At 42.3% G+C, this 243,793-nt stretch overlaps 1 protein-coding gene, 2 non-coding genes and 2 pseudogenes across 6 annotated transcripts; 2 read left to right on the forward strand and 3 right to left on the reverse strand.

Moving 5' to 3' along the window:
- Window positions 1–15,101: 15,101 nt before the first annotated feature.
- On the reverse strand, window positions 15,102–15,452 carry LOC104674122 (annotated as a pseudogene).
- A 51,976-nt stretch (window positions 15,453–67,428) lies between these two features.
- TAOK1 (TAO kinase 1) lies at window positions 67,429–243,060 on the forward strand. Of its 4 annotated transcripts, none has more exons than XM_030922972.1 (21): window positions 67,429–67,534; window positions 67,898–67,966; window positions 139,152–139,376; window positions 158,918–158,989; window positions 167,946–168,047; window positions 169,911–169,956; window positions 170,504–170,600; window positions 173,404–173,517; window positions 175,542–175,633; window positions 183,537–183,630; window positions 186,156–186,237; window positions 191,565–191,732; window positions 194,269–194,472; window positions 198,489–198,623; window positions 204,018–204,254; window positions 207,225–207,353; window positions 211,437–211,640; window positions 215,593–215,832; window positions 223,320–223,532; window positions 224,877–225,059; window positions 233,699–243,060. In XM_030922972.1, exons 3-21 carry the CDS (start codon window positions 139,245–139,247, stop codon window positions 234,158–234,160), a joined length of 3,006 nt encoding a protein of 1,001 aa, XP_030778832.1. In that variant the 5' UTR covers window positions 67,429–67,534; window positions 67,898–67,966; window positions 139,152–139,244; the 3' UTR covers window positions 234,161–243,060. The 4 variants fall into 4 exon arrangements, with proteins under 4 accessions (XP_030778832.1, XP_030778831.1, XP_010366274.1 ...); XM_030922971.1 differs by lacking the exon at window positions 67,429–67,534 and adding an exon at window positions 67,650–67,760; XM_010367972.2 differs by lacking the exon at window positions 67,429–67,534 and having other exon boundaries at window positions 67,780–67,966.
- On the reverse strand, window positions 105,284–105,389 carry LOC115894995. The gene has a single exon (XR_004055209.1). It is a non-coding gene; the product is annotated as a U6 spliceosomal RNA (small nuclear RNA).
- Window positions 132,495–132,595, reverse strand: LOC115894974 (annotated as a pseudogene).
- Window positions 234,775–234,961, forward strand: LOC115895080. The gene has a single exon (XR_004055275.1). It is a non-coding gene; the product is annotated as a U2 spliceosomal RNA (small nuclear RNA).
- Window positions 243,061–243,793: the final 733 nt, after the last annotated feature.

Consider the following 243,793-nt stretch of genomic DNA (forward strand, 5'->3'; position numbering starts at 1 on the left):
TCACAAATATAGAATCTGCAAATTATGAGAATAAATTATAGGTTAATGATTTTCATAATCCAGATGAAAAAATTGAAGATGAGAGAGGTTAAGGTCACTTACCCAAAGTTACTCTGATAATAAATGATAGAGATGGGATTTGAACAGATCTGCCCAACACCAAAGCCAAATACACTTGACCACTATTATCTTCTGAAGTCCTGAGAGTTTTCGTGTAAGTTCCTTTCTAAAAGTGCCCTTTAATAAGAAACTAGTTAAACAAATTATGGTAGTAAAATTCTACGGAAAGCTACATAAGGGGATAAGTGGGTGATACTTTAGTATTACATTTCTACCATTTAATAAGAGCTACCAGAAGAGATCTTAGATGCTATACAAGGAATTTTCTATTTATTTCTTACTTGATTGTCACAGTTACCCTATGAAGTAGGTGCCATCAGAATTACCAGTTAATGGATTAGAAAATTGAGGCTCAGGCTGGGTGCAGTGGCTCACGCCTGTAATCTCAACACTTTGGGAGGCTGAGGCGGGAGGATCACTTGATGTCAAGAGTTCGAGGCCAGCCTGGCCAGCGTGGTGAAACCCTGTCTCTACTAAAAATACGAAAAGCCGGGCATGGTGATGCATGCCTGTACTCCCAGCTACTCGGGACGCTGAGACAGGAGAATCACTTGAACCCGGGAGGCAGAGTTTGCAGCGAGCCAAGATTGCACCATTGTACTCCAGCCTAGGCAACAAGAGTGAAACTCTGTCCCCCCCTCAAAAAAAAAGAAAAAGAAAAAGAAATAGAAGAAGAATCATTTCATTCTATAGGTGTCTTATTACTAGCATGAAAAATCTTTCCTCAAAGACATTCTCACTCCCCACAGCAGACCTGTTTTTATATATCATTAGCCATAATATATATGTAATTATATATACATATATATATAATATATAATTATATCACATGCTCATGCCTAAACCTTGACTGGCTTAGCCCAGTGAAAATTCACCTCCTGGAGATAGGGAGGACTCAGATATCTATATCTTAATAAAACTGGGATTCTGTTAGAAAGAAAAAAATGGGAGGAGGGAGCTGGACTCTGTGGCTTACACCTGTAAACCCAGCACTGTGGGAGGCCAAGGTGGGCAGATCATGAAATCAGGAGATCGAGACCATCCTGGCTAACATGGTGAAACCCCGTCTCTACTAAAAATACAAAAAATTAGCCAGGCATGGTGGCACACGCCTGTAGTCCCAGCTACTGGGGAGGCTGAGGCAGGAGAGTCGCTTGAACCTGGGAGGCGGAGGTTGCAATGAACCGAGATCGCGCCACTGCACTCCAGCCTAGGCAACAGAGCAAGACTCTGTCTCAAAGAAAAAAAAAAAAAAAAGTATATGTTGAAATGCTACCCCTAAGGTCACGGTATTAAGAGGTGGAGCTGGGTGTGGTGACTCATGCCTATAATCCCAGCGACTCAGGGGGCTGAGGTGGGAAGATGGCTTGAGGCTGGAAGTTCAAGATGAGCTGGGCAACATAGCAAGACCCTGCATCTAAGACACAAAAAAATTAGGCCCAATGAAGTGGCTCATTCCTGTAGTTCTAGCACTTTGTGGGGCTCAGGCAGGTGAATTACTTGAGCCCAGGAGTTCGAGACCAGCCTGGGCAATATGGCAAAACTCTGTCTCTACAAGAAAATACAAAAATTAGCCAGGCATGGTGGTGTGCACATGTAGTTTCAGCTACTCAGAAGGTTGAGGCAGGAGAATTGCTTCAACTCAAGAGGTTGAGGCTACAGTGAGCCATGATCATGCCCCTGCACTCTAGCCTAGGCAATGAAGCAAGACTCTATTGGGACAAAATAAATAAATAAATAAATACAAATTTTTAAAAATTAACCAGGCAAAGTGGCTCATACTTGTAGTCCCAGGTACTTAGGAGGCTGAGGTGGGAGGATCACTGGAGCCCAGGGGTTTGAGGCTGCAATGAGCTATAATTGCACCACTGCACTCCAGCCTTGGCAACAGAGTGAGATCCTGTCTCTAAAAAATAAAAATAAATAAAAGAATTTAAAAAATGGCAAAGCCTTGAGAATGGAATTAGTACCCTTATAAAGGAGGCCTGAGGGAGCTTTTTGCCCTCTGCCATGTGAGGACATATAGAAGGTGCCATTTCTGAGGAACAGGGCCCCCTGCTAGATGTCAAATCTGCTGGCACCTTGATCTTGGGCTGGGAAGCCTCTAGAACTGTGAGTAATACATTTCTGGTTTTTATAAATTACCCAGTATCAGGTGTTTTGCTATAGCTTCCCAAAAAAACTATGACAGTGTCTATTATACATTCAAATTTAAATAAATCACAACACTTAAGCTAGAGCCTTGCTACTCCACAGACCGTATTATCAGTATCACCTGGGATCCTGTCAGAACTACATGACCGGGTGCAGTGGCTTACGCCTGTAATCCCAGCACTTTGGGAAACTGAGGCAAGCAGATCACATGAGGTCAGGAGTTGGAGACCAGCCTAGCCAACATGGAAAACCTAGTCTCTACTAAAAATACAAAAATTAGCTGGGCATAGTGGCATGCGCATGTAATCCCAGCTACTTGGGAGGCTGAGGCAGGAGAATTGCTTGAACCCGGGAGGCAGAAGTTGCAGTAAGCCAAGGTAGTGCCACTGCACTCCAGCCTGGGCGATAGAGCGAGACTCTGTCGAAAGAGAGAGAGAGAGAGACAGAGAGAAAGAAAGAGAGAGAAGGAGGGAAGGAGAGAAGGAAGGAAGGAAGGAATGTCGTTCCACATCCTAGACCTACTGAATCAGAATCTGCATTTAACAAGATCCTCCCAGGAGATTCATCTTCATATTAAAATTTGAAAAGGATTCAGGGCTGAGAACTGTGGCTCACATCTGTGTAATGCCAGCACTTTGAGAGGCCAAGGCGGGAGGATCACTTGAGCCCAGGAGTTAGAGAACAGCCTGGACAATATAAAGAGACCTCATCTCTACAAAAAAAATAAAAAATTTAAAAAAGTGGCCGGGGCGCGGTGACTCAAGCCTGTAATCCCAGCACTTTGGGAGGCCGAGACGGGTGGATCGCGAGGTCAGGAGATCGAGACCAACCTAGCTAACACGGCGAAACCCCGTCTCTACTAAAAAATACAAAAAAAACTAGCCGGGCGAGTTGGCGGGCGCCTGTAGTCCCAGCTACTTGGGAGGCTGAGGCAGGAGAATGGCGTAAACCCGGGAGGCAGAGCTTGCAGTGAGCTGAGATCCGGCCACTGCACTCCAGCCTGGGCAACAGAGCGAGACTCCGTCTCAAAACAAAAAACAAAAAACAAAAAACAAAAAAAAAATTGAGGCCAGAGGGTCAAGGCTGCAGTGAGTCATGACCGTGCCACTGCACTCCAGCCTAGGTGGTAGAGGAAGACCCTGTTTCAAAAATAAATAAAAATAAAAATAAATAAAAAGCAATGAGTTAGAACAGTCACCAGCTAGTAACAAAATCTACTCTGGTTTTACTCACAAAATGTAGGTAGTAAAAGTTCATCTCCTCTAGCCCTAGAAGTTAAAGAATTAAATACTCCTAGCCAGGCGCAGTGGCTCATGTATGTAATCCCAGCACTTTGGGAGGCTGAGGTCGGTTGATCACTTGAGATCAGGAGTTCGAGACCAGCCTGGCCAACATGGAAAACCCCGTCTCTACTAAAAATAAAAAATTAGCAAAGCCATGGTTGCACATGCCTGTAGTCCCAGCTACTTAGGAGGCTGAGGCACGAGAATTACTTGAAACCGGGAGGCAGAGGTTGCAGTGAGCTGAGATCGTGTCACTGCACTCCAGCCTGGGTGACAGAGTGAGACTCCATCTCAAAAAAAAAAAAAAAAAAAGTAAGTACTCCAGCCAGCAGTGTCATGCACTTGTAGTCCCAACTCAAGTCCCAAGGCCAAGGCAGGAGGATTGCTTGAGCCCAGGAGTTCAAGTCCAGTCAGGGCAACATAGCAAGACCCTATCTACTAAAAAAAAAGTGAATATTATATCTTATTTCTTCCCTTGTACTACTATTTTTAGTCCCTCACTTTCTTCTTCTCTTCCTATGTGTCTGCCTGCCTCATCCCTTCCTCTTCTTTTTAAATGCCTCCTTCCCCTAACTAGGTGATACACAGGTTTATAATAAGAACCATTTGTTCTGCAAGTTTATAGTGTAGTAGACAGATATCAAAAAGTCTGGCTAGGCCGGGCGTGGTGGCTCAAGCCTGTAATCCCAGCACTTTGGGAGGCCGAGGCGGGTGGATCACAAGGTCAGGAGATCGAGACCATCCTGGCTAACACGGTGAAACCCCGTCTCTACTAAAAAGTACAAAAAACTAGCCGGGCGAGGTGGCGGGCGCCTGTAGTCCCAGCTACTCGGGAGGCTGAGGCAGGAGAATGGCGTGAACCCGGGAGGCGGAGCTTGCAGTGAGCTGAGATCCGGCCACTGCACTCCAGCTTGGGCGACAGAGCGAGACTCCGTCTCAAAAAAAAAATAAAAAAGTCTGGCTAGTGATTTACACACTAACTTCAGGGGAGCTATATCTAAAGAGTACAATGAAATAAAGCCCAGTTAGATTGCTCTAGTTTCGGACTTAGCTCCAAATCAGAGGACAAATTATTTTTCATTATTTTTCTTACTAGAAAATGTTAGCATTTCAATTTTGGAATCAGACAAACCTGGATTCAGATATCATTCTTCAACTGTGGGCTGTGTAATCTTGAGCAAGTCCCTTAAACTCTCTGAACTTCCATTTCTATTTTTGGACTGCTTAAGCTCATGAGCTTTGTAATTAGAGAGACTAGCTTTCAATCCTGCTTTTTCTTCTTCTTACTTATGTAGACTTGAGCAAACTATTTGCTCTCAATAAAATATAGACGTAGGCTGGGCACAGTAAAATATAGACCAGGGCAGGTGCAATGGTTCACACCTGTAATCCCAGCACTTTGGGAGGCCAAGGCAGAAGGATTGCCTGAGCTAAGAAGTTTGAGACCAGCCTGCACAACATAGTGACACCATGTCTCTAGGACAAAATTTTAAAACATTAGCCAGGCGTGGTGGCACACGCCTTTAGTCCCAGCTACTCCAGAGACTAAGGCAGGAGGATTGCTTGAGCCAGGAGTCTGAGGCTGCATTGAGATATGATCACACGACTGCACTCTAACCTAGGTGACAGAGCAAGATGCTGTCTCTAAAAACAAATAAAAAAAAAAAAAATACAGACCAGGCAGGGCGTGGTGGCTCACACCTGTAATCCCAGCCCTTTGGGAGGCCAAGGCGGGTGGACCACTTGAGGTCAGGAGTTCAAGACTGGCCTGGCCAACATAGCGAAACCCCATCTCCACTAAAAATACAAAAATTAGCCGGGTGGGGTGGTGTGCGCCTGTAATCCCAGCTACACGGGAGGCTGAGGCAGGAGAATCACTGCCAGGAGGTGGAGGTTGCAGTGAGCCGAGATCGCACCGCTGGGTGGCAGGACAAGACTCCATCTTAAAAAAAAAAAAAAAAAATGCAGACCTACTTCAAAGGTTTATCATGGGAAAATGCGCATCAAGTGCTTATCATAATGCCTTGGCACATATCACATGTTCAATAATTATTAACTTTATGTTCTTTTCTTCCATTTTGAAATAAAGGTAATAAAAATCCACAGCAAAAGTGTTTGTGAAGACTTAGATGAGATGACACACAGTCTGAAAAGTGTGTGGCACAAAAAAGTAAGTGCTCGGTAAACATTAGCTATGATAGGCACACAGAGTTGTTTTGAGGACTCAGTGGGATAAGATATATTCATACTCATTGTTGTCCTCTCCTGACAAGGGGAAATTCTCACTCTGAGTTCAGAGAATTTTGACTATACTGTTTTTTGTTTTTTGGATTTTTTTGACACGGAGTCTTGCTCTGTTTCCCAGGCTGGAGTCCAGTGGCGCAATGTCAGCTACTGCAACTTCTGCCTCCTGAGTTCAGGCAATTCTCCTGCCTCAGCCTCCCAACTAGCTGGGATTACAGATGCCTGCCACCACACCTGGCTAATTTTTTTTTTTTTTTTTTTTGAGATGGGGTCTCACTCTGTCACCAGGCTGGAGTGCAGTGGCGCAATCTCGGCTCACTGCAACCTCCGCCTTCTGCGCTCAAGCGATTCTCCTGCCTCAGCCTCCCAAGTAACTGTGACTACAGGCACATGCCACCACACCCAGCTACGTTTTTGTATTTTTAGTAGAGATGGGGTTTCATCGTATTAGCCAGGATCGTCTCAATCTCCCGACCTCATGATCCGCTCTCCTAGGCCCCCCAAAGTGCTGGGATTACAGGCATGAACCACCGCGCCCAGTCTAATTTTCATAGTTTTAGTAGAGATGGGGTTTCACCATGTTGGCCAGGCTGATCTCAAACTCCTGACCTCAAGTGATCCACCCACCTTGGCCTCCCAAAGTGCTGGGATTACAGGCATGAGCCACCACACCCGACCTTGACCATACTGTTTATAACCTGCATGGGTTTTAAAAAGCCATTCTAGGCCAGGCGTGGTGGCTCACGCCTATAATCTCAGCACTTTGTGAGGCCGAGGCGGGCAGATAACCTGAGATCAGGAGTTCGAGACCAGCCTCAACATGGAGAAACCCCATCTCTACTAAAAATACAAATTTAGCCGGGCGTGATGGTGCATACCTGTAATTCCAGCTATTCGGGAGGCTGAGGCAGGAGAATTGCTTGAACCTGGGAGGCAGAGGTTGCAGTGAGCCCAGATCGCACCATTGCACTCCAGCCTAGGCAACAAGTGAAACTCCATCTCAAAAAAAATAAATAAATAAAAGCCATTCTACACCTTGCTTAATTCCTACACTTATCACTTATTTACATCCTGGGATGCTCTAGAAGTCAGCAACCAGTCATTTCAACTCAGACCAGTCTTGGTAGTGTCCCTTTGATCCTAAGGTCCTGCTCCTGAAATGGCTGGTGCCATCCAGCTTTTCCCAGATGAATGGCTGGACCAGACGTCACAAAGAGAAAAGGAAAAGCAGATGGAAAGAAATATTCCAAAATCTTCTTTAAAATAAACGGCAAGGACTACGTCTGCCTGGGAAACCACTTTAAAGGCCATGCGAAGGATAAAAGGAGGAACGATGGAAAGAGCAGCATCCAATTGCTATGGCAACTGAAATTTTGCAAATAAATACTTCAACATAGCTTGTTTATCAAACAAACTGACCTTTCTGTTCTTCGGTCCCCCTCCTGCTTCCTCATCCTTCCTTCATTAGTATACACCCATTCCTACCATACCTTGGGACAAAAGGAAAAGTACTCTCTCTGAGCCATTTCCCCTGCCCCCAAAATAAAATCTGGCAGTACATTGTTTGTTCATACACTGGAACAGGAAGTGTCTTTACTATATATCATGAACTCTGTCCCTTTACGGGTGTTGTCATATTGAGCTCCTGGGAAGTATGCTAAACCAGGAACCTTTTCAAACTCCTGACAATCAAAGCCACACTGGTCTACTAATGACTAGCTGAGTCACCAAATTTCTCTAAGCCTCCCTTTCCCTGTGTGCATGAGGGAAATACTGCTCTAAATTATAGGAAATATGGGCAAGATTTGGGTCATTTGTATTCTTATTCAACTGACCCAGTTTGGGCCCAGCCTCTCTTTCTAGCCTAAGCTCTCACTGGTCTCCTGTGCCTTAGCCAAACACGTCTATTGTTCCTGGCACACACATTTCTGTGCCTTGGCTCTTGCCATTCTTTCTGCCTGGAATGCCCTCTCCCCTTCTCTCCATTTCCTCCTTCTATTTTATTAAACTCTCATCTATCTTCCTATATGTCTCAAACCAAATAGTGCCTCTTCCACAAAGCCTTCTCTGATTCTATAACTGGTAGAGATCTTTCTTCTCTTATTTGTGTGCTTTTCTGGCATTTGTGGTTGCTTATGTGCATCCTTCATCACCCCCTGCCACCCCCAGAACAAATAAGCACCTTGAGAGCAGAGACCGTGTTTTCTCCTTGAGCACTCCAAATTATAAGTGGCCTTTTAATTAGGTGTATCCCTCTCCAATTAACTTTTGACTTATAAGCTCTTTGAGACCAAGGGCTACTTCTTGTTCCCCATTATCTACCCACCACCTAGTTCATTGCTTGGCACATAATTGGTGCTCCAAAAACATTGGTTAAAGTAATGAATAAAAATAGATGCTTTTTGGGGAAATGAAGTAAATCAACTTGTAAACTAGAGCTTTAATGGGAAAAGTATGTTGAGCAGTTACAGCTGTATGGTATTCATTCATTCTTTCATTCAGCACTGATCAAGCCAATTTTTTTTTCTTTTTTTCTTTTTAGATGGAGTCTCAGTCTGTCACCCAGGCTGGAGTGCAGTGGCGCAACCTGGGCTCGCTGCAACCTCCGCCTCCCTGGTTCAGGCAATTCTCCTGCCTCAGCCTCCCAAGTAGCTGGGATTACAGGTATGCACCACCACACCCAGCTAATTTTTGTGTTGTTAGTAGAAATGGGGTTTCACCATGTTGCCCAGGCTGGTCTCGAACTCCTGACCTTAGGTGATCCACCTCAGCCTCTCAAAGTGCTGGGATTACAGGCGTGAGCCACCGCACCCTGCTGAAAAAAATTTTTTTTTAATTGAAGCAGGGTCTCACTCTGTCACCCAGGCTGGAGTGCAGTGGTACAATCATGGCTCACTGCACCCTCGACTTCCTGGAGCGCAAGCAATCCTCCTGCCTCAATTGGGACCAAAGGTGTGTGCCACACAACAGGCTAATGTTATTATTATTGGTTTTTAGTAGAGATCGGGGGTTTCTCATTTTGTTACCCAGGCTGATCTCAAACTCCTGGACTCAAGTGATTCTCCCACCTCAGCCTCCCAAAGTGCTGGGATTACAGACGTGAGTCAGTGCACCTGGCCACAAATGAGCAATGAGAATCTTGACTTCATGAAACTTATATTGAGGCTGGGCATGGTGGCTCACACCTGTAATCCCAGCACTTAGGGAAGCAGAGGCAGGATTCCATCTTGGAAAAAAAAAAGAGAAACTTATATTGTAGTGGAACAAGTAGAGAATCAACAAATACAAAAATAAATAAATTCACATTGTGAAGAAATACACAGGTCAATGAAATAGAGTCATTTTAAGTAGGATGTTATTTAAAGTATTGTTTGTAGGATTTCCTGACCTCTGCATTATCGACATTTTGGGCTAGATAATTCTTTCTTGCAAGAGGCTGTCCTGTGTACTGTAGGATATTTAGTAATATCCCTAGAGGCATGTAGTGGCCTCTAACCACTACAGGCCAGTAACAAATAATCCTTAGAGTTGTGACTATCAAAAATCTTTCTAGACATTGTCAAATCTCTGGGGATCAAAATTACCCCTACTTGAGAACTACTGTGTTAAAGGGGTGCCTCTTTGAGTGAATGACATGAGCTGAGACCTAAAAGACAAGACAAAAATAAACCTTCAATACTAGTGAAGTGTATTCCAGGCAGGAAAGCGGACAGCAGCACAAACAATGGGACCATAGTGGCCGAAGGTAATGAGTGAGGAGGGGAGTGACATATGATGAGATTGGAGAGACAGGCAAAGACATAATCACGTAGTTGCTTGGAATCATATAAGGAAACTTAGATTTCATTTTAAAGCAGTGGAGGCCATCAAAGTTTTGTGTGTTTTTGTTTTGTTTTGTTTTTCTTGAGACGGAGTCTTGCTCTTGTCGCCCAGTTGGAGTGCAGGGGCACAATCTCGGCTTACTGCAACCTCTGCCTCCCAGGTTCAAGTGATTCTCCTGCCTCAGCCTTCCAAGTAACTGGGATTAGAGGTGCATGCCATCACATCTGGCTAATTTTTGTATTTTTTTTTTTTTTTTTTTGTAGAGTTGTATTTTTTTTTTTTCACCATATTGGCCAGGCTGATCTTGAACTCCTGGCCTCAAGACATCCGTTCGCCTCAGCCTCCCGAAGTGCTGGGATTACAGGCGTGAGCCACTCACTGCGCCTGACCAACAAGCTTAGTTTATGTTTGTGTTTTTGAGGAGCTGCCTTACTATTTTCCATAGTCTCATACCATGCTACATTCCCACCAGTAATGTATGAGGGTTCCAATTTCTCTACAACCTCACCAATATTTCTTGTTTTCTGTTTTTTGGTAATAGCCATCCTGATGGGTGTGAAATGGTATCTCATTATAGTTTTTTGTTTTGTTTTGTTTTGTTTTTTTGAGACAGGATTTCACTCTGTCACCCAGGCTAGAGTATCGTGGCGCGATCGAGACTCACTGCAGCCTCCACCTCCCTCACTCAAGTGATCCTCCCACCTCAGCCTCTTGAGTAGCTGGGGCACCAAGCACATGCCACCATGCCCAGCTAACTTTTATACTTTTTCTAGAGACGGGGTTTTGTCATGTTGCCCAGTCTGGTCTCCAACTCCTGGGCTCAAGCAATCCACCCATCTCTGCCTTCCAAAGTGCTACAATTACAGGCATGAGCCACCACAACTGGTTGACTTGTATAGTTCTTCATGGATTCAGAATATTAATTCATTATTCAATACAAAATTTGCAAATATCCTATTTTGTGGATAAGATGGAAGTTTTAAGATTTAGTGCCTGCTTAACCAAATCGTTGGAAACTACTTCACCGAAACAAGCTCTAGTCTTGTTTCAGCTTGCTCCAGAGGTCTGGGTCGAGGTGATATTAAATAGTGGCTTAAAACAGTTCATGGCTGGGCACAGTGGCTCACGCCTATAATCCCAGCACTTTGGGAGGCCGAGGCAGGCAGATCGCTTGAGTCTAGGAGTTCAAGACCAGTCTGGCCAACATAGCAAAACCCGTCTCCACTAAAAATACAAAACTTAGGCCTGGCACAGTGACTCACGCCTGTAATCCCAGCACTTTGGGAGGCAGAGGCGGGTGGATCACTTGAGGTCAGGAGTTCGAAACCAACCTGGCCAACATGGTGAACCCCTGTATCTACTAAAAATATAAAAAAATTAGCCAGGTGTGGTGGCAGGTACCTATAATCCCAGCTACTTGGGAGACCAAGTCAGGAGAATCGCTTGAACCCAGAAGGCGGAGGTTGCAGTGAGCTGAGACTGCGTCACTATACTCCAGCCAGGGTGACAGAGTGAGACTCTGTCGCAAAAAGACAAAAAAGAAATACAAAAATTAGCTGGGAGTGGTGGTGCAGGCCTGTAATCTCAGCTACTCTGGAGGCTATGGCACGAGAATTGCTTGAACCTGGGAGGTGGAGGTTCCAGTGAGCTGTGATTGTGCCACTCTACTCCAGCTTGGGAGACACAGAGAGACTCTCTCAAAAAACAAACTAACAACAAACAGTTCATATCTACTCCAGAGAACCCCCCTGAGAAGCTGGTTGTGTTTCAGATTTACCTCCTAGATATTTTATTTTCCTCCTTAAAGATCAAAGAAGGCAGAGGAAGCCATGAATGAGAGAGTCAAGGTAAGGCTAGAAATAAAAGATGTCTTATTCTTATCACAACTGCACTGGATTATTCTCTTATTTTCTAACTTAGTCTGTAAGTTTCTTGATAGCAGGTACTGCTATATAAATTTAAAACTAATATTCTATTCAGCACCTAGCACATCAGGCTTTACATAGTAAATGCTCAATAAATTATTGTTTATTGACGTTGATTAGCAATTCCTATAATTCTAGAAGATTGTCATGAAGTGGTCTATATTGTCTCATACGAATAATAACAGATTGCATTCTTACTTGAATATTTGATATCAAATAAATATTTTTATAAAGTATTTATAAAATTATAAAATAAAGATATGCTATATAACTTATATTTTTCTTTCTTTTTTTTTTGAATTAAGATCTTACTCTGTCCCCCAAGGCTGGAGTGTAGTGGCACAATCACGATTCACTGCAGCCTCGACCTCCTGGGCCCAAGCAGTCCTCACACCTCAGCTTCCCAAGAATCTGGGAGTATCTGAGACTACAGGCATGTGCCACCATCCCTGACTAATTTTTGTGTAGAGATGGGATTTCGCCATATTACCCAGGCTGGTCTTGAAATCCCGACTCAAGCGATCTGCCCATCTTGGCCTCCCAAAGTGCTGAGATTGTAGGCGTGAGCCACCATGCCCAGCTAAAATTTATTTTTAAATTCAATAGACATGAGGGCCAGGCTCAGTGGCTCACGCCTATAATCCCAACAGTTTGGGAAGTAGAGGAGGGCAGATTGCTTGAGGTCAGTAGTTTGAGACTAGCCTGGCCAACATAGTGAGACCCCATCTCTACTAAAAATACAAAAATTAACTGGATATAGTGTTGCGCACCTATATCCCAGCTACTAGGGAGGCTGAGCCACAAGAATCACTTGAACCTGGGAGGTAGAAGTTGCAGTAAGTCAAGATCGTGCCCCTGCACTCTAACCTAGGCAACAGAGTGAAACTATGTTTTGAAACAAACAAACAAAAAATAACTTTGTTAATGACTAGACCTGTGATAGATTGGGAGGATTCAAAGGTGGACAAGGCAAATCCTTTGAAGAATTTGCAGTTTCATAGTTAAGTAGACAATAAGCAGCAACCATGCCATGATAATGGAGTGCTTTAATACAGGTAAGCACTGGGTGCCATGGAGCAGAACATAAGGAGCACCTAAGTCGGTTCGTAATTGGAAGAAAGGGAAGTTGGAAAGGTTCCTGAGCTGCTTCTTAAGAATAAGTATGGGCTGGGCACAGTGGCTCGCACCTGTAATCCCAGCACTTTGGGAGGCCGAGGCGGGTGGATCACCTGAGGTCAGGAGTTTGAGAACAGCCCTGCCAACATGGCAAAACCCCATCTCTACCAAAAATACAAAAATTAGCCAGGTGTAGTGACAGGTACCTGTAATCCCAGCTACTTGGGAGGCTGAAGCAAGAAGAATCACTTGAACCTGGGAGGGAGAGGTTGCAGTGAGCTGAGATCATGCTGCTGCACTCCAGCCTGAATGACAGAGTGAGACTGTCTCAAGACTGTCTCAAAAACAAAAAGTATGATCAGTTCTTATAAGTACAGAAATAAACTCTCGCATTTATGGTCAATTGCTTTTCAACAAATGTGCCAAGATAATTCAATGGGGAAAAGAAAAATCTTTCCAACAAATGGTGCTAGGACAACTAAAACAATAAAAATCTTAGACGAAAATATAGAAACACGTCTTTAGGAGCTTGAGTTAGTTAAAATCTTCTTAGATACGAACCTAAAAGCACAAAGCAGCAAAATAAATAAAGTGAATTTCATCAAAATTAAAAACTTTTGTTCTTCGATGAAAGGCCTCCGGAAAGTAAAGACACCTCTCAAAATAGGAGAAAATATCTGCAAATCACATTTTTTTTTTTTTGAGACAGAGTCTTACCTTGTTGCCCAGCCTGGAGTGCAGTGGTGCAATCTCAGCTCACTGCAATCTCCACCTCCCAGTTCAAGTGATTCTCCTCAGCCACCTGAGTAGCTGGAATTACAATCATGCCCTACCACACTCGGCTAATTTTTGTATCTTTAGTAGAGATAGGGTTTCCTCATGTTGGCCAGGCTGGTCTCAAATTCCTGGCCTCAGGTGATCCACCCACCTCAGCCTTCCAAAGTGCTGGGATTACAGGCATGAGCCACTGCACCCGGCCATGCAAATCATATATCTTAAAAGGCATTTATATTTAAAATATCTAAAGAGTCTTAAAACTCAATAATAAGACAACGTAATTAAAACATAGTAAAGGGAAGGATGAAATAAAATCATCTTTGTCACAGATGACATGATTATGTAGAAAACTGGAAATAAATGACAAAAAAAAAAACACTTGGAACTAATAAGCAATTATAGCAAGTGATGATAGTTGCAGGATGCAAGGTTAGTATACAAAAGTCAGCCAGTTGCGGTGGCATGAGCCTGTAGTCACAGCTACATGGGAGGCAGAGGCAGGAGAATCACTTGAGCCCAGGAGTTCAAGGCTGCAGTAGGCTCCATGCAGTGGCTCATGCCTGTAATCTCAGCACTTTGGGAGGCTGAGGAGCACAGATCACTTGAGTCCAGGAGTTTGAGACCAACCTGGGCAACACAGTGAAATCCCATCTCTACAAAATATATGAAAATTAGCTGGATGTGGTAGTGTGTGCCTATAGTCCCAGCTTCTTGGGAGACTAAAGCAGGAGGATCACCTGAGCCTGCGAGGCGAAGATTGCAGTGAACTGAGATTACACCACTGCATTCCAGCCTGGGTAACAGAGTGAGACCCCCATCTCAAAGAAAAAGGGTGCAGTGCATCATGATCACACCTATGAATAGTCCCTGCGTTCCAGCCTGGGCAACATAGTGATACTGTCTCAAAAAAAAAAAAAAAAAAAAAGCCAATGGCTTTCCTATATATCCGCAATGAACAAGTGGAATTTGAAATTAAAAGCAAGCACAGGCCAGGCGCCATGGCTGACACCTGTAATCCCAGCACTTTGGGAGGCTGAGGTGGGCGGATCACAAGGTCAGGAGATCGAGACCATCCTGGCCAACATGGTGAAACCCTGTCTCTACTAGAATACAAAAATTTAGCTAGGCATGGTGGCATGCACCTGTAGTCCCAGCTACTTGGGAGGCTGAGGCAGGAGAACTGCTTGAACTCAGGAGGTGGAGGTTGCAGTGAACCGAGATCACACCACTGCACTCTAGCCTGGCAACAGAGTAAGACTCCGTCTCAGAAAAAAAAAAAAAAGAAGAAGAAGGAAAGAAAGCACAATTTCATTTACATTAGGCACCCTCCAAAATGATTTTTTTTTTTTTTTCTCATATGGAGTTTCAGTCTTGTTGCCCAAGCTGGAGTGCACTGGCACGATCTCAGCTCACTGCAACCTCTGTCTCCTGAGCTCAAGTGATTCTCCTGCCTCAGCCTGCCAAGTAGTTGGGATTACAGGCATGCACCACCACACCCGGCTAATTTTGTATTTTTACTAGAGACGGGGTTTCACCATGTTGGTCAGATCCACCCGCCCCGGCCTCCCAAAGTGCTGGGATTACAGGTGTGAGCCACCAAGCCCGGCCTGAAATGTTTTTTTACAAGAGCACAAATCCACTTTTATTTATTGACTTTTCATTAGTTTAAATCCTTGAGGGGTACAGCATGAGGGTACAGCATCGCTTGGATTCTGTGTCCAATAGCCTTAGCAGGAAGATTGCTTCGGAATTTGGCATGAACCATGCCACTGTTTCTGTGGGCCCGAGTTACCTTTCCCCAGATGACTCTCGTTTGGTTTGGTTTGCTGCCACGAGTCACTTTGTTGTTCTTTGCTTTGTATACATAAGCACATCTCTTGCCCAAATAGAATTCTGTTTCATCTCGGGCATAAACACCTTCAATTTTAAGAAAAGCTGTATACTCTCTTTGGTTCCGGAGACTCTGCTTATAGCCAGCAAAAATGGCCTTGGACCACAGCCTTCCAAACATATTTTCTTTTAGAAGTTTTGTTCCCAGCAGGATCCAAGATGGCAGGAAAAAACAAAATGAAATATTTTGATATAATTTTTTTTTTCTTTTGAGGCAGAGTCTTGCTCTGCTGCCCAGGCTGGAGTTCAGTGGTGCAATCTTGGCTCACTACAATCTCCGCCTCCTGGGATCTAGTGATTCTTCTGCCTCAGTCACCTGAATAGCTGGGATGACAAGCACCTGCCACCACACCTGGCTAATTTTTTTTTTTTTTTTTTTTTTTTTTTTTTTGTATTTTTAGTAGAGACAGGGTTTCACCATGTTGGTCAGGCTGGTCTCCAACACCTAACCTCAAGCAATCCACCCGTCTTGGCCTACCAAAGTGCTGGGATTACAGGCATGAACCATCGCACCTGGCCTATATTTTGATGTAAATATAACAAAATACGTTTAAGATCTAGGAGGAAAACTAAAAACTCTGATTTTAAAAAATCAAAGAAGAACCAAATAAATAGGGAGATATTCAATGATTGTAGGTAGGAAAACTCAATAAGACATCAGTTCTTCACAGCTTGATCTATAGATTTCAATACAATCCCAATCAAAATTCCAGCAAATGATTGTGTGGATATCAACAAACTAATTCTATAGTCAACACAATACTGAAGGAGAAGGCAAAGTTAGAAGACTGACAAAGTTAGAGGACTATTACCTGACTTCAAGACTTACTATAAAGCTACGGTAATTGAGACAGTGTAGTATTGCTGAGAGAACAGACAAATAGATAAATGGAAAAGAATAGAGACCAGAAAGAGCCATGGCAGAAAAGTAGAGGGGGAGGGTGGTAGGATGGGGAAGGGAAGAGAGTGGAGAGGAGAGAAGGGTGGGTAGGGGGCATGGAGGACAGATAGAAGATTGAAAATGGATGGAGAAACGATGTCTGGAATACAAACCAGGGTGTGTTCTAGAGCACCTATGGATAGGCTTGGAGAGCAGGCAGGACTCTTTTTCCTTTGAGACTGGGGAGAAAGATGGAGACTGCTGGTAAGACAGAGGTAATTTGTTCAGAGGCAGGGCAAGAAGTTGAGGGAATCGTTGACTGATGTAACATGTTATTCATCCAGCAAATGTTTATTGGGCAACATTTATGTGTCAAGCCCAAAGCCTAGTGCTAGAGATTTAAAGATGAATAAGACAAGGCGCTTGCTCTCTCAGAACTTAGAGTCTGGCCAGGCATAGTGGTTCGCGCTTGTAATCCCAGCACTTTGGGAGGCCGAGGCAGGCAGATCAGTTGAGGTCAGGAGTTAGAGACCAGCCTGGCCAACATGGTGAAACCCTGTCTCTACTAAAAGTACAAAAAATTAGCCCGGCATGTTGGCGTGTGCATGTAATTCCAGCTACACAGGAGGCTGAGGCAGGAGAATCGCTCAAACCCGGGAGGCGGAGGTTGCAGTGAGTAGAGATTGTGCCACTGCATTCCAGCCTGGGCAACAGAGCAAAACTCTGCCAAAAATAAAAAAACTTAGAGTCTAATGGTCTTCTTTCTTTCTTTCTTTCTTTCTTTCTTCTTTCTTTCTTTCTTCTTTCTTTCTTTCTTTCCTTCTTTTTCTTTTTTTTTTTTTTTTTTAGAGAAGGTCTCACTCTGTCACTCAGGCTGAAGTGCAGTGGCATGATCTGGGCTCACCGTAGTGATTCTAGTCTCAGGATACAAGACATCCTGGGGCTCAAGCGATTCTCCGACTTTGGCCTCCAGAATAGCTGGGACTACAAGCGCCACCGCACCTGGCTATTTTTTATAGAGACAGGGTCTCACTAAGTTGGCCAGGCTGCTCTCAAGCAATCTTCCTGGGCTCAAGCGATCTTCCGGCTGTGGCCTCCCAAAGTGCTGAGACTACAGGCATAAGCCACTGCACCCAGCCCTCTACTTTCTTTATGAAGAAGAAGATAAAGCTTTGCTGGAAGGAAGTATGTGGGAGAGGTAGGGGACTTGAGTAGAGTGGTGAATATTTAGAATACTTTTTCAGGAAATGGGAAATCAAAAATGAATAGGAAAATGTTGTAAGAATTGCTGCTTGCCATGAAGTATTGAGATGAGAACAGATATGTTTATGGTAGTATGAATCCAAAAAGTTATGTTATTTTTTTCCTACTAAATTTCAGTAGCTCAGATGAAGTAGCAGAGGAGATTGAGAGATAGATTCATCTGGAATTGGAGGCTTATGAGGTATTTGCAATAGAAGGACAAGGAAGAGAGAGTTGACAGCGCTGGCAAGAGAAGAATTGAACTGATAAACTACTGGATGGGGAATCAGTCTCTTTCAGTTGGCAAGAAGCAGAGACGCCCTTAGTTCAGGTTATCACAAAGGCTGAGGTAGAAGATAATGACACTGAAATGTAAGGGAGGAAGCCCAGGAAACTTGCTCCACAGGCAGGCATTGGGGAGAAATGAAAAAATGCCTAGAATAGGATGCAATAGAAGTTCTGTTCTATTGAATATAAGTTCACCCTAATGTCAGCTCTAATCACCTGGTTTGCTTCTACCCTCTCAGAAGTAAATGCTCATTTGCTCCTTTTTCCAGGAATTCTCCTATATTCACAACTCAGCTTCTTACCGTTTAGTTTCTCTCTCTCCTCTTTTGCACATACTTACTACTTTTCCCTGTTTGTATTAATTTTTCTGTGTCATGCATCCAAATTCCCCCAAAAGAGGACTTGATTGAATCAGTTAGATTCATCCAATATGGACCACATTAAAGACTTCTGGTCTCCCCTTGTGTTTAGCCTATAAATGTTTATCTTCTGCTATTTTATAGATTTCTGATCTAGTCAGCCACAACCAGGGTAACACAATGATGGTGCCAGAGAAAGGTCCCAACCCAGACCCCAAAAGAGGGGTTCTTGGATCTCATGCAGAAAGGAATTCAAGGTGAGTCACAGAGTGCAGCAAGAAGGGATAGTTTATAGAAAGCTACTCAGTTACGGAGTAGGCCATCCTTAGAAAGCAAGCAGAGGAATGAACACTGTCTTTGTTTTGTTTTGTTTTGCTTTTGAGACAGAGTTTCACTCTTGTTGCCCAGGCTGGAGTGTAATGGGGTGATCTCAGCTCACCGCAAGCTCCGCCTCCTTGGCTCAAGCGATTCTCCTGCTTCAGCCTCCTGAGTAGCTGGGATTACAGGCATGCACCACCATGCCTGTAGAAATACACCATGCCTGTATTTTCACCTGCTAATAGAAAATAGCCCGGCTAATTTTCTATTTTTAGTAGAGACAGGGTTTCTCCATGTTGGTCAGGCTGGTCTCAAACTCCTGACCTCAGGTGATCTGCCTGCCTCAGCCTCCCAAAGTGCTGGGATTACAGGTATGAGCTACTGCGCCCAGCCTCTTTGTTTTAAACTCTTCTTATATAAAGGTCTTATCTATGTAAAAGCTAAGCTATGCCTACATGCGGGTAGGCTGACAGCATGACAACATTTATTACTTTGTTGATTTAAAGAAAGTTATCCTTGGCATGTTAGTGCGTAAGTACATCAAAGCATAACTATAATCATCTTAAAAGCATATATTGTTATGCGATATTGGGACATCTGGACATTCTGTGGCTGCAGGAGTTTGTCCTTGCAGGCATTATTAAGATGCTTTCTTAGCTGTAAACATCTTGTGACCATGGGTCATAAACTGGTGAGGAATGTGCCTTGCTAGCTTTTAGATGGAGTTGATTTAAAAATGGTGTCAACCTTGCTCTCTGATACTCCTGTTTCCCTAACAATTACATAACTTACAGCATGGCCACTCCAGCCTACTTTTCTCAGAAAGGAATTGTGAGTAGAGTTTCATGGACCATGGAGGACTGCATCATAGAAAAGGAAAGAAAAGCAGGAGGGGGACTGATGGCCAGGTATGGTGGTGTGTGCCTGTAGTCTTAGCTACCCCAGAGGCAGAGGTGGGAGAATCGCTTACGCCTGGGAGGTGGAGGCTGCAGTGAACCCTGATCATGCCACTGCACTTTAGCCTGGGTGATGGAGCAAGACTCTGTCTTTAAAAATGTGACATATATAGCTCCATAATCTTAAAGAACCGGAGTATTAGGAGTGGGGAAACAAAAGAGCTAGAAGGAACGATAAGGAATTTCAGATTGTTAGAAGGGTGAAGATAATGGGATGGTATAAGCCAAAAAATGTTGAGGACAGAATCTTAGGTGGCTCATCCACATGAATAAAGTTACACAACCTAGAAGATGACAGATGCTAGATTGAAGAAAAGCCAGATTATCAAAGTTTGCAACAAATGTAGAGGCATGTCTTGGAAGTCAATACAAAACAATGATCAGGAGAGACAAAAGATAAGATGAGGAAAGCATGGACTGCAAAGGAGGATAGTGTAGTGGTTGAAAATGCATCTGAGGAATGATGACATAATCGCTCATCCCCAGGATGCAGGGGACATGAGGGAATGCATAGGGAAACATGTATGTTATGTAAGACAAAATTAATGCCTAGTGTATATTAGGAGGTGCAGTAATCTAGAAAGTAAGTATATAAGACACAGAAAGTACCATTCTATTGTTTTGTTTCACAGCTTTTGTCTGAAATTAGTGTATGTGATATAAGAAACATTAAATTGACCAGGTGCGGAGGCTCACACCTGTAATCCCAGCTCTTTGGGAAGCCGAAGTAAGCGGATCATCTGAGGTTGAGAGTTCGACACCAGCCTGACCAACAGGGAGAAACTCCGTCTCTACTAAAAATACAAAAAAGTTAGCCTGGGATGGTGACGCATGCCTGCAATCCCAGCTATTCCGGGGGCTGGGGCAGGAGAATCGCTTGAACCCGGGAGGCGGAGGTTGCGGTGAGCCGAGATCACACCATTGCACTCCAGCCTGGGCAACAAGAGCGAAACTCCATCAGAAAAAAAAAGAAACATTAAATTTTAAAATTAATGTTTATTTTGCTAATAGTGTTAGAGATGAGGTAATTAAGCATCCTCATTTTACAGAAAGTTTCAAAAGATTTAGTGATTTCCTTAAGGCATGCAGGTAATTAAGGCTGCCCAGGCTGGCGCAAACTCAGCTCACCCCAATCTCCGCCTCCTGGGTTCAAGTGATTCTCCTGCTTCATCCTCCTGAGTAGCTGGGATTACTAGAATTTAGAAGTTTTGTTTTGTTTTGTTTTGTTTTGTTTAGATGGAGTCTCAGGCCGGGCGCGGTGGCTCAAGCCTGTAATCCCAGCACTTTGGGAGGCCAAGACGGGCGGATCATGAGGTCAGGAGATGGAGACCATCCTGGCTAACACGGTGAAACCCCGTCTCTACTAAAAATACAAAAACTAGCCGGGCGAGGTGGCGGGCGCCTGTAGTCCCAGCTACTCGGGAGGCTGAGGCAGGAGAATGGCGTAAACCCGGGAGGCGGAGCTTGCAGTGAGCTGAGATCTGGCCACTGCACTCCAGTCCGGGCGACAGAGCGAGACTCTGCCTCAAAAAAAAAAAATAAATAAAAATAAAAATAAAATAATAATAATAAAAACAAATTATAGATGGAGTCTCGCTGCGTCGCCCAGGCTGGAGTACAGTGGCGCGATCTCCACTCACTGCAAGCTCCGCCTCCCGGGTTCATGCCATTCTCCTGCCTCAGCCTCTGTTGTAGCTGGGACTACAGGCACCCGCCACCGCGCAGGGCTAATTTTTGTATTTTTAGTAGAGACGGGGGTTTCACCGTGTTAGCCAGGATGGTCTCGATCTCCTGACCTCGTGATCCGCCCGTCTCGGCCTCCCAAAGTGCTGGGATTACAGGCGTGAGCCACCGCGCCCAGCCTAGAAGTATTTTTTAAGCATTTTGGGATTACAGGCATGAGCCACCACGCCCAGCCTAGAACTTAGAAGGATTTTATGGGGAGGATGATATTGTTGGCCCAGATCTGTTAAACTGTTAAAGTGTTAAAGTTTGATTTGATTTTTTTTTATTTTGAGACGGAATCTTTCTCTGTTGCCCAGGCTGGAGTGCAGTGGCGTAATCTCAGCTCACTGCAACCTCCACCTCCTGGGTTCAAGTCCAGATTTTTGTGCCTCAGCCTCCTGAGTAGCTGGGACTATAGGCAGGTGCCACCACGACAGGCTAATTTTTGTATTTTTAGCAGAGATGGGGTTTCGCCATGTCGGCCAGGCTGGTCTCACTTAGCCAGGCTGGTTTGACCATGTTGGCCAGGCTGATCCTGACCTCAGGTGATCCCCATGCCTTGGCCTCCCAAAATGCTGGGATTACAGGCATGAGCCACTGTGCCTGGCCCCTGTTTGTTTGTTTGTTTGAGACAAGTTCTCACTCCATCACCCAGGCTGGAGGGCACTGGCACCATCACAGTGCATTGTAACCTCAACCTCCCTGGCTCAAGTGATCCTCGAGTACCTGGGACTACAGGCATGGGCCACCATACTCAGCTCATTTTTATTTTGTAGTGATGGGGTCTCTCTGTGTTGCCCGGGTTGGTCTAACTCCTGGACTCAAGTGATTCTCCTGCCTTGGCCTCCCAAAGTGCTGGTACAGGCATGAGCTACAGCACCTAGTCCTCTTTCTTTTCTTCTTTTTTTGTTTTTTGTTTTTTTGAGACAGAGTTTTGCTCTTGTCACCCAGGTTGGAGTGCAATGGCACAATCTCGGCTCACTGCAACCTCTGCCTCCTGGTTTCAAGCAATTCTCCTGCCTCAGCCTCCTGAGTAGCTGGGATTACAGGCACTCACCACAAAGCCTGGCTGGTTTTTTTTTTTTTTTCTTTTTCTTTTTTTTGAGATGGAGTCTTACTCTATCACCCAAGCTGTAGTGCAGTGGCATGATCTCGGCTCACTGCAACCTCTGTCGCCTGGGTTCAAGCAATTCTCCTGCCTCAGCTTCCTGAATAGCTGGGATTACAGGCGCCTGACACCGCGCCCAGCTAATTTTTGTATTTTTAGTAGAGACAGGGCTTCACCAACTTGGCCAGGCTGGTCTTGAACTCATGATCCACCTGCCTCGGCCTCCCAAAGTGCTGGGATTACAGGCGTGAGCCACCACACCTGGCCAATTTTTGTTTTGTTTTGTTTTTGTTTTGTTTTGTTTTGCTTTTTTCGAGATGGAGTCTCATTCTGTTGCCCAGGCTGGAGTGCAATGGCGCTATCTCAGCTCACTGCAACCTCCACCTCCCAGGTTTAAGCGATTCTCCTGCCTCAGCCTCCCAAGTAGCTGGGACTACAGGTGCCTGCCATCATGCCCAGCTAATTTTTTGTATTTTTTTTTTTGTAAAGACGGCGTTTCAACATGTTAGCCAGGATGATCTCGATCTCCTGACCTCGTGATCGGCCCACTTCGGCCTCCTAAAGTGCTGGGATTACAGGTGTGAGCCACCAGGCCCGGCCCAATTTTTGTGTTTTTTCGGTAGAGATGGGGTTTCGCCATATTGTCCAGGCTGGTCTCAAACTCCTGACCTCACATGTTTGGGAGGCCTGCCTCGGCCTCCCAATATTTTTTTCTTAATAAACTTCCTTGTAAACCAGAGTACAGTTCTCAAGGCCAGCTCCAGCTCCACTCCTAATATTCTAGTTCTGAGTAGTTCCAGCTACTCAGGAGGCTGTGGTGGGGGGATCCCTTGAGGCTATGATTGCATCACTGCACTCCAGCCTGGGTGACAGAGTGAGACCCTATCTCTAAAAAATAAATAAATAAATTTCCCTGTAGCAAAGAGACACAGTTGAAATCAGTCTAATCATCTTCAAGCTGTTTATAAAATTAGGAGCTCCATAAGTATTGTGGTTGAGGATTATGGCATTTCTCCCATGGAAGGCATATTTTAAAGTAATGGTTGACGAAATACATCTCCCTTTCTCTTTCACTTTCCTCCTCTACACGTGCAACTCTTGGATGACAACTTAAGCCAATCACTATATCTTGTATTCCTTTAACTCCTCTCACTCCCAGATTGGTTCAGGAACAGGAATGTAATCATATGACCCAACTAAGGATATTCAATGCTAATAAAATTAAGTTTTTGGAACATTTTTCCAGCTATCAGGAATATTGAGTCTCTTTTCTACTGGATGGAAGTACATAACTTCAGGACCTATTAGCAGCCAGCTTGGCACCATGAAAGGAAAGCCAGACCAGAAACGGAGTCATCACCAAGAAAGAAGATGTCATTTGAACCCTAGATCAAGTTTCTTTCAAGAAGAAGCAAGAAACCGTTTGACTGGCATATAAGCAATAATAAACTCTTTGTTGTTGTTGTTGTTGTTGTTGTTACTGCTGTTAAATCAGTTCTGGTTGGATTTTCTATCATTTGTAACATACAGTCCTAATACAGATAAGTTCTGGTATACAAAAACATAGTAACCATGTTTCTTTTTTTTTTTTTTTAGATGGAGTCTCATTCTGTCACCCAGGCTGGAGTGCAGTGGTGCAATTTCAGCTCACTGCAAACTCTGCCTCCCAGGTTCAAGAGATTCTCCTGCCTCAGCCTCCTGAGCAGCTGGGATTATAGGCGCGCACCACCACGCCAGCTAATTTTTGTATTTTTAGTAGAGACGGGGTTCCACCATGTTGGCCAGGCTGGTTTCAAACTCCTGACCTCAAGTGATCTGCCCACCTCAGCCTCCCAAAGTGCTGGGATTACAGGTGTGAGCCACCGCACCTGGCTGTAACCATGTTTCTTAATACAAGTCTGCATTGCAACTAGCTATATACAAAGATACAGTTTTAAACTGTGATTTTTGGAATTCTTGAGACTGTTAACATGCCATCACTCCACTTCACACTTTATTTGAAAACCATCAAAAAGAAAAATAAAAGGCCATGTCTTAAATACAGGTTTAAAAAATCTATTCAAAAATAATTTCCTCTTAATAAAATGGAAATCACTATATCCCTAAGTCAATTCAATTGTTGCAACAGATAAAGGATTTCTTTCCCTTTTCTTTTCTTATTTTTTTGAGATGGAGTCCCACTCTGTCACCCAGGCTGGAGTGCAGTGGCGCAATCTTGGCTCACTGCCAGCTCTGCCTCCCAGGTTCACGCCATTCTCCTGTCTCAGCCTCCGGAGTAGCTGGGACCACAGACACCCACCAATGCATCTGGCTAATTTTTTGTATTTTTAGTAGAGACGGGGTTTCACCGTGTTAGCCAGGATGGTCTCAATCTCCTGACCTCGTGATCCACCCGCCTCGGCCTCCCAAAGTGCTGGGATTACAGGCGTGAACCACCACGCCCAGCCTAACTTAAAAATTTTTAATTCTTATTTAATTTTAATTTAATTTAATTTAATTTATTTATTTATTTTTGAGACAGGGTCTGGCTCTGTCACCCAGGCTAGAGTACAAGGGCGTTATCTTGGCTCACTGCAACCTCCGACTCCTGGATTCAAGCAATCCTCCCACCTCAGCCTCCTGAGTAACTGAGACTACAGGCGCATACCACCACACCTGGCTAATTTTTGTATGTTTTTCATAAAGAAAGAGTTTCACCATGTTGGCCAGACTGGTCTCTAACTCCTAAACTCAAGAAGTCTGCCCACCTCAGACTCCCAAAGTGTTGAAATTACAGGCATGAGCCACCACACCTGGCCTAATTTTTAAATTTTTTTGTACAGATGAGATCTCACGATGTTGCTGACCATAGGTGTGAGTACCAGTCTAGACTGGCCAGCCAGCGTTTGTTGTTGTTGTTGTTTGTTTGTTTGTTTTAAGACAGACTCTCGTTGCCCGGAGTGAAGTGCAATGGTAAAATCATAGCTCATTGCAGCCTCAAATTCCTAAGTTAAAATCTTCCTACCTTAGCCTCCCAAGTAGCTGAGACTACAGGTACATGTTACCACACCTGGCTAATTTTTTTTTGTAGGGACGGGATTTCTTCATGTTACCCAGGCTGGCCTTGAACTCCTGTGTTCAAGTGATTTGTTTACCCTGGCCTCCCAAAGTCCTGGGATTACAAGCATGAGCCACTGCATCTGGTCCAGCCAGCCACCTTTTATTAAGCACTGTACTTTGTGATTTGCAGAACAATAAGTAATTTACATGTATCATCTAATTTAATCGTCACACCCATCTGAGAAATAGTTATTACTATTTAACACCCTTGCTTAAAAACCTGTTTTCACTATTATAAAGATAATGCATCTTCACAAATACATTTTTTCCTTCTCCTGTTACAATTATTTTTCTTAGGATAAATTTTCCAAAGCAGAATTACTAGGTTAAAGAATATAAAGATTTTAAAGCCACCAATAACTCTTTTTCTATTCTTACTCGGAGGACTTGTTAGTTCTCTTTCTTTATATTTAATTTTTCACAGTGGTGGGGGGTGGTCCTCCATTTTCTGATGTCCTGTCCATGAGTAGATACATGTTCCTGGAAAAAAGTCTAGAATAGTAGTTCTCAAGTTCAACTGCACATTACAATTACCTAGGGAGCTGTTAAAAATACCAATGCCGGCCCGGCGCGGTGGCTCAAGCCTGTAATCCCAGCACTTTGGAAGGCCGAGACGGGCGGATCAGAGGTCAGGAAATCGAGACCATCCTGGCTAACACGGTGAAACCCCGTCTCTACTAAAAAATACAAAAAACTAGCCGGGCGTGGTGGCGGGCGCCTGTAGTCCCAGCTACTCAGGAGGCTGAGGCAGGAGAATGGCGGTAAACCCGGGAGGCGGAGCTTGCAGTGAGCTGAGATCCGGCCACTGCACTCCAGCCTGGGCGACAGAGCAAGACTCCGTCTCAAAAAAAAAAAAAAAAATACCAATGCCAAGGACCCTAGATGTTCTGACTTAATTAGTCTAGGGGAGCATGAGCATGGACTTTTCTTTTTTTTTTTTGAGGCAGAGTCTCACTCTGTTGCCCAGGCTGGAGTGCAATGGCACCATGTCAGTTCACTGCAACCTCTGTCTTAAAAATGTCCATGCTTGGCCAGGTGCAGTGGCTCACACTTGTAATCTCAGCACTTTGGAAGGCCAAGGCAGGCAGATCACCTGAGGTTAGGAGTTTGAGACCAGCTTGGCCAACATGGTGAAACCCCGTTTCTACTAAAAATACAAAAATTAGCTGGGCATGGTGGCGGCTGCCTGTAATCCCAGCTACTTGGGAGGCTGAGGCAGGAGAATTGCTTGAACCCACTAGGTGGAGGTTGCAGTGAGCTGAGATTGCAGTGAGCTGAGATTGCGCCATTGCACTTTAGCCTGGGTGACAAGAACAAAACTCTGTCTTAAAAAAAAAAAAAAAAAAAAAAAAAAAAGAATATCCTTGATGAAACAGAAAAGAAATATTGGTTTTATTAGATCCCTCAGAACACGTTTTTAATTACTTGGTATGACAAGATAAGTGTGCATGAAGCACTTCTGTTGCATATCAAAGAATGATTGGTGGTCATCTTGAGAAAAACCTGTTCTCTAATTCATTGAGTTATGAGCCAACCTTTTTCACTGACCACTATTTTTACTTGAAAAACTGACTAACAGACAAACTATGGCTATCAAAACGTGGGTATTTGTCTGAAATTTCCCCAAAATGAAGAACATGAGCTTGCATGTCAAGAAAAATAACTGATAAACTGATATTGTTTCTTGCCAATGACAAAATTTGAGTTTTCAAACAAAAATTAGAATTTTGAAAACTTATATCTACTACTATGAGCTTGACAGTGTCCCAATACTTAAAGATTTTCCTGATGATAATAAATGTGTGTTTTTTTTTTTTTGCAGGGGGGGCATTATATAATAAAATGTGTCAACATTTGGAAGATATGCATATCTCAGGGAACTAGTATTTTTCAAATGACTAGTGCATGTATTACATCATGCATGGATAAAAGATCCATTCAAAGAGAAAGACAGACCAGTGGATTTTATTTTATTTTATTTTATTTTATTTATTTATTTATTTTGAGATGGACTTTTGTTCTTGTTGCCCAGGCTGGAGTGCAATGGTGAGGTCTCAGCTCACTGCAACCTCTGCCTCCCGGGTTCAAGCGATTCTCCTGCCTCAGCCTCCCGAGTAGCTGGGATTACAGGTGCTCACCACCATGCCCAGCTAAGTTTTGTATTTTTTTTAGTAGAGATGGGGGTTTTACCACATTGCCCAGGCTGGTCTTGAACTCCTGACCTCAGGTGATCTGCCCGCCTTGGCCTCCCAAAGTGCTAGGATTATAGGTGTGAGCCACCATACCCAGTCCCAATCGATTTTAATGAAACAGAGGACAAAAAGTTCCTTTAATAAGGTTTCAGATTCTACATTGCAACTAACTTTTTTTTTTTTTCTTCTTTAAAGACATCAGGTCTCACTATGTTGCCCAGGCTGGACTCAAACTCCTAGACTGAATTAATCCTCCCACCTCAGCCTCCTGAGTAGCTGGTACTATAAGCCCGCACCACTGTGCCTGGCTGCAACCAACCTTTAAGAAATTACCATTTGTTGGCCAGGTGCGGTGGCTCACGCCTGTAATCCCAGAACTTCAGGAGGCTGAGGCAGGTGGATCACGAGGTCAGGAGTTCAAGACTAGCCTGGCCAACATGGTGAAACCCATCTCTACTAAAAATACAAAAAAAATTAGCCGGGCATGGTGGGGCACACCTGTAATCCCAGCTACATGGGAGGCTAAGAGAGGAGAATCACTTGAACCCGGGAGATGGAGGTTGCAGTAAGCCAAGATTGTGCCACTGCACTCCAGCCTGGGACAGGGTGAAACTCTGTCTCAAAAACAAAAAGAAATTACCGCTTGTTGCATTTCCATGTAGTATCAAAGAATAACCACAATGATCAGAAAAAAACTATCTAAAAACTTCTTCCAGCTACATATCTATGTGAAGCCAGATTTTCTTCACATCCTTCAACTAAAACAACATATTGCAACAGACTGAATGCAGATGCATATATGAGAATCTACTAGCTAAAGCTGACATTAAAGAAATTTGTAAAAATGTAAAACGCTGACACCCTTCTCATATTTTTTGTTTTGGAAAATATAGCTGTTTTTCATAAAAATATTTGCGTTAAAGTACAATGTTTGCTGTTATTTAGTTTTAAATTCTAATACAGTAATTGATAATACATATATCTCACATAAACAAAAGCTCATTAATTTTTAAGACTTCTTGTTTGAGAACTACTACTCAAAATTGTTTGTTTGTTTGTTTTGAGAGAGGGTCTCTGTCACTCAGGCTGGAGTGCAATGGCACAATCATAGCTCCTGACTATAACCTCAACCTCCTGGCAACCCTCCAATCTCAGCCTCCTGAGTAGCTGGGACTACAGGTGCACGCCACCACACCTAGCTATTTTTTTAAAATTATTTTTATTAAAGATAAGGTCTCGCTATGTTGTCCAGGCTGGTCTCAAACTCCTGAGTTCAAGTGATCTTTCTGCCTAGGCCTCCTAAAGTGCTGGGATTACAGGTATGAACCACTGTGTCCCGCCTAGAAGTTTTGCAAAATTTTAGAGGTCTAAAATCTGAAATAGTTAAGAACCACAGACCTTTGAAAAGTAATAGATGAACTGATTGCATATTCTCCGTGAAGATTATTTATCTCAGTTAAAAGATTTTGAAAAGTATGAAATGGCAATGAGTTCTAGATTCTATTCCTGATAAGAACTTGCCAACAGCTCTGACATGCCAGTTAACTGCTGATCCTTAATATTAATGGGTTTTAAACAACTCTTAGATGTTCAAATCCCAACTCCTTAATATGATATATAAAGCATCCTGTATAAACTGTGCTTTCCAAGAATTAACTGATTTAATTTGTGACAACTCTATGTAGCAGGTACTGTTCTGTTGAACGAATGAATGAATACAATGAGTAAATAAAATTAAGAATTTTTTTTTTTTTGAGACTGAGTCTTGCACCGTTGCCCAGGCTGGAGTGCAGTGGTATGATCTCTGCTCATTGCAAGCTCTGCCTCCCGAATTCAAGTGATTCTCCTGCCTCAGCCTCCTGAATAGCTGGGATTACAAGCACGCACCACCAAGCCTAGCTAATTTTTGTCCTTTTTAGTAGAGACAGGGGTTGCACCATGTTGGTCAGGCTGGTCTCAAACTCCTGACCTCGTGATCTGCCAGCCTCAGCCTCCCAAAGTGCTGGGATTACAGGTGTGAGCCACCGGCCCAGACTAAGTAATTTTTTTTTTTTTTTTTTTTTTTTTTGAGACTGAGTCTCGCTCTGTCGCCCAGGCTGGAGTGCAGGGTCACGATCTCAGCTCACTGCAAGCTCTGCCTCCCAGGTTCATGCCATTCTCCTGCCTCAGCCTCCCAAGTAGCTGGGACTACAGGTGTCTGCCACCACACCCGGCTAATTTTTTTTGTATTTTTAGTAGCGATGGGGTTTCACCATGTTAGCCAGGATGGTCTCGATCTCCTGACCTTGTGATCTGCCCGCCTCGGCCTCCCAAAGTGCTGGGATTACAGGCATGAGCCACCACGCCCGGCCAGTAATTTTTAAATCTAGATCCAAGTTCAGTTTAGAAAAGAGAAGCATTCTCAATTCCAGCTCTGTTCATCCAATTAATGATCACTTCCTGTCTTTTTCCTCATTATTTGCCTATCTGCAGTTTTCTTCTGTGTTTTTACTGCCACCTGCCTCTTCTCTGTTTCATCTCTTCAAAAGTCTCACTCTTAATTCCTTTCTTTCTTGGGATTTTAGATCCCTCTAAATCTTCATGCACCTTTTGAAAACAAATACGAACATCACAATCTTTACCAACTAGTCTCATAAGAACTAACCTTCACGGAGTAATCACTACGTGATACATGCTTTACTGCATGACCTGACTTAGTCTTCATTGGGTAGCTACGGTACTATTTTTATCATCCCTATTTCACAGGGATGGGAAAACAGAAGTTAACAGAACTAAAGTAACTTGGCCAAATTTCACAGCTAGATAGTGGTAGAGCCAGGATTTGATTTAAACCTGTGTCTTTTCCTCCTACAGCTTTAATTAGAAATAATTTACAAGTTATAAAATTCACCTATTTTAAGTGTACAGTCAATGCTTAGTAAATTTATAGAGTTGTGCAACTATCACCACAATTCAGTTGTTAGAATATTTTCCTCACCCCAAAAAGTTTCCTTGTGCTCATTTGCAGTCAATTCCTGCTCCCACCCCTAGCACCAGACAACTACTAATCAGCTTTCTGTCTCTAAAGAGTTGTCTTTTGTGGAACTTACATAAATGGAATCTTACATTGCATGTAAATGGAATCTTTGTGTCTGGCTTTTTTCATTTAGCATGTTTTTGAAGTTCATCCATGTTGTATAGTATGTCAATCATTCATTCCTTCTTATTGCTGAACAATATTCTGTTGTACAAATATGCCATGTTTTGTTTATCCATTCACCATTTGGGTCGTTTCCACTTTTTGGCTATTATGAATAATGCTGTTGTGAACATTCACATACAAGCTTCCGTGTGGTCATATATTTTCATTTCTCTTGAGCAGTACCTAGGAGTGAAATTGCTGAGTCATAGAGTAAGTTTATATTGAACTTTTTTTTTTTTTTTTGAGATGGAGTCTCCCTCTGTCACCCAGGCTGGATTGCAGTGGCGCAATCTCAGCTCACTGCAACCTCTGCCTCCTGGGTTCAAGCAATTCTCCTGCCTCAAACTCCCAAGTAGCTGGGACAGATACGTGCCAGCAGGCCCGGCTAATTTTTGTATTTTTAGTAAAGATGGGGTTTCACCGTGTTAGCCAGGATGGTCTCGATCTCCTGACCTTGTGATCTGTCCGCCTTGGCCTCCCAAAGTGCTGGGATTAGAGGATTGAGCCACCGCGCCTGGCCTATGTTGAACTTTTAAAGAAACTCCAAAACTATTTTCCAAAGTGGCAGTATCATGTTATATTCCCACTAACAATGCATGAAGGTTCTAATTTCTCCACATCCTCGTACACATTTGGCATTGTCAGTCTTTTTAATTATAACCATTCTAGTGAATGTGAAGTGGTATCTCTGTGGTTTCAGTTGGCATTTCCCTAACGACTAATGCTGTTGAATATCTTTTGCTGCATTTGGTAGCCATCCATATATCTTCTTTGGTGAGAACTCATGACTACAAAGTAAGTGCCACTCAACCAATGTTCCCCAAACATGCCATACTCATTCTTGCCTCTCTGCTTTTTATTTATTTATTTTTTTGACTCCCTGTATCACCTAGGCTGGAGTGCTGTGGTGCCATCACAGCTCACTGCGGCCTCAACCAACCTCCTAGGCTCGAGCAATCCTCCCAAGTAGCTGGGACCACAGGTGCCCGCCATCAAGGCTGGCTAATTTTTGTGTTTTTTGTAGAGACGGGGTTTTGCCACGTTGCCCAAGCTGATTCAAACTCCTGAGCTCAGGCAATCCGCCTGCCTTGGCCTCCCAAAAGGAGACCTCCCAAAGTGCTGAGATTACAGACATGAGCCGTTGTGCCCGGCCACCTCTCTGCTTTTAAGTATACTCTTCCTGTAATCTAAAATGCCCTGTTATTTTATGATCCAAATTTACCATTTCAAAAAATTTATTGGCCAGGCATGGTGGCTCACACCTGTAATCCCAGCGATTTGGAAGGCCGAGATGGGTGGATCACCTGAGGTCAGGAGTTCAAGACCAGCCTGGCCAACATGGTGAAACCCTGTCTCTACTAAAAAAAATACAAAAAACTAGCCGGGTGAGGTGGCGGGCGCCTGTAGTCCCAGCTACTCGGGAGGCTGAGGCAGGAGAATGGCGTAAACCCGGGAGGCGGAGCTTGCAGTGAGCTGAGATCCGGCCACTGCGCTCCAGCCTGGGCAACAGAGTGAGACTCCGTTTCAAAAAAAAGAAAAAAAATTAGCCAGGAGTGGTGGCACAAGGCTGTAATCCCAGCTACTCGGGAGGCTGAGACAGGAGAATTGCTTGAACCCGGGAGGCAGAGGTTGCAGTGAACTGAGAGATCATGCCATTGCACTCTGGCCTGGGTGACAGAGTGAGACTTCCTCTCAAAAAAAAAAAAAAAAATATATATATATATATATATATTATTTATTTATTTATTTATTTATTTATTTATTTATTTATATATAAACTAGCCAGGCGAGGTGGTGGACGCCTGTAATCCCAGCTACTCAAGAGGCTGAGGCAGGAGAATCATTTGAACCCGGGAGGCAGAGGTTGCAGTGAGCTGAGATCACTCCACTGCACTCCAGCCTGGGCAACAGAGCGAAACTCTGTCTCAAAAAAAAAAAAAAAAAGTAAGGCCAGACGCAGTGGCTCATGCCTGTAATCCCAGCACTTTGGGAGGCCGAGGCAGATGAATCACCTGAGGTCAGGAGTTCATGACGAGGTGGCCAACATGGTGAAACCCCGCCTCTACAAAAATACAAAAATTAGCACCTGGGTGTAATCCCAGTTACTCGGGAGGCTGAGATGGGAGAATTGCTTGAACTCGGGAGGCAGAGGCTGCAGTGAGCTGAGATCGTGCCACTGTACTCCAGCCTGGGCAACAGAGTGAGACTGCCTCAAAAAAAAAAAAATTATCCACAGATTCTCATCTCCTATAAGAGTAATGTTCGTCTAACCCTTTATACTTCCTATCTGTCACAGTATTCTGCACATAGCAATAAGACAATAAATGTTAAGTTTATGAATGAACTTTGACCTGGTTAAAACATACAAATTCTATTCCATTTCTGAGTAGAACAGATCCTCAATATATATTTTTTGAAAACGGGTACTACAGAAGATACAAAGACAAATAAAGCAAAATAAAATATAAAAATGTTTTATTGGCTGGGCGCGGTGGCTCACGCCTGTAATCCCAGCACTTTGGGAGGCTGAGACGGGTGGATCACAAGTTCAGGAATTCAAAACCAGCCAGGCCAAGATGGTGAAACCCTATCTCTGCTAAAACTACAAAAATTAGCCAGGCGTGGCGGCAGGTGCCTGTAACCTAGCTACTCGGGAGGCTGAGGCAGGAGAATCGTTTGTACCTGGGCAGCAGAGGTTGCAGTGAGCCAAGATTGTGCCACTGCACTCCAGTCTGGGTGACAGAGTGAGAATCCATCTCAAAAAAAAAAAAAAAAAAATTTATCATCTAATACGATGCACAGATATGGGTCCTGCTCTGGTTTGAATGTGTTCTCCAAGGAACACATGTTGGAAACAATCCCCGACACAACAGTGTTGGGAAGTAGGGCCTAATGGGAGGTGTTCAGGTCATGAGGATGGAGCCCTCATGAATGTGTTAATATCCAATTAAAAAGGGCTTGAGGCTGTGAGTTCTATGGCCTGCATTCATCCTTTGCCTTTCACCTGCCGAGGGATGACACAGAAAGAAGGCCCTCATCAGATGTGGGTCCCTAGAACTTAACCTTCCCAGTCTCCAGAAATAAATTTCTTTTCTTTGTAAATTACCCAGTCTGTGGTATTCTGTTATAACAACACTCAGACTAAGACAGGCCCAAATGATGCAAAAGTATATCCTCTGCAATTGTACTACCACTTCAGGCCTAAATCAGACCCAAAGGCCTAGTATCCATTTATCTATTAATTTGTTTAACAATCATTTATTAAGCATCTTTAATGTATTTGCCACTGTGAAATAGCTATTGCTGGATGAAGAATAGAATTAATAGATATGATCTTTCTATTTGTTCATAGAAAGATGAAGAGGCCGGGCGCAGTGGCTCAAGCCTGTAATCCCAGCACTTTGGGAGGCCGAGACAGGCGGATCATGAGGTCAGGAGATCGAGACCATCCTGGTTAACACGGTGAAATCCCCGTCTCTACTAAAAATACAAAAAATTAGCCGGGCGCGGTGGCGGGCGCCTGTAGTCCCAGCTACTTGGGAGGCAGAGGCAGGAGAATGGCGTGAACCCGGGAGGCGGAGCTTGCAGTGAGCTGAGATCAGGCCACTGCACTCCAGCCTGGGCGACAGAGCGATACTCCATCTCAAAAAAAAAAAAAAAGAATTATAAAAAAAAAACAAGGCCGGGCGCAGTGGCTCAAGCCTGTAATCCCAGCACTTTGGGAGGCCGAGACGGGCGGATCACGAGGTCAGGAGATCGAGACCATCCTGGCTAACACTGGTGAAACCCCGTCTCTACTAAAAATACAAAAAACTAGCCGGGCGAGGTGGCGGGCGCCTGTAGTCCCAGCTACTCAGGAGGCTGAGGCAGGAGAATGGCGTGAACCCGGGAGGCGGAGCTTGCAGTGAGCCGAGATTGCGCCACTGCACTCCAGTCTGGGCGACAGAGCGAGACTCCGCCTCAAAAAAAAAAAAAAACAAAAAAAAACAAACAAACAAACCAAAAAAGAAAGATGAAAAGAAGTGATAGGTAATCAAATAATTCTAATACAATGATAAGTGCTATAATAAAGGTAGCTCCGGCCAGGCGTGGTGGCTCACGCCTGTAGTTCCAGCACTTTGGGAGGCCTAGGTGGGCGGATCATGAGGTCAAGAGATCAAGACTATCCTGGCCAACATAATGAAACCCCATCTGTACTAAAAATACAAAAAAATTAGCCGGGCATGGTGGCCCTTGCATGTAGTCCCAGCTACTCGGGAGGCTGAGGAAGGAGAATCACTTGAACTCGGGAGGCAGAGTTTGCAGTGAGCCGAGATCGCGCCACTGCACTCCAGCCTGGCGACAGAGCGAGACTTCATCTCAAAAAATAAATAAATAAAAATAAATAAATAAATAAATAAATGTAGCTCCACCTGTAGGACTGCACATGTTATCATAGTGTCACAAAAGAGATGACTTTGATTTGGTTCTTTAAAAAAGAATATTAGCCAAACGAAACATAGGACTTCCTGGTGTCATGCTGGCCCAGCTCTGGGTTTTTCCCTCACCACAAACTGTCAAAAAGCCTGATCCAATTTTGTATCAGTAAAATAATCAAGACATTCGAAAAAGTGCTGGACTGATCTGGGTTCCTGGGGTTATTGGGATAGTGTTAACAACAGCACTTCCCCCTACATTTCCCCTTTTCTGGAATCATTTCTAGGTATCATCCTGAGTTTTTTTTTTTTTTTTTTTTTTTTTTTTTTGAGACGGAGTCTCGCTCTGTCGCCCAGGCTGGAGTGCAATGGCCAGATCTCAGCTCCCTGCAAGCTCCGCCTCCCGGGTTCACGCCATTCTCCTGCCTCAGCCTCCCAAGTAGCTGGGACTACAGGCGCCCGCCACCTCGCCCTGCTAGTTTTTTTGTATTTTTTAGTAGAGACGGGGTTTCACCGTGTTAGCCAGGATGGTCTCGATCTCCTGACCTTGTGATCCGCCCGTCTCGGCCTCCCAAAGTGCTGGGATTACAGGCTTGAGCCACCGCGCCCAGCCCATCCTGAGTTTTTAAGACACTTAAGTAGTTTTAGAAATCAACAAGGGTAGTCTGGGTGTGGTGGCTCATCCCGTAATCCTAGCAATTTAGGGGGCTAAGACCAGAGGAGAGCTTGAGCTCAGGAATTCTAGACCAGCCTGGGCAACATAGCAAGACCTCATTTCTACTAAAAACCAAAATAACTAACTGGGCATAGTGGCACATGCCTGTAGTCCCAGCTCTTCAGGAGGCTGAGATGGGAGGATCACTTGGGCCCAGGTGATCGAGGCTGCATGAGCTATGATCATGCCACTGCACTCTAGCCTGGGCAACAGAGCAAGAACCTGTCTCAAAACAAAACAAAACAAAACAAAACAAAACAAAACATACAACAACAACTACCAAAAAAAAAAAAAAAAAGGAAAGGAAAAAGAAATCAATAAGGGGAGGAGGACCTGAGAACTAGATAAAAAATGAACGTCTTGAAAAAGACTGTCTTTAGCAGTCTAATCTCTCCAATCCTGGAGGAGAGCCCAAGAGCTGGAGGTGAGCCAAAGAGCTGGAGGCTCTGTATTGTAAATAGGGTTAGTTGTTCCCAGGTAAACCATTAGGTTTTTAGATCCCCAAATTCTGCCCATTGGTATTGCTCAGTTGTTGTTTGGTTTTAGCCCATACAGCCTTTTATTTAAACCTCTCTTGGATGGCTTAATCTGGAAAGCAAAAATGGATGATGGCCAAGGAAATAGGGAAAATATGGAACAGTAATATTTGTTCTGGGCATCATTATTCTGAATAACAGGAAGCTATTTCCGCGGCCATCAACCTGGTGTAATGAAAGACATTCAAATTTCAGTCATAATTTGAATACTGATGCTGAAATCTTGCTTAAACTACTCAACACTATTAAATCAGAAGCTCTTTAACAGAAAAATAATCTACCTTTAATTCTTTTTTTTTTTTTTTTGAGACAGAGTCTTGCTCTGTCGTCCCGGCTGGAATGCAGTGGCCGGATCTCAGCTCACTGCAAGCTCCGCCTCCCGGGTTCACACCATTCTCCTGCCTCAGCCTCCCGAGTAGCTGGGACTACAGGCGCCCGCCACCTCGCCCGGCTAGTTTTTTGTATTTTTTAGTAGAGACGGGGTTTCACCATGTTAGCCAGGATGGTCTCGATCTCCTGACCTCGTGATCCGCCCGTCTTGGCCTCCCAAAGTGCTGGGATTACAGGCTTGAGCCACTGCGCCCGGCCTGTAATTTTTTTTTTTTAGATGGGGGTTCGCCATGTTGCCCAGGTTGGTCTTGAAATCCTGGACTCAAGTGAGCTGCCCCCCCTTGGCCTCCCAAAGTACTGGGATTACAGGCGTGAGCCACCGTGCCTGGCCAATTTCTTTTTTCCTTTTTTTTTTTTTTTTTTTTTTTTGAGACAGAGTCTCACTCTGTTGCCCAGGCTAGAGTGCAGTGGTGCGATCTCAGCTCGCTGCAACCTTTGCCTCCCGGGTTCAAGCGATTCTTCTGTCTCAGCCTCCTGAGTAGCTGGGAATACAGGCATGTGCCACCACGCCTGGCTAATTTTTGTATTTTTTAGTAGAGACAGGGTTTCACCATATTGGCCAGGCTGGTCTCGAACTCCCGACCTTGTGATCCGCCCACCTTGGCCTCCCAAAGTGCTGGGATCTGGCGCCCGGCCACCTGGCCGATTTCTATGGTTTTTAAAGAAAAGGTGTTTTTGAGGCATGATTAACACAGTATTTGCCGTTTCTCAGAGTCCTGTCAGGTCTCTTATTATTCGTTTCTGGGATAACTTGTGTTTTTCTTTTAAAGATGCTCTGCCCCGGATTTGCTAATTTGCTTACTATATATTGACTGCATTCCATGCATCAAGAGCTGTGCTGGGTGGTGGGGATTTAAAGAAGATAATAAATCTCTTATCCCTAAAGAATTCACTCTTCAGGGTAAGAGACCCACACAAATAACACATATAAAATGTGAAAAGTTAATGTTAAAGTATTGTGAAAGGCTCTGGGAAGGGAGCAGTTAATTGTGGACTATCAGGGAAAACTAAAAAGGGAATGCACTTGCCCTTTGAGTTGAGCTTTAAGGACATGATGACAATACGGGATGGGAAGTAGAGGGGGGCATTTCTGGGAGAGGAATAGTGCAAACAGTGGGTTGGAGGTGTGATGGAATGTTAAGTGGTCCAGTTTAACTCAAATTCAGGGCATTTAAGGAGATTATAGAAAATGGGAACAGTGGCTTACTCCCAGCACTTTGGGAGGTCAAGGCGGGCCCATCACCTGAGACCAGGAGTTCGAGAGCAACATGGTGAAACCCCATCTCTACTAAAAATACAAAAAATTAGCTGGGCATGGTGGTGGGCAACTGTAATCCCAGCTACCCTGGAGGCTGAGGAAGGAGAATCGCTTGAACCTGGGAGGTGGAGGTTGTAGTAAGCCAAGATCATGCCATTGCACTCCAGCCGGGGCAACAAAAGTGAAACTCCGTCTCAGAAGAAAAAAAAAAAAAAGAATATGATAGTAATTTCTATCTTATTTTAAGGAGGTAAAGATTAGAGGAGGAAATTTAAAGAGAGTGGTTTAGCTTTGAAACAGTCATTTTGCAGAATGAAAAAGGGAGTTCACTAGGAATAATGACATCAGCCACCATTTATGAGTGCTTACTATGTGCTAGGCATTCTGCTAGGTTCACCATATATATTGATGAACTAAGCAGCCATGGTCCTTGTTCTCATATGGAGCCTACAATCTAGTAGGGGAGATAGAAAACAAATAGGTATATTCTTTTGGGGGGATGTAGGGGGACAGGGTCTCACTCTGTCACCCAGGATAGAGTATAGTGGTGTGATCACTGCTCACTGCAGCCTTGACCTCCAGGGCTCAAGTGATCCTCCTGCCTCAGCCTCCCAAGTAACTGGGACCACAGGTGGAAGCCCCCATGACTTGCTAATTTTTTATTTACTTATTTATTTTTTTGAGATGGAGTTTCGCTCTTGTTGCCCAGGCTGGAGTGCAATGGCGCGATCTTGGCTCACCACAACCTCTGCCTCCCAGGTTCAAGCGATCCTCCTGCCTCAGCCTCCCAAGTAGCTGGATTACAGGCATATGCCACCACGCCCGGCTAATTTTGTAATTTTAGTAGACACAGGGTTTCCCCATGTTGTTCAGGCTGGTTGCAAACTCCCCACCTCAGGTGATTGGCCTGCCTTGGCCTCCCAAAGTGCTGGGATTATAGGCGTGAGCCACTGCTCCCAGCCTGCTAATTTATTTTTATATTTCATAGACAGAGGGGTCTCCCTGTTTTGCCCAGGCTGGTTTTAAACTCCTCTTGTTTTTTTTAGACAAGGTCTCACTGCGTCACCCGGGCTGGAGTGCAGTGGTGTGATCTGGCTCATTGCAGCCTCAACCTCTTGGGCTCAAACAATCCTCCCACCTCAGCCTCCCAAGTAGCTGGAACTACAGACATGCACCACCACATCCAGCTAATTTTGTTTATGTAGAGACAAAGTCTCACTTGTTGCCCAGGCTGGTCTCCAACTCCTCAACTCAAGTGATTCTCCCACCTCGTCTTCCCAAAGTGCTAGGATTACAGGTGTGAGCCACCTTGCCCAGTCTAGATTAGTATTTTTTTACATAGGTCTCAAGAGGAGACCGATGGGCCAGCCGCAGTGGCTCACACCTATAATCCCAGCACTTTGGGAAGCCGAGGCGGGCAGATCACCTGAAGTCAGGAGTTCAAGACCAGCCTGACCAACATGGAGAAACCCCATCTCTACCAAAAACACAAAAATTAGCCCGGCATAGTGGCGGGCACCTGTAATTCCAGCTACTCAGGAGGCTGAGGCAGGAGAATTGCTTGAACCTGGGAGGTGGAAGTTGCAGTAAGCTGAGATTGCGTCACTGCACTCCAGCCTGGGAGACAAACCAAGAAAAAAAGAAAAAGAGGAAACCTATGAAGTTTTGAAATAATAAGATATTGAATAAAATGGCATTCATTGGGAAATGGTCTCTTGTACAAAATGCCTAAGTAGGGTCTCTATAAAAAAACTGTAATTAAAGGGGAGTGAAAACAAACCCTTGCTTACAGTTTCAGTGGGTTTAATGAAAATGTATTTATATGGATGAGCCAGCGCACCCCACATGCAGTTTGTATCTAATGTATTTGGATTTAGAGTTCCTGCAAACAAATTCAAAAACACTAGAATAGATTCATTGTCTCTCCTATTTTCTATAGGAGAGGCAGTACAACCTAATTGTTAAATTGAGGGCATTAACATTAGACAGACCTGGTTTTGATTCTTGCTCAGCCACTTCCTAGCCCTGGGACCTTAGGCAAGTTATTCAACCTCTCTAGGCCTAGTTTTCTCCTTAGTGTTGTGCAGATAACAAAAGAACCTACTTCAAAGGATTGTTGTAAATATTAAATGAAAAATTAAAGCATTTAGCCCAGTGCCTGGAAGGCAGTCACTGACACATTCCATTGCAGAAAGACATAATAGAAACAATACAATATCAAACACTTATTATGCCAGCTACTGTGCTAAGTATTTTAAATTCATTATTTCATTTAATCCTTTGAGATAGGTATTATTTCTTATTCACATTTCACTTGAAGAAAGGGTGGTTTAAGGAATTTCAGTAATCAGAGAACTATACAAATATCCAGTTAGCACCATACCCTCAGGTGTGCATGTGTAATTTGATGCAAACATATGCATGCATATAAATCCAAGAATATTTACATACCCATTATTGCCTGTACCATGTTTGCTGGCACTTCCACCTGGATTGATGGTGCTGTAATAACATAGTGGCATTAGTGGAACTGGCTGGAGGAGCACCCACTCACCCAGAATGGGTGTTTTATTGGAAAGGATGATGCATTGCAAAAGGCCCAACTCTGTCTCTACCTTGCCCTCAGACCTTGAATAAGTCATTTAACTAAGACTTTGGGCCTCAGTTTCCTCATCTATAAAATAAGGGGGCTGGCTCAGGTCTACTCTAATCAGCTCTGAATCAAAAGCAGCCCTCAGTCCTGCCACCTTGTATACGCAGTTCTATACAAACACACTCGCCCCCATGGCAACAGCCACTCAGCTCTCAGCAGCACTGGTATGCCGCTCTACTCCAGCCAACAGTACTATTTCCATCGCAAATTCCTGGGTGAATAGAGGGCTTGGATGGGGGAGGGATCTGTTCATCAGTAATCTTAAAGCCCCTGGCATTAAAAGAAAGTCTAGAATAAATTGTCTGTGGGTGGTGCATATGTGCTAAATCAGAAACATAACATCAGCATTTAATTCACAATATCATCCTTCTAGGAGGTGGAGAAGCTATCTTAGCTGAGGTGAAATTTAGAGGGTCACTTTGCCACTGAAGTGGTGAGTCAATGAGTGGAGGAAACTGTAACCCAAGTTATATAAAATTGGAGGATGCCAAAAGAACATTGCCAGAGGGTGTTTAAATCAATCTGGATTTTTGAGAAGCAATTCCAGTGTTTATTTCCAAGCTACATAGATAGACTCTCTTATTATCTTATTACAGCAGACATTTATCAGAGCTCCATCTTGGAAGCACAGTGACTCTGGGGCAAAGGGACTGAGAGTAAAGATTCAAGAGAAGGCCGGGCGTGGTGGCTCAAGCCTGTAATCCCAGCACTTTGGGAGGCCGAGACGGGCGGATCACGAGGTCAGGAGATCGAGACCATCCTGGCTAACACTGTGAAACCCCGTCTCTACTAAAAAAAATACAAAAAACTAGCCGGGCGAGGTGGCGGGCGCCTGTAGTCCCAGCTACTTGGGAGGCTGAGGCAGGAGAATGGCATGAACCCGGGAGGCGGAGCTTGCAGTGAGCTGAGATCCGGCCGCTGCACTCCAGCCAGGGCAACAGAGTGAGACTCCATCTCAACAAAAAAAAAAAAAAAAAAAAAGATTCAAGAGAAAGAGAACATCTCTTTTCAAAAAAAAGGAGGAGATATCCTTGAGAAGGCTGCCCTATATCTGCCCTACCCTCTATTTTCTTTTTTTTTTTTTTTTTTTTTTTTTTTTTGAGACGGAGTCTTGCTCTGTCGCCCAGGCTGGAGTGCAGTGGCCAGATCTCGGCTCACTGCAAGCTCCGCCTCCCGGGTTTACGCCATTCTCCTGCCTCAGCCTCCCGAATAGCTGGGACTACAGGCGCCTGCCACCTCGCCCGGCTAGTTTTTTGTATTTTTTAGTAGAGACGGGGTTTCACCGGGTTAGCCAGGATGGTCTCGATCTCCTGACCTCGTGATCCGCCCGTCTCGGCCTCCCAAAGTGCTGGGATTACAGGCTTGAGCCACCGCGCCCGGCCTGCTACCCTCTATTTTCAAGCCTTCACCGAGTTGTTTCTAGAGTCTGTTGCTGATAATGGTGAAATGGTGATGATGACAATGATGAATTCATGACAATGATTAGCTCTTGCCTTTTCTTCCTCCACATTGCATAGATTTGAGCCAAACGGGGCACTATTCTTTTGTAACTCAGATGAAAAGGAAGTGGATGCTGACTAAGATACAGTTTGAATTGCCTTTCTCAGAAGGAGTGGTTCCAGGAGAAATGTAACAGGCACTTCACTAAGTTTCCAGCTGAGGGCAGCCGTGTTAGCCTTTGCTGACTGTAGTCAGAGACATAGCTGTGTCCATGAGCTGGGGCAATCCAGGAATGAATGGATGGTCTTTGCTGAGGATTGTATGAGCAGCACAACTTTCTGAGCTATAATATGCAGGGCAAATCAAAGCTGGCTGCTCCTTACAAACCTGTGGAGTTGGACTTGCTGTTTTTTCCTCTTGCCACTAGAGGGTAGACTATGAAAAGAAGATTAGCTTATTTTTATCCTTGCCTAGTTAGCCCTGTATGAATTCTAAGTGTTAAAGGATAAGAAATCTTGATCTTGCTAACACATATTTCTGTCCAAGCTATTTCCTGGCTTACACATGTTCAATGGCTCCCTAAACTTTCCAGAATAAAGTCTGAGTTGATGAGAATGGCATACAAGTTCTTCCCAAATTCGCCTTAATCTTCCCTCATAACTCTGCCCTTTAGTCCCCTGCTCTTCATCCAAAATACAAATCCTTGGGGAAGTAGTGTAGTGGAAAGAACATAGGTGTTGGAGCCAACTGGAAGTCAGTTAATTATCCCAGGCCACTTTTTTTCCATCAGTACCACATTGTATGTCTAATTGTATCTCTTAGAGAAACTCTTTGAGGGCAGGGACCATGTCCACCTTGCTCAAACTTGTATCTTTTTGTTTGTTTGTTTTGAGACAGAGTCTCGCTCTGTCACCCAGGCTGCAATGCAGTGGCTCAATCTCGGCTCACCATAACCTCTGCCTCCAGGGTTCACACCATTCTTCTGCCTCAGCCTCCCATGTAGCTGGGACTACAGGAGCCCACCACCACGCCCAGCTAATTTGTTGTATTTTTAGTAGAGACGAGGTTTCACCGTGTTAGCCAGGATGGTCTCTATCTCCTGACCTCGTGATCCACTGCCTTGCCTCCCAAAGTGCCGGGATTACAGGCGTGAGCCACCACGCCCAGCCTCAAATATTTATCTTTAGTGCCTAGCACTCTTCATGGGAGCTCATTAAATATTTATCTATCAAAACAATACATGAATGATTACATCTATAGCACTGTTGTCCTCCTGGTCCAGGTTACTACCGTCTCTCACCTGGTCTGCAGTGGGGTCCCAAGTGGTCTCCCTACATCTCCTTTTGCTCATTACAATCCATTTTATACTCTGCAGCAAGAATGATCTTTCCAAAATGCAATTTTGCTTTAAAACCCTTCAATGGCTTCCCATTGCTCTTTTTTTTTTTTTTTTTTTTTTGAGGCTGAGTCTCGCTCTGTCGCCCAGGCTGGAGTACAGTGGCCGGATCTCAGCTCACTGCAAGCTCCGCCTCCCGGGTTTACGCCATTCTCCTGCCTCAGCCTCCCGAGTAGCTGGGACTACAGGCGCCTGCCACCTCGCCCGGCTAGTTTTTTGTATTTTTTAGTAGAGACGGGGTTTCACCGTGTTAGCCAGGATGGTCTCGATCTCCTGACCTCGTGATCCGCCCGTCTCGGCCTCCCAAAGTGCTGGGATTACAGGCTTGAGCCACCGCGCCCGGCCCCCATTGCTCTTAAAATAAATACCGTTATATTCTGAATATGACCCACAAAGTAAATATAATTTCATTTATTAGCAGTTTGGCCACTTGCTAGTTATGTGATTATTAGACAATTAGTAAATCTCACTGAGTTTTGGTTTCCTCATCTTAAAAATGTGAACAATAGGCCAGGCACAGTGGCTCACCCCTGTAATCCCACTTTGGGAGGCCAAGGCAGGCAGATCATTTGAGGTCATTGAGGTTCAAGACCAGCCTGGCTAACATGGTGAAACCCCATCTCTACTAAAAATACAAAAAATTAGCTGGGCGTGGTGACAGGTGCCTGTAATCCCAGTTACTAGTCTGGCTGAGGCAGAAGAATCACTTGAACTCAGGAGATGGAGGTTGCAGTGAGCCGAGATCGTTGCACTACACTCTAGCCTGGGTGACAGAGTAAGACTACATCTCAAAAAAAAAGAGAGAGAGAGAAAGGCCTGGCGCAGTGGCTGGGACCTGTAATCCTAGCACTTTGGGACGCTGAAGCAGGTGGATCGCCTGAGCTCAGAAATTCGAGACCAGCCTGGGCAACATGTTGAATCCCGTCTCTACTAAAAATACAAAAAAAAAAAAAAATTGGCTGGGCGTGGTGGCATGCGCCCATATTCCCAGCTACTGGGGAAGCTGAGGCAGGAGAATCACTTGAACCCAGGAGGTGGAGGTTACAGTGAGCCGAGGTTGTGCCATTGAACTTCAGCCTGGGCGACAGAGCAAGACTTCATCTCAATATATATATATATATGTATATATACACACACACACACACACACACACACACACACATACACATATACATACATGAAGAATAATTATTCCTACCTCATAGAATTGTTTAGAGGATTAAATAAGCTAATGCACACAAAATAATGAGCATAGTGTTCTGTTCTGTGTTCAGTAAATGGTAACTACAGTTTTTAATACCTGAATGACACAGTCCCTGCATATTTCTTGCTATTCCCCCTCATTTTCTAACAGTCTCATTAAGTTTCTTTCAGATCCTGGAATCCATGCTCTATTTTTTTTTTTTTTTTTTGAGACAGAGTCTCACTCTGTTGCCCAGGCTGGAGTGCAATGGCAATGGCGTGATCTTGGTTTACTGCAACTTCTGTCCTAGGTTCAAGAGATTCTCCTGTCTCAGCCTCCCAAGTAACTGGGATTACAGTTGCCCGCCACCACGCCGAGCTATTTTTTTTTTTTTTTTTTTTTTTTTTTGAGGTGGAGTTTCACTCTTGTTCCCCAGGCTGGAGTGCAATGGTGCAATCTCGGCTCACTGCAACTTCTGCCTCCTGGGTTCAAGCGATTCTCCCGCCTCAGCCTCCTGAGTAGCTGGGATTACAGGCATGTGCCACCAAGCCCGCCTAATTTTTTTGTTTGTTTTGTTTTTTGAGACAGAGTCTCCCTCTGTCACCCAGGCTAAAGTACAGAGGCGCTATCTCGGCTTACTGCAACCTCCGCCTCCCAGGTTCAAGCAATTCTCCTGCCTCAGCCTCCTGAGTAGCTGGGACTACAGGCACGCGCCACCACGTCTGGCTAATTTTTGTATTTTTAGTAGAAACAGGGTTTCAACACGTTGGTCAGGCTGGTCTCAAACTCCTGCCCTCGTGATCCAGCCGCCTCAGCCTCCCAAAGTGCTGGGATCACAGGCGTGAGCCATCATGTCTCCAATTAATTTTTTGTGTTTTTAGTAGAGATGGGGTTGCACCATGTTGACCAAGCTGGTCTCAAACTCCTGGCCTCAGGTGATCCGCCCACCTCAGTCTCCCAAAGTGCTGGGATTATAGGTGTGAGCCACCGCATGCAGCCTGCCATGCTCCTTTTTATTCGTACGTCTCTATCTGATCCCATGTGGAGCTTCCTTCTTCTAAGTAACCCTTCTTGACATCCCATGTCTTGTTTGGGTGACCCTGCAATGGGCTCCCATGGCATCCTAACACTCATCAAAGCATTTGTTATCTATTCCTTACATAGTGACTGACATTTAGCAATCCTTCGGTAAGTGTCTGTTGAATCAACTCCAGACACTGCGTTTCTCTTTCTCAGGCTCTTTGTACATGTTGTTTCTTATTTCTGTTCTAGACAGAAGATCAAGACTGCTACATCCACGTTTCCTTCCCAAGGGAAACTTTCCCACCCACAGCCTCTGTTGAAGAGACAGCCCCTAGGTAGCCATAGTCATGTCCCTTTTGCCTTAGTTGACTGGACCAGAATTGGCATCTGATGCAACGGTGGATAATCCAGGACCTGGCTAGCAACTTCCAACATATCTGACAATTAAAAAGGAGTAGGTTGATCAGATGCTGTCTCTTTTTTTAAAAACGTATTATTTTTTAAAGATATGTGAAACGGGGGTCTCACTGTATTGCCCAGGTTGGTCTTGAACCCCTGGGCTCAAGGGATCCTGCCCACCTTGGCCTCCCAAAGTGCTGGGATTACAGATGTGAGCCACTGCGCCTGGCCCAGATTCTCTTTATTTATTTTATTTTTATTTTTATTTTTTTGAGAGGGAGTCTCTGTATGATGCCCAGGCTGGAGTGCGGTGGTGCAATCTCAGCTCACTGAAACCTCTGCCTCCCAAGTTCAAGCGATTCTCCTGCCTCAGCCTCCTGAATAGCTGGGATTACAGGTGCGTGCCACCATGCCCAGCTAATTTTAGTAGTTTTAGTGGAGACGGGGTTTCCCTATGTTGGTCAGGTTGATCTCAAACTCCTGACCACATGATCTGCCCGCCTCGGCCTCCCAAAGTGCTAGGATTACAGGTGTGAGCCACCACGCCCAGCCTATTTATTTATTATTTATTTATTTACTTATTTATTTATTTTGAGACAGCGTTTCACTCTTGTCACCCAGGCTGGAGTGCAATGGCACGATCTCGGCTCACTGCAACCTTTGCCTCCCAGGTTCAAGCAATTCTCCTGCCTCAGCCTCCCAAGTAGATGGGATTACAGGTGCCCGCCACCACACCAGCTAATTTTTGTATTTTTAGTAGAGATGGGGTTTCACCACGTTGGCCAGGCTAGTCTCGAAGCCCTGAGCTCAGGCAATCTCCCTGCCTTGGCCTCCCAAAGTGCTGGGATTACAGGCATGAGCCACTGCACCCAGTCTCTCTTAATGTTTAAATTTTGAGTTAGCAAAAGGAGAAAATGCAGTTTTTTGTTTGGTTTTGAGTTTGTTTGTTTTTTTTTTTTTTTTTTTTTTGAGACAGTGTCTCACTCCATCACCCAAGCTGGAATGCAGTGGCACAATCTTGGCTCACTGTAACTTCCTCTGCCTCCCGGGTTCAAGCGATTCTTCTGCCTCAGCCTCCCATGTAGCTGGGATTACAGGCACCTGCTACCATGCCCAGCTAATTTTTGTGTTTTTACTAGAGATGGGGTTTCACCATGTTTGCCAGGCTGGTCTACGAACTCCTAACCTTAAGTGATTCACCCACCTCGGCCTCCCAAAGTGGTGGGATTACAGGCATGAGCCACTGAACCCAGCCCGAGGATGCAGCTTCAAATGCTAAGAACAAAAGCTGAAATTATACCTAAAGAAAAGTTATTAATAGTAAGATAAATTCAGAGCCATGAGGAATCAAGGAAACCTACACGGAAATAGAAACTATGAGGAAGAGAATATTCATCTGAAGGGAAGAATAAGGAATCCATCAGTACTGGTGGAAGAGGCCCTGCCAGGAGGAAAATATCTAAGTCATGCTAATGAGTGAACATCAGAGTGAAAATATTAAAAATGCCATTTCTTGCTCTTCTGGGCTCTTAGTTTTCCTGAGTTTCTGTGACATAGATCCTTAAAATAAAATTGTTTAACTAAATGGAGCAAGTTATTATTTGCAACCCAGAGTTCCTAACTGACACACCATTTCTCTGTTTTGGGAAAACCCAACCATCCTTTAAGGGTAAATTTCTGGCTCGCTCCTCTGTTTTCTCTCTTCATTTAGAGAAGCAATTGTCACATTACCTAGATATTTGTTTGTCTCTCTCTACCCAGAGAATATCAGGCTGTGAATTCTTTGAGGACAGGTTACCTTGTCTGTGTTTCACAGCAGCATACTGTGTCTAGTAGTAAACTTGATATAAAAAAGATGCTCAGCATATAAAACCATCTACTGTTCTAAGCACTTTATAGATTTGAATTTATTTAATCTTCCCCAAAACCTCTGAAGCAGATGCTTATTTTTTTTTCCTTCATTTGTACAGATGGGGAAAGTGAGGCACAGAGAAAGGCTTACGAAAAGTTGCAAAGTAGAAGATTCAATCCAGGAAATTTGGCTCCAGAGTCCCAGAGCTTAACTACTACACTATATAGCCTGAACTAAAGGGGAAGGAGGGCAGGGAACACTAGTTAATATGAATATTTGAGCACTTTTATAAAAGCACTTTCACACATATTATATGAGGGCATCAAGAGTCCCCTCATTGTGGGAAACTAGCCAGACGTTCTATCCCTGAAATACCAAATACCCAGATTCTTCCTACAGGAACAGAAAAATGAAAAGAAGTAAAGGGCACATGCAGACTTATTTTGTAAAAAATTCCAAGGACACCTGGTAGGTGGGTTTGATTTATAGGCTAATGTCTAAAGAAAGAATTGTATTAGAGTATGAAAACCTTTCATATGGGGCAAAGCAGCTACTTTCTCAGCTGTTCCAAGAACTGCCGAGTCTCTCCCTAAAGCAACAATTGAGGGTGTGTATGTGGGGTGGTAGGGAGGGTGGATATAGTGGTGATTCCATTTTGTATTATTGTTTTTAAAGGAGTCTGGCTTTAGGGAGCTCTTGCAGATGCCTTTATTGGCAGTGTCAACCATTTCTTTTGAGTTGCCATGACACCCAAAAGACAAAGCTGGGGGGTTGTCTATTAGTGAATGATTAGGAGCCAAATAAAAAGGAAAGTTCTTTGAGGGAATGTTGGGGTTGTTTGGGGAGTTGGGTGGAGCTGGGTGTTTAAGTATTGGTATAGGGTTAATCCAGACAACTCTTGGCATGATCCATACACAAGCAACAAAGACCAGAACAAACAGGAAGGCTACCTAGGAGCTTTCTAGCATGGTTTCTTCTTCTCAATTGCCTATGTCTAGGAGAGATCTGAGTAAGTGACCAGAGGAGAGGTCTGAAGCTAGCAACTGTTCAGCACTGAAAATGTTAAGTATTACTGGTGCCCTGTATGGACAAAAAGAGTCTTTGGGCTCCTCAGAAAGTGAGGGAACAGCAGAAGCTGCCTGTACCTGAATAAAATTCACCAGGGAAGTGAGTGAGATTTCTGTTTGGGATGAATTCCTGGTGACACAGCCATATGGCTTTTACTGACTGCCATCCTGCAGACAGTATACTCTTTTTGGGGAGCAGTTAAAGTATACAGAAGATTGTGCTTTCCTCACTGTCATCTTTAATCATTAGCTGGAACTCTTAAATGAAGACTCAAGTGCCCTAATCTATCCTTCCAGCCTGAATTCCTGCCCAAGATTGAGGGCCCCCCTTCCCTTTCCCCAAGCCACTTCCTCACATCTCTGATTTTCTCCCTAGAGTAGGAGGCTCCAGGGGACCACAGCTGACTCTGCCAGGCACAGAGGGTTGAGTCATCCTGCAGGCGTCAGAGCTGTTAGCAACAGCTCTGCTGATCTGTATGCAGCTCCAACTCCCTCAGAGTTTTGGAGCCGTCTCGTTCAGAAGTAAAGAACAGAACACAGATGGCTGGTAACAGGATCCCACAGGGGCCTCCTTTCCCACTGAGCCCATCCTGCTAATCCTTTTACAGAAGACAAAATAAATGGTGAGTGGAGAGAGAGGAAAAAAGAAAAAAAAAAAAAGGAGTATCGGCTTCTGTATTGTTCTGTGGGTCCTGGTGCAAGGTCTCTGGTAACAACCCCAAGCTACTCACTAAATTTCCCAGGCACACTCCCTTCCTGATCCTTCTTTCTCTTCATCCATTTCATTTCCCTTCCAATCTCCCATTCTCCAACCCAGTTCCCTTTTCTCTGTAGTATCTTTTAATCTGATGGAGTATTTTGCCCGAATGCCTTCTATTTGTGCCAGGCAATTCTAATCCATATGTGTATAGGACAATCAAAAGTACTGGGAGTTCTTGGCTGGGTGCGGTGGCTCATGCCTGTAATCCCAGCATTTTGGGAGGGCGAGGCGGGCAGATCATGAAGTCAGGAGATCGAGACCATCCTGGCTAACACGGTGAAACCCCATCAGTACTAAAAATACAAAAAATTAGCCAGGCATGGTGGCAGGCACCTACCGTCCCAGCTACTCGGGAGGCTGAGGCAGGAGAATGTTGTGAACCCAGGAGGCAGAGCTTGCAGTGAGCCAAGATAGTACCACTGCACTCCAGCCTGGGCGACAGAGCGAGATTCTGTCTCAATAAATAAATAAATAAATAAATAAATAAACAAACAAACAAACAAAAACAAAAGTACTGGGAGTTCAGAGTCGCTCATTTCATCAATTTTATCTCTTGGGAGGTCCCCATAGCTCCTCCTCTTCTACTGAGGTAGCACTGTGCATTATAAAGAACACAGACTTTAGGTCAGGGTGGTGGCTCACACCTGTAATCCCAGCACTTTGGGAGGCCGAGGTGGGTGGATCACTTGAGGACAGGAGTTTGAGACCACCCTGGCCAACATAGCGAAACCCCGTCTCTACTAAAAATACAAAAAATGTACTGGGTGTAGTGGTACAGGCCTGTAATCCCAGTTACTCTGGAGAACGAGGCTCAAGAATTGCTTGAGCCCATGAGGCAGAGGTTGCAGTGAGCCAAAATAGTGCCACCACACTCTAGCCTGGGTGACACAGTGAGACTTCAAAGTCTGTTCTAAAAGATACATAAACAGGTCGGGCGCGGTGGCTCACGCCTGTAATCCCAGCACTTTGGGAGGCCGAGGTGGGCAGGTCATGAGGTCAGGAGATCGAGACCATCCTGGCTAACACCGTGAAACCCTGTCTCTACTAAAAATACAAAAACAAAATTAGCCAAGTGTGGTGGTGGGCTCCTGTAGTCCCAGCTACTCGGAAGGCTGAGACAGGAGAATAGCATGAACCCAGGAGGCGGAGCTTGCAGTGAGCCGAGATTGCACCACTGCACTCCAGCCTGGGCGTCAGTGAGACTCCGTCTCAAAAAAAAAAAAAAAAAGTACATAAACAAATAAATAAAAAGTTAAAAATTCTGCTCTGCCATTTACCAAATATGTGAGCTTGGGCAATTTACTCAAACTTTCTGAGCTCCAGGTATGGCATCTGATGATATCTATACTAGCATCTACTTTGCCAGTTGGCTTACAGATTAGATAGAGGTAAACCATACTATCTGGAATATAATAGGTCCCCAATAAATATTAATTCTCTCTCTATCCCCCTGCTGCTGTAAGTGCCAGGTCCCTGTTTTCAAGAACTGAAAAAAAAAAAAAATCCCCCACTGAGAAAGTTAGCATTTATGCTCAACTACTGCTGATACAATTGAGGTAAGAGAGTGGGAAGTGTGGGTGAGTTTTGCAAGACTAGAAGTCTTTGTAAAAACTAGCATGTGAATACACTAATGTTGGTTTTCCCCAGTACAGGGATTCTTGGTGAAGAGCGCTGATTTCCTCATGTTGGTGTTGCAGCATGGCTGATACTAATTTATTTTCCTTACAAAATAAGACGCTGACGCTGGGCACGGTGGCTCACACCTGTAATCCTAGCACTTTGGAAGGCTGAGGCAGGTGGATTGCCTGAGCTCAGGAATTCTGGGCCAGCCTGGGCAACACGGTGAAACCCCATCTCTACAAAAAAAAAAAAAAAAAAAAAAAAAAAAAAGGAAAAAGAAAGAAAAATTAGCCGGGTGTCGTGGCAGGCACCTGTAATCCTAGCTACTCGAGAGGCTGAGACAGGAGACTCGCTTGAACCCGGGAGGCAGAGGTTGCGGTGAGCTGAGATCATGCCATTGCACTCCAGCCTTGGCAACAGAGTGAGAGACTCTGTCTCAAAAAAAGAAAAGAAAAGAAAAGAAAAGAAAAGAAAAGATGCTGATTTGCTGATTGTGTGGCTTTAGGTAAGTTCTTATCCCTCTCTGGGCTTCACTAGAACAAAAGATCACTGCTCCTCTTCACTCCAGGAAATTGGGAGGATTGATTGAAGTTTGTGTAAACTCCAGGTGAAAAGTTAAGTACAGGATGGTATTATCCTTGGCACTGAGAATCCCGGAAGTGTTTTTGCACAATCAGGTCAAATGCCATTGTTCAGTTTATGTGATCACCAAAGACTCAGCTGACACAGAGTTATGGTTTGACATGGTTCCTTTGTTCCAGATAATAAACATGTGTAATGTCAATTATACTAATTGTGTTTTGTTCTAGTCGAAACAAGAAGGAGGCTGGTGATGAGGCCAGGACATCATACTTCATTCTCTCTGACCAGGCGCACTCTGGCAACACGTTTTTCCTGTCTCTCTTTGTAACTGGTAATTAGGTTCTCAGATGAGCTGTCAGGAATCTTGATAGGTTTCCCAAGCAGTCACCATCTGACAATTTACAACTTTGGACTTTTCACAACTGGCGTGCTCCCTTCCAGGGAATGAAAGTTTCTCAATCCTATGTTCCTCCTATCGTTCAAAGAGTCTGATCTGAGATAAATGCTAGCTTTCTCAATGCATTATCTAATTCCAAAGCAGACTGTTGGGTCTCTTAGCAGTAATGGGGAAAATCTCTGTGTTCATGTGTGTCCTGAGCAATAAGGTCTGCCCCTATGGTGTGATAATGGAGTGAAGGTCATCAAAGCCAGAAGTGGCACGGGAGTATGGGAATTTAACATAGCCTTTCAAAAGGAGAGGAAATAATAGTAAAAATTAGTAGAGTTGCTTTTTCTTTCTTTTTAAAAATACACAGATCACAAGGTCAGGAGATCGAGACCATCCTGGCCAACATGGTGAAACCCCGTCTGTACTAAAATACAAAAAATTAGCCGGGCATGGTGGCACGCCTGTAGTCCCAGCTACTTAGGAGGCTGAGGCGGGGAATTGTTTGAACCTGGGTGGTGGAGGTTGCAGTGAGCTGAGATCGTGCCACTGCACTCCAGCCTGGCAACAGAGCAAGACTGTGTCTCAAAAAAAAAAAAAAAAAAAAAATAGAGATGGGGGCTGGCCACAATGGCTCACGCCTAGCACTTTGGGAGGCTGAGGTGGGCAGATCACCTGAGGTCAGGAGTTCAAGACCAACCTGGCCAACATGGTGAAACCCCATCTCTACTAAAAAAAATACAAAAATTAGCCAGTCACAATGGCTCCCACCTGTAATCCCAGTTATTCAGGAAGCTGAGGCAAGAGAATGGCTTGAAACTGGGAGGCGGAGGTTGCAGTGAGCCAAGATCGCGCCATTGCACTCCAGCCTGGGTGACAAGAGTGAAACTCCATCTCAAAAAAACAAAACAAAACAAAAAAACAAAGAAAACATTTTAAAAAAAATTTTGTCGGCCCGGGCGCGGTGGCTCAAGCCTGTAATCCCAGCACTTTGGGAGGCCGAGACGGGCGGATCACGAGGTCAGGAGATCGAGACCATCCTGGCTAACATGGTGAAACCCCGTCTCTACTAAAAATACAAAAAAACTAGCCGGGCGAGGTGGCGGGCGCCTGTAGTCCCAGCTACTTGGGAGGCTGAGGCAGGAGAATGGCGTGAACCCGGGAGGCGGAGCTTGCAGTGAGCCGAGATTGCGCCACTGCACTCCAGTCTGGGCGACAGAGTGAGACTCGGCCTAAAAAAACAAACAAAAAAAATTTTGTAAAGGTGTGATAATGATATTGTGGTTATGTTACAATAAAGGTCTTTGTTACAGATACATACTGAAGTATATATAGGTGAAATGTTATAATTTACAAGAGGTTTATTTAAAAATACTCCAGGGGCCTGGGAGAGGTGGCTCACATCTGTAATCCTAGCACTTTGGGAGGCTGAGGTGGGTGGATCACAAGTTCAGGAGTTCAAGACCAGCCTGGCCAAGTAGACTGTCTCTGCTAAAAATGCAAAAAAATTAGCTGGCGTGGTGGCGCATGCCTATAATCCTAGCTACTCGAAGCAGGAAAATCGCTTGAACCTGGGAGGCAGAGGTTGCAATGAGCCAAGACTGTGCCACTGCACTCCAGCCTGGGTGACAAAGTGAGACTCTGTCTCGAACAAACAAACAAACAAACAAACAAACAAACAAATAAATAAAAATACTGGCCGGGCGCGGTGGCTCAAGCCTGTAATCCCAGCACTTTGGGAGGCCGAGACGGGCGGATCACGAGGTCAGGAGATCGAGACCATCCTGGCTAACACAGTGAAACCTCGTCTCTACTAAAAATACAAAAAACTAGCCGGGCGAGGTGGCGGGCGCCTGTAGTCCCAGCTACTCGGGAGGCTGAGGCAGGAGAATGGCGTGAACCCAGGAGGCAGAGCTTGAAGTGAGCTGAGATCCGGCCACTGTACTCCAGCCCAGGCCACAGAGCCAGACTCCGTCTCAAGAAAAAAAAAAAAAAAAAAAAAAAAAAAATACTTTGGGGGTGTTGAGTGGGTGTGAATGGCTCATGTCTATAATCCCAGCACTTTGGGAGCACTAGGCAGGACTAGGCAGGAAGACTGCTTGAGTTCAGGAGTTTAAGAGCAGCCAGGGACACACAGTGAGACCCCTATCTCTACAAAAAAATTTTTTAAATTAGCTGAGTATGGTGGCACACACCTGTAGTCTAAGCTACTTGGGAGGCTGAATGCAGAGGATTGCCTGAGCCCAGGAATTTGAGGCTGCAGTGAGCTATGATTGTGCCACTGCGCTCTAGCCTCGGAGAGAGAGAGAGACCCTGTCTCTAAAATAAATTAAAAAAAAAAAAAAACAAAAAAAAACTCTGGGCCGGGCGCGGTGGCTCAAGCCTGTAATCCCAGCACTTTGGGAGGCCGAGACGGGTGGATCACGAGGTCAGGAGATCGAGACCATCCTGGCCTACACGGTGAAACCCCGTCTCTACTAAAAAAATACAAAAAAAAAAACTAGCCGGGCGAGGTGGCGGGCGCCTGTAGTCCCAGCTACTCGGGAGGCTGAGGCAGGAGAATGGCGTAAACCCGGGAGGCGGAGCTTGCAGTGAGCCGAGATTGCGCCACTGCACTCCAGCCTGGGCGACAGAGCGAGACTCCGTCTCCAAAAAAAAAAAAAAAAAAAAAAAAAAACTCTGGCAGGGAGAATAAGGGTTTGTGGCAGAAGAGGTAAAAGAGAATGATAAAGTGTTTATATTAGTTCAAGTTAGGTGACGGACACGTGGAAGTTTATTATTTATTTCACTCCTTTTGAATATGTTTGAAATTTTCCATAAAAAAAGTTTAAAAATACTAGGGAAAGCCTGAATCTCTTTCCATTCCTAAATGTATGAAATAACTAGAAGAGAACATTCTTGCTATCACAATTTCAGGAAAAGAGATCAGGATTGGAGGGGCATCTTTTAAGGGTTAGGTGAAGGAAGAGGACCCTGCCAGGACAGGAAGGTGGAAGGAAATCTGGTTTTGAGTGGTGTTGAAAAAGCCAAGGAGGAACACAGTTTCAAGATGGAAGGAGTGTCAATGATGTCAAATACTGCAGATGACAGGAAGAAAATTATTAAATGACTTCACTAGACATTGCAACCAAGAAGTCAGTCTTGACCTTGGCAAGATCCATTTCAGTAGAGGTGGGAAGATAGATAGCTTGGAATTCCAAGAAGCTTGGCTGTAGACAGAAGAGACGAAAGTAATCTTTCTTTTCTCCCCAAAGAAGAAGAAACTAGGGCATGTTTTTAATGCTGAGGGGGAGTTGCCATTTGAGAGTGGTTGACAACATAGGTGAAGAGAGGAATGACCAACTCAAAGAGCAAGGACCCTTACTACAAGAGGTGGTATTGAGAACAAATCATATACACATCCCACTGAAGCAGATAGCTTGCTTTTCTGATCCTTAGAGTTAATTTTTATTTTTTTATTTTCAAGACTGAGTCTCGCACTGACGCCCAGGCTGGAATGCTGTGAGCCACTGTGCCTGGCTATGAGCTTTTAAAACAAACAAACAAAAAGCAGGTTTGGTGCAAGGGCTCACACCTATAATTCTAGCACTTTGGGAGGCGGAGTTGTGAAGACTGCTTGAGGCCAGGAGTTTGAGACCAACCTGACCACTAAAGCAAGACCCTGTCTCTATTTTTATCTTTTATTTTTGGAGACAGAGTCTTGCACGGTCACCCAGGCTGGAGTGCAGTGGCATGATCTCAGCTCACTACAACCTTTGCCCCCAGGGTTCAAGCAATTCTCCTGTCTCAGCCTCCTGAGTAGCTGGGACTATAGTCGCACACCGCCACGCCCAGTTAATTTTTTTTGTATTTTAGTAGAGACGTGTTTTCACTGTGTTGCCCAGGATGGTCTTGAACTCCTGAGCTCAGGCAATCTGCTCGCGGAGCTCAGGCAATCTACTCGCCTCGGCCTCCCAATTTGCTGGGATTACAGGCGTGAGCCACCAAGCTGAGCCTTTTTTTTTTTTTTTTTTTTTTGAGACAGAGTCTTGCTCTGTTGCCCATCTCACTCAAACATGTCTACAGAAGGATGCCTGATAGAAGTGTGGTTTTACAGACTGGAAAATAAAGCTGATCATGTACAGAGTTTTTTCTTGAGCTCTATATTCTCATATAATGTGATCCATTTTGTGAAAATCTTTTAAAAATGCCAATCCTTTTAAAATGCCCCCTGCACATGGAGGCAGCAGATTCTTCCATTTTAACCCATAAGGGCCAAGGTACTTGGGCCAAGTACGCAACGGTTGGTAGAACACAATTCAATATAAGAAAGTCCTGACCTAAAAACCTTTTAGTATCAAGTACCTATCAGATACACATCTGCACCAAGCCATTAATAAGTTAAAGAAGCCACCTCAGGCTGGGCACGGGGGCGCTCACGCCTGTAATCCCAGCACTTTGGGAGACTGAAGAGGGCGGATCACGAGGTCAGGAGATCGAGACCATCCTGGCTAACACAGTGAAACCCTGTCTCTACTAAAAATACGATAAATTAGTTGGGCAAGGTGGCGGGTGCCTGTAGTCCCAGCTACTTGGGAGGCTGAGGAAGGAGAATGGCGTGAACCCAGGAGGCGGAGCTTGCAGTGAGCCGAGATGGCACCACTGCACTCCAGGCTGGGTGACACAGTGACACTCTGTCTCAAAAAAAAAAAGAAAAAAGAAAAAAGAAGCCCCCTCAGAGTCCAAAATAAATCCAGCCCTGAATAAATGAAGCAGTGGATGGAAAAGTAGTACAGTATAGCAACAGTTAAAAACATTGACTTTGGGCCGGGGGCAGTGGCTCACACCTGTAATCCCAGCACTTTGGGAGGCCCAGGTGGGTGGATTGCAAGGTCAAGAGATCGAGACCATCCTGGCCAACATGGTGAAACCCTGTCTCCACTAAAAAAAAATACAAAAATTAGCTGGGTATGGTGGAGCATGCCTGTAGTCCCAGCTACTTGGGAGGCTGAGGCAGGAGAATTGCTTGAACCCAGGAGGCAGAGGTTGCAGTGAGCCAAGATTGTACCACCACTGCACTCCAGCCTAGAGACAGAGTGAGACTCAGTCTCAAAAACAAAACAAAAACAAATTGACTTTGGGTTGGGTGCAGCGGCTCATGCCGGTAATCCCAGCTACTCAGGAGGCTGAGGCAGGAGAATTGCTTGAACCCAGGAGGTGGAAGTTGCAGTGAGCTGAGATTGTGCCACTGTATGACACAGTGAGACTCTGTCTCAAAAAAAAAAAAAAAAAAAAGACATTGACTTTGGAGTTTCATGTAGAAGGTCGGTGGCTGCCCTTACTTTGTGTCATTTTCATAACCAAGCCGAGGATTCTTTTCTTTATCTGTAAAATGGGGTTAATATTACCTTCTTCAGAGGGTTGTGTGAAGATTAAGTAAGTAAGATTAAGTAACATGTAAGGTGCTTAGCACCATGCCTGGTCCATGGAAAATGTTTTAAAGTTAGCTATTACTGTGTATGTGTAAGGAAGTAAATATTCATCCCACTTCTCTGACACTATCCTCTGGCAGGCATCCCATGATCAGTGCATCACGGTTGATTGTCTGGGACATCTGTGACTATAGGAAGGGTTGGGCAGCATGTTTGTGGACTGAGAGGTTTTTGGAATGTATCTTAAGAACCAGTTGGTGATTTTGTTATGCCCTTTGCTTTGGCTAACATCTGCCAGGATTAAAAAAAAAATCTACATGAATTCCTACCAGATTTCTGCCACACAGCATATGAAACATAAACAGCTGGCAATCAAAACACAAAATAAGTTAATATTTTATTGGCTTGGGATTTTCTTTAGGCTTCCTCTTTGGACTTCTCTTTACCAAATAGGAGTAATATACTAGTAGGAAGTCTTTTGAGGCCAGGTGCAGTGGTTCACGCATGTAATCCCACGAATTTGGCAAGCCAAGTCAGGAGGATCACTTGAGGCTAGAGTTCGAGACCAGCCTGGGCAACATGGCTGGACCCTGTCTCTACAAAAAATAAACGTAAAAAAAGTATCTGGGCATAGTGGTGTGTGCCTGTAAGTCCCAGCTACTTGGGAGGCTGAAGCTGGAGGATCCCTTGAGCTCAGGAGTTCGAGGCTGCAGTGAGCTATGATCACCAGTGTACTTCAGCCTGAGTGACAGAACAAGACCCTGTCTAAAAAAACAAGAAAGAAAGAAAGAAAAAAGTATTGTGGTTGAAGGTGACAATTCATATCAGCCATTTTTTTTTGCCACTTTTTTTTTTTTTTTTTTTTTATCAGCCCTGGCAACAGGCTGGAGTGCAGTGGCAAGATCTTGGCTCACTGCAACCTCCGCCTCTCGGGTTCAAGCAATTAACCTGCCTCAGCCTCCCAAGTAGCTGGGACTACAAGCGTGCGCCACCACGCCTTGCTAATTTTTGTATTTTTAGTAGAGATGGGGTTTCACCATGTTGGCCAAGCTGAACTCGATCTCTTGATCTCGTAATCCGCCTGCCTTGGCCTCCCAAAGTGCTGGGATTACAGGTGTGAGCCCCTGTGCCCGGCCCAAATCAGTTTAAGGGTGGGAAAAACAAAATATATTAGGCCCTGTAACTGAAAAATCAGTGCCGCAGGAGCTTTAAAAGTTTTGTTAAGTGTTTGACTCTGTCTCCCTTTTTTCTGTGTCTCCACACACCACACCCAGCTCCCAATTCCTGGGTATTTTTCTCTATAGATTGAGTTTTGTCATAAAGTTGAGTGTCCATATTGGGGCAGGGGATACAGCTGTTGAACTGGGGACTTGGGTGCTTCCCACTGCTGCCACGTAGTTTAATACACCTCAACACTGAATGCTGCCATCAATACTGTTTATACACAGGAAATGAACCAGGAAAATTTCTAATATCTGTTTTAATCAAATGCTTCCTTTGGCCAGGTGCAGTGGCTCATGCCTATAATCCCAACACTTTGGGAAGCCAATGTGGGCAGATCACTTGAGGCCAGGAGTTCGAGATCAGCCTGGCCAACATGGTGAAACCCCTTCTCTACTAAGAATACAAACATTGGCCCAGCATGGTGGTGCATGCCTGTAATCCCAGCTACTCAGGAGGCTGAGGCACGAGAATTGCTTGAACCCGGGAGGCAAAGGTTGTGGTGAGCCGAGACTGTGCCACTGCACTCCAGCTTGGGCAATAGAGTTAGACTCTGTATCAAAAAAAAACAACAAATGCTTCCTTTAATGATATGTTGTATTATACCCACTAGAGACAGTGAATGTCTCAAAGTTCAGGTTTTAAACAACCTCTCCTACATAACCAGCTCTCTCCTACTCACTGCGGGGACCTCTCCTACATAACCTGCTCTCTCCCACTTGCTGCTCAGAAACCCCTGAAGAAGGGACAGAGGTCTGGCCCGGTTATCATACGGCACCATGAAAATGGTTATCATGAAACTTGCCCTTTATTTTTCTTCTTCATAAATTTACTCAACACAGAAATGTTGGAATATTGTAAATGTAGAATTTGAAGGCATTTGAAACTTTGTGAGGATGAGATCAGAACTTGGAGCTTATGAACCATAGACATGCTTCTATAAGCAATTTAAGCAGGCTTCACATAGATCATACGGAGGAAAGCTTGCATCTTGGTAGTTTATTTTATGCAACAGAGGGATGCTGGTTGAGGGAGATGGGGTCTGCATGGGAGGAACTTCCATAGAAAGTCTAGATTTACATCATGCCAGTTTATGAGCCCAAAGGCAAAGCAAAACTTCTCACTCTCACAAAGCAGTATATAAAATCCAAATGAACATCTCTGAGTGGTTCAGCTTGGGCTCTGTGTCATGTGCCCTTCCCTGGCCCAGCTGCTTCACCAAGGGGTGAGCTATTTTGGTTGCCCACGCTGTGATGGTGTGCCCATCTGTAGCAAGAGGCCCAGAGTAATAACCCCACAAGAACTCCACAGAACAATGGAGAGGAAACTTCTCTAAGAACTGTAGAGTACTTAAAAAAAAATGGGTTTTTTTGAGACAGGGTCTCACTTTGTCACCCAGGCTTGAGTGCAGTGGTGTAAACAGGGCTCACTGCAGCCTCAAACTCCCAGACTCAAGTGATCCTCCCACCTCAGCCTCCCTAGTAGCTGGGACTATAGGTGCACACGAGCACACCCAGTTAATTTTTGTAATTTTTGTGGAGACAGGGTTTCCCCATGTTGACCAGGCTGGTCTCAAACTCCTGAGCTCAAGTGATCTACCTACCTCAGCCTCCCAAAGTTCTGGGATTGCAAGTGGGTACTTTTTGCCAGAAGAAGAGGGAGAAATTTGGGACAGATAAGAACAACAGATGTTCACTACAAGTGGAATGGAAGTGCTAGTAAGGCTAACTGATACGTTTTTTGTGAGGATGCTAGCTAGAGTAGAATATATTAGCACTTGTGGTCAGGTGAAAGAAAGCAGTTATCACCTGGATACAACAGAACTTTCATATCCAGACAGGATCTTCACCATAAGTCTGAGACATGGGTAGGGCATATTCATTTTACAGTATACACTTTTGGGAGTCAAGAGACACAGAGAAGCATAGCAGAAAATACATAATTTACATGGCAGGACCAGCTATAACTGGTATGTACATCAGTTTGGGAAGCAGGTGACTTCCACACATTCTTAGAACCTTAGACAATCCTGAAAACAACTGACATGTATAAGACTCTAGAAATACCCATCAGCCAGGCACATAGCACCAAAGTGACAGTAACCTCCAGAGAGCTCTAGCATGTGTGTTCATCTTTTCCTAGAGTTCTTGATCACACTAACCTTTGCAGCAGCTATTCTTCCATACATTCCAGGCAAACAGCTTTCAGTCACTCACTCTTCTTGACATCTCCCACACCTAACCCAATTTCTGACACATAGGAGAAAATGTTTGCAGAATTATTGAACTGGTAGCAAACATTTGTTGAATGCCATTATGTACATTATGCTAAGTTTGTGGACATAGATATAAATAAGACAAACATTCATATGCTTGTGAAGATCATAGCCTGGTGGGAAAGGCCAAAAAATAAACAGTTCTGTGTGAGGACTATTTGGTTGCAAATGAAAAAGAACCAGACCCAATGTAGCTTAAGAAGAATGGGAATGTTTTGGCACGCGCACGCTAAAAACTCCAGGGTCAGGACTGACTTTAGGCAGAATTAGTTTCAGGTCTTCAGTGATCGGGTTTTATCTCCAGAATGTGTTTTCCACTGAGTTGTCTTTGTTCTGGGGCTTCACAGCAAAAGGAAATAGCAATTCCTGTCCTTATATTCTCTCAAGGAAATAGAATGTAGTGGCTCTGAGAATTGCTTGAACCTGGGAGGTGGAGGCTGCAGTGAGCCGAGATCGTGACACTGCACTCCAGCCTAGGCAACAGAGTGAGACTCCGTCTCAAAAAAAAAAAAAAAAAAAAAGAATATAGGCTGAGCATGGTGGCTCATGCCTGTAACCCCATCACTTTGGGAGGCCAAGGCGGGCAGATCACAAGGTCAGGAGCTCGAGACCAGCCTGGCCAATATGGTGAAACCCCCCGTCTCTACTAAAACTACAAAAATTAGCCGGGCGCAGTGATGCACGCCTATAGTCCCAGCTATCCAGGAGGCTGGGGTAGAAGAATTGCTTGAACCTAGGAGGCAGAGATTGCAGTGAGCTGAGATCGCACCACTGCACTCCAGCCTGGGTGACAGAGCAAGACTCTCTCAAAAAAAAAAAAAAAAAAAAAGAAAAGAAAAGAAAAGAAAAGAAAAAAAAGAATATAGTGGTTCAGGGTGAAAGCTGAGTTTGACAACTGGCTTCACCACAAACTGGCTATAAGAACTTAGATAAGTTAATCAAAATTCTTCTCTGTGCCTCAGTTCCACACTCTCTCTCTCTCTCTCTCTCTTTCTCTTTCTTTTTTTTTTTTTTTTTTGACAGAGTCTCACTCTGTTGGCCAGGCTGGAGTGCAGTGGGACTATCTCCTCTCACTGCAACCTCCGTCTCCTTGGCTCAAGCAATTCTCCTGCCTCAGCCTCCTGAGTATCTGGGATTACAGGTGTGTGTCACCATGCCTGGTTAATTTTTTCACCATATTGGCCAGGCTGGTCTCGAACTCCTGACCTCAGGTAATCCGCCCACCTCAGCCTCCCAAAGTGCTGGGATTACAGGTGTGAGCCACTGCGCCAGGTCCAGTTCCACCATTTCTAAAAGGGAATATTAATTATACCTACCCAATATGGTTATTGTGAGGAGTAAATAAGTAGAGTGTTTAGAACTCTCTCTGGCATATAATCGGCACTCAATAAGTGTTAACTATTTCACTATTTTTGTTATTATCATCATCATCGAATTTCAGAAACTTTGCATAGTGGCAGTATTGTAACCAATGAGAGTTATCCAAGGTGTGATTATTGCTCATTGAAAAATCATAGGCTGGGCACAGTGGCTCACACCTGTAATCCTGGTACTTTGGGAGGCTGAGGCAGGCAGATCCTTTGAGGCCAGGAGTTCAAGACCAGTCTGGGTAACATGGCGAAACCCATCTCTACAAAAAAACACAAAAATTAGCCAGCATGGTGTCATATGCCTGTAGTCCCAGTTACTTGGGAAGCTGAGGTAGGAGGATCATTTGAGCCTGGGAGGAGAGGTTGCAGTGAGCCAGGATCATACCATTGGACTCCATTTCGAGAATTCAATACATATATTACATTTTCGGGAGAAAATAAGAAAATTTCTTTCCCAAAAAAGCCAGAGAAAATCTTATTACACCCATTGGCTCTAATTGGATCATGTGCCCATCCCTGAGCGAGACTGGAGGATGGTCATACATACACTGTATACACGGATTGCTTAGGCCTGATCAACATGCTGCTTCCCTGGAGCACAGATCTACTATGGCCAGCCTGGTCTCGAACTTCTTACCTTGGGTGATCTGCCCACCTCAGCCTCCCAAAGTGCTATAATTACAGGCGTGAACCACCACGCCAGGCCCAGAGTTAATTTTATTCACGAAACTCACATAACAGATTTATTTATTTCAGTTGTTTTGTTGGTTAAAGAACCAAGTTTTTTTTTTTTTTTTTTCAGAGTGATTATTCTTTTAATACCTTTACTCCTCATCAGGTCCTAATTCTTATTTGAACAAGATTCCCCCCTTTGGGTCTGATAATTGTAAAGTACATGCAATTGACCTGTTTTGTTCTTTTTCTTTTCTTTTTTAATACATTTATTTATTTATGTATTTATTTATATTATACTATAAGTTCTAGGGTACATTTGCAGAACGTGCAGGTTTGTTACATATGTATACATGTGCCCTGTTGGTGTGCTGCACACATCAACTCGTCAGCACCCATCAACTCGTCATTTACATCAGGTATAACTCCCAATGCCATCCCTCCCCTCTCCCCCCTCCCCACAATAGGCCCCGGTATGTGATGTTCCCCTTCCCATGTCCAAGTGATCTCATTGTCCAATTCCCACCTATGAGTGAGAATATGTGGTGTTTGGTTTTCTGTTCTTGCAATAGTTTGCTGAGAATGATGGTTTCCAGCTGCATCCATGTCCCTACAAAGGACACGAACTCATCCTTTTTTATGGCTGCATAGTATTGCATTGTATTCCATGGTGTATATGTGCCACATTTTCTTAATCCAGTCTGTCACTGATGGACATTTGGGTTGATTCCAAGTCTTTGCTATTGTGAATAGTGCCGCAATAAACATACGTGTGTATGTGTCTTTTTTTTTTTTTTTTTTTTTTTTTGAGACAGAGTCTTGCTCTGTGGCCCAGGCTGGAGTGCAGTGGCCGGATCTCAGCTCACTACAAGCTCCGCCTCCCGGGTTTACGCCATTCTCCTGCCTCAGCCTTCCCCAGTAGCTGGGACTACAGGCACCCACCACCTCGCCCGGCTAGTTTTTTTTTTTTTTTTTGTATTTTTTTAGTAGAGACGGGGTTTCACCGTGTTAGCCAGGATGGTCTCGATCTCCTGACCTCGTGATCCGCCCGTCTCGGCCTCCCAAAATGCTGGGATTACAGGCGTGAGCCACCGCGCCCGGCGTGCATGTGTCTTTATAGCAGCATGATTTTTAATCCTTTGGGTATATACCCAGTAATTGGATGGCTGGGTCATATGGTATTTCTAGTTCTAGATCCTTGAGGAATCGCCATACTGTTTTCCACAATGGTTGAACTAGTTTACAATCCCACCAACAGTGTAAAAGTGTTCCTATTTCTCCACATCCTCTCCAGCACCTGTTATTTCCTGACTTTTAATGATTGCCATTCTAACTGGTGTGAGATGGTATCTCATTGTGGTTTTGGTTTGCATTTCTCTGATGGCCAGTGATGATGAACATTTTTTCATGTGTCTGTTGGCTGCATAAATGTCTTCTTTTGAGAAATGTCTGTTCATATCCTTTACCCACTTTTTGATGGGGTTGTTTTTTTCTTGTAAATTTGTTTTTCTTTGTAGGTTCTGGATATTAGCCCTTTGTCAGATGAGTAGATTGCAAAAATTTTCTCCCATTCTGTAGGTTGCCTGTTCACTCTGATGGTAGTTTCTTTTGCTATGCAGAAGCACTTTAGTTTAATTAGATCCCATTTGTCAATTTTGGCTTTTGTTGCTGTTGCTTTTGGTGTTTTAGACATGAAGTCCTTGCCCATGCTTATGTCCTGAATGGTATTACCTAGGTTTTCTTCTAGGGTTTTTATGGTTTTAGGTCTAACATTTAAGTCTCTAATCCATCTTGAATTAATTTTCGTATAAGGAGTAAGGAAAGGATCCAGTTTCAGCTTTCATACTGATGGCTAGCCAATTTTCCCAGCACCATTTATTAAATAGGGAATCCTTTCCCCATTTCTTGTTTTTGTCAGGTTTGTCAAAGATCAGATGGCTGTAGATGTGTGGGATTATTTCTGAGGGCTTTGTTCTGTTCCATTGGTCTCTATCTCTGTTTTGGTACCAGTACCATGCTGTTTTGGTTACTGTAGCCTTGTAGTATAGTTTGAAGTCAGGTAGCGTGATGCCTCCAGCTTCGTTCTTTTGACTTAGGATTGTCTCGGCAATGTGGGGTCTTTTTTGGTTCCATATGAACTTTAAAGCAGTTTTTTCCAATTCTGTGAAGAAAGTCATTGGTAGCTTGATGGGGATGGCATTGAATCTATAAATTACCTTGGGCAGTATGGCCACTTTCACAATATTGATTCTTCCTATCCATGAGCATGGTATGTTCTTCCATTTGTTTGTGTCCTCTTTTATTTCACTGAGCAGTGGTTTGTAGTTCTCCTTGAAGAGGTCCTTTACATCCATTGTAAGTTGGATTCCTAGGTATTTTATTCTCCTTGAAGCTATTGTGAATGGGAGTTCATTCATGATTTGGCTCTCTGTTTGTCTGTTACTGGTGTATAAGAATGCTTGTGATTTTTGCACATTAATTTTGTATCCTGAGATTTTGCTGAAGTTACTTATCAGCTTAAGGAGATTTTCGGCTGAGATGATGGGGTTTTCTAAATACACAATCATGTCATCTGCAAACAGGGACAATTTGACTTCTTCTTTTCGTAACTGAATACCCTTTATTTCTTTCTCTTGCCTGATTGCCCTAGCCAGAACTTCCAACACTATGTTGAATAGGAGTGGTGAGAGAGGGCATCCCTGTCTTGTGCCGGTTTTCAAAGGGAATGCTTCCAGTTTTTGCCCATTCAGTATGATATTGGCTGTGGGTTTGTCATAAACAGCTCTTATTATTTTGAGATACGTTCCATCAATACCGAATTTATTGAGAGCTTTTGGCATGAAGGGCTGTTGAATTTTGTCAAAGACCTTTTCTGCATCTATTGAGATAATCATGTGGTTTTTGTCTTTGAAGAACCAAGATTTTTTTTTTTTTTTTTTTTTTTTTTTTTTTTGAGGCGGAGTCTCGCTCTGTCGCCCGGGACTGGAGTGCAGTGGCCGGATCTCAGCTCACTGCAAGCTCCGCCTCCCGGGTTTACGCCATTCTCCTGCCTCAGCCTCCCGAGTAGCTGGGACTACAGGCGCCCGCCACCTCGCCCGGCTAGATTTTTTGTATTTTTTTAGTAGAGACGGGGTTTCACCATGTTAGCCAGGATGGTCTCGATCTCCTGACCTCGTGATCCGCCCGTCTCGGCCTCCCAAAGTGCTGGGATTACAGGCTTGAGCCACCGCGCCCGGCCAGAACCAAGATTTTTTATGACTGCACTTTTAGTGTTCCTGAATAAGTACTGAAGCGGTTTTCCCTAAAAAGAAAAAAAAAAAAGTTTTGAGATAAAAGAATATAAACTGTACTTCTTCTCTGCATTGGAGTCTTTAGTTTGTTTGCTGCTCTTGTTCCAAAACTTCTCATTATTCAACTTACTAAACCCACAGACACTTTTCAAGAAGTTATCTCTTTTCTACCATCACCAATATATAGGGTGGCTTAGATCTGTATTTCCAAGTCTTACTGTCGTTCCAAGAATTACTATCAACTATTAGAATCTCAAAAACTCAACTGCATACTGATTGCGCTGCCCAGTGTACCTCTGAATCCCACAGGGGAGGGGGTGTCAAACCAAGTTGTGCAGGAATGGGATATTCCACACTCCAGGGCAAACTTATTTCTAGGATCAGTGGCGGGCTTTGGAGGTGGGAAGCCGGAAGGAAGGGGAGTGCAGATAAACTCTTCTTCAGATCTCCGGGGTGAAATGAGTGCACCTGATGCCCGCGTGGCATTAGAAGCTCCCTGAACTCAGTGAGGCTATGCTGGACAGAGGCTGGGACTCGGGGCCACCGGGACAACTCTGCCCGTAGCAAGCGTTGCGCGCTCCTGTGATGGCGCGCGCGCGCGCATGTAGTCGTGTCTCGCGCAGGGTCGGGCCTGTCAGGCGGGAAATCTCGCGAGATCGGAGACGGGGATGACGGTCGGGAGGAGGGGAGTGGTGTCGGGGAAAGGGGGGGAACCTGGGCAGCGGCCGGGCTCTGTGGCTTCAGGGCTCGGGGAGAGAGAGGGAGGGTGGCAAAGAGAGTGAGTCGGTGCCGCCGCCTGCCTGAGGAGAGAGGAGGGGTCCCGCTCGCCCTGCGCCCTTCGCGGGCCGAGCGCACTAGGCACTTGCGAACATCTGAGGCCTCCCGGCCCCGGGGGACCCCGCCCCACCGTCCGCCGGCCGGTCCGCGGCCTCTCTTCCCTTTGTGAGCGCCCCCTTCCCAGGGGTGGTGGTGGTGGCGGAGGGCTGCGCGTGGGCCCGCCCGCCGAGTGGCCGCGGCGGGGGACCGAGAGGGCCTCGGCTGTGTGAGGACGAGAGGCGGCCGAGGCCCGGGCCGGTTCCCCCGAGGCGGCAGCGGCGGCTACGGCTCCCGGCACTTCCCCGCGCCATCTTAACTGAGCCCAAGCGCTAAGGGCGCCTCCTCGACCCCGGTAGTCCCCTCGCCCCCCCCCCCCCCCCCGCCGCCCCTTGTTGCAGAGCTTGGGCTGGGCGGCTCGCTGGGGCTCTTGGGGGGGGGGCGGCGGTCTGTCGCCGGGCCCCCTCCTCCTCCTCACTCCTCACCCTCCAGGGTAGCGGCTACCAGAGCGCTGCTGGGGGCTGCGCCTGCCTGCTCCGCCCCAGACCTGTCGGCGCAAGGGTAAGGGCATCTCTGCTTTGGGAAAGGGAGATACGGAGGGGGGCGGGGAAATTCGGCCCACTCGGGCCTGTGTGTGGAAGACGGAATGTGGGGGTGGGGTGGGGGAGGGAGACAAGGAGGGTCTGTGATTCTGTGGGTGGGGTGAAGAAGCTGGTGAGCTGGGCGCCCTCCCGGTTTAAGGGGCGAGAGCAATTCCATTCCTTTTTCCTGAGGGTCACCGGATGGGGTGTTGGAAGGGGGATGTTTGGAGGAAGGTGTGGCTCTCACAGGGAGACTGGCTTGATGTGCACCCCGGTTTAAAGGCGCGAGGTCCCTTTCCCCTCTGGTGCCGCTGCTCCTCCCGCTTCTTCTCCTTTGTAGTGTCTCTGTATTCTTGGGAAGGGAGACTGCTCTGAGTGGCTTGCTGGGTGGATTCCACCCCCTAGCACGGGAAATCTATACCCCTCTTCTGTAGGGGTGATGGAAGCGTTTCTCTCCCCCTACCCTTCCCCCTTCCCCATCCTCTAGTCTACTGCAATGCTGCAGAAGTCCAAGGCAGTTTCTTCATACACAGACTCATGTATACACAGAAGGGAGGGGGAGCAGGAGAGGGAAGTAATGGCGCTTCCCTTGAAAAGGTTACTCTTTTTCTTTTGGTTTTGAATCGATGACAGTACCGTTTTAATACTCTTCCCCTGAGATCTGTCCATGGGAAGTGTATCTGCTCCTGGTGTTATTGTTGGGGGATATGGCCTCTGGAGAGGGACCCCTCTTCTGTTAGAACAGTTTTGGTGTCTCTCTTTTTGAGAGATGTCTGGGTTGACATTTTTTTTGTGAGCAGGTTGGATTTTAGTTAGAATTCAATAAAATAATTTTGTACCTCCTCATCCTCATTTCCCTTTTCTTTTTCCATGACTTTTGTAGTTCATGAAGAATTATTGGCCGGGCGCGGTGGCTCACGCCTGTAATCCCAGCACTTTGGGAGGCCGAGACGGGCGGATCACGAGGTCAGGAGATCGATACCATAACACTGTGAAAACCCGTCTCTACTAAAAATACAAAAAATTAGCCGGGCGTGGTGGCGGGCGCCTTTAGTCCCAGCTACTCGGGAGGCTGAGGCAGGAGAATCGCTTGAACCCGGGAGGCGGAGGTTGCAGTGGGGCGAGATGGTGCCACTGCACTCCAGCCTGGGCGACAGAGCGAGACTCCGTCTCAAAAAAAAAAAAAAAAATTATTAACAATTATTACATACAGACAGCCTGTCTGATGGGCATTTCTCCCTAAGCTGCGAATTTTTAGGGTTAATACTGTTTTGTATAATACTGAAATTGGAATTTTTTGAAAATGGTTGGGTTACAAACCTTTCTGCAGCTGTTGCTTTGTTCTTATTAATCTGCCTAATTATTCTGTGATCTATTTTCTGTAGTCAGTCATTTTTTCACTTCTTTTGCTATCTATCATATTTGTCTGAAAGCAGATCATTTTATCTGATTTACAGTAGTACTTGTTTGTTTTGTTCTTAGTTGAGTAGAAATAAATAAAAATTTAAACATTCTGGAAATGTGCTGCCAAGTGCTTTTTGTGACCAGAGTAGTTTTCAAGTCTCCATGTACTGATGATACATTTTTTTTCTTTTTAAGTGTTTAGTAAATACTGGTTATGTGATTTTAAAATATTCCACATATGACTGTTAATAGAATTAAATTATTTTTTCCCAAAGTGAAGAAGACTAAAATGTGTACGATAACGAGTTGTCTTTGGTGTATTTAGTGTTTTCAGCTCTACTTAGTGACTTATTTTTTAAATACTTCCAAATGCCATCTGCATTTTATGTTGTCATTAAGTGTTGTCCAATAGAGCTTTTTTGGTGTGTTTGTTGCATTTTGAAACCTGTTTTAAGATAGGGATTTAAAGATGTTAGTAGTAGGGCCAGGCACTAACTTAGTTTCTGTCATTTTATATCATGATTTTGATGTAGGAGACATGGTATGTTAAATAAGTTTTATTATTATTTTTTTCTCAGAAGACGGAATTCTCTTTGCTTTCTTTATTGCCTTTTAATGATCATCTCAATTCATTGAACTGAAATAACACTATTCATTTGAGTATTTATTTCATGGGACAAAGCTGCATGTTGTTGATATGTAGAGTTTTCTCCATTATGGCAAGTTATGCCAGGAAGTCTAATTCTCCGTATTATGGCTTGTTGATAATTAATTCATATATACTAGCATGTGTTGATCGAAGCATACTGCTCAGTAAAGAGTGACTGCTTTTGGCCGGGGCGCGGTGGCTCAAGCCTGTAATCCCAGCACTTTGGGAGGCCAAGATGGGCGGATCACGAGGTCAGGAGATTGAGACCATCCTGGCTAATACGGTGAAACCCCGTCTCTACTAAAAAATACAAAAAACTAGCCAGGTGAGGTGGCGGGCGCCTGTAGTCCCAGCTACTGGGGAGGCTGAGGCAGGAGAATGGCGTAAACGCGGGAGGCGGAGCTTGCAGTGAGCTGAGATCCGGCCACTGCACTCCAGCCTGGGCGACAGAGCGAGACTCCATCTCAAAAAAAAAAAAAAAAAAAAAAAGAGTGACTGCTTTTACCTTGGAAAGTTGTAGGCAGAGAGGATTTATCAATAGAGGCTACAAAACTTAAAGGATTTACACAGGGTGTAGGTTAACTATTTACTTGCTATATTTCAGCATGCAATAATTAAGGAGTACTCTTTAGGACAACCGAAAAAAAAAAAAAAAAACTCTCTTTTTCAGAGCTGGTAGAAATGTTGCCTAAAAGTGGAAAAGTATGTTCATGATCAATTAAATACATTATTAAGGAAAAATTGCCTGAGGGTTATTTCAGATGACCTCTGATGCCACTGTCAGAAAGAAAATGCTGAGAGCTGTTAGTCTGAGTTGATTCCAGATTAGTATGGCACTTCTTATGTTTCTAAATAGTTCATCTACAGGCCGGGCGTGGTGGCTCAAGCCTGTAATCCCAGCACTTTGGGAGGCCGAGACGGGCGGATCATGAGGTCAGGAGATCGAGACCATCCTGGCTAATACGGTGAAACCCCGTCTCTACTAAAAAAAAAATACAAAAAACTAGCCGGGCGATGAGGCGGGCGCCTGTAGTCCCAGCTACTCGGGAGGCTGAGACAGGAGAATGGCGTGAACCCGGGAGGCGGAGCTTGCAGTGAGCTGAGATCCGGCCACTGCACTCCAGCCTGGGTGGCAGAGCAAGACTCCGTCTCAAAAAAAAAAAAAAAAAAAAAAAAAAAAAAAAAAAAAATAGTTCATCTACAAAATGGCAGTGTAAATCACTTCCTGTTCTTCACAACTGGCTCTTTCACTGGATTCTCTTTTAATGACTTAATTTTTGGCATTCTGATATCTGATTTGTTAATTTGGTTATAATTCTCATGTTTTATAGGTGGAAGAATTTCTGAGAATCAGCTGAATTTAAAGGCTTTTAATAGTCTAAGATTATCTTGACAGTAACAAAACATTGCTTCCAAACTAAAGGATAGTATTGCAAACAAATTTAAACTCAGAGGTTTTAAAGAAATACAGCAATGTACAGGATCAAAAATGTGAGTGCACTGAATAGAAAATAATTATTGTATTTTTTATAATGTCGATTTTGGGAGAAGTGCGGATATGGCAGGTAATTGAATGAGTGGTGATATAAAATAAGCTTTCTGTATAACAAGGTATATATATGATATTTGGGCCCATGTTACGATGCCGTTTTAACAATAAGAAAGCAACTCATTAGTTAACAGGATACTAGAAAGACTGGATGCTCATAACTAACCATGAGTATGATTTATTTTAATAATTTGCCAGTTCTTAGTAGACATGAATATTTAGTAAATCCAGAAGTTACCTAGGGTTCAATTGTTGGCATTGAAATTAGAGTTGAGATTAATCTGTCTTTCATGTCTTTCACCTGGAAATAAATTCTGTGTTTTGCATTTGGCTTATTTGTATATTAAAATCACTTAATTTTTTTTTTTCAGTGGTCTTTTTGTTTTTGTTTTCAGTGGTCTTTATTATAATAACTAATTACACTCATACTAATTTAATCTTTTATAAATGAGGAGCATTTTTGGTACACATTAGTTGAGGGCTAATGTTTGGATGAGGATCATATATGAACGAATCTCTTTAAAAAAGTATTATTTCTGGCCGGGCGCGGTGGCTCAAGCCTGTAGTCCCAGCACTTTGGGAGGCCGAGACGGGTGGATCACGAGGTCAGGAGATCGAGACCATCCTGGCTAACACGGTGAAACCCCGTCTCTGCTAAAAAATACAAAAAATTAGCCGGGCGAGATGGCGGGTGCCTGTAGTCCCAGCTACTCGGGAGGCTGAGGCAGGAGAATGGCGTAAACCCGGGAGGCGGAGCTTGCAGTGAGCCGAGATCGCGCCACTGCACTCCAGCCTGGGTGACAGAGCGAGACTCCGTCTCAAAAAAAAAAAAAAAAAAAAAGTATTATTTCTGGGCTGGGCGAAGTGGCTCAGGCCTGTAATCCCAGCACTTTGGGAGGCTGAGGTGGGAGGATTGCTTGAGCCCAGAAGATGGAGGCCGCAGTGAGTTGTGATCATGCCACTGCACTCTAGCCTGGGCGACAGAGTGAGACTGTCTAAAAACAAAACAAAAGCCGGCATGGTGGCTCAAGCCTGTGATTCCAGCACTTTGGGAGGCCAGGGTGGGCGGATCACCTGAGGTCAAGAGTTCAAAACCAGCCTGGCCAACATGGTGAAACCCTGTCTGTACAAAAATTAAACAAATTAGCTTTGCATGGTCGTGGGTGCCTGTAACCCCAGTTACTGGGGAGGCTGAGGCAGGAGAATCACTTGAACCCAGGAGGTGGAGATTGCAGTGAGCTGAGATCGTGCCACTGCCTGACAGTCTGGACAACAGAACGAGACTCCATCTCAAAACAAAACAAAACAAATAAAAAAGTGTTATTTCTGTAGTAAAGTTTCACATAAAATTGAGAAGTTCATTAAGCAGAGTACCAACATATGCTCACCTACCTTTAGGTATGTGTACTTTTTTTTTTTTTTTTTAGTTTGAGACAGGGTTTTGCTCTGTCAGCCAGGTTGGAGTACAATAGGGTGATCACAGCTTATTGCAGCCTCAGCTTCCCGGGTTCAAGCACTCCTCTCACATCAGCCTCCCAAATAGCTGGCACTACAGGTACATCAGGTACATGCCACCATGTCTGGCTAATCTTTTTTTTTTTCTGTAGAGATGGGGTTTTGCCATGTTGCCCAGGCTGGTCCTCAGCCTTGGCCTCCCAAAGTGCTGGGATTACAGACATGAACCACTGTACCCGGCCTGACTTCTGTACTTACTACTAATGGCTGGATTTTAAAAATTATTCTTCAGGTTTTCCTGTTATAAAATGTGAGAGGATACAACCTGTATTAGTTCATTCCATTGTATTCCATTGTTAAAGTATTTTAGTTTTTAGTAATTAAAAATTGATGTTTAATTTCATTAAAGATGTCTCATACCTTCTAAAAATCTACATGAATTAAAAGTTGTGTGGAGGGACTAGCAACAATTATTTTCAATTGGGATGTTTCTGTCATCATTTGGTAACAGTTATTTCTATATCAGTCTATTCTATTTGTGCCACCAGACTTTTTGTTCTAAAATACAGTCTAAGGCTGTACCTTTTTGATGACAAAATTAAGTATCCTATAAAAGTTGGAAGAGTTTTTAAAATGTTAAGTACCTGGCATGTAAATAAAGTAAGTAAAAGTATAAATTATTAAGTGCCTTGCATAATAGATGTGCTACAGCCTCCTAAAAATGCCAGTGACGGTTATGCTGTAGGTTATTATTTAAATATAACAACACTTAATTATCATCTAATTTATCTTTAAAGCTGAGAAGGGGCTAATTTTTCCTTTTGATAAAATTATTCGATCAAACAGATCAAATAGTTTTATGCAGGTTTAAAAGTAGATGAATTACTGCAACATTTAGAAAGACATTCAAAGTTCAGTTTCTGAGAAATGTTAATCAAATAATAGGATGGGGCCGGGCGCGGTGGCTGAAACCTGTAATCCCAGCACTTTGGGAGGCCGAGACGGGCGGATCACGAGGTCAGGAGATCGAGACCATCCTGGCTAACAACGGTGAAACCCCGTCTCTACTAAAAAAGTACAAAAAACTAGCTGGGTGAGGTGGCAGGCGCCTGTAGTCCCAGCTACACGGGAGGCTGAGGCAGAAGAATGGCGTAAACCTGGGAGGCGGAGCTTGCAGTGAGCTGAGATCTGGCCACTGCACTCTAGCCTGGGCGACAGAGACTCCATCTCAAAAAAAAAAAAAAAAAAGGATGGAACAAAACTTTCTGGTTTGCAGCTACTAATAATAAAATTGGCGCTTACTATATATTAATGTTGGCTGGGCGTGGTGGCTCACACCTGTAATCCTAGCACTTTGGGAGACCAAGGTGGGTAGATCACTTTAGGTCAGGAGCTCAAGACCAGCCTGGCCAATGTGGAGGAACCCCGTCTCTACTAAAAATACAAAAAATTAGCTGGGCATGGTGGAGTGTGCCTGTAATCCGAGCTACTGGGGAGGCTGAGGCAGGAGAATCGCTGGAACGTGGGAGGTGCTGGTTGCAGTGAGCTGAGATGGTGACACTGCACTCTAGCTGGGCAACAGAGCAGGCCGAGGCGGGTGGATCACCTGAGGTCAGGAGTTCGAGACCAGCCTGGCCAACATGGTGAAACCCCATCTCTACTAAAAATACAAAAATTAGCCGGGCATGGTGGCACATGTCTGTTGTCCCAGCTACTCGGGAGGCTGAGTTAGGAGAATCATTTGAACCTGGGAGGCAGAGGTTGCAGTGAGCCAAGATCGCGCCACTGAATTCCAGCTTGGGTGACAGAGTGAGATTCTATCTCAAAAAAAAAAAAAATAAGCAAAAAAATGGCTGGGTGTGGTGGCTTACGCCTGTAATCCCAGCACTTTGGGAGGCCAAGGTGGGCAGATCACGAGGTCAGGAGTTCGAGACCAGCCTGGCCAGCATGGTGAAACCCTGTCTCTACTAAAAATACAAAAAATGAGCCGGGGATGGTGGCGTATACCTGTAGTCTCAGCTACTTAGGAGGTTGAGGCAGGAGAATTGCTTGAACTCAGCAGGCGGAGGATGCAGTGAGCCGAGATCTTGCCATTGCACTCCAGCCTGGGCAACAGAGTGAGATTCCATCCCTCTCCCCCTCAGAAAACATGTGTCACCATTTACTAGCGTAAATGTGTAACTTTTTCAGGTTTTTTTTGTTTGTGTTTTTTGAGATGGGGTTTTACTGTGTCACCCAGGTGGGAGTGCAGTGGCACAGTCATAGCCCACAGCAACCTCTACCTCCTGGGCTCAAGCCATGAGTAGCTGAGACTACAGGCCTGTACCACCATGCCTGGCTTATTTTAAAGTTTTTTCTAGAAACGGGGACTCTATGTTGCCCAACCTGGTCTCAAACTCATGGGGGCTCAGGCAGTCCTCCCTCCTCAGCCTCCCAAAGAGCTGGGATTACAGGCACGAGCCACAGTGCCAGGCCTGTGGTAACTTCTTTATCTAACTATTTATGTCTCACCTCCGTCCCCTCCCCCTCCCCCTCCCCTTCCCCCCTCTCCTCCCCCTCCCCTCCCCTTCCCCCTCTCCCCCCTCCCCCTCCCCTCCCCTTCCCCCTCTCCCCCCTCCCCCTCCCCTCCCATCCCCCTCCCCTCCCCTTCCCCTCCCCTCCCCCTCCCCTCCCATCCCCCCTCCCATCCCTCCTCCCCTCCCCCTCCCCTCCCATCCCCCCTCCCATCCCTCCTCCCCTCCCCCTCCCCTCCCATCCCCCCTCCCATCCCTCCTCCCCTCCCCCTCCCCTCCCATCCCCCCTCCCATCCCTCCTCCCCTCCCCCCCCCCTCCCATCCCCCCTCCCATCCCCCCTCCCCCTCCCCCCCCCTCCCCTCCCCTCCCCTCCCCCTCCCCCCTTTTCTCCCCTCTCCCCCTCCCCTTCCCTTCCCCCCTCCCTTCCCCTCCCCCCTCCCCTCCCCCTCCCCTCCCCCTCCCCCCTCCCCTCCCCCTCCCCTCCCCCTCCCCCCTTTTCTCCCCTCTCCCCCTCCCCTCCCCCTCCCCCTCCCTCCCCCCCCCCCCCTTTCCCCCCCCTTCCCCCCTCCCCTCCCCCCCTCCCCCCCCCTCCCCCTCCCCCCCTTCCCCTCCCCCGCTCCCCCCCCCCTCCCCCTCCTTCCCCCTCCCCCTCCCCCTCCCCTCCCCCCCTCCCCCCCCCTCTTCCCCCCTCCCCCTCCCCTCTCCCCCTCCCCTCTCCCTCCCCCCTCTTCTTCCCTCTCCCTCCCCCTTCTTCTCACCTCTCCCCCTCCCCTCTCCCCCTTCCCCTCCCCCTTCCCTCCCCTCCGTTTCCCCTTCCCCTCCCCCTCCCTCCCCTCCCCTTCCCCCTTCCCCTCCCCCCTCCCCTCCCCTCCCCTTCCCCTCCCCCTCCCCCCTCCCCTCCCCTCCCCTCTTCCCCTCCCCCTTCTCCATTTCCCTCTACCTTTCCCCCTCCCCTCCCCTTCCCCCTCCCCTCCCCTCCCCTTCCCCTCCCCTCCCCTCCCCTTTCCCCCTCCCCTCCCCTCCCCTTCCCCCTCCCCCTCCCCCCTCCCCTCCCCTCCCCTCTTCCCCTCCCCCTTCTCCATTTCCCTCTACCTTTCCCCCTCCCCTCCCCTTCCCCCTCCCCTCCCCTCCCCTTCCCCCTCCCCTCCCCTCCCCTTTCCCCCTCCCCTCCCCTCCCCTTCTCCTCTTCCCTCCCCTCCCCTTGAGACCAAGTTTTGCTCTTGTTGCCCAGGCTGGAGTGCAATGGCCATGATGTTGCTCACTGCAACCTCTGCCTCCCAGGTTCAAGCAATTCTCCTCCCTCAGCCTCCCAACTAGCTGGGATTGCAGGTATGTGCCATCATGCCCAGCTAATTTTTTGTATTTTTAGTAGAGATGAGGTTTCTCCATGAACTTGTGACCTCAGGTGATCCACCTGCCTTGGCCTCCCAAAGTGTTGGGATTACAGATATGAGCCACTGCACCCAGCTTTTCTTTTCTTTTCTTTTTTTTGAGATGGAGTTTTGCTCTTGTTGCCCAGGCTGGAGTGCAATGGCATGATCTTGGCTCACTGCAACCTCCGCCTCCCGGGTTCAAATGATTCTCCTGCCTCAGCCTCCGAGTAGCTGAGATTACAGGTGTGTGCCACCACACCTGGCTAAAGTTTTTGTATTTTTAGTAGAGACAGGGTTTCGCCATGTTGGCCAGCCTGGTCTTGAACTCCTAACTCCTGACCTCAGGTGATCCACCTGTCTTGGCCTCCCAAAGTGCTAGGATTACAGGCGGGTGTGAGCCACCACACCCTTTAATGTGAAGATAGTATATACTGGGTTGTTTAAATAGGATAATGCTTGCAAAGTACTTAACTTACTGCCTGATACATGCTAACACTCAATAAATTGTTGGCTATCACACATTTGCTGCCTAATATAAATGTTTATGAGTACATAAAGAGAATGTTCTTTTCTTTTTTATCTTTTTTTTTTTTTTTGAGACAGGGTCTCACTCCTGCCACCCAAGCTGGAGTACAGTGGCACGATCTTGGCTGACTGCTGCCATGACCTCCTCCCCAGCTCAAGTGATCCACCCACCTTTGCTCCCAAGTAGCTAGGACTACAGGCAAATGCCACCGCCCGGCTAATTTTTGTAGAGATGGGGTTTTGCCACGTTGCCTGGCCTGGTATCAAACTCCTGGGCTCAAGTGGTTCCACCTGCCTCAGCCTCCCAAAGTGCTGGGGAGAGTCTAATATTTAAGGATGAGTTGCATTATATAATTTTGATTTGATATTGGATTTATTTTTATTTTTATTTATTTACTTATTTGAGACGGAGCCTCTCTCTGTCGCCCAGGATGGAGCGCAGTGGCATGATCTCGGCTTACTGCAACCTCCACCTCCCCGGTTCATGCCATTCTCTTGCCTCCCGAGTAGCTGGGACTACAGGCACCCGCCACCATGCCCGGCTAATTTTTTTGTATTTTTAGTAGAGACGGGGTTTCACCGTGTTAGCCCGGATGGTCTCGATCTGACCTCGTGATCTGCCTGCCTCGGCCTCCCAAAGTGCATGAGCCCAAAGGCCTGAGCCACTGCGCCCGGTGATATTGGCTTTATATATTTGGAGTCTGACATATATTTTTGAAAGAAATAGTTAGAATATCAAGGTAGCTTAGTAACTTTTTGCACCTATAATGAACTACTATGTAGTACTTAATGGGATTTTTTTTCTATCTTTGGGATAGATTCTCACTCTGTCACTCAGGTTGGAGTGCAGTGGTGAGATCAAAGTTCACTACAGCCTCAATCTTCTGGACTTAGTGATCCTCTCACCTCAGCCACCTCAGCAGCTAGGACTACAGGCATACACCACCACACCTGGCTAATTTTTTTTTATTTTTAGTACAGACGAGGTCTTACTATGTTGCCCAGGTTGGTCTTAATCTTCTGAGCTTAAGTGATCCTTCTGCCTTGGTCTCCCAAAGTGGTGAGATATAGACAGGAGCCACTGTGCCCACCTCTGATGGGAGTTTTTAATTTATCACAGATTTTCTTTTTCCTTTGTTGGATATAAAGTCTGTCTTAAGAAATGACATTTCAGGCTGAGCGTGGTGGCTCAGGCCTGTAAACCCAGCACTTTGGGAGGCTGAGGCGGGCGGATTGCTTGAGGTCAGGAGTTCAAGACCATCCTGGCCAATGTGGTGAAACCCCATCTCTACTAAAAACACAGAAATTAGCTGGGTGTGGTAGCAGGCGCCTGTAATCCCAGCTACTTGGGAGGCTAAGGCAGGAGAATCACTTGAACCAGGCGGAGGTTGCAGTGAGGCGAGATCACGCCATTGTGCTCCAGCCTGGGAGACAAGAACAAAACTCCGTCTCAAAAAAAAAAAAAAGAAAGAAACAACATTTCTTTTCCAGTACTTAATTTGTTTATTTAAGAAAAATTTGGTATCCTTCTTCTACCTTCTGGAGCTTTTTTTACCATCCTTGGCTTTGAAGGGATTCAGAGTACCCATGTTCTTCTAAGTGGTTTTATTTAGGTATCTTTTGTAGGTGTGTCCTTACCTTGAAAGTGCTGTACATTCCAAAATGTATTAGTTCAACAAACTTTAAGTGATTATTTTGTGCCAGATAAGACAGTATATCAGCCCTGGGAGAATTCCACCTTCTGAATAGTTCTCTCAAGCTAGATATTCATAGGAAGACAAGGACTTTCCTATTATTTTTAGTTCCTCTAAGCCAGTGCTTTCAAACTTTAGTTTGTGATCCATTAATGGCTTGTAAATTCAATTTAGTGAGTCACAATAACGATTTTAAAAAGTGATGGGGAGTGTCAGTATGGTGCATAAAGTAAGGGTAAACATTATTATGGGAAACTTTTGTTTGCCTCTTTTTTTTTTTTTTTTGATGCCAGGGTCTTGCTCTGTTGCCCAGGCTGGAATGCAGTGGTGTGATCATAGCTCACTGCGGCCTCTACCTCCTGGCTCAAAGGATCCTCCCACCTCAGCCTCCTGAGTAACTGGGACTACAGGTGTGCACCACCACACCTGGCTAATTTTTGAAAAATTTTTTTTTTATAGACAGGGTCTCGCTATGTTGTCCAGGATGGTCTCAAATTCCTGAGCTTAAGTGATCCTCTTGCCTTGGCCTCCCAAAGTGCTTGTATTACAGGTATAAGCTACTGTGCTCAGCAGTTTGCCACATTTTTGTATGTTCTGGGTACCTGGTTACACTGTTATAACAGTGGGAGGCCACTGTTTGGCCTCCCAAAGTGCTGGAATTATAAGCGTGAGCCACTGTGCCTGGCCTAAAATTTCTTTTTTTACCTCATCCCTTTTACTTCTAATCTTCTGTCTCTGAAGTATGCTTGTTTCAATTTTTGCTTTTTCCTTTTTCTTTCAGCAACTCTCCTTCAATCTCTACTGATTGATCTGTAGTCCATTTAGTGGTCATATTGGGTATATTTACCTTTCCTGGGTTTCAAAGCTTGGGAGATAGCAAGGACTTTGCCTAAAAGATCCTGGGCAGGGTACCAGTAGTTTTGGGTAATCATGGTAACTTCTGAGGTTTTTGTATTAAGGAACATGTATTATGAGATATCTAATGTCACACCCTATGTGTGAGTGCAGTTTCTCATGAATTGCAGAATTTTAAAAAAAGAAGACTTCTTATTTTTTATCTTTTTTTTTTTTAAGACTGATCTCACTCCCCTTCCCTATGCTAGAGTCCAGTGGCACGATCATGGCTCACTGCAGCCTCGACGAACCTGGGCTGGTGACCTTTCATGTCAGCCTACCACGTAGCTGGGACTACAGGCATGCGCCACCATACCTGACTAATTTTTTTTTTTTTTTTTTTTTGAGACAGAGTCTTGCTCAGCTGCCCAGGCTGGAGTGCAATGGTCGGATCTCAGCGTACTGCAAGCCCCGCCTCCTGGGTTTACGCCATTCTCCTGCCTCAGCCTCCCAAGTAGCTGGGACTACAGGCGCCCGCCACGTCGCCCGGCTAGTTTTTTGTATTTTTTTAGTAGAGACGGGGTTTCACCGTGTTAGCCAGGATGGTCTTGATCTCCTGACCTCGTGATCCGCCCGTCTCGGCCTCCCAAAGTGCTGGGATTACAGGCTTGAGCCACCGCGCCCGGCCCTAATTTTTTTGTATTTTTTGTAGAGATGAGGTTTTGTCACATTGCCAACGCTGGTCTCGAACTCCTGAGCTCAAGCAATCTGCCTGCCTCAGCCTCCCAAAGTGCTGGGGATTACAGGTGTGAGCCACCGTGCCTGGCTGAAAACTTTTTATTTGGAGGATATTAAGAAAATATCTTTTATTTTTATTTTATTTGGGGACATACATAGATTTAATTTAATTTAATTGAAATATGTCTGTTCATAAAATTATTATGTGACTAATTAAGTATATAAAGTGTACTTAAAAAATACCAGGCCGGGCATGATGGCTCACGTCTGTAATCCTAGCACTTTGGGAGGCCGAGGTGGGTGGATCACTTGAGGTCAAGAGTTCAAAACCGGCCGGGCGCGGTGGCTCAAGCCTGTAATCCCAGCACTTTGGGAGGCCGAGACGGGCGGATCACGAGGTCAGGAGATCGAGACCATCCTGGCTAACACTGTGAAACCCCGTCTCTACTAAAAAATACAAAAAACTAGCCGGGCGAGGTGGCGGGCGCCTGTAGTCCCAGCTACTCGGGAGGCTGAGGCAGGAGAATGGCGTAAACCCGGGAGGCGGAGCTTACAGTGAGCTGAGATCCGGCCACTGCACTCCAGCCTGGGCGACAGAGCGAGACTCCGTCTCAAAAAAAAAAGAGTTCAAAACCAGCCTGGCCAACATGCTGAAACCCTGTCTCTACTAAAAATACAAAAAAATTAGGCCCGGCACGGTGGCTTACGCCTGTAATCCTAGAACGGAGGCTGAAGTGGGCGGATCACAAGGTCAAGAGATCGAGACAGAGTGAGACTTATTCTCAAAAAAAAAAAAAAAATTAGCTGTGCGTGGTGGCAGGCAGGCACCTGCAATCCCAGCTACTAGGGAGGCTGAGGCAGGAGAATCGCTTGAATCTGGGAGGTGGGGGTTGCAGTGAGCTGAGATCATGCCATTGTACTCCAGCCTGGGTGACAGGGCAAGATTCTGTCTCAAAAAAAAAAAAAAAAAAAAATCAGTGTGCTGCAATGTGTTACATCTAACCATTGCATTTATGTTTTAGTTCATGTTTTTAATTCACTCATGGTAGTAGTTATAAACTTCTAGTTTGTATTTTGGATTGATTTGTTACAATTTATTCCCATTGAGACTGAGAAAGAGGTTTCAGAAAAAGTTGATGAACAGCATTACTAAACAAGGTCAAGGTTTTTCCGTTTTTAGACTTGGGGAATTTAGTGTTACTGAAAATTGGAAAAGCTTTGTCTCTTTGCCAAAAGCATCCATATCTTTGACTGTACTTGGTGAGGAAACTTTGCTCTTCATTGTTGTACAGAAACTTTGTATGATGTATGTTGTTTTATTTAATATATAGTATTTAAGTAATCTCCTACTGCATAAATGGTAGATGATGATGGTGTTTTATAGGGCTCATTACATGATAGGAGTATGGTATTTCAGTTGGTTTTATTTACTAGAATAGAGTTCTGAGTCCCAGAGGAGCAATATAATGTGCTCACTTTCAGATTGTTTTTTGTTTTTTGTGTTTCTTTTGAGACAGGGTCTTGCTGTGTCACCCAGGCTGGAGTGTAGTGGCATAATCACAGCTCACTGTAGCCCTGACCTCCTGCACCGAAGCAGTCCTCATATCTCAGCCTCCCAAAGTGCTGGGATTACAGGTGTGAGTCACCATGCCTGGCCTAGATTCTTTACTTTGACATGTAGTTATTAGAGATAATGATTTTTTAATTCTCTAGAAAAGAACAAATAATTTGAAAATGGAGTAATTAAAAGATCATTTTATCTTCAGTTTAGGTAGTGACAAAGCATTTTTGTGTTTTATGTATGAATGTCTACTTCTATAAAATAATGCCGTTAATCTTTAATCAAGAATAAAAAAGTTGGCTGGGCATGTAAAAAATAAAACAGTGTTGAGATATGAAATATTTCTCTGTGTGTGTGGGGGGGAGATTTTGTTTTGTTTTTGAGACAGGGTCCTACTCTTTTAAGAACCTGTTGTAAGACTCCAAACTGGAGTGCAGTGGTAGGATCACAGCTCACTGCATCCTTGATCTCCTGGGCTAAGGTGATCCTCCTGCCTCAGCCCCACAAGTAGCCACAGGCCTGTGCTACCACACCCAGCGAATTTTTTGTATTTTTAGTAGAGACAGGGCTTCACCATGTTGCCCAGGCTGGTCTTGGATTGCTGGACTCAAGTGATCCACCCAGTTTAGTCTTCCAACGTGTCAGGATTACAGGCATGAGCCACCACACCTGGCATGAAATATTTGCTAAAATAAGTAAAATAACTATGATATGAAAACTTTCGGCTGGGTATGGTATCTTCTGCTTGTAATCCCAGCACTTTGGGAGGCTGAGACAAGGGGATTGCTTGAGCCCAAGGATTCAAGATCAGCCTGGGCAACGTAGTAAGGCCTCATCTCTACTAAAAATAAAAAATTAGCCAAGTATGGTGGCATGTGCCTGTGGTCCCAGCTACTTAGGACACTGAGGCAGGAGGATTGCTGGAACCTAAAAGGATGGAGTTGCAATGAGCCATGATAGTGCTACTGCATTCCAGCTTAGGCAACAGTGAGACCCTGTGTCTAAATAAATAAATAGGTGCCAGGCGCGGTGGCTCAAGCCTGTAATCCCAGCACTTTGGGAGGCCGAGACGGGCGGATCATGAGGTCAGGAGATCGAAACCATCCTGGCTAACACAGTGAAACCCCGTCTCTACTAAAAAATACAGAAAAACTAGCCAGGCGAGGTGGTGGGCGCCTGTAGTCCCAGCTACTTGGGAGGCTGAGGCAGGAGAATGGCGTAAATCCGGGAGGCGGAGCTTACAGTGAGCCGAGATCTGGCCACTGCACTCCAGCCTGGGTGACAGAGCGAGACTCCATCTCACAAAAAAAAAAATAAATAAATAAATAGGTAAGTAAAAACTGTTTAATTTTTTGACAATATGTTAAAGTACACTATCATTCTATAATTTAACATAAATTTTATTAGATTAAAGTTAGGTGAAATGATAGCCTGGATTTTAGTATCCATTATTTTACTCGATTTTATTCAAATGGCACTATGAGATGTGTTCAAAAAATTTTTGAAACAGTGTCCTTTTTTTTGAGATGGAGTTTCGCTCTTGTTGCCCAGGCTGGAGTGCAATGGCATGATCTTGGCTCACCACAAACTCCATCTCCCAGGTTCAAGCAATTCTCCTGCCTCAGCCTCCCAAGTAGCTGAGATTACGGGCATGTGCCACCAGGCCCAGCTTATTTTTGCACGCGCGCGCGCATGTGTGTGTATATATATATTATATATGTATGTATGTTTAGTAGATATGGGGTTTCACCATGTTGGTCAGGCTGGTCTCAAACTCGTGACCTCAGGTGATATACCCGCCTTGGCCTGTGTATTACACAGTGCTGGGATTACAGAGTGCTGGGATTACAGGCGTGAGCCACAGTGCCCTGACAAAACAGTGTCCTTGTAAAAATCCTTTTGGAACACAGTCATTAAGCCAGTTGGTTTACTCATGTTGCAGTAAATTTGGAAATCAATTTCAATTTAATACTCTTTTGAGATACTCACATAGTTATAATTTGTAATTTGTTGGTATGTACTATGAAAACACCAAGTCAGAATAGTGATTGATGGAATTTGCTTTTAAAGACCTCAAGTTTAGGCCAGGCGTGGTGTCTCATGCCTGTAATCCCAGCATTTTGGGAGGCTGAGGTGGGCAGATCACCTGAGGTCAGGAGTTTGAGACCAGCCTGGCCAACACGGTGAAACCCCGTCTCTACTAAAAATGCAAAAATTAGCTGGGTATGGTGGCTCTCACCTGTAATCCCAGCCATTCAGGAGGAGGAGGTAGGAGAATTGCTTGAACCTGGGAGGCGGAGTTTGCAGTGAGCCGAGATCGAACCTTTGTATTCCAGCCTGGGAGACAGAGCGAGACTCCATCTCAGAAAAAAAAAAAAGACCACCAGTAAGTGTAGCCAGTAAGTTATGTAGCTTTCATATCAAAGTAAGATTCAGCAATGGCACACGTATTTTTTGTATTTTTTGAGTGCAGCATTCTAGGCAGTGTGGTTATTAAAATAGGTTCAGTAATGACACATCTGTATTAATAATTTTTTTGATGTGTTATTTTCTAGATACTGCACCAGTATACAGCAAAGAGTAAGAATTGATCCCTCCCATTTTGTAGTTTAGTAGGGATACAGGCTTGGAAGTAAATACATGCAATAGTGTAATGCAGGGTTTCCCAACTGTGGTAGTATTGACATTTTGGCTAGGATAATTCATTGTGTGGGGATCTGTGCTATGCATTATAGGATATTTTGCAACATCACTGGCTTTTACCCATTAGATGCCAGTAGCATCACCCCCGGTTGTGATGATCAAAAAATATTTCAGTTATTACCAAATGTCCCCTAGGCAGCAAAATCACCCGATTGAGAACCATTTATTTAGCTCTTAAACAGATAGAGTTAAGGGGTGTTTAGGAGTAGTGATTCCTGAGGGAGTGAGATTTTATATGGGGGTCTTGAAAAAAAATAAAAGTGCAAAGGCTATTACATACCTGAGAGCATGAATGATCAATAATGAAGAGGGTGATAACTGATCATTTGTGGCTATAGGTTATTTATGTGATTTGGGATGGATGTCTGGCAAAATGAAGCCGAAAAGGTACTTTTGGGCCATATCTTTTTTCTTTTCTTTTTTCTTTTTCGAGACGTGATCTCACTGTTTTGCCTAGGCTGGAGTGCAGTGGCACAACCATGGCTCACTGTAGCCTTGGTTGACCTCCCTGGCTCAAGCAGTCCTCCCACCTCAGGTTCCCAAGTAGCTGAGACCACAGGAGTCCACTACCCACCCCCAGCCCCCCAACTGAGTAGCTGGGAGACAGACAACTGGCATATACCGCTGTGGCCAGCTAATTTTTGTAGCGACAGGGTTTCTCCATGTTACCTAGGCTGGTCTTGAACTCCTGCGCTGAAGTGATCCTCACACCTTACCCTCCCAAAGTGCTGGCATTACAGGTGTGAGCTACCATGCTTAGCCATTTTTCTTTTTTTTAAAACTGTTTAATTGAGGTATAATTAATGCAGCAAAGTGTCTAAATATGAAGTGTAAGCCTGTTGAATTTTTACAGATGTATATGTTCATGTAACCACCACTAAGAATAAGATAGAGAACATTCCTAGTACCTATTACAGTTCTTTTTTTTTTAGATACAGCGTCTTGCTCCTTTGCCCAGGCAGGAGTGTAGTGGTGCCATCATAGCTCACTTCAGCCTTGAACTGCTGGGCTCAAGTGATCTTCCCATCTCAGCCTCCTGAGGAACTAGGACTGACTACAGGCACATATAGGAATGAGGACTTGCTGTGTTGTGCAGGCTGGTCTTGAACTCCTGGCCTTAAGCCATTCTTCTGCTTTGGCCTCCCAAAGTGCTGGGATTACAGGCATGAGACACCATGTCTGACTTTCTTCTTAAAATCTGTATTTTACTGGTTGTTCTTTCTGACTGCTTTTAATAGTAGGTGTCTTTCAACACAGTGCTTTTCTGTCTCTCTCTCTCTTCCTGCTTCCTCCCCAACTCCATCCTTTATACCCAATTGCCTGACTGAGATAATCTTTTTTTTATTTTTATTTTTATTTCTATGTTTCTTTGAGACAGAATCTCACTATTGCCCAGGCTGGAGTGCAGGGGCACAATCATGACTCAACTACAACCTTGACCTCCCCAAGTTCAGGTGATCCTCCCACCTCAGCCTCCCTAGTACCTGGGACTACAGGTGCTCACCATTACACCTGGCTAATTTTTGTATTTTTTGTAGAGATGGGGTTTCATCATGTTCCCCAGGCTGGTTTTGAACTCCTGGGCTCAAGCAATCCGCCTGCCTTGGCCTCCCAAAGTGCTGGGATTACAGGCGTGAGCCACAATGTCCAACTGAGATATCTTACTCTTTTTGAAGACACATTGGGGTGAACATATCTAAATTGAACTCAGCTTCTTAATCTTTTGCAAAAGGTTCCCCTTGTTTACCTACCTATTTCAGTGTTAATAACATGTTTTGCTTAGTTTTGTTTCTGAGGTAGAGTCTGGCTCTGTCACCCAGGCTGCTGGAGTGCAATGGCATGTGCTGCAGCCTCGAACTCTTGGGCTTAAGTGATCCTCCTGCCTCAGCCTCCCAAATAGCTGGGACTGCAGGAGCTTGCTGCCATTCATTCCTGACTAACGTTTTGATTTTTTGTAGAAATTTTCTAGATACTGTGGCAGGATACAGAAATGAGTCAGACTTGATCCTTCCCTAGCCTTGCCGTATTGCCTAGGCTGGTCTCAAACTCCTGAACTCAAGTGATACTCCTGCCTCAGCCTCCCAAAGTGGCGGTATTTGCCACTGCACCTGGCCATAAGGTTTTTTTTGTTTGTTTTGTTGTGTTTTGTTTTTGACACAGGGTCTTGCTGTGTCCCCCAGGCTGGAGTGCAGTGACGCAATCTCAGCTCACCCCAACATCTGTCTCCGGGGCTCAAGCTATCCTCTCACCTCAGCCTCCCAAGTAGCTGGGACTGCAGGAGTGCATTACCACACCTGGCTAATTTTTGTAGAGATGGGGTTTCGCCATGTTGCCCAGGCAGGTCTCAAACTCCTGACCTCAAGTGATCTGCCTGCCTCGGCCTCCCAAACTGTTGAGATTACAGGCATGAGCCACTGTGCCTGGCCCATAACGTTTATTCAATCAGTTTTACCAAGCTATAATTTATTTGCAGTACTTTCACAAATTTTTAATATACAGATCAGTGGCTGTAACGATCACTTTAATAATAGAGTAATTTTTATTTCCCCCAAAATTTCCTAGGCCCCTTTGCGGTCTCTTTTCAGTTTTATTGCTGTGCAGCCACTGATGTGATTTATTTCTTCTTTTTTTTTTGGAGATGGAGTCTCACTGTGTCACCTAGGCTGGAGTGCAGTAGCACAGTCTTCGCTCACTGCAACCTCCGCCTCCTGGGTTCAAGCAATTCTCCTGCCTCAGCCTCCCAAGTAGCTGGGATTATAGGCCCATGGTGCCATGCCTGGCTAATTTTTCGTATTTTGTTGGAGACGGGGTTTCACTGTGTTGCCCAGGCTGGTCTTGAACTCCTGAGCTCAGGCAATCCACTCGCCTCAGCCTCCCAAGGTGCTGGGATTACAGGCATGAGCCATCACACCAGGCCTCTGATGTGATTTCTATTGCTATAAATGAGATTAGTCTTTTCTAGAGTTTCATAGAAATGGAATTATACAGTATGCAATTTTGTGTTTGGCTTCTTTCTCTTGGCATAATAGCTGTGATATTTATGTTGTGTGTTTCAGTAGGTCATTTCTTTTTGTTGCTTAGTAATAGTCCAGTGTTTGGATATATCACTGTTTGTTTATCTGTTCACCTGTTGATTCATAATTGAATTATTTCCAGTTTTTGGCTATTATGAATAAGATTGCTAGCAATATTTGTATATAGGCTTTTTTATGGACATATATTTTTATTTCTGCTAACCCTAAGTCTTCTAAATTAGAAACTTGGGGATTATTTTTGATTTGTTTAATCTCTTTTCTCAACTATATTCACACAATAGGTTATGAAGTCATGGGATTTCTTCTTTTGAAATGTGTTTCATTCTTTGTTCTCTTTTGCAAATATCTGTAACATTATTGTGAGAGGGTGTGTCTGTGTGTGTGTGTATGTAGCCTTATTTTAGGAGTAGGGGATGTAAGGATGATTGTGCAGATGATATATTTGCTCAGTGAGGTTTATAGTCAGGTGGGGATGCTGACATTGAATTTATAGGATGGGGAAAGGGGCTGTTGCCGTTGGAAGCACTCTTATCTGTAAAAGTATCATTTTAGTCCCTGTTTTTGTTCTAGTCTTATTGTTGCTATTTTTAGTTTGTTTTTGTTTTGTTGTGTATTTATGGATATGTATGTGGTGTAAAGTGGTAAAAAAGTTTGTTGTCATGGATATTGTCATTGTTATGTGAGCCTGGGCAACGCACTTAATCTCTGGGCCTCAGTTCATTGTCTGTAAAATGGGAATAATAATACTTTCCACATAGTGTTAAAAGGATTAGATGCACTGTTGTATGTATAACTCTTAGTTTTGTTTTTGTTTTTGTTTTTGTTTTTTGAGATGGAGTTTCTCTCTTGTTGGCCAAGCTGGAGTACAATGGCATGATCTTGGCTCACCACAACCTCCGCCCCCCGGGGCTCAAGTGATTCTCCTTCCTCACCTTCCCGAGTAGCTGGGATTACAGGCACACACCATCATGCCTGGCTAATTTTTTTGTATTTTTAGCAGAAACGGGTTTTCACCATGTTAGCTAGGCTGGTCTCGAACTCCTGACCTCAGGTGATCCGCCCACCTCAGCCTCCCAAAGTGCTGGGATTACAGGCATGAGCCACTGCACCCAGCTATACTGTATGTATAGCTCTTAGAATAGTACCTGGCGCCGGGCGCGGTGGCTCACGCCTGTAATCCCAGCACTTTGGGAGGTTGAGGCAGGCGGATCACGAGGTCAGGAAATAGAGACCATCCTGGCCAACATGGGGAAACCCCATCTCTACTAAAGATACAAAAAATTAGCCGAGTGTGGTGGCAGATGCCTGTAGTCCCAGCTGCTCAGGAGGCTGAGGCAGGAGAATGGCATGAATCTGGGAGGCAGAGCTTGCAGTGAGCCGAGATCATGCCACTGCACTCCAGCCTGGGTGACAGAGTGAGACTCCATCTCAAAAAAAAAAAAGAAAAAAAAAAAGAATAGTGCCTGGCATATTGTGTTACATAAGTGTTGGCTAGTTTTTTTTTTTTTTTGAGATGGAGTCTCGCTCTGTCGCCCAGGCTGGAGTGCAGTGGCGTGATCTGAGCTCACTGCAACCTCCGCCTCCTGGGTTCAAGCGATTCTCCTACCTCAGCCTCCCTAGTAGCTAGAATTACAGGTGCCCGCCACCACGCCTGGCTAATTTTTTGTATTTTTTTTAGTAGAGACGGGGTTTCACCATGTTGGCCAGACTGGTCTTGAACTCCTGACCTCAGGTGATCCAACCGCCTAGGCCTCCCCAAGTGCTGGGATTACAGGCGTGAGCCACCGTGCTTAGCCAGCTAGTACTATTATCTTAATTCTACATTACTTAAAAGGCTGTCTTTTTCTCTCCCATTTCAGTTCCCCTTACCTATTGGTATAAGATTTATCTCCTTATGTAGTATCTTATTTTTTACTTCTACAAACCTACAAAAGTACTTTCTTTTTACTTTTTTTTTTTTTTTGAGACAGAGTCTCACTCTGTTGTCCAGGTTGGAGTGCAGTGGTAGGATCTAGGCTTACTGCAACCTCTGCCTCCAACATTCAAGCAATTGTCCTGCCTCAGCCTCCCAAGTAACTGAAACTACAGGCACATGCCACCATGCCTGGCTAATTTTTTTTTTTTTTTTAATAGAGATGGGGTTTCACGGTGTTGGTCAGGCTAGTCTCAAACTCCTGACCTCAAGTAATCCACCTGCCTCGACCACCCAAAGTGCTGGAATTACAGACGTGAGCCACTGTGCCTGGTCTACGGAAGTACTTTCTATATCATAATCTGGCAGCTCTTTGTGTGTATTTTTTCAGTTGTGATGTACAAACAAATGCTTAAATGAATTTTTTTTTTTTTTTTTTTTTTTAACCAATGTATCTACTAGATTATGTTATGGAAAGTTTCCAACATTCCTGAAGGCTCCCTCCTATCCCTTCTCCCTCATAACTATCCCTCCATATCTGTTCTGACTCTTTACCATAAATAATTTTTCCATGTAATTGTTTTCATTGTTTCTTAAGATTATCTGTGATTGACGCCTCCATATCTATACTCCCTTCCTTCCTTCCTTCCTTCCTTCCTTCCTTCCTTCCTTCCTTCCTTCCTTCCTTCCTCCCTCCCTCCCTCCCTCCCTCCCTCCCTCCCTCCCTCCCTCCCTCTTTCTCTCTTTCTGAAACAGGATCTCACTCTGTCGCCCAGGCTGGAGTACAGTTGTATAATCTCAACTTCCATCTCCCAGGTTCAAGTGTTTCTTCTGCCTCAGCCTCCCGAGTAGCTGGGACTGCAGGCATGCACCACCATGCCTGGCTAAGTTTTGTATTTTTAGTAAAGATGGGGTTTCACCATGTTGATCAGATTGGTCTCAAACTCCTGACCTCCAGTGATCTGCCTGCCTCGGCCTCCCAAAGTGGTGGGATTACAGACGTGAGCCCCCACGCCCAGCCGATACAGCCTATTTCTGATTACTGCCCAGCACACTTTGCCTATGTTCATGATGTCTCTTTTAGTGCCCTTTTGGTCTCACGTCTTCTTTCTCTCTGTCCATTCAAATGCTCTTCCATGAAGTTGTCCCCAACTGCTTCAGCTTATGCTGTCCTTGTCCTTCTCTAAGTTCTTTTTGGCTCATTTATCAGTGTCCCAATTTAGTACCTAATGAGATATTTTCCTTTTTTTGTTAAGTACTTAATTGTCTTAGCTTTTACTAGGACTGTGGTTATTTTGTGTTCCTCCCATTTAATGGCTAGCATAGGACATACAGTACTAATTGTTGAATAGAATCTAACTGAATTTTTAAAGTTTAAGTTCTTTAAGTGTTGGATAGCAGGTAGCAGTTATAGTAGAGAATTTGGCAGTGAACTAGGGCAACTATTTGTATAACGAAAATAAAAAGCACAGCATAGCTTCATGAACGCATATAAATCTTGATACTATTCCACTGTATTAGACTGTAGTAGAATCAGAAATGCTGAACCCATGGGAATTGCTTGCATGGGTTACAGTAGCTCTATGAACTTCCTGAGGTTGTGTACAATTTGGTATGTATATGTACATGTGCATTTTTCTGGGGTAAGAATTCATACCTTAATTGGGTCTTCAAAGCTATCCTTGACTAAAAAAATTAAGATCATGTGATCTAGCAAAAAATGTCATTTTACAGATGAGACAGCTGAGACTCAGAATTAAGACACAAGAGGAATGGCTTACTCATAGTCATTGTTATTCATAATGGTGATCCTGAGTCAACAGGAAATATTAATTAGGTTCAATGTGGTCTGCCTTATAAAAAGGGAAATAAGACTCCATGGAAGTGTCTAAATACAGTTAGGAAATATTTCCACCCCAAATAGTTAAACTTAAAAAAATTGAGGTGAAATTCACATAACATAAAGTTAATCATTTTAGACTGGGTTTGGTGGCTCATGCCTGTAAGCCCAGCATGTTGAGAGGCTGAGACGGGTGGATTGTTTGAGCTCAGGAGTTCAGACCAGCTTGGGCAACATGGCAAAACCCTGTCTCTACAAAAAGTACAAAAATTAGCTGGGCATGGTGGCATGTGTCCGTAGTCCCAGCTGCTTGCGAAACAGAGGTGGAAGGATCACTTGAGTCCGGGAGGCAGAGGTTATAGTGAGCAGAGATCACGCCACTGCACCTGCAGCTGGGGTGACAGAGTGAGACCCTGTCTCAAAAAACAAAAACAACAGCAAAATTAACCATTTTAAAGTAAACAGTTGAGTGGCATTTAGTACCTTCACAGTGTTGTATAGCTACCACATGTGTGTTCCAAAGCATTTTCCTTAACCCTCATGGAAACCCTTCACGCATTTGTTACAGCAGTTGCTCCCTATTTTCCTGTCTCTTCCGTCTCTGATAATCACCAGTCTTTGTTCTATGTCTATGGATTTGCCTATTCTGGATACTTCATAAAAAAGAAATCATACAATATTGTACATTACAAACATTTGTATACAAATACAAATATTTGACCTTTTGTTTCTGGCTTCTTTTTTTTTTTTTTTTGAGATTGAGTCTCACTCTGTTGCCCAGGCTGGAGTGCAGTGGCGCAATCTCGGCTCACTGCAAACTCTGCCTCCCGGGTTCAAGTGATTCTCCTGCCTCAGCCTCCTGAGTAGCAGGGTTTACAGGCACACACCACCATGCCCAGCTAATTTTTTTCTATTTTTAGTAGAGACGGGGTTTCACCATGATGGGCAAGTTGGTTTTGAACTCCTGACCTCAAGTGATCCGCCCGCTTTGGCCTCCCAAAGTGCTAGGATTACAGGCGTGAACCACTGCGCCCGGCCTACTTTATTTATTTTTTTTATGGCTGAATAATATTCCATTGTATTTATGTACCACAGTTTGTTTTCCCATTCATTTGTCAGTGGACATGTGAGCTGTTTTATACCTTTTTTTTGCACGGGGGTGGGGGAACAGAGTTTCGCTCTGTCACCCAGGTTGGAGTGCAGCGGCACAATCTTGACCTAGGCTCACTGCAACCTCCGCCTCCCGAGTTAAAGCGATTCTCCTGCCTCAGCCTTCCAAATAGCTGGGATTACACGTGCATGCCACCATACCAGGATAATTTTGATATTTTTAGTAGAGACGGGGTTTCGCCATGTTGCCTGGGCTGGTCTGAACTCCTGAGCTCCAGTGATCCACCTGCTCAGACTCCCAAAGTGCTGGAATTACAGGCGGTGAGCCACCGCACCCAGCTGTTTTATACTTTTTGGCTACTATGAATAGTGCTAATGTGAACATACTTGTACATTAGTATGCATTGTTTTCAGTTCTTTTGGATGTATACTTAGAAGTGAAATTGCTGGGTCATTAACTTTTTAAGGAAATGGCCACCTATTTTCCATAGTGGCTGAACCATTTTACATTACCACCAAAAATATATGAAGGTTCCAGTTTCTCCACATCCTCTTCCAACAATTATTTCCCATTAAAAAAATTTTATAGCCATGATTGAGTGTGAAATGGTACTTCTTTGTAGTTTTGATTTGCATTTCCCTGGTGACTAATGATGTTGAGCATCTTTTCATGTGCTCATTGGCCATTTGTTTATCTTATATAGACAAATATAAAATAAACATAATTCTCAAAGAGGTCTGCTTCAGTTAGCGAGAAAAATGTTTGAAGATGTAAAGTATTTGGTTTTTCTATATAATCAAGTGCCAAACTGGTACAAATATAAAATACTGTGGTAATTAAAAAGAGAAGATATGGTGAAACTGGTTTAAACTTTGTCTGAAAGCAAGTGTATGAGAACCCTTCTACCATTATGTACAGTTATAGACTGTAATGCAGATAATTTGATTTGGAGGATTTTCTTGCTTCAGATATTCACATATTACCCCTTGACTTGGCATTGAAAGATGTCTATTCAATTTTCTGCATTAAAGAAGAACAGTTTTGCCAGGTGCGGTAGCTCATGCCTGTAATCCTAGTGCTTTGGGAGGCTGAGGCAGGAGAATCACCTGAGGTCAGGAGTTCGAGACCAGCCTGGCCAACCTGGTGAAACCCCATCTCTACTAAAAATATAAAAAATTAGCCAGGTGGCCGGGCGCGGTGGCTCACGCCTGTAATCTCAGCACTTTGGGAGGCCAAGGCGGGCGGATCACGAGGTCAGGAGATCGAGACCATCCTGGCTAATACGGTGAAACCCTGTCTCTACTAAAAATACAAAAAAATTAGCCGGGTGTGGTGGCGGGCGCCTGTAGTCCCAGCTACTCGGGAGGCTGAGGTAGGAGAGTGGCGTGAACCTGGGAGGCGGAGCTTGCAGTGAGCCGAGATCGAGCCACTGCACTCCAGCCTGGGTGACAGAGCGAGACTCCATCTCAAAAAAAAAAAAAAATTAGCTGGGCATGATGGCAGGCACCTGTAATCCCAGCTACTGGGGAGGCTGAGGCAAGAGAATCACTTGAACCTGGCAGACAGGTTACAGTGAGCTGAGATTGCACCACTGCACTCCAGTCAGAGCAACACGGTGAAACTCCTTTTCAAAAAATAAAAAAGATTATGTACAGAGATTTTATTGCAACATTATATATTTTTAGTTTTATTGGATAGATTTAGAAGTCTGATAATTTTTTTGCTCTTCTTTGTTTCAAAGCATAGAGAGAAATAAGTCACATGGAAGATTCACAGTACCCTTTAGATTTAATGGGAAAAAAAGCTAGTCTTAAGACTTCTCAAAGAGAAGTCTTAGAGAAATTAATTGGATCATCGGAAAAGGGGCAGTTACACATTGGAAATACAAATTAAATATTACATTATCTAATTAAATGTTACATTAATTAAATAATACAAATTAAATAGAACACATTGAATGGCTTCTTTCCTTAATGCAAGCTGAAAGTATGTATTTGCCATCTTTTAGGCTTGTTTAATTTTAAAACTTTGCTGAGTAACATTTTTAACTAAAACTTGAGTTTTTAGTTTTCCTCGTTGGACCTGTATTCAGTGTCATGTTTGATACTACCGTAGAGAGGCAAAATTTGAACTCATTAATTTTCTAAAAGGGGTAATCTTCAGGGCAGACTTATCTTTTATTCTTTTATATCTTTTAGTTGATTTAATCAATATTTGTTAAATGCAATTACAATCAAGTTTTTATCTTATTTCCCCCTCCCACTTAATTATTTCTGAACCCAGCATCTAGGACGGTGCTGGGGATATGGTAAAGGTCTGGTAAATATTGAATGAATTATGCTTATTTTAGTTTACCAGTTTTTTTTTTTTTTTTTTTTTTGAGATGGAGTCTCACTCTGTCATCCAGGCTGGAGTGCAGTGGCACTTTCTTGGCTCACTGCAACCTCCACCTCCTGGGTTCAAGCAATTCTCCCTGCCTCAGCCTCCCGAGTAGCTGGGATTACAGGCGTCTGCTACCATGCCTGGCTAATTTTTGTATTTTTTATTAGGGGTTTTGCCATGTTGGCCAGGCTGGTCTTGAACTCCTCTGATCTCAGGTACTCCACCTGCCTTGGCCTCCCTAAGTACTGGGATTATAGGCGTAAGCCACCGCCCCCGATCCCTCCCCTTCAGTTTTAAGTTGGGTTGTTTGTTTTCTTATTGTTTAATTTTGAATTCTTTATGTATTCAGGATAAGCCCTTATTAGATGTAGGTTTTGCAGATATGTTCTTTTCATTTATGGCTTTTTTTTTCCCACAAAAATTTATTCTTAAATGTACAACAGGCTCCAATACAACACTTCAGTCCAGCTATAGGTGGCAAAAGATGGTATAACAGGGAATGAAATCAAGGGTCACCACCTCCTCAGGCACATGGAACAGCTTGCTTTTTGCCAGATTTATTAATTACACCTGTGGCCAGGGGCGCCTTCCCTATAGTTTCTTCTGGTCCTCTTTGTTTCTGCCTTGTTCTGCTTTCTGGGCTGTTTCAGGGGTTCCTTCTTGCCATCTTTGTGGCTGGACATGGCACCTGCCGCCTCTTCCCCAGACCCTGCCACTGGAAATCCAGTTATGGCTTTAAATTTTTTTCTTAATGATATCTTTCACAGAGCGGAAGTTTTTAATTTTGATAAAATCTAATTCTTTCATTCTCTCTCTTCTCTCTCTTTTCTTTCTTTTTCTTTCACAGGGTCTTACTCTGTCATCCAGGCTGCAGTAGAGTGGCATGATCACAGCTCACTGCAGCCTCGACTTCCCAGGCTCCAGTGATCCTTCTACCTCAGCATCCCAAGTAGCTGGGATCACAGGCACACACTACCACACCCAGCTAATTTTTGTATTTTTAGTAGAGACGAGGTTTTGCCATATTGCCCAGGCTGGTCTGAACTCCTGAGCTCAAGCGAGCCACCTGCCTCAGGCTCCCAAAGTGCTGGACTTACAGGCGTGAGCCACTGTGCCCAGCCTCTTCATTTTGTTTTGCGACAGGATCTTGCTCTGTTGATGAAGCTAAAGTGCAGTGGTGAGATTATAGCTCACTGCAACCTCAAACTCCTGGGCTCAAGTGATCCTCGCATATCAGACTCCTTAGTAGCTAGGACTGCAGGCACATGCCACCATGCCTGGCTAATTTTTAAACTTTTTTTATTTTTTATTTTTTTGTAGAAATAGGGTCTTGCTATGTTACCCAAGCTGGTCTCCAACTCCTGACCTCAAGTGATCCTCCCACCTTGGCCTCTCAAAGTGCTGGGATTACAGATGTGAGCCACTGCCCCTTGGCCTACACTGTCTTGAGTATTGCAGCTTTATTTATTTATTTTTTGAGACAGGGTCTCACTCTGTTACCCAGGCTGGAATGCAGTGGTGCAGTCTCAGCTTACTGCAGCCTTGACCTCCTGGGCTCAAGCGATCCACCTGTCTCAGCTTCCTGAGCAACTGGGACCACAGGTGCACGCCACCATACCCAGCTAATTTTATCTGTGTGTGTGTGTGTGTGTGTGTGTGTGTGTGTGTGTATGTGTGTATATATATATATATTTATTTATTTATTTTAAGACAGAGTCTAGCTCTTTTGCCCAGGCTGGAGTGCAGTGGCATGATCTCTGCTCACTGCAACCTCCACCTCCTGGGTTTAGGCAATTCTTCCACCTCATCCTCCTGAGTAGCTGGGATTATAGGTGTGTGCCATCATGCCTGGCTGATTTTTGTATTTTTGGTAGAGATGGGGTTTCACCATGTTGACCAGGCTGGTCTTGAACTCCTGGCCTCAAGTGATCCTCCTCCCTTGGCCTCCCGAGTGCTAGGATTACAGGTGTGAGCCACTGCACCCAGCCTATCGTAACTTTATATAGTCATTCCTTGGTATCTGTGTGGGATTGGTTCCAGGACCCCTGTGGATACAATCCATGAATTGTATCCTAAGTCACTTATATAAGATGATGTAGTGTTTGCATATAACCTACAAACATCCTCCTGTATACTTTAAATCTTCTGTAGATTACTTGTAATACTAAATGCATTCCCTACACATCACTTCATTCTTCTGGATTCAGTGTACTACTTGGTGCATGGCAAATTCAAGTTTTGCTTTTTGGAACTTTGTGGAATTGTTTTTTTCTGAATATTTTTGATCCGAGGTTGACTGAATCCAGGAACGTGGAACTAAGGATACAGGGGGCTGACTATAGTAAGTTTTGGCATCAGTTAGAGTTCTTCACGTTTATTCTTTTATTCAAGTTGTTTTGGCTGTTCTGGGTGCTTTGCTTTTTTTTTTTTTTAAATGTATGTTTTAGAATCAGTTTGTCAGTTTCTTCAAAAAAGGCTGCTGGTTTTTTGGGATTTTGTTGAATCTTTGGATCATTAGTGGGACCATTGATATCCTGACAATACTGAGTCTCCCAGTCTATGAAGTTAGTGTATTTCTTTATTTATTCAGGTCTTTTTCTTATTTTCCTCATCAGTGCTTCGTAATTTTCAGCATACAAATCATGCACACATTTGTTAGATTTATATCTATTTTGTAAATTTTTTTTTTTTTTTTGAGATGGAGTTTCACTCTTACTGACCAGGCTGGAGTGCAATGGCATGATCTCGGCTCACATCAACCTCCACCTCCTGGGTCCAAGCGATTCTCCTGCCTCAGCCTCCCCAGTAGCTGGGATTATAGGCATGTGCCACCATGCCTAATTTTGTATTTTTAATAGAGGTGGGGTTTCTCCTTGTTGGTCAGGCTGGTCTCGAACTCCCAACCTCAGGTGATCCACCTGCCTCAGCCTCCCAAAGTGCTGGGAATGTGAGCCACTGTGCCTGGCAATTTTTGTTTTTTTTGAGATATAGTCTGTCTCTCTGTTGTCTAGGCTGGAGTACAGTGGTGTGATCAAGGCTCACTGCTGCATTCATCTCCCAGGCTCAAGCTATCCTCCCACCTCAACTTCCTAAATAGCTGGGACCACAGGCACACACCACCATGCCTGGCTAATTTGTTTTGATTTTTAGTAGGGATGAGGTCTTGCTGTGTTGCCCAGGATGGTTTTGAACTCCTGAGCTCAAGCGATCCTCCCACCTCAGCCTCCCAAAGTGCTGGAAGTATAGGCATGTGCCACTGAGCCCGACCGTGTTTTTTAATTTTATTGAAAATGTTGTCTACCCCCCACCCCAATTTCAGTTTCATTATGAGTATGTAAACATACAATTGATTTTTTTGTTTGTTTTGTGAGACAGGGTCTCACTCTGTTGCCCAAGCTTGAGTGCAGTGACAGAATCTTGGCTCACTGCAGCCTCAACTTCCTGGGCTCAAGTGATCCTCCCACCTCAATCTCCCGAGTAGCTGGGACTACAAGTGTTGGTGCAACACCTGACTAATTTTTTTTTTTTTTTGAAATGGGGTCTCACCCTGTCACCCAGGCTGGGGTACAGTGGTGTGATCTCAGCTTACTGCAACCTCTGCTTCCTGGCTAAAGCAGTCCTCCCTCCTCAGCCTTCCAAGTACCTGGGACTACAGGTGCATGCCACCATGCCTGGCTAATTTTTTATTTTTTTAGAGTTGGTTTCTGCGTGTTGCCCAGGCTGGTCTCAGACTCAAGAAATTCACCTGCTTCGGCTTCCCAAAGTGCTGGGATTACAAGAGTGAGTCACAGTGCCGACCATAATTGATTTTTTTGATATTGACTTTGTATTCTGCAACCTTAATAAATTCACTTATTTCTAGTAGCTATTTTGTAGACTGGGATTGGATTTTCTATGTACACAATTACGTTTATAAGTACAGTTTTATTTCTTACTTGCCTGTCTGAATGCCTTATTTTTTTTTTTCTTCTTGCCTTATTGCACTGGGTAGGTCCTAAAGTATAATGTGATGGTGGATATCCTTGTCTTATTCCTCATCTTATGAGGAAAATACTTAAATCTTTTTTTTTTAGACGGAGTTTCACTCTTGTTGCCCAGGCTGGAGTGCAATGGCACGATCTCGGCTCACTGCAACCTCCACCTCCCGGGTTCAAGCGATTCTGCTGCCTCAGCCTCCTGCGTAGCCGGGATTACAGGCATGTGCTAGCACACCTGGCTAATTTTGTATTTTTAATAGAGACGTGGTTTTTCCATGTTGGTCAGGCTGGTCCCGAACTCCTGACCTCGTGATCTGCCTGCCTTGGCCTCCCTAAGTGCTAGGATTACAGGTGTGAGCCACCACGCCCAGCTGGAAAATACTTAATCTTTTATCAATGCATATGATATTAGCTATAGGGATTTTTTTTTCTTTTTGAGGCAATGTCTTGCTCTGTCATCTAGGCTGGAGTGCAGTGGCTCAGTCTCAGCTCATTGCAACCTCTGCCTCTCAGGTTCAAGTTAGTCTTCTGCCTCAGTTTCCCAAGTAGCTGAGATTACAGGCACCCACCACCATGCACGGCCAATTTTTGTAGAGATGGGATTTCACCATGTTGGCCAGGCTAGTCTTGAACTCCTGACTTCAAGTGATCCACCTGCCTTGGCCTCCCAAATTGCTGGGATTATAGACATGAGCCACCATGCCTGGCCAGCTATAGGGTTTTTATAGATGCTATTTATCAGGTTAAGGAACTTTCCTTATATTTGCGGTTTTCTAAGAGTTTTTGTCATGAATTAATTCACATTCATTTGTCAAATACTTTTTTGGGGGACAGCTCTTGAACTCACATGGTTATACTTTTGTGTGTGTATGTGTGTGTTGAGACTGAGTCTCGCTCTGTCGCTAGGCTGGAGTGCAGTGGTGCGATCTCAGCTCACTGCAACCTCTGACTCCCTGGTTTAAGTGATTCTCCTGCCTCAGCCTCCCGAGTAGCTGGGATTATAGGCACGTGCCACCACACCCACCTTATTTTTGTATTTTTAGCAGAGATGTTGGCCAGGCTAGTCTTGAACTCCTGACCTCAAGTGATCCACCTGCCTTGGCCTCCCAAATTGCTGGGATTATAGACGTGAGCCACCATGCCTGGCCAGCTATAGGGTTTTTATAGATGCTATTTATCAGGTTAAGGAACTTTCCTTATATTTGCGGTTTTCTAAGAGTTTTTGTCATGAATTAATTCACATTCATTTGTCAAATACTTTTTTGGGGGACAGCTCTTGAACTCACATGGTTATACTTTTGTGTGTGTATGTGTGTGTTGAGACTGAGTCTCGCTCTGTCGCTAGGCTGGAGTGCAGTGGTGCGATCTCAGCTCACTGCAACCTCTGACTCCCTGGTTTAAGTGATTCTCCTGCCTCAGCCTCCCGAGTAGCTGGGATTATAGGCACGTGCCACCACACCCACCTTATTTTTGTATTTTTAGCAGAGATGTTGGCCAGGCTAGTCTTGAACTCCTGACCTCAAGTGATCCACCTGCCTTGGCCTCCCAAATTGCTGGGATTATAGACGTGAGCCACCATGCCTGGCCAGCTATAGGGTTTTTATAGATGCTATTTATCAGGTTAAGGAACTTTCCTTATATTTGCGGTTTTCTAAGAGTTTTTGTCATGAATTAATTCACATTCATTTGTCAAATACTTTTTTGGGGGACAGCTCTTGTACTCATATGGTTATACTTTTGTGTGTGTATGTGTGTGTTGAGACTGAGTCTCGCTCTGTCGCTAGGCTGGAGTGCAGTGGTGCGATCTCAGCTCACTGCAACCTCTGACTCCCTGGTTTAAGTGATTCTCTTGCCTCAGCCTCCCGAGTAGCTGGGATTACAGGCACGTGCCACCACACCCACCTTATTTTTGTATTTTTAGCAGAGATGGTGTTTCACCATGTTGGCCAGGCTGGTCTTGAACTCCTGACCTCAAGTGATCCACCTGCCTTGGCCTCCCAAAGTGCTGGGATTACAGGTGTGAGCCACTGCGTCCGGCCGTTTATGCTTTTTTAGACTGATAAAGTGAATTATATGGATTGATTTTTATTCCTGAGAGGAATCCCACTTGATAATGATATATTCTTTTTATAAACTGCCAGCATCTATTTGTAAATGTTTTTTGCAGTTTTTGCATTATACCCATTTGAGATACTGGTTTATAGTTTTCTTGTTCATATCTGGCTTTGGTATCATGGTAATGTTTAACTCATAAGGTAAGTTGGTAAATGTTTATATACTAGAAGAGTTTATGCAGAACTGGTATTATTTCTTTCTTAAATATTTGATAGAATTTCCCTGTGAAACCACGTGGACCTAGAGTTTTCTCTAGGCAAGGCTTTTTAATTATGAATTCCATTACTTTAATAGAAACAGTGGGTTAGGTTATCTTTTTTTGTTTGTCTTGCTGTGTCACCCAGGCTGGAGTGTAGTGGTGCCATCACGGCCCACAGCAGCCTTGACTTCCTGGGTTCAAGTGATCTTCCGCATCAGCTTCCCAAGTAGCTGGAACCACATGCACATGCCACCACACCCAGCTAGTTAAAAATTTTTTTTGGGGTAGAGATTGGGTTTTGGCATATTGCCTGGGCTGGTCTCAAACTCCTGGACTCAAGTGATCCTCCCCACTTGACTTCTACAGTGCTGGGATTACAGGTATGAGCCACTGTGCTGTCCTCTATTTATCCTTTTTTTTAATTTTTATTTTTTGAGATGGAGTCTCGCTTTGTCACCCAGGCTGGAGTGCAGTGGCGCAATCTTGGCTCGCTACCATCCCCATCTCCTGGGTTTAAGCGATTCTCCTGCCTCAGCCTCCCAAGTAGCTGGAACTGCAGGTGCATGCCGCCACACCCAGCTGATTTTTTTTTTGTATTTTTAGTAGAAACTGGGTTTCACCATGTTGGCCAGGCTGGTCTCGAACTCCTGACCAGCCTCAGGTGGTCCGCCCGCCTCAGCCTTCCAAAGTGCTGGCATTACAGGCATGAGCCACAGCTCCTGGCCCCTCTGTTTATTTTTGAGTGAACTTTGATAGTTTGTGTTTTTTTTCAGAGACTTTTCATTTCATGGGAGTTATCAGATTAACTGGTAAAATTATTCATAATAATCCCATTTTTTTCTTTTAATGTTGATAGCGTATGTAGTGATACTGCCTCTTTAATTCCTGATACTGGTAATTTGTTTCTTCTCTCTCTTTGACATTAGTTTGTCTACAGAGTTACCTAGCTAGCTTTTGAGGCTGGGCGTGCTACTGCATGCCTATAATCCCAGGACTTTGGGAAGCAGAGGTGGGTGGATCATGAGGTCAGGAGTTTGAAACCAGCCTGACCAACATGGTGAAACCCCGCTGTACTAAACATACAAAATTTAACTGGGCGTGGTGGCAGGTGCCTGTAATCTTAGCTATTCAGGAGGCTGAGGCATGAGAATCACTTCAATCTGGGAGGCAAAGGTTGTAGTGAGTTGAGATCATCTCGTTGCACTGTAGCCTGGGTGACAGAGCAAGACTCCGTCTCAAAACGAAAACAACAACAACAAAAATCTAGCTTTTGGTGTCATTGACTTTCCTTTATTGGTTTCCTTTTTTCCCCAATTTTTTGATTTTGGCTTGTTATTTCCTTTTGCTGTGTTGTATTTAATTTGCTCTTCCTTTTTTTTTTTTTTAAAGTTTCTTAATCTGGACGTTTGTATTTTGATACTAAATATTTCTGCTTTTCTAATATAAGGATTTAATTTATAAAATTTTCCTATGTCCCTGTATTTCAATTCAGAATATTTTACAATTTCACTTTTATATTTCTCTTTGACAAACTATGTGTATTTAGAAGTGTGTTTAATTTCTAAATATTTAGGAATTTTCTTGATGTTTTTCTGATTTTTGATTTATGATTTAATTCTGTGTGGTCGGAAAACATACTGTCTGAATTTAATTCTTTATTTATTAAAACTTATTTCAGGCTGGGCGTGGTGGCTCACACCTGTAATCCCAACACTTTGGGAGGCTGAGGCAGGTGAATTGTTTGAGGTCAGGAGTTAGAGACTAGCCTGCCCAACATGGCGAAACCTCGTCTCTACTAAAAGTACAAAAAATTAGCCAGGCGTGATGGTGGACGCCTGTAATCCCAGCTATTCTGGAGGCTGAGGCAGAAGAATCGCTTGAAGCTGGGAGGCGGAGTTTGCAGTGAGCCGAGATCGTGCTACTGCATTCCAGCCTGGGCAACAGAGGGAGACCCTGTCTCAAAAAAAAAACAAAAAACAAAAAAAAAGCAAACTTGTTTCATGGCCCACTATGTGGTCTATTTTGGTTGTTCTATACATACTTGAGAAGAATGTGTATTCTTCATTTGTTGTGTATCGTGTTCTGTAAATGTGAATTATTAGGTCAAGTTAGTTTGAGTGTGGTTTACGTTTTCTGTGTACCAATTGATTTTTTGTATTTGTTTTCTCAGTTATAGAGAGGAATGGTGAAATGTCAGCTATAATTATTCATTCGTTTTCAGATAGAAAGCCCGTACCCATACAACTTACCTTGTTTGTTTAGCTTCTCTCAGAGATCGTAGTCCTGTGTTGCCTCTTATTCAGTGTCTAAAAAGTAGTTTTATATTTTTCGAGTTTCTCAGGTGTTTATGGCAGGAAGGTAAATCTTGTCCTAATTAGGTTATCATTGCTCAGAAGCAGAAGTTGATCCCAAGTTTGTATACGACAAGTTTTAAAAACAATTTTATTGGTTTAAATTTTATCATAGTATTATGGCCAATATTGCAACATTGGTCGAAGTGTGAGAGCATGGAGTGATATCACAGTTATTATGAATATGAATCTGTGCTTTTATGCACCAAGGGATAAATGGAGTTACATACTTCTGAAATGCCTGTTTGGGCTATTTAGCAGAATAGTTTATCCCAGAATAGGATTTATTGGGATAGTTGGTAATCACCTAGTTAATATAAAATTAAATATTTAGTACTTTAGTAGTGAGAAGCCATTGCTTTTTACTTAGCAAAACAGTGTCATTTAGAATAACTGCACATTATTTTTTCATGGAAACTCGGTTATTTTTATAAGCAGAGTCACATAAATGGTTCATTGAACAGTAGTTATAGTTTGGAGGCGGGGCATGGTGGCGCACGCCTGTGATCCCAGCACTTTGGGAGCTCGAGGTGGGCGGATCACTTGAGGTCAGGAGTTTGAGACCAGCCTGGCCAACATGGCAAAACCCCATCTCTACTAAAAATACAAAAATTAGCTAGGCGTCATGGTGTGCGCCTGTAATCCCAGCGGCTCGGGAGCTTGAGGCATAAGAGTCACTTGAACCTGGGAGGCAGAGGTTGCAGTGAGCCAAGATTGCAGCACTGCACTCCAGCCTGGAGGACAGAGCAAGACTGTGTCTCAAAAAATAAAAAAGGCTGGCCACGGTGGCTCATGCCTGTAATCCCAGCACTTTGGGAGGCCGAGACTGACGGATCATGAGGTCAGGAGATCGAGACCATCCTGGCTAACATGGTAAAACCTCATCTCTACTAAAAATACAAAAAATTAGCCGGGCGTGGTGGCAGGCGCCTGTAGTCCCAGCTACTCGGGAGGCTGAGGCGGGAGAATGGCGTGAACCCGGGAGGCGGAGCTTGCAGTGAGCCAAGATCACGCCACTGTACTCCAGCCTGGGTGACAGAGCGAGACTCCATCTCAAAAAAAAAAAAAAAAAAGTAAATAGAGGCATGGTAACATTTGCTAAGGAAAGAAAAGAAATACTGGGCAGAGAAATAGGAAGACTCATCCACTTCTCCTTGGTTGCTAAAGTATAGAAGTTGGTTAACCTACATATCTTTCTTTGGAAGTTGTGCTTATCAGAAAAAAGGAGGTCAGTAGTAGGAGATGCCTATTTTTGTGTCATGTGTTAGATTACTTGTCAGAAGTTTTCTTTGTTGACTGCTGACCTTTAGTTTCTCTTTTTGCTGTTTAGAAAATAGTTTGAAGTTTTGTACAACTTACGTAAGTTTAAAATTTTTTTTTTAATGGAACGTTTCACGAGTTTGTATGTCATCCTTGCACAGCAGCCATGCTAATCTCTGTATTGTTCCGGGGTTTTAGTATATATGCTGCTGAAGTGAGCACATATAAGTTTCTTTTGGAATATTTTTTTTTTTTTTGAGAGGAAGTCTCGCTCTGTCGCCCAGGCTGAAGTGCAGTGGCTGGATCTCAGCTCACTGCAAGCTCCGCCTCCTGGGTCCACGCCATTCTCCTGCCTCAGCCTCCTGAGGAGCTGGGACTACAGGCGCCTGCCACCTAGCCCGGCTAGTTTTTTGTATTTTTTTAGTAGAGACGGGGTTTCACCGTGTTAGCCAGGATGGTCTTGATCTCCTGACCTCGTGATCCCCCCGTCTCGGCCTCCCAAAGTGCTGGGGTTACAGACGTGAGCCACCGCGCCTGGCCGTCTTTTGGAATATTTTAACAGTTTTGGTGGAATTGTCATTTTTCGTTACAGATTATATACAAAATTTATTACTCTACCTGTACTAAAGATTAATGTGCTATTGAGATATACTGCTTTGTCTCTATTATAACAACCAGATAGTTAGCAGTACAGTTATTTAAAAGTTAGACCATTAAATTTGTTAGTAAATACTTACTAGTTTTGGTTTTTTGAGGTGGAATCTTGCTCTGTCACCCAGGCTGGAGTGCAGTGGCACGATCCTGGCTCACTGTGACCACCACCTCCCAGGTTCAAGCGATTCTCCTGCCTCAGCTTTCCCAGTAGCTGGGATTACAGACACACACCACCACGCCCCGCTATTTTTTTTTTTTTTTAATTTTTTAGTAGAGATGGAGTTTCACCATATTGGCCATGCTGGTCTCAAACTCCTGACCTGAAATGATTTGCCTGCCTTGGCCTCCCAAAGTGCTGGGATTGCAGATGGGAGCCACTGTGCCCGGCCCATTTTAATTCACTTTAAAACTTCTATCTGGGCTTGGTGGCTCCTGCCTGTAATCCCAGCACTTTGGGAGGCTGAGCCGGGTGGACAGCTTGAGATTCACGAGTTTGAGACCAGCCTGGGCAGCATGGTGATATCCAATCTGTACAAAAAACACAAAAATTAGGTGAGTGGGGTGGTGTGTGCCTGTAGTCCCAGCTACTCGGGAGGCTGAGGTGGGAGGATGTCTTGAGCCTTGGGAGAGCTGAGATTACACCATTGCATTCCAGCCTGGGTGGTAGAGCCAGATCTTGTCAAAAACAAAAACAAAACCAAAAAAAAAAAAAGAATGAAACTTCTTACTTTAGTAAAGGGGATATTGAAAGATGATAAATTACGTTTGAAAATATCGTTCTTGTAATCTAAGATCAAATGAAATTAGATTCTGTTAAAATTGATAGGTCGGCCGGGCGCGGTGGCTCATGCCTGTAATCCCAGCACTTTGGGAGGCTGAGACGGGTGGATCACGAGGTCAGGAGATCGAGACCATCCTGACTTTCACGGTGAAACGCCGTCTCTACTAAAAATACAAAAATTAGCCGGGCGCGGTGGCGGGCACCTGTAGTCCCAGCTACACAAGAGGCTGAGGCAGGAGAATGGCGCGAACCCGGGAGGCGGAGCTTGCAGTGAGTGGAGATCTCAGCACTGCACTCCAGCCTGGGCGACAGAGTGAGACTCCGTCTCAAAAAAAAAAAAAAAAAAAAAAAAAGATAAGTCATTTAAAGATTGTAAAATTTCTCTTATTTTCATGCATTTTACATAAGAATGAATCAGTTTGATTCATGGTTACATTGATTTGGCACCTACTATGTTTAGGTGCTATGTAGTAGGTGAAAATGTAAAGGTGAAAAAATGTGACCTGTATCTGTAGAGAGCATATTGTTCCAGGGTAGGAAATCAAAGGATAAAATAAGTAATTATAAGCTAGTATGGTAAGTGCAATTTCAGAGATATTTTATTATTACAGAAACACAGAAGAGGGTTCTGAATCCAAATTAGAGATTAGGGAAGAGAGTAAGTATAGTAGTCTGGGAGGACATCTAGGAGATAGTTTCTGAGCCAAAGGTAGAAAAAGGCATTCTGAGATGCAGTAAAAGGCTAGAAGAAAGAGAATATGGGAAGAATGTGTGGCTGTAAGCCAGGCATCTGTCGAAGGGGCGAGTGAGGACTGAAATTCGGCCTGTGTTGTGCTATCCATTATTTATGTCTTGTGCTTACGGAGTTGCACATCCTTAAAAGGAGTCCCTTTTTCCAATTTCTTAAAAGGGTCAGTGGCTTAAGAGGCCCCTCATATGTAGGACCAGCTGTTGGTACATTGTATGATTAGTTATGGATTTTGAATTTGATTTTCTATGCCTGTTATTCTCTAACTTAGATCTGAGCAACTTCAGGGTGTTCTGGAGTGGAATCCTGGTGAGATTAAGGAAACCCCTAAATAACTTCTTATATTTTCCTTGAATATTTTGTAGTGAAGCAAAATAGATTATATGCTAGAGCGAAGCTGTCCAATATGGTAGCCCCTAGTTACCATAAATTTAAGTTAAACTTAATAAAACTTAAATAAAATTCAGTTTCTTAGCCAACTACATTTGAAGTGGAATTGGATGAGAATTGATACATAAGGCAACAATGAAATAGATTTGGAAGGGTGGATAAGATTTGTAGACAGACATGGGGGTTTTGTGGATAGCATTCCAAGTGGAGAGAATAACATTAATAAATACATGTAATGCCATTGGTGGAAAATAAGTTCAGAAATGTAGTTTGGACCAAAATGGGAGAACCCTGAAAGCTTAACCTGGAGAAGATTATATAATATTGAGAACTTCTAGGTTACAGTTTTTGAGCAGGAAGATTGAGTGATGCTTTAGAAGTGTTTTAGAGATCTTGGCCGGGTACGGTGACTCATGCCTATAATCCCAGCACTGGGAGGCTGAAGTGGGTGGATCACTTGAGGTCAGGAGTTTGAGACCAGTCTGGCCAACATGGTGAAAACCCATATTTACCAAAAAATGCAAAAAATAGCGAGGTGTGGTGGTGCATGCCTGTAGTCCTGGCTACTTAGGAGGCTGAGGCAGGTGGATCGCTTGAACCTTGGAGGCAGAGGTTGCAGTGAGCCGAGATTGTGCCACTGTACTCCAGCCTGGGCAACAGAGCGAGACTCTGTCTCAAAAAAAAAAAAAAAAAAAAAAAAGAATAGAAAGAAATGCTTTAGAGATCTTATTTGAGTTAGGAGTGATGTATTTGTTAGGGTTTTTGGAAGCAGAGAAGTGATACCAACTATCTTAAGAATAATTTTCTTGACCAGGCGCAGTGGCTCGTGCCTGTAATCCTGGCACTTTGGGAAGCCAAGGCGGGCAGATCATTTGAGGTCAAAAGTTCCATATCAGCCTGGCCAACATAGTGAAACCTTGTCTCCACTAAAAATACAAAAATTAACTGGGCGTAGTGATGGGTGCCTGTAATCACAGCTACTCAGAAGGTTGAGGCACAAGAATTGTTTGAACCCAGGGGTGGAGGTTGCAGTGAGCTGAGATTGCGCTTCTGCACTCCAGCCTGGGCAACAGGGTGAGACTCTGTCTCAGAAAAAAAAAAGAGAAGAATTTTATTATAAGACTATTAAGTTGCTCATAGACTGAAAAGGAAGGTTGGAGAGAGTCTAGGATAGCTCCTGGAATCTTTTTTCCAGACTTGTATCATTTGTTCAAGATTCAGAAACTCCAAAAGCCAAGTACACCTTTCCTAGAGGGGAATACCTAGGCAGAGGAGAGGTAATAATCTCAAAAGGAAATCTAAGACCATTACTAAAACATCCTCACAGATGTTGGGAGGCTGAGCAAGAAACTGTTCTTTACTGTACTGTACAGAATAGACTAAAGGGAATAAGACTAGAGATTGGAATGCTTGAGAGGTGTTTTGCTACATAACAGACCTGAACAAAAAGTAGTGGCAATGGGATTGGCAGTGAGGGTTTTGATGTGAAAAATGCCATGGAGGTAGAATCTGTAAAATTTAGTAACAAATACTTCTTTTTTTTTTTTTTTTTTTGAGACGGAGTCTCGCTCTGTCGCCCAGGCTGGAGTGCAGTGGCTGGATCTCAGCTCACTGCAAGCTCCGCCTCCTGGGTTTACGCCATTCTCCTGCCTCAGCCTCCCGAGTAGCTGGGACTACAGGCGCCCGCCACCTCGCCCGGCTAGTTTTTTGTATTTTTTAGTAGAGACGGGGTTTCACCGTGTTAGCCAGGACGGTCTCGATCTCCTGACCTCGTGATCCGCCCGTCTCAGCCTCCCAAAGTGCTGGGATTACAGGCTTGAGCCACCGCGCCCGGCCACAAATACTTCTTTTTAAATACGCAGATGACTGTACAGTGCCTAGATAACCTAGAGAAAGTTGATGATGAGGTATTACGGAAATCTGGCTCTGTTACTTAGCAGCTATATGATAGTGAGCAAATGATGTACATGCTTTGAGCTTCAAGTATAATTTGAGGTGACAATTATTTTAAAACAGTTGTCAGAATTACACATATATTTTTCTTTTTTGAGACAACATCTGGCTGTTACTCAGGCCAGAGTGCAGTGGGTCAGCTGTAGCCTCTGCCTCCTGGGCTTGGGGAATCCTCTCACCTCAGCCTCCCAAGTAGCTGGGACTACAGTTGCGCACCACAATGCCTGGCTAAATTTTGTATTTTTTTCTTTTTTTTGTAGAGACGGGATTCCACCATGTTGCCCAGGCTTGTCTCGAACTCCTGGGCTCAAGTGATCCCCACCTTGACCTCCCAGAGTGTTGGGATTACAGGTGTGAGCCACTGTGCCCACCCCAGTTATGAGAATTAAATAAGCAAAATGCCTGGAATATAGTGACAAGTCAATGAGTGTTAGTTCCTTTCCCTATTAAACAGAAAACTAGAGGATATTTCTTTTGATTGTTTTTTGTTTGAGGGTGCTACAGGCAGGTGCTATAGTTTGTTATCTTTGTATACTTGGTTTTAGAACTTAATGCCTTTGTAGATTAGATGGGTATTCTTATGGAAACAGATGGGAAGTATTCTGGATTAGAAATCAGTTTTAGATTTAGAATTTTAAAATAAGCTTTTTATTTTTACTTAATAATTTCAGATGTACAGAAAAAGTGCAAAGAAGATAGTACAGAGTTCTTGTAAACCTTTCATCTCCTTTCCTCTGAGTTTTATTTTATTTTATTTTATTTTTGGAGAGAGTCTCACTCTGTCCTCCACACTGGGGGACACTACAACCTCCACCTCCTGGGTTCAAGTGATTCATGTGCCTCAGCCTCCCAAGTAGCTGGGATTACACGTGCACGCCATCAGGATCAGCTAATTTTTGTATTTTTTGGTAGAGACAGTGTTTCACCATGTTGGCCAGACTGGTCTCAAACACTTGACCTCAAGTGATCTGGCCACCTCAGCCTCCCAAAACTACCTCAGCCTCCCAAAATGCTAGGATTACAGGCGTGAGCCACCATGCCTGGCCTTTCCTCTAATGTTAACATTTTAAATAACCATAGTATATTTGTCAAAGCTAACAAGTTAACATTGTTACAATATTATTTAACTATCAACTTTATCCAGATTTTCCACTAACATCCTTTTTCTGTTTCAGGATCTAATTTAGGATACCACCTTATATTTAGTACCTTTAGGTTTTTTAGTTTTGTTATTAACTGTGACCTTAAGCGCACCACCCAACCCTTCAGACCCTTGTCCATCTAAGATACCTTTTATCTCTGAAGTTTTGAGTTTGTTTAATATCTGTCATACAGTTGCCCTATTTTTATTTTGAGATAAATAAGACTATAAGATCTAATCAATACACCTGATCTTGTTGACAGTAAAATTTAATTTTTATCTTGTAATTTTACTTTAGTATTAAAGGAAAACTATAATAATGTTGAGTTTTGGGAAAACTCACAAGAGTTTTTTCTTCCATTTGAACCAAAAAGATAAAAAGAGAGGACTTGTATTTTTGTCACTGGTAGAGGGTCATGACTCCAGGTTCTTGGCGTTTTGAACAAAGAATTGGTCAAAATGTCCAGCAAAGAATGAAGTAACAAAAAAATGAAAGCAGGGATTTGTTGAAAATGAAAGTACACTCCACAGTGTGGGGGAAGCACACCCGAGCAGCAGCTCAGGAAGCCCAGATGTGGAATCTTCTTGGGTTCAAATACCCCCTATAGGTTTCCCATTGGCTGCTTCACGCTCACCTCATGTAACTGAAGCCGTAGCCTGCAACCAGTCTGATTGGTTGCGGAAAGCAGCCAACCAGAGGCTGATGTGACGTTACAAAGGTCACACTCCTGTAGGGACATCTGATTGGTTGCAAAAACTTTGTAACTTCACATCTGCAAAAAGCAACCAATCAGAGGCTGGGGTAAAGTTACAAAGTTGCAAATGAAGACTCCACCAGCAATCAGTCTGATTTGTTAGGGACAGCCAATTTCCTGTCTGCAGTGCTCAGGAAAGGTCAAAGGGAGTAGCCTCTGGTCTTTTTGTTACTTAGGCGTGGAAAATTAGGATTTTCCTTTCAATTTAGTTCTAGGAAGTTGGCATGAGATAGCCTTAGGTTCGGAACCTGACTCCAGACCCTATTGTCCTGCCTCATCTTCCTCTGAGAGACGTGATCCCCATAAATCTTTATGGGAGGCAGAGGGACTGAAGGTCTTTCTTCTGTAACTGCTTCATGCTGATTTGGGGCGTAGTCCCTACCTGTTGGAGATCACGGAACTCTCACCCTCTTCTGTCTAGTGGAGGGAAGGTAGCTTTTTGATGGCCAGGGGTGGTGTCTTCACCTGGAACTGGCTGGAACCTTTGTTGCATGATCATCTGAAGCTTGGTGGTCTCTAGGTGAGAGGAAATGAAATTGATTAAAAGACTTAATGGGAGTTTTGGGAGTGGATGCCTGTGCTGTTTGTTAATAGAAATTTGCTGGAGGAAAAACAAAACCTGGTCTGTTCTAGAATCTGTGTGTTTCCTTAAAGTCTTAGCACACATGACTCCATTTTGGCTTGGTTTGCTGGGGCCTAGTGCATGAATTTAGTCCAGAACAATGACCTCCCAGAATTTTGTTTAAAAAAACTCCCCCTTTTTGGTCAGGTTCTCACTTAGGTGAGAGTGCTTAAGCTCTGGAGTTTGAGGCCAGCCTGGGCAACATAACAAGAGTTGTCTCTACTAAAAATAAAACATATTAGTTGAGCGTGGTGGTGTGTGACTGTAGTCTCAGCTGCTTGGGAGGCTAAGTTGGGAGGATCACTTGAGCCCAGGAGATCAAGGCTGCAGTGAGCTGTGCTTGTGCTACTGCACTCCAACCCGGGCAACAGAGCAAGACCCTGTCTCTAAATAAATAAATTGTAAAAAATAACTTAGGTTTTTGGATTACTAAATTGGATACATTAGTGTAGCACACTTTAATTTTTATAGGAAACTGAGAAAGAAGATTGGCTTGAATGACTAGATTATTTTGAGTTAGAAATTTCTTTGAGATATTGAAGTGGAGACATCATACGGTTTTCTAAGTAAATAAATGTAAATAAGTATGTTTATAGGTTAAATTTTTTTTTTTTTGAGACACAGTTTTGCTCTTGTCACCTAGGCTGGAGTGCAATGGTACGATCTCGGCTTACTGCAACCTCCGCCTCCTTGGTTCAAGCAATTCTGCCTTGGCCTCCTGAGTAGCTGGGATTACAGTTGCCTGCCACCATGCCTGGCTAATTTTTTTTTTTCTTTTTGAGATGGAGTCTCACTCTGTTGCCCAGACTGGATTGCAGTGGCGCAATCTCAGCTCATTGTAACCTCTGACTCCCGGGTTCAAGTGATTCTCCTGCCTCAGCCTCCCGAGTAGCTAGGACTACAGGCATGCGCCACCACACCTGGCTAATTTTTGTATTTTTTAGTAGAGATGGGTGCCAAGACCAGCTCAGTTGTGGAGACCCTAACCCAGCGTTGCTAGAGGAATTAAAGACACACACACAGAAAAATTAGAGTGTGGAGTGGGAAATCAGGGGGCTGACAACCTTCAGAGCTGAGAGCCTGGAACAGTTTTACCCACATATTTATTGACAGCAAACCAGTGATAAGCGTTGTTTCTATAGATTATAGATTAATTAAAATGGGAAACAAAGGGATGGGCCAAAACAAAGGGATGAGCTGTGGCTAGTTTTCTGCAGCAGGAACATGTCCTTAAGGCACAGATCGCTCATGCTATTGTTTGTGGTTTAGGACCGCCTTAAGCAGTTTCCACCCTGGGTGGGCCAGGTATTCCTTGCCCTCATTCTGGTAAACACACAACCTTCAGCGTGGGCGTCATGGCCATCATGAACATGTCACAGTGCTGCAGAGATTTTGTTTATGGCCAGTTTTGGGGCCAGTTTATGGCCAGATTTGGGGACTTGTTCCCAACGGATGGGGTTTCACCATATTGGACAGGCTGGTCTCGAACTCCTGACCTCGTGATTCACCCGTCTTGGCCTCCCAAAGTGCTGGGATTACAGGCATGAGCCACTGTGCCTGGCCTGCCCGGCTAATTTTTGTATTTTTTAGTAGAGATGGGGTTTCACCATGTTGGCCAGGCTGGTCTTGAACTCCTAATTTCAGGTGATCCACCCACCTTGGCCTCCCAAAGTGCTGGAATTACAGGCGTGAGGCCCTCACACCTGGCCAAATTTTTTTTTCTTTCTTTTTTTTTTTTTTTAGAGAGAAACAGTCCTGCTCTGTCTCTCAGGGCTTACTGCAGCCTTAAACTCCTGTGCTCAAGGGATCCTCCTGCCTTAGCCTCCTAAGTAGTTAGGACTGCAGGTGTTTACCACCACACCTGGCTAATTTTTAAATTTTTTGTAGAGACTGTCTTGCTATGTTGCCTAGGCTGGTCTTAAACTCCTGGGCTCAAGCAGTCCTCCTGTCTTGGCTTTCCTAAGTGTTGGGATTATAGGCATGAGCCACTGACTCTCTGGGGCCTTATCATGGTTATCTTTTTGAATTACTGGTAATGCAAGAGAAAGTAAGTAGAGTTTGAGTCTCAGTTATAGGACTAATACAAGAATGTAGCCGGGTGCAGTGGCTCACGCTTGTAATCCCAGCACTTTGGGAGGCCAAGGCGGGCGGATCATGAGGTCAGGAGTTCATGACCAGCCTGCCCAACATGGTAAAACCCCATCTCTACTGAAAATACAAAAATCAGCTGGATGTGGCGGGCACCTGTAATCCCAGCTACTCAGGAGGCTGAGGCAGGAGAATCCCTTGAACCTGGGAGGTGAAAGTTGCAGTGAGCCAAGATCACGCCACTGCACTCCAGCCTGGGTGACAGAGCTAGACTCTGTCTTAAAAAAGAAAAAAGAAGAAGAGAAAAAAGTGTGAAAAGATTCTTCACTCTAGAAATCAACTAAGGCAGCTCTGTTAGCACTGCAGGACTTTTCCTTAGTTCAGCTAAAGACGGCGTTCTTGTCCGTCCCATGGCCATGAAAATTTAGGCTTGCAGACAGTTTAAAGGGTGAGTGAAGCAGAGGGTTTTATTGGGTGAAAACGGGAAATAGGGATACCCCGCAAGGACAGAGTCTCCTGCTAGAGCACTTCCAGCCCTGCTGTTCAAATCTCAGTTTCCATACAGGAAGAGGAGGGGCCAGACTCCTCCCTGCTGCAAATGGCATGAACCTCTTGAGGCTAAGCTCCAGTGGGCAGGCTGGTTGTAGTTCCTCTGGGGACCCCCTCCCACCTGGCTGTCTCATTTCCCCTCTAATCTAACAGTTGTTAGATTAAGGACACGGAGGAAGACCGATCTTAACTGCTTCCTGCTGACGGGGGCTGTTTTGGGGGAAACAGCAGTCAGAACTCCCTAAGAGGCCTGTTTAGGGGTTCCCAGCAGAAAGGGTCACCATCTGAGGCTCTGGTTGCATGACCATTTGGAGTTTGATGGCCTGAAGGCAAGAACAGACAAACCGGGTTATTAGAAAACATGCATCAAAACGAAACAAGGGGAGGGGTGAGGACAGCCGAACAATTCTGAGGCCTTTTATCAATTTTCACAGGGAGAGGGAGGCCAAAAGCCTGACTGGTAAAGAAACTTTACCCTTTTGCTGGCATGTTGGGCTTTTGGGTTCCCTTCCTCTGAGCCTAGTCCTAAGCCAACCAGTTGAAAGTTTGGGAAATTAACTCTTTCTAGTTCGGAGGATGCGTTTAAGGGGAGTGTCTTGTACAGAAACACAATTACCTATTAGTGAAGAGAGAACTGAGGAGAAAGGGGAAAAGGAGCTTTTTAAAGGAGTCCCAGAGGTTCAGGATGCATTTGAAAGGGGTACAGATTGAAGATGAATGGCTACCCATCTAGAAAGAGGGAAGCAGACCTTCCTGGTTCCCTTATTTTCCTAGCAGATACCCCGGATATATGAGGGTGAGAGGAAAGAGTGTCTTCTTTCAGTCTTCTGTCCTTGCATCCCCAAGTTCTGGCAACCTTGTCAGGTGCCACCATGAGTACCAAAGTGGCTTGCATCCATGAAGCAGGGGTGTCTAGACAATAGGAATTATTTGTTTCACCTATGTCTCTTTCCCACCTACTGTCAGTAGCCTTGGAGTTCCCTAGGCCTCATTTATGCCATGGATATTAATGAGGCCTTTATCCGTGAAACAGGAAACTTGGAGTTGGCTTAATCAGCAGGAGTCAGCCACGCTCACCTGTGATGTGCCTTTTAACCTCTGTTGTCATTTGTCTCTGCCTCAGATCCAGTTTTTTTTTTCCCTAGGGCTTTGACCCGAAATTTGGAATTGAGTCTGGGACAAAAAGGTGTTTCAGGGGGTTGCATGGACTCCTTATGTATCATAAGCCGAATGCTAAGGTCAAACTGTGGAACTGAGTCCTCCTGCAGTAAGGGAGAGGAAAATATGTCTTGTGACACACCCAGATAACTGGTGGCTCTAGTTATGCTTGCTAGGATTTGGGTGCATGGCGCTTTGCTTTGGTTAGCTCCCTTGGTCTTACTTTCCCAAAAGGAAACCTGAGTGATGGGCATCCTGTGTATTCCCATCACCTGGAAGAATTTGAAGGATAATTGCTCAGAACTAGAATATTGGTCCGGATTTTTACATTACCCATCCCTCTTGTTCTTTCTGAGGTGCAGCTGGAGATTGCTGTTTGGTTCACAGGAACAAGCAGGGTTAGTCTAAAATGTAGGTGAAAACTTAAAAACAACTAATGAGTTTCTAATTTAATGACAAATGTATGATAAATTTTAGAACATGATTTCTCTCTTTCCAGTTCTCATTTTTGTTAAAAAATCATGATAGGACTGAGTGGTTTGCAAAATCCCTTAGTCCTATACTTGACCTGATGATTTGCCTAAAGTGTAGCAAGAATAATTATGTCTACACAGGCCTTTTAGATTGGCTTTGATGGAACTCTATTCCCCAAGGAATCTCAGATAAGACCTTGAAATACCTATGAGTTGGGGGATCCTCTCCTCTTAAGGTCCCAAGATAAACTTGGAGCTTCTAGAATACACACAGATAGGCTGGGTGTGGTGGCTCATGCCTGTAATCCCAGCACTTTGGGGGGCCGAGGTGGGTGGATCACCTGAGGTCAGGAGTTCGAGACCAGCCTGGCCAACGTGATGAAACCCCATCTGTACTAAAAATACAAAAAAAATTAGCTGGGTGTGGTGGCTGGTGCCTGTAATCCCAGCTACTTGGGAGGCTGAGGCAAGAGAATCGGTTGAACCCGGGAGGCAGAAGTTGCGTTGAGCTGAGGTTGAGCCATTGCACTCCAGCCTGGGTGACAAGAGCCACAGAAATAAACAAGTAAAAAATTTTTGGCTGGGCGCGGTGGCTCATGCCTGTAACCCCAGCACTTTGGGAGGCCGAGACGGGCGGATCACGAGGTCAGGAGATCGAGACCATCCTGGCTAACACGGTGAAACCCCGTATCTACTAAAAATACAAAAAAATTAGCCGGGCGTAGTGGCGAGTGCCTGTAGTCCCAGCTCCTCGGGAGGCTGAGGCAGGAGAATGGCGTGAACCTGGGAGGCGGAGCTTGCAGTGAGCTAAGATCCGGCCACTGCACTCCAGCCTGGGCGTCTGAGCAAAAAAGAAAAAAAAAATAAAAAAGAATTTTTTTTAAATTTAAAAAATCAAAAAATTTTAAAAAAAATTAAAAAATTAAAAAAAATTTTAAATTTAAAAAATCAAAAAATTAAAGAATACTCACAGATAGTTTCCAAATTTTAGAGGCACCAGGCAGAGAGAAACATACATACTCCAAATTTTTGTTCATAGGAGTATACCTTCCTCAATTATTAAAGGCCGTAAATAGTTCAAAATGAGTTTCCTTGGCTCTGAAAAACAAAACAAGGATCAGCAATATTCCAATCAAAAGTCAAAAAGGTTGCTTTAGCTTTCTGAGTTCAGTCCATTTCGTTAACTCTTGTTTTGCTTGATATTTGTAAACACTTCAGCTCTTCCATGAGTCCTGTTCATTTTCCTTTATTAAAATGTTACAATCTCCAAAGTTGTATAAAGTCTGTATTTGAGAGCACCTGTTAAAGTCTTACAGTCTATTATAAACTATCTTCTGAACAGGATCAAAACAAGACAACCATTGTCTGTGAATAGCCAAGTGGTCAGGGTAATTACAGTCAGAAACACAGTTGGCAAAGAGGTTTGGTTATCTCCATAGTTTACAATAACTTAACCTTAATTTTGATTGATAGCATATACTGGGACATTAGAATTTTAGAAATCCCATAAAATTTTGGAACATACATCAGCATTGTTTACTAAGATATAACCTAAAGAAGATTGAACATCATTTTGGCAATTCCATGTACCTAAACGTGTCATATAATCCTGTTTGCCTTTCTTTTCCAGACACTTCAGGGGCCCTCTGAAGTATCTGAAAACCCAGATGCCAGGGAAGACAATTTTGAAACTGAAGTTTGATTTTGGGAAGGCTGCTAAATGTACACACTTGATATTACGAAATAAAATTTGAGATTACCATAAGTTTTGCCAAAATGATGACTCAAGTTCACTTTTTTTTTTTTTTTTTTTTTGGATATGGAGTCTGGCACTGTTGCCTGGGCTGGAGTGCAGTGGTGTGATCTTGGCTCACTGCAAACTCCGCCTCCCGGGTTTAAGCGATTCTCCTGTCTCAGCCACCTGAATAGCTAGGATTACAGGCACCTGCCACAATGCCTGACTAATTTTTTTGTATTTTTAGTAGAGATGTGGTTTCACTATGTTTTCCAGGCTGGTCTCGAACTCCTCATCTTGTGATTTGCCCGCCTCGGCCTCCCAAAGTGCTGGGATTACAGGCGTGAGCCACTGCGCCTGGCCCAAAAAACCTTCTATAATGCTTTACAAATTTTGCCAAAGAGCAGATTAGCACCTTAGGAAAACCTTGTGCTTTTATTTCATGCTCAATTTACAGAAAAACCATGTAATACCCTCTTTTGAATTTCATCACTATGTACACACAGATAACCTCTTTTCCAAGATTTTTACAATTCTTCCACCACTTCTTTGAACCTTCACCTTTTTCCTAATTTAACTCAATTCTGTAAGTCTAGGCAAAAGTTTACATTTCCATGCGTTCTCATAATCTTTTACTAAAAACCACATTTCACTATTCTTACTCACCTTGCATGTAAATCTATTTCTGGTAGTTTCAGTTAACTCCTAGCAATTTTTAAGTTTAAGGTAAAACTTGGTGAGTTGCTTTAAATGTGTGCTAACTGCAGCCAAGGTTTGCTTTCTTACTTAAGGGCATGGTTGATTCCACGTGTCCCCAGGCCTTAACAGTTGTGAAGCAGGCAAGACAGACAGTTTATAATCTCAAAACACTTAGGAAACTTTGGATTTGACCTGCATTTTACCATAGTCTTCAGGGCTATTTTTCTTTTTCTTTTTCTTCTTTTTTTTTTTTTTTGAGATGGAATCTTGCTCTGTTGCCAGGCAGGAATGCAGTGGCACAATCTCAGCTCATTGCAACCTCCGCCTCCCAGGTTCCAGCGATTCTCCTGCCTCGGCCTCCCGAGTAGCTGGACTATAGGCACGTGCCACCACGCCCAACTAATTTTTGTATTTTTAGTAGAGATGGGTTTTCACCATGTTGGCCAGGATGGTCTCGATCTCTTGACCTCATGATCCGCCCACCCAGGCCTCCCAAAGTGTTGAGATTACAGGCGTGAGCCACTGCGCCTGGCTAGCTGTTTTTATTTCTTGAAGATTAAAGTCACATGAACTGAAAAGTACCACAGCATTTATTTTGCCTTAAAAAAATATTACAGCCAAGCCTTTGTCTTTCTTTAGGCCAGATTAATTAGAACTCTTTTTACAGGCATCACACGCAGTACACACAAAGAGGTGGAAGAAAACCCATTTGCTGGGTGGGGCCCTTTAAGAGACAGGGCTGCTAGGAAAACATGCAGATGTCAAATCAGAAAGAAACATTCCCTAAGGCAGGATTGCTAAACAAAGACTTGCCTGGGAGTTAGAAGCCGTGCCCTTAGGATGTAAAACAAGATGGGAGGCTTGTAGCAGGAACCATACAGACATGCAAAGCACACCAGATTGGCCGCAGCCCAAGACTAGCCCCACAAATCCTTTTTCACAATTAAAGCTTTACAGAAAATATAAACAATGATAGTTGGGGGGCCTGGCCTACTAAAGGGAAAAAGATATTTTAAAGGTTAACCTGTTGATGGGTTAGAGAAGGGGAAAGAAAAGAAACAGTTTAAAAATGTCTGGGGAAGAACTTCCTTTACTTTTTCTTTTTTCTTTTTCTTTTTTTTTTCTTTTTTTTGAGACAAAGTCTTGCCCAGGCTGGAGTGCAGTGGCACGATCTCGGCTCACCACAACTTCTGCCTCCTGGGTTCAAGCGATTCTCCTTCCTCAGCCTCCTAAGTAGCTGGGACTACAGGTGTGGGCCACCATGCCCTGCTAATTTTTGTATTTTTAGTAGAGACGGGGTTTCACTATGTTGGCCAGGCTAGTCTCAGACTCCTGACCTCTATTCTTACGCAAGTGGTTCCTTCACCAGGGAGAAAAGTTTAATTTCTGTCTCACAGAGTTGAAACCCCTTGGCTGGGTAAGGGGAAGGCTGCCCTGATGTGTCTGGGAACCAGTCTATTGGCTGTTCCCAGCCAATAGATAGGCTGTGTGGGACCCTTGGGCCATGCGTCCCAGTCCTGACATGGAGGGGAGAGTGGCTGGGACCTGCTGCTCCCCAGTCCCTCCTGAAAAAGTAGCAAAAGACGATGAAAAGGCCCCCGACCCCCAGGAGCAACGGGGTGGGGGTGCACTTTCCCATAAGCTCAGAAGTCCAAGGATGAAAAGGCTTAGAAACCACAGCTAGAGGTTTTGAGTTCCCATTTCACTCACTTTTCTCAAGCCCCATGCTGGGTGCCAAAAAGTTGCAGGACTTTTCCTTAATTCAGCTAAAGACGGGATTCTTGTCCGTCCCATGGCCAGGAAAATGTAGGCTCCCAGATGCTTTAAAGGTGGGTTAAATCAGGGTTTTATTAGGTGAAAAGGGAATAAAAGGGGAAACAAGGATATTCTGCAAGGCCAGAGTCCCTTGCTAGAGTGCTTCTCACCCAACTGTTTGAATCTCAGGCTCCACACAGGAAGAGCAGGGGCCAGGCTCCTCTGTGCTGTAACAGGTGTGAACTTCATGAGGCTCCACTTCAGTGGCCAGGCTGGTTGGAGTTTATCCAGGGACCCCTCCCACCTGACTGTCTCATTAGGACAGTTCTCCTTTGGAGATGACAGAACCAAAATACACCCTGGGAAAAGACCAGTGAAAAGAGGTCAAAAAGGGCAAATCTAAGTTTAACATAACAATTTAAAAGCAATATATTTTGAATATTGGATTAAATATTTGCTTCCTTTTGGTAATAATTTTTTTTTCAACTTTTTTATTGAGATGGTGTCTCTGTCACCCAGGCTGGAGTACGGTGGCACAATCTTGGCTCACAGCAACCTCTGCCTCCTGGGTTCAAGTGATTCTTGTGCCTCAGCCTCCTGAGTAGCTGGGACTACAGGTGCACACCACCATGTCTGGCTAATTTTTGTATTTTTAGTAGAGATGGGGTTTCGCCATGTTGGCCAGGCTTGTCTCAACCTCCTGACCTCAAGTGATCTGCCTGCTTTGGCCTCCCAAAGTGCTGGGATTATAGGCATGAGCCACCACTCCTGACCCCTTTTGGTGATGATTCTTGCCTTACCTAAACTATAGTTAACCAGATTGTTGCACATGTACAATGAGAACAGTTATACCAGAAGGGAAATTTTTTTTTCTTTATTTCCCCCATCGTATTCGTTTTATGTTGCACTGATAAGTTACTGTATTATATTATTTTATATGTGTGAGTATCTTGGGTATTTTAACTATTCCCTTTAAATTTTCTTGAAAATCAGAAGTGGTGTGACTAAGATTTGTTTTTCTTTCTTTCCTTCTTTTTTTTCTTTTTTCTTTTTGAGAGAGTGTCTCTGTCACCAGGCTGGAGTGCAGTGGCATGATCTTGGCTCACTGTAATCTCCCCCTCCCAGGTTCAAGTGATTCTCATGTCTCAGCCACTGGAATAGCTCCCATCATGGCCAGCTAATTTTTTTTTTTTTGGTATTTTTTCATAGAGACAGAGGTGCACCACGTTGTCCAGGTTGGTCTCAAACTCCTGGCCTCAAGTGATCCTTCTTCCTCGGCTTCCCAGAGTGCTGGGATTACAAGCATTAGCCACTGCCCCCAGCTGGTTACTAGATTTTGATTATTGAGCTTAGTTCAGTAGTTTCATTTATCAGAAAATATGTTGCCATTCTTGAAAGTACTGCTATGGAACTAATAAGACCAAGCTTTTATGTAGATTTTATAACTTCTAGGTATTTGTAGTACTGGTATTTGTGTTACTGATACTTTTTAATTTTCTGGAAAAAACAGTTTTAAAAGTACTTCATGTATGACTGGAACATAAGGAAGATAAAATCATACCTGATTTTACCACCTAGAGATCATCAGTGTTTTGGCATATTTCCTTTATTATTGCTTCTCTGCATTTTTACTGTATAGGCAGTCTATAGTATAGTAGTTAAGAAGGGATTTTCTAGGATGAAACCCCTTGGGTTCAGATTTCTGTTCCACCACTTATTAGGCTGTGTAATCTTAACAGATTGCTTGATGTCTCTGAATCTTGAGTTTCACATCTATAAATTGGGGATAATAAAAGTAGATATTATTGTTCCCTGTATGCCAAGTACCTTGCTAAGTATACTATGTGTAAAATCTTACTTCTCCTGACATCTTTACTTAAGAAGTACTTAAAAGTGCCTTTAAGAGGATCAAATGTAATTTACCTGGTATAGGAGTTTTATATAATTCCTTTTTTTTTTTTTTTGAGATGGAGTTTTGCTCTATTGCCAGGCTGGAGTGCAGTGGCACAATCTTGGCTCGCTGCAACCTTTACCTCCCAGGTTGAAGCCATTCTCCTGCCTCACCCTCCCAAGTAGCTGGGATTACAGGCATGCACCACCACACCTGGCTTGCTTGCTTGCTTATTTATTTAATTATTTATGAGATGGAGTCTCCCTCTGTCTCCCAGGCTGGAGTACAGTGGTGAGACCTTGGCTCACTGCAACCTCCACCTCCCAGATTCAAGCAATTCTGCCTCAGCCTCCCAAGTAGCTGGGACTACAGGTGCCTGCCACCACGCTAATTTTTGTATTTTTAGTAGAGACGGGGTCACACCATGTTGGCCAGGCTGGTCTCGAGCTCCTGACGTGATCCGCCCGCCTTGGCCTCCCAAAGTGCTGGTATTACGGGTTTGAGCCACGGTGCCCGGCCTAATTTTTGCATTTTTAGTAGAGATGGGGGTTTCATCCTGTTGACCAGGCTGGTCTTGAACTCCTGACATCAAGTGATCTGCCTGCCTCAGCCTCTCAAAGTGTTGGAATTACAGGCCTGAGCCACTGCGCTGGCCTGTGTATTTCTTAACATTCGTTTCATAGAGTATATTTAAACTGTTATTAAAACTTATTTCTGATTAAACTCATTAGTCCATGTCTGATTAATTTTGGCATATAATGTATAAGATGTAATAATCTAACTTGGCTTTTTGAAGTGGAAAACCTGGAAGTGGGAAATAAGTTTTGCATTCTATTTCAATTCTGATAAAATGAAGGCGTACTTATGCCTTTGGAACTGCCTTATATTCTTTTTTTTTTTTTTTTTTTTTTTTGAGATGGAGTCTCCCAGATTCAAGCGATTCTCCTGCCTCAGCCTCCCGAGTAGCTGAGATTACAGGCGCCCACCACTACGCCCAGCTAATTTTTTGAATTTTTATCAGAGATGGAGTTTCATCATGTTGGCCAGGCTGATCTCGGCCTCCTGACCTTGTGATTCGCCCACCTCAGCCTTACAAAGGGCTGGGATTACAGGTGTGAGCCAGCGTGCCCGGCCGTAACTGTCTTTATATTCTATGGGGAAAATGGTGTGGTGGATTAGCAATGTCTTTCTTCCACAGGTATAAGGGGATGGTATTGAGAAGACTGTTACAAAACATTCATATGTATAATCCCAAATTTAAACATTGTTCCAATATTGCATTTTTTAAATTTATTATTTTTATTTTTCGAATGTTCCAGTATTACTTTTTGAATATTCTGTTGAAAATACCATTAAAAAAATACCATTTTTATATGAATTCAGAGTAAAATTGGTTTGTGGATTTTTCTTTTTCTGTTCTGTTTACTATTAGAATTATGTGAGCATCAAAACAAATTTAAAAGTTTCTTTTCTGCTTTGAAGTTTGCAGATACCTATAAAACTATCAGGTTCTGGCTGGGTGCAGTGACTCATGCCTGTAATCCCAGCACTTTGGGAGGCTGAGGTGGGCAGATTGCGTGAGCTCAGAAGTTCGAGAATAGTGTGGGCAACATGGCAAAACCCATTGTCAAAAATACAAAAATCAGCTGGGCGTGGTGGCACATGCCTGTAGTCTCAGCTACTTGGGAGGGTGAGGTGGGAAGATCCCTTGAGCCCAGAGCTCAGGAGGTCGAGGCTGCAGTGAGATCTGGGCACTGCATTTCAGCCTGCATAACAGAGTAAGGAGACCTTGTCTCAGAACAAACAAATAAAGCTATCAGATTCTAAAACATGATTAGAAGTTGTTACTCTTTCTAATTACTGTCTAACAAGAGATAACATTCCCACCTCTTGAGTGAGTTTTAGTAATTAATTATTTAGTCTACTGTTGTTGGACTTTAGTAATTATTTAGTCTACTGTTTAGAACTTTCCAACTTTTTATTTTGAAAAATGTAAAACTTATTGAAAAGTTGCAAGTCTAGTAAAATGAATAGCCATTATACCTTCATGAAAGCTTACCAATCCATTAACTTATTGCTCTATAACATATGTTGCTATGCTACATAGACACTTTTTTCCCCTGAACCATTTGAATTAGTTGCAGAATCATGACCCTAAATACTTCAGTATGTATTGCCCAAGAACATTTTCCTGCTAAGCACAATATAATCGTGATAGGAAATTTAGCAGCAATATAGTATTCTTATCAAATATACAGCGTCAGATTTTCTCTAATGTGTTTTTTTTTTTTTTTTTTTTTGAGATGGAGTCTCACTCTGTTGCCCAGGCTGGAGTGCAGTGGGGTGATCTCGGCTCACTGCAACCTCCGCCTCCCGGGTTCAAGCAATTCTCCTGCCTCAACCTCCTGAGTAGCTGGGATTACAGGTGCACGCCACCATGCCTGGCTAGTGTTTTTGTATTTTACTAGTAGAGACCGAGTTTCACCATGTTGGTCAGGCTGGTCTTGAGCTCCTGACCTTGTGATCTGCCCGCCTCAGCCTCCCAAAGTGCTGGGATTACAGGCGTGAGCCACCGCGCCCAGCCAATAATGCCTTTTAAAGCTGGAATTTTTTTACCCAATCTGGGATTCAGTCAAAGGCCATACATTGCATATTGTTGCCATGTCTCTTTAGTCTCTTCCAGAACAGTTCCCTGTGTATTTTTTGTCTTTAATTACGTTTTGAAGAGTCCAGGCCAGTTGTTTTACAGAATTTCTGTTTTGACAGAAAATCCTTCTTGTTAGATTTGTTAGTGTGGAGTTATAGGTATCTAAATAGTCCATAATTACAGGGCAAGGACTACAAATCTGTAGTCCCAGCTACTTAGGCGGCTGAGGCAGGAGAATCTCTTGAGCCCCAAGAGTTTGAATCCAGCCAGGGCAATGTAGTGAGAAAGACTCTGTCTCTTTAAAAAAATTGTTTTTTTGGCCGGGCGCGGTGGCTCAAGCCTGTAATCCCAGCATTTTGGGAGGCCGAGACGGGCGGATCACGAGGTCAGGAGATCGAGACCACCCTGACGCGGTGAAACCCCGTCTCTACTAAAAAAACACAAAAAACTAGCCGGGCGAGGTGGCTGGGGCCTGTAGTCCCAGCTACTCGGGAGGCTGAGGCAGGAGAATGGCGTAAACTCGGGAGGCGGAGCTTGCAGTGAGCTGAGATCCAGCCACTGCACTCCAGCCTAGGTGACAGAGCGAGACTCCATCTCAAAAAAAAAAAAAATGCAAGTTAAGGCCGGGCATGGTGGCTCACGCCTGTAATCCCAGCACTTTGGGACGCCGAGGCAGGCGGATCACGAGGTCAGCAGATCGAGATCACCCTGGCTAACACGGTGAAACCCCGTCTCTACTAAAAATACAAAAAAATTAGCCAGGCATGGTGGCAGGCGCCTGTAGTCCCAGCTACTCGGGAGGCTGAGGCAGGAGAACGGCGTGAACCCGGGTGGCGGAGGTTTCGGTTAGCCAAGATCACGCCACTGCACTCCAGCCTGGGCGTCAGAGCGAGACTGTCTCAAAAAAAAAAAAAAAAAAAAAAAAAAATTGTTTTTTTAAAGATAGCCTGTAATATGATAGTGGGTAGTTATAGGTATCTAATTTGACAGTCCTACTTCCCCTCCTCATCCTCAGCTTAAAAGTAATATTTTAGGAGAATGTCTTCCAGTGTATGCGTGGAATTTAAAATAAGAACAAAAATCTTTCTACTTTGCAAAGTTGTAACACTTACAGATTTTGAACTGTGATATTAAACTTAAAAAATTACTGCTTCACCCCTGTCTTGCATTTACCTTTCTGACACCTGAGAATAGTCACAACTCTTATTTTTTTTAACTTGCTTTTTTTTTTTTTTTTTTTTTTGAGATGGAGTCTCGCTCTGTCGCCCAGGCTGGAGTGCAGTGGCGGGATCTTGGCTAACCAAAACCTCCTCCCGGGTTCACGCCGTTCTCCTGCCTCAGCCTCCCGAGTAGCTGGGACTACAGGCGCCTGCCACCATGCCTGGCTAATTTTTTTGTATTTTTAGTAGAGACGGGGTTTCACCATGTTAGCCAGGGTGATCTCGATTTCCTGACCTCGTGATCCGCCTGCCTCGGCCTCCCAAAGTGCTGGGATTACAGGCTTGAGCCACCGCGCCTGGCCAGCTTGCATTTTTAAAATTCACACGAGCAATGTTAATTGTAAGCAAAATAAACTAGAAAATTCTGATAAGGAAAATGACAAAAATAAGTCTTATATAAGTCCTAGCACTTACATAGAAAAACTGTTAACATTTTGGGTCAACACTCTTTCAAACTTGAAGGAATGTAAGTGCTTGTGAGAGAGACATTACAAGAATTTTTGTATCGTATTGTAACTCTGTGTTGTAGTTTGCTCCACAAGCCCCCAAAAGTGGCTACAGTATTAAACAGTGAAAGCATGGAAAAGTAGAGGTACCATATGAGCTTATTAAAAGGAAACAGCTGGAAGGAGAGGCTCTTGTCTTACCAGTCAGTATTTAAATACTTATTATATACTGTAAATAATTCTTAATGGTTATATCAATTACTTTTTTTTCTTTTTCTTTTTTTTTTTTGTGACAGAGTTTGCTCTTTCGTCCAGGCTGGAGTGCAGTGATGCGATCTCAGTTTACTGCAGCCTCTGCCTCGGGGGTTTAAGCAATTCTCCTGCCTCAGCCTCCTGAGTAGCTGGGTTTATAGGTGTGCACCACCATGCCCTGCTAATTTTTAAATTTTTAGTAAAAACGAGGTTTCACCATGTTGGTCAGGAACTCCTGACCTCAGGTGATCCAGCCGCCTCCGTCTCCTAGTGCTGGGATTACAGGCGTGAGCCACCGGCCCAGCCTGTTGAGTGTTTTTATTACGAAAGTGTGTTGCATTTTATCAAATGCCTTTTCTGTATTTATTGATTTGATTGTGGGTTTTTTCCCTTCATTTTGATAAAGTGATATATTACATTGATTTCTTTTCATATGTTGAATCACCCTTGGATTCCTAGAACAAGTGCCACTTGCTCAGAGTGTATAATCCTTTTAACATGCTGCTGGATTTAGGTATTTTTGTTGAGGATTTTTGAGTCTGTATTCATAAAGGGTATTTGGTCTGTAATTTTTTTCTTCTTGTGATATCTTCGTCTGGCTTTGTGTCAAGGCACTACTGGCCCATAAAATGAGTTAATTCTTTAAATATTTGGTAGAAGTCTGGCTTGGTGGTACATGGCTGTAGTCCCAGACTTGGGAGGCTGAGGCTAGAGGATCACTTGAGCCCATGAGTTTGAGTCCAGTCTGGGCAACATAGCAAGACCCCCATCTCTTTAAAAAAATTGTAGAAGTCATGAGTGAAGCCATCTAGTTCCAGGCTGTTTCCTCTGACAGTTTTCTGATTACTGCTTTATCAATGTCTTTACTTGTTGAAATTAGATCTAGGTCAATTTAGTCTGTTGAAATGTTCTGTTTTCTTGAGTTAGTTTTGGTAGTTTGTGTGATTTTAGGAATTTGACCATTTCATCTAGATTACCTAATGGTTGTTCATATTATTCTCATATCCTTTTTATTTCTGTAAGTTTGGTAGTAACATCTCTGCTTTGGCCAGACACGGTGGCTCCCACCTGTAATCCCAGCACTTTGGAGGCTAGGGCAGGCGGATCACGAGGTCAAGAATCTAGACCATCCTGGCCAACATGGTGAAACCCCGTCTCTACTAAAAATACAAATACTAGCTGGGCATGGTGATGCATGCCTGTAGTCCCAGGTACTCAGGAGGCTGAGACAGGAGAATTGCTTGAACCCGGGAGGCAGAGATTGCAGTGAGCTGAGGTTGCAGTGAGCCAAGGTTGTGCCACTGCACTCCAGCTTGGTAACAGAGCAAGACTCCATCTCAAAAAAAAACAAAAAAAAAACAAACAACACCAAATCTCTGCTTTCATTACTGATTTTAGTAATTTGAGTCTTCTATCTTTTTGTTCTTTTCTGTTTGGTTAATAGGTTTGTCTATTTTGTTTCAAGAGCCAACGTCTTGAAAGTTGGCTTTGTTGATTTTTCTGTTTTTTTTTTTTTTTTTTTTTTTTTGAGACAGGGTCATCCAGGTTGGAATGCAGTGGTACAATCATGGTTTACGACAGCCTCAACCTCCCTGGCTCAAGCGATCCTCTCACCTCAACTTCCTCCCAAGTAGCTGGGACAACAGGCATGTGCCACCACACCCAGCTAATTTTCACATTTTTTTGTAGAGATGGGGTTTCCCTCGTTTGCTTAGGCTGGTCTTGGACTCCTAGGCTCAAGTTGTTTTCCCACCTGGGCCTGCCAAAGTGCTCGGATTACAGACCTCACCACTTACTGAGCCACTGCGTCCAGCCACTTTTCCTTTTTATGGTTTATTTTTTTCTGTTTTTTAAATATTTTCTATTTCACTTACCACTGTTCTGCTAGCATATTTTTGTAAGTTTACTGGCCATATGTAATCTTATTCTTTGAATTGCCTATTTATGGAACCTATTTTTTATTATTGTTTTTGTAGAATGCTCTATGTATTGTGGCATATGTTAACAGCACCAGGACCTCTGAACAATGTTGAATAATAAAGGTTTCTTTTTGGTTGTAATAGAAATGTATTTCACCATTAAATAGGATAGTATGGTTAAAAAAGTTTCTTCATCTTTCTAGTTTACTAGGAATAAGTAATTGTGATGTATAAGTTTCCTAAAAACATATAGTGGTATATCCATACAATAGGATACTACTTAGCAATAAAAATGCTCACAACAGGCCTGGCGTGGTGGCTCATGACTCTAATCAAGCACTTAGGCAGGCTGAGGCTGGCAGATCACTTGAGCCCAGGAGTTTGAGACCAGCTTGGCCAACATGGTGAAACCCAATCTCTACTAAAAATACAAATGTGTAGGTAAGCCTGATTCGTCCTATAATCTCAAACTTCTTGCTGATATTTCTCAGTCTTATTTATCATTTCAGTTATTGGTATAATTACATGTGTGTGTGTGTTTGTGTGTGTCTGTTGAGGGAGGATGTAGTAGATAATATAATCTCTATCAATTCGGTGTAAAGAAGCAATTTTCTTTCTCCAGAGGACTGCACATTTTACTAAATTGGCTGTTTTCTAAGCCTGAACCCTTTGACTAACAGATGTAGGGAAAAGGGCTTTATAATATTAAATCAATTGCTTAGGACTAACACTGTCCTTTTTTTGTGAAAATCTGAAGGTTCTTAAAAGATGGAATACTATGACATTATCCTTGTTGATTCAAGGAGCATTCCTCAAGTAATACTGAATGTGCTGTGATTATCAGTACCTTCCCCCATCTTCTTTTTGTTGCTCTTGAATAATGTTATTGTCAATTATTTGACTATGTTTTGCAAATTTGGAACAGTTACTTAATTCTGAAAATCCTACTTTGGTCTGAGATTTTAAAATAAATTATATTGGATTTTATTCTTGTTTTATCAGCTTTCTTGGAGATGTATGGGTTTATGATTAGATAAAGTGATGCCACCCACAAAAATTATGTATGCCTTTCACATTTTCTTTTTTTTTTTTTTTTTTTTTTTTGAGATGGAGTCTCGCTCTGTCGCCCAGCTGGAGTGCAGTGGCCAGATCTCAGCTCACTGCAAGCTCCACCTCCCGGGTTCCCACCATTCTCCTGCCTCAGCCTCCCGAGTAGCTGGGACTACAGGTGCCCGCCACCTCGCCCGGCTAGTTTTTTGTATTTTTTAGTAGAGCCAGGGTTTCACCGGGTTAGCTAGGATGGTCTCGATCTCCTGAGCTCGTGATCTGCCCGTCTTGGCCTCCCAAAGTGCTGGGATTACAGGCTTGAGCCACCGCGCCCGGCCGCCTTTCACATTTTCAAGTGTAAATAGCCTAATAAGTGCTAGGCTTCTCTGGTCTACTTTTGTGGAAACAGGAATAAATTAGATCTCATTGGCTGTTGATGTGATTGTTAGTTTCTTTTTATTGTTTGCTTTATTAGGAAGCATATGGTAAATTAATGATATTTTCCTCTAAGAGCAGATTAGATAATTTAAAAAATGTAATCTAATAGACTTTTTAAAGAAAATTGTATACGCTGTTTCATAGTACCTTTAAAAAACTTGTTAACAAGTATTTATATTTTAAAAACCTGATCTAGGCTGGGCACGGTGGCTCACACCTGTAATCCCAGCACTTTGGGAGGCCAAAGCGGGCAGATTACCTGAGGTCAGGAGTTCGAAACTAGCCTGGCCAACAGTGGTGAAACCCCGTGTCTACTAAAAATACAAAAATTAGCTGGGCATAGTGGCACACACCTGTAATCCCAGCTACGTGGGAGGCTGAGGCAGGAGAATTGCTTGAGCTCTGGAGACTGAGGTTGCAGTGAGCCGAGATGGCGCCACTGCACTCTAGCCTGGCCGACAGAGTGAGACTGTCTTCAAAAAAAAAAAAAAAAAAGTCTGATCTATGGTTTATCCACTTATATTAGTCCTACATTTTGTTTGGGTATTTATATATGTGTATTTAGCAGACTAGAAGAATTATGAAGTCTAGGATTGCTGTGAAAGCTCCTTGCTGCTGTTTCTTTCCTGTAGTTTTTTCATGACAGCTATTAAAAATGAAAAGACCTGGCCGGGCGTGGTGGCTCAAGCCTGTAATCCCAGTACTTTGGGAGGCCGAGACGGGTGGATCACGAGGTCAGGAGATCGAGACTATCCTGGCTAACACGGTGAAACCCCGTCTCTACTAAAAAAAGTACAAAAAAACTAGCCGGGCGAGGTGGCGGGCGCCTGTAGTCCCAGCTACTCGGGAGGCTGAGGCAGGAGAATGGCGGGAACCCGGGAGGTGGAGCTTGCAGTGAGCTGAGATCCGGCCACTGCACTCCAGCCTGGGCGACAGAGTGAGACTCCGTCTCAAAAAAAAAAAAAAAATGACATTTCTTTGTTAGTTTACATTGACGGCTCTGTTGTAGCAATATTCTGAATAGGTGCAGGGCAACCAGGATGGTGCTAATTTTTATAATAAAGTACTTTTAGGAACTTTAGTGTGTATGGAAAAGAAGCAGGTATGCACTGGATGCTGTTAACTCTAGTTTAACAGTGTAATGATGTATTTCAGAGTTGTCTTTTGAGGGTTCTCGTGTACTTATGTATTTTATTTTTTACTTTTTCCTGTCTTCTAACAATCCAAACAATATACATAGATGTTATTGGATCTTCAGGTAATGTGAATTCTTCACCTTTATTCTTTTTAAACAGTTATTTTGGTTACTTTGCATCTTTTGCCTTTTCATATACAGGCTAGAATCAGTGTGTTGATATCTACAGAAAATCCTGTTGGACTTTTGAGATTGTGTTGAATCTATGAATCATTGAATTTTTGGATCAGTTAGAAGAGAATTACCTCATAGCAGTATTGAGTCATTCAGTCTATGAATATATGTCTCCATTTAATTAGGTTGACGTTTATTTCTTTCACCAGATTTGTATTGTTTTTGCTGTATAAATTCTACCCACATATTATTAGACTTATGTTTACTCAGTTTTTTCCCATTGCTATTTTGTACATTTTTGGGATTTTCAGTGTACACACTAATATTGTCAGTAAGTAGAGACAGTTTTCTTTTTTTCTGTTACGTATGCCTTTTAGTTCTTTTTCTTGCCTTATAACACTGACTAGAACTTCTAGTACAGCATTGATTAGGAGTGATTAGAGTGGATATCATTACCTTCTTTTTTAATTTAGTTTTTACTTTTAATTTTTGTGGGTACATAGTAGGTTTATGTATTTATGGGGTACATGAGATGTTTTGAAACAAGCATGCAATGCAAAATAAGCACATACAAAGAATGGGGTATCCATCCCTAAAAGTGCTTATCCTTTGAGTTGCAAACAATCCAGTTATACTCTTTAAGTTTTTTAAAAATGTACAACTATGGAACACTGTACAGATTTGCGTGTCATCCTTGTGCAGGGGCCATGCTAATCTTCTTATTCCAATTTTAGTATATGTGCTGCCCAAGCAAGCACCCTTTATGTTATTTCTAATCTTTAGAGGAAAGCTTTCAGTCTTCAAGCATTAAGTATGATGTTAGCAGCAGGTTTTTTGTAGATACCTTTAATAGGTTAAGGATGTTCCTTTCTATTCCTAGTTTGAGTGTTTTATCATGAATGGATGTTGTCAGTTTGATTTTCTGCCTCTGTTTATATTTCTTCTTTAGTATGTCTAGAATCGAGTATGACAATGATTTTCTAATGCTGAACCAGCCTTGCATTTCTAGATAAATCCTGCTTGATTGTGCTGTGGTGTCATTTTTATATATTGCTGAATTTAATCTCATTTTGTTGATGATATTTTGCTTTTATGTTGATGACTTTTGCTTTTATATTGGTCAGAAATCTTCAGTTTTTGTCAGTTTTCTGAAGCCATCAATGTCATGATGTTTTCATAAAATGAATTGAAGAATTTATGTAGAATTGGTATTATTATTTTCTTTAATATTTAATGGAATTTGATAGTGAAACTGTCTAGGCCTGTAGTTTTCTTTCATATACATATTACTAATCAGGTTACTTTCTTGAGTGACTTTTTGGTAGTTTTTATCTGTCAAAATAATTTGTCCATTTCATCTGTGTTGTCAGATTTAGGAGCTTAAAGCTGTTCATTGTATTTCCTCATCTTTTTAATGTGTATAGGGTCTGTAGTGATACACTCTCTTTTGTTTGCATTATTGGTAATTTATGTCTGCTTGTTTTCCTTTGTTAGTTTGGCTAGAGGCCTTTTCGTCTTACTGACTTCCTCTGCTTCCTCTGAAATAACCAATTTTTGACTTGAATTTTTTTCTCTATCGGCCTTTTGTTTTCTATTTCACTGATTTCTGTTCTGTTCTTTAGTATTTCCTTCCTTATATTTACTTTTGGTTTAACTTGCTTTTTTCTTTATATATATATATTATATATAAAGAAATATATATAATAAATATGTATAATAATATACATATATTTATTTATTTATTTATTTATTTATTTTGAGACAGAGTCTTGCACTATTGCCCGGGCTAGAGTACAGTGGCGCGATCTTGGCTCACTGCAACTCCCGCCTTCCGGGTTCAAGCGATTCTCCTGCCTCAGCCTCCCCAGTAGCTGGGATTACGGATGCCCGCCACAACCCCCAGCTAATTTTTTTGTATTTTTAGTAGAGACGGGGTTTCATGTTAGCCAGGCTGGTCTCGAACTCCTGACCTCGTGATTTGCCCACCTCAGCCTCCCAATGTGCTGGGATTACAGACGTGAACCACCATGCCTGGCCTCTATATTCTTAAGATAGAAGCTTAGATTATTGATTTGAGTCCTTGTTTTTTCTAATACAGCAGTTAGTACTATAAATTTTCCTCTAAGCACTGCTTTAAGTGTATCCTACACATTTTATGCTGTATTTTTTTTTTAATTATGTTTTTTGAGACGGAGTCTCACTCTGTCACCCAGGCTGGAGTGCAGTGGGGTGATCTCAGCTCACTGCAAGCTCTGCCTCTGAGGTTCAAACCATTCTTCTCCCTCAGCCTACCGAGTAGCTGGGGCTACAGGTGTGCCCTACCACGTCTGGCTAATTTTTTAGTAGAGACAGGGTTTCACCGTGTTAGCCAGGATGGTCTCGATCTCCTGACCTCGTGATCCGCCTGCCTTGGCCTCCCAAAGTGCTGGGATTACAGGCGTGAGCCACCACAGCCGGCCTGTATTTTAGTTTTTATTCAGTTCATAAGCGTTTTCTAATTTTCCTCAAAACTCCATTACTGACTCATGAGTTAGTTAGAAGTGTGTCATTCACTTTCCACATGCAGTCATGCACCATGTAATGATGTTTTCAGTCAATAATGGACCACACATACAACCATGCTCCCGTAAAATTATAGTAACTGTATTTTTACTGTACTTTTTTTTTGTGGGGGGGGGGGGGATAGAGCTGTGCTCTTGTTGCCCAGACTGGAGTGCAATGGCACAATCTCAGCTCACTGCAACCTCCGCCTCCCAGGTTCAAGTGATTCTCCTGCCTCAGCCTCCTGAGTAGCTGGGATTACAGGCGTGTACCACTATGTCCGTCTAATTTTTAGTGTTTTTAGTAGAGGCAAAATTTCACCATGTTGGCCAGGCTAGTCTTGAACTCCTGACTATGGATAATCCACCCGCCTTAGCCTCCCAAAGTGCTGTGATTACAGGAGTGAGCCACTGTGCCTGGCCTCTTGTTTTTTTTAAGGCACGAGGTCTCACTTTGTTGCCCAGGCTGGAGTGCAGTGGCTATTCACAGGTATGGTCAGAATGCACTACAACCTCAATACTCCTGGGCACAAAGTGATTCTCCTGCCTGAACCTCCTGGGTAGCTGGGACTGTAGGCACTCACTACCGTGTCTGGCTTTCCCCGTTTTTAATAACTATATTAGGATGTTGTCCATTTCGTCTGTGTTTTTCAAAACTCCACATTGTTAAAGATATTAACTCTTATGTAAGTTTCAAACTTTTTAAAAGTGTATCTTATTATTTGAGATAAGGTCTCGCTCTGTCACCCAGGCTGGAGAGCAATGGCACAGTCTGCTCACTGCAGCCTCCACCTCCCGGATTCAAGCAATTCTCCCGCCTCAGCCTCCCGAGTAGCTGGGACTACAGGCATGCACTGCTACACCTTGCTAATTTTTGTATTTTTAGTAGAGATGGGGTTTTGCCATGTTGGCCAGGTTGGCAGGCTGATCTCAAACTCCTGACCTCAAGTGATCTGCCCAGCTTGGCCTCCCAAAGTGATAGGATTACAGGTGTGGGCTACCTCGCCCGGCCCTTTTTTTTTTTGAGACAGAGTGTCACTGTGTCGCCCAGGCTACAGTGCAATGACACGATCTTGTCTCACTGCAACCTCTGCCTCCTGGGTTTAAGTGATTCTCCTGCCTCAGTTTCCCGAGTAGCTGGGATTACAGGTGTCTACCGCTGCACCCGGCTAATTTTTGTGTTTTTAAAAGAGACGAGGTTTCTCCATGTTGGCCAGACTGGTTTTGAACTCCTGACTTCAGGTGATCCACCCGCCTCAGCTTCCCAAAGTGCTGGGATTACTGGCGTGAGCCACCACGCCCGGACTTTTTTTTTTTTTTTTTAAATTCTTGCAGATGTAATTCCTGCTTTCATACCAAGTTTATCTGTTTTTTATTATTTTTTGTGTCTTTTACTGTGTTCCTTCCTCTCAATTTTTCTTTTTTATATTGTCAAATATTTTTTTTCTTACTGCTTTGCATGTAGATCATAGATAAGTTTCTTCATACTGGTTACAAAGAAATTTACTCATATTTCCTCCCAGTACTTGTATAGTTGCTTTTTTTATATTTGTGTATCTGATCCCTGTGTAATTCTGATGTTCAGTTTGAGGAAAAGGTATGATTTTTCTCTCACATGGCTATTAAGCTCTCCTAACAACACATTTTTATCAAATCAATCTTTTCCCCATTGATTTGAGATGCCTTTTTAAGCCACTTAGCAGTTATGTTTATGGTAAGATATGTGATAGGCATATAGCCTTTTTTTTTTTTTTTTTTCCAAATGGATTGTCAAGTTTTCTCAACCTTTATTTCTTCTCCTTTAACTGTGTGTGTTAAATTCCAAGATAGACATACATGGGTTTGTTTCTGGGTCTTTTAGGTTATTAATTTCCTTGTCTTTTTGTTTTAGTATTTTACTCTTGTGATGGTGATAGTATTGTGTTATCCTTTGGTCTTTGGTAGAACAAGTATATCAATTTCCTAATTATTTCTTGTCTCTCTGATTTTCTGGAAGTTGTTATCCTGCATTTTCTCTGTTCTTAATAACTTTAATGTTTTTGTATATCTTAGTCTTATGCATACTGTTTGTTCTGTAAGTATTTATGGAAATGAAATCATTTTTAGGAATTACATAGAAGAGAATTAAGTATATTGTTTTATTCAGCAATATTTATATAATATTAACTGTAGATGGTAAGGGGTAGAAGCTGAAGAGATGATACAAAAATGAATGAGACACACTGTGCCTGCTTGTTTAGGAAAGAGAGAGTTAAATAATTGCAATATAGTATGGTAAATGCTGCAGGATGTGTTGGAGGCATAAAGGGAGAGTGACCAACTCTTCCTAATAGTTAAGATTTTGCAAACATTATGACATTCAATCTAAATCTCGAAAGACTTTGAGTGGGAATTTGTTAGGTAGATAAGAAAGAAGATGCAGATCATGGACCCAGTTAGAAAATTTTAATGTAAAATAATTCTTCTAATAAGGGTACTAAAACTTATTCAGAATTCTTAAATACGGTCTTGAGTAACACTGAAGTTTGTTTTTTTAATAGGTTGATTAATAGAAAATTAATACTTTATATGGAATTTAATTCAGCCTACTCAGTTTAGGAATGAGAAGTTAAGTGACTTTGCTGTGGTCACATATTCTTGGAAGAACTGTGATTGAGACTGCTCCAGGGAACTTCTAGAACAGGGAAATTAGTAAAAGCGTATGGGGCAGCCTTGGATATATATTAGAAATTGAATGCAAATTAACAATGTATATCTTTTTATTGCAGTGTAGTGTTAATTTAGGGAGGTACAAAAGATATATAAATGTATTTTATATAGTTACAAAGAAGTTTTCTAGTAAGAATTAAAATTGCTTCAGTTACTTGACAAGAATTGGATGGAGCTGTTTTTTTCTCCCAAAAGTCTGATGAAATCAGGCCGGGTGTGGTGGCTCATACTTCTAATCCCAGCACTTTGGGAGGCCGAGGCAGGCGGATCTCTTGAGGTCAGGAGTTTGAGACCAGCCTGGCCAACAAATTACCTGGGGGTGGTGGTGCGCGCCTGTAGTTCCAGCTACTTGGGAGGCTGAGGCAGGAGAATTGCTTGAACCTGGGAGATGGAGGTTGCAGTGAACTGAGATTGTGCTTTTGCACTCCAGCTTGGGCGATAGAGTGAGACTCCATCTCAAAAAAGGAAAAAAAAAAAGCCTGATGAAATCAATTTTGGAGTTTTTAAAAATTGCTGAATTTGAACAAGTTAAAAGAAAATCGCTAACACTTACTGTAGTGCTTATTATTATGCCAGAGTATTACTCTGTGCTTTGATTTATTAACTCATTTAACCCTCCTGATTACGCTATGAAGTAGATTATTTCCTCCTTCCTTCCTTTCCCTTTCCTTTTCCTTTTCCTTTCTCCTTTCCTTTCCTTTCTTTCATCTAACAAACAGGGTCTCTCTCTCTCTGTTGCCCAGGCTGGAATGCCATGGGGTGATCACTCACTGTAACCTCAAACCCCTGGGCACAAGTGATCCTCCCACCTCAGTCTCCCAGGTAGCTTAGGACTATAGGAGCACACCACACCACCCAGCTAATTTTGTAATTTTTTGTGTGGGAAGATCTTGCTGTGTTGTCCAGGCTGGTCTCAAGCTCCTGGCCTCAAGTGATCCTCGCACTTTGACCTCTCAAAATGCTTGGATTACCGGTGTGAGCTTTCACACCTGGCCTATATTCATTTTACAGATTAGGAAAATGATATTACCTAATTTCAGAACTAGTGTTGCTGGGATTCCTATCCAGCAGTGTCATTCCAGAGTCCAGGTTCTGAAGCCTCTTAGTTATGACATCCAGTTTTGTTTTGTTTTGAGACAGGATCTCACCCTGTTGTCCAGGCTGGAGTGCAGTGGTGTGATCATAGCTCACTGCAACCTTGACCTCCTAAACTCCAGTGATCCTTCTGCCTTAGCCTCCGAAGTAGCTGGGACTATTAAGTGCATGACACCACTCTTGACTCATTTTTTAAATTTATTATTTTTAGAGACAGGGTCTCACCATATTACCGAGGCTGGTCATGAACTCCTGATCTCAAGCGATCCTTCTGGTTTGACCTCCCAAAGAGCTGGGATTACAGGCATGAGCCACAGAGTCTGGCTATGACAGCCAGTGTTAAAACTGGGTAATCTGATATAAAGGAATGGATAGGACAACTGCCAGGAAATTTTCTGGTTATCTGTATTTCTACTTATTTAATGAAACAGAGTTGATAAAGGGCATACTTTAATGTGAATCAGGTCAAATCAAGTTTATGGCGAAACAGTTGTCTGTGTGAAATACATTACTTTCTCCCACTGTATTTTTCTTTGAATGTCTGTTAGAGTTGATTAATACACTAGCATATGGTATCTGAAAAAAAAAGGAAGCTTCCTGTTGTCAAAAATACTGTGGGCACATCTTGAGTTATTGTGTATTTTTAAAATAGTCTCATATTATCTTCTCTATTGATGAGATAAGTGCAGCAGAAGGGGATAAATTTTTAAGTATTGACTTAGAAAGCCTCCCAAGGTACAAAGATTATTTCATTTTTTTTAAATGCTGAATCGTAGGAATCTGTTTTTGAAGTACCATAGGTGTTTATGATGATGAAACAGGTTTAGGAGCTACTGCAGTAGTATCCACATTGCCTTTTCAGTGAAATTTTAGACATGAGAGAAATTTGTAGATCAGTATATGACCTTATACTAACTATTCTTAGCAGTTTTTGCCTTTTCTGATTTTTTTTTTTTCTGTTTTTCTACAGTAGTTTATGTCAACGTGACTTCATTCATACAGATGAACCAAGGATCGGGATAGCAGTATAAAATTAGAATCAGACAGCTGACTGCTCAGCAGGATGCCATCAACTAACAGAGCAGGCAGCCTGAAGGACCCTGAAATAGCAGAACTCTTCTTCAAAGAAGACCCGGAGAAGCTCTTCACAGATCTCAGAGAAATTGGCCATGGAAGCTTTGGAGCAGTGTATTTTGTAAGTGTTAATGGCTTGATTTTAGTGACCAGCATTTACTTAATGTGCGCTCCTGACAGAGCAAAATACAGTAATGAAAAGAGATATAGGCCATAGTCATTTTATAGTCACTTGGATAGGCGGGGGAGAGAGAGAGCGAGAGCATGATTGAGTGAGTGTGTGTGTGTGTGTGTGTGTGTGTGTAAGATTCAAATATGAAAATAGTTTTATTTGTTGAACTACTTGGATTATTGAAAAAATGAGAAAGAATATTATTTTGTGGGCCAGGGTTGGTGGCTCATGCCTGTAATCCTAGCACTTTGCAAGGCAAGGTTGAGTGGATCGCTTGAGCCCAGGAGTTTGAGACCACCCTGGGCAACGTGGTGAAACCCTGCCTCTACAAAAAATACAAAACTTAGCCAGGTGTGGTGGTGCACACCTGTAGTTCCAGGTACTCAGGAGGCTGAGGTGGGAAAATCACCTGAGCCCAAGAGACAGAGGTTGCAGTGAACCGAGATTGTACCACTGCATTCCAGCCTGGGTGACAGAGCCAGATCCTGTTGCAAAAATAAATAAATAAAAATAAATAAACAAATGCATAAATAAATAGAAAGAAAGAATAAGAAAAAAATTATTTTGCTTTAACTTACGTGTTACTTTTTTAGAATTCTTAGCACACCTTTTTTATGAGTCTCATGGCTTGCATTGCTATAGAGTTAAATACTGCAAAACACAGACTTTGACTGATTTCTACTTCCGTAAAGTCCCATTCAGAGTCAGTCTTAGTCTTGTGGAGGTCTAGGATTATTATTTGACAGATATACCAAAGTCTGTTTCTTTTATATGCATTTGTGTGTGTGTGTGCATGTGAGTTAAAAAAATTTATCAAATTTGCTATTTTAATTATTTTTTAACATTAGCACAAACATTACTATCATCTACTTCTAAAACATTTTCATCACCCGAAATAGAAACTCTGTATCCATACAGTAACCCCTATTTCACCCTCCACCTAGCCCCTGGTACCTGTAATCTCCCTTCATCTCGATGAATTTGCTTAGATATTTCTAGATATTCATAGAAATGGAGTCAAACAATATTTATTCTTTTGATTTCTAGCTTATATTATTTAACTGATTGTTTTTGAGCTTCATCCATATTGCATTATGTGTGAGAACTTCATTCTTCTTTATAGCTGATAATATTCTATTGTATGTATAAACCATAATTTGTTTATGCATCTGTTGATGAACATGTGGGTTGTTTTCACTTCTGACTAGTGTGAATGATGCTGCTGTGAACATTGATGTGTATTTTGAGTCCCTGTTCTCAATTTTGAGTATGTACCTAGGAGTGGATTTGCAGGTTCCTACAGTATTCTGTGTTTGTTTGTGGAACTGCCAAACTGCACCACAGCAGTTGCACCATTTCCATTCCCACCAGCAATGTATGAGTGTTCCAATTTCTTTACATCTTCAACAGTGCCTTTTGTTTTCCATTATTTTTATTACAACCATCCTACTAGATGTTAAGTGATATCTCATTGTGGTTTTGGTTTGCATTTCCCTAATGACTGATGATGTTGAGCATCTTTTCCAGTGCCATTTGTAGATCTTCTTTGGAGAAATGTATATTCCTTTTCCCATTTTTATATTTGGGCTGTCTCTTTCTTGTTGAACTGTAGGGGTTCTTTGTTTGTTTTGAAACGGAGTTTTGTTCTTCTTGCCCAGGCCGGAGTGCGGTGGTACAATCTCGGCTCACTGCAACCTCTGCCTCCCAGGTTCAAGCGATTCTCCTGCCTCAACCTCCCAAGTAGCTGGAATTACAGGCACCCACCACCATGCCCGGCTAATTTTTGTACTTTTAATAGAGACAGGATTTCACCATGTTGGCCAGGCTGGTCTCGAACTCCTGACCTCAGGTGATCCACCCGCCTTGGTATCCTAAAGTATTAGGATTATAGGCATGAACCACTATGCCCAGCCAGGGGTTTTTAGTGTATTCAGGATATAAAATCTTTATCAGATATATGGTTTGCAAGTATTTTATCCCATTCTGTAGTTTATTTTTTTTACTTTCTTGATATTGTCTTTTGATACACGAGAGTTTTAAATTTTGATGAAGTCCAATTTTTTTGTTGTTGTTGTTCCTTATGCTTTTGGTGTCATGTTTAAAAATACATTGCCAATTCAAGGTCATGAAGATTTATTCTTATGTTTTCTATGAAGAGTTTTATGGTTTTAGCTCTTTTTTTTTTTTTTTTTTTTTTTGAGGCGGAGTCTCGCTCTGTTGCCCAGGCTAGAGTGCAATGGTGCGATCTCAGCTCACTGCAAGCTCCACCTCCTGGGTTCACGCCATTCTCCTGCCTCAGCCTCCCCCAGTAGCTGGGACTACAGGCTCCCGCCACCAGGCCCGGCTAATTTTTTGTATTTTTAGTAGAGACGGGGTTTCACTGTGTTAGCCAGGATGGTCTTGATCTCCTGACCTTGTGATCCGCCCGCCTCAGCCTCCCAAAGTGCTAGGATTATAGGCGTGAACCACCGTGCTTGGCTGGTTTTAGCTCTTATATTTAGGTCATTTATCTATTTTGAGTTAATTTTTTTTTTTTTTGTTAATAAGGCAGAGTCTTATTCTGTCGCCCAGCCTGGAGTACAGTGGCGTAGACTTGGCTCACTGCAACCTCCACCTCCTGAGTTCAAGCAATTCTTATGTCTTAGCCACCCAATTAGCTGGGACTAGAGGCATGTGCCACTAACCCCTGGCTAATTTTTGCATTTTAGTAGAGACGGGGTTTTGCCGTGTTGGCCAGGCTGGTCTCAAACTCCTGTCCTCAAGTGATCCTCTTGCCTTTGCCTCCCAAAGTGCTGGGATTACAGGTGTGAGCCACCACACCTGACCTATTTTGAGGTAGATTTTTGTTTTTGTTTTTTTGAGACGTAGTGTCGCTCTGTTGCCCAGGCTGGAGTGCAGTGGTACGTTCTAGGCTCACTGCAACCTCCACCTCCCGGGTTCAAGCAATTATCTTGCCTCAGCCTCTTGAGTAGCTGGGATTACAGGTGCACGCCACCACACCCAGCTGTATTTTGAGTTAGTTTTTATATATGATGTGAGGTAGAGGTCTAACTTCATTCACTTCTTTTTTTTGTTTTTGTTTGTTTGTTTGTTTGTTTGTTTTTGAGACAGGGTCTATCACTCTGTTGCCCAGGCTGGAGTGCAGCAGAGTCATTATGGCCCACTACGTCCTCAGCCTCCCTGGACTCAGGTGTTCCTTCCACCTCAGCCTCCAGAATAGCTGGGACCACAAGTGTGCACCACCAGGTCCAGCTAAGTTTTTTGCTTTTTTTTTTTTGGGAAATGGGGTTTTGCTCTGTTGCCCAGGCTGGTGTTGAACTCCTGGGCACAAGCAGTCCACCCACCTTGGCCTCTCAAAAGTGCTGGGATTATAGGTGTGAGCCACCACACCTGGCCCCAACTTCATTCTTTAGTGTGTGTAAATCCAGTTTTCCCAGTACATCTGTTAAAGAGACTGTTATTTCCCCCATTGAATTATCTTGGCATCCTTGTCAAATCAATTTATCGTATTTCGTACATTAATTTCTGATCTCTTTATTCTGTTCCATTTATTTATATGTCTATCTTTATGTCACTACGACATCATTTTGATGACTGCAGCTTTGTGGTAAGCTTGAGATCAAGAGTTTTTATTCCTCCAACTTTGTTATTCTTCTTAAGGTTTGTTTTAGAGCTCCTTGAAATTTCATATGAATTTGAGGATTGGCTTTTTCTTTTTTTCTTACTACCACTTTCCTGTTGACATGGCTTTTTTATTTTTGCAAAAAAAGACAGAATTTTGATAGGGATTGAGTTGACTCTATAGATCACTTTTTGTAGATCTATAGATTACTATCATAATAATATTAAGTCTTCTAATCCATGAACATAGAACGTCTTTCTAAACATTTATTTATATCTTTAATTTCTTTGAGCATTATTTTGCATTTAGTTGCAAATGTTTCACCTCCATGCAATTTATTCTTAGGTTTTTTTTTTTTTTTTTTTTGAGACGGAGTCTCACTCTGTCACCCAGGTTAGAGTGCAGTGGCATGATCTCAACTCACTGCAACCTCTGCCTCCTGGGTTCAAACGATTCTCCTGCCTCAGCCTCTCAAGTAGCTGGGACTACAGGCCCATGCCAGCACGCCCAGCTAATTTTTTGTATTTTTAGCAGAGATGGGGTTTCACTGTGTTAGCCAGGATGGTGGTTTTTTTTTTTTTTTTTTTTTGAGACAGAGTCTTGCTTTGTTACCCAGGCCGGAGTACAGTGGTATGATCTTCACTGCAACCTTTGCCTCCCAGGTGATTCTCCTCCCTCAGCCTCCTAAGTAGCTGGGATTACAGGCACACACCACCACACTCGGCTAATTTTTGTATTTTTAGTAGAGACGGGGCTTCACCATGTTGGCCCGGCTGGTCTCAAATTCCTGACCTCAAGTGATCTGCCTGCCTCAGCCTCCCAAAATGCTGGGATTACAGGTGTGAGCCACTGCATTTGGTTATTTCTGGGTATTTTATTGTTTTAGATGCTAGTGTAAGTGGAATTACTTTCTTAATTCCATTTGAAATTGTTCATTGCTGATGTATAGAAACGTAGCTGTTTTTTGTATCTTCATCTTGTACCCTACAATCTGCTGAGTTTGTATGTTCTAGTATCTTTCTGTTGAACTCTTTGAAATTTCTACATACAGTATTATATCATTTCCAAATGGAGATGGTTTTACTTCTTTCTTTGCATCTTGAATGCCTTTCATTTTTCCTGTCTTAATACCCCAGGCTAGAACTTTCAGTATAGTGTTGAACAGCCGTGGTGAAAGTGAGCATGTTGTCTTGTTCCTGATGTTAGTGAGAAAGTCTTTTTAGCCTTTTACTATTGAGTATGGTGTTGGTACTGGGTTTTTAATAAATAACCCTTTATCATGTTGAAGAAGTTCCTTTTATTCCTATTTTTTTGAGTGTTTTTATCATGAAAGTGTTGGATTCTGTCAAATGGCTTTTCTGCATCAAGCTGGGTCATGTGTTTTTTTTTTTTTCTTCATGTTATTAATGTGATATATCAAATTGATTAATTTTGTTAGGTTAAATCACACTTACATGTCTGGGATAAATCAAACTTCATCGCGGTTTGTAATTCTTTTAATATGTTCTAGGTTTCCGTTTGCTAGTATGGTGTTGGGAATTTTTCATTCCACATTTGTAAGAGATGCTGGTCTGTAGTTTTCTTGTGATGTCTTTATCTAGTGTTGGCATCAGGGTAATATGGCTTCATAGGGTGAGTTAGGAAGTGATTTTCTATTTTTTGTTAGAGTTTTTTAAAGATTGGTATTAGTCTTCTTTAAATGTTTGGTAGGGCCGGGTGTGGCGGCTCATGCCTGTAATCCCAGCACTTTGGGAGGCCTAGGCAGGCAGATCACCTGAGGTCAGGAGTTCGAGAACAGCCTGGCCAACATGTCGAAACCCCATCTCTACTAAAAATACAAAAATAAGCTGAGTGTGGTGGCGCATGCCTGTAGTCCCAGCTGCTTGGGGGACTGAGGTATGTGAATCGCTTGAACCCGTCCGTGAGGTGGATGGAGGTTGCAGTGAGCCAAGATCATGCCACTGCACTCCAGCCTGGGGGATAGAGCGAGACTCTGTCTCAAAAAAAAAAAAAAAAAAAAAAAAAGGAATGTTTGGTAGAATTTACTAGGGAAGTCATTTGGTTCTGAAATTTTCTTTCTTGGCAGGTTTTTGATTACAGATTCAATCTCTTGTGATAGGTCTGTTGAGATTTTCTATTTTCTTGGGTTAGTTTAGTTTGTAAGTTTCTAGGAATTTGTCTGTTACAGGCTGAGCATCCCAAATCTGAAAATTCAATGCTGATTCGAGCATTTCAGATTTTGGATTTTCATACTGGAGATACCCAGCCAGTAAGTATAATGCAAATATTCCAAAATATGAAAAAATTTGAAATCTGAAACACTTCGGTCCCAAGCATTTTGTGTAAGGTATACTCAACCTGTAATGTTCTCATATAGTTCTATTTCTATGACGTTCCCCCATTCTTTTCTTCTCTCTTTTTTTTCTTTTTGTTTTATTTTATTTATTTATTTTTGAGACAGAGTCTCACTCTGTCGCCTGGGCTGCAGTGCAGTGGCATGGTCTTGGCTCACTGCAACCTCTGCCTCCCGGGTTCAAGCAACTCTCCCACCTCAGCCTCCCAAGTAGCTGGGAATATACAAGTGCATGCCACCACACCTGGCTAATTTTTGTATTTTTTGGTTGAGGTGGGGTTTCACCATGTCGACCAGGCTGGTCTTGAACTCCTGACCTCAAGTGATCCACCCACCTCAGCCTCCCAAAGTGCTGGGATTGCAGGTGTGAGCCACTGCACCTGACCCCACATTCTTTTCTGATTTACTTACTTGCATCTTCTCTTTAATTCTATTTGGAGATTTTCAGTAAAAGACTCTTAGTAAAAATTTACCATGTTCATGTAAAGGTAACATATCAACTTTAAAAACAAAAGCATTGGGCCGGGCGTAGTGGCTCACGCCTGTAATCCCAGCACTTTGGGAAGCCAAGGCAGGCGGATTACGAGGTCAGGAGATTGAGACCATCCTGGCTAACACGGTGAAACCCTGTCTCTACTAAAAATACAAAAAATTAGCCAGGCGCGGTGGTGGGCGCCTGTAGTACCAGCTACTCCGGAGGCTGAGGCAAGAGAAGTGTGTGAACCTTGGGGGCTGAGCTTGCAGTGAGCTGAGATCACGCCACTGCACTCCAGTCTGGGCGACAGATCAAGACTCCACCTCAGGGAAAAAAAAAAAAAAAGCGTTAAAGGAAAGAAACCATTAATTATAATTATTTTCCCTTCAGGTAACCACTGATAATATTTTATTTTATTTTTTCTTTTTTTACTTTTTTTTTTTTTTCTTTTTGAGGTGGAGTCTGTCTCTGGCGCCTAGGCTGGAGTGCAGTGGCGTGATCTCAGCTCACTGCAACTTCTGCCTCCCAGGTTCAAGTGATCCTCGTGCCTCAGCCCCCCAAGTAGCTGGGATTACATGTGTGTGCCACCATGCCTGGCTGATTTTTTGTGTTTTTAGTGGAGACGGGGTTTCATCATGTTGCCCAGACTGGTCTTGAACTTCTGACCTCAGGTGATCCAGCCGCCTTGGCCTCCCAAAGTGCTGGGATTACAGGCATGAGCCACCACGCCTGGCCTCACTTTAAATCTTTTCAGCTTTTAACATAATATGTATATATCTCCTGTCATCCCAGTTTGACCAGGACGCTCCCAGTTTTATCAGTGAAAGTCTTATGTCCTAGAAACACCTTAATCCAGGGCAACCTGAGATGTTTGGTCACCCTATATATACCTATAACACATAATGTTTAATGTGTATTCTGTCATTCACTATGTATTTTCTAAAACAGAAGCAAACAATATTGTTATGTATTTTGCTGTATTGCCCATTTTTTTCTATTTAATCATATATGTATTTGATATACCATAATTTGCTTTTGGTCATTTGATATGATTAGGTATTTAGGTCATTTCTCCCCCTGCCCTTTTTTTTTTTTTTTTTAAGATAGAGTCTCACTCAGTCACCCAGGCTAGAGTGCAGTGGCGCGATCTCGGCTCACTGCAAGCTCCACCTTCCGGGTTCACGCCATTCTCCTGCCTCAGCCTCCCAAGTAGCTGGGACTACAGGCACCTGCACCACGCCTGGCTAATTTTTTGTATTTTTTTTAGTAGAGACAGGGTTTCACTGTGTTAACGAGGATGATCTCGATCTCCTGACTTTGTGATCTGCCCGCCTCGGTCTCCCAAAGTGCTGGGATTGCAGGCATGAGCCACCGTGCTGGACCAGGTCATTCCTCCCCCTTTTTTTTGCTATTAAAAATAATGCTGTGATGAACATCACTATATTTCCCCCTTATGGACATTTTTGCCACTTTGGAGGGAAAAGGAAGAAAAGGAGAGTAAGGCAGTGTGAATAACCTAGAAAATAATGAAAAAGGATATTACATAGGAGAGGACTAAAGGGAGCTTTGAACTGTCAGTTATTAAGAGTTACAACACAGTAAGTAAAGCCATATGAGGTTAATGCCCAAATAGGCAAAGAGAAGGGTGAAACAGAAGAGTGAAACCAGAAACAGTAATAGTACAATATATTAATTTAAAGAGCCTTTTTTTGGGAAAATATTTTATTGTGTTTGTCCATTGGGTAGTTTCTTATGCAGGTACACACATACACACACGCACACACGCACAGAGAACAATTTCTTTATTTACTTACAGGAATTAGCTCACTTGAAATGTGGAGACCCAGGGAGGAGTAGTACTGTTTGAGTCCAAAAACCATCTGCTGCCAGAATTTCCTCTCCCTCAGGGGGAAGTCAGTTGGTTTCTTAAGGCTTTCAATTGATTGGATGAGGTCCATCCACATTATGGAGGGCAGTCTGCTTTACTTAGAACTTACCGATTTGTTATTTATTTATTTATTGTTAGACAGAGTCTCACTGTGTTGCCCAGGCTGGAGTACAGTGGTGCAATCTTGGCTTACTGCAGCCTCCACCTCCCGGGTTCAAGCGATTCTCATACCTCAGCTTCCCAAGTAGCTGGTAGCTGGGATTATAGGCGTGTACCATCATGACCAGCTAATTTTTTTTTTTTTTTTTGAAACAAAGTGTGGCTCTGTAACCCAGGCTAGAGTGCAATGGCGCGATCTTGGCTCACTGCAACCTCCACATCCTGGGTTCAAGTGATTCTCCTGCCTCAGCCTCCCGAGTAGCTAGGATTACAGGTGCACGCCACCATGCCTGGCTAATTTTTGTATTTTTAGTAGAGACAGGGTTTCACCATGTTGACCAGGCTGTTCTCGAACTCCTGACCTCAAGTGATCCGCCTGCCTCAGCCTCCCAAATTCCTGGGATTACAGGCGTGTGCACCTGGCCTGAGTTTACTGATTTAAATGCTATCCAAACAATGCCTTCACAGGAACATATAAATAGTATTTGACTAAAGATCTGGATAATATGGACTAGCCCAGTTGACAGATAAAATTAACCATAACAAAGAGCCGGGCGAGGTGGCTCACACCTGTAATCCCAGCACTTCGGGAGATTGAGGCAGGCGGATCACGAGATCAGGAGATCAAGACCATCCTGGCTAACACAGTGAAACCCCGTCTCTACTAAAAATACAAAAAATAAAATAAAAATTAGCCAGAGGTGGTGGCGGGTGCCTGTTGTCCCAGCTACTCGGGAGGCTGAGGCAGGAGAACGGCATGAACCTGGGAGGTGGAGCTTGCAGTGAGCCAAAATTGCGCCACTGTATTCCAGCCTGGGCTACAGAGTGAGACTCCGTATTAAAAAAAAAAAAAAAAAAAAATTAACCATAACACTGTTGTATGATTACTCCACAGTTTGTTTCTCCATTCTTCTGTTGGCAGAAAGCTCTACTGTTTACAGTTTTTGGCTATTATGAATAAAGTTGCTGTGTACAGTTATTTTTTATGGATGTTTTCATTTCAATAAATATCAAGGTTGGGGTTGTTGAGTCATTGGGCAAGTTTATGTTAGTTTTATAATCAATTCCCAGATGTTTTCATCAAGAGGTAGAAATTTTACACTCCCATCAGCAATGTATGAGAATCTGGTTTGCTCTTTATCGTCTCCAGCATTTGGTATTGACAGTCATTTTAATTTGCATTCTGATGGGTGTGTAGTAGTATTTCAATATGGTTTTGTTTTGTTTTGTATTGTTTTTGTTTTGAGACGAAGTCTCGCTCTCTTACCCAGGCTGGAGTGCAATGGCACGATCTTGTCACACTGCAACCTCTGCCTCTGGGTTCAAGCATTACTCCTTTCTCAGCCTCCCCAGTAGCTGGGATTACAGACGTGCGCCACCACAGCTGATTAGTTTTTTGTATTTTTATTTTTTGCTTATTTATTTTACTTTTTTGTGAGACAAGTGTCTCACTCTGTTGCCCAGGCTGGAATGCAGTATTGCGATCTCGCCCTACTGCAGCCTCCGCCTCCTGGGTTCAAGCAATTCTCCTGCCTCAGCCTACCAAGTAGCTAGGATTTTAGGCATGTGCTACCACGCCCAGGTAATTTTATTTTATTTTTATTTTTTACTTTTTTGTATTTTTAGTAGAGACGGGGTTTCACCATGTTGACCAGGCTGGTCTTGAACTCCTGACCTCAAGAGATCCACCCGCCTTGGCCTCCCAAAGTGCTGAGATTACAGGTGTGAGCCACTGTGCCCAGCCTAATTTTTGTATTTTTAGTAAAGACGGGGTTTCACCATGTTGGCCAGTTATTTAAGGAGAATTTGTAGATTCTTGAGCTTCTGCTTTTCAGCTTCCTCTTCTGAGATTGTGCTTTTGTTAGCTTCTAACTCTGGCTTCTGTCTCCTCAGCCTGGCTTTCTTCTTGGACTGTTTCCTTTCACAAGTTCAGAGATGAAGCTGGGGTAAATTTGGAGTTCATTTTGCATACTGTTGGTTTTTCAAGGATTGTAGTCTCTAAAGTTATGCCTGCATTTGTTGCTCTTTGGTAATTTTATATAATTGTTTTATATATATTGCCTGCTTTATCAGCTCACTGCAAACACTGCCTGCTGGTTTCAAGTGATTCTTCTACCTCAGCCGAGTAGCTGAGATTACAGGTGCCTGCCCCTATGCCCGGCCCTTTTTTTATTTTGAGTAGAGATGGGATTTCACCATGTTGGCCAGGCTGGTCTCGAACTCCTGACCTCAAGTGATCCACCTGCCTCCCAGTTACAGGCATGAGCCACCACACCCGGCCTCATTCTTTTTTTATGGCTGAATAGTACTTTGTATGTATGTACTGCATTTTCTTTAACCTTTTGTCTGTTGATGGACACTTAAATTGTTTCCAGCCTTGCCTTCATGAATAGCGCTGCAATAAACATGAGAGTGCAGATATCTCTTTGATAATACTGATTTCCTTTATGTTGGGCACATACCTAATAGTTGGATTGCTGGATGATATGGTAGCTCTATTTCTAGTGTTTTGAAGAACCTCCATCCAAACTCTTTTTCATAGTGGTTGTGCTTATTTACCTTCCCGACAGTGTATGAGGGTTCCCTTTTCTCCACATCCTCACTAGTCATATTATTTGTACTTACTTGGGCTTTTCATATATCCTTCTGTAAAGATACGGTGTTTTGGAGCAGTTGGTCTTTCGTTGTTATATTGAAAAGTTTTGAATTTCGGTGGGTTTTTCTCAGACCTCTTTAGGCCTGCCTATATGATCTACAAAGTGGGGAAAGTAATGTTTCTTGCCCTTTTCCTTTCATTAAAGAGACTAAGTCCCATCTTGGCAAAATATCAATGATTTAACTTTTTCAAAATAAAACTATAAAATTGCATTATCCCAATTCTAGAACTTTGTCAGTAGTCTTTTTTTTTTTTTTTTCTGAGATGGAGTCTTTCTCTGTCACCCAGGCTAGAGTGCAGTGGTGCAATCTCAGTTCACTGTAACCTCCGCCTCCCAGGTTCAAGCAATTCTTCTGGCTCAGGCTCCTGAGTAGCTAGGATTACAGGCATGTGCTAACACACCTAGGTAATTTTTGTATTTTTAGTAGAGACGGGGTTTCACCATGTTGGCCAGGCTGGTCTTGAACTCCTGACCTCACTATCCACCCGCCTCGGCCTCCCAAAGTGCTGGGATTACAGGCGTGAGCTACTGTGCCCGGCCTGTCAGTAGTCTTTTTTTGACAAGTATGACTGAAGTTGGTATGTCTAGGATCAAGAATATAGTGGAAACTAAAGATGCAATGGGAAAAAAGAAAGATAATCAAGGGCTCTTGAAATACCTACTACATTACTCTAAGAAATATGGGCTTTATTCTGAAGTCTTCAGGGAGCCACTGAAGTACAACAGAAATATTTTATTTCCATTTGTGAAATAAAACTTACTCTTGTATTAATGTAGAGGAAAGGTTGGCATGTATCAGATCGAAGCAGAGAGACTGATTAGGATGCTTATGTAATAATTTAGGAAAGAAATACGGAGAGCTTAGTTAATAGCAGTGAGAGTGGAGAGGTGAGTAAACAGTTGCGAGTTAAAGTTTAAATCAGTAGAATGAAGAGCATTTATATTCTGATAAGATAAGGGGTGCATGTGGTAGTGTCTCACTCCTAGAGTAGAATTATTAAAGAGAGTGAGAGGAAGTGATTCTCTGTTGTTTGCACTTCCTTATGTGATAATTGCTAAGATTCTTCTACCCAAGCTGGATTATTTCAGAGAGCTGTAGTTGAAGGTCTCATAGTCCCAGAAATAAGATTCTAACAGGACAACAAAAACAAATTGTTCTAAGTCAGATATCTGGAGCTGGTTTAGGAGAGACTTGGAAATTAGGCATAATGTGTCATCCTGGATTAGAAAAAAAATTCCTGTAAAGAGCATTACTCAGACATTGGTGAAATTTGAGTGCGTACTATGTATGCATCTGGATAATGGTATTATATCAGTGCTGAATTTTCTAAATATGGTAATTGTACTTTGGTTATTCATGAGAATGTTCTTGTTCTTAGGAGATACATGAAGTGTTTTAGGAGTAAGGATCAGAATATCTACTTTCTAATGGCTCTTTAATTATAAAATAATAATAATGGTAACAATATATATGTTTAGATAGAAAATTGCAGAGGAAATGTGGCAAAATGTTAACCAAGAATTTTTCTATAGACAGGGTGAACAAACTACAGCCCTGACACCAAATCCAACCTGTGATGTGTTTTTGTTCAGCTCCTAAACTAAGAACAGTTTTAACATTAAAAAAAAGAAGAATGTGCAACATAGATTGTATGTGGCCCACAAAGCCTGAGATTTCTACTACTTGCCCTTTGGAGAAAAACTTTGCTCACTTCTGATCTAGAAGAAGGCATAACAAGCGTTCACTGTGCTGTGCCAACTTTGTCATATGTTTGACATATTTGTGTAATGAAATGTAGAGAGGGAATTTTTTTTTTTTTTTAAAGCTGATTTAGGAGGCCAGAAAACTCTCCAGTTCAGGTTAGGACCATCCCAGAAACAACTGAATGAAAGCACAGAGGAGTCAAGGTTAACTAACTCAAAGCAGGTGTTTTCTGTTATGCTTCTTGATGTGTGGGAAACATGAGCATGTAGATGAGGAACGTTTGAATGTAGTCCAGAATTGAATCTTTTTGCTGTAATTCTATTTCTGGGTCACTAATCTTCATATTTCGTGGTATCAGAGAAACCCATGCACACACTTTTCTGTTGTTACATTTCCTCTCATCCCCACTCCATGACAGGATGAAATGTGCAGTGTTTGTTTATAGACTATCTAAAGGAAGGACCCTCTGGTCAAATTTTTTTAGGTGGCTTCAAATAGCTCTTTAACACACTTCTAAATTTTAATTAATTGGCAGTTAGGGATCACTTCAAATTAAAAAATACTCAAATTGAGTCAGCCAGCATGGCTGTTTCATCAGGCAAGCTAGTTAAGGACTGGTATCATAGTTGAGTATTTGAAACTAAACCAGAGTCAGATGTCCAAAAGGATCACTGTCTCTAGATTACCAGGAAGATAAACATAATCTTTTAGTTTCCAATACCTTAAATAGAACCAATGTGATATCAGTAGATGGGTCACACAATAAGAAATATAAAAGCCAAAGAGAACACTGGCTTGGGAACTAGGTAGCTTGCTAACAAATATAGTAGACAATGTATGGTCCCAGTGAAATCATTTATTTACTTTCTAACAAAGTGGGTTTTTGTTCCTTTATTGAAATGGGATGTAATATTTACCTGTTGTTTCCTAGTGTAAGATTTTACTAATCTGTTTTCTCTTAGCAGGTTTGCAAGTTTTATATTTTCAGTGATTACAGTAAATTGTTCGGTGTTGTTCACATTAGTCTCATAAGACCATTTATATATAATTAATTGATACAGTGATTTCAGATCATTCTTACGAATTTATTAAAATAGATCCCAAATGAATCTTCACAGACAATTTCCTAGTTTGAAACAAAATTATTTATTGTATGTATTTTCTTTTTCCCACTCTCTCTGACTCTTTCTGTTGCCTTTTTTTTCTCAACAGTATCTAGTTTGTCTTTAGGACTACAACTTATTTTGTTTTTGCTCTTTTTCTCTGCGGAGGTGAGAATAGGTGATGTGTAGTATTGTGTTCTTCTTTAGTTACTTACAGTTCATTTGGTTCTGTTCTACACAGTGTTTTATTATGTAAACACTTTTGCAAGATTTCCTACTGTTACCTTACTCTCTACTAGAAGAACATCCCATCTTTTTTACAAGTTTATTTGTTAATATTCTATCATGTCAAGTAAAATATAGAAAGTATTTACCCCTTTCCATATTCTTTATGCTATTCTTGTCATATGTATTGTATCTACATGTATTATAAACATATAATACAATGCCATAATTTTTATTTTAGATAATTTTTTGCTTTCTAAATGCAAAAGAATGAAATTGGATTGCTACCTCATACTATATATAAAAATTAACCCAGGCCAGGCATGATGGCTCATGCCTGTAATCCCAGCACTTTGGGAGGCCAAGGTGGGCAGATCACCCAAGGTTAGGAGTTTGAGACCAGTCTGGCCAACATGAGGAAACCCTGTCTTTACTAAAAATAAAAAAAAATTAGCCGGGCATGGAGGCATGTGCTTGTAATCCCAGCTACTCAGGGGGCTGAGGCAAGAGAATCACTTGAACCTGGGAGGCAGAGGTTGCAGTGAGCCGAGATCATGCCACCGCACTCCAGCCTGGGTGTCAGAGCAAGCCTCCATCTCAAAAAAAAAAAAAATTAAAATAGATAAGAGACATAAATTTAACAGTTAAAACTATAATACTCTTAGAAGAAAATGTAGGGATAAATCTGCATAACATTTGTTTTGGCAAAGCCTTCTTAGACGGGACACTAAAAGTATGAACAACAACAACAGGATAAATTGGACTTCATCAAGATTAAAAACTTTTCTGCTTCAAAACAGTGAAAAGACAACAGGAGAAAATATTTGCAAATGATATATCTGACAAAGGACTTGGGTCTTGAATATATGAAGAACTCTTCTTACAAGTCAATAATAAAAAGACACTCAATTTTAAAAATAGGCAAAGGACCTTGAGTCAAGATTTCTCCAAAGAAAATATACAGATGGCCAAGAAGCACATGAAAAGATCCTCAACCTCATTAGTCATGAATTTTGATATTATGCTAAATGAAAGAAGTCAATTACAAAAGACCACATATATGATTACATTTATATGAAATGTCTAGAATGGCCAAATCTCTAGGGACAGAAAGTAAATTATTGATTAGGTCTGGGAGGTAGGTAAGGAGACAGGAGACTGATAGCTAAAGAATTTATGGGCTGGATGCGGTGGCTCACGCCTGTAATCCCAGCACTTTGGGAGGCCGAAGCTGGCAGATCACGCGGTCAGGAGATCGAGACCATCCTGGCTAACACAGTAAAACCCTGTCTCTACTAAAAAAAAAAAAAAAAAAAAAAAAAAAAAAAAAAAAAAATTAGCTGGGCATGGTGGCATGCACCTGTAGTCCCAGCTCATCAGGAGGCTGAGACAGGAGAATTGCTTGAACCTGAGATGGGGAGGTTGCAGTGACCTGAGATAGTGCTACTGCACTCCAGCCTGGGTGACAGAGCAAGACTGTCTCAAAAAAAAAAAAAAAAAAAGAGTTTATGGAGGTTGGGCATGGTTGTTCACACCTGTAATCCTAGCAGTTTGGGAGGCCAAGGCAGGAGGATCACTTGAGCCCAGGAGTTCAAGACCAGTCTGGGCAACATGGCAAAACCTTGTCTCTACCAAAAACTATAAAAATTAGCCAGGTGCAGTGACAGGTAAAAATACCTGTAGTCCCAGCTACTCAGGAGGCTGAGGTAAGAGGATCGCTTGAACCCACAAGATTGAGGCTGTGGTGAGCTATGATCGCACCACTGCACTCCAGCCTGGGTGACAGAGCAGGACCTTATCCCAAAATTAATAATAATAATAATAATAATAATAATAGAGTTTATGGGTTTTTCTTTTTTTTCTTATTTTAAATGGAGAAAAAGATTTTTGTTGTAAAAGATATATAAAATGTAAAATTTGTCTTTAACTGTTTTAGGATTTCTTTATGAGGAGATAAAAAAATGTTCTGCAGGCCAGGCACAGTGGCTGACGCCTGTAATCCCAGCACTTTGGGAGGCTGAGGCGGGCGGATCACAAGGTCAGGAGATCGAGACCATCCTGGCTAACACGGTGAAACCCCGTCTGTACTAAAAAAAAACACAAAAAATTAGCCAGGCATAATGGCAGACGCCTGTAGACCCAGCTGCTTGAGGGGCTGAGACAGGAGAATGGTATGAACCCAGGAGGCGGAGCTTGCAGTGAGCCGAGATCAGGCCTCTGCACTCCCAGCCTGGGCAACTGAGCGAGACTGCATCTCAAAAAAAAAAAAAAAAAAGTTCTGCAATTGACCTTTCTAATGGTTGCACGTATCTGTGAATGTACTAAAGACCATGGAATCGTGTATATTAAAATGGGTAAATTGTATGGTATATGAATTATTTCTCAATAAAGCTGTTATATGACCTTTTAGTCCTATTAATCACAATCAGGGGCCTCACAGATAGGTGAGTAGAGAACATTTTGGAAAAAGAAATTCATACCTGACGAGACTTATGTGGATAGATCTACTTCATTCTTTTTGTTGTTGTTGTTGTTGTTGAGATGGAGTCTCGCTCTGTCGCCCAGGCTGGAGTGCAGTGGCCAGATCTCAGCCCACTGCAAGCTCCGCCTCCCGGGTTTACAAGCCATTCTCCTGCCTCAGCCTCCCGGGTAGCTGGGACTACAGGCGCCCGCCACATCGCCCGGCTAGTTTTTCTTTGTATTTTTAGTAGAGACGGGGTTTCACCGTGTTAGCCAGGATGGTCTCGATCTCCTGACCTCGTGATCTGCCCGTCTCGGCCTCCCAAAGTGCTGGGATTACAGGCTTGAGCCACCGCGCCCGGCCGATCTACTTCATTCTTTACAGTGAGTGGTACAGGTTTCCATTAACCAATCCACCGGCAGTTGAAATTAAAATGCCCTTAGTTCTTCACTGTACCCACGTAACAGAACACAGATAATAAGCTCTGTCTTTTTTTTTTTTTTTTTTTGAGATGGAGTCTCCCTCTGTTGCTCAGGCTGGAGTGCAGTAGTGCAATCTCCGCTCACTGCAACCTCCGCCTTCTGGGTTCAAGCGATTCTTGTGCCTTAGCCTCCCGAGTAGCTGAGATGACAGACATGTGCCACCATGCCCAGCTAATTTTTGTGTTTTTAGTAGAGATGGGGTTTTACCAAGTTGGCCAGGCTGGTCTCAAACTCCTGACCTCAAGTTATCCACCCATCTCGGGCTCCCAAAGTGCTGGGATTATAGGCTTGAGTCACCGCGCCTGGTCTTATTTAAATTTTTTTTTTTTTTTTTTTTTTGAGATGGACTTTCGCTCTGTCGCCGGGCTGAATTCAGTGACTGGAGTGCAATGGCACGATCTCGGCTCACTGCAACTTCTGCCTTCTGTGTTCAAGCGATTCTCCTGCCTCAGCCTCCTGAGTGGGATTACAGACGCACGCCACCACACCCGGCTAAGTTTTGTATTTTTAGTAGAGACGGGGTTTCACCATGTTGGTCAGTCTGTTCTCAACTCCTGACCTCGTGATCCGCGCGTCTCGGCCTCCCAGAGTGCTGGGATTACAGGCATGAGTCACCGCTCCCGGCCCTTATTTAATTTTTTAAACCAACCTTTATTGAGGTATAATTTTACAGGTGCTATCCTTTTTTAAAAAAAAAGTTTTTTGAAGTGTAATTTATATACCATAAGTCTACCAGTTTTAAGTGTACATTTCAATTATTTTTGGTAGATACAAGTTTTGTAGCCATCACTACATTCCACTTTTAGAACATTTTGTCTTTGGGAATTCATTAGAGCCTGAATTGAAAACGAGTTCTTGCACAGATGGTTTGAGATGGTTTCTAACCCTTTTACTAAACTCATTTTAAATACTTCACAGCTATTGCCTGGTACCTTCTTAGTATTTATTATAATTTTTTTGCATAGAGTGAGAGTTTGGCTCTTTTTTAAGAGTTAACTGTCATATTTCTGTGCCTTTTTTTTTTTTCTTCAGAATTTCCACAACAGTATTAAATAATCATCATGGCAGCACTTTAAGGAGTCTGGTCTTGATCCTGATTAGCAGTTGTTTTCAATAGACATGATATGTTGAGAAATTACCTTGCTAATTTTGTTTTTCTAAGAGTTTGGCCTTCTCTACAATTGAATACATTTAGCATTAGGCCTATCTCACATTTTCAGCTTTTATTGAGAGTTTATATATATTTTTCCCCTTGACTTTTAAAAGATATGGTGAATTATGAAATGTTTTTCTAGTTTCAAAATCTTCTGCATTCCTGTGATAGTAATTTGTTTTGTTTTGTTTTGTTTTGTTTTGTTTTTTTGAGACAGTTGCTGTCTAGGCTGGAGTGCAGTGGCACAATCACGGCTCACTGCAGTCTCCACCTGCCAGTTTCAAGTGATTCTCTTGTCTCAGCTTCCCGAGTAGCTGGGATTACAGGTGTGCACCACCACACCTGGCTGATTTTTATATTTTTAGTAGAGATGGGTTTCCACCATGGGTTTTTACCAGGCTGATCTCAAACTCCTAACCTGAGGTGATCCTCCCACTTCACCCTCCCAAAGTGCTGGGATTACAGGTGTGAGCCAGCACGCCCAGCCTGTAATAGTATATTTTATCCAAAGGAAAAATCTTTTAATGCCCTGTAAAATTTGGTTTGCTAATTTTAGAGTTTTCCCATCTATATTTACAAATGAAATTGGTACCTAACTTTGAATTTTGTACTCTTTGTGAGGTTTTAGTTATAGGGTTAAACTGCCTTTGTAAAATTAATGGGATGCCTTTGTAAAATTAATGGGATTACCTTTTGTATTATTCTCTTATATATTCTGGAAAGTTCCTTTGGTAGAACTGTTTTTCACTGAAGACTATGTTAAAGGTCATTCATTGGTGTTCTTTCCAATCTGCCATCATTGTTTTACTCATGTTATTGTCTTTAGGTCTGTTTTAGTAATTTATTCTTTCCTAAAAAGTTGTCTGTTTCATTGAGATTTCAAACTTTATTAGCATAGAGTTTTATACACTTGCATTGTATTTTCTGTTAATAGTACTACTGAAATTTCTGTATTTTTCTTCTGAATTAGATTACTCAAAGGCTTATTTTCTTATTTTTTTACTTTGCTTTATTTTCTTTCTAAAGTACTAGCTTTAGGATAATTTTATAAGTATTGCAGTATAGCGTTATTTTAAAAATTTTCTTTAAAAGCGGTTTTGATATCCTTTTTGACATGGTAGTTTACAAATGCTTTTATATTCACAAAGAAATAGTTGCCTAGATTTCACCTGTTAATTTTTACAATGCTTCTTTCTTTGTTCTTTAGGCACGAGATGTGCGTACCAATGAAGTGGTGGCCATCAAGAAAATGTCTTACAGTGGAAAGCAGTCTACTGAGGTAGGTTAAATGTGTACATTCTTGTTTTTTCTTATATTTATCTCAGAATAAATACATACATTCTTTTTTTTTTTTTTTTTTGAGATGGAGTCTTGCTCTGTAGCCCAGGCTGGAGTGCACTGGTGCAATCTCGGCTCACTGCAAGCTCCACCTTCTGGGTTCACGCCATTCTCCTTCCCGAGTAGCTGGGACTACAGGCGCCCGCCACCACGCCTGGCTAATTTTTTGTATTTTTAGTGTAGACAGGGTTTCACCGTGTTAGCCAGGATGGTCTTGATCTCCTGACCTCGTGATCCACCCGCCTCGGCCTCCCAAAGTGTTGGGATTATAGGCGTGAGCCACCGCACCCGGCCAATATATACATTCTTATTGGTATGTTAGAGGAAGACATAATTTTTAATTGGGAAGGAAGGGTGGGAATTTTTTAAGTGTTAATAGGTGAAGTATGCAAATCTTAAGTGTATATCTCATTTCCCAAACTGATGTACCCATTTAACTCCAAAGTGCTGAGAGCCATAAACAGAGCAAAGTCCCCCTACTTATGCCTTCTGCTTTTAATTTTTTTTTGAGATAGAGTCTCGCTCTGTCACCTAAGCTGGAATGCAATGGCACAGTCTTGGCTCACTGTAAGCTTCGCCGCCTCTCAGGTTCAAGCAATTCTCCTGGGATTACAGGTGTGTGCCACCACACCTGGCTAATTTTTGTATTTTTAGTAGACACAGTGTGTCTCCATGTTGGCCAGGCTGGTCTCAAACTCTTGACTTCAGGTGATCCGCCTGCCTTGGCCTCCCGAAATGCTGGGATTACAGGTGTGAACCACTGTGCTCGGCCTGCTTTCAGTTTTTTTTGTTTTTTTAAAAGAGATGGAGTCTCGCTGTGCTGCCCAGGCTGGAGTGCGATGGTGCAATCTCAGCTCACTGCAACCTCTGCCACCCAGGTTCTAGCAGTTCTCCTGCCTCAGCCTCCCAAGTAGCTGGGACTACAGGCACATGCCGCCACGCCCGGCTAATTTTTTGTATTTTAGTAGAGATACGAGTTCACCATGTTGACCAGACTGGTCTCAAACTCCTGACCTCAGGCAGTCTGCCTGCTCCCAGCCTTAATTTTTTAAACTGTTGTTTTAAATATTATTCTTTGTTTATCTTGGAAGGATTATCAGTTTCTAAAAATTAAAGTAGAATAAGATGTACTTGACAATAAATTATATTGGATATGACCTTTTTTTAAATATATATATTTTGAGACGTAGCATCTCTGTGTCCCCCAAGCTGGAGTGCAGTGGTGCCTTCTTGGCTCACTGTAACCTCCACCTCCCAGGTTCAAGTAATTCTCCTGCTTCAGCCTCCCAAGTAGCTGGGATTACAGGCACCTGCCACCATGCCTGGCAAATTTTTTGTATCTTTAGTAGAGGTGGGGTTTCATCACGTTGGCCAGGCTGGTCTTGAACTTCTGACCTCAAGTGATCCACCTGCCTTGGCCTCCCAAAATGCTGGGAGCCACCACACCTGGCCTATGATCTTTAAAATTGTTTAAACATTGTTTAATGCCTGTTTTAAACAAATTTTAATCAACATGAATCTATATCTAGTCTGAGAAACAAGCGATGTATAACAATTTGGAAAATTAAAAAATGAAACTATTAATGCTACATTGAATGTACTTTTTAGTTCACTAATACTCTAATTAGTTTTCTTCAGATTATATTCTACGTAATTTCATAAATTTATGAAATGTAGTCTGCTTTTAAAAATCTACAATTCGGCCGGGCGCGGTGGCTCAAGCCTGTAATCCCAGCACTTTGGGAGGCTGAGACAGGCGGATCACGAGGTCAGGAGATCGAGACCATCCTGGCTTACACGGTGAAACCCCGTCTCTACTAAAAAAAATACAAAAAACTAACCGAGCGAGGTGGCAGGCGTCTGTCTGTAGTCCCAGCTACTCGGGAGGCTGAGGCAGGAGAATGGCGTGAACCCGGGAGGCGGAGCTTGCTGTGAGCCAAGATCTGGCCACTGCACTCCAGCCTGGGCGACAGAGCGAGACTCCATCTCAAAAAAAAAAAAAAAAAAAAAACTACAATTCTGCCTGGTGCTGTGGCTCACACCTGTAATCCCAGCACTTTGGGAGGCCAAGGTGGGTGGATCATTTTGAGCCCAGGATTCGTGACCACCTTGGGGAACATAGTGAGACCCCCATCTCAATCAAAAAATAAAATATTTATAAATGAAAAAAGAAAAACTCTAGAATTCTCTTTAATCTTAAAAATTTTTTAAATTATTTTTAATTGTGGTAAAATATACAACATAAAATTTGCCATTTTAATTATTTTCAGTTCCACATTTCAGTGGAATTAAGTACATTCACATTGTTGTGCAACCAACCATTATTGCCGTGCATCTCTAGAATTCTTTTTATCTTGCAGCATTAAAACTCTGTAGTCATTAAACGGTAATTCCTCAGCCTCTTGCAACCACCAGTCTACTTTCTGTCTCCATAAATTTGACTAGGTACTTAATATAAGTGGAATCATTTGGGATTTGTCTGTGACTAGCTTGTATCACGTAACCTAATATCACGAAAGTTCATCCATGTTGTAGTATATGTCAGAATTTCCTTCTTTTTTAAGTCTGAAAAATATTCCATTGTGTATATGTATGTATATGTGTGTGTATGTGTGTGTATATACATATGTATCTGTATCTGTCTGCTTCGGAGTCTGATTTAGTCACACTTAGAACAAAAATTTTCATTTACCACATCATCTTTTAATATCTAATATTGGCATCCTTCATGAAAATTTTTTTATGTTGAGGAATACGTTTTTTTGAGTTTGCCTTCCAGAGTATTCAAATTTGAAACTTAAAGACCATGGAACAGATTTTCTAGATTTAGCATTTTATAATGTATCTTACACATTTTACACAAAACACTGTGAACCTATATATATATATTTTTTTTTTGAGATGGAGTCTCGCTCTGTCGCCCAGGCTGGAGTGCAGTGGTGCAATCTTGGCTCACTGCAAGCTCCACCTCCCGGGTTCATGCCATTCTCCTGCCTCAGCATCCCGAGTAGCTGGGACTACAGGCGCCCACCACCATGCCTGGCTAATTTTTTGTATTTTTAGTAGAGATGGAGTTTTACTGTGTTAGCCAGGATGGTCTCGATCTCCTGACCTCGTGATCCGCCCGCCTCGGCCTCTCAAAGTGCTGGTATTACAGGTGTGAGCCACCGCACCTGGCCCACTGTGAACATATTTTGCTGTGTTCTGTTAAGGCCTTGTGAAATAACATAGGAGGTATATGATCTTAACTCTAGTATACAACATCTCTTATTCTATTTATACTGCTTTGCTTGCCATTAAGAATATAGCCCAAATCAATGATAAAACTTAAAAAAATTAAAAAGAGCAAAAACAGATTTCTAGTCCTCCTCTCACACCTACTAAATCTGTAGAATTTCTGGGTATGGACCAAAGGATCTGTATTTTTAGAGTTCTCGGGTTGCTTCTTAAGAGTAACTATGTTTAGGATGTGGCCTGAGTATTTAAGGTTGTCATGAAGTAGCTTAAGACCAAAGGTTTATCTGTATTTCCTGATAGGTATTAGTGAATAAGACTCTTAGTAGACTATGTAGGAAAAGATTTTTGTATTGCTTGGTTTTTTTCTGTGAACTTTTCTATATAATAGCTAATTATTCACTAGCATTTTAGAGTCTGCATTTAGGAACTTGAATCTCAGAGGAATTACTTCATTTGAGTTAAAAACAAAAACAAACCCTAACATTTGGTAATAGAAATAAGCCAAAAACACAGCAGGTGAACTTCATGGTATATAAATTATGTATCAGTAAAACTGTATGAAAAAAAGAAAGGTTGAACTTTTGAAGAAAAATCACTGAATATGGTACATAGTTATCAACATGATTGGTGTATGGTTGTAAAATTTTAATGAGTCATTAATGATAAATTTTATCAAACTCAAATTTGTCTTACCTACCTTTAGTGAAATAATTTTGTAAATTATGTAATTGAGTTGTAAACCATAAGCATGCCTTGGAGATACTGTGGGTTTTGTTCTCAACCACTACGATAAAGCAAATATCGTAATAAAGCAAGTCACATGAACTTTTTGGTGACCAGTGCATATGAAAATTATGTCTAGGCCTGGTGCAGTAGCTCACGCCTGTAATCCCAACACTTTGGAAGGCCAAGGCAGGCGGATCACTTGAGGTCAGGAGTTTAAGACCAGCCTGGCCAACATAGTGGAAAATCCTGTCTCTACTAAAAATACAAAAATTAGCCAGGCGTGATTGCACGTGCCTGTAATTCCAAGGTACTTGGGAGGCTGAGGCAGGAGAATCACTTGAACTCAGGAGGCAGAGGCACGAGAATCACTTGAAGCCAGGAGGCGACGGCTGCAGTGAGTCAAGATTGTGCTGCTGCACTCCAGCCTGGACAGCAACATGAGACTCCATCTTAAAAAAAAAAAAAAAAAAAAAAAAAGATATATATATATATATATCTCCATGCTATACTGTAGTCCATTAAGTGTGCAGTAACATTTTGTCTAAAAAAGACAATGTACATACCTTAATTTTAAAATATTTTCTTTCTTTTTTTTGAGATGGAGTCTCACTCTGTCACCAGGCTGGAGTGCAGTGGTGCAGTCTCAGCTCACTGCAACCCCCGCCTCCCAGGTTCAAGTGGTTCTCCTGCCTCAGCTTCCCAAGTAGCAGGGACTACAGGTGCCTGCCACCACACCCGGCCTAAAATATTTTATTTCTAAAAAGATGCTAATGATATTTGAGCCTTCAGCATGTCATAGTATTTTTGCTGCTCGAGGATCTTCTATGTTGATGGCTTCTGACTGATCAGGGTAGTGGTTGCTGAAGGTTAAGGTGGTTGTGGCAATTTCTTAAAATCTAATAACAGTGAAGTTTGCCCTATCAGTTTTCTCTTTCACAAAAGATTTCTCTGTAGAATGCAATGATGTTTGACAGCATTTTACCACAATAAAACTTTCAAAATTGGAGTCAATCATCTGTAACTCTATTACTGCTTTATCAACTAAGTTTATGTAATATTCAGAAATTACTTTCTTTGCCCATCTATTACAAGCAGTTTCTCATCCACTCAAGTTTTATCATGAAATTGCAGGAGTTTAGTCACATCTTCAGGCTCCATGTGCAAATCCAGTTTTCCTGCTGTTTCCACCACATCTGCAATTACTTCCTCCACTGAAATCTTGAACCCCTCAAAGTCATTCATGAGGGTTGGAATTCACTTATCCCAGATTCCTGATAATGTTGCTAATTTGCACTCCCATCAGTCGGAAATGTTCTTAATGGCATCTATAATGAATTATTTCCAGAAGGTACTCAGTTTACTTTGCCACTATCCATCAGACAAATTGCTGTCTATGGCAGCTATAGCCTTTTTTTTTTTTTTTTTTGAGATGGAGTTCACTCTTGTCGCCCAGGATGGAGTGCAATGGCATGATCTCGGCTCACTGCAATCTCCGCCTCCTGGTTCAAGCGATTTTCCTGCCTCAGCCTCTCAAGTAACTGAGATTATAGGCCTGCGTCCCCATGCCTGACTGAATTTTGTATTATTAGTAGAGACAGGGTTTTACTGTGTTGGCTAGGCTGGTCTCGAACTCCTGACCTCAGGTGATCCACTTGCCTTGGCCTCCCCAAGTGTTGGGATTACAGGCGTGAACCACCGTGCCCGGCTGCTATAGCCTTTCTTTTCTCCCTTCCCTCCCCTCCCTCCCCTCCCGTCCCCTCCCCTCCCCTCCCGTCCCCTCCCCTCCCCTCCCCTCCTGTCCCCTCCCGTCCCTTCCCTTCTTTTCGAGATGGGGTTTCGCTCTTGTTGCCCAGGCTGGAGTGCAATGGCGTGCTCTCGGCTCACCACAACCTCCGCCCCCTGGATTCAAGCGATTCTCCTGCCTTAGCCTCCCAAGTAGCTGGGATTACAGTCATGTACCACCATGCCCAGCTCATTTTGTATTTTTTTAGTAGAGACTGGGTTTCTCCATGTCAGTCAGGCTTGTCCTGAACTCCTGACCTCAGGTGATCCACCCACCTCGGCCTCCCAAAGTGCTGGGATTACAGGCATGAGCCACTGTGCCCAGCCAGCCTTTCTTAAATAATAAGGCTTGGAACTCGAAATTATTCCTTATCCGTGGGCTACAGAATGGATGGTGTATTCATGGGAATGAAAACAATATAAATCTCCTTTTATGTCTCTATCAGAGTTATTGGGTGGCTAGGTGCACTGGCAAAGACCAGTAATATTTTGAAAGGAATCTTTCTGAGCAGTAAATCTTAACAGTGGCCTTAAAATATTCACTAAACCATGCTTAAACAAAAGTACTGTCATCTAGAGGCTTTGTTGTTTCATTGAACAAACACAGGCAGAGTAGAATTTTTGGAATAGTAAATGTGCATTGACTTCAGCTTAAAATCACAAGCTGCGTTAGCCCCTAACAGCCTGTCCTTTGAAACTTTGAAACCAGGCATTTCATAGTTGCTCTGTAGCCGTGAAAGTCCTAGATAGTATCTTCTTCCAATATAAGGCTATTTTGTCTACACTGAAGATCTCTTGGCTGGGCATGGTGGCTCACACCTGTAATCCCAGCACTTTGGGAGGCAGAAGTAGGTGGATCACTTGAGGCTAGGAGTTCGAGACTAGCTTGGCCAACATGGTGAAACCCCGTTTCTACTGAAAATAGAAAAATTAGCCAGGTGTGGTCGTCCACATGCCTGTAGTCCCAGCTACTAGGGAGGCTGAGGCAGAAGGAATGCTTGAACCCAGGAGGCACAAGTTGCAGTGAGCCAAGATCATGCCACTGCACTCCAGTGTGGGTGACAGTAAGACTCTGAAAAAAAAGAAAGAAAATCTGTTGTATAATGTAGCTACCTTCCTCAGTGACACATTGGCTAGATCTTCTGGATAACTTGCATGTAGCTTCTACATCAGTACTTGCTGCTTCACCTTGCACTTTTCTTTTTTTTTTTTTTTTAAGACATTCTCTCTCACCCAGGCTAGAGTGCGGTGGCACTATCTTGGCTCACTGCAGCCTCCGCCTTCTGGGTTCAAACAATTCTCCTTCCTTTGCCTTTCCTCCCTAGTAACTAGGACTACAGGCACGCACCAACACACTCAGCTAATTTTTGTGTGTTTAGTGGAGATGGAGTTTCACCATGTTGGCCAGGCTGGTCTTGAACTCCTGACCTCAAGTGATCTGTCCACCTTAGCTTCCCAAAGTGCTGGGATTGATTATAGGGGTGAGCCACCGTGCCAGCCTACCTTGCGCTTTTATTTTACGGAGATGATTTCTTTCCTTGCACCTGATGAAGCAACCTCTGTTAGTTTCCAACTTTTCTTCAGCTTCCTCACCTCTCTCAGCCTTTGTAGAGTTAAAGAGAGTTAGGGCCATCCTCTAGATTAGGCTTTGTTTTACAGGAATGTTGTGGCTGATTTGATTTTCTATCCAGGCCATTAAAGCTTTCTTCATATCAACAATAAACTTGTTTTGCCTTCTTATCATTCATATATTCACTGGAGTAGCACTTTAAATTGTCTTCAATAACTTTTTCTTTGCATTTACAACTTGGCTAACTATTTGGCGCAAGAGGCCTAGCTTCAAAGCTTGTCTCAGCTTTTGACATGCCTTTCTCACTAAGCTTAATTACTTGTAACTTTTGGATTAAAGTGACAGATATGTGAGTATTCCATTCACTTGAACACTTAGGGGTCACTGTGGGGTTATTAATGCCTAATTTCAACTTTACTGTGTCTCAGAGAGTAAGGAGGCCCAAGGAAAGGGAGACAGACAGGGTAATGGCTGGCTGGTGGAGCTGTCAGAATACATTTATTAAAGATTAGATTCACCGTCTTATATGGGCACAGTTCATGGCTCCCCAAAACGATTACAATAGTAACATCAACAATTACTGATCACAGATCACCATAACAGATATAATAATAATGATGAAAAAGTTTGAAATATTGTGAGTCACCAAAAGGTGACATAAAGGCATCAAGTGAGCACATGCTATTGGAAAAATGGTGCTGATGGACTTGCTTTGACACAGGATTGCTACAACCCTTCAATTTGTTTAAAAAAAAAAAGTAATATCTGTGAAGTACAATAAAGCGAAGCGCCGTAAATTGAGATATGCCTGTATATTAATATTATTTATTTATTTTATTTTTGAGATGGAGTCTGGCTCTGTCACCAGGCTGGAGTGCAGTGGCTCGATCTCAGCTCAGTGCAACCGCCACCTCCCGAGTTCAAGCAATTCTTCTGCCTCAGCCTCCCTAGTAGCTGGGACTATAGGCGCGTGCCACCACGCCCAGCTAATTTTTGTATTTTTAGTAGACGGTTTCACCATGTTGGCCAGGATAGTCTCGATCTCCTGACCTCGTGATCTGCCAGCCTCAGCCTCCCAAGGTGCTGGGATTACAGGTGTGAGCCAGCGTGCCTGGCTGAATATAATTTATTTAAACTTTTTAATTTTATCTAAATTTTATCTAAAATTTATCTAAAATTTTATCTAACATTTTATCTAAAAATTACCACATTTTGAGAGGCCAAGACAAGTGAATCACTTGAGGTCAGGAGTTTGAGACCAGTCTCAGCAATATAGTGAAACCCCATCTCTACAAAAAATAGAAAAATTAGATGAGCATGGTGGTGTGTGCCTGTAGACCCAAATACTTGGGAGGCTGAGGTGGGAGGATCACTTGAGCCCACGAGATGGAGGTTGCAGTGAGCTGGGATCGTGCCACTGCACTCCAGCCTAGGTGAAAGAGCGAGACCCTCCCAGTAAGTAAAACCAAGCAAACTTGCATGTTCTTGTTAACCCTTCTCAATTTAGTAATTACTTTTATTCTTATATAACTTTCTGAGGAAAAGCCCTGTTCATAATTCTTTACCTTTTTTCTCCCCACAGAAATGGCAGGATATTATTAAGGAAGTCAAGTTTCTACAAAGAATAAAACATCCCAACAGTATAGAATACAAAGGCTGTTATCTACGTGAACACACAGCATGGGTTGGTATTTGCTTTCCCCTTGTTGCAATTTTAGCTGATTTTGGTTTGTAATGAATTAATTCAGAATGTCTCATATTGGTTATGTAAACACATGCAAAATCACCTGAAATGTTAGTTCGTACTGAAAGAAAACAAGCAATATTTCCTAGAACTTGTAGGCAATAAGAGATGATAGAATTTTTGCAAGTCTTACTGCAGAGATTTTTCAGAATTCTGTTGACCTTTGTGTGTATGATAAAATGTCCTCTGACAGTTTTAGTAGTACCATTCAAACATTGTGAAAACAATCATGTTACTTGAGATTGAAAATTAGCACATATTTTCTTGACATAAATGTACTGTAATACATTTAACCAGAAAGATCTTGGTGAAATTTGGGTGAATCCTGGTGAAATTAGAACTGATCATGATTCCTTGGCCGAATAATATAATACTAAAGATAGAGAATTGTTGCCCTTTATTATAAGAAGTAGAAATTAATTTTGCCCTTTTGTTACCAGGAATGGCCCCTTATTTTGAATAATTAATAAGCCGCAGCTAAGTATCATTTTAGTATACTTACTGTAGATTTAGATTTGTAGTGTTTGGTGCATTTTTATCCAGTTTGTTTTGGTGGTGGTAGTGATGACTTGTAAAATTGAGGCTATGATTAAAGAAAAAGCAGTAATATTAGATGGGTAACCTCTCTGCCTCTCAGGGTTCTCCATCCATAAAATAAGGATACTAATAGGACCTACCTCATAAGGTCATTCTGAGGATTAAATTGGTTACTATATAAAAAATACCTGGCACATAGGAAGTGCTCTGTGTTTGTTTTCAAAGAAACAGCTGTGACCTAAGCTTTGTATAGTTTTTCCTCAGTATCTGTGGGGGATTTGGTTCCAGGACACCCACCCCCAGGATACCAAATCCCTTCAATAAAATGGAGTATCTGCACATAACCTATGCACATCCGCCTATTAATTTTTTCAATCATCTGTAGATTAGTTATAATACCACAATGTGAATGCCATGTAAATAGTTGTTATGTTGTATTGGCTTTTTGTTTTATTTTTGTTGTTATGTTGTAATTTTTTTAAATTTTATTTATTTTTGAGACGGAGTCTCTGTGTCGCCCAGGCTGAAGTGCAGTGGTGCAGTCTTGTTTCACTGTAAGCTCTGCCTCCCAGGCTCACGCCACTCTCCTGCCTCAGCCTCCCGAGTAGCTGGGACTGCAGGCACCCACCACCATGCCCAACTAATTTTTTATATTTTTAGTAGAAACGGGGTTTCACCATGTGAGCCAGGGTGGTCTCAATCTCCTGACCTGGTGATCTGCCCGCCTCGGCCTCCCAAAGTGCTGGGATTATAGGCGTGAGCCACGACGCTTGGCCAATTTTTTTATTTTTTCAATTATTTTTGATACATAGTTGGTTGAATCTACAAATCTAGAACCCACAGATGTGAAGGGCTGACTATACGTATAATTCTAGAGAACACAGTTTTCTGTCTTCTAACAATGATCAGTATTGTTACTATAGATTTGTAGTAATGGAATATGTGTATTTCTTTATAATTTTAATTAGTAATTATATATGAAATGCACAGCTTATAGAAGTTATTATTTGTTGGCATTATTAAAAGATTAATGTATCATTGGCTTTACTCCATTTAACAAATCACTGAATACATAACTATTTTTTATTAAAAAGTTTTAAAAATATATTTTTCTGAGAAATATCTATATAACTATTTTTTTTAAGGTAAATGGTGACTAGAATTTTACTTCAAACTATCTTCTTGATCTACTGGGTGAACTTATTTTATCTTAAATATAATCTTTATAATAATATATTTTAATGCTTTTATAATTTTTCCATGTAGCTTGTAATGGAATATTGTTTAGGATCTGCTTCAGATTTACTAGAAGGTAAGTTTCCTTTGATTATTTTTAAAAAAGTATTCACAGAATAAAATGATAATTTAGTTAGGCATTATTTAAATGATATTAATACCAAATAATGTAAAACTTTCCAGAAAGAGCAGAACTCTTAATCTTCAAATTCTCAGCATGGTATATGCTGTCCTTATTAAATATTATATGTTATACAGTAGCTTAAAATAGTCATGTTTTCTCTCATTGTGACTTTACAAGTATTTTTCTGAATTCTCTGTTATTCTGCTCCTCCTGTTCAAAACAAAGATAAGTGAGAATAAAGAGAGAACTCTGCTGCTATTGTTTTTACATCACCAAATAATTATTTAATATCATTAGCTGAGAGAAGAATTGGCTATGAACTGTGCTTTAACAACTGGCACAACTGTGTACAAGTTACAAAGTTTAATAATCTTTATCATCTTGGAAAATAAATCTCTTCTTGCTAAGTATCAGTTTTTTAAAATTGCCCCATGTATTAGATATATATTTTTTTAACAAAAATGTTCTGTGTATTAATTATTTTCAAATAAATTTTAAGTTCACAAAAAGCCATTACAAGAACTGGAAATAGCAGCAATTACACATGGTGCTCTCCAGGGATTAGCCTACTTACATTCTCATACTATGATTCATAGGTAAGTGCTTTGGAAATTATCATATATTGATAAGTAAATGGTTTGTTGCATAGTATCAACTTTAGAATTTATTAACCCCAAAGTTTTTATTAGTTAAAGCCAAATAAAATAATATAAACTCATTTTTTTTAAGACTTTTCATATCCTAAAATGAACATAGTGGTATACTTGATCTCTCTAGGATTTTTTTTTTTTTTTGAGACGGAGTCTTGCTCTGTCGCCCAGTCTGGAGTGCAGTGGCATGATCTTGGCTCACTGCAACCTCCACCTCCCGGGTTCACACTATTCTCCTGGCTCAGCCTCCCCAGTAGCTGGGACTACAGGCGAGAGCCACCGCGCCCGGCTCTCTAGGATAATTTTTATCTTTGCCTATATGTGCTGCTGGACCTTGTAAAAGTATGTATACTTTTTAGATTAGTGGTAGAAATTTAGCTGTAGAATCATTTAATTTGCAACTGGAATGGGCATTAGAGAATCATACAGTTTTTCTTTCTCATTTTACAGGTAAAATCAGATGTCTCAATTTGTGACTGTAATTTCCTAAGGGTTGCAAAGCTGAATAGATTAAAGCTAGAACTAAATCTAGATCTTGTTTCTTCTTGGTAACTGATAATGACAGATTTATTCCATTGATTCCATGACATACGGACGAATAAAAGCTGCTTAAGGCCAGGCAAAGTGGCTGACACCTGTAATCCCAGCACTTTGAGAGGCCTAGGCAGGTGGATCACTTGAGGTCAGGAGTTCCGAGACCAGCCTGGCCAATATGGTGAAACCTTGTCTCCAATGAAAATACAAAAATTATCTGGGCTTTGTTGTGGGCATCTGTAATCCCAGCTACTTGTGAGGCTGAGGGAGGAGAATAGCTTGAGCCCGGAAGGCGGAGGTTGCAGTGAGCTGAGATTGTGCCACTGCACCCCAGCTTGGGTGACAGAGTGAAGCTCCGTCTCAAAAAAAAAAACACAGAAGCTGCTTAAGACTCTTTATGCTTTTGAGCTGTGGTCCTTGATAATCCTTGATTATGGATAATAACTTTGGAGTTAAAATATTTTATAATGAATTTTTGGCACTGGTATTGGTTCTAGCTGTTGTAGAAGAAAGTTAGTATTTTCTTATACATATATGAACCAGGCAGTACATATTAAACTATATAATAGAGTTATTGTGAGTTAATGGGTTATCATTTTTTAACATCGGGATAAGATCTGAGAGACACCTACAAGCTAGTAAATAAGTGAGTGCCATAGTTGGAATTTCAACCTAAGTTTTTCTCAAATTTAAGATACCTCTCCATTTAAAAAAAAATCTAAGAAAAATAGATTCACTTCGTGTTATGCTCTAAAATATTATAGTAAGAATTAAGGGCTTGGAAATTCAGCACTTTAATTTCTATTTTATTTTATTTTATTTTATTTTATTTATTTTATTTATGTTATGTTATGTTATGTTATGTTATGTTATGTTATGTTAATGTTATTTTTTTGAGACGGAGTCTCGCTCTGTCACCCAGGCTGGAGTGCAGTGGCCAGAATCTCAGCTCACTACAAGCTCCGGCCTCCCGGGTTCACGCCATTCTCCTGCCTCGAGCTCCCGAGTCGCTGGGACTACAGGCGCCGCCACCTCACCCGGCTAGTTTTTTGTATTTTTAGTAGAGACGGGGTTTCACCGTGTTAGCCAGGATGGTCTCGATCTCCTGACCTCGTGATCCGCCCGTCTCGGCCTCCCAAAGTGCTGGGGATTACAGGCTTGAGCCACAGCGCCCGGCCTAATTTCTATTTTAATTTTTGAATAATTAAGTATGTATTTAATGCTAATTAGACAGATGGTCTTATTATATAAATATATATTTAATGCTAATTAGACAGATGGTCTTATTATATAAATACCTGTTTTCTGGCCGGGCGCGGTGGCTCAAGCCTGTAATCCCAGCACTTTGGGAGGCCGAGACGGGCGGATCACGAGGTCAGGAGATCAAGACCATCCTGGCTAACACAGTGAAACCCCGTCTCTACTAAAAATACAAAAAACTAGCCGGGCGAGGTGGCGGGCGCCTGTAGTCCCAGCTACTCGGAGGCTGAGGCAGGAGAATGGTGTAAACCCGGGAGGCGGAGCTTGCAGTGAGCTGAGATCCGGCCACTGCACTCCAGCCTGGGAGACAGAGCCAGACTCCGTCTCAAAAAAAAAAAAAAAAAAAAATACCTGTTTTCTTAGTTTAATAGAGCGTTGCTATTTCAGAAAAGTCAATTTGGGATCATTGGTACTACATTATCTATATATTTCAGTTTTTATTTTATATTTAGGAAAACTATGCTGAAATTTGGAAATGATACGAATATATCTTTATGTATTTACTTACTTTGAATAAGTCTTTTTCAAAAAGTTTGGAGAATAAGGTTCTTTATGTTTTCTTTTTTGTGTTTACGTTAAGTATGGATGCTCAGAAATCTTATGTATGATAAAGAGATTGTTTGCTAATTACAATGTATTTTTAAAAACCATTGTTTCTACCAGTAAACAGAAACTAAAATATAAACTGCATGCTCCAGTGAACTAATTTTCTTTTTTTTTGCTGCTATTTGTCTTCTCTTTTAGAAAAGTATTACTATATGTTTATTTGAATTCTGTAGTTTTTTGTTTTCTAATTTGAATATTAATTCTCATTATCTCAATTGTGTGATTACCCCAGCACTTAATTATTTTGATTTCTCCTTCTCTATCTTATGAATTCTTATTTTATTTTTATCGTTTTAAACATAGTCTAATGAGGGAAAGTTAAGTAATTTTCTGTATTCCCTAAACCTAGAGATATCAAAGCAGGAAATATCCTTCTGACAGAACCAGGCCAGGTGAAACTTGCTGACTTTGGATCTGCTTCCATGGCATCACCTGCCAATTCCTTTGTGGGAACGCCATATTGGTAAGAATAGTTAAAGCAGTCAGCAGCCGTTTTAAGTGTCTATCTGTGTTTAACATGAAATACAAATGAAGTGGAAGGTAAAGTACTGTCAGGAATGTTAAACTCAGCCAGGTGAAATGGCTCACACCTGTAATCCCAGAACTTTGGGAGGCCGAGGCAGACAGATCACTTAAGGTCAGGAGTTTGAGACCAGCCTGACCAACATGGTGAAACCCTGTCTCTACCAAAAAGTACAAAAATTAGCCAGGTGTGGTGATGCACCCCTGTAGTCCCAGCTACTTGACAGGCTGAAGTGGGAGAATCACTTGAACCCAGGAGGCAGAGGTTGCAGTGAGCCGAGATTGTGCCACTGTTCTCCAGCCTGGGCGACAGGGTGAGACCCTGTCTCTCAAAAAACAAAAAAAAAAGATTAAAAATTGAAAAAAAGAATGTAGGACACTAATTGAAGACATGCATTAGTGCTTCATTTACAAATAAGATACCCATAAGATTGATAATTGTGTGATTGAGTTGTAAGCTGCCCTAGCCACTTTTATCATGGAACACCATTTTTATTTGAAAGAAACACACAAACTATGATTATTCAGTCTTGGTTATTGTGGCAGATAATTTTCTTTAATAAACGACATGAACTTATAACTTCAAGGAAAACAACTGACAATAGTTGTTGCCAATAGTAACATTCGATCTTTTAAGCAAGAATAGACTTTTTTTTTTTTTTTTTTTGAGACGGAGTCTCACTCTCTCGCCCAGGCAGGCTGGAGTGCAGTGGCGTGATCTTGGCTCACTACAAGCTCCGCCTCTTGGGTTCAAGCGATTCTCCTGCCTCAGCCTCCTGAGTAGCTGGGATTACAGGCACCAGCCACCATGGCCGGCTAATTTTTGTTTTTGTTTTTGTTTTTTTTTTTTGAGACAGAGTCTCGGCCGGGCGCGGTGGCTCAAGCCTGTAATGCCAGCACTTTGGGAGGCCGAGACAGGCGGATCACGAGGTCAGGAGATCGAGACCATCCTGGCTGACACTGTGAAACCCCGTCTCTACTAAAAAAAAATACAAAAAACTAGCCGGGCGAGGTGGGCGCCTGTAGTCCCAGCTACTCGGGAGGCTGAGGCAGGAGAATGGCGGTAAACCCGGGAGGCGGAGCTTGCAGTGAGCTGAGATCCGGCCACTGCACTCCAGCCCGGGCGACAGAGCGAGACTCCGTCTCAAAAAAAAAAAAAAAAAAAAAGAGACGGAGTCTCGCTGTGTCGCCCGGGCTGGAGTGCAGTGGCCGGATCTCAGCTCACTGCAAGCTCCGCTGCCTCCCGGGTTCACGCCATTCTCCTGCCTCAGCCTCCCGAGTAGCTGGGACTACAGGCGCCCACCACCTCGCCCGGCTGGTTCCTCGCCCGGCTGGTTTTTTGTATTTTTTAGTAGAGACGGAGTTTCACCGTGTCAGCCAGGATGGTCTTGATCTCCTGACCTCGTGATCTGCCCGTCTCGGCCTCCCAAAGTGCTGGGATTACAGGCTTGAGCCACCCGCACCCGGCCTTGTATTTTTAGTAGAGATGGGGTTTCACCATGTTGCTCAGGCTTCTCAAACTCCTGACCTCGTGATCTGTCCGCCTCAGCCTCCCAAAGTGTTGGGATTACAGGTGTGAACCATTGCACCTGGCCAAACATTAGACTTTTGTAATGGGATCCTGAGACCAAAATATTTGAGAACCACTGGCCTAAAGGATATGAAGTATTATAATCTGCAAACTGGAGCAGATGCAGAATATAATTCTGCCTTGGGAGCTTCTTTTTTTTGGGGTGGCTGTTACATGATAATGATGGATAGTGAGAATAAATCTCACATTGTATATGCATTGCTAAATATTTACCTTACAACCTGTAATGCACTTAGTTCCCATTATAAAAATTCTTATGTCCAGATATGTTGGCTAGAATTCAAACCGGTGATCTCCAGGGAGATGACTTACATTCTCAAAGAATAGTATACTTTTTAAAAAAATGTTTAATTTAAATGAACATTTTGTTCTAGGATGGCCCCAGAAGTAATTTTAGCCATGGATGAAGGACAGTATGATGGCAAAGTAGATGTGTGGTCTCTTGGAATAACATGTATTGAACTAGGTAAGCATTGTTCTTCATTACTATGGATTAAGGTTTGATCAATGTTTTACATCAATTTCTGTACCGATCTATAAAAATTATAGATTTTTATCTTAAATGTGACTTTATAAGGGGGGCAATATATTTAGTAAGGTTTTCACTTTGGTTGTTTGGTAATTTTTATTTATATTAGGGTTAGCTATATTATATTTGCTCTGTTCCATTATAGCTAAAATAATTTTCCACTGTGGTTTTAATTATGTTTGAGGAATCTATGTCTAACATTAATGAGTATTTGTTAAACACCTAGAATATGTTTATGATTACCGGATTTACCAGCTGTAGAATATCTGTAAAGCATTCATAACTAGCTGGGGTAGTTACTACTTTTTTTTTTTTTTTTTTTAACTTTGAATTAGGAATGAAATTAGATGTCAGACTGTCATACCTACATACCATTTTGTAACAGTTTGATATATATATATATATGATTTATAAGATGGTAAGTCCGACTTCATTCAACAGGGGCCATGATGATAGGTATATGGATCACTGTAACAGGGTCTTACAGTGAGGGAGAGAGTGGATTCAATTTCCTGTAGCAGTTTGATTTAAAGCACACATTTTGTTCAGTTGCTTGTAAATGGAACTGTGCTAAAAACAGTGGACCGTCATAACTTATGTGAGCCAGTAAACTGTCACTGCAATTGAAGATGCTGGCCATCTTCTTGCTCTGGATTTCCCAGTGGAGGTCTACCAGCCCAATAGTCTTTTCCTTTTTATCTTCTTATAAGAGCATTGCATTAAATTTTACTTATTTATTTGCTTATTTACTTACTTATTTATTTTTGAGACATGGTCTTGCTCTGTCACCCAAGCTGGAGTACAGTGGTGCAGTATCAGCTTACTCTAACCTCTGCTTCCTGGGATCAAGCAGTCCTCCCACCTCAGCCTCCCGTATAGCTGGGACTGCAGGCGCACACCACCACACCAGGCTAATTTTTGTATTTTTAGCAGAGACAGGGTTTCGCCATGTTGTCCAGGCTGGTCTCAAACTCCTGGGCTCAAGCTATCCTCCTGCCTCAGCCTCCCACAGTGGGGGGATTTCAAGCATGAGCCACAGCGCTCATCGAAGCCATTCTGAAAGGAGTGACTGAGGATGGAAAATAATACATTAAAAGTAAAATCTATTGGTAATTTTGATTAATCATTATCTACTCGAGTTTGTCAGTTTTCGAAAACAAGTATAGGGAAAATGAGGTAAAATGAAGGTAAAATCTTGCTTGTTATTACACAGTAGATTAAAGTTATGATTTCTATTACAACCAGACTACCTTGCAGTCCAGTTTTTTTTCCTAAAACATAATCTTTAAGTATTTTCACTTTTATTGGAATTCCTATGTTAACTACTCCCTTCAAGCTCCACATCCTGCTCTTTGTTTTATAGTTTAACAGCATCAACAAACAGAGATTTGGAGATGACCATAATGTCATACTTGTGATTTCTTTATCTTAATTTGAAGTTTCAAAACTATTTCTTCCATTTGAAAGTACCTTTAAGTGTCCTAAACTCTAATCTCTGTTCTTTTACGTATGATTCTTTTTCCTACCCATAGATCCTAATTAATTTCTTAAGAATCCTGGATACACATGTAGAGAAGCTAGTTAATGTACTCTTTGCCCATGGGATCCTTTTACTTTCTTAATGCTGGCTGATGCATACATGTGCCCCTCAGTGATAGTGAAATTGCTTTAATGGACCTGTTAGATTTCATTGATATATTTTAAGATTTATTTGATTAGAAGGCATTTGTTGGCTCATTGTTCTGCTTAGAACAAAATCTACCTAAACTTTGTAGTTTCCGTGAAATGGCTTCTTATTTCTAGCTTTTTATTCTACTTCATAAAACAGAGTTCCTTCACAATAGAAGTTTTTTTTTTTTTTTTTTTGAGTCGGAGTCTTGCTCTGCCGCCCAGGCTGGAGTGCAGTGGCCGGCTCTCAGCTCACTGCAAGCTCCGCCTCCCGGGTTCACGCCATTCTCCTGTCTCAGCCTCCCGAGTAGCTGGGACTACAGGCGCCCGCCTCGTCGCCCGGCTAGTTTTTTGTATTTTTTAGTAGAGACGGGGTTTCACCGTATTAGCCAGGATGGTCTCGATCTCCTGACCTCGTGATCCGCCCGTCTCGGCCTCCCAAAGTGCTGGGATTACAGGCTTGAGCCACCGCGCCCGGCCACAATAGAAGTTTTTATACTTAAAATAAAGCAACTTTAGATGTGACTGCCTTTAACTAATTTTACATGGGTGAAATATTTGAAATAATTTCTTAGAATTTTAGGCATTCATTTGGTATCTTCACTTTTATAATCTTTCATAATAATGTTAAACATTTTACTTACAAATGTTTTGAATATTTTGAAGTGCTAAGTCAGGAACTATATTTTAAGCCTGTTTAGGGTTATAGGTGAAAGGTCTAAAGTAGCACAGGCCAGGAATACTTTTTGCGATGAAGGAAGTGTTCTGTATGTATGGCTTTTCAGCTAAGGGAGTGAATTTTCTAAAATTTTGTTTAAATACATTTGCATTTAAATAGTCACATGTGGCTAGTTAGCTACCCTGTTAGATAACACAGGTCTAGAGGTATGATTTTCGTTTTTTTTCTTTTCTTTCTTTTTTTGGGGGCGGGGAGATAGAGTCTCACTCTGTTGTCCAGGCTGGAGTGCAGTGGCACAGTCTTGGCTCACTGCAACCTCCACCTCCTGGGTTCAAGGGATTCTCCTGCCTCAGCCTCCCGAGTAGCTGGGATTACAGGTGCCTGCCACCAAGCCCAGCTATTTTTTTATTTTTAGTAGAGATGGGTTTTCACCATGTTGGCCAGGCTGGTCTCCCTACTCCTCACCTCAGGTGATCCACCCACCTCAGCCTCCCAAAGTGCTGGGTTTACAGACGGTGAGGTATGATTCTCAATGCAAATCAGATTCAGTCTTGGGACACATACTTATTATAATATGCTTTTCTATGTTGGAAGAGTTAAGGATAGCAAATTAAAACAAACTATTTTCTTACAGTATAGGTAACAGAAAAAATTTACATCAACTATACCATTATTGGTCTTGATAAACATAGTTATGAATAGATAGATATGACTCTTTCATGCTTTAGTGTCGCAGAGGTTGAAATTACTTGGTTATGTCTTAATACCAAGAAATCTTATAATACATAATTTTTCATGAGTGGGTTTGGTTACATGTTTCTTTATAGTTAATCTGATGAAAATTCTTAGTTTCTTGTTATTTGAACTGCATGATTATATAATCTTTGTAAAATGTAATTTATCATTTTTAATTACATAATATGTTTAGGGTATAAAATTATAGAAATACAAAAGGAGTGAAAAGAAAATAAATTATTCATAGTTCTACTCTCAGCTGGGTACAGTGGCTTTACATCTGTAATCCTAGCACTTTGGGAGGCCGAGGCGGAAGGATTGCTTAAAGCCAGGAGTTTGAGACCAGCCTGGACAGCATAACAAGACCTTGTCTCCACCAAAAACAAGACAAATTAGCTAGGCATGGTAGCCTCACACCTGTAGTCCCAGCTACTTGGGAGGCTGAGGTGGGAGGATCCCCTTTAGCCCAGGAGTTTGAGGCTGCAGTGAGCTATAATTATGTTACTACACTTCAGCCTGGGTGACAGAGTGAGACCCTTTCTAAACAAACAAATTAATTAAATTAAAATAATACAGGAAACAAAAGTACACAAAGTCATTTTTCCCATTGAGAGGAATAAATGAAAATATTAAATTTGAACCCATTTATCTCACCCTTTGGTGATTACTCTTCTGTATAAGTATATATAATTTGAACTCTTTCTCTGGAAATTTTATTATTGGACATTGTTTCTGAGATTTACTTTCTAGACCGTTCAGTTCTTCTGTCTCAGTTTCATCTGATTTCCTTTTGAGTTTTGGAGGTATTAATTTTACAGAAGCAGTTCAAATTTATGGGTAGAGACAGTTTAGAAACACGCACAAGATAATAAGAAATAGTATCTCTAACTTAAAATAAATTTGGTTTAAAATTAAGTGGTGGCTCATGCCTCTAATTGCAGCACTTTAGGAGGCCACGGTGGGAAGATCACTTGAGCTCAGGAGTTGGAGACCAGCCTGGGCAACATGGAGAAACCCCATCTCTACAAAAAAATACAAAAAAATTAGTTGGGCATGGTGGCATGCGCCTATAGTCCCAGCTGCTTGAGGGGCTGAGGTGAGAGGATCACTTGAGCCCAGGAAGTCAAGGTTGCAGTGAGCTAAGATCGTAGCACTGCACTCCAGCCTGTGTGACAGACCAAGCCTTTATCTCAAAAAAAGGAAAAAGTTTAGTAGTAGCTTATAAAAATTTGAGACAGAAAATATTTGGCCGGGTGCAGTGGCTTGTGCCTGTAATCCCAGCACTTTGGGAGGCCAAGGTGGGCAAATCACTTGAGGTCACGAGTTTTAGACCAGCCTGGCCAACATGGGGAAACCTCATCTATACTAAAACCGTAAAAATTAGCTGGGTGTGGTGGTGCATCCCGGTAATCCCAGCTACTTGGGAGACTGAGGCAGGAGAATCTCTTGAACCGGAGAGGCAGAGGCTGCAGTGAGCTGAGATCTTGCCACTTCACTTTGATCCGGGTGACAGTGTGAGACTCTGACTCAAGAAAAAAAAAGTTATTTGAATTTATGAGAGTCTAACACATAAATTCGGTGAATCTCTTCTGTGATTTTTAGCCAAGTTTAATGTTCTTTGATAAAATTGAGAGATTTTTAATTTAATAGTGAATGACAAAATTAAAAAGCTATGTTCTAGTTTGATATAGGTTTGATATATTGATGGTATACCATTTAAAAGACTTAGTGACCAAGAGGTTTATTCACATTGTAGGTTGAAGTGGAATGGGGATTCAGAATTTGAACAGAGAAAGGAGGGCATCTGCTTAAGGAGAGAAAAGATGATCACAAAGATGGGATATTGGTTACATGGGAGGAATTTATCAGATAGAAAAATAAATTAAGGGCCAGTCGTGGTGGCTCATGCCTGTAATCCCAGCACTTTGGGAGGCCAAGGCTGGCAGATCACCAGAGGTCAGGAGTTCAAGACCAGCCTGGTAAACATGGTGAAACCCTGTCTCTACTAAAAATACAAAAATTAGCTGGGCATGGTGGCCCATGCCTGTAGTCCCAGCTCAGGGAGGCTGAGGCAGGAGAATTGCTTGAACCTGGGAGGCGCAGGTTGCAGTGAGCTGAGATTGTGCTACTGCACTCCAGCCTGGCAACAGAGCGAGACTCCGTCTCCAAAATATATATATATATGTGTTAAGGATAATGAGAGCAGGGTTTCTCTCATTGTCAGAGAAGGATTTTACAAATGTGGAAAGAGAAAGCTAGAAATAAACACGATGTTGTTGGATTGGAATTTGAGATATTGTACTACAATATTTATTTTCAAATATAAATATCTAATATATGTCATGTGTTTGTACACATAGGTGTATAAATGTATTATGTACATGTATATATTCCCAACTCTGTTCATTGAGCGTGTCTGAGAGCAGTGACACCCCAGCAGCAGTAAGCACACCTAGTACAACAGCCCCTTGGAGAAATGATTGATCCAGGGTCTGGGCTAGGGAAAGCATAAGATGAAGCTAGGACATCTTAGTGTACCAGAAAGCAAGAAAGTAACCAAATAATAATGGGACCAAGTCCAAAAGACAAGCCAGCTTAAAAAGGTTTCTACTGTTCAAATATGAGATAATTTGAACATCAAAATAAATGATATAACTTATTAAAATAAAAATCTGTGACTCCATACAATAAATAAAAGAATAAAGTTGAAAGTTTCATGAGAAGCAGAATATTTATGTAGATTCAGAGTACCATCTTGCAAAATGCTTATTAATTACAAAGGAGGAAAGGGAAACTTTATCATGAAGAAGACTGGCAGACATGGGCCTTAATGAAGTGATCAAAGTGAATACCATCAATAACAGAACTTCTCAAAATCAAGTGCCACCTCATAGGATACAAATTATAGCATTACCTCTGTGATACTCCTGCTAAAGGTGTTTAGCCTAACCCTGATAATAGGAAATGTCAGAAAATCTCAAACTAAGGTACATTCAAGAGTCCTGTATATCTCAGTATCTTCAGAGGATTGGTTCCAGAACCCCCTCAGATAAGAAAATGTGCAGATGCTTAAGTCTCATATAAAATGGCTTAGTTTTTCATGTAACCTATGCATATCCTCCCATATACTTTGAATAATCTCTGGATTACTTACAGTACCTAATATAATATAAATGCCATGTAAGTAGCTGTCTTAAAAATTTGTATTTTTGGCTGGGCGTGATGGCTCACACCTATAGTCCCAGCACTTTGGGAGGCCAAAGCGGGTGGATCCCCTGAGGTTGGGAGTTTGAGACCAGCCTGACCAACATGGAGAAACCCCGTCTCTACTAAAAATACAAAATTAGCCAGGCATGGCAGCGCACACCTGTAATCCCAGCTACTCGGGAGGCTGAGACAGGAGAGAATTGGGAGGCTGAGACAGGAGAGAATCTCTTGAACCCTGGAGATGGAGGTAGTGGTGAGCCAAGATCGCGCCATTGCACTCTAGGCTGGGCAACAAGAGTGCAACCACGTCTCAAAAAATAAATAAATAAAAATTGTTAATTTTTTTATTGTTAAAAAGTCTTTGTTGTTATTTTTATTATTTTTTCCCCAGATATTTTCAGTCTGTGGTTGAAATATTTCAGTTGGTTGGTTCAGTCTGTGGATGCAGAACTTACAGATACAGAAGGGCAACCATACTTCAATTTGTCAAAGTCATGACTTCAACTTTTACCTTAAGAAACTAAAACAAAGAGCAAATTGAACACAAAATAAGCAGAGGATTATGATGATCAAAGCAGAAATCAGTTGAATAGAAAACTGAAAAACAATAGAGAAAATCAGTGAAGCCAAAAACTAGTACTCTGAGATCAATAAAATGATTAAACCTCTAGCCAGACTAATCACAAAATAAAAGAGAGAAGACACAAATTTCCAATATCAGGAGTCAGAGATTATAATCACTATAGATTTTACAGGTATTAAAAGAGTAATGGGGAAATATGAACAATTTTATGTCAATAAATTTGATAACTTGGATAAAATGAACAAATTCCTTGAAGATTGCCAATACTCAAAGCTCACTATTGCTACACGGGATATTATTGGGACATTTGAATGAAATTTGAATGTAGTTTGGGGATTGGATGATAGTCTTATATCACTATTAAATGGCCTGATTTAATGGATGTATTATGATTCTTTAGGAAAATGTTCTTCTTTATAGGAAATATACACTCAAGTATATATTAAGGATGGTGAGGCATCAGGTCAGCAATTTATTCTCAATTGATTCACTTGAAAAAGTTCTTGGAGGCTGGGTGCAGTGGCTCACACCTGTAATCCCAGCCCTTTGAGAGGCTGAGTTGGGAAGATCACTTGAGCTCAAGAGTTCAAGACCATCTTGGGCAACATGGTAAAACCCCATCTCTGCAGAAAATACAAAACATAATTGGGCATGGTGGTGCACACCTGTGGTCCTAGCTACTTGGGAGGCTGAGGTAGGAGGATTGCTTGTGCACAGGAGGTCAAGGCTGTAGTGAGCCGAGATTGTGCCACTGCACTCCGGCCTGGGTGACAGAGCGAGACCCTATCTCAGAAAAAAAAAAAAAAGGGGGGGGGGGGAAAGCTCTTTGAACTCTACTTGCAATTTTTTGTATAAGTTTAAGATTGTTTCAAAATAAAATCATTAAAAAAAAAAGAAAAGAAAAACGTGCCCAGTACTAGAGTACCCCTTGCACCTATTTTAACAGGAATGTTTCCTTTCTTTTACAGCGGAAAGGAAGCCTCCTTTATTTAATATGAATGCAATGAGTGCCTTATATCACATAGCCCAAAATGAATCCCCTACACTACAGTCTAATGAATGGTGAGTATTGTTAATATATATATTGCTCAATGTTGAATAAATGAAATGCTTTTTCATAATCTATTATCAAAGTGATTTAATTTCAATTAGGTAAAATGTATCACCTTATAAGATATTAAAATAGATTTATTTTAGCCTTTTAAATATTATATTTATTCTTTATCATGTTTCCATTTCATAGCATATGTATAACTGAGTTCAGAAAAGGATGGATGATGTCACATGAGTGTAAAAAGTATTCATTTTTACAAGAATTTGTATTTTACTTTTTCTTTAAATTTAGGAATACCTAATCCTAATTAAATAATAAATAGCATTTAAGCATTAATATTTTATAACTAAACTATATGTATTATTACAACCTATAGTGATATTTGATTGCAGGATGGCTTATAATTTATATGATATAAAAATATAGGTAAAATGATTTGACTCTATCAAAATTACCAGGTAATTAAAAATTTTGGGATCACTCTAACTATGTTATTCAGTTTTATCTGATATTCCTTCTAGGGCTTCATTGATTTGATAAAATTTAGTTCATTCGTGTAAAGAGGTTTATGGACAACAGATTGACAATTTTAGAAAACTAGGATTTTTTATCAACAGTATAAAATTGTAGTAGAAAATTAATTCCTCAGGTGTACCTAGCATTTGATAAATTCTAGGGGAATAGCTAGCATATTTAATTAATATTTAGAAAATCACCGATATGTAAATTAGGGGTACTTAATTATTTAAAGAGTACATAATTATGTCTCATTCATTTAAGTCTTTGCCATTTAAGAATGTGCCATATAACTCTACTAAACTTATATAATGCTAAAGCTCTGTGCCAAAAGATTCTTTCTGTATAACTCTGTGTTTAGAATTATGTAGAACGAATCTTTTGACACTGACTTTAGTGTTGTGGTATGCTTTAGTACATTTTGTGCTGCTGTAACAGAGTATCAGAGGCCAGGTAATTTATAAAGAACAGAAATGTATTTCTCATTTTCTGGAGGCTGGGAAGTCCAGGATCAAGGCACTGGCAGGTTAGGACCTGGCCCTCCTGCTTACAATATAGTGCCTTTAATTCTGCATCCTTTGCAGGGGAGAACCATTGTGTCCTCACATGGCAGAGAGCAGGGGAGAGAGAACCCTCTCCCACAAGCCCTTTTTATAGCAGCATTAATCCATTCATGACCTGAACAACTCCCATTAGGCCCCACCTCCCAACACTGTTGCATTGGAGATTAAGTTTCAACATCAGTTTTGGAGGAAAAAAACATTGAAACCATAGTTGATACATGTAAGTAATAAATGTATTGAACACAGACTGTCTTTACACTGTGTTTGAGACTTGGGGATTTATAAAAGAATTCTTGCCTACAAGGAACTTAAAATCTTATTTGAATATTGGAGACAAACTTTGATGGAGTAATTATTTACTGCCTTACTCACTGAACTCTTGTCAATAACGCTATATAGGCCGGGCGCGGTGGCTCAAGCCTGTAACCCAGCGCTTTGGGGCGAGACGGGCGCCACAGGTCAGAGATCGGCCTGGTGAAGCTTCTGTAAAAAATACAAAAAACTTCCGGGGAGGTGCGGGCGGCCGAGAGGCAGGAATGCGACGCTATATAATAATGTGTTACAGGCCGGGCGCGGTGGCTCAAGCCTGTAATCCCAGCACTTTGGGAGGCCGAGACGGGCGGATCACGAGGTCAGGAGATCGAGACCATCCTGGCTAATACGGTGAAACCCCGTCTCTACTAAAAAATACAAAAAACCAGCCGGGCGACGAGGCGGGCGCCTGTAGTCCCAGCTACTCGGGAGGCTGAGACAGGAGAATGGCGTCAACCCGGGAGGCGGAGCTTGCAGTGAGCTGAGAGCCGGCCACTGCACTCCAGCCTGGGCGGCAGAGCAAGACTCCGTCTCAAAAAAAAAAAAAAAAAAAAATAATGTGTTACAGACTTCTAACGTTTTAAAAAATACCTTAATAGGTTTTCTAGGTTTAATGGAAGTCTTACCCATTTGCTCAGGGGCACCAAATACTCAGGTATAAAAACGCTCTCTCCAGAGCAGATAGAGTGATATTCTGAAACATGCTATGTAGAAGATGATCCAAGGGGCAAATAAGAAAAGAGCTTATTATAAGAAAGGCTTAGCAAAAAGGAAAAGGAAAAAAAAGGGAATTGGAAAGGAATGTTATCTTGGGTTTGAATGCAAAAAAAAAGAAAAACAAAAAAAAAGGAGATAGGCTTCCCTCATTTTGCCTCAATACAGTAGTATGAGTTGTGATATTTAAATATGTAGGAGCAGGATTTTAAAGTAATCTGTGTGAATTTATCTTTGGAAAATGGTAAACATTCATTGGTTGCTTTAGATAGATCTTCATAGACTTATATGAAACTATATAGTCTCTGCTTTTTTTTTAATCATTCCCTTTCCATTCCCCCTCCCACCAGTAGGCACGTGCCTTGATTTGTGGATGTATTTTTAAAGGAAATAGCAATGTGTTCACTTGATACTTTCCTTTACAATAGGTCTGATTATTTTCGCAACTTTGTAGATTCTTGCCTCCAGAAAATCCCTCAAGATCGACCTACATCAGAGGAACTTCTAAAGGTCAGTTCTATTACAGTTTATTTACTTATTTTATTTTAAGACAAGGCCTCACTTTGTCACCCAGGCTGCAGTGCAGTGGCACAATCACGTCTCCTGCAGCCTTGACCTCCCAAGCTCAAGCGATCCTCCCACCTCAGCCTCCCAAGTAGCCAGGACTATAGACACACGCCACTAAACCTGGCTAATTAGGGTTTTGTCACATTGCCCAGGCTGTTCTCAAACTCCTGGGCTCACGTGATCCACCTGCCTCAGCCTCTTAAGTGCTGGGATTACAGGCGTGTGCCACCAGTTCCATTATACTTTAAATTTGTTCTTAGCCCTAAGAAATGATTGTAAAGAATGTGTTTTATTATTTGATTCTGAATTAGGATTAAGTATACTCTACTAGTTTTTACTAATACTAGTTTTTTATACTATTGTTTCTGAGAACTTTTCTTAGATACTAAATTTTTTAATTTCTTTTTTCAAATTGATTAGCTGCTCTTACCATGTCTAAATAGAATGTATAGTTAAGTATTCAAAGAGCTCAATACTTAATATGTTCAAGAATATAATCATGAGTTATAAATTTTAATTCATGTGGAACAATGTCTTTTTTTTTTTTTTTGGAAATGGAATCTCGCTCTGTTGCCCAGGCTGGAGTGCAGTGGCCAGATCTCGGCTCACTGCAAGCTCTGCCTCCCGGGTTTACGCCATTCTCCTGCCTCAGCCTCCCGAGTAGCTGGGACTACAGGCGCCCGCCACCTCGCCTGGCTAGGTTTTTTGTATTTTTTTAGTAGAGACGGGGTTTCACCGTGTTAGCCACGATGGTCTCGATCTCCTGACCTCGTGATCCGCCCGTCTCGGCCTCCCAAAGTGCTGGGATTACAGGCTTGAGCCACCGCACCCAGTGGAACAATGTCTTATTTCAAAGTTGATAAAACATAGTTTAGCTGGGCGTGGTGGCTCACGCCTGTAATCCCAGCACTTTGGGAGGCTGAGGTGGGTGGATCACAAGGTCAAAAGTTCGAGACCATCCTGGCCAACATGGTGAAACGCCCGTCTCTACTAAAAATACAAAAATTAGCTGGGCGTGGTGGCGCACACCTGTAGTCCCAGCTACTCAGGAGGCTGAGGCAGGAGAATTGCTTGAACCCCAGAGGCAGAGGTTGCAGTGAGCTGAGATTGTGCCACTGTACTCCAGCCTGGTGACAGACCGAGACTCTGTCTCAAAAAAAAAAACACACACACACACACACAAAAACATAGTTTAACTTTTTGCTTAATTTTTATTATTGATCTGTACAATATTAATATAATATGAAAGAAAGATGACATGATGTATTTACATAATATGTTGGAGAAGAGAAACTTAAAAATGGAAATAATATCTTTGCTTCCTTTTTTGGAAATATATTTTTCTAACTTAGCAATGAAATATTTTAAAAATATGTGAGTTCTGTTGAGTTTTCAACAGGCTTGGTTGACTAAATACATGATTAGTGTATGCTTTCTGGTCTTAACAAATTATTTCATTTGGGCATCGACTGTCTTATTAATAACAATAGTAGTATTATTGAATTTAATATAGTTCTTAAAACATCTAGATTAGGCAGTAATAAGTAGGATTTGACTATCTTTTTGGGACCCTAAGGAATCTTCTTAATCTTTCACTGTAAGATTTAAGTCAACTATATTTACACTAATGTTTTAGAATTTCAAGGAAATTCAGTTTATTTTCACTGACACATCAGTTAAAGCCACAAGTTAATTTGAAAGGGTCACATATATATTCAGCAGTATTATTTGCAGCCACAGTGTATAGAAAAACCATGCAAAATTTCAGTAATGCTTGAGAAATTCCAGGCAGTAAGCTTACTCGTCATTTCAGAAATGAAAGCCTGAATACACAGGCACTCACAGTAGCTAGTAGAAGCTTTAATATAGCTAGGAATTATGTTGGTTAAAAAAAATAAGCAAAATCTAACAAACAGCGAAACTTAGAAATAGAAGGTTTTGGCCGGGTGCAGTGGCTTACACCTGTAATCCCAGCATTTTGGGAGGACAAGACAGGTAGATCATCTGAGGTCGGGAGTTCAAGACCAGCCTAACCAACATGGAGAAATCATGTCTCTACAAAAAATATGTATATATATACAAAATTAACTGGTCGTGGTGGTGCATGCCTGTAATCCCAGCTACTCGGGAGGCTGAGGCAGGAAAATCACTTGACCCAGGGGGCAGAGGTAGTGGCGACCTGAGATCGCACCATTGCACTCCAGCCTGGGCAACAAGAGCAAAAGCCCTTCTCCAAATAAATAAATAAATATAAGGTTTTGTTTTTGGATAAAACAATATTGTAAGTAGTAGGCTGGGTGTGGTGGCCCATGCCTGTAACCCCAGCTCTTTGAGAGGCCGAGGTGGGCAGATCCCTTGAGGTCAGCAGTTTGAGACCAGCCTGGCCAAAATGGTGAAACCCTGTCTTTACTAATAATACAAAAGTTAGTCAGGCATGGTGGTGGACTCATGTAGTCCCAAATACTCAGGAGGCTGAGGCACGAAAATCACTTGAACCCCAGGAGGTGGAGGTTGCAATCAGCCAAGATTGCGCCACTGCACTCTAGCCTGGGAGACAGAGTGAGACTGTGTCTCAAAAAAAAAAAAAAGGGGGCCATGCGCGGTGGCTCACACCTATAATCCCAGCACTTTGGGAGGCCAAGGCAGGTGGATCATGAGGTCAGGAGATCGAGACCATCCTGGCTAACACATTGAAACCCCATCTCTACTAAAAATACAAAAAATTAGCCGGGCGTGGTGGCGGTACCTGTAGTCCCAGCTACTCGGGAGGCTGAGGCAGGAGAATGGTGTGAACTCAGAAGGCGGAGCTGGCAGTGAGCCGAGATCACGCCACTGAACTCCAGCCTGGGCGACAGAGCGAGACTCCGTCTCAAAAAAAAAAAAAGAAAGTAAGAAAGAAGACAATATTGTAAATAGTGGTATACACCAAATTAAAGAAAAAGGAAGAATGGCCGGGCACAGTGGCTCACGCCTGTAATCCCAGCACTTTGGGAGGCCAAGGCAGGCAGATAACCTGAGGTCGGGAGTTCCAGACCAGCCTGACCAACATGGGGAAACCCTGTCTCTTTTAAAAATACAAAATTAGCCGGACATGGTGGCGCATGCCTGTAATCCCAGCTACTCAGGAGGCTGAGGCAGGAGAATTGCTTGAACCCAGGAGTCGGAGGTTGTGGTGAGCTGAGATGGCACCATTGCACTCCAGCCTGGGCAGTCAGAGGAAACTACATCTCAAAAAAAAAAAAAGGAAGAATGTGACTGGCTTCTTACATTTGCCAAATAGAAGCAAAAGAAACCTTTCTAACTCATGTAGTAGTAACCCAGCCCACTAGCATTTGGTGATTAGATTCTAAGTCTGCATATATTAATAGTATTCATTTGCCTGGCCCCTAGTATATATTATCACAGCCCTATTTAAAATGATAGGAAGTATTTATCATGAGCTTCTTATCTTTTGGCCTAATTACATTTCTGTTGCAGTCTATCATAAAGAAAAAAACTAACGAAAAAATTTTGATATATGAAGCTGTTTATCATGGAATTAAAAATTAGAAATAGCTGCCTCAAATTAGAGTAATGGTTAGGTAATTTGGGGACAAACATTTGATGAAGTATTCTACAGGCATTACGTTTATGAATTTGAAATAATAATTGTTTTTTTGTTTTTGAGACAGAGTCTTGCTCTGTCACCTAGGCTGGAGTGCAGTTACGTGATCTCAGCTCACTGCAACCTCCGCCTCTGAGCTTCAAGTGATTCTCGTGCCTCAGCCTCCCGAGTAGCTGAGATTACAGGCATATGCCTCCACGCCCTGCTAATTTTTTATATTTTTAGGGTTTCACTATTGGCCAGGCTGTTCTTGAACTCCTGGTCTCAAGTGATCTGCCTACCTTGGCCTCCCAAAGTACTGTGGTAACAGATATAAGCCACTGTGCCCAGCTAAAATAATAATACTTATTATGACTGTGAAAATTGAATAAAATATTGTATAGAGGCTGTGCGTAGTGGCTCATGACTGCAATCCAATACTTTGGGAGGCCAAGATGGAAGGGTCACTTGAGGCCAGGAGTTTAACTCTACCTCCATAAAATTAGCTGGACATGGTGGTGCACACCTGTAGTCCTAGCTGCTTGAGAGGCTGAAGTGGGAGGATTGCTTGAGCCCAGGAGTTTGAGGTTACAGTGGGCTATGATTCATAGTTACAACTCTTTGCTTAAAGAAGAAATAAATGTGAGCTAACAAAAGAGGTAAAAGTCGTCTTAGGAATTCAGGGATATCTTATGGAACTCAAGGGATGGCAGAATATGTCTTTCTGGAATTTACATGCTAACTATGTATCTACAAAACATTTTATACGGCCTGGCGCGGTGGCTCAAGCCTGTAATCCCAGCACTTTGGGAGGCCGAGACGGGCGGATCACAAGGTCAGGAGATCGAGACCATCCTGGCTAACACAGTGAAACCCCGTCTCTACTGAAAAATACAAAAAACTAGCCGGGCGTGGTGGCGGGCGCCTGTAGTCCCAGCTACTCGGGAGGCTGAGGCAGGAGAATGGCATAAACCCAGGAGGCGGAGCTTGCAGTGAGCTGAGATCCGGCCACTGCACTCCAGCCTGGGCGACACAGCGAGACTCCGTCTCAAAAAAAAAAACATTTTATACATAGAAAATTTCTGAAAAGAAGTATATTACAATGTAACTGTGATCGTCATAATGGTGGAATTGTTTTTTCTACTTTTTGTGTTTGATAAGGTGAAATTATATTAAACACTAGTGATAAAAAACAGTAATAATTTAATGGCTTTTAATCTCTGTATTTTATGCAGAATATTGTTCACCAGCATATAAAGGAACCCAATATCTAATATCTAAATTCATCTTTCATAATTCACTCTCATTAAATACATTCCTGTTGAAACTAGTATGACTCAGAACTGAATATGTCTTTTGTGTGAAATCATCACTTCTTAGAGTATGTAAACCTTGAGAGCTCTGATTGGACTTAATTCTTAGTGTTTAGACCCTTCAATTATTTTAACTCTGCATTTTTAGTTGGCCAACAAAAATATTATGTTCAAAATAAAGAAAAAGGGTAGTTGTGTATACACACAGTGTATGTATGTAAATGATAATTTTATAAATAGGAGACATTTAACAGAATTATGTAGCTATAAATTATATGCATTATCTATCATAGAATATTATCTCTAGGGTCTGAGAAGGAGTACCTTGGCACCAATTGAAAAAAAATCAGCCTTTTACCTTCTCCCCTATCTAGCACATGTTTGTTCTTCGGGAGCGCCCTGAAACCGTGTTAATAGATCTGATTCAGAGGACAAAGGATGCAGTAAGAGAGCTGGACAATCTGCAGTATCGAAAGATGAAGAAACTCCTTTTCCAGGAGGCACATAACGGACCAGCAGTAGAAGCACAGGAAGAAGAAGAGGTAACAGATAAAAAATGACTCCAATATTGAATTTTCACTATTGGTTTCTTTCCTTATGCATCTTCCCTGCCATAATTTACCTTATATACCAATGGTTTCCAGGTTGTATTTTCTTATTGTTGGTCCTATAAAATCCCAGTTAGGAATTTAAAAAGGTCCCTTTTTCTTGGAGAAATAAGAAAAATTAAAAAAAAATTTTTTTAAGTCTTTAATCATGTTAGATTACACGCCCCTTTATGGTACACAGTGTCATAGTGAAGGTTCTGAGAAGTCCTTTGTTAAAGAAACCTGTTCACTTTTGTTTAATATAGTCCTTCTCTAATTTCTTGACCACCGAACCTTTTTTGTTTTTTTGAGACGGAGTTTTGTTCTTGTTGCCCACGTTGGAGTGCAATGACGTGATCTCGGCTCACTGCAACCTCCACTTCCCTGGTTCAAGCGATTCTCCTGCCTCAGCCTTCCGAGTAGCTGGGATTACAGGCACGCACCACCACACCCAGCTAGTTTTTATTTTATTTTTTGTATTTTTAGTAGAGACGGGGTTTCACCACATTGGCCAGGCTGGTCTTGAACTCCTGACCTCAGGTGGCCCACCCGCCTTGGCCTCCCAAAGTGCTGGGATTACAGGCATGGGCCACCGTGCCCAGTCTGAGCCCTTTTTTGACCTTTTGTCCAGTTCCATATGATGTGCTTTTGGAAGTTCTTGAAATACAGAATCTGAAGGTTGAATGTACTCTCTCAGAAGTCGTGAGAAAGTTACTAGGCATTCTACTGTGTCACCAAAGAAACTTGATTTCATTCCATCTACACCGTTCTTTTTTTTTTTTAGACAGGGTCTTGCTCTGTAGCCCAGTTTGGAGTACAGTGGCACAATCTCGGCTCACTGCAATCTCCACCTCCTGGGTTCAAGCGATTCTCCCCCTTCTGCCTCCCAAGTAGCTGGGACTACAGGTGCGCCACCACGCCCAACTAATTTTTTGTATTTTTAGTAGAGATGGGGTTTCACTATGTTGGCCAGGCTGTTCTCCATCTCCTGGCCTCAAGTGATTCATCTGCCTCAGCCTCCCGAAGTGCTGGGATTACAGGTGTGAGCCACCGCGCCTGGCCTACACTGTTCTAAAATACTCATTTTACAGATACCAAAAGCAAGGCTCAGAATAAATTAAGTTGCTCACTGTAGGTAGAAGAACATGGGTTCAAATTCATACCTCTTTTACTCTCAAGACCAAGTTCTGTCTTGCCTCTTAGGGAGAATGGAAATACAGATTTGCTGTAGAAGTGTGAAATATACATATAAAGTATATTATGTGTAAAGCCATTTTTTCCTCTAAATATTTTGTTTCTTCTTTGCCCTGTCAGAATTCGAAAATTTTATTCTTTTCTATTGCTTTCCATCGAGAGAGACCACTTTGCATTCTGAAACCATGAGCAATAGTTTCTTTTTCTTTTTAATATCACTAAATAATTAATGAACTGTCAAATATAAGACTTTCTAAACTTACAATTTTTGGATTTGGGGATTTTTTTTTTAGTTCTTAATGGTAGTCACTAGAAAATTGTTTGGGATTATTTCAGATATGTGAAATACTTTAATAAAGTGAAATTAATAAAATTCTATGTAGTTAAATTGTTAACAATATATGTGTTAGGCTAGGGATGTAAGAAAAGTCCCTATCTACATATATGTCTGTGTTTATTAAATTCTACGTATCTTAAATAATTCTGGTATGGTAAGACTACTGTAATGTTAGTGCCCAGATACTACACCTGCCTGTTTACATCAGAATAACATTCTTATGATTGTGATTTGAAATAATATAATATGTAATTATTAGTTTACATAAGAATAGGTAGGAATTAATGTTAAATTATTTAGTGGTAAAAAGATAATCTAGTGTTCCCGAAAAACCTATTGAAATACAAAAAAGAAAAAGAAAGAAAGGAAGGAAGGGAGGAAGGGAAAGGTCATCTGGAGACTATGTTTTCCAGAAGAAAGAAGAATCTACTTATGAAAGGCTGATTTAATAAAAAAGAGTAACAACTACAATGAAGTTTCTAATACTTTTTTTTTTTTAAATGCTCCTTACGGAGCAGGGCTACCCCATAGGCACTGTACCCAGAATAGCCAGTGCTTTTTTTTTTTTTTTTAAAGGAGGGATTTGTATTAACCAAGAATTATTGAGAAATTAGCAGGATCCCTATATATGCCCCATGAGAAGTATAAATGGTTATTTTAAAATATCAAGCAATTTAGAGAAAATATTCTACTTTGAAAATCACCCAAAAGTGATCAGCTGACTTTGTTTTAGACAGTTGGCTGAGTTTTTTTGTGATTTACTTGTTGATCATTTTTGTTTTTCAATAAACTAACAGTTGATAAACTTCTTGGTCTTGGAAAATAAAAGCAATTTCTCATGGTAGACCAACTTTCTGAGACTGTCTGCCAAGTGGTATGCTAGGTGCTTATAATCAAGAATTCAGAAGAGAGAGATACATATAAATATTTGAACTGAATTTGAATGTTCTTTTCTCTTAGGAACAAGATCATGGTGTTGGCCGGACAGGAACAGTGAATAGTGTTGGAAGTAATCAATCCATTCCCAGCATGTCCATCAGTGCCAGCAGCCAAAGCAGTAGTGTTAACAGTCTTCCAGATGTCTCAGATGACAAGAGTGAGCTAGACATGATGGAGGGAGACCACACAGTGATGTCTAACAGTTCTGTTATCCATTTAAAACCTGTGAGTATTTGGACTTCAATGAAAAAAATTCAATGTTGGTAAACTGTTTTCTTCGTCTATTAGTTTAAGAGAAGGAAGAAGGAGGAGAAGGAAGTTTCCCGAAGTTTGGAACATGGCCGGGCGCAGTGGCTCATGCGTATAATCCCAGCACTTTGGGAGGCCAAGCCGGGTGTATCACTTGAGGCCAGGAGTTCAAGACCAGCCTGGCCAACATGGTGAAACCCTGTCTCTACTAAAAATAACAGAAATTAGCCAGGCTTAGTGGCACGTGCCTGTACTCCCATACTCCCAGCTATTTCGGAGGTTGAGGTGGGAGAATCACTTGAACCTGGGAGGCGGAGGTTGCAGTGAACCAAGATCGCACGACTGCAGTCCAGCCTGGGCGACAGAGTGAGACCCTGTCTCAAAAAAAAAGAAGTTTGGAGCATTTTTTAATGGAAAAAGCCTTGTTAACTCCTAACCTGTTATCTCCATTTGGAAAATTATGTTTTGAGAATACAAAAAGAATGTGGAACTATTTCAAAATATTAGAAGAAAAAGTACAGAAACCTCAAATATATTATTTGACATTATTTACGTGGAAAATAAAATACTAAAAAATAGGAAGGATACACATAAAATTAATGACAGTGGTTGCCTTTGGGGAGTGAGAAATGGTTGGGATGAGTGATGATCAAAAGTGAATTTTCTGTTGTCCATAATGTTTATATCTTTTTTTTTTTTTTTTTTTTTTTTGAGACGGAGTCTCACTCTCACCCAGGCTGGAGTGCAGTGGCCACAGTCTTGGCCCACTGCAACCTCCACCTCTCAGGTTCAAGTGATCATCCTGCCTCGGCCTCCCAAGTAGCTGGAATTACAGGTGTGTGCCACCCTGCCTGACTAATTTTTGTATTCTTAGTAGAGATGGGGTTTCACCATGTTGGCCAGGCTAGTCTCAAACTCCTGACCTCAAGTGATCCACCCACCTCAGCCTCCCAAAGTGCTGGGATTACAGGTGTGAGCCACCACGCCAAGGCGTTTGTATCTTTTTTTTTTGAGATGGAGTTTTGCTCTTGCTGCCCAGTCTGGAGTGCAGTGGCACCATCTTGGCTCATTGCAGCCTCCGCCTCCCAGATTCAAGCAATTCTCATGCCTCAGCCTCCTGAGTAGCTGGGATTATGGGTGCGTGCCACCACGCCCAGCTAATTTTTTGTATTTTTAGTAGAGAAGAGGTTTCATCATGTTGGCCAGGCTGGTCTCGAACTCCCAACCTCAAGTGATCCACCTGCATCGGCCTCCCAAAGTACAGGGATTACAGGCGTGAGCCACTGCACCCAGCCTCTCTCTTAAAAATAAAGCTGAATATAATTGTAGAAAACTAGATTCTGGGTTTAGGAAATGTGGTTGTTTGCTGCATTACTCTTTACCCTTTTGAGTATAAAATGTTAAACCTGAAAAATATTGAAAAGTCAGGTAACTCCTTTTAACAATTAATAGGAATGCTGAGGCTGGGAGTGGAGGCCCACCCCTGTAATTCTAGCATTTTGGGAAGCTGAGGCAGGCAGATTGCTTGAGCCTGGAGTTGGAGACCAGCCTGGGCAACATGGTGAAACCCTGTCTCTACAAAAAATTTAAAAATTAGCTCGGCTTGGTGGTGCATGCTTCTAATCTCAGCTACTCAGGAGGCTAAGGTGGTAGGTTCACTTGAACCCAGGAAGTAGAGGTTTTCAATGAGCCAGGATTGCACCACTGCACCTCAGCCTGGGTGACAGAGTGAGACTATCTCAAAAAACGAACAAACAAAAATAGGAACGCTTCCTTTTTCACTTCACAGCTTGTGTTACTATCTAAAAGTAGTAGGTACAATGGCTAAAAGATGGAAACAACCCAAATTATTCATCAACGGATGTATTAACAAATTGTGGTTTATAGGCCGGGCACAGTGGTTCACGCCTGTAATCCCAGCATTTTGGGAGGCCGAGGCAGGCAGATCATGAAGTCAGGAGATTGAGACCATCCTGGCCAACATGGTGAAACCCTGTCTTTACTAAAAATACAAATATTAGCCAAGCGTGGTGGCACACACCTGTAATCCCAGCTACTCAGGAGGCTGAGGCAGAAGAATCGCTTGAACCCAGGAGGCAGAGGTTGCAGTGAGTCGAGATCATGCCACTGCACTCCAACCTGGCAACAGAATGAGACTCTGTCTCAAAAAAACAAAAAAAATTGTGGTTTTTACATCCAGTAGAATATTATTCAGCTATAAAAAGGAGTGAAGTTCTAATACATGCTGCCATATGGATAAATCTTGAAAACATGTTAAATGATGAAAGTCTAGACACAGAAGGACAAATATTGTATAATTAAACTTGTATAAAATATCTAAAATGTGCAAATTCATAGTGACAGAAAGTACGTTAGGAGTTACCAGAGACTGGGTGGAGGTCAAAATAGTTATTGCTAATGGATGTGGTTTCTGTTTGGGTTGATGAAAAAGTTTTGGAAGTAATAATGATAGCTGTACATCATTGAGAGTATAATTAATACCACTTAAAATGGTTAAAATGGGCTGAGCGCTGTAGCTCATTCCTATAATCCCAGCACTTGGGGAGGCTGAGGCAGGAGTATCACTTGAGGCCGGGAGTTCAAGACCAGCCTGGACAACATAGGGAGACTCCATCCATTAAAGAAAAAAAAAATAGCCAGGGGTGGCACATGCCTGTGGCCCCAGCTACTCAAGAGGCTGAGTAGTGAAGGCCCACTGAGTAGTGGAGGATCGGTTGAGCCTGGGAAATCAAGGCTGCGATGAGACTTGATCATACCACTGCACTGCGTTCTGGGCAACAACAACAACAACAACAACAACAACAACAAATTATTCCCACAATTAATTGGTTGCTACTTAACTGATTTTCTATTCAGCTAATAGATTGAGTTCAGGGAAAGATATCAGTCCTTCAATTTTTTGCAACTGTTTTTGTTTTTGCTTATTTTGGACAGATGGCAGAAGTATTACAAAGATAGCTCCATTGCTTCCAAAACCCAAGAGGCTTTGAGCAATTTTCTACTACTCCTGTTTAAAACATTGACTATATTGGCTACATGTTTCATCATCTTTGTTTTCAAGTTATGTTAAAGCTTTTCAATTTTGCACATAATCGGTAGGATATAAATCTAGTCATGTGCCAGGCACAGTGACTCACGCCTGTAATCCCAGCACTTTGGAAGGCCAAGGCAGGCAGATTGCTTGAGCCCAGTAGTTCAAGACCAGCCTGGGCAACATGGCAGAAGCCCATCTCTACAAAAAATACAAAAGTTAGCTGGCATGGTGGTACATGCCTGTGGTCCTGGCTACTTGGGAGGCTGAGGTGGGAGGATTGCTTGAGCCCAGGAAGTTGAGGCTGTAGTGAGCCATTCAGGGTACCACTGCACTCCAACCTGGGTGACAAAGTGAAACCCTGTCTCAAACAAACAAATCAATCAATCAATCTAGTCATGTGCATTTTCTTATCCTGAGTCTGTGTACTATTTTATACCCTGTACAGATAATTTATTCTAATTCTAATTATATTGAAAATAAAGCTGGACATATTGGCTTGCACCTGGTAATCCCAGCACTTTGGAAGGCCAAGGAGGGAGGATTGCTTGAGCCCAGGAGTTCTAGACCAGCCTAGTCAACATAGGGAGACCTTGTTTCTAAAAAAATAAAATTAGCCTGGCCTGATGGCCCGTGCCTGTAGTTCCAACTTCTCAGGAGTCTGAGGTAGGCCGATGGTTTGAGCCTGGGAGGTTGAAGCTACAGTGAGCTATGGTCACATTACTGTACTTCAATCTGGGTGACACAGCGAGACCCTGTTTCTAAAAAAGAAGAAAAGAAAAAAGAACAGCATTTCTACTTTTTGGTTTTGCTTTTTAAAATTACGTCTTTGAGATTTGTTGATCAAGTTGTCTTTAAACTTTAATTTCCATGAAGATTCAAACAAACTGTTCACCTTACGTAGTATTATCTTTTTTTTTTTTTTTTTTTTTTTGCCTAGGAGGAAGAAAATTACAGAGAAGAGGGAGATCCTAGAACAAGAGCAACAGATCCACAATCTCCACCCCAAGTATCTCGTCACAAATCACACTATCGTAATCGAGAACACTTTGCTACTATACGGACAGCATCACTAGTATGTACTTCCCCGAATTAAAGATAAATATATTTTTCATGTGGGACCTTGGCAATATAAACTCAAGTGTAGCTATATATTGTTTTGTATTTGGGTATTATTTTGCAAAATATTCATTTAATATTTAAGTGGCTATTATGAGAAAGATGTTATTCAGAGAACTCTGAGAATAAACTAACAATGTCTTCATGACACATACACAAAAAACGAGTATGTTAGAATATCTTAAATACTTAAGATAACTACAGGACACCAAACAGGAATTCAGATAACTTTTAATTAGGAGCATAAGTGAAGTATTTATGAAATAAATAGTTTGAGTATTTAAAATTAGTAGGATTTAGGCACAGCAGGGAGAGGAGAAATGAATGGTATTTCCATATAAGAAGAATATGGACAGTAAGGAAATATATTGTGTGAGGCTAACGAGAAAGAGGGGAATATTGGAAATGGCAAGCAGTACAATTTGGTATACTCTAAATGTCATTCTGATTTTCCAAATAATATGGATTATCTGTTCGTTACAAGGATGCTATAATGGGGTACTTAAAATCTTATCAGACAGATAAGTAAAACCAAAGCATGATAAAGGATACTAAGGATACAACGAAATTACATTAAGATACCATAAGAAAAGTAGGCTATTAGAAAACATAATGGAAAGGCTGGGTTTGGTCGCTCATGCCTGTATTCATAGAACTTTGGGAGGCTGAGGTGGGTGGATCACTTGAGCTCACGAGTTTGAAACCAGCCTGGGCAACATGGTGAAACCCCATCTCTACAAAAAATACAAAATTCAGGTGGGGTGTGGTAGCTCACACCTGTAATCCCAGCAATTTGGGAGGCTGAAGTAGGTGAATTGACTGAAGTCAGGAGTTTGAGACCAGCCTGGCCAACATGGCGAAACCCCGTCTCTGCTAAAAATAGAAAAATTAGCTGGGCATGGTGGTGTGCACCTGTAATTCCAGCTATTCAGGAGGCTGAGACTGGAGAATTGCTTGAACCCAGGAGGCAGAGGCTGCGGTGAGCTGAGATTGTGCCTCTGCACTCCAGCCTGGGTGACAGAGGTAGACCCTATCTCCAAAAAAAAAAAAAAAAAAAAAAAATTCAGCTGGGTGTGGTGATGTGTGCCTGTAGTCCCATATACTTGGGAGACTGAGTCAGGAGCATTGATTGAACCCAAGAGATGGAGGTTGCAGTGAGCCGAGATCACACTGCTGTACTGCAGCCTGGGTGACAGTGCCAGACCCTGTCTCAAAAAAAAAAAAAAAAAAAAAGAAAGAAATGGGGCCGGGCGTGGTGGCTCACACCTGTAATCCCAGCACTTTGGGAGGCCGAAGCAGGTGGATCACCTGAGGTCAGGTTTCAAGACCAACTTGGCCAACATGGTGAAACCTCGTCTCTGCTAAAAATACAAAAATTAGCTGGGCATGATGGCAGGCACCTGTAATCCGGGTTACCTGGGAGGCTGAGGTAGGATAATTGCTTGAATCCAGGAGATGGAGATTGCAGTGAGCTGAGGTTGCACCATTGCACTCCAGCCCGGGCAACAGCAAGACTCTGTCTCAAAAAAAAAAAAGATACGATAGCTATCTGACTTCTCAACTATGTAATAAGCAGATGTTATAAATCCTATGCAGTCATGAATCTATATGATGTGGGGTTGGGAACGTAGTACCCTACCCAAAGTCAGGTTATTCCTACTATTCTGCAACATGTAAATAGCACTTTTAACAGAGCAAGTGGTAAAGATTGCTTAATTTTTGCATGACTATTTCGATAAATATGTTGAGAATGACCAGCTTAAAGGAAAACCTCTCAGTAACTTGGCACAAGTTAAATGTTTCCCAAGAAAGTGTTCTATCCTAAAGTTTGGCTTCCTCAAATCAGTTAAGGGCATTTTAAATTTACAGATTTAATGAATCAAAATCTGAAAAAGATTTATATTTTTAAAGCCAGTAGTTTCATTTATTTCACTTAAAATATTCAGAGCATAAGTAGTTTTTCAATACAAATAAGCATAGCTATATTATTCATTATAAGTGCTATATACCATCACAACCTACCTTCTTTCTTGGATTTTTTTCATTCAATAAAATGCACAGATCTTAGGTATTCAATTTGAAGAGTTTTTACAAGTCTATACACCTGCCTTAACCATCTGAAACAAGGTACAGTTATCCCTCAGTATCTGTGAGGGATTGGTTCCAGGACCCTCCATAAATCCCAAAATCCACAGATAAGCCAAGTCCCTTATATAAAATGGTGGTCCGGGTGGAGTGGCTCACAGCTGTAATCCCAGCACTTTGCCAGGCCAAGGCAGGCAGATCACTTGAGGTCAGGAGTTCGAGACCAGCCTGGCCAACATGGTGAAACCCCATCTCTCTTAAAAATACAAAAATTAGCCAGGCGTGGTGGCAGGCGCCTGTAATCCCAACTACTCAGGAGGTTGAGGCAGGAAAATTGCTTGAACCCAAGAGGTGGAGGTTGCAGTGAGCTGAGATCGTGCCATTGCACTCCAGCCTGGGGGACAAGAGCGAGACTTCAACTCAAAAAAAGAAAGAAAATAATCAGGGGTTCGAGACCAGCCTGGCCAACATGGTGAAACCCTGTCTCTACTAAAAATACAAAAAATTAACTGAGTATGGTGGCACATACCTGTAGTCCCAGCTACTCAGGAGGCTGAGGTGGGAGAATCACTTGAACCTAGGAGGCAGAGGCTGCAGTGAGCCAAGATCGTGCCACTGTACTCCAGCGTGGGCAACACACTGACCCTGTCTTTGAAAAAAGAATTGAAAGGCCGAGCGCGGTGGCTCAAGTCTGTAATCCCAGCACTTTGGGAGGCCGAGACGGGCGGATCACGAGGTCAGGAGATCGAGACCATCCTGGCTAACACAGTGAAACCCCGTCTCTACTAAAAAAGTACCAAAAAAACTAGCCAGGCGTGGTGGCGGGCGCCTGTAGTCCCAGCTACTCGGGAGGCTGAGGCAGGAGAATGGCGTAAACCCGGGAGACGGAGCTTGCAGTGAGCTGAGATCTGGCCACCGCACTCCAGCCTGGGTGACAGAGTGAGACACCGTCTCAAAAAAAAAAAAAGAAAGAAAAAGAATTGAAAATGTTATCAACAAGATGAAAGATAACAAGTGTTGGCAAAAAGGGGAACTCTTACACATTGTTGGTGATAACCTAAATTAGTATGGCCATTTTGGAAAATGGTATGGAGGTTCCTCAAAAAACTAAAAATAGAACTGCCATATGATCCAGTAATTCCACTTCTGGGTACATATTTAAAGGAACTGAAATTTGTATGTTGAAGGGATATCTGCACTCCCATGTTCATTGCAGCATTATTCACGATAGCTAAGTCATGGAATCAACCTAAGTGCATATCAGTGGATGAGTGGATAAAGAAAATGTAGCATATATACACAATGGAATACCATTCAGCCTTAAAAAGGAAAAATCCTGTCATTTGCAAGAACATGCATGAATCTGGAGGGTTATGCTAAGTGAGATAAGGCAAGCACAGAAAGACAGATACCACATGATCTCGCTTTTATGTGGAATCTAGAAAAATAAAGTTGAACTCATAGAATGGAGGTAGAGAGTACAGTGATAGTTACTAGGGGTTAGGGAGAGAGAGAAATGGGGAGTTGTTGATCAAAATGTATAAAGTTTCAGAAAGATAGGAGGAACGGGTTTTGAGATATTTTGCATAGCTGGGTGACTATAGTTGACAATAGTATATTGAATATTTTGAAATAACTAAAAGTAAATCTCAAATGTCTCACCATAAAAAAAGATGCATAAGGAAGGTGATGGATATGTTAGACTGATTTAATTTAATATGTTGAATACATATATCAGTATATCACACATGTACTCCATAAATGTATACAATTATGATTTGTCAATCAAAACATTAACATTTTTTAAAGGAATTGAAAACAGGTACTCAGACAAGTGCATGTACACACATAGTCACAGCAGCAGTTTTCACAGTGGCCAAAAGACGGAAACAATACAAATGTCCATCAGTGGATGAGTGGATAAACAAATCGTGCTATATACATACAGTGGAATTTTATTCAGCTGTAAAAGGAAATGAAATACTGATGCATACTACAACATGGATAAACTTCAGAAACATGCTAAGTGAAAGAAACCAGCCATAAAAACTCATATATTATATGACACTACTTACATGAAATATGCAGAATAGGTATATCTATAGAGACAAAAAGCAGATTGATGGTTACCAGGAGGGGAGAATGGAGAGCAACTGCTTAACAGGTATAGAATTTTCTTTTGAGATGATGAACATACTTTATAACTAAATAAAGGTGATAGTTGCATGGCATGGTAAATATACTAAACATACTGAATTGTTCACTTTAAGGTGATTACTTTTATGTCATGCATATTTTATCTTGTTTTTTTTTTTTTTTTTTTTTTTTGAGATGGAGTCTCACTCTGTTGCCCAGGCTGGAGTGTGGTGGCGCGATCTCGGCTCAATGCAAGCTCCGCCTCCCAGGCCCACGCCATTCTCCTGCCTCAGCCTCCCGAGTAGCTGGGAGCACAGGCACCTGCCACCGTGCCCAGCTAATTTTTTTTGTATTTTTAGTAGAGATGGGGTTTCACCGTGTTAGCCAGGATGGTCTCGATCTCCTGACCTTGTGATCCGCCCGCCTCCGCCTCCCAAAGTGCTGGGATTACAGGTGTGAGCCACCGCGCCTGGCCTATCTTGATTTTTAAATTGAGGTTTTCCTTTTTTTTTTTTTTCTTTGTGGTCAGTGTTTTTTGTGTTCTGCCCAAGAAGTATTTGCTTACTCCAGGGTTATAAAGATATTTTGTGTTTCTGCTTTGTGATTCTGGGTTTTACGTTCAGGTCAAATGATCCTTCTCAAATTAATTTTTATATATGACATAAGTGATATAGGGAGGCAAGGTTTATTTGTTTTTTTCTATGTAAAGAACCAGTTGTTTCAGCAGGATTTGCTAAAAACACTATCCTCTGAATTAACTTGACTTTCTTGGTAGAAAAATCAATTGAACATATGTGGATCTCTTTCTAGTTTTTATTCTCTTTCCTTGATCTACTTAGCCTATCTTAAAGCCAGTACCGCATTGTCTTGATTACTGTAGGGCTGCGTGTCCTCCAAATATTTTTCTTCCTCAAGATTGTTTTGGCTATTCTAGGTTCTTTTATATCCCCATATAAATTTTAGAACCAGTCTATTTCTTTAAAAGACTTGTTGGAAATTTCCTTGGAATCTGCTAACATTGGGATATTTTACACTAATTCCCTACTTAGTTAATATAGAATGGTTTAAAAGGCTTTTCGAAGAAGAATGTTTTGTTTTCTTCTTTTCCTTCCATTATTTGTATGTCTAGGTTACAAGGCAAATGCAAGAACATGAGCAGGATTCTGAGCTTAGAGAACAAATGTCTGGCTATAAGCGAATGAGGCGACAACATCAAAAGCAACTGATGACTCTAGAAAATAAGCTAAAGGCTGAGATGGACGAACATCGCCTCAGATTAGACAAAGATCTTGAAACTCAGCGTAACAATTTTGCTGCAGAAATGGAGAAACTTATCAAGAAACACCAGGCTGCTATGGAGAAAGAGGTGGCTTATTCAATATTATTAATTTGCTTGTTTTAGGTTTTAAATGTCTCAGAATTAACCAGCATGGCAGTTTGATGTTAGAGTATCTGTTCCCATGAACCAAGCAAATTGGGGAAAAGGAGAAACATTTATGTGACTTATATAAAGGTTTCTGTAAATTGATATTACAAAAAAAGGTGACATCTGTGTACCTTGTCTCTCACTAATTTTGTGTGTGCATCATTTAAAACAAATCAGTCTTAAAACTATTCATTGGGGTAGTCCACTTTATAGTTTATGTAATAGCCAGCAAAATTTTGAATATGAAAAATTGATGTATTTTAATATCAAGTACTAGGCCTGGGAACTAATAAGACATGGGACCATTTCCTGATTCTTGATAGTTTTATAGTGTCACAATCGGTAAGTTACTCAGTTATTTTAAGCTTTTCATTTTCTGGTTATCTGAGGAGTTTGCTAAATCTCCTATCATTAGGTGATTTAGGTCTCAAAAAGTCATTTTTATTCTCTTTTTTGTAGTTTTTGGAAACTACCCTTGAATTTCTGGCAGCATTTTAATATCAGAATGATTGAAGATTACTGTAATAAATACAATGTTGGAGGTTATGAGTTATGAAAGATTCAGATTCATGAATTTATTCAGAATCAAATTCATTTGATTATTGACAAATAATTGTCATTATTGTACATGATAAAAGTTTAGGCCGGGCGCGGTGGCTCAAGCCTGTAATCCCAGCACTTTGGGAGGCCGAGACGGGCGGATCACGAGGTCAGGAGATCGAGACCATCCTGGCTAACACAGTGAAACCCCGTCTCTACTAAAAATACAAAAAAACTAGCCGGGCGAGGTGGCGGGCGCCTGTAGTCCCAGCTACTCGGGAGGCTGAGGCGGGAGAATGGCGCAAACCCGGGAGGCGGAGCTTGCAGTGAACTGAGATCCGGCCACTGCACTCCAGTCCGGGCGACAGAGCAAGACTCCGTCTCAAAAAAAAAAAAAAAAAAAAAAAAAGTTTAGTTTTTAGGATTTTTGTTATGTGAAACCTTTTCTTCTAATGTTTTTGGTTTCCCATTGTTTTACTTTTTTTCGATAGTCATGTTTGTCAAGTAGAATGTAGAATTCTTAGTAAATTCACACATATCATTAAAATATGTCCAGGTAGTCTGCAGTGAGGCATTATTTATCGTAGCTACCCTATTCTCCCTTTTCACACAAAAAGAACCATTCTCATAGTAGTAGGGACTTTGACAAAATAATTTATGATATAAATAAATATTTGATTTTGAAATAATTTGATAAAACAATGTATACATATTTAAAATCCTCTGGGCATTGAATATTTTTATTTTTTATTTTATTATTATTATTTTTTGAGACAATCTCTCTCTGTTGCCCAGGCTGGAGTGCAGTGGCGTGATCTCAGCTCACTGCAACCTCTGCTCTCCAAGTTCTAACAATTCTCCTGCCTCAGCCTCCCAAGTAGCTGAGACTACAGGTGCATCTACCATGCCTGGCTAATTTTTGTATTATTTTTATTTTAGTAGAGAAGGGGTTTCACCATGTTGATCAGGCTGGTCTCAAATCCCTGACCTCAGTTGACCTTCCCTCCTCAGCCTCCCAAAGTGCTGGGATTATAGGTGTGAGCCACCACACCTGACAGATACTGTTTTTAATAGCTTGGGAAAAGGGGATACTAACATATTTAGGAAAACAATTGCTGAAGCAGATGTGCAATGTGATAACAAATTTGTTTTAAAAGTATATAACCAGGATGGGTGCAGTGGCTCACACCTGTAATCCCACCACTTTGGGAGGCTGAGGTGAGAAGATTACTTGAGCCCAGAAGTTCAAGACTAGCCTGGGCAACAACATAGGAAGACTCTGTTTCCACAAAAATAAAAAATAAAGAAATGAACTGAGCACGGTGACATACACCTATAGTTCCAGCTACTTGGGAGGCTGAGGTGGGAGGATCACATGAGCTCAAAAGGAGGCTGCAGTGAGCCATGATTGTACCACTGCACTCCAACCTGGGTGACAGAGTGAGACCCTGTAATACATTTTTTGAGACAGGCACTCACCATGTTACCCAGCTGGTCTTGAACTCCTGGGCTCAGGTGATACTCCCACCTCAGCTTCTCAAAGTGTTGGGATTACAGGCATGAGCCACAATGCCTACTTAATTATATACATACACATATATGTGTGTGTGTGTGTATATTTGAGACATGTACATTTATAGAAAAAATTAGAGGCCGGGCGCAGTGGCTCACATCTGTAATCCCAGCACTTTGGGAGGCTGAGGTGGGTGGATCACCTGAGGTCAGGAGTTCGAGATCAGCTTGGCCAACAAGGCGAAACCCTGTCTCTACTAAAAATACTAAAAATACAGGTGTCACACACCTGTCGTCACAGTCACTCGGTAGGCCTATGAGGCAGGAGAATCACTTGAACCCGGGACGCGGAGGTTGCAGTGAGCCGAGCTTGTGCCACTGCACTGCAGCCTGGGTGATAGAGCGAGACTCCATCTCAAAAACAGTAATTTTTAAAAAAGAAAAAATTAGAAAAGATATGCACCAAAACATAAGATTTTTCTTGTTTTTCTGTATTTTGTAAATGTTCTACAGTGAACATGTATTGGATATAGAATCAGAAATAAAATATAGCATTTGTTTTGTTTTACTAAGGGATTGAGGGTTGGGAGGAGGGTATACTTCTGTTAAATTAAATAAAAAGTTGACAACATGTTTGACATTTCAAAGATGAGTTTCATCTTACTGATTCTTTGAAGTTCAAATGATAAGGATGCCAAGTAGCACGTGTTTTTAATTTGGTTCAGTCTTTTATTTTGATCATGTTTTACCGATTTCTTGTTCTTAGAAAGTAAAAGGTATTCTTAGTGATGTATATTAAACTGCTACTTTAAATTTATCTACTTAACTAATTTGATTCATTTTTTAAACTTCATATAGGCTAAAGTGATGTCTAATGAAGAGAAAAAATTTCAGCAACATATTCAGGCCCAACAGAAGAAAGAACTGAATAGTTTTCTAGAGTCCCAGAAAAGAGAGTATAAACTTCGAAAAGAGCAGCTTAAAGAGGTACTTATGTCATAAAACTTTTCAAGAAATTTTCTGCTTATTAATTATATCCAATGGTGACCAACTCACAGAAACATTAAGATAAAATTATCTTTTGTTGTTTGTGGTCTCTAAATGGATATTAGTTTAAATGATGACTTTAATTATAATCAGTTACCCTTAACTGAGTTATTTAGTTGAGGATCTAAAATGAATCATTTCCTGAAAATATACTTTTTTTATGTTTTTATTTTTATTTATTTATTTATTTTTGAGACAGAGTCTCGCTCTGTCGCCCGGGCTGGAGTGCAATGGTGTGATACCGGCTCACTGCAAGCTCCGCCTCCCGGGTTCACGCCATTCTCCTGCCTCAGCCTCCTGAGTAGCTGGGACTATAAGTGCCTGCCACCACGCCTGGCTAACATTTGGTATTTTTTTTTAGTAGAGACGGGGTTTCACCATGTTAGCCAGGATGGTCTCGATCTCCCGACCTCGTGATCCGCCCGCCCCGGCCTCCCAAAGTGCTGGCATTACAGGTGTGAACCATTGCGTCCAGCCTTATGTTCTTATTTTTTGTATGTATTTTTTGAGACAGTCTTACTCTGTTCCACAGGCTGGAGTGCAGTGGCACAATCATAGCTCACTGCAGCTTCGACCTCCCATGCTCAAGCAGTCCTGCCTTAGCCTCCCCAGTAGCTGGGAACACAAGCACGCACCACCACTCCTGGCTAATTTTTAAATTTATTTTTTGTAGAGACAGGGTCTTGCCATGTTGCCTAGCCTGGTCTCGAACTCCTGGGCTCAAGCAGTCTGCCCACCTTGGCTTCCCAGAGTGCTGGGATTATAGGCATAAGCCACTGTACCTGATCACGTTTTGTTATGTGAAACCTTTTCTTCTAATGTTTTTGGTTTCCCATTGTTTTACTTTAAAAGTAAACAGAATAAGGGGGATATTTGCTTATCAGTTTTTTTAAGGTAGAATATGCTGATTATTTCATTGTGGTTACAGGGTTTCATATTTGTTTGCCCTTTCTTGTGCTGCCCCCTCCCTCTGCTTTTTTTTTTTTTTTTCCGAAACGGAAGTCTCACTCTGTTGTACAGGCTGGAGTGCAGTGGTGTGATCTTGGCTCACTGCAACCTCCCCTCCCCCTAGGTTGAAAGGATTCTCCTGCCTTAGCCCCCCGAGTAGCTGGGATTACAGGTGTGTGCCACCATGCCCAGCTAATTTTTATATATTTTTTTAGTAGAGACGGGGTTTCACCATGTTAACCAGGCTGGTCTTGAACTCCTGACCTCAGGCAATCTCCCCACCTCGGCCTCCCAAAGTGCTGGGATTACAAGCGTGAGCCACCACTCCTGGCTCTTGTGCTGCCTTTTTTTTTTTTTTTTTTTTTTTGAGATAGAGTCTCACTCTATTGTCCAGGCTGGGGTGCAGTGGCATGATCTCGGCTCACTGCAGCCTTCGCCGCTTTGGGTTCAAGTGATTCTCCTGCCTCAGTATCCTGAGTAGCTGGCATTACAGGCACCTGCCACTGCGCCCGGCTGATTTTTGTATTTTTAGTAGAGACGAAGGTTTCACCATCTTGGCCAGGCTGGTCTTAAACTCATGCCATTCTCCTGCCTCAGCCTCCCGAGTAGCTGGGACTACCTGTGCCCGCCACCAAGCTCGGCTAATTTTTTGTATTTTTAGTAGAGACAGGGTTTCACGATGTTAGCCAGAATGGTCTCGATCTCCTGACCTCATGATCTGCCCGCCTCGGCCTCCCAAAGTGCTGGGATTACAGGCGTGACCAACCGTGCCTGGCCTGACAACTTCTTAAAGAGGATCGTTATTCAAGATAGGCACCAGGAACGGAAAGTGATATGTCTTTTAATTTACACTCCTGTCTTACAGGATGATTGAAATTTTTAGTTCATATAATTAATTAGCATACTGTGACACATCGATTGATTTTGATAAAATAAGTATAATCAATTTGATATTAATGATTTGTGTGTGTGTGTAGGAATTTGCCTTATAATCAGATATGTATGTCTTGTTGTGTACATATTGGTGGCACAAAGACTTGCTGTATACCCTGCCAAGTGAGCTTCATTGACAAGATTTTTCCAACTCTAAATGGTATAATTTGCAGTATATTCCCATGACTATAATTCAAAAGCCAAACTCTATACTGGAACTTTGAGTTTGAAACAATAGTAAATAGTTTCCAACTATATGTAAATCTCCAACAAAATGCAGTTGTTTTGTTTTCCAGTGAAATTTAAAACAATGTGGAAAATCATTAATTTTGATTTGTTCAGTGGTTAATGCTGAAAATTAAATACCATTCATAAAGTAGGTCTCTATTCTTCCATGGTTTTGTTAGTTTTCCATTTAATTTCCAGTTTTCTTAATGTTGAATCCTTCCATAATTTTGCCAAAAACTTAGCATCGAGAATGTCAAAAACCAAGAAGCGAGATGTTTAACTGTATTTTTGCCCTAGTTCACTTGTGATTTTTACCTAAAAGCACTATCTTCTGTCTCTTCTTGGGAAGGTTTTAAAGAAGGATGTATTTTACTTTATTAACCAATCATTGTGTACTTTGAAGTTAGGAACCATCAGAAATGTAGCTGTGCAGAGACAAAAGGTACACGTTTTCTGGTGTACATATCTCTCTTTCCTTTCCGATTGAGTGGGTGACTCAAGAAAGATCTAAAGGCCGGGCACAGTGGCTCACGCCTGTCATCCCAATAGTTTGGGAGGCCGAGGTGGGTGGATCACGGGGTCAGGAGATCGAGACCATCCTGGCTAACATGGTGAAATCCCGTCTCTACTAAAAATACAAAAAATTAGCTGGGCGTGCTGGCAGATGCCTGTAATCCCAGCTACTCGGGAGGCTGAGGTAGGAGAATCGCTTGAACCTGGGAGGCGGAGGTTGCAGTGAGCCGAGATCACACCACTGCACTGCAGCCTGGGTGACAGAGCAAGACTCTGTCTCAAAAAAAAAAAAGATGTAAATACCACTTGTCTTCTAGAGGTCATTGGTCATTGTATTGTATTACTGCCTATTAGAGAAGAAACACACCTAAGAACTTTGTTTGTTTGTTTATTGAGATGGAGTTTTGCTCTTGTTGCCCAGGCTGGAGTGCAATGGCGCCATCTCGGCTCACCGCACTGCAACCTCTGCCTCCCAGGGTCAAGTGATTTTCCCGCCCAGCTTCCCGAGTAGCTGGGATTGCAAGCCTGCATCACCATGCCCGGCTAATTTTGTATTTTTAGTAGAGACAGGGTTTCTCCATGTTGGTCAGGCTGGTCTTGAACTCCTGACCTCAGGTGATCTGCCCACCTCAGCCTCCCAAAGTGCTGGGATTACAGGTGTGAGCCACCGCACCCAGCCAAGAACTTTTACTTAAAATTTACTGATGCAAAATGATAATATTCATTTAGGTAATTTTTATGGGGTTTTTATTGTGGTGGTGTTTTTGTTTTTTTGAGACAGAATTTCACTCTGTCACCCGGGCTGGCGTGCAGTGGAGCAATCTTGGCTCACTGCAACCTCTGCTTCCCGGGTTCAAGCGACTCTCCTGCCTCAGCCTCCCAAGTAGCTGAGACTGCAGGCATGTGCCACCATGCCTAGCTAATTTTTTTTTTTTTTTTTTTTGAAACCAGGTTTCGCTCTTTTTGCCCAGGCTGGAGTGCAGTGGCGCTATCTCAGCTCACTGCAACCTCCACCTCCTGGGCTCAAGCGATTCTCCGCCTCACCCTCCCGAGTAGCTGGCATTACAGGCATGTGCCACTATGCCTGGCTAATTTTGTATTTTTGGTAGAGGCAGGGTTTCTCCATGTTGGTCAGGCAAGCTCCTCCTCCTGGGTTCATGCCATTCTCCTGCCTCGGCCTCCCGAGTGGCCGGGACTATAGGCGCCCGCCATCAAGCCCGGCTAATTTTTTGTATTTTTAGTAGAGATGGGGTTTCACCATGTTAGCTGGGATGGTCTCGATCTCCTGATCTCGTGATTCGCCCGCCTTGGCCTCCCAGAGTGCTGGGATTACAGGCGTGAGCCACCGTGCCTGGCCCTATTTTTATGTATTTTTACCTGAGTTTGTTTTTATGTTGCCAGGAGCTAAATGAAAACCAGAGTACCCCCAAAAAAGAAAAACAGGAGTGGCTTTCAAAGCAGAAGGAGAATATACAGCATTTCCAAGCAGAAGAAGAAGCTAACCTTCTTCGACGTCAAAGACAATACCTAGAGCTGGAATGCCGTCGCTTCAAGAGAAGAATGTTACTTGGTCGTCATAACTTAGAGCAGGACCTTGTCAGGGAGGTAAGTTTGAGTGATGAGAAATTTTAAATCCTTTATCAAAAGCCATCTTTCCTGAAAATACTCCAATTCCATTCTAGTCTCAGGGACTTTGCACTTCTACTTGCCTCTGTCTGAATCATTCTTCCTCAGATATTCACATGGATTGTTTGTTCCCTGTATATCTTTACTCAGATGTCATTTCCTTAAAATCTCTTAACCACCAATTTTTTTTTTCCCAAGAAAGAGTCTCTCCATGTCACCAAGTATGGAGTGCAGTGGCGCCATCTTGGCTCAGTGCAACCTTCTTGGCTCAGTGCAACCTTCACCTCCTGGGTGTGAGCGATTTTCGTGCCTCAGCCTCCCAGGGTAGCTAGGATTACAGGTGTGCACCACCAAATCCAACTAAGTTCTGTATTTTTAGTATAGATGGGCTTTCGCCATGTTGGCCAGGCTGTTCTCGAACTCTTGGAATCTGCCCGTCTCAGCCTCCCAAAGTGCTAGGATTACAGGCATGAGCTACCATGCCTGGACTTAACCACCACGTTCTTCTGCTTTATTTAAATATTATTCTTTGCAGCCAGGTATGGTAACTGTAATCCCAACACTTTGGGAGGCCAAGGCAGGCAGATCACTTGATTCTAGGAGTTTGAGACCAGACAGGGCAACCTGACAAATCCCTGTCTCTACAAAAAATATATGTATATTTAAAAAAATTAGCTGGGTGTGGTGGTGTGCACCTGTAGTCCCAGCTACCTGGGAGGCTGGCGCATGAATATTCCTGAGCCCAGGAGGTTGAGGCTGCAGTGAGCCATGATCATGCCACACTGCACTCCAGCCTGAGCTACAGAGCAAGACCCTGTCTCAAACAAACAGACAGACAACTAACTAAATACATATGTTCTTCTTTGCACTTTTCTTTTTCACGTGAATATGTGTATGTTCACAGGTTTCTGCAGGGTAGGGAGGTTGTTCCTGACTCCCTCACTACAATGGAAGTTGTATAAAATCACAGAATTGATGCAGTTTTTTAAATCTCCAGTTTCTGATTAATAGTAGGCATTCAATAAATATTAACCAATCCACAAATGAAAAATGTTGATTTTTATTTTTACTTTTATTTATTTATTTTGAAACAGAGTCTCGCTCTTTCGCCCAGGCTGGAGTGCAGTGGTGATCTCGGCTCACTGCAACCTCTGCTCCCAGGTTCAAGCAATTCTCCTGCCTCAGCCTCCCAAGTATCTGGGACTACAGGCATGCATCACCACACCCGGCTGATTTTTGTACTTTTAGTAGAAATGGGGTTTTGTGCCGGGCGCGGTGGCTCAAGCCTGTAATCCCAGCACTTTGGGAGGCCGAGACGGGCGGATCACGAGGTCAGGAGATCGAGACCATCCTGGCTAATACGGTGAAACCCTGTGTCTACTTAAAAATACAAAAAACTAGCCGGGCGACGAGGCGGGCGCCTGTAGTCCCAGCTACTCGGGAGGCTGAGGCAGGAGAATGGCATAAACCCGGGAGGCGGAGCTTGTAGTGAGCTGAGATCCAGCCACTGCACTCCGGCCTGGGTGGCAGAGCAAGACTCCGTCTCAAAAAAAAAAAAAAAAAAAAAGAAATGGGGTTTTGCCATGTTGGCCTGGCTGGTGTCCAATTCCCAACCTCAAGTGATCCGCCTGCCTCGGCCTCCCAAAATGCTGGGATTACAGGCATGAGCCACCATGGTCAGCCTTGATTTTTACATATGAGGAAATTCATTGGGCAGTTTTTGCCTCTGACCTGAAATGGGCTCCATGAAGTGTGTGTTGCCCTTAAATACATTTTTATCATCATGTGATTATTAATTGGGTAAATGTTGTAGAAACTCTTCTGCCAATGAAAACAGTTATTCTTGGCTGGGTGTGGTGGCTCATGGCTATGATCCTAGCACTTTGGGAGGCCGAGGCAAGTGAATCACTTGAGGTCAGGAGTTTGAGACCAGCATGGCCAACATAGTGAAACCCCATCTCTACTTTTAGTAGAGATACAAAAAAATGAGCCGGACGTGGTGGCAGACGCCTGTAATCCCAGCTACTTGGGAGGCCAAGGCATGAGAATCAATTGAACCTGGGAGGTGGAGGTTGCAGTGAGCTGAGATTGTGCTGCTGTACTCCAGTCTGGGCCACAGAGCAAGTCTCCATCTCAAAAAAAGAAAAGAATTATTTTCATTATTAAGATACCTGTGAGTATAGATAAATTTCTGAGAATGGGTTGAAATAATATATTTCATGCTTGTAATATATTATGCTTGTAATATAGCATAATTGTGCGAGTTTACTAATAAATTCAAATTAAAACTGTTGCATCCATTATGTAAGAAAAATGTAAAAGATTGATACATTCAATCCTAGTAATGGCATGTGTTAACAGACACTATTAGTAAGACTGTAAATTGATATTGCCCCTTTGGAGCATGATTTAACAGTAGCTTTTAAAATTTAATATGCACGTAGCATTTATCCATCAAATCCACTTCTAGAACTCTGTCCTACAGAAATAACAACATGATTCTATGATACAGTATACATAGATATTTATTGAAACTTTGTTTATAAAAGTGAAACATGGGCTGGAGCAGTGGCTCTCACCTGTAATCCTTGAGGTCGAGAGTTCAAGGACAGCCTGGTCAACGTGGTAAAACTCTGTCTCTACTAAAAATATTTTAAAAATGAGCTGGGTGTGGTGGTGCACACCTGTAATCCCAGCTACTCAGGAGGCTGAGGCACGAGAATTGCTTGAACCTGGGAGGCAGAGGTTGCAGTGAGCTGAAATCGCACCACTGTACTCCAGCCTGGGTGACAGAGTGAGACTCTGATTTAAAAAAAAAAAAAAAAAAAAAACAGTGAAACATAGAAGCAGCTTAAATGTCCAAACACAGAGGAATGATTGAAAGAATTATGGCATCACAAAGCACTAGGTTACAATGAAACTTTTAAAATTTCTATGTACTGGCTGGGTGCAGTGGCTCACACCTGTAATTCCAACACTTTGGGAGGCTGAGGTGGGAGGATCACTTGAGACCAGGAGTTTGAGGCTATCCTGGGCAACATAGCAAGACCCTGTCTCTACAATTTTTTTTTTTTCCGAGACTCCGTCGCCCAGGCTGGAGTGCAGTGGCATGATCTCGGCTCACTGCAACCTTTGCCTCCTGGGTTCAAGCCATTCTCCTGCCTCAGACTCCCAGGTACCTGGGACTACAGACATGCACCACCATGCCCGGTTATTTTTTGTTTTTTGTTTTTGGTTTTTTAATTGAGACAGAGTCTCACTCTGTCGCCCAGGCTGGAGTGCAGTGGCGCGATCTTGGCTCACTGCAAGCTCTGCCTCCCGGGTTCATGCCATTCTCCTACCTTAGCCTCCCAAGTAGCTGGGACTACAGGTGTCCGCCACCACGCCCAGCTAATTTTTTGTATTTTTAGTAGAGACAGTTTTCACCGTGTTAGCTAGGATGATCTCAATCTCCTGACTTTGTGATCCACCTGCCTCGGCCTCCCAAAGTGCTGGGATTACAGGCATGAGCCACCACGCCCGGCTGTGTCCATGTTCTTAATCACTACACTCACCAGAGTAGACTGTATGTAAAATAATTGAATAGAATACTCTGAAGAAACTAAAAGGATAACTTAGGAACCCAATTCAAATATAAAATTAGGAAGTAAACAAAAGAAAAATGTTAAACCTCTTGATATAGATGTAATAATGTCTTAAGCTAATGGCAATAAAATAATATGAATAAATAGTAAATGAATATAGTAACGAAATTTGTGCTACTAATTGCCCATTTAAAGAGGTAAAAGTCACAACCCCAATATTTACTCTGCAATTATAATTGAATAACAGGGTTAATTACATCTGTTTACTGGGTATTCTGTTTTTTAGGATTTTTTTCTGGCATTATACAGCAGTAAATTATACCTTTGTCTTTTGTGTTATGGATTAGGAGTTAAACAAAAGACAGACGCAGAAGGACTTAGAACATGCCATGCTACTCCGACAGCATGAATCCATGCAAGAACTGGAGTTCCGCCACCTCAACACGATTCAGAAGATGCGCTGTGAGTTGATCAGATTGCAGCATCAAACTGAGCTCACTAACCAGCTGGAATATAATAAGCGAAGAGAACGAGAACTAAGACGAAAGCATGTCATGGAAGTTCGACAACAGCCTAAGAGTTTGAAGGTATGGTTAGCCTAAGCTTTTTGACAACAGGGAAGAGAATGAAAAGGTATCCACGTAAGTAGGAAAAGTCTTAAGACGGATGTCTAGTCATAAAGAAATTGACTAAGCTTCTTTTCATTTTTAGCATCTTTGGTTGATTTTAATGTTGAATGCCTGTTGCTACAGTCTTTTGCTTATGTATTTCTCATCAAAGTACAGAAAAGTGGCCAAAACTTTTAACCATGGGAAGTGCCAGTAGATAAGAATCAAGATTCTTGTTTTAAACTTACCCAAGGACAGGGCACTGGTGGCTCACGCCTGTAATCCCAATGCTTTAGGAGGCCAAGGCAGGTGGATCACCTGAGGTCAGGAGTTCAAGAACAGCCTAGACAACATGGCGAAACCCTGTCTCTACTAAAAATACAAAAATTAGTTGGGCGTGGTGGCACATGCGTATAGTCCCAGCTACTTGGGGGGCTGAGGCAGGAGAATCCCTTGAACCCAGGAGGCAGAGGTTGCGGTGAGCCGAGAACACACCACAGCACTCAACCCTGGGTGACAGAGCAAGACCCTATCTCAAAGAAAAATTTACCCAAATGTCCAAGGCCAATATTATATTCTACATGTCGACAAGCTAACCATTTGGCTTATCTCTGTTGTTCCAAGTAAAATTTTAGAACCATAATTTGCTATAAATATGACTTGTACAAAATTTAAAAACATGAAAGTGCATTATAAAATAAAAAGTTTTAAGCTGCATAGCCACTAGTTAGAAAAATAATAACAAGAAAAAAGTTTTCTTCTTTATGCTTGGTCCCCTAGCCACCTGGTCCATCTCTCTCAGTCAAAGTCAACTACAGTTACCAATTCTGAAATTTTTGTTTGTTTGTTTTTGAGACAGAGTCTCACTCTGTCGCCCAGGCTGGAGTGCAGTGGGGCGATCTCGGCTCACTGCAAGCTCCGCCTCCCGGGTTCACTCCATTCTCCTGCCTCAGCCTCCTGTGTAGCTGGGACTGCAGGCACCCGCCACCATGCCCAGCTAATTTTTTGTATTTTTAGTAGAGACGGGGTTTCACCATGTTAGCCAGGATGGTCTCAATCTCCTGACCTCGTGATCCGCCTGCCTCAGCCTCCCAAAGTTCTGGGATTACAGGCGTGAGCCACCGCGCCCGGCCCACGTGAATCTTAATATACAAAACCACCCACTATATAGTCTGTCATCGATGATAAGCACCTCAGTTGCTCTGTACATATCTGTACATTTTAAACTTTTGTTTATATTCAGTAAGGTCCAGTTTCCACAGTATTTCCTATTTAAAGCTTCCCCTGTACTCCTACCCAGCCATTTTTATAAGCTATTTGATATTTAAACTATAAAATGGTTCTTGGTTTTACTCTGAGTAACTGTGCTGGAGTACAGTGAAATTCATTCACAGAGGTAGTCTGTGTGAAAATCTAGAAACTACAGCACACTCAATGGTATTCCCAATGCCCACCCAACTCCATTCAAACAAGTTGTCCTGAACAAAATATAGAACCAATGTTAAGATGCTTTATTGTTTTCATGTGAATGTGAGTAAAATTTCACCTTGCTATGTCTTCAAAATAGGTAAATTTTATTTACAGAGTGGTTATGTTGACTACTAACATAACCTTCCTTAGTTAATGCTTAGAAAAACCGGAATTGTAATGATATTTTAGATTTATTTTGTTTTTGCAGTAGGGAGATACGTAATCATTTAGCTACGGAAGACAATCTCCCATGAAAAGATTTTTAAACTAACATGTCAGCAAAGTCAATTGTGATTTTAAAGCCAACAGCACCAAGGAATAAACCAAACTGAAAGTCGTACTGTAAGTCTGATATGACTGCATTTCCCTGGGGCTTGGGTGATGGATAGTTGTTTGACATTTAACCATTTCTTTCTATTTCCTGTCATTAGAACCTTTCCGTTTTAAAGCTTATAAACAGTAATCTGATTCTCTCAGATAGTGTATTAAAAGTGAGAAGGGCCGGGCGCGGTGGCTCAAGCCTGTAATCCCAGCACTTTGGGAGGCCGAGACAGGTGGATCACGAGGTCAGGAGATCGAGACCATCCTGGCTAACACGGTGAAACCCCGTCTCTACTAAAAAATACAAAAAACTAGCCGGGCGAGGTGGCGGGCGCCTGTAGTCCCAGCTACTCGGAGGCTGAGGCAGGAGAATGGCATAAACCCGGGAGGCAGAGCTTGCAGTGAGCTGAGATCCGGCCACTGCACTCCAGCCTGGGTGACAGAGCAAGACTCCGTCTCAAAAAAAAAAAAAAAAAAAAAAAAAGTGAGGAGAAAATAAAGCTTCATTAATCATAGTCAGACTTTAAATAAAATGCCTTTGTGATTACAAGTGAGCTCAAGGTTTCCTGTTAGGGAAGAAAAATCACCATTTTCCTCATATTTATGTGTATCTATTTACTTACTCAACTGGAGCATTTTAACCCCAAATCATCACATTTCTATTTACTTAAGTAATCGTTGCCTCTTCCAATTTTCTCCTTAAGTAGTGGAGGCAGAATTTAGAATATAGCATCAACTGTGTTTGATGGAGGAGAGGAGATTGCAGTTGGAACATTTTATTTATGTTGATTAGGATCTGTGGGGGTGGGGTGCTGTTTCTATGGAAAGGGTCGGGTGAAAATCTGCTGCCTACTCTGCTGTTTCTTCAGCTTTCATCCAGATGATGCTTTGTCAGCACTAAATGAGTAGAAATAACTGTAACTTGCATTCATCTCGCTTTCATTTGAGTCACACATTGAGGGATATAGTTTATTCTTAGTATAAGCATTAATTTTACTCTTGTTAAAGAAAAATTTTTCAAGGAGTTATTTTTTCTCATTAGGCAGGGATGTGGAACGATTACAGTATTCCTGGCATAATTTTTTTGTTTGTTTGTTTTTGGTTTTTTGGTTTTTTTTGAGATGGAGTTTCGCTCTTGTCGCCTAGGCTGGAGTATAGTGGCGTGATCTTGGCTCACTGCAACCTCCACCTCCCGGGATGAAGTGATTCTCATGCCTCAGCCTCCCGAGTAGCTGGGATTACAGGCGCCTGCCACCACGCCCTCGTGTTTTTAGTAGAGATGGGTTTCACCACATTGGCCCTGCTGGTCTCAAACTCCTGACCTCAGGTGATCCACCCACCTCAGCTTTCCAAACTGCTAGGATTACAGGCGTGAGCCACCACGCCCAGCCCAGCACAATGCTTTAAAAATAAAAAGTTTTGGCTGGGCGCAGTCACTCACACCTGTAATCCCAGCACTTTGGAAGGCTGAGGCAGGGGATCACCAGGTCAAGAGACCATCCTGGCCAGCATGGTGAAACCTCATCTGTACTAAAAATACAAAAATTAGCCGGGCACGGTGGCACGTGCCTGTAGTCCCAGCTACTTGGGAGGTTGAGGCTGGAGATTTGCTTGAACCCGGTAGGTGGAGGTTCAGTGAGCCAAGATCGTGCCACTGCACTCTAGCCTGGCGACAGAGCGAGACTCCATCTCAAAAAATAAAAATAATGTCCGAGTGCGATGATTCATGCCTGTAATCCCAGTACTTTGGGAGGCTGAGGTCGGGAGTTCGAGACCAGTCTGACCAACATGGAAAAACCCCATCTCTAAAAATACAAAAGTAGCCGGGCGTGGTGGCGCATGCTTGTTGTCCCAGCTACTCGGGAGGCTGAGGCAGGAGCAGAGGATGGTGGAGGTTATGGTGAGCCGAGATCCCACCATTGCACTCCAGCCTGGGCAACAAGGACAAAACTCCATCTCAACAAATAAATAAATAAATAAAAATAAAACCTTTTAAAAGAATGGATGCTATTTTACTGAGGCAGAAGATACTATCTAAATTTCATTGTTCCATTTCTGTCTAGAAGCACTTGGAACAACTTTGTTAACCATGAATAGTTGTTTTTGTTTGTTTTCGCTGTGTCACCCAGGCTGGAGGGCAGTGGCGCAGTCTTGGCTTACTGCAACCTCTGCCTACCAACTTCAAGCGATTCTCCTGCCTCAGCCTCCCGAGTAGCTGTGATTACAGGCATGTGCCACCACACCCGGCTGATTTTTGTATATTTAGTAGAGAAGGAATTTCGCCATATTGACCAGGCTGGTCTTGAATGCCTGACCTCAAGTGATCCACCCGCCTCAGCCTCCCAGACTCTTGGGATTAGCTGGGTGTAGTGGTGTGCGCCTGTAGTCCCAGCTACGCAGGAGGCTGAGGCAGGAGAATCACTTGAACCAGGTAGTCAGAGGTTGCAGTGAGCTGAGGTCGTGCCACTGTACTCCATCCTGGTGATAGAGCAAGACTCTGTCTCAGGAAAAAAAAAAAAAAAAAGAGACTGAGCATGATGACATACCTGTGGTGGTCCCAGCTACTCAGAAGGCCGAGAGGCAAGAGGATCACTTGAACCCCAGGAGGTTGAGGCTATGGTGAGCCATGATCATGTCACTGCACTCCAACCTGGGTGACAGAGTGAGACCCTGTCTCAAAAAAAGAAAATAAAAAGATTAAAAAGCCAAACGTGTTGGTGGCTCACACCTGTAATCCCAGCTACTTGGGAGGCTGAGGTAGGAGGATTGCTTGAACCTGGGAGGTCAGGGATGCAGTGAGCCATGATCGTGCCACTGTACTCCAGAGCCTAGACGACAGAGTGAGACTCTGTCTCAAAAATAAAAGCAGTGCTACTAAGTGTCTCTACTAAAACTCTTAGCTAAACTAAGAGTTTCTCTTACTAGCTAGACATTTCTTGACCCCTCACAAAATAAAGACATATTACTAGGATCTAGTGCCTCAGATGGTGAAAATTACAGAAAGGTATATTTAATGTTGTAGTATTGAGGGGAGTACTTCTTAGTACTTAGTGTAAATTTGGTCACATATCCATTTGTTGCATGATGAATCAACCAATCAATACCTGGCGGTATTTATATTAAGGTAAAATAATTTCAACTATAGGTTCTGCCTCAGTGCAGTAAATGAATGTGTTGTCACTTATAGGATCAACTGGTACACCTTGCAGAAACAGATCTCATCTTATTAAAACTTTTTAAAACCTGAGTTTATAGAATACCTAACCTGCTGATTAACCAAACACTAAAGCCAAAGATCTTCTGTCTCTCAACTTAAATATTTTCATCTTAGAAATGTTTATATACTGTAGTTCATGTCTGTTACCCCAGGAAGAGGGTTGTCTCCTCCGTTAACACATGAGTTTTGTTTAACCTTTGAAAGATTAGTTTTGTTATGGTTTTTTGTTTGTGTGTGTGTGTTTGAAACAGAGTCTCGCTCTGTTGCCCAGGCTGGAGTGCAGTGGTGCAATCTTAGCTCTCTGCAGCCTCCACCTCCCGGGTTCAAGCAATTCTCATGCCTCAGCCTCCTGAGTAGTTGGGATTACAGGCATGTGCCACCACGCTGAACTAATTTTTGTATTTTTAGTAGAGACAGGGTTTCACCATGTTGGCCAGGCTGGTCTCAAACTCCTGACCTCAAATGATCTGGCCACCTCAGCCTCCCAAAGTGCTGGGGTTACAAGCGTGAGCCACCACGCCTGGCCAAGATTAGTTAACTTGACTGACGTTTAAGTTTTTGCTTGTGTTCAAGAGTAAACCATTGCTAAATATATCTCTACCTAGTTTATTATCTTAAGGAAAAGACCATTGTAGTAACAGTATTAATAATTCCGAATAGAGATTTCCAAGTTAGCCTCACATTTGGTACATAAACTGTATAGCTTGGAGTTGAGAGTGTCATTAAAAGAAATTGGGGGCAAGGCACAGTGGCTCATGCCTGTAATCCCAGCACTTTGGGAGGCCAAGTTCAGCGGATTGCCTGAGGTCAGGAGTTCAAGACAAGCCTGGCTGACATAGTGAAACCTTGTCTCTACTAAAAATACAAAAATTGGCCGGGCGTGGTGGCACAAGCCTGTAATTCCCGCTGCTCGGGAGGCTGAGACAGGAAAATCGATTGAACCCAGGAAATGGAGGCTGCAGTGAGCTGAGATCGCACCACTGCACTACAGCCTGAGCAACAGAATGAGACTCCATCTAAAAAAAAGAACAAAAAAGAAATTGCAGCAAAGTGTTTCTAAAACAAACAAAATAAATGTGCTTTATTTTCTGTCTCTAGATCTGATAAGATATTGTCTCACCAATAAAGTGCTTTTATATCTTTTTTTCTTTTTTCTTTTTTCTTTTTTTTTCTTTTTCTTTTTTTTTTTAGAAACCAGTGTCTCACTCTTGTTCAGCCTAGAGTCCAATGATGCAATCACGGTTCACTGCAGCCTTGAACTCCTGGGCTCAAGTGATCCTTCTGCCTCAGCCTCCCTAGTAGCTAGGACTACAGGTGCGCATCACTGTGCCTGGCTAATTTTTTAAATTGCTTTGTAGAAATGGTGTCTCACTGTGTTGCTCAGGCTAGTCTGGAACTCCTGGCCTACAAACAATCCTGCCTTGGCCTCCCAGAAGTACTGAGATTACAGGCGTGAACCACCATAACTGTATTATGCTTAATTCATGAGAAAAAATTTAATTTTCTAAGCCACGCACAGTGGCTCATGCCTATAATTATTGTACTTTTAGAGGCTGAGGTGGGAGGATCGCTTGAGGCCAGGAGTTTGGAACCAGCCTGTGCAACATAGGGAAACTTCATTGCTACCAAAAAAAAAAAAAAAATTAGCCAGGAGCTGGGTATGGTGGCTCATGCCAGTAATCCCAGCACTTTAGGAGGCCAAGGCAGGTGGATTGCTTGAGCCCAGGAATTTGAGACCAGCCTAGGCAACATGGTGAAACCCTGTCTCTACTATAAATACAAAAATTAGCTGGGCGTGGTGACACATGCCTGTAATCCCAGCTACTCGGGAGGCTGAGACAGGAGAATCGCTTGAACTCGGGAGGCGGTGGTTGCAGTGAGCCGAGATTGTGCCATTGGACTCCAGCCTGGGCGACAGAGCAAGACTCAAAAAAAAAAAAAAAAAAAGCCGAACGTGGGTGTGGCGCACACCTGTGGTCCCGGCTACTCAGGAGGCTGAGGTGGAAGGATTGCTTGAGCATAGCGGGTTGAGGCTACAGTGAGCCATGATTGTACCACTGCATTCCAGCCTGGGTGACAGAGTGAGACTCCATCTCAAAAAAAAAGAAAAAATGTAATTTTCTGTCATGAATATGCATAATAATCAAAGCTAATTTTAATATCTACTCAGGTCACTAACTTTATTAGTGAAACAACAGATATTGTTACAAGTTTTATCATAAATGGGGTTCTTTATGCCCTAATGTTTTAAATGAAGTTTTTTGTTGTAAAACTGCATAAATTTCAGTCAGTGGTTTGGCCAGATAGCCAAGTGCAAAAAGTATCTGCAACTTTATGATCTGACCTGTTTGGTTTTCCTCTCATTTTTTCCTAATAGTCTTTATTTTCATGTATGTAAGCATACCATATACCAGATACCTTGTGTTACAACTTACATAAATCTATTTTTTTTCCCCAGTCTAAAGAACTCCAAATAAAAAAGCAGTTTCAGGATACCTGCAAAATCCAAACCAGACAGTACAAAGCATTAAGAAATCACCTGCTGGAGACTACACCAAAGAGTGAGCACAAAGCTGTTCTGAAACGGCTCAAGGAGGAACAGACCCGGAAATTAGCTATCTTGGCTGAGCAGTATGATCACAGCATTAACGAAATGCTCTCCACCCAAGCCGTGAGTTTGCTTTTTTTGGGCAAAACAAATTTAGTGCCCCTTTTCTTCCACCACCTGAATGAAATCACAGTAATTAAAGTACTAGTTGAAAATGATAGCTCTCCTGCAGCTTGGGAAATGTGGTGATGGTTCATTTTCTTCCTATTCTCAGCATTGCTTGAAAATGTCATGATGCATGAGGTATGTCATGATGCATTAATTTTCATTGATACATTTAGACGTGAGGTTCTAAATAGGCTCCCTGCCAGCACAGATCCCAGCACCTTATTGAGATTGGCATAGCAGCTTTGGGAAGCAGTGAGCAAAAGGTATTATAATGGGAATAAAAATGGTTGTGTTTGAGTACAAATACAAAATTTTTTTTTTTTTTTTTTTTTTGACATGGAATTTCACCCTGTCGCCCAGGCTGGATTGCAGTGGTGCTATCTCAGCTCACTGCAACCTCTGCCTCCTGGGTTCAAGCGATTCTCCTTCCTTGGCCTCCCGAGTAGCTGGGATTATAGGCGCAAAACATTTTCCGTATAAGAGCTTTGTAAACTTTTTTTAAAGGGCCAGATAAGGCTGGGCGCAGCAGTTCACGCCTGTAATCCCAGCACTTCAGGAGGCCTAGGCGGGTGAATCACCTGAGGTCAAGAATTCAAGAGCAGCCTGCCCAACATGGTGAAACCCCGCCTCTACTAAAAATACAAAAATTAGCCAGGCGCGGTGGTGGGCGCCTATAATCCCAGTGACTCAGGAGGCTGAGGCGGGAGAATCACCTGAACCCGGGGGGTAGAGGTTGCAGTGAGCCAAGATTGCGCCGTTGCACTCCAGACTGGGCAATTAAATGAGACTCCGTCTCAAAAAAAAAAAAAAGGGCCAGATGAGACTTTTTAGGCAGGAGGCAAAACTAAGGGTATTATGTGGGTACTTACATGACCGCTTAAGATGTAACCCTTTCAAAATGAAACATTATTAGCTCATGGGCTGTAAAAAACAAAAAAACAGGCACCTGCCCATACTTTGCTTGTAGACTATGGTTTGCTGGTCTTTGTTCTATAGTTATTTCCGCTAGAGAGGAAGAGATTCAGAGATCTAAAGAGATTCTAGGTTTTTCTTAAGAGAAATGTGGTTATTCAGGCATCCTCCAAATAGCTTATGATAGCTTTATCTTCATAACACTATTGTTAGTTATTCTGCCTTTCTTTTTCAGAGATGTTTACTCCGAGATAAAAGACAGAAAAATTGTCTGAACCAAGAAAGAGTAGTCTATCTTCTAACACTCCTCCTCCTTTCCATAGGTCATGCATTGATAGCTAACAGTAGGATATATCTGTTTCATTTTTTTTTCTTTCTCTCTCTCAGCTGCGTTTGGATGAAGCACAGGAAGCAGAATGCCAGGTTTTGAAGATGCAGCTGCAGCAGGAACTGGAGCTGCTGAATGCATATCAGAGCAAAATCAAGATGCAAGCTGAGGCACAACATGATCGAGAGCTTCGGGAGCTTGAACAGAGGGTCTCCCTCCGGAGGGCACTCTTAGAACAAAAGGTATAAGTAATAGAAGGGAAAATCATTGTTTTCAAATTAGCTTTTGTCAAAAGTGTTTTATAAATATATTTTCATGTTGGCAGGGGTCACATTAGATTTCTTTCACAAAACCACATTTCCTGAATTCTGGTTATGGCAGCAGTTTTTTCTTTAAAATTACTGATCCACTGATGAACCTTACCATTAATGAGCTCCAGAAATCAAGGGAATATAATTAAGTAGTAATTGCTAGAGAAAAGATATGGGTGTGTGAAGACAGTCAGTTGAATTTGAGAGTAGCAGCTCTGACTCCATGTTCCTCAATTCTGTGTTCCTAGCTTGCTCTACCTAAGGAGGTTGGAGAAAGACTTAACTAGTGAAGAAAGAGAGCTGCATTAATTGCCTGAGAGGGCCAGGGACAAAGGATCAGGAATATATACTTTACTCATATATCCTTGGCCTGGAGCTATACAGATTGGTAGAGGATTACTGAGGAATAGAAGGTAAAATCAGTTCCACACAGGTCAAAAGTCAGGCTGAAAAAATGTTGTTTCTAGATGCACATCTTTACTTTTTCTGAATTATTCTTGTCAGATATATTAGAAAATAGAACTAGAATCCCCAAATTTCCATCCTTTGGGATACTGAGGTATGTGTATGTGTATTAGGGAAAAGGGTGATGGACAAAAGGTTTTGAAAGGTAAAGAGAAGAAAGGCATTTGTTGCAAGAAGTGGAGATTAGGCTGGGCTTAGGCCTCCCGGCACTTTGGGAAGCCAAGGCGGGAAGATTGTCTGAGCCCAGGAGTTCGAGACCAGCCTGGGCAACACAGGGAGACCCTATCTCTACAAAAAATTTTTAAAAATTAGCTGAGTGTGGTGGCTTGCTCCTGTGGTCCCAGCTACTTGGGAGGCTGAGGCAGGAAAATGGATTGAGCCTAAAAGGTTGAGGCTATGGCTGCACCACTGCACTCTAGCCTGGGCAACAGGGCAAGATCCTGTCTCAAAATAAATGAATAAATAAAACAGTGGTCAATTATCAATTGTATCCAGGATTCAGAGATACATTCCAGAACTCTTGAGTCTTAAATTCCCAACAACTGATGTAGTCTTAGGTCCCTCGGTCATTGCATTTAATACTTACCTAATGATCTTCCTAAAGTTGTCATTGTTTCTGGACCATAGGCCTGTAGATTTTTCCTCTATTTCCTATAGTTCTTGTGCTAAAAATAGAATGCCTTGTTAAAGTAAAAAATATATTTAAACCAGGTGTTGTGGCTCATGCCTATAATCTCAGCACTTGGGAGGCAGAGGCAAGCAGATCGCTTGAGCTCAGGAATTCAAGACCAGCCTGGGCAACATGGCAAAACCCTGCCTCTACAAAAAATACAAAAATTGACCAAGTGTGGTGGCACACTTCTATAGTCCCAGCTACTAGGGAGATTTAGGTGAGAGGATCGCTTGAGTCCAGGAGTTAGAGGCTGCAGTGAGCTGAGATCATGCCACTGCACTCCAGCCTGGGTTACAAAGCGACACCCTGTCTCAAAAAAAAAAAAAAAATCTTAAAAATATCACCTCAATAAGATATAAGATATTACTATTTCTCTAGCACAGCTATCTTTATTACTGGCTTCTTTGAGAGGTATTTGCATCTAAATATTAACTCAATTTTATTTCTTATTCAAGATGAGAAAGCTAAGGCCAGGCACAGTGGCTCATGCCTGTAATCCCAGCACTTTGGGAGGCCGAGGGGCGGGGGGGCAGGTCACCTGTGGTCAGGAGTTCAAGACCAGCCTGGCCAACATAGTGAAACACCATCTCTACTGAAAATACAAAAATTAGCCAGGTGTGGTGGCAGGCGCCTGTAACCCCAGCTACTCCAGAGGCTGAGGCAGGAGAATCCCTTGAATCTGGGAGACAGAGGTTTCAGTGAGCCGAGATGGTGCCACTGCACTCCAGCCTGGGCGACAGAGCGAGACTCCATCTCAAACAATAAGATGACAGGCCAGGCATGGTGGCTCACGCCTGTAATCCCAGCACTTTGAGAGGCCAAGGCGGGCGGATCACGAGATCAGGAGATCGAAACCATCCTGGCTAACGCGGTGAAACCCTATGTCTACTAAAAATACAAAAAAATTAGCCAGGTGTGGTGGCAGGCACCTGTAGTCCCAGCTGCTCGGGAGGCTGAGGCAGGAGAATGGCGTGAAACGGGGAGGCGCAGCTTGCAGTGAGCCGAGATTGCACCACTGCACTCCAGCCTGGGTGACAGAGTGAGACTCTGTCTCAAAAAAATAAATAAAAATTAGATGAGAAAGATAGAAACATAAATTTTGAAAAATATAGTTTGTTCCATGTGCAAATTTCCTAAATCTGTCTCATTCCAACTTTTTTTTTTTGAGACGGAGTCTCGCTCTGTTGCCCAGACTGGTGTGCAGTGGCACGATCTCTGCTCACTGCAAGCTCCAACCAGGCTTGAGTGCAGTAGCCCGATCTCCGCTCACTGCAAGCTCCGCCTCCTGGGTTTATGCCATTCTCCTGCCTCAGCCTCCCGAGTACCTGGGACTACAGGCGCCCGCCACCACACCCGGCTACTTTTTTTGTATTTTCAGTAGAGACGGGTTTTCACCGTGTTAGTCAGGATGGTTCCGATCTCCTGACCTCGTGACCCACCTGTCTCGGCCTCCCAAAGTGCTAGGATTACAGGCATGAGCCACAGCGCCCGGCAGTCTCATTCCAACTTTTATATTTAAAATTTAAAGTTTTCTTTTAGGCTTCAGTATTATCACTAAATGAAAAACTCCCTATGGTATTTCAAGAATGGTGTTACAAGAGAAATATCAGCACTTTATAGTGCTGTAGTTGGTTGTAAAGTGTGGTTGTAATTTTAGCTCCACCCGGTGGTTAACAGTTAAACAGCATTAATTAGCATCTTAGTCTTATTTAATATCCTAACCAAAAACTGCATGTTAATACAAAGCCATTGCAATACAGGCATAAAATCAGTACTCATTGGTGAAGGTGCAGTAACACTTTTATACAGTGCTAATACGTCTTGGAAAACAATTTGGAGTTGGGTGTATATATACTTGTTTGGCTTTGGCTTTTTTTTTTTTTTTTTTTTTTTTTTGAGTTTCAACAGTCTCACTCTATTGCCCAGGCTGGAGTCCAGTGGTACAGTATCAGCTCACTGCATTCTCTGTTTCCCAGGCTCAAGTGGTCCTCCCACCTCAGCCTCACAATTACAGGCATGCACCACCATGACCACTGATTTTTTTTTTTTTTTTTTTTTTGGAGGCGGCAAGGGTAGAAATGGGGTTTCTCCATGTTGCCCAGGCTTGTCTTGAACTCCTAGGCTCGAGCAATCTGCCCACCTCGGCCTCCCAAAGTGCTAGGATTGCAGGCCTGAGCCACTGCACCTGGCCTGGAGTTGTATATTTAGCCTTGTAAATGTTAAGTGTTTAAAACTTTTAGGAAAAGAAATCCAAATTACAGAAAGAAAGGAAAAGAAATCCAAATTACAGAAAAAAACTGCATAAATATGTTCATTATAACAACTTTATAATAGTTTAAAACAACCTATTTAAAATAGAGATATGGCTCGGTGCGGTGGCTCATGCCTGTAATCCCTGCACTTTGGGAGGCTGAGGCAGGTGGATCACGAGGTCAGGAGTTCAAGACCAACCTGGCCAAAATGGTGAAACCCCATCTCTACTAAAAATACAAAAATTAGCTGGTCATGGTGGTGCGTGCCTGTAATCCCAGCTACTTAGGAGGCTGAGGCAGGGGAATCGCTTGAACCTGGGAGGCAGAGGTTTCAGTAAGCTGAGATCATGCCACTGCACTCCAGCCTGGCAACAGAGCAAGCCTCCGTCTGGAAAAAAAAAAAGTAAATATGGCCAAGCCAACAATAAAATCTTACTCAACCATTTAAATGATGTCTGCATAAACAGTACTAATAAGGAAAAATGTTTGTGGTGTGTTTAACAAAATTTTAAAAGACAAATCCTACTTGAAGTAATGTTAGTAGTGGCTATGTTATTGTGATAGGTTGATTTTTTTCTCTGTTTCTTTTTTAAATATGGTTTTATTCATTTCATAATGGAAAAATGCATACAATTAGTATTTAAAAGAGTAAAAGAACAAAGGATGGTACATCTATAGTGCTTCAAGATGTTACTTGGTTTTTATGGCTAATATTTTGCCTTTCAAGTGAAGTATGTGACTACAAGGCAGGCTGAGGTCAATTAACAATCACTAAAACCCTGTACCCTCTCTACAAAAACTTTGTAAAATCCTAAAAGCTGTAATTTGTGCACTTTATGCTTGCCAGTTGTACATACAGATGAGGAGATATCTGAAAATAAGTAGAAATGGAACTAGAGTGAATGTTAGTTCATTCTAGATGAAAAATCATTCTGTTTGAAGATTGTTGTAAGTCTCCAAGTGAACCAAAAATTGTTCATTTAGGTTGAGACACAAACAAAATGAGCTTCACATGTACATGAAGTCTTGTTTCAATATTTGTCATCCTTCATTTACATTAAATTTTTAGATAACAACACAACTATAAATGTTAAATTATATGTGAAATATATATATATGAAAAGTAGTAGTATTTCCAGAGTATAAATGACCTTGTTTTATCATCTCATTTACTTTTCTCTCAAGATTTCTCTTAGTATTAACATCATGGTTAGTAATGTTTTTAAGTAAGAATTAAAATTTGGGGGTAGGTGCAGTGGCTTATGCTGTAATCCTAGCACTTTGGAAGGCCGAGGGGGGCGGATCACTTGGTGCTCAGGAGTTTGAGACCAGCCTTGGCAACATGGCGAAACCCCGCCTCTACAAAAAAAAAAAAAAAAAAAAAATACAAAAATTAGTTGGGTGTAGTGGTGTGCACCTGTAGTATCAGTTCCTCTGGAGGCTGGGGTGTGGAGGATTGCTTGAACCTTTGAGGTAGAGGTTGCAGTGAGCCAAGATTGCACCACTGCACTCCATCCTGGGCGACAGACCAGACCCTGTCTCAAAAAACAACAAACGTATTTTTGCATAGGAAACAAAAAATTGCAGAAGAGGCCGGATCGCTTGAGATCAGGGGTTTGAGAGCAGCCTAGGCAACATGGTGAAACCTCTTTACCAAAAATACAAAAAATTAGCCTAGTGTGGTGGTGCATGCCTGATTTTTTTGTTTTGTTTTGTTTTGGTTTTGGTTTTTTTGAGACAGAGTTTCACTCTTGTCGCCCAGGCTGGAGTACAATGGCATTATCTTAGTTCACTGCAACCTCCGGCTCCCGGGTTCAAGCGATTCTCCTGCTTCAGCCTCCCGAGTAGCTAGGATCACAGGCATGCGCCACCACGCCCGTCTAATCGTGTATTTTTACTAGAGATGGGGGTTTCTCCATGTTGGTCAGGCTGGTCTCGAACTCCCGACCTCAGGTGATCTGCGCACCTCAGCCTCCCAACGTGCTGGGATTACAGGCGTGAGCCACCGCGCCCAGACCATTTTTGTATTTTTAGTAGAAATACCCAGTTACGGCCGGGCACGGTGGCTCACGCTTGTAATCCCAGCACTTTGGGAGGCCGAGGTGGGCAGATCATGAGGTCAGGAGATCGAGACCATCCTGGCTAACACGGTGAAACTCCATCTCTACTAAAAACACGAAAAATTAGCCGGGCGTGGTGGCAGGCGCCTGTAGTCCCAGCTACACGGGAGCCCTGAGGCAGGAGAATGGCGTGAACCCGGGAGGCGGAGCTTGCAGTGAGCCGAGATGGCCCCACTGCACTCCAGCCTGGGCGACAGAGCGAGACTCCTCCTCAAAAAAAAAAAAAAAAAAAAGAAATACCCAGTTACCCAGGAGGTAAGGTGGGAGGATCGCCTGAGCCTGGGAGATGGAGGTTGCAGCGAGCCAAGATCGCGCCACTGCACTCCAGCCTGGGTGACAGAGCAAGACCCTGTCTCAAAAAAGAGCAAAAATTGCAGTAGAATGTGGCAAGATATAATAACATTTCATAAGGTACAGCATAAATACAAAAGTATAGGAGTGATTTACTCTATAGGGGAGGGAAAGTGCGGCAAAGAAATCTCAGGGAGATGGAATAGAGTGCTTTCTCAAGGAAGAATAGGTTAAAACCAGGAACACAAGGAATGTGTAAAGGCGTGGAGAAATGATAAAATAAGAAATGTTTGCGAGAAATTACAAACAGGCCAGGATGGACTGGAGTAAGAAGAGTTTGAAAATTGTTATTCTAAAACATGTTATTAAAAAGGCATTAGAGAGGCATTTTATATGAAGGTTGAAGGAGGACTTAAACATGGATTATTCTTCTCAGGTAAAGATACCAAATGTCTGTATGTCTGTACCATCTTCTTTGAGACTTATTTGCTCCACTTTTCCTCCCCTATAGAGCAAAAAAAAGTTCAATACTTTTTTTTTTTTTTTTTTTTTTGAGACTAAGTCTCACTCTATTCCCCAGGCTGGAGTGCAGTAGCCCAATCTCAGCTCACCGCAACCTTCGCCTCCCAGGTTCAAGTGATTATCCTGCCTCAGCCTCCTGAGTAGATGGGATTACAGGCACCTGTCACCACTCTCAGCTAATTTTGGTTTTTGTTTTTGGGTTTGTTTTGTTTTGTTTTGTTTTGTTTCTTGAGACGGAGTTTCACTCTTGTTGCCCACGCTTGAATGCAATGACGCTATCTCGGCTCACCGCAACCTCCGCCTCCCAGGTTCAAGCAATTCTGCTTCAGCCTCCCGAGTAGCTGTGATTACACATATGCGCCACCATGCCCGTCTAATCGTGTATTTTTACTAGAGATGGGGTTTCTCCATGTTGGTCAGGCTGGTCTCGAACTCCCAACCTCAAGTGATCTGGCCACCTGAACCTCCCAAAGTGCTGGGATTACAGGCGTGAGCCACCACACCTGGCCAATTTGTGTATTTTTAGTAGAGACAAGGTTTCGCCATCTTGGCCAGGCTGGTCTCACCTCCTGACCTGAAGTGATCCACCCGCCTCGGCCTCCCAAAATGTTGAGATTACAGGCATGAGCCACCACGCCTGGCCTCGATACATTTTTTATTTCTGTAGTATCCTTATAAATATCTTAACCCATTCTATTGCAGTTTTTTATTTGTATTTGTTTCCCATGAAAAAATTTTTGTTCAGTTTGTTTGTTTGTTTGTTTGTTTTGAGATGGAGTCTTACTCTGTTGCCCAGGCTGGAGGGCAATGGTGTGATCTCTGCTCACTGCAACCTCTGCCTACCAGGTTCAAGTGATTCTTCTGTCTCAGCCTCCCAAGTAGCAGGGATTATAGACGTGTGCCACCGCGCCTGGCTAATTTTTGTATTTTTAGTAGAGACGGGGTTTCACCATGTTGGCCAGGCTGGTCTCAAACTTCTGACCTCAAGTGATCTACCCGCCTCAGCCTCCCAAAGTGCTGAGATTACAGGTGTGATCCACCACGCCTGACCCAGATAGGACTTTTGACTTTAACGGAATCATAATTCCACTGTGATAGCTAACAGAATTCATAATAATTTTTAAATGCATGTCTAAATTTCCCCTATTATCTCAAATCCCCAGTCCCAGCACTTTGGGAGGCTGAAGCGGGAGGATCATCTGAGGTCAGCAGTTCAAGATCAGCCTTGCCAACATGGTGAAACCCCGTCTCTACTAAAAATACAAAAATTAGCCGGATGTGGTGGCACATGCCTGTAATCCCAGCTACTCGGGAGGCTGGGGCTAGAGAATCACTTGAACCTAGGATGCAGAGGTTGCAGTGAGCTGAGACAGTGACATTCCACTCCAGCCTGGGCAACAGAGCAAGACTCCGTCTTGGAAAAAAAAAAAAAAAAACTTGATTTTACACATTTAAAAAATATAAATTATACTGATTCCTAAGGGACATCTCTTTTTATTTTTATTTATTTATTTTTTTTAATTTTTTTGTGATATGGAGTCTCACTCTGTCGCCAAGGCTGGAGTGCAGTGGCGTGATCTCGGCTCACTGCAACCTCCACCTCCCAGGTTCACACCATTCTCCTGCCTCAGCCTCCCGAGTAGTTGGGACTACAGGGGCCTGCCACCACCACGCCTGGCTAATTTTTTTTTTTTTTTTTTTTTCCCCTGCTTCCCCCCTTTACCTAGACGCCTGGCTGATTTTTTGTATTTTTAGTAGACATGGGGTTCCACCATGTTAGCCGGAATGGTCTGCTATCTCCTGACCTCGGGATCCACCTGCATCAGCCTCCCAAAGTGCTGGGATTACCAGCGTGAGCCACCGCGCCCGGCCTTGATTTTTAAATGTATATCCATAGCATCAAATAATAGACACTAGAAGGTGGGAGGGTGGGAGATGAGTGAGGGTTGAAAAATTACCTGTTGGGTATAGTGTTCCCTATTCAAGTTATAAGTGCACTAAAAGCCCAGACTTCACCACTACGCAATACATGCATGTAAAAAAATCTGCAGTTGTACCCCCTGAATATATAAAAACTTTAAAAATTTTTTAATAAAGGGAAAAATTTAAATAAAATTTGAAACTCATGGACAAATGTACATCCATAAAATAGCCACTTCAAAGCTGAATAATTATTGCTTCCTTTATTTATAGACTTAAAAAAATAAATTGGCTTTCATTTTTCTTCCTTCGTCCAATCTCCAACAGATTGAAGAAGAGATGTTGGCTTTGCAGAATGAGCGCACAGAACGAATACGAAGCCTGTTGGAACGTCAAGCCAGAGAAATTGAAGCTTTTGACTCTGAAAGCATGAGACTAGGTTTTAGTAATATGGTCCTTTCTAATCTCTCCCCTGAGGCATTCAGCCACAGCTACCCAGGAGCTTCTGGTTGGTCACACAACCCTACTGGGGGTCCAGGACCTCACTGGGGTCATCCCATGGGTGGCCCACCACAAGCTTGGGGCCATCCAATGCAAGGTGGACCCCAGCCATGGGGTCACCCCTCAGGGCCAATGCAAGGGGTACCTCGAGGTAGCAGTATAGGAGTCCGCAATAGCCCCCAGGCTCTGAGGCGGACAGCTTCTGGGGGACGGACAGAGCAGGGCATGAGCAGAAGCACGAGTGTCACTTCACAAATATCCAATGGGTCACACATGTCTTATACATAACTTAATAATTGAGAGTGGCAATTCCGCTGGAGCTGTCTGCCAAAAGAAACTGCCTACAGACATCGTCACAGCAGCCTCCTCACTTGGGTACTACAGTGTGGAAGCTGAGTGCATATGGTGTATTTTATTCATTTTTGTAAAGCGTTCTGTTTTGTGTTTACTAATTGGGATGTCATAGTACTTGGCTGCCGGGTTTTTTTTTTTTTTAATTTTTGGGGAAATTTTGAAAAGTGGAGTTGATATTAAAAATAAATGTGTGTGTGTGTGTGTATATATATATATACACACATATATACACATATATTATGCATATGGTGAAAATAATTGGCTAGATAGGAGATTTTTCTGAACACGGCAAAAATAAAACACAACAAAGTGGCTTCAGTTATCACTTTTGGGTGTCTGTATCTTAAGAAGTTTCTGAAAAGATGTAAAGCCTTTTTATCCCATATCCCAAATTCTTATGAGCCACTCACAGCAGGCAGCATATGTTGAAATAAGTTATTACTGGTACACACCTGCATCCCCTCACCAATGTATTTATTTGTTATTAAATTGATCTGACTTCTCAGCCTCATTTGGACTAAAAGAAGGAAGCAGAAATCCATGAACGCATTGCTTCTCGGCCTTTTGGCTAAGATCAAGTGTAGAAATCCATGAACACTAAAGGACTGCATTGACTTTTTCAGAGTAGAAAACAACCTAGTTTTTTTTTTTCCTGAATGCTTCATAGGCTTGTGAGTGATTTTTGTCCATTCAGTTGTGCCTTCTTTGTATTACGATAAGATGGGGGTACTTAAGAAGATCACAAGTTGTGTGGGGATTGCATTAACAAACCTGTGAGCCTTCAGTGGGGAAGACCAGAAGGGTGAGAGGGTCCCAGAAAGTTCATATAGTGGGTATGTCCCGCAGCAGAGTGAGGTGAAGCTTACATGTCCTGATGTTTTGTTGCTTATACTGTGATATCTCATCCTAGCTATGCTCTATAACGCCCAAGACCCCAAACAGTACTTTCATTTTGTTTGTACAAAAAGAAAGACATATAGCCAATACAAATCAAATGCCAGAGGTATTTGAATGATGCCATATTTGCAAATTGCCATCTATTGAAATTCTCATCACACTACATAGACATAATTATTATCTCCTTTTGGCTTATGTGATTTTCTGTTTACAAGTAGAATAGCCATTTATTTAAATGTTTAGTTGCCACAGTGAACCAGGAGTCGCTGAGCCAATGACTTTACCAGCTGCTGACTAATCCTCATCACCACTGTAGATTTTGCTGCATGTGCAGATCCTCTATTTTTAATTGCTGTTTTCATTGCTGCAGTACTTTACAAACTTCTAGTTCATTGAGGCTTAGAGGCCATTTGGCATCAAGTTAACATCACACAATAGGAAACACCACTTCCACAAGTCTCAAGCCTCAGTGCTAAAGTACTACTGAAAAGGAACTAGGAAGTTTGGCCAATTAAGAAAAAAAAAAGTAAAAGTAAGTTATAGTGGTCAGGGAATCTCTTGACGAAAGCTAACTCTTTTTCAGGGGGCACATGTTTTGTTTTGTTTTGTTTTGTTTTGTTGTACAATGAAGGATGAACCCAATGCTAAAAAGTCAGTTGTTTTCTTGGTTTTCCATTTTTTATATAGAAATTGAGTTGGAGGTGGGTAGGAAGCAGTGAGTATGACTTGAAGAAAAATATCCTTTTCAGTGACAAATCAGAGTTTCTTACAAGTTACTGTCCTGCTCCCTTCCAAGTTGTCTTGAAGAATCCTTGCTGCTAACTCTGGATCCTGCTTCTCCTATAGTCAGGGGGCTCCAAGGTAGAACTCTCGTGGCAGTCTTTGCCTAGACCAAACTAATGACCAAATAGTAATCAACCTATCACTGTTGAAATCCTGGTTTTCTCAACCAAATTTTAAGTCTTCCCCAGGTATGTCAGTCGAGTTGCCATGAATCCTCACCTGTGTGAGTTTCTGAGATTCAGGAAACTGGAAGAAAATTAATGTTTTAATGTAAATGTTTTTAAAACCAAGATCACCATAGAGTTCACACAAAATTTTAGGCAGTGTTTCAAGAAGCACTCTTATGTGTTGTCCTTACGGCCATGCTCCAGGTCACCAGTTTTTAGGTAAATATGACATGTACTTAAAATATCAGTGAAAGGGGCTTTCAGTCGTCTCAGTATCTTTTTTGCGTTCAGGTATTACAGTGTTTCCAACAAATTGAGAAATCTTCGTATTTGGTGTAAAATGATAAGAGAGAGCTTTAGAATTTAATAAAATATCAAAAATACAATTTGATACCCTTAAAAATTATTCATAGATCTGGCTGCTCTGTACTACTGGATGGGTGGAATAGGGAAGCAGATTAGTTTTGCATACAAAACTCTTTCAAACCCAAAATACTACTGGTGGTACATTTTAAAGTCCAGTTGTGGACTTAAATTTAAGTCAAATTGACTTAGTGAGTCCATTCAGATCTCCAGTAGGGTTTTTTATCTAACGTAATTGTTTGGCCACCTGTTTTACATGTAGATCATGACTCTGCCTGGATTTTACCATTAAGTTAATTTTAAAGTATATATATATAGTTTACAAAAATGATTCAGATTAATTGGTTTGTATATGTTTGTGAGATCTAGCTTCTGAGGAATCTCATATATGGTAGGAACCATCACAGAGTAAACCTTGTAGCAGAAAAATTGGAAAGGTTTTGAGATATCCTAGGGAAAGAGCAAGCACTTTCTGGGGAATCAGTGGGCAAATAACAATATTTGATCAAATTAACACTACCTCCTTCCCAGTGTTGGTGTTCACTCACTATATATGTCTTTAAGAAAATTAAAAGTGTGGAAAATTTGTGTAGCATATCAAGAAGTTGTAAATGCTTTATCTGGTATCCAGAGGCTGGCTGTAAAAAGTTCCTTGGTGTCACTCTATCTCCCATTTTTTTGGTTAGCATTTTAAAAATGCAAAGCCACATACTTTGAAATATATTATTCTAAATTGAGCTCCCTTCCCTTTGCACATATTTTTTCCTCCCCTTATTGAAGTCAGCTCAAACCCCAAATTCTAGTATCCAGAAGTATTTTTGTTTGTATAAGGTTATCTGAAAAATGTGTTTATATTATATTTTCAGAGCTGCAATTCTTATTTGCCATTTCAATACCTACAGATAAAGAGTCTTACCTTTGAAGCCACACACACTGGTGTAATATGCTTAGTACTCTAAGTCAAGGATTTGTTGGTAAATGGAACATTTTAGCATAGTCATTATGATATTTGGTTGCCTAGACGTCAGGCAAACATTCATTACACTAAAGAAACTATCCTGGACACTCTCTCCCACCTCCACCAATTTTTTTCTCACCCCCTTTTCAAAAATTGAAAACTCTATGAGTGTCTTTTTCAGACCATAAAGCAGACTTTAGTAACTTTCTATTTCTGTAAATACTAAATGTCTGGCATTTTAAACTTTTATAGAATACATTGTGTTGGACACTGGAATAATACTATTTATTTTCACCTGTGAAAATAACTTCATTGTACTTGAAACACCTCCTTTGCATTTCTCCATTTGTGCCATTCACTAGTGGAAATAAATTGTATTATACCATGATCTACTGGCTTTTTAAAACTGTGTTAAATATGCACATTTTTGGCATAGCTATTATTTGTATGTATATATTGTATATACATATGAGTGTCTGTGTGTATAGATAGATGGATGGATGTAACTCATACTGTACATTTCCATCAGGGCACTTAAAGTTGTTATTTTTGTTTGGTTTTGTTATTTCAATCCTCAGTTAAGGCAAGAATGCATGTGTTTCTTAAGAATGAGTACTCTGCGTTGATATTTATGAGAAGGTCGTCATTAGATGCAGTCTTTTCCTTTTTAATCCCCTCTTAGCATTTGTGTGAGTGGAGAGGATGTTAAATAAAATTTGGAATCATAAGTTGCAATGCAGTAAAATGGTGCTGGGGAAGGAGCTGGTTAGTGTTTCTGTGAGTTTGTGTTGTGATGCAATAAAAGATAAGTAATGCAGAGAGAGATGAACCATGGAAAGTAAGAACACTGGTGGTGATTCCTCTGCAAAGATGATTAAAAAAAAAAAACCAATACATCACACAATCTTTATGTGCTTTCTGTATGTATTTCTTAGTAGTGATACCATTGATCCTCTTACTTTTTTTACTCCATCAATACTAATAATTATATACTTTGCTGAGGATCAAAACAGCCACGAAAGGAATTACTGCTAAAACATCTAAGATTCTCCTAAACTGTAACATCAACAGGAAATGGCCACTGGGAGAGAAGGATTTGGTATTGGGTGAGGGGCTTTCTCCCTTTACCTGCCTCTTCTTGCTTGCTCTAATAGTAAGTTCTTTGTGCACCTTCCACCATTTCTGAGCCACTACTATTCAAGTAGAGATTTGCCCCAACACATTAACTTTTTCCTTGGAGATTTAAATGGTCCTGTATTTTGTCCTATGCTCACAATGTGAAGTGTCTTATGTATTCAAGTCAAAAAATAATATGTTTAAAGTATATAAGTGTGAATCTCTTATAATGATGGAAGAAGATATTCTCTTGTCTTAGATAGAAAAGAGCCTTCTCCAAGAGCAGTGTCAAAACTTGGGCTGTCATCTTTGAGCTGTTTACCAAAATGCAGACCATTATTGAAGAAAAACAAATTCTCTATTTTGTTTTCCCCCATCTAACATGATAGTGCCCACAACCAGGTTGTAGCATTTACTTTTAAAAGAGACTCACTCACTCTTAGTTTTTAAGAACTGGAAATTTCCCATCCTCAGATTCCTTCAAGGATGAAGAGTTAAGAGTTGGCTGTACACTTAGCAGACTTGCCTCTTATATGCAAGGACTACTGATTGAAGTCTGTTTTGCTGTGTCTGGTTATGTTGTCTGCACTTTTATGAAACCAGTACAATAGGTCTGCATTGGAAATGACTATTAATTTGTAAAGAAGTAAGTTTTATTAAACACTGTCTAGAAAAAGAAAGTGAAGCTGAGAACTCTTCCTTTATTGTACTTTTATATTTTATGCTGAATTCTGGTAGTTCCTTTAAAGTCAGGTTGACTAATGTTTTCCTCCTTGTTTGTATTCAGATTTCCAAAATTTCACTCATACAAGGGAAGAGACTCCATCTGGCTTAATGGTAGTCTTTAGATCATAAGAAATATATAAATTAGCATGCACCTTATCTGCCTGTTGTGGGTTTCTTAAACTTGCACTTCCTACCCACCCAAAGATAGATATCCTTTAAAGAAAATAAAGGCAGAGAATTAAAACTGGGGAGCCATTTACTATGTCACCGTCACTGTTAACTGTTTACCAGCAATCTAAACTTTTTGAAGTTTCAGAGGTGTTTTTTTTTTTTTTTTTTTTTTGTATATATGTCTGTGTGATTGTATTGTTTTGTTTTTAAATATACAAGGAATTCTTTAAGTAGAGAAAAAGGTTAATCCTCACTGAAACACCAGGATGCCCACTGGATATACTAATCTGAACATCTGTAGGTAGTTTGTCATGAAAAAGTGGAGAGAAGATGAGACTTTTGAATGAATGAAAAAGGGTATCTTGATGCCCAGAATTCCCCCCAAAGTACGGGTAATTCAACCTGCACAGTTTTGTTTCACTCAAAGTATTTAGCACTTGTGAGTGAAAAATCATGTAATTATCTGTAAATATGTAGCTAACAAATTGACCTAGTTTCTGTATTTTTTTGTTTTTGTACTAAAGTTTATAGGTCTGTGCCAGCTAGAGAGAAGTTGCTGTCATTACCAGTTGTGGTCCTAGCATCTAACCCTGAAACCATCCTAGGTGACATTTTTAGAATTAATACTTAAATGTTGTTAAACAGGGGGAAATGAAGCTTAATCATTGGTCAGGTTTGAGATCTTTTGCAGTGAAATAATTTTATTTAATATAAATGATCACATGTCCTCAATCATGAATGAGGTAGGGAGCCTCTCTCCCCCAGTGGCCATGTTTACAAAAGTGTGTTTTGTCTATAAAGTGCAAGTGTTTTAATGTTTATGTAAATTATGCAGGTGATAAAATGGTTTGGAACTGTTTATTGGGCTCTTTAACTGAATTTTCAAATGAAATGAACTATGCTTATTGCTGGCACATTGATCCCATTTCTGGAACATTACGTATGTTCTTTTGTCATTACCCAGTTTAACCTCCCTTTCTCTGATATGCCTTGTAGCCAAAGTATTAAAGGCTGATGAACATAGACGAGGGAAATGCATTTCTTAGAAATCCATGAACTCTCAGTTGTATGCTTTCAGTACTCGTGTTAATATGTTTCTATGGCAACTCTGAGGTCAGTGGTTTAGAAATGAGATACCAGTGTTAATGAAAAGTAAAAGTGTGTGCTCTTTGCTTTTGCATGGCTTGGCTTAGTATCCAAGGTATATTAGGGCCACTTGAAAGCATGAAGACCAATTATATAGGGAACAGGATTCTCTCAGTGGCACATTTTGCTTTTTCTGAGCCCCAAATACATTGCCTGGGCATGAACACAGTTACCATAAATTGCACATGGTCATGGAGTGAATTATGTGACTTTAAAGGAGGTAACTGCCCAACATTTGCTGATTCTGGGTAGTCTATGTGACCGTTTGGCACGTATCCAAAAACCCAGGGGCTATTGGGACCCTTCCAACCCTTTTTCCTTTATCATAGACACGTGTGTATATAACTTATCAAGATGTCGGCTGTCCTGGTGTATTGCCAGACAGCTCTCTTTTGGTTCCCATTCCAAATGTGCTGCTGTCCTTCTTTGCATTTCACAATATCAAAGAAACCACCACCCTTCTTCGTAACAGCATTTTATGCCTTTTATTCCACATTAAATGGGAATTGTGCCTACTTAGGAATGCCCCTCCAATTAATTACATGCGTCCAAGAATAATCCAAGCCAGAGACACAAGGTGGGAAAACATTAAAAAAAAAAAAAAAAAAAAAAAGTCCTCTTAAGGCCAGTAATTTATCTGCAAAGGTATTTTATCACACCTTGACACCTTATATATGAGCCTATTAGGAGTTGCAGATGGTTTCATTGGGCAAAATCCAAGAAAAGAGAAGGATGTGTGAGGTTTCTATTAGAAGATAATTTTGTTCCCATTTTACCTTTCCTTTTTTGATCCTTCTCTGCTAGAACAGGTTAATTCTCCAAATTTTTTTTTTAAGGGAAATTTTTACAAAAGCAGTGGTTGGATGTAAATAACATTTAAAGTATACTGCACATAACTTCCCCGGACTGTTCCAATCTGATAATTTGTAAATGCTTTAGAGTTTTTTAAATTAACACTTGTGTTGCTAAATCCTATTTATGTAAATCTGCTAAAGTTTTTTAGCCCACTTAAAACTTAAGACAACCATTTAAATAATGGATGGGTTACTATGAGCAAATTAGCTTTCAGAACCCCCTTGTTTTAGTATATGAAAAAGCCTAATGCGCATTAATGAGGTTGAAGAGACTATGAGAAATATGTATAGTGTATATTTTAAAACAGCTTTGCTTGTATTGTGAAGATTTAAAAACAAACTTGAGATTTTTAACGTAACTATTAACACAGTTTTAACATAAGTTATCCCACTGGGTTTAAGAGCATCTTGAATGTATAATCCTTTTTGTAACCCAGGTTGGTTTCTACTTTTACCAGTCACCCAAACGTATTTATGTTTTTAGTTTTATGTACTCATTTCCCTTTGTTTTCCTCAAACAGCATGATTTTTTTTTTGCACATGTAGAAATTTTTTAAAAGAAAGAAATTAGTATATCATTTTCTCTGGATTTTCTTCACTTCCGTCTTCCTTTCTACTAACCCCTTCCTTAAAGGCCATATCACTCCATTTGCATTATTTGTGCAAATGCTAGGGTTGGTTTTTATTTTTATTTTTGCTATTTACCTAAAAAAAGAAAATGCTTCAGTCAATTGCTTTTTTATTTAAAAAAAAAAAAAAAAAGAAAAGAAAAAAAGCTGTAACCTTATCATTTCTGAGTAGACCATTGAGAGATGAATGCACACCTGTAATAGCCCAGGACCAGCTCTGGTGGCTAAAGGGAATATGTTAACTAAGCAAGAGGTTCTTTTCTAAAAGTGGTATCTGTTATCCACAATGTATTTCAGTTATTCCCACAAGTCAGGGGTCCAGGTAAAATGAGGGTTATCAGCTAACTGATATGCTATCATTGAGGTTCATCAATGAATTTGTACATTTCTAGTTCCCTTTGGTGAAGGGAAAAATGATGATTTTGCAAGACCTAGATTTTGGCTTGGTTTCTTGCCTCCTTTTTTGGCAGCCTTCATCTTCTCATCTCCCAAACCCCTTGACCCTGTAGGGTTTTCATAGTGGACAAAGAACTTGTGGTCTTTTAAAACTGGGACTGATATTTTTTTGAGAGTATTGTGTTGAAAGTGTGATGTTCTACCACTTTACCAATAACTAATTTTAAATACACATTGTCCTCTCGATTTTTGGACCAAACAGACGCTCACAGTGGAGGCTTATCAAGGGTTGCATTGGGGAAGAAGCCTCTCCCTTTCTGTCAGCACCAGCTGGTAAAGGTGACTGTACAGATGTGCATTTTCCTTTTGGTATAAATGGTCCACAGCACTAACTGGTAAGGCTTATTGTACAGTATATTGTCAGTATTCTTCTGGTTCAGCATACCTTATAGTTCATATATAACCTGTATTAATTGTATAGATCGTGCATTTAAAGCTGTTACCAAGTTGTCAGAACATAAGAGCGAAAACAAGGTCATATGTAATATTTTGTTTGTAAGTATCCTTTGTATCATAGCAAAGGAAATGTTTAAAAAAATCAACTGTAATAAAGTAATTTTAGTACACAGTGTCTGTCCAGTTTTTTAAAGCAATTTTATTCCCATGAAGATAAACTCTTTCTATTGAGTGACTGTTGGATAATTACTGAACCTTAGGCAGTGTGCTGAATGTTGGGGTTACAAAAATGGGATTACCACTCAGATGGTAAGAGTGTACCATCTGATAAAGATATAAACCCTCGTCCGGGTGTGATGGCTCACGTTTGTAATCCCAGCACTTTGGGAGGCTGAGGTCAGTGGATCACCTGAGGTCAGGAGTTTGAGACCAGCCTGGCCAACATGGTGAAACCCTGTCTCTAGTAAAAATGGAAAAATTAGCAGGGTGTGGTGGTGGACGCCTGTAATTCCAGCTGAGGCAGGAGAATCCCTTGAACCCGGGAGGTGGAGGTTGCAGTGAGCTGAGATTGTGCCACTGCACTCCAGCCTGAGTAACAGAGCGAGACTCGTCTCAAAAAAAAAAAAAAAAAGACATAAACCCTCTAGGCTAATTGGCTTGCCTTCTGTCTGCCCAGAGTGAGGTGGCCTATTGTGTTCTGGGTATGAGATTATTCTAGTTAAAATTCTGACTGATGCAAGTTCTTAAGTTTTATTTATACCTTGTGGTCTGCGTAACTATAGCTCCGATACATGGAGCCATAAATGTAAGCAGTTCCCTTGGGTCTTGCACAAAGCCTGAAAAGGTAGTCTTTTCTGGGCTTATCTCCCTAGATTTGAAAAATTACATTTTAGCCCTGTATGGGG

Source organism: Rhinopithecus roxellana, chromosome 19, assembly GCF_007565055.1.
Source record: "Rhinopithecus roxellana isolate Shanxi Qingling chromosome 19, ASM756505v1, whole genome shotgun sequence".
NCBI classification, from domain to species: Eukaryota; Metazoa; Chordata; class Mammalia; order Primates; family Cercopithecidae; genus Rhinopithecus; species Rhinopithecus roxellana.

What these genes read in the sequence shown, in the direction of transcription:
- TAOK1 (XM_030922972.1), top strand. Translation starts at nt 139,245, where the DNA reads ATGCCATCAACTAACAGAGCAGGCAGCCTGAAGGACCCTGAAATAGCA. An exon ending in TACGTGAACACACAGCATGG is followed by an intron (nt 168,048 to 169,910) that starts GTTGGTATTTGC and finishes TTTTCCATGTAG; the next exon opens with CTTGTAATGGAATATTGTTT. An exon ending in TCTCATACTATGATTCATAG is followed by an intron (nt 170,601 to 173,403) that starts GTAAGTGCTTTG and finishes CCCTAAACCTAG; the next exon opens with AGATATCAAAGCAGGAAATA.